The sequence below is a fragment of the Alligator mississippiensis genome, chromosome 5 (genome assembly GCF_030867095.1).
Source record: "Alligator mississippiensis isolate rAllMis1 chromosome 5, rAllMis1, whole genome shotgun sequence".
NCBI classification, from domain to species: Eukaryota; Metazoa; Chordata; order Crocodylia; family Alligatoridae; genus Alligator; species Alligator mississippiensis.
Window position 1 is genome coordinate 15,765,001 of NC_081828.1, and position 214,912 is coordinate 15,979,912.

The following is a 214,912-nucleotide window of genomic DNA, read 5'->3' on the forward strand; positions in this document are numbered from 1 at the left end:
TACAAGTTATATCATCACCACCATCATCACCACCATTACCACTTGTTTACTCACTCTTTTCTACAGCCTTCAGTAAGTTTGCGCCCTTTCTTTAACATGCTTAAAAGTGAACTGAGATTTATTATTATTTATATTACAGTTGCACCTCTGCACTTGAGGCTCTGGACCTATTTAGGAACTGTAAAGACATTCCTCTCCCCTTGAAACTTCCTCTCTAACACAGCTAGGGGATATAAAGGCACTGAGAGGGTGACCTGACTTGCCCATGGATCACACAGCAGGTAAGTGGTAAAATCCAGAGGAGGACTTCCACAACATCACATTTCTGCCATTCTCAGGGAGAGATAATATGAAGCTCTCCCTCTCCTGCCTGCAGGATGCCAACCCCAAATATGCAATAGAGAAGCTACCCAGGGGATACCCTGTATAGGGGTGTGCAAAATATAGCCTGCAGGCTGGATCTGACACACAGAGGGGTTTTACCTGGCCCATGGCAGGTCCCTTGGCCCTACCCAGCCCAGGTGTGGGGAGGCAGCCCAGGCCATAGTGCGTGTGTTTGGTTGTGCCACCCCTGCATGTGGCGGGGCAAAGGTAGTGTGGCAGCTGGACTTAGTTTCTCAGTAGCCCCCATGGCAGCAACTCACTGCCCAGCTGCTGCTGCCAACCCAGAGTAGATTGTGACTCTGCCCCAGGCCCCAGCCCTGCACTGTTACTGCCCTGCAATCTGGGGCCAGGCCCTGGACCTGCCCACCTGCCCCACTCCCGCACACCGCTCCCCACCCGCCCAGCTGAGGGCGTCCCGGGCCAGTCTCCATGGAGACCCCACCTGTCCACCTTCTCTGTCCAGTGACCCCAGTGGTGGATGCAGGGCAGACAACTCAGAGCCAGGTGAACCAATTCCCCGCTGACCCCAGCCAGGTCACCCTCTCCCCAGCCCACAGCAGCTCACCAAAACTACTTAAGTGTCCTTTCAGCCCAAAATAATTGCCCACCCCTGCTCTACATAATTGCTCTTAAGTGTACAAGAGAGAGATCTGTATGGCTGCTGGTAGAGCAGCTTTGCCATTGTGTTCCTAGCACTGACAAATGCAAGCAGAGGAGTGTGGGATGTGACAAGAGCATCCCTCCCTGGGAGCACCAGGAACAGCGTACCCAGAGCTGACTGGATTATTCCACTGAGCAGATGTCCTGCCTTCCACTCTTCCTGTAAGGCAAACTGGGTGGAAGGACCATCCACAGCTAAGAGCCATAATAATGTCAGCAGCAATGGTCCATGCAAGCATGGCACTGTGGGTAGCTTGTTGGTGAAAATAGCTTCCTCCACTACCACATTGTGCATGGTCTTCACGGCAGGAGTGATGGAAGGTGGGGACGGGCTGACAAAACTGAATAAAGCTCCATGTAAATTTCCCTTATGAACATCTGATCAGCATTTATACGGACATAAAAGGTTATTTATTTCCCTGTCTCCATGAATGATTTACATGCTACTCTCCATTTTTATAACCCTCCCATTTGGGGTTGTGAATTAAAGAGAGATGCACTCTAACTGGCTCCTTCACCAGGGAAACAATTTTACACAAAGAGCTAGAGCTAGAGCCAGGGACACTGGGGGTGGGGGAGACATATTAAGCCCTCTTAAAACAATCTTTTACCCTATTTTCCCTCCCTCCTTTCTCCTGTGCTTCTGCACAAGAGTTTTTTATGATCTCCAAAAAGCAGTGTTTAAACAGTACCACTGTTTAGATGGGGTGCACAGGAAGGAGCACATAAGATTTAGCTGTAAGCAATGGCAATGGGATTCTTAAGTAAGGCTATTGGGTTCTATACCTAACCATGGAGGGTCTCCGCACAGCACAGCCTAGCTTAAATAGGCACAGATCTATTCCACCCCCAGGAGCCAGGCAAGGAAAGCCTCAGAGTTTGAAAAGGTTTTGTTCTGGATCCAGATCTCAGCTTCAGTGTTTGTTTCTTGACAAGGAGCCAAACCAAAGCTTGGAGCAGGTTTCAGTTGTGAAGTTCTGTCAATCCTGACATTTTTGCAGTTTTCATTGTCTTTTTTAGCCCCGTGTGGGTTTTTATGATGAAATCAGAGCTTGAATGAATCCAGTGAACAAAATCACAGTTGAATGATGTTGTGTGGAATGGATAACCAAGTCACAGCCACTCTCCTGGAGCCCTTTGCCTTCAGAATGGGGCTGATCAGTAGGAGTTTGGGTTTAAGAGTAGGTAGTCCTAGCTTGTATAATCTGGCAAGTAACACCCAGGTGAGAGAAGAGCTATATTTTAGTGGATCCTGCTTCTATTGTCATCAACAGACAAGCTCAAACTGACTTCAGTGGGTACAGGAATGACCCCAATAGATGTGTTCATAAAGTGTTGGCCTGAGACTGAATTCCTAACCTGGAAAGGAGTTCAGTATTTAATGACTACCTTTTGCAAACTTTGTAATTCTTATATCCTCTTGACTCTGAATCTCACTTATGTATTCCCTTGATCTCCAGACACCTCAGCTCTGTAGGAATACATTTCCAATACTCACAGCACCCTTTTTCTTCAGGACTTTCATTGAGTTTTCCATAGTGGAACCTGGAGGACTCTGACCAATATTCACAGAGCCAGACTGCTCCTCCTCTACACCCATGCAGTTCCACTGATGTTAATATTAGATTTTTCCAAATAAATATTCTTTCCTTTGTTATCACTCCGGAGATATTCAGAGGCCTATAATGGGTAATAAAAGGCAGCTCTAACCATTAATATTTTCCACACTCTATGCAAACTTCCTTTTAATCAGCTTTCCTTGGTCCAAGTTTTAAAAAAAGTGGTTTGACAAACATAATAAAGGAAGTAAAATATGACGGAAAATACTGAGACAGAAACCTACGCAGTGTGTGTGTGTGTGTGTGTGTGTGTGTGTGTGTACATTGATACACTAGCGGAAGGACCCGTTCTTAGCCCACGTTGTTATTTTGGTAATTGTAGTGTTTGTTTAACATTTAATAAATATTTAACATGGAGTGAAAGAAAAGGCAAGTGTCAATATAATGATGACAATTGAGTTGGAAAAAAAGGCAAGCATCAATATAATAATGACAATTGAACTGAATCCACTGCATCCAAAATAGAGTGGTACCAATTTGTTATCTGAGAAGCAAAGTAATCCTAGTCAATGGAAGCCCCAAAAAGGGTCAAGTGAAAAATATCCCACCTATAATTTTCCTCAGTTGTTATTCAGTGATTTTGGAAGGTTTAGAGTAGATAGGGACAGCCATTCTTGGCTTATAAGTGAACATACATCCATACATACACTTCATTTTATATATAAAGATATGCACACGCACACATTTAATACATATTAAACCGAGAATCCTCAGGGCTAACAGACAACAACTTCAAGCTTCCTATAGACTACAGCACTGTACTCTAGGATCTCTATAGCACTGAGTGCTATAGCTCCAGTCCTGGCACGTCCCTTATCTTGGGACTTGCAAAGATGGGTAGCATAGACTCAGTCTGCATCAGCCTTGTGGTGCTCCTGAACAAAGATAATTTTCCCTTGGACTTTTGGCTCTTTCCAACTCTGATGTTATGCAGAAGGCATGTAGGGACCAGATTTGCCCCTATCATTTTAAACAATGACCCTCAAATCACAGTGTTTTACCTAAGGCAGCAGCCCTCTAATTAAAATCTTGATTTAACATACTGCGTGACTCAGAATGAATCTAATGCAAGTGATGGACAATTTTGTTTACACACCAAGGACACTATTTATCAATATTTCAAAGCTTACTTTTTATGAAGTTTTTTTGTAGGGCTTGGTAAGCATGCGGGGTGGATGGTGTCAGGTTGATCACTGGGAAATCTGAACCTATCTATGAACTGGAGCGATTGGCTTGGGTGCTGGAGGGAACCCTACAAAAATGACAGGAACCAAGGGTAGTAGGACCCAGGGGAAGCCTGTCAGGATCCCGCAACAGCAGGCCCTGCACAGCCCTGGTCCCCCAGCTGAAAGTTCCAGCAGGGGCTCCTGGCCTCGGACCATGTGACTGCAATAAAACCAGAACCTCAGGTAAGGGGGGACGAGAAGGAGCTGGTGCAGATCGTGAGGAAAGGCAGCCCCTTCCCCTCCCCATGGCCGGTGCTCTCCTGCTGCAGCCACTTACAGCCCACATGGGACTGTCCTGAGCAGGCACAGGCAGCCCTAGGCAGGCTGCAAGCAGCTGCAGTGTGAGGTGCCAACCACGGGGTGGGGGCAGGGCTGCTTTCCCCCCCCCGCTGCTCTCAGCACCAGCTTGTAATCCAACTCCATGCCTGCTCTGGGCTTGCCCACTCGGGCTGCACCGCAGCGACAGCAGCTGCAGCCTCCCTGCTTGCTGCGCCGGGCAGTGTTTGCTGCTGCTGCCTGCCTGGATCTCGTACCACAGTAGGCTGCGGTGAGGCTGCCACCGCCACCCCTGAGCTGCCCAGCATGCGAACTCTGGGTGGGCAGCAGCAGGAAACACTGCCCAGCATGGCAAGCGGGGGTGCCACAGCTGCTGCCGTCACAACGCAGCCCCAATGTGTGAGTCCAGAGCCAGCGCGGGGCCCAGGCTGGCAGTGGGGGCAGGTTACAAGCTGGTGCTGAGCATGGGAAAAGCGGCCTCTCCCCTGCCCCATGCCCAGCACCCCATGCTGCAGCTGCTCGCAGCTCACGTGGGGCTGCCTGTGCCTGCTCAGGACAGCCCCGTGTGGACTGTAAGTGGCTGCAGCAGGGATTGTGGGCCACGGGGTGGGCGAGGGGCCGCTTTTCCCCATGCTCCACACCAGCTCCCTCCCTGCCGGCGAGCAGGGGATTGGGGCTGCACGCTACGCCTGCCCGTACCACGGGGCTGGGGGGCACTGAGAGTGAGCAGGCGTGGGAGCGTGCAGCCTGCACCGGTGTTCCAGGGCTAGTGCCAGCAGGGTGCAGAGCAGGGTGGCAGGGGTACAGAGTCCTGGCCAGCAGGGGCTCTATGGAGCCAGGCCAGCTCCCCCCTCCCCCTGCATGGGGCAGGGGAGAGACCACTTTTCCTGTGCTCAGCACCAGCTTGCAACCCACCCCCACTGCCAGCCTGGACTCACCCACTGGGGCTGCCCTGTGACGGCAGCAGCTGCGACCCCCCACCTTGCCATGCTGGGCAGTGTTTGCTGCTGCTGCCCGCCCAGAGCTCGTGTGCCCAGAGGCGGCGGTGGCAGCCTCACCACAGCCTACTGCAGTACGAGATCCAGGCAGGCAGCAGCAGCAAACACTGCCCGGCACAGCAAGCAGGGGGGCCGCAGCTGCTGTCCAGCTGCAGGGAGGGTGCAGCCCAGCCCAGCTTCAGAGACCCCTGCCAGCCTGCACCCCGCTCTGGGACCCACCAGTGCTGGCCCTGGGACATTGATCCCAAGATGGTGACCAGGGGGTGGGACACCTGTCAAGGGGCAGGGCAGCTGTCAAGGGGAGGGGCTACTCATGTGGCCCTTGACAGCTTGCCAAAACTGGGTAAGCGGCCCTCCACCCAAAATAATTTCCTGCCCCTGGGATAGGGACTATGAATGTAATTCTGCAAGTCTCTAGTAGTAGGAATTTCTTTTGCCTATTTGCTTTGCTTGTGGATAAACTGATCATTTAAAGAAAACGTATTGAAGAGAGATGCTCTTGGGCAATTGTTAGAGCAGGCATGCGGCCCTCAGGGTTGTGATCCTACCTTTGACAGCCAGTGGCCACCTGACTTACAAGCTACGATTCTGTCTCAATTCTGTTGCCCCTACAGTTTGTTAGATAGAGCAAAGAGCTCAGGGACCGACTTCTCCCCACATCACTCACCATTTCAAGACCAAAGCAGAATGCTGATCCCAGAAGATCTTCAGTGTAGAGGGGTAAGGGTTCAACTCCAAGGCTGTGCCCCCCGACATCTACTGCTCTAACATGTCTTTCCTTTGGGTCTCCAAAGGGGCCATCCGGTAGGAATAGTGATGACCCCTGGATAGGGCCACCCTTGGGCCAAAGCCGTTAAGAGTTTCAGTGCAATGGAAAGAGATGCCTATCAGTCCTGTAGGGCAGCAGAAACTGGGAAACGCCCATCCCTGGACTGAGCATCAGAAACAGAGCAGCCAGAAGGGCTAAGGGTTCTTGCAGAACCAGCAGGAAACCTCAAACCCAGGCTACACTGCAGGGTCTTGTAATTCATAAAAACAGGGGGTTTTCAACTGCTGAAGGGTAGACAGTGAGGGAAACAGTGGTCTGCTCCCTGTTTCCCGTCTTTTGAGAAGACCCACATCTGTGGCACACAAGATGTGGAGAGCCTCCACACAGTCTCTCTGCTACCTGCCCCCCTCTCACAGATGGATATCAGGTTCCACTGCGTGTCACATTTTTTTCTTCAAAGCCTTTTAAATTCATACCTTTGACTTTACTTGGACAGAGCCACAAAGAGAGAGAGATTTCTGACCAATATCCAAGCTAGAACCCTTGCACTAAAAATACAGATGACTTGGACTAGTGGATTATGTTCTGAGGTTTCAGCTTCCTAGAGAGAAAGGTAGCTAAATTCCCTAGATTCCTTTACTTTTAAGTTGAATGCCTGTTTTTATGCTTTGCTAAATAGACCAAATTCACAGAATAGACCATAATCACAGCTAGTATTATGCCAATTGGCAAGATTTTCTGCTGGGGTAAATCACCAATGCACTATTCATTTCAATAGAGATACTTCAATTTATGCTGGGTGATGCCCTTACCCCTTTACCTTCAGCAATGATTTGGGCCACATTAGTGAAGGAGTTTTCAAACAAAGAGAGGAAAAGTAGGAGAAACTGGAAACAGCTCCCTCCCACCCCTGACATTATAAGGAGCTTATGGTGGGGTTGAACCTAGATTATTTTTGTTGTTGTTGTTGGCTTAATGTTTGAATATCTTTAGTTACCATTACAAAGCAAGTTCATATTTTATGCAGACGTGCTGTTGAACTGCCCTATACACGAGGCTGTAACTTTTGCTGTAGGTAGATCCAAAGCTTCTCTTTCTTCAGAGTTTTCCCAGCATGTGTCTGGTTGTTTCTTTCCTCCTGGTACCTCTATTTTCTTAACATTTTATCACCAAACAAAGTAGGGATTATCATAAACAAATATTGAATTTATGTTAATATTCAGCTTTACACCAATGTGGAAAATTAAATTATTTTTGCATGTGACTAAGAGAAATCCAGTGACACGTAATTAAAAACAACAAATACAAGTCACATTCTATACAAGCATAATTATGTTCATGTGGTATCACTGTAATTGAAAGACAGAAGACATTTCATTCTGTATTAAAAGCGAATTTCTTTCAGTGGGTTTCCTGAAGCTCATTAGCTATTCCCTGGCCTATTCTCCTAAGTAATTAGATTTTAACAGGATTTTCAACAGATCAGAGCAATCTCTGTGGGTGCCAATAGGAGACTCTCCCTCTGGCCTTACCAGCAGGGCAGCATGGATAACATCCAGACTAGGAGTTAATAGGACAATTACTGGCCTCTTTTAAATGAGTTACATTAATGCACTTAAGCTAAATGGCTCTGCATTTGATTAAATATTAACATCTGCAAAATATGAAATCATGATATGCAATCAAGTTTTGTTGTTTTAATTTCCCTAACGTCGGATTTTGGTTGTGGATGTAAATGTGCAGTGAATAGTGTGTGTTAAACTTTCAAAACGCAGATCAACAGTATCTGGGAATGGTTCTTCTGGAGCTACTTAGTTAAACATCTTAAAATAGCACAAGGAACTCAACACCAAGATGGAAATGCAAAACAACAACAACAACGCCTTTTTGGGATACCTGGAAAGTTAACAAACTTCTGTGTATGGGAAGCCAAAATAGGACAACAGAAAACACAGCAGAATGCCTACCGACTTCCAACAAGAGCCAGGCTATATGCAAGATGATCCATGTGGTTGTTCGCTGTTGTAGATAAAGTTTGGAACGGACCTGTGTCTATGGATCAAGATCTCTGTGTACTGGGTGTAAAATTCTGGCCTTGCCTTTACCTATCTAGCATGTTATATCAATGACATTTTGAAAATGAATACAGTGAGCTTATTTCTTTGCTTGGTAATACACAAGCTCCTCTGCCCTGACTTGGTTCCCAGGGTTTGAGTCAGGCCACTTCAGAGCCCCCATTTCTGAAGCAAGGAGCTGGACCCTGATTAAGCACATTTAAGTTGACTCCTATTGAGCTCAGCCTCTAAACACACGCTTAACATAAAGCAGAGCCTTGGATTCCTTTACCTTTAAGTTGAATGCCTGTTTTTATGCTTTGCCGACCTGGATTCAAATGCATCCCTCTGGATTTGGGCCTAAATTCCCCAGAATCTAAGTTCTCAGCCTAAAGCAGAAACTTTCTGTTGCTATCAGTGAAGAGTTGACACTTATTTTAAAACAAAAGCTAACTGTTTTAGATGTAAGGTAACTTTAATCACGTTAGCTATGGTCCTTTCTCAAAGTTAGGTGCAAGAAAGGGCAGCACTGAGCCATAGAAACCTTAAAATTCCTCTCCCCCTGCAAGAGACTTCCTGCCCTGCAAAGTGAGCTCCAATGATTAGCATCGAGTTCCTAGAGGGCAAAGACTACAGGAAAGATTTCAAGGTACATGAGAAGCAGCTGTAGGGTCAGCAGGATTTGCCAATTCACCAAATCAATCCTCCCAAGCAAATCCAAAATTCACATCACAGTACTGAAGCTCATGTACAGAGATTAGGAGTTTTCCAGTTACAAACTATGCATGGGAGCTTCAAATATCTCATAGCAGGGAAATCAAAGCAAACAAACAACCCAAAACAGTCAGAGAAAACCACTATTGTCCACTTGGAAAAAAATAAACTTCTTGGCTAGGGACAGAAGTTACACATAGACCAGTTTAAGTGATCAGAAACTGGTTTAAACCTGTAACAGAACCAAAGTTCAGTGTGCATAAGCCAGTTTCAAAATGTCTGAAACTCGTTTGCGATAAAACTGGTTGAATGTAGTATCAGACTTAACTGATTTGGGTCAAACCAGTTTATGAAACTTCTGTACCAGACCCCTTCCTGGTTCAAGTTAAATCAGAGTCCTCCAGCATCCCAGCATGCTTTCCAGCCCTGAACTGGGTTGTGCGGTCTGCTCTAGCAGAGAAGGGGAGGGGAGGGGAAGGGGAGAGAGAGAGGCAAGGACTGCCCCCAGGCAAACCCTGGCTGTGGTCTGGGGCCAGGGTGGGTGTCCTTCTTTCCCTGAGTACAGAGCTGCCCTACCCTGCTAAACTTACTGAAAGTTACTCCTGACTGCAGCTGTGGGCTACAAATCCCAGAGGCACCTGCCTATTTGTCCATTCAGAATTGCCTAGGGCTGTAAACTAGTAAACCCCACCTAGTAAACTAGTAGTCTCCACTACATGGGGGCTAATGGATGAGTGGGACAACTAAGGAAAAACCTCAGAAAGGAGTGATGTGGGGGTCAAAGGGTCAAAATGGGAAAGTAAGTGCTCTGGAGGAGGACAATCCCAGAGGCACCTGGAAGCAGGAAGAGGAAGTGATGAACAACCCTGCAGAGTCTTACTTCTGTGATACTGGACTGCAAATCCCAGAGACCTTTAGGGCAGCAGGAAGAGGAAGTGCTAGAGAGTCATGCTTTAGCACCCCTCCTCCTCCACCCCCCCCCCTTTTCTGGCCTGAGCCACTGCAGGCATGTGGCTGCATTTCCTTAATCAAAGGCAAATGTGTGTCCAGTTGTTTCTTAGTTTAATCTTTGCAGTTTAGACTAACCTGCAAAGACTGAATCAATTGCAAAAACTGAATCTCTATAAACTGGCCAAGGGAGGCCAGCAGGCGATGGGGGAGTCCCTGTTCCCCTGAGCACTACTGGGAGTCACAAGGAGTAATGGCCATAAATTGACAGAGAGTAGATTCAGGCTAAATATCAGGAGGTGCTACTTCACAGTCAGGGCGGCCAGGATCTGGAACCAACTTCCAAGCGAAGTGGTGCTCTCTTCTACCCTGGGGGTCTTTAAGAGGAGGCTAGATGAACACCTTGCCGGGGTCGTTTGACTCTTTCCTGCCATGGCAGGGGGTCAGACTTGATGATCTGCTCAGGTCCCTTCCAACCCTACCAACTATAAAACTATGAAACTATGAATTCAGCCTCAGACTTTCTGACTGTCTGCATTTAGCCATCAACACCCTGTTACACTGGGGGTTAGAGGGAAATGACACACGTAGGCATCTGGAGCACTGAAACATAAGCTTACTGCCTACGTATATGAGAAGATTCCCAATAACCATTATTAATAGACTTTATTTATTATAGTTGGAGATAAGCTTTCTGCAAAGCAACACCTTTAAAAAACTGAACAGTTGAAAGGAAAACTTTATCACCATGCCATTGTTCAAGAGTAGGAAGGGCTCCCACTCAAAACCCACAAAGCCACCATCCTAGCCTTCTTTCAGCCCCTTCTCAGAACTCACCTATACTGGAATCCGTGTGGAAAACTGCCCAAAAATGGGACTGCAGATGGTGAACTGATTGGCTAAGATTTACATGCACTCTCTTACATCTCCATATCTTGCCCTACATCCCGGGTCTCCTTCCCCAAACTCTAGGTCTCTTCTAATATTTTTCCAGGGTTTATTTTGCTTGCAAAAATAACACTCACTTGCAAAAATAACTCATTGCCCAATTTCACCCCTCCCCTCAAGTCCACACAAAAAAACCCTTTCATTTAACTGGATAGCCCATTCACTTTGCTGCAAACAAGCAGGCTAACTCATTCATAAGTAATGCCTTGCACGTGGCCAGAAGTCATACTTTCATAGACGTCAGGGGCTGGAAGGGACCTTACAGATGATCAGGTCCAGCTTCCCTGCACTTGGGCAGGAAAGACTGCTGGGATCAGATGCCCCCAGCAAGATGAGTGTCAAGATGCTTTTTGAAGATCACTAGGGTGGGTGACTGTACCACATCTGGGGGTAGCCTGCTGCAAACCCTTGGTACTCAACTTAAGTTTTTCCATATGTCTAGTCTGAAACGATCTACAGTCAGACTGTGCCCATTATTTTTTGTCCTCCCCTGGGCAGGCCTGGGTGAATAGTTGCTCCCCCAGGCCCTGATGTACGCCCCTGATGTACTTATAGGCTGCCACTAGGTCCCCTCTGAGTCTTGTCTTCTCCAGACTGAACAGTCCCAAGTCTTTCCACCTCTCCTTGTATGACCTGGTCTTAAGGCCTCTGATCATGCATGTGGCCCTTCTTTGGACTCTCTTGAGCTTCTCCACATCCCTCCTGAAGTGCAGCCCCCAGAACTGCACACAGTAGTCCAGCTGTGGTCTCACCAAGTCCAGGCAGGTTTTCTCACAATTCAGTTGGAAAGAATCATAGAGCAGTTCTGTTTCTTGCCGTGCCAAGAACTATGAGATATGCCCCTAAATGCTCCAGGAATGTATACATGTGAGTGCATCACCAGAAAAGACACAGTAGCTTGAGTCTGGCTTTGAACCATGACTGCTCACACTTGAAAGAAGAGGAAAAGAAAGTAGTAGAAATTTCAAAGTCTACCATCATATCATTTTTATAGGATCCCTGGTTAAAGGTTAAAGCCGAGCCAACATTAGGTTTGAAAAGGGAAAAACATCTAACTCTAAAGGAATATGATCTGCTGGAATCTCAAATCAGTCCTGCAACGTGGACACCAAGTCATGGCCTCAGCGAATAATGCATTTACATCAGTGTAAAAAGACAATGCAGACAAGTGAGGTAAACCCCAACACCTGGGTAAATTTGCCTGATGCAGTAGGAAATTAAACCTGAAAATCTGGGATAAACCTATGCTGGGGAAAGTAACACCATGTCAATGATCATCTGTCTGCAACAGACCTCAAGACAGTTGATTTCTCAAGGCAAACAAACTGTTACCTGCTACCCTGCCACCAGATGGTAAGGCACTATCATAGCACCCACTGTGTGCAGCTACCCCAGTGTAATTTGCTGTGGTATACCAATCCAGTGAAAATTACACCAGTGTAAATGGGTCGTCTGTCTAGGCCCTTAGTCAGATATGTACATTGGAAGATAATTTATGATCCACAGAAGTATGGAGCTCACAGATTAGGACAAATGGATTTTTGAGGATGGCATCTTTCACAGAGTAAATGTTAGTACAATTATACATACTAAAGTGTGGCCAAAAGAGGGGATAAGTTTGAAGGAGACAGTTTTGTTAACTACTGGATTCCACAGATGAAGTTTGGCGATTCATCAGCAGACTGGATAATACTGTGTTAGCACTATGGTAATAACAACAAGAGTTATTGAATTCTTGATGCAGAATTCAATATGTGGATTTTGGGGGCTGTTCAGTGTTGTTTTGGTTTGGTTTGTTTTCTGCAGTTTTCCAGCTTGTTCTAAGCAAGCAAAGCAGGAGTCAATTTTTGTTAAGAGTTACACTAGTGAAAATCTAGGCTATCCCCACTAAAATCAATGGAGCTACTCCAAGTTTGCATTAATTTAACTGAAACCAGAATTTAATCCCAAGAGTTTTAAGCAATTCTCAATACATAATGACCTTGATTAGACTGTCTTTAAAGTCAATGAAAGATTTCCACTGACCTGTGTGGAAATTGGATCAGGGTCTGAGCCCCTGGATCCCCTCCCAAGGTTGGGGGAGGGGGGGGGGGCTCCAATTCACCCAGCCAACCCTTCAGCACTGGTTGGAGAGCCAAGCTCCCTCTGCTGCCTTTCGCCTCTCCCATTCTGAAGACAGGGAGCACTGCCAGATAGCTGCAGGCTCCAGCTGACAGCTAGATTCTCCTGCCCTGGGAGCCAAGAGTGAACTTCTGTTTGGTCTGAGGTAAGGTTGTAACTCAGAATGATTTGCAGAAATCTGTCTGAGTTACAGCTGAGAGCTGCACTTCTGTCTGCATTAGGACTATCGCAGTATTTACTGCTTCCATCTGCGGACGGCTCCTGTAGAACTAGACACTCAGTGTCCCATCCTCCTTATTTTTCTCCTGATAGCATTCTAATAGCCTAGAGCTGGAGGATGCCTTACTTAAGTGCAGAGTGCACAAGAGCTGGATGTAAGGTAAGGATGCCAGAAGGAGTAAATTAGAACAAGGATTCTCAAATTTGACCAAGGAGAGATTGACTAGAAGCTGAGGGGGAAGAGGCAAAAGAAGAGGAAGAGGGAAATTGGGTATGAACCCAGAGGGTCTAGGCTAATCCACAGAAGAACTGAGTATGTTTACTCCATATAAACCCTGCCCCTTCCACGCACAAAATACACAGTCCTGGGGATAAATCAGTGATGTACACAATATTACTAGCTAGATGATTGTTGCTCTGTTTGCTGCAGAAATTCTGAACATGTAAGAAAAGATTTATCAATTCATATACAGAACCAGGGCAAATTAAACAGGCCACCTGGTTTTCCCTAAGTTTTTAAGGCTTGACTTTGCAACCTCAATGTCCTCCTCATATAGCTTTTATAGGATGCCACAAAAGGAACTCAGGATTTCTAGAACTCATAAAAAATTAGGACCTCTCCTCAGAGGCGTTACATTCTAAACTCAAGCATGATGCATGGAACACTAGTTTAGGCATCGGCTGGGGATGGACATTACACATCAACTGGTATAAGTAATCGGAAACCGGTTCAAATCTGTAACACAACAGAAGTTCAGTGCTCATAAACTGATTTCAAAATGGCCGAAACCATTTTAAGATAAACTTGGATGGATGAAGTATTAGACTTAACTGATTTAAGTTAAATTGGTTTATTGAACTTCTGTCCCAGATCCCCTCCAGATTCAAGTTAACTCACAGTCTCCCAGCATGCCAGGATGCTTTGCACCTCCCCCACAAACCCTCCCTCCCTCCCCCGCCCCCAGCAGGGTGGGCAGACTAGCCTTGGCCCAAGCTGTCTGCTCCAACTGAGCAGGGCAGCATGTTCTAACACCTCCAGCTTCTGGCCTGGGCCACTGCAGGCACACGGCAACATTTCTGAAACCACAAGTGAATGTCTGTTTGTTTGCTTATTGGTTCAGTCTATGCAGTTTAGACTAACCTGCAAAGATTGAGTCAATTCAACCTCAGGCTTTTTGACTATCTGTACTTAGCCAAGTAGATGAATGATATTTGGCAGCCAGGGTAATCTATGCTATGGGAAGGCTTTGAATAAAAAAGAAAAAGGAAAAAAAGCACAGGCTATGAAGAAGGTAGATCTTCGTAAGGATGGGGGTATAAGCAGTCTTGTAGAGTACAGGGTTAGCCAGGTACCTGAGCCTGCAGAGAATCCAGATCAGCAGTCAAGATATACACCAAAAAGGTCAAAACCAGGTATTTAGAGTCACATTCCTAATACAAAACAATATCAGTGTTCATTGTCCAGGTCAAGCCAAAGGTCAGGAACCAGAAAGTCCAGAGCACAGCAGAATAAAGAGGGGCAAGATACTAAGTTCCTGGGCTGGAGCAAGGCCAAGGCAGTGGGCAAGTAGCACTGAGCAGCCAGGACCCAAATCAAGGCCTTGGGTTTATATACTCACCCAGCCAACTCTACAGACAATCAGCTCAGTGCTTGTAGCTGGTGCTGCTCTGGGGCCAGCGAGCCCTGTAGAGAGGGCAGATTGCCCTCTAATAGTCCTGTGGCATGGGAGGGTCATGCAAGATGGTTTTCTATTTGCATATCAAATTGCCACAGCCCACCTGACACATCCTACTGCCCTTAGGACACATCTATCCAGACCAGGCTGTTTCCACTATACAGTGATCACCAACTGGTCAATCTCGATCGACTGGTTGATTAGGGAGCCCCTGACAGTCGATCTCAGGCTAGTCCCCCCAGACTGAGATCTACTGTCAGAGGCTCAGTGATCGGGAGCAGTGGGACACATGGGGAGTGGTGGGACGTAGGAACAGCAGGATGCACGTAGCTTGGCTGAGCTGCGCCCTCTACCACTGGGGCCACAGGAGCTGCCCGCCCCCCCCCCACACACACACACCTGGATGAGCCACCTGGGCGCTGACCTTTCCCTGGCTCAGCCCGACCTGGCCCAGCCGGGGCTGCACTCACCCCTGCCCCTATCCCACTCCCTCCCTCACTGTGGGGGGGTCTCAATCTGCACCCCCCCCTCTGACTGACCTGCTGGACCGGGGGCAACATGACAGGGATGCATCACCACTGCAACATAGACATACCTCTAGACTTCTTACTGATAGACTACACAAAACTACCTATAAGTTCAGGCCTCATGTTTGCCAGCATAGGTCAAAAGGTTGGTGCAGCGCCAACCCTACAAAAAGGGTCATTCCTCAGATCTCAGGAAATGCAGGAGGAATGCAACTACAATACCAGGAAAAAACAGAACCTTTCCTCCCCTGAGCACGGGGACTAGAATTATGCCCTACATTTGCATGGGAGCCAAGGGGAAAGGACCCATCATAGCGTCCCTTGAATTGCTCCTCTCAGAAGGGCCAGACATCATGTTGGAATTCAGCTCTTGCAGTTTTGTGAGGAAGATCTGCACATTTCCTTTTGCGTTATGGACGAGTGTAGATTTTACAATAATATAAGGGTGCTTTATGAGAATCACCCCTTACAAGGCAGGTTTTATTAGAAACATGCCTTCCCCTCTGTCATTTATGATAAATAATGTTTATTGATGCTCACTTCCTTCAGTGAAATAAAGTGTCAAACAGCACATCGGTATTTGCCAATTTTCCTTTCACATTTCATGTTATGTGCTTTTTATGTTACATGGCTGATTAAAAATTTAAACATTGTCACCATCAGTGCTAAAATACATTGCCAGAGCATCTCTAATTATGCTTACTTGTCTGCTCTGAGCAGGGACTGACATTTCTGGGTCAAGATCTGGTTGTTGATATGCAGCACAGGAAGTACCCAATAGCTGGGAAAATAGCTCATTCTCACTTTTGCAAATATTGCATGACATCCAATGCAGAGCAGTTACTCTAGGGGTAGTACTCACCTTCTGGTAATTCCTGGTAAAACAACCATTTTCCTTCTGTCTATGCACCCCCAGGCCACGTTCTCAAACTCTGGAATGTACAACTCCTATTTCTTTTCTACACTTGGTTAATCCCAAGTGAAATGAGATTTGACAAAATTAATCACTCTCATTTTAGGGTTTATTTTGTGTGGCTACACTGTGATGTCAGAGAGCTTAGTCTTGCAGTCAAGGTGGTAGGCCCTGCCCACATGCCCTTGCCCCATGCTTTTCAGCCCTGGAAATGAGATAGTGAGGATGAGCTGCAATTGCAACATATTGGCTGCATGGAGCTGCCCCAAGCCATCATTTCTGAGAATACCTGACACATACCCAAGGCATCCTCACCACATCACTAGAGCTGATATTAAGAGGAAGGCAGATAGGGCTGTGAGATAAAATGAGGTATAGACTTATCCCTGCAGGTTTCCATAGAACTAAGAGATGCATAGACAATAAGGTATCTCTGTCTGGCCACATTTGTCATTCAAGGTAAAATTCTGCACTGTGTTAAGGCCAGTGGTGACATTCAGCAATCATGACAAGAAATGTGGACACCCAGTTCTTGCTCATCCTTTTGATAGGAAGCAAACATTTATTCCAGCCTTTCCTGTAGAAGGCATTTTTTAAAACAACAGGTAATAGTCCACCTTCCTACCTCCCAGCACATCATTGCTAATGCAATCACTGACTATTGCTGATGTTGCCACTGGTAAAATCTATTCCATGTGTTGTATGAGCAAAAATCACTCACCTGGGAAGTGGAAGGTGGGGGGGAATTTTTTTGCACCACTGCACTTGGGAAGTCCTCAGTGATTTAACTAGCTGGGATATCATCACCCATTCTGCACACAGATAGCCCTAACTCGAAATACCTTGCAGGTGCCAGATACATGCTAACAGAAGTTTCCATTTATTTTTAGAAGGCAAAATACAAGACTGTAAAGATATTTTAAAGTTTTCTCTATTTTAAAAGGAGACTTCAATTGTCCCTCCTTTACAGACAACCTGTCCAAATCCAGATCACTCACTTGAATTTATTAAATCAAACATTTAGGCAGAAATGTTCAGCCTCAAAAAAGTCTGTGCTGGATCTAACAATTTTGAACATAACCACGGTCACCACAACACAGATTTTCACAGCCACTTGCTGGCACATTGAAGAACTCAGATGTGATTCCAAAAGTTCTGGCTAATCATGCTAAACCTGGTGGTATGGTAACATAGAACCAAGGACAAATGTAGTTTGTATTCTTCAATAAGTTGTTTTGCATAGAAAATTAGGGTTAGCAGGGACCTCAGGAGGTCATCTAGTCCAACCCCTTGCTCAAGCAAGGATCATCCCCAACTAGATCATCCCAGCCAAAGCTTCGTTTAGCCAGGTCTTAAAAACATCCGAAGATGGAGACTCCACCACCTCTCTGGGTAACCTGTTCCAGTGTTTTACTACCCTCCTAGTAAGAAAATTCTTCCTAATATCTAACCTAAACTTCCTTTGCTGCAACTTGAGACCATTGCTCCTTGTTCTGTCATCTGCCACCACTAAGAACAGTCCAGCTCCATCCTCTTCAGAATCCCCTTCAGGTAGTCGAAGGCTGCTATTAAATCCCCTCTCGGTCTCCTCTTCTCTAAACTAAATGAACCCAGTTCCGTCAGTCTTTCCTCATAAGTCATGTGCCCGAGCCCTCTCACCATTTTTGTTGCCCTCTGAAGGACCCTCTCCAATTTGTTCACATCCTTTCTGCAATGGAGGGCTCAAAACTGGACACTACTCCAGATGTGGCCTCACCAGTGCTGAATAGAGGGGAATAATCACTTCCCTTGACCTGCTGGCAATGCTCCTACTGATGTAGTCCAGTATGCTCTTAGCTTTCCTTGCAACAAGGGCACACTGTTGGCTCATATTCAGCTTATTGTCTACTGAAACCCCCAGGTCCTTTTCTGCAAAGCTGCTGCCCACCCAGTCAGCCCCCAGCCTGTACTGGTTAATGGGATTGTTCCATCCTAAGTGCAAGACTTTGCACTTGTCCTTGTTGAACCTCATGAGATTTATTTTGTCTAGGATTCAATCCTCCAATTTGTCTAGGTCACTCTGAATCCTACCCCTAGCCTCCAGCATATCTACTACTCCCCCCAGCTTGGTGTCATCTGCAGACTTGCTGAGAGTTCACTGTATGCCATCTTTCAGGTCATTAATGAAGACATTGAACAAAATCTTCCAGAAGACATTGATGAAGACATTGAAAAAAACAGCCCCAGGACCAACTCCTGGGGCACTCCACTTGATACTGGCTGCCAACTAGACATCGAGCCATTGATTACTACTCTCTGAGCCTGCTGCTCCATGTATCCACTTTACAGTCTATTCATCCAGCCCATACTGCCTTAGCTTGCCTGTGAGAATGTTGTGGAAGATCATATCAAAAACCTTGCTAAAATCAAGGTACATCCACTGGTCTCCCTATGTCTACAGAGCCAGACATCTCATCATAGAAGGCAATCAGGTTGGTCAGGCATGACTTGCCCTTTGGTGAATCCATGCTGACTGTTTCTAATCACCTTCTCCTCCAAGTCCTTAGAAATGGATTCCTTGAGGATCTGCTCCATGATTTTTCCAGAGACTGAGGTGAGGCTGACTGGTCTGTAGTTCCCTGGATCCTCCTTTTTCCCTTTCTTAAATATGTGCACTATATTTGCCCTTTTCCAATCATCTGGGACTTCTGAATTGCCATGAGTTTTCAAAGATGATGGCCAGTGGCTCTTCAGTCTCATCAGCCAACTCCCTCAGCATCCTCAGGTTCATCCCATCCAGCCCCAGGGACTTGTATATGTCCAGCTTTTCTAAATAGTCCCTAACATGTTTTTTCACCACTCTTGGCTGCTCACCTCCTCCCCAAACTGTGCTGCTTGGTGTAGTAGTCTGGGAGCTGACTTGCCTGTGAAAACTGAGGCAAGGAAGGCATTGAGCACTTCACCCTTTTTTGCATCCTCTGTGACAGGGTCCCCCATTCAGTGAGGGACCCACACTTCCCCTGATTCTCCTCTTGCTACTGATATACTTGTAGAAACCTTTCTTGTTACCCTTCACATCCCTTGCTAGCTACAACTCCAATTGCACTGGCCTTCCTGACTTCAGCCCTGCATGCCCGAGCAATGCTCTTATACTCCTCCCTATTTATTTGTCCAAGTTTGCACTTCTTATAAGCTTCCTTTTTGTTACTTAGTTTACTGAAGAGTTCCCTGCTAAGCCAAGCTAGTCTTCTGCCATTCTTGCTGGTCTTCCAGTGCATAGAGATGGTTTGTTCCTTCACTCTCAGTAAGGCTTCTTTAAAGTACAGCCAGCTCTCTTGGACTCTTCTCTCCCACAGACTGGCTTCCCAGGGGATCCTGTCCATGAGTTCCCTGAGCAAGTTGAAGTCTGCTTTTCTGAAGTCCAGGGTCCTTACTCTGCTGCTCTCCATCCTTCCTCTCCTCAGGATCCTGACCCCTATTATCTCGTGGTCACTGCTGCCCAAGTTGCCATCCAATGGGATGTATAACTTTGCTAGTGAACTTAGAGCTGCAGGATGCACCTGTTCCTGCCTGGACCCTTGACCAGAAGGATCAAAAAGAGCATGACCTGAGCCCCAGACCCCTTAACCCTTGCACCCAGAGCCCTGTAGTCACTTTTGATCTTCTCAGTGTCTCCCCTGGCAGTATCATTGGTGCCCACATGGATGAGCAGCATGGGGTAGCAGTCAGAGGGCTGGATGAGTCTCAGTAGTCCCTCCATGACATCTCGGATCCAGGCTCCAGGCAAGGAACAGACTTCCCAAGACAACAGGTCATGTCAGCAGATGGTTCCTTCCATCCCCCGCAGAAGGGAGTCTCCAACCACCACCACCTGTCGCTTCTTTGTGGCGGTTGTCTCGATCCTTCCCACCTTGGTCAGGCCTAGCCTGTCCTCCTCCACCAATGAAATGTTCTCCTCCCTCTCTGTTGCATACACAAGTGTGCCTTCAGCAATGTGCATTTTTTGATGCTGAGTTCTGAAAATAAGACCATTTTTACAACTTACAATCCTACTTACAATGGAAGTATGAAACAAAAATTGAATGATCTTGGCCAGATCTTCCAACAGGGCTAACACCCAACAATGCTAGTTGCTTTGTGAAATAAGATGGTGGTCGATGAGTCCTTGTGAAAAATCTAGCCATGAATTATGACAAGTGTTCAAATTAGTTGTAAAGTAGCACTATATAGATGGCACATATTTTCCCAATATTTAAAAAAAACATCCTGGTTTGACCTAAAATACATCTTTAAATGTTACAGTTGCAGTTTTGGAAAAATTCTGTGACATCATTGAAGAGATATATGGACATTCTGTTTGGTACGAGGAATGTGGATCCTTTGCATTTGTTGTTTAGTAGACTAAATTAATTTTATAAAGTTATTTCTTCTTTCTCCTTTTCTTCTATCTTTCTTCTTTTTTCTATCTGGACCCGATGATCTGCAAGGTCCATTCCAGCCTCTACCAATCTATGAATCTATGAATATTGGAATGCTATTTTAACAATAACTCTGCTGAAGTCCTACAGATTTTAGTTCAATTTTTTATACCTTTCAATAGATTTTGGAAAGAAATTTTTGCAGAAAACTCTTAACTTCTGGTTCCAGAATATCTAGCTCTGATTGTTTTCCCCTAATAGTACTGAAGCATTAGTGGAAAAAAAATACCTGTGTAATTACAAGCACTTTCTCAGATTCAGCAAAATACCTAAAACAGGATTAAGTGCTCAGCTGAATCTGCACTACAAATACAAAGAAAGAACTAAGTCAAATTTGGAGCCTTTGCCGGGTGTAGACAAAACAAAAGGTGTGTGTGCACGACACTTTAAAACAAAATGCTTTTGCACTGCTTTAATGGTGCAAAAGCACAATGGTCGGTGGTGTATGGCGCATTAATTCCAGCTGCTGTAGGAAATTTTAAGGCATAATGAACCTTAAATGACTTGGGGTGCAGCAAACTAAAACTTCTTTGAGGAGTTTTAGTTTGCTGCCCCTACAGCTGCGAAACAAAGCACCAGCCTCTGTGCAGCTCCACGGCTCCGCAGGAAACCCATGCAGGCAGCCTGGCAGCAGCCCGGGAAAGCAGGCTCCACCCAAGAAAAGCAGTAAGCCTGATTTCCGGCCCCCACCGCCCCGCCCCCCACCGAGCCTGCCTGAGCTGTGCAGGGACCTGGTGCTTCCTTCCATGGCTGCAGTGTCCCCTGGGACTGCCTGAGCCGGGTGCCTGCAGGCGGGGGCTGCCTGGTGGGGGGCCGCCACTCCTGTGGAGGGAAGCACCAGCCCCATCCCAGCCTTGGGACCACTCCGCCCACTGGCAGCTTGCCCTCCCCTCCCCACCACCAGCGAGGCAGGTAAGTCAGCAAGGTGTGTGCACGACATGGGGGTTTAATCAGCTCTAATTTGAAGCGGTGTTTTTTAAAACCCACCACTTCGATTTAGGGCCTCCATTTCATCTACACATGCCCTTTAACTTAAAAAATATTAGTTTACCTTTAAACATGATGATGTCTAATATATTAGATCGACAGACATATACACACACATACAGATATATATTATTTTTAACACCATGATGCCAAAGCACAAGCTTGACTTCTGGACTTAAATAGGAGCATGAAGGGACTTCATGAGGTCATCTAGTTCAGCCCTCTGCTCAAAGCAGGAATCATGCCTGGCTAAACCATCCCAGCCAAGTTGCTATCTGACCTGCTCTTAAAAATCCTCTAGGCAGCCTGTTCCAAATGCATGAACCATCCTCATCATCAGAAAGTTCTTCCTGATCTCCAGTTCAAATCTCCTTTGCTGTGGCTTTTGAAGCCATTGTTCTGTCCTGTCCTCTATGGCCACAGAGAAAAGTTCATCTCCATCCTTTCTATCCACCCTCAGGTGTTTGAAGACTGTTATCAAGTCTTCTCTTCTCCAGAAAAAATAATCAGAGACTCATAGAGAAGTAGGGCTGGAAGGAACCTCTAGAGATCACCTATTCCAAGCTCTCGCCTAAGGCAGGATCATCCCTATCCAAACCATCCTGTACAAATCCATTGTCTAACCTCTTAGCAAAACTATAATCAACCTAGACACAACCCAAGACAGAACACCCTAATCTGCCACAGTTCTTTCAGCCTTTCCTCATAAATCATGTCTCCCAGGCCCTTAATCATTTTTGTCACTCTTGTGCTGGACTCTTTCCAATCTATCCATGTTTGAAGTATAGGGCCCAAAACTGGACACTGTACTCAAGATGAGGATTCACCAGTGCCGAATAAAGTGGAAAAATCAGTTTTCTTGATTTGCAAGTGTTAATATGACTTACCATGCTGTTGGGTTTTGTTTTGTTTTGGTTTTGGTTTGTTTTTTGCAACAAGAGCATACTGTAAATGGCACTTCCTCCTCGTTTTTGTGCAACCTAATAATGGGTGGTTGGACCCAGATTATTTGAGCAGGCTGGGGACAAAAGGGTTCGGGGCCTTATTCCTCCTTCTTCTGTCTCTCCCTCTGTCAACAGAGAAAAAACACCGAGGAGGCAGTGAGATAAATAAACTCTTTACTCACAGTTAGGCAGGAGAAACACAGACTTCTCGACAGCTGTTTCAAGAAGTAAACTCGCTAACACTCGGGAGCTCTTAAACACACTCGAATGGTATACCTAGTTGTGATGAGGGCATCCAGGGGGAAGGGATATTGTGGACGTAGGACCTCCGGTGAGGGTGATCAGGCCTCTCCGATATTTCGCGGGTCCCCCCACCTTTCTTTTTGGCGCGCTCACCTTTTTAAACGGGATGCATCTGCACGCCCCCTGTCAATCAGCGTGGGCCGGGGCCGCTGCTATCAGGCCGTGCCCATCGCCTCCCATGCCATGAGCACGACCCGCCCCTGTGTTGGGGTTTGGTCATATTTCTTTCTTTTGTTTATCACATGCCCCCTTGACCAAATGCCAACCTCGAGTATGTTTAGGCTCAAAAATTACAACCAAAATACAATATCTAATAAAACATTAAACAATGATATCAAAGATACTAAGTCTAATTAAATCTGTCCAGATGCAGCAGGACGTTTCTACCGGGGTTGTCGCCAATAGATTCACTCACGGCGACAAGTTTCATGCATCGGCGACTTCATGCTGTTCCGGGCTAGAAAACAAAACTTGAGATTTATTAGTAATATATACTAAACTGTGCTGCATCGACTCAGCCAATTATGATGAGCCAAGATGGTGCGTGTGGGTGAAACTGTTTCAAGAGAGACAAAATAGGTGTTTGGGTACTCTCCGGGTTTGAGTACAACACCGGGAGCTGGAGTCGGACGCTTATTGGTAGCTGTGGGAATAGTTAGCCATACTGTTTCTTGGGATGAATAACATGGCTTCCAAGCCGGACGTGGCACCGGAGTGCGTTCATCCCATAAAGCTGTAGTAGCGTTCATGGCAATTAGTACATCATTGTTGTACTTGGTCCAGTTCTTAAACGATCCATTTTCCCTTAGCCTTAACCTTGTGGACAAACCTTCCAGGAAAACATTTGTCCACCTACGCACATATTCAGGATCCCATACGGGTCATGTATAGGGATCGAATAAAACATATCCTTTAAGTCTAGTGTGGTGGCAAACCATTCTCCGCCCCTCTGTATCTCAGTTATGCCGTCGAGAATGTCCGAGACAGTTTGCACGGCGGGCATCTGGAGTGGTTTACAATGACGATTCTCTTGTTGGTAGTCCACTACTAGACAGGTTTCCGTCGGCTTTCCTGGTTTAGGGATTCCCCATCCAGCCGAAAGGTAGGTCGATGATTTTACGGGCTGAATGCACTCTCGCTTGCATAAATCAGCCAAGAGATCTCGGATATTGGACTGCAGATCAGTGCGCGTCGGGATTGGCTGATACCGCCAGGATGTAGGGTTTGCTAACGCTGGCTGGTGTTTTTCGCCTGATGTCACAGTCAATGGGAGTGCTAGATATATGGCGTTCTTTAAGGCCAACACCTTTATTGCAGGGGTACGCAAGATATTTATGCCCCCTAAGACTCCATGCAGTACCCTTTTATTGATCCAGAACTTGACCACGGGCGCAGACGTCATGGCATTCAGCCCTTGTACAAAGATGACTTTGGATGTCTGAACATGGGGCTTCTCAGATCTCAACACATTTACTTGAGCTCCCGTGTCTAGCAAAAAGCGTGTAGGGGTTGGGGTAGAATCTGCAGTTGCGCTCACATCATAAGTTGCATACGGGCGTTCGTCATCGGTGGGTCGGCCGCCGTTGCCCGTCTCGACAGCCACTACTCGTTTTTTCCTTTGTCTGGCTCCTGTTCCTTAAGCTTAAAACCTAGGCTCAGCGCCAGTATTCTTTGCCCCTCATCCCCTAACCCACAAACTGATTCTTTGTCAGACCGCTCTTGCTTAGCAGGAAGCTAAACATAGCACGTTCCTTAAGTGTGTGGTCTGGTGGTCATCCACGGGGTGAGCGATCAATTTGGGGTCTTCTAGGCGGTATTTTCCACACTCCTACTGCCTGTACCGCCGCTGGCAGGGTGGGCTTGGATTCTGCTTTACACGCTGTGGTAAGCTTTCCCAGACTACTCAGAACGTTCCCTATCAACCCCCCTACCAGTGGGTGTAATAACAAGCGGAACATGGGTGCGTTCATTCTTCCATAAATCTCAATGCAGGCCTCCACTGCCGACGCGGATACGGGAACTTTACCAGGATTGTTACACCAGCAATGCGGCCAAACACTGTTCGCCTGAAGTGAAGTCAGGGTTAGTGGGCACCGTCCGGCGTCCCAGGTCAAGTAACTGTTTCCCGCTATCGCATACAGGAGCTGTACGGGCGATGGATCATCGGGTGGATCCGCATGCCAAGCATGGGCTCGACTTAACAGTGCTGGAACCACGGCAGCACACAGAGGGATTGGCCAAACCTGATTGCACAGTACGTGAGTCGTGTCGCTACATGCTCCTCCACTCCATGAGGGCTGGCGCATTAGGATAGCACACTCCTCCGGGTCTACTAAATCTGACCCGTGCTCCAGTATCAGTCATCCCAGCCATATTGTCAATGTTTCACCCGGATTCAATCGGGTATCTCTTGTCAATTCTTGGAGTTCCCCTCTAGTGCGCGTGCGGAAGGTAGTGAAGGTGCGGGTTCCCGCGCCATCGATGACAGTCTTCACTACGGCTACAGGGTTCGCATGCAAAATGGATGTGCCTGCGTCAGCGGGGAGGGTGGAACATAGCTCCGGCGGGAAGCTATATGGAGGCGGTTTCTCGGGCGGGGCCGACGGGGTTTCTTTAGTGTCGGGGTTTCCCACCCGGGACTCTTTGGCCACGCCCTCTTCTTTTTCTGCTGCACCATCTTTAAACGGTGGCTCGGGCTGCGTGGCCATTCTAGTCAGCGTGTCTATTATGCTGGCTTGGTTCGCCACATGTTGTAGCAGGGTGGTTACCGAGCGAAACAAGATATTAATCATTTTTCCCTTGTTCCACTTTTGCCCCATCCACCCTGTGGCATCCCGTCCATCGATCTCAAGACTCTCACGCAGTGCTGTTAGAATTTCATCTTCAGTGCCTCCAGGATTGAGATCGGGGCATTTGAATCTATTGGGGGGGGTTTCGCAGCCGCTCCCCTCCTTTAGGTACTGAATGCATTTGGCGTACTCTTTAGCGGGAGTACAGTCATCCGTGCCTGTGGCCCGGACACAGCTAAGTAACGCCTCTGGTCTTTTATCAGGCGGATGGTAAAGAACTGCGGGGCTGGAGAGGAGGCATCCTAAGGCTGCGGGGCTGAGGCCAGACACGGCCCATTCTTTAAGCGGCTCCTCGCTGCCCTTGGTTGGGCGGATGGAGACATAACCTCCCATCTTCCCGTCTCGCCCAGCTTGATGATACACCACATGAGCCCATAAATCATCGCTGTTCGTGGTCGGGAGCCGGTGATGGTTTCCCCACGGGCAATGCCTGATTAACTCATTGACGTCTCCTTCATTCCCCCTTCTCCCTGGGGATCCTGTCCGTGACGCCATGTGCAACCTAATAATGGGTGGCTGGACCCAGATTATTCGAGCAGGCTGGGGACAAAAGGGTTCAGGGCCTTATTCCTCCTTCTTCTGTCTCTCCCTCTGTCAACAGAGAAAAAACACCGAGGAGGCAGTGAGATAAATAAACTCTTTACTCACAGTTAGGCAGGAGAAACACAGACTTCTCGACAGCTGTTTCAAGAAGTAAACTCGCTAACACTCGGGAGCTCTTAAACACACTCGAATGGTATACCCAGTCATGATGGGGGCGTCCAGGGGGAAGGGATATCGTGGACGCAGGACCTCCGGTGAGGGTGATCAGGCCTCTCCGATATTTCACGGGTCCCCCCCCTTTCTTTTTGGCGCGCTCACCTTTTTAAACAGGCTGCATCTGCACGCCCCCTGTCAATCAGCATGGGCTGGGGCCACTGCTATCAGGCCGCGCCCATTGCCTCCCATGCCATGAGCACGACCTGCCCCTGTGTTGGCGTTTGGTCATATTTCTTTCTTTTGTTTATCACAGTTTTGAAACTTTGTGCAGGGGGGAATTTTACCCCTGCTGACTTTTATGCTTGTCCTTTCACAGCATCTGATAATGTGTGCTTAAGTTCATGAAAGCACTTAAGTTCATGAGAGTGCATAATTACCCTACTGTCTCCCTGATTTCGGACTAACAAGGCTTACTACTTCTCTTTGTTTATCTTGCCAATGCTCCATAACTGTTGGCTCTGTTTTTTTTTTTATTGTAAATTTGCTTACATTCTGCTTAAATTTGCTTCATTTTTTTACCAGGTTTCACATGTCTGTCATCTTGTGGATCATCACTTTAGCTAAAGGAATGTATTTAGTGTTACATCCAAGTATCATTAAAGTCAACAGCAAAATATCCATTGATTTTGGACTTCCATTATTTGGTATTCTGCCCATTGAACTCCCCATATTAATCTCCTGTTTATAGTCAAAGTTCTGCCTAAGCTTATGTGGCCCATTAGACAAACATGGCTAAGGCATGCCAGCTTCTGTAGCTAATGACATGCAAAAGAGTGACATGCCCAAATCATGACGGGGTGCTTTTGACTCCAGATAACCAGATACTTATTTTCGGGTCGGTTAACCAGGACAGCCTTCAGCACAAATGCAAAGCATGTTGAACTCAGGTTTCTAAGCCATAGCAAGACAATCACTCTGCCACTAGGCCTCACCTGCCTATGGGTAAAGTAATATAATTTTACTATGTGCCAAAGTCAAGGTGCAGAACAAGCAGTTGAACAAGAGATATCTGCCATAGGGTCTTAAATGTTACAGCTTCCACCAAATACCTGCCTGAATCCTGGAAAACTCATGCAAGAATTGTCTGCTACAATCTGCTTATGGGGATGTTACTGCCAATCCTGAGGCTCCAAAAGTCATCTCAATTCATCCTGCTACCTGCAACAATGGCAAACAAATCACTCCCTGCAAAGATACAGCGTGGCTCATCTACCCCTTTCCAAAATGAAGCCACAGCAATTAGAAAAGACAGTAAACATATGAGAAAGAATCTTTTACAGGAGCACCCCCTCCTGCCAAAAAAAGTCAAACTAGAGGTGGAAAAATGCCTGAGTGATTTAGGAACATAAGCGGTATTTCCAGATATTTTGGTACTTAGGCCTACCCTGACAAAGGTATTTAGGTACCTAACCCTATTAGGTGCCTAATTCCCATTTATTCCCATGGTTATTAAGGGCCTAAAAGGAGATTGGCATCTAAATCCACAATTCTGAAAATGTTATCCAAGATGTTGTTTTTCGTCTTTGGTACTAAGGAAACTATTCCCACTAATGAGAGCAGAAGTATTTCTGTAATAGCTGCAATAAATGTTTGTTCAAACGCAAAGAGAAGAGAGTATAGAAAATATGCAGCATGTGCCCAGTGTTAACAGAAAGCCTATTTGTGCCATCTATTTTGGAAAAATTATTGAAGAACAGTTCATCCATGTGAAAATATTAGCACTGTAATTCTGTCAAGGTCAGTGAGACCTCAAGATTTGCTGAGAAATCACCTTCATTTCACCAGGTAAATAAAGAACTCGTTTTTGAGAGGGGCCTATCTAGGAAAGCACTCCATAGCAACAGTTAAATTATGAATACAGCACATATGTTCCATATCATATCATTTACAGCACACTTTAGCATAGACATAATGCTTTGTAACAAACTACAATACCATTCACAAAATGCATTTAAATAGCATAATTTAGTTCATTAAATTCAGTCGTTTACAGTAAATCAAAATCATCACAGGAATTGAAGAGAGTACACAGTTGTTTGTTTGAATAGTTAAGCTAGGTAAGTCAATTTCTTTTTGAAGGTCAAGGACACAGTTGTTTCCATTTTCTGTTATAAAAAAGATACAGCCTGTGTCATGAGATAATTTAGTATCATCTGAATGTGATCAAACTCTTCTTTCCCCCCCGGTTGTTCCGTATTATATAACTGACACGCCTAAAATATATCTAAGTCAAGAAAACGCTTTACGTATAATATTATCAAATGAGACTTCTTTTTCTTTCACAGACTGAATGGATGTGATTCCAGTATTTTTTTTTTTTTTTGTAAAAAGGATTTAGTCTTGCAAATCTGCAGCCTATTACTTGGAAGCAAAGATGTATGTTTTCCCCTGGTCCAGCCATCAACTGCTTGGCCTGTGGAAATATTATTATAAAAGAAAAGTGGATTTTTTTTTTTTTTTGGATCTTCCTAAGAGATAGATTCTGGGTTTTTCAGAAGCCGGGGGGGGGGGGGGGGGGGGGGGGGGGGGAGGCGAGAGAGAAAGGAGAGAGAGAGAGAAAGGCCTTGCTGCAAGTAGACAGTAGAGGGAATTCCAGTTCAGACATTCAGAATTGCTTTTGGGTATTCCTGAGATGAGCTGCCCCTACACTCACTCTGCGCCCCTGAAAGCAGGTTCAGTACTATAGATGGCCTTCCTGGGTAGCCCGGCTCTGCTAGTGGTGTGGAGATAGGAATGGGCTTTGACCCTTGCCCTCTTGACATTGTTCTTCCCTTCATTTATAGATTCATGAATTGTGGCCACATCTACAAACAAAGCTCACAGGGTCTGGCAGTCGTGCCCTCAAGGATGCTGACTGGAAGCAGTGTAGCCACACGTGCACAGTGTTCTGGGCAGGTTAATTAGCACCACTGAGTGACAGGACTACTTGGCTAGTTAACTTACCCAAAGCAACATATGGATGTGGCTGTACTACTAGATCAGGAGGCGGTTCACTGCAAAGTGTGTGCTTGAGATTGCTGCCAAAAAGGACTAGCAAGCTCACCTAGCCTGACTTCCTGTGGGGAACAAGCCAAATTAATTCTTGTTTGAACTTCAGCATATTTTTTTAGAAAAATACCTCAATTTAAAATATTGCTGCTGATGGAGGATCTACCCTACTTCTTGCTCCAATGGTTAATTATGGTCACTCTTAAAAACTGGCCACTTACATGTAGTTTGAATTTGTTTACCTTCAACTTACAGATGTTTGATCTTATTGTGTCTCTGTGTGCTGGGCTGGAGAGACGTTTCGTTTATCTGAGTTCTCTTCCTCATTAGTCATGTCTGGACTGTGATCTTGCTTTCTCCTGGTTAGGACTAAGATCTGAGGGTCTTTCCCTACATGACACATTCTCTGGTCCTTTTACCATTTTCATAGCATCAATATCATTGTCAGGTACCCAGCACCCAAGTGGTCTATAGCAAGATACAGGAAGGAATTCCTGAAATAATTGTGGTTACAATGAAGAGTCAGCCACCATGGAGGGGAAAATGGAGTCATAATTTAGATTTTCTCAACCACAGAGGGAATCTGAGCACTTTGCAAATTTTAATTAAGCCTCATGGCACCTCTGTGAAGTAGCAAAGGGCTTTTTCTTTTATTCCACCCTTCTTTCCCCATGGAACTGTCTAAGATCAACCATGCATTTTTTGGGGAGGGGTGTAAATATAAACCTAGTATAAACAAGACTCAAATCTCTAGGTTCCCAGTCTTGTGCCTCAATGGGAAAACTACCCGCCTCCTGCATGGGAAGTGTCTCTGCAATGATCTACATAATTGAAGCACCAGAAAACACACTTCCTTAAATCTGCATTTGTATAGAGGAGGTAAAGGAAGCAATCTACATTCGGACCAGAGTGCTTAGGAAGTGTACACTACATTAACACCACTGAAGAGGTGCTAATGGGTCATTCCCTTAGCCCTTCATTTCAGTGTAGGCAGGAACTGGTGGCTTTGTGGAATGATATGGCTGAAGCTGACACTTATGCTAATGTCCTAGTGCTGACACCTCTCACTTCCCCAAAGCCACATCTGCATCATATCAGCAAAGCACAGAAGGCCAAGGAAGGACCATAAATAACAGGTTTCAAATTGCACCCAGCCAATGGAGAGGGGGAATGGGTAACTGCAGTGCCCTCTACATTTTCAGAGAAGCTTTCTGTAGAGGATAAAGTGGGGAATGCAACACCAGTACCTGAGCAGATTAGAGCACTCCCAACTTCCCATATGAAATTCAGGCAGAGTAAGAAACCCAGTAACCAGCATCTGACCACCTAAGACTGACCTTTCTTCACTGGAGGGAGAACAAGCTGTACCATGATATCCCTGGAAAAAATAACCATCCAAACAGCCAGGTTCATAAATGGTGGGACAATTAGTATCCAAATAAAAAATTATGCTGGAGGCAGTGAATTGCCTGGTAATTCTGCTAATCGACAAAGAGCTAGGAAAAGAAAAATAACCTTCCCCACCTTCAGGACACTGGGGTGAGAAACTATGAGCATGCAGAAGTGACACAGATGGTAACCGAAATCCTTTGTAATAGACACTGTGGCCACAGCTGTGCTGGGATTGACAGTTTGCAAGGAAATGGGCCTGGTACAGATTATCCTGGGCATTGATGAAGTACCAACAGAGCTCACCAAGGTAGCAATGCCAATGTTTGCAAAGGGCCGAGTTGCGTGCCAGGGGTCGACAGCAGTCTAGTACAGCCTAAGCACATCTAATAATCCACCCTTATTGCAAATTCCAACAGGGCTAAAAGCAAGGGCTTTGCAGGGGTTGCAGCAGATTTGAGGAAGCAGAAATAGTCATGCAATTTAAAAGAGGAGACACAAAAGAACTGATCATGAAATAACTTGGGCCCTTCCTTAGTTCTTTTTTTCTGTCAGACGCAGGCATCACAGACAAGAATGTACATTGGAAAAAACAAGAAGAGTTACTTACCCACAGAAGCTGGAGATCCTGGGATGTGCTATCCTTATGTGTGCCTCACTGGAGCTTTGCAGGTGCTCCATACACCTGCGAACGGATCAAAATGCTTAAGTAAACTGTAGTGTATTCCCCGGAGGCAGGGATGAGCACTCCAAGGAGCTGCTGCCATCGGTGCTACCTCATACTCTGGAGGATAATAATGAAACGGCCCAAATTCAGTTGTACCATAAATCACTGCCTTAAGCACAGGAATGGTTCCAAGAGCATGTCCTTCCTGGAAGGGTTATCATCAGGCCCCCCAGTCATGGTTGCCCCGATATTTCACTCATTTTATAGCAATTCTAGCTATATGCCACTAACAGGTTGCACTAGTGGGGGTATCTAATTTCATGGTGGAGTGAAATTTACTGGCTGTTTGCACGTTAGGAATTGGATTGATCTAGTGAGTTACTGGGACTGGTGCACACTTTCAAACATGAAATACTTAAATGGATCCGTGTAGATGCAGACTACAGATATCATAGACACTAGAAAAGGAGAAGATCTAATACATCGCATTGTCCATCTGCAGGCAAATAGGGGACATGTTCACCCATAAAGAAAGATGCAATTGCTGAAATACTCAGTGCATATACCGAAGTGCTTAATAATGTTATTCTGATGCACTTATCATGTGAACACTAGCATATTTAGATCATTTAGCCAGCTGGTAAATTAAACCCCCATTCTGAAAACGTTCACATGCAGGATTACCTTTGAATGTGCAATGGTCCCACCAGCTTCACTGGGCCTATTCACGTGAGCAAGGGTAAATATGGGTTTAAGAGTTTGTAGAAATGAGGCCTTATTTATATGTGACAGAAAAGCAGATGATCATTAAACCTCATGCATATAAACAGCCCTAAAGCCTGTGTCCCATAATCCAGGGGTGCCATTGGTACTAGAACAAGAATTTTGAACCCAAATGTTCGAAAATTGTGAGATTTTAAAAATATTATTATATTTAAGACAAAAACCCTTTGGTTTCTTTTAAATTTATCTTCTGGCTTTTGAGCCTTTAAGAGGTTTCATGTTCTCAAGGTTTTCTCTGCAACCTTGAGGGAAAGAAACTTTGAAAAAAAATTAAATTTGTGTTTAATCTCAATTATTGCAGGACCTGGGGCTTTAAGAAAAACAACAAATATCACTAGATTCATGATACAATTACAGAAATTGGTGAAACCTGTTTTCTACCATAAACTGCATGGCCTGAGGATCATAAAGCAGATTAGAGGTCTAGCAAATCTACCAGTATCTACAATTACACAATGCCCATCATCCTGGAAACTAAGTTCTTTATTACATACATTAGACCTGTCCAAGACTACATGAAGATTAAGGCAAGAGAGTACATCACTGCCTCCAAGTATTTGGAAGTATGAACACCAGGGAAAACTAAGAGTTGTGTAGAGTTCTGTGATTGGGAGTCACTAGGGATATTGGGATAAAAGAGAGAGGGAACATTTAGACTGTATCTAAGGACAGAGGAAAGATACAGGAGGACCTTCCAAGAAGAGAGCGCTGATAAATATGGCATTGTTTTCTTAGGGAAATGGTGGAATCCCAGGACATTTGAACTTTAATGGATGAAACAGTAGGAGAAAATCTTGCCCTGGCAGGAGAAAGAACAAAATGATTAACGGGCCTTTTTTTCTCTCCACCTTGTGTAACCTCATCGCAGTGAGGATCTGTCACAGAAAATGTCAGTTTTCTGGAGGGGGGCTCCAAGACGAAGACTTTTGTAAAGTGAAAGAACAAAAGATGTCCAGAGGGAGTTTCACAAGCACTCAGTGTCTGCCAAACTCTGCCCCTATTGAAGCATATGGGAATTTTACTAGTGAGTGCAATGGGCCAGAGTTAGGTCTCTTTGTGTCAGATAACATCTGGCTCTTACACTAACTGTTCATTGGTAGATGTCAAAGTTCCCTCCAGGAAGTTCTGGAATTTTAGTGCTATTTTACAGATCGGGAAACTGAGGCATCAAGAGGAGAAATGACTTATCCAAGGTCACACACCAAGTCAGGAACATGGCTGGGGATAGAACCCAGGATTCCTGAGTCCTGGGCTAATGCTGAGCAGAAATGCTGCAAAACCATTAACCTTCCATAAAGAATCCCCGTGCATGACAGACTGTAACCAAGCAGTCTGTCCTTGCAAGAGCCCCTGTCTCTAATATGTTTTAATTATTTCTTTGATGGCTGTCACTGTGGCCTATCATATGGATATGTGGACACAGGGACATAGCTGACTTGGATTGGTGTAAGGAATGCCCTTACTACAGCTACTGTGAAAAACAGCAATTAATTTCTAAAACCTACTGTTCTGACTGCAAAACAGTGAATTTCGGAGTTTAAAAGACAAATGCCACTCTTCATTCTCTGTTTTTTTTCTTGATTAGATCCCAAATGATCACAAGTTAATCAACCCAGACTTTTTACTTTAATTTTGAATTTCCCTCTGTGTATGGGCTTCAGCCAGACTGAATGTTATTTAAGTTTAGGGAGGCAAAGGGCTGCTGCTGAATATTTACAAAGGGTCTTATTCACAAACTTAGCAGAGGCCACCCATAGCTACTTCTCCCAGCACCCCGGAAGCAACTAAGCAGTAACATAAAGGAAAACTGGCATCTGAGACGCAATCCAGATGTCCCCTGCAGCAGCCATTTCCTGTTATCTTCCAGTCTGCATTTCTAGTGCACAGTGACTCCTGTGGCATAAATTCCCATGCCCTTCTAACTGAGCTCAGAAACACAGTGGCTTCAGAACGGAAGGCGTTAGAAGTCATCAGGCCAGCACCGTTTTAATTTAGTTGTGACTTTAAACACTTTAATTCATTACTAAAAATATAAAGATGAAGTAACAAGAATCTCATCCCTATCTGTGGAAACAAGAAAATTCCAGATTCCATTAAGGAATGGAAACACAGGCTCTGTTTCTGTTTTCCCTTCACGTACACAGGAATTTTCTGCTCCCAGGTAGTCCAGACCATTCCAGTTTGCAAAACTACAGGGTGGTCTAAAACTACTTTAACACTGTGAGGCCATCTACATGTGCTTTACTACAGAGTAGACTAATTAGCTCTACAGTGGGTGCATCTACATAAGACACTTTACTGCACAATAAGCATGTGTGTCTACACATGCACATGCTTACTGCACAGTAAACTGCTCACCTCATGAGTAAATTTGCTACCTGCAAAGGTAAGTAGCAAATTTACTTGTGAGTAGTTGCTGCACACTAATACATGTGTAACGCTGACCAGGAACATATTTGCTCTGGTCAGCCCTGCCAGTAAGGGGCCAGCCTCAGCTCTGCTCCACAGCCATTTGTTGGGAACTGCCCACAAGCCCAGGCCTTTTATGCAGAAACTAAACACCATCCTTGTGCCCTGGGACCCAAGCCACAGCCATACCATGTACTCCAGCACGGGCAGCCTGCCCAAGCCTCTACTACAACTTGGCACCCGTGGTGACACATCACCAAGGGAAGGCCCCTCAGCCCACCAGCAGCCCATCCCACCAAGCTCCCTGCCTGTGCTCCCCTGGCCCATGGGTTCCCCCCACAGCACACAGAGAGGCAGGAGACAATGCAGAACTTTATTGAGCAGCCTGTACCCCCACAGCATTTACTCTTGAGTAGTTTACTCAAGGGTAAACTGCTCCTAGATCAAATGCACATGTAGACACATCCAGCAATGCCCCAAAATCTACATGTGAGCCAGTATGAGGGCGCAGTATTGTTGGAGACAGTGCTGTCTTACAGTGGAGTAATTACTGCAGCAAAAAGCATATGTAGATGCTGACCGCAGGCGTAAAATGCACCCAGTCTGCCCAGCCAGCTGAGGGCCAGACTCTTGCCTGCCTGCTAGCCACACAGCTCCACAGGTTCTGCACCTTCATGTCCCAGCCAGCCCCTCTGCCTCTGGACACCGCCACCCAGGGCCCAGGGCTTACCCGTCATGCCTCCTGCCAGCCTGGAATATGGAAGGCTGACTCAAATTGCTGCTGTCCTAGGTGCATGTGTAGACACTGCACCCAGGAGCAATTTACTCTGGTTCAAACAGCTCTGGAGTTTATTGAGTCATGTTAATTGCATCTGTAGATGCACCAGTAGAACCAGGATATGCCCCATTATGCCCAAAGAACTCACTTTATACCAGTCATATTCAGTGCACTTTCAGACACTTCTCTATGTAGGTACAGGGAATAGCGTAATCTCCCTGGTCTATTCAGGCCTTATTCCTTCTGTGGAGACGACCAGCCAGTTTTGGTGGTAATGGTTTTTAGCTTCAGATCATGGCAATATATTGATTAGCAAATATGAGTATCATTGCCCTTCAAGAATCATTCCTACCCTCCTGTGTATGACTAACTCACACTTATCACTGGCTCATAAGATACCATGATGCAAGGTGTGAAGCACTTCAACTCCCATAATGTTCACAAGGAATTGATGATACTGAGTGTGGGCAGATCCATGATTTGCTAAAGGAGATTGCAGCACACCACCCCTCAGACCATGGGAGATTTACATGGCTGGAGCTGCCAGGCTGGTGGGGGACACCAAGGAGCTGGGCAGAGAGCAGGCACACAAAGGTGGGGACATGCCAGCCACTGCCACTGCTGTTGTCCCTGGCTGACATGGGTTGGGGTGAGGAGCAAAGCTGCTCCTACATTGCTCCAGCTAGAGGCTGAAAGGAGCAGTCAAAGTGGTATATAGATTCCTCCTTCTAGCACTTGTTCCCTACACAGCTGCTCATCCCCAGCTGTTCCCCACTGGTTGAGAGCAGGCACTGGAAGGAAGAATCTGTGCGTCACCACCGCTGTCCTTAAAGCCTGGCACCTGGCGCAGCTGCTCCCTGCAGCCTATGGCTGGAGCAGGGCCGAAGGGGCTCTGGTACTCCCTCTGCATCTGCATTGCCAGGGACAATGACAGTGATGGCAGGTTCCTCCTTACAGTGCCTGGTCCTGGCCAGCCAAGAATGTGGGAGGGAAATGACAGGGAACAAGCGCAGGAAGAGGAAACCCACCTGCTGATGCCACCGTCCCCTCCCGCACCTCATGTAGCCACAGCCCATGGTTGGAGCAGGGTAGGAGTGGCTCTGAGACTCCCCCTGCACCCCAATCAGCCAAAGACAAGAGCAGCGGTAGTAGTGGAAGGGAGTTAAAACCACACTGCCGCATACCCCCTGGATCTGCCCCAGTGCTGAATATCAATCAGCACATCATAGATGGTCTTGCTATGGTCAGCAAAGACAACTCTTTTAGCTCAAGAGGAGAAGGGCTGCAATTTTGGAGCAGGGCAAGATTTGCATGTGGTACACATCCCTAAGTCTCTTGGGCATGGTATTGTCAACAGCCAGGAAGTCTACCTGCATCAGTGTGATCATTCAAACCTGCCCATTAGGAGCTACAGACTCATTTCCTATTGACAGTCAGGCTGTCATCAGATGGTGAGAATATTAAATCACCACTGATCTGAGCTAGATTCAAACGGAGGTAAAACACTCCCTATTTTATGTCCATTTCCACAATCCATCTTGTCCTGACATATATGATATTTGTGCACAGAAACAAATATCAGTGGGCTTTCTCCAGCATCATCTCCTAACAACATATAAACCTCTTTGATACCTATCAAGTTAGACCCCATTTCTAGAGTTCATATATATCTGTATTGGCCATTTGGGATTGTTATTACTTATTGCAGTAGTTGGGGGCCTCCATCAGAGATACTGACCCCATTGTACTAGATGCTGTAGAAACAGACTGGAAAGAGTTCCCACACTGAAGAGCTTTATGTGTACGTAGAGATACTGGATATTTTGCTTCTGTAAAGAACTGGAGAATGAGTTATACTCTAACTATTCTCTAGTTATTACTCTAAGGAAACCTAAGTAAAAGACTAGCCCTAATCGATGTCACACAACACAGCATAGAGTCATCATAGAGTCCAAACTAGCCTTCCCAATGTAGTTCCACTCTGATGGGCAGGTCCCCCTATGCTCCAGTGCACCACATGGCACAGCTCCCCAGAGGTTTCTTCTACACAGCTATGAAAAATAGACAGAAAAGGTTAAGATAAAAAGAAGCAAGGCTAGGTCCAGGGGTAGGGCCAATGAACCTATTACCATGCCCCCTCCAAAACCTTGGTCAGGTGCATACCCTTTGGGGTACTGTGAATTTAAAATCTCAGCTTTAATGTTGTATGAACAAGTTGCACAGGAAGGTTTGGCTGAGGAAGGACTGCAAGTCTGGGCACACAGCTCACTGCACTGAACATGCAGCACATCAGGACCCAAACAAATGTTTAATAAAGCAGTAAACCTGTTGAAAGAATCAATTAACTGTACAGCAAGGTTATTCTTCAAGTATGTCTCCGCTATGGGTAAAGTATTCACTGTACCCAGCCATTAGCTCCACATTACAATGTGGCTCTTAAGGCTCACTGTGCTGAATAAAAATTTAGACAATTAGTGATCTTATTTCTTAGGGAGAACTGCTTGCTATCATATATTAATACAGATTTTGCTCAATTAAAATTGTTCACAGTCAGCAAAAACAATTTTCTGCACTGTAATGAAATAATGAAATAATTATATGCAAGGGAGGACTTCTGATCTTTTTAATTATTCTATTCTTCATTTTTAAAAGGGCTATTTGAAAACGCACTCTTATAATTGATTGCTATAAATCAGTCAAAAGCATTCTAAGGATCATAAATATTCTAACTTTTAAAAGACAAAGAAATGCTAAATATTCAATGAAATCCTTCAATATTCAGAAAATTTAATCTAGGGGAAAAGGATAGACTGCTCTTTTGAAAATAAAAAGTAAATTTGTTGTCCTGTGAAAAATGAAATATCTTGAATGTCAGTAACAGAAATGGAATTAACAAGAGATCTTTTTATTGTTTTTTAAGGTCATTAGGCTGTGAATTCTATAATTATGGAAATTGTCAGTCCAGTTCTGTAGAATGTTTGCTCCCATCCATAAGGTATTGGAATGTTCAATCAGTCTCTCTCGTGGGAAAGTTAGGTCATAACTGTAAGTGTACCAGCAAAATTGAATTAAGCAAAGAGATTTCATTAGTATTTATAGCCAGAAGGCATCTGTAAAAGTACAGGGCAAAGAAGTTATGTGGAAGTCAAAGGAGAAAAAAAAATGGGTTTCTGGTGACAAAGGCGAATCTGAAAGAGATATAAGTGTATAATGAATAAGAGCTATTGAACACCCTTCCAAAGAGGGAGTTGCAAAGATGTCAAATATTGATTTTCTTGTGTATGCCTTTGGACTACATATGTAATTGTTTGGATTTGCTGTCTTCATGATACAACAATATTTGTTGTTGAAGGTTAAAAAGCAGGGTGTGAAACAACCCAAAAAGTCTGAAACATGTTGGAGAATTATAATAATCTTGCAAGGAGTATTTTAGGAACAGAGGTCTGTATTTTCTTGCAAAGAAATATTTTTGTGATAATGAAAAGTGTATTTCTATTAAAATACTAGTCACTATCATGGAAGCACATATTGTATGGGATGCTATTGAACTATATTGTATTTATTGATTTCACATATCTATTTCCATATAACTAATTCTCCAGTTTTTTATAGAAGCAAAATACCCAGTGTCTCTATGTATACATAAAGTGCATGCTTTTTCCTACTGATGGTATAAATACATAACATACGAATATATACATATATGTGCATATGAAAGGGGGATGTATATATGTGTACATATACAAACTGTTGTTTGGTTCATAATGCAGAACTGAGACCTTGTTTTTCCAGACATTGATCATTCTGAGATCAATCAATCAATATGAAATAAGCCTTCTAATATATGTTTTGTTTCCCATAAAAACAAAGAGACTAGTCATTGTAAAGGCTATTTTTCCCCTTTAATATAGTCATAATGTTGGCATTGTATTTAACTGTATTCATCATACAACATATATGGAAGTATGAAAATAACTTGGCACATCATGGTAACATTCTCTGCTAATGAAAGACAAGGTTAGAAATAATGTTAAAAGCAATTATCTTTAGGCGTTCCATGTCTGATCCTACCATCCTTTAGCGCTCATGGTGAAATCCTAATCCTACTAAAGTTAATGGGAAATTCCCCATTGACTTCAATGGGGCCAGGATTTCACCTTGGGAGTCCTGGTTGAGCCTGTCTCCAGTTTACCAAAGTTAAGGGGTATCCTTCGAGGGATGAACATAATATGGCTATTAAACAATTCACCCTTGATGATTCAACTACTCTTACGCTCAGTAGAAGAAATTAACATGATGTGATTTAAATTTATCATGCAACATGGGCAAAAACAACAACAGTTAGGCAGAATGTCTTAAAAAGAAGTAATGCTTGACTTCTGATTAGAAACAAGACCAAACCAAAAGTTTGGATCTACCATATATATGGCTAAATTTAAAAGTAAAAGTATCCACATTCAGAGTTGATTTTTTGGTGCAGTTCAAAGGCAACATATTCAGAAGTGGTTTCAGTGTCCCTGTCCCCCCCCCCCCCCCCAGTCCCCCTCCCCATGCAATTTAAGACATTCTGGACTTGATTTTCACAAATACTGAACTTTCACTATTCCAAAAGTTTAACATTTAAGACATGCAAAATCAGTGCATTGTTTTTAAAAAATGCTGTAAACAAAGGGGTTTGGAAACCTGAATTAATATATTTTACAAATATGAGTTCAGCTTTCCAGAGCTCCCTGCGAGATAAATATGTGTTATTATTCCCATTTGAGAGAGGGGAAACTCACATGTATTATCCTGATGCTTCCCTCACTTACACCAGTTTATAATGGTATTACACTACCAATTCACACTAGCGTGACTGCTGAATCCTGATTTACACTGTTCTGAATAAGATGAGAATAATGCACAAACGAATTAAATGATTTGCCAGTGGCCTCATAGTGGCAAAGCTGATATAAGAATCCAGTGACACTGCTATCCAAAGCCAGAATTATTTCTCTAGTATGTTCTTTTCTTAATTACAACATAACACTTCTTCAGAGAACCCCTCTTGACTCTGTAAGTGAGATGTTTGCTTGCTACTATTACTATTTCAGATTCTATAAAATTGATGTGTAAGAAGACCTATTTAAAACCACAAACTCTGGCAATAATGTTACCAAACCTAGTTAACTGGAAAGCTGTCTAATGTTGTAAACACCCCATCACAATGCTATACATTACAATGCTACCCATTCCACCAACCTGCTAATCTCCCTGCATGTTCTACTAGAACTAAAGAGGCTGGAAGTTTTTGGAGCCCTGCTGTCAGAATACAATGTTGCCTAAGCAAGCATTAAGAGATTATGGTAATAATAGGTATGCTTACCCCAAATAAAAGGTTTCATTAATCAAGCCATATTGAGATAAACCTGTCAGTGGACAGAGGAAACCAGAAATCAAATACTGTGAAAGTTCTGACAGATTGTTAAATAGAAACCCTTTAAACCTGAATTTAATTTACTGTGATATTACAGATATTTATGCATCAATAGGCAAGTGCAGATTGAGTTCAGAGGTCAGCTCTGGTGCTTGAAAAATAAACGCATAGAATGAAACAAAAGGTGACAGTTACCTTTGTCAGAAATTAGGGTTTATTAAACTAAATATGAATCTCTCATCTGATTCATATTACATGTGGTGGCACAGAGCTGGGCTCTAATTTAGTATAGTAGATTGGATAACAGGTAAATACAGTTAAAAGAAATGAGACTTCCTTCTTTTAAAGATCCTTCTATAAACTTTATCAAAAAACCCAAACCCAAATATTGTCCCAAATGGACAATCCCTAAATTGTAAAGGGGTCACTTAGTAAAAGCAGGCTTTGGGGAGAACAGCAGATACCAGTTCTGTAATAAACAATTTATGGAGGGCCACACTTCAGACTTGACCCTGCAGTCCTGGGAGTTTTGCTTAAGTAGGATTTGCAGGATCAGACCCCTTAATTAAATGGCTTCAACAGAAGTGGACTTTATTTTTTTTAATGTTTGCCAAACAAGATCTTCTCCGTGTATGAGTGACATTCTGAAAAGTGAATGTGGAAATTCATCACAGGTTCCATGGTAGGTAGCTACTGCTCCTGAAAAAGGGCTTAATCCTGTCGGCTCAAGTAACTGACTTCCAGGCCCACGTACCATGGACTTAATGTGAATCAGGAAAGACTCAGACTATGTATCTGTGTTACATAATGTTTTAATGCCCCCTGGGAGGCACTGAAAAATGCACCAGCAAAATTCAAGGGAGCTGAGTGTACTCTGCTACATGCAGGAGGCTCTCACTAGCATACAGAACAGTGGCCTTTGAGCAAAACTGTTCAATAATTGCACTCTTAAAGTGCCCCTTGCCCACAATACAATGAATTCTTCATTCATCGGATTTTTTGGTACTAGAATTGCCTGCTTACCTACTGTTCAGATCAGGTTACTTTGCTTCCTGCGTCTTATCTCGCTTTTGTTGAGATGTGGAAAGCAATGGGAAAGAAAAGTAAAAGCAACCCAAGGAGAGATGTCTGCCAATGCAGCTCTGTTCCAAGTGCAAAGCCATCTTCTGTAAACCCTGAAGAATGTCACACAACAAAGGAGCCAGCCATCTACTTGAGCAAGTGACTGGAAAGCAACTCGTGTTTGATCATTCTTAAAGCAAACATGACCTTGGAGACCAGTCATGGGCAGGGGGGAAATAAAATGCAGTTCCTATTTAAAAGGATTCCCCAGAATTTTTACATATAAGTTGAGTATAGACCAGTATAAATCATGTTATTGATATAAAGGTTCCATATTTAATGGTAATATATAATTTAAACATAAATGCAGTGAGACACTTTTTAGTAGTCACTTTTTTTTCCTCTAACAGTTTCACGATCAGTGGAAGTTCATTATTTCCAAAATGACAATTTGTCTGGTGCATGACACAGAGATGGTTTGATATTTAATTGTGAGCAGAACTTTGTTGTACCCAATTTAACATTAAGCAGGTTCTACATTATTTACTATACCTCCGGCAGCACCACACTAAGCTAGAATCTCATCAGATCACATAAACAAAGCAGGGCTGGACCAGAGACATACACAAGCTGTAGGAAATGGAGCTGGCACTTCAGGAGGTCGCACTCTCAACTATATGAACCAATGCTCCAATGCTACTAGGGGGCACTGGGCTGCCTGGTTCATCGTCTTTCAGATTAAATGTCAAGGCAATGTTCTGACCAGCTGTGAGTGTTAAAGATCCTAAGGAGAGCTAAAATATTAACTTTAATGTCCTGACCAAATCCCAATTAAAGTCAATATATTCTACACATTAAAAAAAATACATGTCCTTGTAGTTTCAGATGGAATAACATATTGTGTGTTTTTTAGTGAAACTATCTGGTGGCAGTTTTATTGTATACTGTTATTGTATACTGTTATATTGTATAATGTTAAATTGTTGCGACATTACACTCCAGAAGTAGCTGCTTTTCACCTGCTGATTAGAACTAAAATACATCAGGATACGTCTGAAAGATACTGTGTATAATGCAAATCAGTACAGTTATTTCAGGAAGAAATCATGATGCATTTAAATGTGGATTCATGTCATATGAAATTAGCATTCATTTAAATAAAATTATGATTTTTAAAAGCTTAACATTTTGTATCATTTTTTATTTTCTAAGTGGGAAGTTTCACCTTGGAAACATACTTAAGATCTAGTCCTGCCCTATGACAATTGCAAAACTCCCTTTGAATTCAGTGGAGTCAGGGATAAGCCCTACACAGAATTTTATGTGGAAAATAAAAACAAAGTATATGTGTGAATGCTGTATTAAAAAGTATGTTTTACATGCCAAATTCATATTCAATCATAAATAAAATAATGTATCCCTTCTATATAGATATGTCTATTATGCTTCATGTGTCTACATAGCATAGAAATATATAGCAGACATGCTAGTTATACCTGTGAAAGATGTATCTACCTCACATTGGGATTGGCCTGAACCTTGAAAACCCTTTCTTATCTGAATAGCATTTATTCACACAAATAGTCTTAATGTAATGGGATTAATTGTATTGGTACAGCTACAAACCCCCGATTTTCTTTCAGAAACTTGCTGTTTTAATGTTCACTCCTATATATCTTACTCAAGCAAAACTTCCTACATACATGGACCTTGGTCTAAATAAGAAGTGCAAGACTAGGCTGTTAGCTAACAGTTAATATAATTCAAAATGGCAATATATTGTGACATTTCTCACCACTGCTGCACATCAAGTTATCATAGGTCTTTATGTACAGTGCATATTAACACAAACTATCCCTTTAGGACCATTCATACTGCTACTGAATTTATTCAGGAGCTGTAGTAGCTGTAGCTTCCACGCAAGAATGACCATTGCCTTAGGTCAGAGTTCACAGGAAAGAAAAAATGAAAGGAAGGAGGAAAGAAAGGAAGAAAATCTTAACTCTGTCATAGGTATGAAGAGCAAAATGTTTCTCAATGCTGAATTTAATATTCTTAGCTAGAAACTAAGGCCCCTGTTCAGCTTTGAAACATGCTCACCTTGAAGCACATGCTTGAATCTTGCTACTTTACAGTTAAGCATATGTTTAAGTGCTGTGCTGAATAATGGACTATGACATAAAATAACTATGGAATTTGTGGATGCATGTAAGTAAATTAATACTCTAGAAATAAACTGCACTGATAAAAAATGTGATCATATCCTTTTCCTGTTAGTCAATAGAAGTTTTGATTTGATTACAGCATAACCCAGATTACAAATTAAATGTTCATGGGTTTTAACCTCAGCCTCAAAAAAAAGGCTGATTATTATAAAGTACATATATAGCTTAAATATTTATTCAAAGAGTAGAGATATAAAAGACGTGCATCTCTTCAGGAGTCCATAACATGTGCTATCCTAGGACAGAAGAGGCCAGAACGTAAAACCTTGATGTGAATCAAACGATTTAAGAGATGGTCAACAGAAGCAAGCAATGCAGAATCAGACAAAGTTGCTAACTTGCCTTCTACGTGCAGTGAAAGATGAAGCATGGTTATTCTCAAGTTTACCCCGGCAGTACTATTTTTCCTTTCATTGCTGCAAAGCACATGCTCTTACTTCAAGGACCAATGCTGGAAGGTATTGAGCCCCCTCAGCCATTGTGGACCCTGCCTGCCTTGCAAAATCCAACCCCACAGAAAGGCCATGTCCAGATGGGCGTGGACGTGCAGTATGTGGCGTTGCAGACACATCTGCTGTGCCATGCACCACACATGTAGGCATTCCCTGTGCTCTACCTTGCAGTGCAGAGGATGAGTTTTGACCCTGAGAGATCCTGGAGTAAAAAAAAAACACACCAAAAAAAAAAAAATAGTGAGGCAGTGCATGTGGCAGCAGTGTGAACCACCCAAAACCAGAGCCTGGCCAGCTGACACCATGCTCCTGCTGCCGGCCAGGCTCCCAACTGCAGGAGTGCCATGGTTGCAGCTCCCTGATGCCCCCAGGGCTCCAGGTAAGGCTGCTGGGGCCAGCACAGTTACTGGCCCCAGCTTCCTACCCCACCCAGCGTAACCTGGCACATGCCACAGGGCAGGTCCCCAGGGTTAGTCTCCCCTCAGGCACAGCTAACTCCTGCCATCCAGTCTGCCTCTCCTCACAAAACTCTGTGGCACACAAACTTTGCTGTTGCTCTTTGTCCCCGGGGAAACAAATGTCCACCCTTGCATGGACACAGCCAAAGAGTCTTTTTTGAGTAGCATTAAACCCATCCCACTCTGCCACTAACTTCAAGCCAGATCAGGATCAGGCCCCAGGAACAAGACAGAGAATAAAAGCTGGAGGAGGGAAGGGGGCTCAGAACAACTTACTGAACTTCCCACAGCACCACATCAAAGGCTGTATTGGCAAGGCTCTTCTGTGAGAGTATTCAGACCCGGGTGATTTAGTGGATCAAGGAGACAGATGGGAGGGGACGACCGGAGAGCACAAGAGCACATACAAGAGAGAGAGAATGTAGTGATACCAGATGAATGAATTTTGCTAATATTTTGCTGATTTGCAAGTATTTTAACATTGTTTTGAAAATAAAGCAGCATTTGATTGTAAAAGCAAGGAAGATTTGTCCCTGAGTAAGAACAGTTCTGTCCTGTAAAAAGAACAGCAACCCATCCCTCTGGCCAATGTGGTCTTGTTTGTCTCCCTGAACTGTCTCTCTGTGCTTTGTCTGTAGCTAGCTTTGTCTCTTATTATCATAAGCACTTAAGGGCAAGGGCTGTCTTTTTGCTGTGTTGGCACAATACAGCGCCTTGCACGCAGGCCTGGCACTCCCCGGCATTACAGCAGCACAAACAGCAATGACAACATGACTGTGTTTGAGCTCTGTTCCTTTTACAAACTATTCAGCCCATCCCCTGGAGGGTGGTTGGACCCATAGTGCTGGAACACTATCAGAGGGGTCCTAGGATTGGTGAAAGTGAAAGGTTTAGTCTGAAATATAAATAACACTTTAAAAACTGTGCTGATACTCATTGGCCACAATAGGAGCCTGAATAGCTGGAAATTTCATTTCTAATCCTGGCTCTGCCACAGACTACCAGTGGGACCTTGGGCACATCATCTGATCTCTCCGTATGTTGGTTTCTACATCTGAAAATGGGGGCATAATATTACTTCTCTGCAGGGCAAAATTCACCAATATTATAAAATGTTTAGGAATCACAGGCAGAAACTGCTATGTAGGAGCAAGTGTGGACTCTGGGATGTTTTCCCAAGGAAAGCATTGGAAACCCCATACAGGGGAATTCTTAAAATAAACGCCTGAAAATGTACTGTACTGACAGTAGAGGATGAACTGGGTAGATGACCTAATATATAGTATGTAATCTCCATCTCTGAATACTAAGCTTTCACTTTGTTCACCAAGGGAGATTCATCCCATGCAAAAATAGACAGGGGCCGACCCATCTATTCTTCAACAGGATTACCAATAGGTGGGGACAAGTTTAAAAACCCTTGAGGATCCATAGGACCCAGAGTCAGCAGAGGAAGATGTTGAGAGGCACTGAGTCAGCACCTTCCAAGATGGCCTTCGCAATTAGAGCTTAGGGGCTACATAAGCTCTAATTGCTGACCCTTTAGAAGCTGCCCCACCACAAGGGCAGTGGTTACCAATCTTACTTGGTTTGGAGTGGCTGCGCTTTCTTGGCTGCACTCATAATCCTACTTCCAGTTAGCTCTCAACCCCACTTCTAATGAGAACCCAACTTTTCTCATTACATTTCCTTGGGAATCATGGAGCTGCTGCTCAAGGGGTAAGTTGAAACGCCTTTGCGCTGCTGCTACAACCGACCCTTTGACAAACTGATGCCTCAGAGGCCAAAGACAGAACTGAACATAGCTTCAAGCTGAAATTATCCTGTGTGTGATCAGCTTCAACAGAACCTAAAAGGACGCTTCAAACTTGTAAGGGCCACACAGGTTCATTGGCTAGACAGTGACATGCCCTCTCCATGTCATTTATTTAAATTCATTTGCATTTTCAAAGAAATTAAGACATTTTGGCAAACACTAAAAAACAGATTTCCTCCCATATGATGTATCATTTTGTGGCTTTTTTCCCCATTCTGGTCAGATAAATGTTTAATAGCCCCATAGACAGATTTCTTTCCTCTTCAGTTTCTTAGAATCCATTTGCGCTGCCAGTTGCAATGCGCTGTCACACAATAGTTTAATAAGATTCTTTAAATATGCTCTACTTACACATTGTAAATCCTGCCTGGCATGCTTTTTTTCTTGTATCAGTGCTGAAAGTCCTCTGGGAGACATTTCCTATATGAACAAAAATTAAAACATGAAATCAAAACAAAAAATTAAGTCAATTCCAATGAAGGCAAAATCCTTCTCTGCAACTATCTGTCTAGTCCGTCTGTGTCTCTCCTTTGCATTTGGATACTTCACAACACAACATAGATGAATTTGTGTCACATTGGGCCATTGAGGGGCAATGCTGTATGGTTGAAGATAGCCAGCCTTTCTAAACCATGGGACCATCTTATAGATTCATAGATTCATAGATGTTAGGGTTGGAAGAGACCTCAATAGATCATCGAGTCCGACCCCCTGCATAAGCAGGAAAGAGTGCTGGGTCTAGATGACCCCAGCTAGATGCTCATCTAACCTCCTCTTGAAGACCCCCAGGGTAGGGGAGAGCACCACCTCCCTTGGGAGCCCGTTCCAGACCTTGGCCACTCGAACTGTGAAGAAGTTCTTCCTAATGTCCAATCTAAGTCTGCTCTCTGCTAGCTTGTGGCCATTGTTTCTTGTAACCCCCGGGGGTGCCTTGGTGAATAAATACTCACCAATTCCCTTCTGTGCCCCCGTGATGAACTTAAAGGCAGCCACAAGGTCGCCTCTCAACCTTCTCTTGCGGAGGCTGAAAAGGTCCAGTTTCTCTAGTCTCTCCTCGTAGGGCTTGGTCTGCAGGCCCTTGACCATACGAGTTGCCCTTCTCTGGACCCTCTCCAGGTTATCCGCATCCTTCTTGAAGTGTGGCGCCCAGAATTGCATGCAGTACTCCAACTGCGGTCTGACCAGCGCCTGATAGAGGGGAAGTATCACCTCCTTGGACCTATTCGTCATGCATCTGCTGATGCACGATAAAGTGCCATTGGCTTTTTTGATGGCTTCGTCACACTGCCGACTCACGTTCATCTTGGAGTCCACTAGGACTTCAAGATCCCTTTCCACCTCTGTGCCACCCAGCAGGTCATTCCCTAGGCTGTAGGTGTGCTGGACATTTTTCCTCCCTAGGTGCAGCACTTTGCATTTCTCCTTGTTAAACTGCATCCTGTTGTTTTCTGCCCACTTGTCCAACCTATCCAGGTCTGCCTGCAGCTGTTCCCTGCCCTCCGGCGTGTCCACTTCTCCCCATAGCTTTGTGTCATCTGCAAACTTGGACAGAGTACATTTCACTCCCTCGTCCAAGTCGCTGATGAAGACATTAAAGAGTATCGGTCCAAGGACCCAGCCCTGCGGGACCCCACTGCCCATACCCTTCCAGGTCGAGACCGACCCATCCACCACGAACACCCTTCCAGGTCGAGACCAACCCATCCACCACGAAAATCTGAAGGGTGTTGGTGGAGGAGGAAGTGGGTTTCTATCTTCTGGTTAGGATGTAAGATTGATTGATAAAGGCTGTCATGCCCAGAACCTTGTGGGGCCATGTATATTTTTTACCTTTTTGTTTTTAGCATTTTTATAATAAAGGTCTAAAAAGTCGAAAAGAAAAGAGTCTGCCTGTCTGTCTGTCTAGCTAGGTTCTTAGAGTTGTGAGTAATCTGCAAATGACCCAACTTGCTGGGTTTGGGCTGTGTACACCAACATGGACACAGACCTCCCCACAACATGGAGGAAGGATGTACAGCAATGAATATAGACCCTTATGCTGTACCAACATTCATTGGTTCCCCTATTGGATGTTTCACCTGGTGAATCTGCATAGCTGGGCATCATGACTCGCTCCCATGCCCTAAATCCCTGTACACCAGCCCACTACAGCGGTTGGAAACAGCCTCCCTCCACTTCCTGAGCAGCTTCAGTGCATTTTGACCCTTCCCGCACTGGCCCTGTGGTGCCCGTAGCACCGCTGTGGTCTCTCTAAAGCTCAAAGTATTAACTCCTAGGTGGTTTTGACACCTGAAATGATTTGAAACAGACTCCCATATCTTTTCTATGGGCTGTACGTGCCCGTAAATTTAAACAAGTTGCATTACTATTTATATCGTTGTTGTTATCTGACCAGTGTTCCATCTTCACCCATCTATCCAAATCCACCTCTTGCCTATTGATTTATTTGTAAATTGTAAGGTTTTTTTAAACGGTTTCTTTTTTGTTCTGTGTTTATATAGTGCCAGGCACAGTGCGGGACTGCTTCAGCACAATCCCAATATTTAATGGTAATAAGATCATAAAGGCAATAATTTCTAAGTATCTATCACCCACATTTAAAAGCATCTTACCACTTACCAAAAAAGAAAATACAGTACAAGTAAAAGGCTTAATTAAACTGGTTTCTGGGGGTTGGGCAATCCAGGAACCAGAGCTGCTACCAGAGTTGGGAATGGTCCTGCTTTGAGCAGGGGGTTGGATTAGATGACCATCTGAGGTCCCTTCCAACCCTAATTTTCTGATTCTATCCAAGAGTGACACAAATAAATAAATATAAGTAAATACACAACCACACACTCCAAAATCATTCAAAAGGGAGCAATGCACAATTAGTGGCTTTCTGAAAACTCATTCAGACGGACGTCATGGTAATGTCTGGACTGAGACTAAGGGGGCAGAGCATGTTGAAGGCATGCCATTTCTGTAAATAAATAAATTAAATAAAGCATTTCAGGGCTCCTCCAAGTAGAAGCATCAGTCCCTGTTCCTCTTATCAGGGTGTATTGGACTGGATAGCAGATCCAGCTATGCTGGTATTTCCTGACTGGAAATATTTCTGTTTAAAAATTTGGGCCCAAATTCACTGCCCCCCCAGCCATTATTTACAGAAATGGCATGCCTTCAACGTGTGAGTCAAAAACACCTTTCTTTGGGACCCAAAAACATTTTTGCAAAATTTGGATTTTTCAAAGGTACTTTTGAAATAGACAGTACCGGAAAAGATTTATGGACAACATTAGTAGAGCTTGGGGTTATTATGAGACAAAAGGTCTAATTTACTATTATAAAATAAGGAAATGTGCAGCTAAAGCAAAAAAACTCCACTATGGCTTTGCTGTGCCTCAAGTTTAGCACTTAGAAGAAAATGTTATGTTGTAGGCAGAACATGCTGCTCAGACTCTTACAACAAGAAATGGATGAAAAATTGAGGGGATTATGCTGAAAAATGTGTATTTTCATTAACATATAATATTTTGGGCCAGAAACAAAATGTTTTTTATTTTGACATTTTGAGTTTTGGGGTGGGGGCTGGGGTGATGCTAGGTGCTATGGTCTACATTTAATAGTCCAGAGGTTGCAAGTTCAAGACCACAGCTAAAGCACTCTCACCATGCCCCGTCAGATTCCATCAAACCTGCAAATTCTGCTAAATAGCTTGTCACCTAAGGACATGAAGAAAGAAAGGAAGGTTTGGGGACAAAATTCCAAAGTCTCAAAGAAACAAAAAAAAATTGTCAAAAACCCAGTTTGGGTGGGAATTTTCAACCAACACAATATACAATGCAGAAACAGGGAGGCTCCAAATGGATCTTGAGCAAGGCTCTGTGTTGTGCCTGTAAATTAGAACCTTAAAATATTTTTGTTTCCAGTTCACATTTTCTTTGCTTTTTCAAGACAGGGAGAAGTCCCCATAAAAAAGCATTTAAAAAAACTCTCTGGATAGAAAGCTACCTGGTTTATCAGGTAAATAAGTGGCGGGGGAGTTTTTAGAACAGCTATTATGGACCTGATTCCATAAATACCTAAAATGGAGTTTAACCTGCATATTGGGTAATATTCACCATTATGCAGAAGGACCATAAAAGGCCTATGCACCACTTACATCCCACCAAGGCACTATTTTTGTGGCTTACAGGGGGCTTCAGTGATGCCTAGGCTTTGTGCTGGCCCTCTGCAGAGGGGAAAGTTTCACCCATTATGAATCAATAATATTCAGTGGGTTGGGGAAAAATATTATCAGAGTAATTTTATTTACAATATTAACATTCCAACACTTGCTTTTCTCTGTTTAATAAATGGAATCGAGGGCGTTCTCCACCAGGAAGAATAACAGCCTACAGAACTGTATCCTGAAAAACAAACAGAGTCTCCTTTGGGCCCCAGGAAAACAAGAGAACATCTGAAAGAGCAGAGTTGACTTCAGGGGAGGTTTTTGCCTGTGTGAGGATTTCAGTCAGGTCCTGACTGTGCTGATTAAAAAAAAGCAAACCCACACACATTCTGAATCAGAGCATGGTCTGACATGGGAAATCCAATGCTGGTGTAGTTGCATAGGAATATCTGTGACTTGATAAAGGATGAGTTTCCATAGATTCCTACTGCTAGGTAAGAGGTTGAACAGGCTCAAAGAGGATCATATAGTGCTTTTTCCTTTCAGCTTTGAGTTATGTGGAACCCAGCTTCCACAGAAAGATCTCAGAATACCCTCATCAGATTGGTGTGTCCTCTGCATGTATGGGCCATCAACTCTGTGCTTCTCCCAATGACCCCAGTCCATTTGGTGATATGGTTCCCTGAAGAGCCAAACCATCATAACTTCCTCAGCCCACCCTGTACTCCACCTCTTCTTTTGAGAATTGGATGAGTCTATGGATTGGGTCTTGGTATTATCTTCTGTGGGAATCTTCCTCTAGGTTTGCTATGCTATGGTGCCCACAGATCATCTCTCCCCTGGCCTTCAGCTGTGCTCCAAGGACTCACGGAGCCCCACTCCTGTGGTGTTCACACAGGGTCTTATGTCCTATTTACATACTGAAATGGAAGAGAATTATTCCCTGTTGGTTTCTTCACCACAGTCTAATAATGTCAGGTCTCCCAGAATGAGTTTTCTGCTCCTTTTTTTCCCTTTCCCCAAAGAACCTTCCCAACCTCCCCTATTTCATCAATATTTGAATTTTGGAGGGGAATAACAAACTGAATTAATCATTTTATTGGGCTCCGCTCTTTCCTTACCAATCATAACCCTCTTCCAAATCCTCCAGAAAGTAGAGGACACACATGGGGACTACCATACAGTGAAGAAAAGGGCCATGTCATATTAAAACAACTCCCTTCAAAGTCTGACCTAAAATACTACTTTTCTAGGCTTTTTATTCCTTCGGGGGTGTGGGTGGAGTGCTTATGGTTTTTAGGGAGCCTTTATCATTTGTTCTTACATATTTGATCCATGACACGAGGATTTCCAGTCCAGAGCTCACAGACACCATGTTGCCCCCTGACATTCTTCTTGGCCACAGAACATTTGCACTCTTCAGATAGGTGTTTCATCAGCTTGACAGGGAGATGAAAGAATGGTGTTGCCTAGGGACCACTAAAGGTTGGGAACCAATGGCACAGACTCCAAAAGGAATAATTTAAAGGTGTAATGAGAGGAAGAGCATTACCCATAATGTGTGTGTATGTGTGTGTGTGTGTGTGTGTGTACACACACACACACACACATGCATATATAAACATATGCACATGAAAGTGAGGAAATATACATCTTTATCTGAGCGGCTGTCGGGAGATGACAACAAATGAGCATCTGCAGAGTGAAAATGCAAGTAGATTTATTTTGAAGTCATTATGCGAGGCCCCTAAATAAAAGTCTTTCTGCTTGCAGTTGGGTTACCTCTTACTGCTACAAACAATACACTTGGATCTCTCTTTATGCAAATTCGTTTTGTGAGAATTTGCTTATATGCAACGACCTTATTTATACCAGAAATTTGCTTTGTGCGAGAAAATTCGCTTTGTGCAAATTTCGACCACCTTATTTATACCAGAAAATTTGACAACCTTATTTATACCAGAACTTCGCTTATGCAAAGCTGGCTGGCTATACACTTCCTGCAGGCTGGCAGAGTTCCCTGCAGGCTGGCAGAGACCTGGGGGGGGGAGCAGAAGGAAGGTGAAGAGACAGGGGCTGCCACATGCATGTACAGCACATGCACTCGGCCCCAAGAACCCTTAAGGGCAGCTCCGGCAGGTAAGTTGTGGGGAAGACAGGGATTGAGGCCCCTGTAGGGAGGGAGTTGGGCAGGGCTGGGGCTGCTGTCCAGCCGGGGGGGTGCTTGGGGCTTGGGGCCGCAGTATGCAGCTGCAGGGCCCCAGCAGGGAGCAGGATGGAGCCTCTGGTGGCTCATTGGGTGAGGTGGGGAGGGGGAGGACTGGCTCCCCATTGCCGCGCACAGTTCCAAGGGGAAGAGGCAGATGCACGGGCACAGTGGGCCCTGGCCCCGATCCTGGGCCCAGATTGGCTCCTCTCCCTGCCTGGTCCTAGCACCCTGCACTCCGCTGCTCTGGCCACGTGCCTCCTGTGGTGCGGGCTGCACCCCTGAGAGAGCAGCAGGCACAGGAGGCTGTGCGTGCCACTGCTTGCAGCACAGTGTGAACACCTGCTTCCAGGGCTGGTCCAAGGGTAATTGGCGCCCCAGGTGAACAGTGCATCTCAGCACCCCCACCACTTCCAATATAGAGGAAAATAGGCTTACCCCTAGCTTGCCTTACTTACCCCAAAGGCTTACCCCTAGCTCGACTTACTTTAAAAAATCATGTGTTCTTACAAGAATGTATTGTTTCAGCAAACCTACTCCAACCATTTCTACACATTATACAATTAAGAATATTAAACATGACTACTCAGGTGTACCTACAATAATAACTACACTTGTACATCGGCTCTACATCATATAAATTATATGAGATCTACAAAACTGAACCAAGAAATTCCTACCTTGAAGCCTGGTTCCTGAATTATGGGCACAATACATATCTGCACCTGGAGTAGATGTAATTTGGTCATCTTACTCTTGATGAAATCTTAAATGCAACTGATGAAATCTAGGGCACTTTAGATTTTAAAAAGGGTGGTTGGAAGGGAGAAGGAAGGTGTAAGAAATCAGTGTCATGAACTGTAAGATGATATAGGAGTAGGGGTTCATCTTTTAGGATGACATTGCCAGCAGTATGCTTTTGTCCTAAGTCCACTTGTGAGTTGAAAATGTAGGAGTCGTGATTCTAATGATCTTTCCTCTGAGATCTTTTCAGAGGTCTTTCTCCTCTACTGAACCAAAGGTCTTAGACCAAGGTGTTATTTAGAATGATGTTCCTGTTATTTTGTTCTGCATATAATTTTTGCACCCCGCCCCCCCCCTCAATTTTGGTGCCCTAGGTGACGGTCTAGTTTGCCTAATGGTTGGACCAGCCCTGCCTGTTTCCCTGCTCTGGGTACCTCCGCAGCCCAGTGGGCATGACCCTGTGCAGCAGGGAACTTGTAGCCTCTCTGCACAACCCTGCTCTTCTCAGCCTCACCAGGTCATGCCCACTGGGTTATAGAGGCACCCGGGGAAGGGAAGCAGGGCAGAGCCAGGAGCAGCGAGCAGCTGGCATTCCCTGGCACTCTTTCCCTCCCCCGGGTGCCTCTCCAGCCCACCCTGCGTTACCCTGGTGACACACCCCCTGTACGTGCCACTGCTTGCAGGATGGGGCTCGTAGCCTCTCTGTGCAGCAGTTATTGTATTGTGTGATTACTGTTTGAATTTGCCATGGTTTGTGGGGGCAGTAGAGTGAGGCTGGTATATATCCCTATTAATTACATATAATAATGGATTTGCTTTATGCGAATTCACTTTATGCAAGGTTTTTTGGAATACAACCCTTGCATAGAGACCTCAGCATACCTAATGTTATTGTAATATGAAGAGGCTGGGGGTGGGGAAGTATTTCTTCTTCCACCCTGGGTGCTCTTTGATGGCCTGTGATAGTCAGTCATCCTGGATCCTGCAAGTCAGCTTTTTTTTTGTAATTAATATATTGCATGTTCCAAGTCAAATCAGCCAAATCAGTTCCAAATCATATCGATTGAGCAGAACTCAAATTCTTCGAAAAACCATATTGATTCAGCGGGCAGAACTCAATCACTCTAAACACTATGTCTGGTGCTACAACTGGTAAGTATCCTCCATCCCAGGCTCTCACCCTGGGGCTTCAGATACTCCCAAACCCATTGGAAGGCATCCTATGTACAGGCCTAAGCCCAGGTGTCTTGGGATTCAGATGCCCCCACTTGATCTGAGCCAAAAGGCCTGAAGAAGGTCAGCTCTTTTTTATTTTTTGTAAAAATATATGTCTTTATATAGATATCACTTATATGTATACACCTTCTAAAAGGCCAGAAGTAAGTCAGCTCTTTTCTTTTTTTAACGAAAAATTGTTGTGTCCCTGGTCAAATTAGCCAGATCAGTTCCAAATCCTGTGCCTCATTCAAAAACCTCATGTGGCCCTACTACCGGCAAGTATCCTCCACCTGGTTTTCAGCCTGGGGCTTCAGATACCTCCAAATCCAGAAGCAAGTCAGCTCTGCTTCATGCAACTGCCTGGCACCATTGCTTCCAGAGGAACATTCAGGCTCTATATTTCTGCTGGGTTGTGGGTGCCTTTCCCAGGACAATGAAGGAGAGACAGGCATTCAAGAAAAAGGCAGGAGTATGTCACTGCAAAACCACCAAACCTTTGCAAAAGGGGGAAAGCAGAGGGAGCCAAAGTATCCTCTTGGAGTGGGCTGGATTTCAAGGGCAGCCCCACGCCCAGCTGTACAAATCCAGAGCAGGAACCTGGTGAGAGTCAAGTGTGCAGGGAAGTTGCCTGGTTTGTCAAGAGGAAGAGCACTGAGTTTGGTCACAGCAGCTGGCCCCACCAAAACTAAGCAGCGGTGCCTGCACCCTGGGCCAGGCACTCAGCAGCTGGTCCCCTGCGCCCGAGGGGAAGGAGCAGGGCAAGATCCTGCCACAGCGGCCAGAGGGATGCAGCCCCAAGGCAGGGGAGGAGCGAGCCCCCCAGTGGCACCGAAGGTGAGGGGCAAGGAGCTCCTTTCTCACCCCCCAGGGCACAAGCTGGTGGGATAGATCAGCTCAGAGCTGACCTTGGCCCCGGCTTGGATCTTTCCCGGCCAGCTGTGGGACACGCTGGCTGCTGCTTCCCCCTGGTGCTGGGCACTGGAGCCCAGGAGAGCTGCACCCGCTCCGTTTGCAGCTCAAGCCATGGGAGGTGGGAGACCCCGGGCTGCCCCTGCCTTCTTCGGGGTTGGGCACGTTAAGGCCAAGAGAAACAGCCCTGACACTGGGAATAGCGACTTGAAGGGGTCCTTCTTCACTCACAGGGTCACGAGCGGGGTGTGAGGAGACACCGCATCTGCTGTGTGCACACACGTTACAGGCTAACCGCAGCACGGGCAGCAGCAACCCTAGACGTCTGGGGTTACTATGCCCAGGACATGTGTCATCTCTGCTCTTTGCAACAATCTGGAGCGATGATCCTGAAACGTGAATGAAGCATAAAGAAATCCGTGTCACCGCTTCATGCGTATGGCCACGCTTGCGGTATTTCGTGTCGTGTTTGGTTGCCAATTTCGATCCAGGATAATGAGGGATCTCAGTCCGGAATACGCCAAACCCCCTCCGCAGCTGGACTGTCCTTAGAGCCACAGGAAATACCCAGATCTGACTCGAAAGGACGGCGTTTTCGATCCGAGACCCGTTTTGATTGTTTGCACACCTCGTTTTCCTCAGCAGGATCGCGTGAAATAACCGCGAAACAGCAGCGCGGGCGCGCGGCTATTTCGTGTGATTCTGCTCGGGAGACCTTATTTCTTCCCCATGCACCTGCGAACGTATGAATGAAGAGATGTATATTTGCTCACACACACACACACACACACACACACACACACACTTATGTATGTATGAATGAATGAATGACCGTGCATAGCTACAGATGCACGTCTGTGTAGAGGGGGTTTTGCGGGTGAGTGCTCTGGAGTCTGGACACCGAGTCCATGCTAATCCCCCGTGTTTAACATCCTCCTGAACCCCGCGGGGAGCGCGGTTGGCAGAGGTCAGTGCGAGCTGCCACATTCAAGGTATATAAATAGCCCCGCGCGCTCCGCGCTGCTGTTAATCCCGCAATGATCCACCTGATGCGGTCTCGAAGCGGAGGGCTCTGCCGGGGCAAATCCGCGCTTATCCCCGCGCCCGCCGGATCGCGGAGGAATGATAACTGCTTCAGAGCCCGATCCTGCCTCTCCCGCCGTTGGGCTGCCGGGGGAGAGGGGCAGCAGCGCGAGGCGGAGCGGCGCTTCCCAGGCTGATGCCTGCTGCCCGGCCTGCACCTTGGCCCTGCTGGGCTTGGATCCGGTGGACTGGGGCTGCTGTCTTATTACTGCTTAAAACAAGCAAGACTACCGGGCTGAGCGCGCTGGGTGGGCGGCGGGGGCGGGGGTGCATGCTTTTGCACAGCCTTTGCAGGACTGCCCTGCCCCAGGGCGGTCGCCACGTGCTCCGACGGGCCCGAAGGCTTGAGAGCGGGCTGCAAGTCGGATGTCACCGAAAGGGAACTTAGGCTCAATCATGAACCTGTCTAAATTTAAACGGAGGAATGGACTGGCTCTAAAAATAAGCGAGCAGCTGCCTGCCTCCTCCCAGCGCGGGGGCTGGCGGGGCCGCATCTCCGCAGAGGGCCCCGCACGGAGCCGAGGAGCCGCGGGCAAGGCCCGGCTGAGCCGTCTGGGGCGTCCCGGGCGGGGGCCACAGCCCGCTGCTGACATCCACGCGCCTGATCGGCCAACACCTGCCGGAGGAAGGGATCGCGGGGCGGGTTATGGGATCGCTGCTGCCCAGCCGGGTCTCCCCCGGCCGGCCCCAGGAAGGAGATCTGCCCGAAGGCGGCGCGCGGCAGGTGGAGCGTGCATTCCCCGCCTGTGCGGGCGATCCAGCGGTGCGGTGCAGGCCGGAGGCGGTGTATTCCCCTCCCCAGACCGAGGAGAAGCCGACTCGGGCCAAGCCCTGCCTTGCGGAGACAGGGCAGCCTCCCACGGGCCGCTGGCCCCGGCGCACCTGCGTCAACAAGCGGGTCGTTGCAAAAAAAACCCAACCCTGCGGCTGGATCCTCCAGCTACATCGATGGTGGTGACTAAGGAGCCGATGCAATCCCGGGTGCGGGGGGACGGGGGCTTCGCCGCCCCGACCCTGTCCCACTGGGTGCGCGGGAGCTCGGGACGGAGTAGGGACAGCCGTCAGCTCCGCATCTGACCTGCGGGGGGGGGGGCATTAGACCCCCTGGAGTGGCTCTGGATTCCGGGGCAGATAGCAAGGGGTCCGCATCGGTGGCTGCAAGGGTGCCCCCTCCCCTCCTCCCTGTCCAGGGGAGCCGGCTCTCCGCCTGATCTTAATAAGCCCCCCCTCCACCCCCAGCCCCGGCAGTCCCTCTCCGCTCCCCGGCTCTCATCTCTTTTCTTCCTTTGTGCTCAGGCGCGTTGTCCTGGCCGGCAGCGTGAATGGGGGTTTTGTAAAACGGGACAGATAAAAATGAGCGACATCATATTGTTTGACAGACTGATCCGGGATGATAAAGTGCCTGCTCCGGAGGGGGAGGGGGGGCGAGAATGGTGAATTCCTAAAAAACAGACCCAGGCTGGAGCTGGCTCGCGGAGCTGCCTGCAGGGACCCGGCGGCCGGGATCGCGGCCAGCCCCCCCTCGCCCCCTTTTGCCATGCAAAGGGCTTCCCCCCGCTTTTACTAAAAAGGCAGCTCCGGCTCAGGACGCTCCCCCGCTTCCTTCTCCTCATGGTGGCTGAAAAGAACAATTTTCGAGAGAAAGGCTCGTTTTGATTAAATCTGACACGCCGCTGATAACTCCATGCTAATGTGAAATAATTAACATAATAGCCATAATTAAAAGCACGCTAACAATGCCATAAATTTATCACACAATTTTACTAGCTTTCTGCCCCTAACTGCTCTCTCATCGTTAATTAAACGTGTTGCCTTTTACAGAATGGATGTTTATACATTTCCAATACAAATAAATCCGGAACCGTTTTGGAAACATGACCAATTTGGTTTTACACTGTGGTCTCCGGGTTTTATGGGCGATTTATTACGATTTAAAAATCAAAGAAACGTGCACATCCGCGGCTTAAAAAAGACGCGATGCAGATTTATTTAAGAGGATTTCAGCGCCGGCACCGCGGCTCGTTTTCGCCCCTAAAAAGCCGGAGCGAGGCGGACGCTGGGGCCGGAGCAGGAACGATCCCGCAGCCGCGGCCGGAGGGTGAACCTGGCAAGGAGCCTTCCAGCCCTCCTGGGAGGATGGCCCTGATCCCCGGGGCTCTCAGACACATCCTCCGCCTTCCCCCGCTCCCCCTCACCCCCGGCTCCCAGGGCCTCCACTGGAAACGGTGTTTCCAAGTCCTTCCAAGAGAGACAAAGCGGGCAGCCGGGGCAAGGAGCGGGCAGCGCAGCCGGGGGCCGGGGGATCTCAGCAGCGCCCTGAGCCAGGGAGCAGAGCCCGAGCCCTCCCCTCGGCACGGGCTGCTCACCTGGGGTTTGGGCTGGGTTGGGTTGGGCGTTTTTTTTAAGATTTTTTTTTTTTATTGCTCCTCGTCCCCATATGCGCAGCCAGAACCACACTGCTGGTGTCACCCAGGTCGGGTCAACGATTTATATAACTCATTAGGAGAAGTAATAGGCTTAAAGAGAAGGAAAAGGGCATCTCGGATTCCTCCACCGTTGCAGGAATGGGGGCTGCCCCAGCACCGAGATTCCCACCCTCACGCCGGTCCCCAGCCCCAGGCTCAGCCTCCTGATCTGCCTTTAACTCGCTTTCTCTGCCGGGACCTGGTTTTGCCCTTCTGGAGTCAAATTGAGCTGTAATTAATTTCTCCCTCTCTATCATAAGTTGTTCCATCTTCTCTTTCCTTGATGCTAGATATGTCTCTATTTGACTCCATATCGATCTGAGCTCTGCAGCTCTCTTTCCTCCTGTTGCTAAATCTTTGTCTATTTCCCTCCCCCTCCTTCCCCCCGCCACCCCCGGCCCTCAAGTCGTGCTGCTGGGGCAGTTGTTGCTTCCCACCACCTCCCGCACACGTTGCGCTAATTATTTGGTAGCTCTTCTGCTGCCAAACCTCGGATCTTGCTCGACGTTGAGCCTTTAAACTTTAGCAGAAAAAGTGTCTGCGCCCCATCCTCCTCACACGAACCCTGGGAAAGTTTATTGATGATTATAAAAGGGTCCCTGCCCCCCGATCCTGGCCGAGTTCAGTGCTGGGGTGGAAGGAGCCGGGTGGGCTCTTGTAGCAAACTGCAGTTAGCCCTGGCACGGGAATTTCCTTCACTGGCAGCCGGACAGACGGGAGGGCAGGGGCACGGCTTAGTGCGCTGCCCTTTGCCACCTTTGGACTGTGCGCCCCGTCGGGGATTTCTTGCAACACGGGGGATTTTTTTGTTTTTAAATTCCCCAACAACACGCAAGCACCGTCGTGCAGCAATAGCCCTTGCCCCAGTACTGGACGCGGGGTAGCGTCCCCGGCAGCTACTCTGGGCCGACCTCAAACCATGTCAAGACCCCTTCTATCTCTGGGCCCCCCACCCCGATCTCGCCCGGTTTTCAAAGAGGGGCTTAGGAAAGCGCGGACGAAAGAGGAGCAGGGCTGAGTCGGAAGCCTTTTTTTTTTAAAGGCAGGAGAGATCGCAGCCTCGTATCTACAAATGAAGGCGAAAAGTTTCTGCCCAGAGCCGGGCCCCCTCTCAGATGGTAACACTGATTGAACAAGAGATTAGCACAATAGATCTCTAATCGAGGGGAAACGCTGCTTTTCACGCTAAGCGCCGTAATTAATGGTATGAATCAATTAATTTGACTTTTATTGTGTCGAAGAAAAGCGCAACAAATGAAACGGTGGGTTTGCGGAGTTGATCTCCCCCCTTCTGCCCCCTCCCTTTCCCCTGAGAGATTTCAGAGAGGCTCTCGGATAAACAGGATCCGGGTGTGTGTGCGTGTGTCTGTGCTGATGGCAGAGCAGTTTCAGCTCCCAGCGAGAAGGCTCGGTCCCAGCTCTAGCGGCACCCAGAGAAGAGCTTCGTTGTCCAGATGGCAAAATATAAATTAGGATCATTTGGAGGAAGCGCAAAGAAGACACGAGACAGCAGTCAATACCGCCCCGATACACACGCACGCTCCTGGGGCAAGCCAGGGCGCTTCTGCCGGGGACAAGACAAGAGTCTAGGTGGTTAAAAGAGAAGCGGCAGGGCGGGGGGGGGGAGGGGGTGTTTCTTTCCTAAAATCTCTCTGAGTTGATTTCGGTTTGCCTGGTGCACGGAGACAGCCCCGAGGCAGCGAGAAGCGTCCCCACGTGCTTTCAGCAAAGGGAAAAAATAATCCTACCCCCCTTCAACCTCACGCAATAATGTTGGAGAGATGGGGTGGGGGGAGCTGTGGTCGTTATAGGGCATCACCGAAATGATGCTTTGGCGGAGCATCGTAACCTGGCTTTTGAGGATAGGAACTTTGAACCCCCCGGTCCTCTTCCGCTCTCATGCTGGGCTTGATTTGGATGAAGCCCTGTCTAACCTTCCTCGCGGTGTGTCCTCACACCAGCGACTTTGCTTTTCCACCTCGTATCCAAACCACAAGCTCTGGAGCTGCCCCAGCAGCCAGCACTGCTGGTCTGAGCCCTGTCCTGTCCACGGGCAGCGGGAATTGGAGCGAGTTTGACTGTGCTCCTGTGCCGGGGATAAATCAATCCATCCCTTCCCCAACGTCCGGTTCAAATAGCTCACCAAATCTTTACTCATCAATATTTTTCTCCCACTCGGGCGAGCGGTGGGCTGCGGTGGCGAAGCCGCCTCGCTTCTCACTGCTTGTTTGTTCGAGCCGCAGGAACCTTTCCAGTGCTTGCAAGGCACCGGGAACCCACCGGCACTTTCCCCCTCCCTAATTGTTCCCAGAAAAGTGGGGAGGGTTACTGATACCTTATGTGCAGGGCTCTTTTTTTTTTAAGGCAGGAGAGATTGCGCTGGAAACCCACTCGGATCCTCCAGCCACCCCCAGCCCTGATTCAGGTTGATTTCCAGGGGGATAGAAGGCAGATGCGATTTACTATTAGTTCTTTTTTTTTTTTAACCCAACAAGAATCGCTCTTCGGGAAACGGTTTTACCCTTTGGCATTTTTTTAGATTTTTGTTTTTTTTAATCCAAAAATACAGGCGGTTTTTCTGATAGCACACAGGGATTAAAAACCCACGGAGGAAACAGCTTCCGACCTGCCCTGACGGTATTGTTCTCGTTTAAACGGACACCAAAGGAAAGAGAATTTGCAACAAACTTCTCCCCGCCCCCTCCCCTCCGTGGAGCCCCCTGTCCTTAGGACCAGGCTTACCTTGGGCTCGGGTGAATAGAGTCTTCCCGTGCACACACTCCCTCATTTCCTACTTTTTCATATGCTAACACTCGCCATGATTAAGTCGTTAACACCTCTGCACAAAAAAAAAGCCACACCAGCTAAAGGCTCCTTTATTTATAGTTTCCCTTTGTTATTTTACGTCTTTTTTATTTCTCCCTGCAACTAATCTAATAGATTAATCAATAGCCATTTTCTGATCTTCGGGTTCCAGCTGAGGCTGCTGTTGCAAAAGCACAGGAAAGTGATCTCAGAGCCCAAAGTTGTTGCTGCTGCTGTTTTTAAGCATTAATATCCCGACGCATCCGTTTAATGTATGTAGGGTCAGAGGCGCTGGTGCCTATTGGCAAGTGCCTGGCTCAGGGCAGAGCCTGCTCCTCACCACGGGCAGAGAGCAGGAGGTTGGCACCTACCTAAAAAAACAACAACCCAGAGCACTAAGTTTGTTTTTTTTTAATACTAAACGCAGGACGGTGGCTTTCTCTTGTGCTCATTCATTCAATCCCGGCTCTACCAGCGTCGGAAAAAAAATAGCATCATCATAAAAGAAAAGCTCCGGTCCTGATCTCGATCAAATGAAATGCGCCTACCCCGTCCTCTGAGCTAAAGGCAGGCTAGGAGTTTCACAGTGCTGTCGCCTAGTTGGGAGTCCCTAGCTACGTGGAGGGAGGCTGTGGGCTGCGGTGATGCTTGTATAGGAGCACGAGGAGTGGAGCCACTGTTGTCTCTTTGTTGACAATCCCATGAAACAACTTGAGTTTTGCATGGCTTCACCGTGGGGCGCCTGACGTCACGGTCACGTGGCCCCGCCTCCTGGTATATCTTTAACTGAAAAGTAATCTATCAGCCAGTCTTTAAAAAAGGACTTTCAAAGTGGCAAGTGAGTCCCTATAACACCCGGCCCCCTCCCGCTCTCAGCACCTAGCACGACCTTCCCCCCTCCAGAAAGGGGAAAGCGAGAGGGGAAAGCAAGAGAGGAAGGAAGGAAGGAAGTGTGTGGTGGGGGGGAAGCTGTGGAGAGGACTGGAGCAAGACACCCTTTAAGAGAAGAGGTGGAAAGGCTGAGTGTAAAGAGATCTAACCTGCAGCACCACCACCAGCAGCAGCAGCAGCTCAGATGAGCAGTAGAGGAGTTTTGAGCGGATCCCAGTAGCCTGCTGGGGAAGTCACCAGCCCAGCAGCTAGAGGCGTTTGATGTGAACCCACACGTCTGCTGGGGAAAGCCAGGCAGGAGCCAGCAGAGGCGTTTGATCCCGCGTACCTTCTACCAGGACTGAGCGAGGAGTGGCTTCTCCCCTGGCCCACAAAAAAACAAACCAAAAAAAAAAACAACCCCCCCCAAAAAAAAACCAGGAGGAGGAAAGAGCCGAGGAGTTGGAGCCGCTCCCGCACAACCCGCCGGGGACGCGACACAGGAGCCCGGCCGCGCTCGGAGGAGTTGGAGCCGATCCCCGGCGCCCGCCGGAGCAGCCACCCGGGGCGGCCGCAGACCTGCGCGGACTCGGATGTGCTCCCAGATGCCTGGCGGAGACGGCAGGGCGCCCAGCGCACCCGGGACCGGGGTGTGACCCGGGGACCTGTTGGCGGAGCCCGGCCCCGGCCCCGGCCGCGGGGGGAGTTGCGCCCGAGCCCAGGTGGCAGCGGCCCGGCTCACCTCCGCGCCCCCCGCCCCGCCCCGCCGGCCCCCCTCTCCCTGAGCGGGGATGACCCTGTCAGGCAGCAGCAGCACCAGCGACATGTCCGGCCAGACCGTCCTGACGGCCGAAGATGTGGACATCGACGTGGTGGGCGAAGGGGACGAGGGGCTGGAGAAGGACAGTGAGGGCGAGGCCGGCAGCCCCGCCGGGCTGCACCAGCTGCACCTGGACGAGGCGGACGAGCTGGCGCTCCCCAAGGAGGCGGGGGCGGGCGGCGACACGGGCAGCAGCAGCGGCGGCAGCGGCAGCCACAGCCCGGCCGAGGCCCCCCCGGGCGGGGCGGCGGAGGGGGGCAAGGCCGGCGGCGAGGAAGGGGGCAGCGGCGGCGGCGGCGGCGGCGGGGCCCTGCAGGGGCAGAGCAAGCCCAAGAGCAGCCTGGTGAAGCCGCCCTACTCCTACATCGCGCTCATCACCATGGCCATCCTGCAGAGCCCGCAGAAGAAGCTGACGCTGAGCGGCATCTGCGAGTTCATCAGCAACCGCTTCCCCTACTACCGGGAGAAGTTCCCGGCCTGGCAGAACAGCATCCGCCACAACCTCTCGCTCAACGACTGCTTCGTCAAGATCCCCCGCGAGCCGGGCAACCCGGGCAAGGGCAACTACTGGACGCTGGACCCGCAGTCCGAGGACATGTTCGACAACGGGTCCTTCCTGCGCCGCCGCAAGCGCTTCAAGCGGCACCAGCAGGAGCACCTGCGGGACCAGACGGCGCTCATGATGCAGGGCTTCGGCGCCTACGGCCTGGCCGGCCCCTACGGCCGGCCCTACGGCCTGCACCCCGGCGCCTACCCGCACCCGGCCGCGGCCGCCGCGCTGCAGTACCCCTACATCCCGCCCGTCGGGCCCATGCTGCCGCCCGCCGTGCCGCTGCTGCCTTCCAGCGAGCTGAGCCGCAAAGCCTTCAACGCGCAGCTCAGCCCCAGCCTGCAGCTGCAGCTCAACAGCCTGGGCGCCGCCGGCTCCATCATCAAGTCGGAGCCCAGCAGCCGGCCCTCGTTCAGCATCGAGAACATCATCGGCGTGTCGGCGGCCGGCTCGGGCGGCGGCGCACAGACGTTCCTGCGGCCGCCGGTCACCGTGCAGTCGGCGCTCGTGGCGCACCAGCCGCTGGCGCTCAGCCGGACCACGGCCGCCATCGCCCCCATCCTGAGCGTGCCTACGAACATCATCTCGGGGCAGTTCCTGCAGCCCGCCGCCTCGGCCGCCGCCGCCGTGCAGGCCAAGTGGCCGGCCCAGTAATCCCCCGGCCCGCCCGGCCGGCCGGCCGGCCCCGGATCAGACAGTGCGGGGGGTGGGTGTGGGGGGCGGCGAGCAGCCGAGACAGCCGCCGCGGATCGGGTCCGGCCCCAACCCCCCAAGTGCAAATCAATAGATCACTAGAGAGATCCCAGCAAACCAAACACCACCCCGCCGCCGCCGCCGCCGCCGCCGCCGGGCGCACGGGGAAGCCTTTCCGCACAGGTAACCCAGGAACAGCCCCACAAGCAGCGCTCCCCACCCCCGCCAACTTTGTACATATTTGTATGAAAAAGGATGGACTTTCCTTTCGGGGTTTTTATTTTTTTAAAAAGGCAAATCCCAGTCGCGTTTAGGAGCTCGGGACTTTCGCTTTTTTGAAGGTTCTCACTCTCCGAGCGGTTTTAGCGAAAACAAAGAAAAACACGAACACACACAAATGTATAAAACTAGCGGGGGAGGGAGGGGAGGGGAGATTTTAAATATTAAACCGACCAAGGGAGAGTAGGGACGTTTTGGAGAAAGAAAAGGACGCCGCGCCTGTCGCTCTATTACAGAAGTCTGTTTATATCTGAATGAATATATGTATTCTAAATGTTATCCTTCGTGTTGTACACACCTTTGTAAATAAATTTTTAAAATGCTCCTCTTTGTGTTTATTTGATAATTAGATATTTTAAAAAAAAAAAGAGTCTATCTAGCGGGAGAGTCAGAGCAGGTGCCGATGGAGGTGCATGGCGGAAAGGACGAGATTTTTTTTGTTTTTAACAACAGGAGGATGACAGCTGCTCGCCTTTTTGTATAACTTTGAATTCAAATCACCTTTCCAGGCGCTAATGGGGCTAGCTCTGTCGGGGACAGATCTGGGCTAATTTAAGATCTCAGCTTTCTTTAGTGCCTGCCATAATAAAACAAACAGGGGCAGCGCGGAAAGCTTCAGCTGATCCCAGCTAAATTGTCCCGCGATTGCTCAGCGAGCGGGACCCCTGTTCGGCTGCGATACAGGCAGACAAACCAAACGGAGCTGAAATCTGCATCTGAAAAAGAAAGCATTTGGGCCATTTACATTTCCGAGGCGCAAGAATGCTGTAAAACGTGAGATGATCCCTCCCAACCCCCCAACATCTTATTTTTCTACTACGAGCGTGTATTGATCTCTTCCTAACTCCGAATCTCAGCACCTAGAACTATTCTCTTGATACTTCAAATGTGTATTTCTTTGCTATTTTAAAGGGAAACAAAAGTTTAAGATGAAACGTTATGGCAATCAAAATACTGTTACTAATTTATTTTGCGACAGAATGGAAAGGTATGCCCAGCCGCTCTAACTGTATGAATCTTTCATATTTATTTAAATAAAATATTATATTATTAAACAACGACCCTTTTCATTTAAAGGAAAAGAAACGACGGGGGTTTTTTTGAGCAAAAAAAAAAAAAAGTGAGAAGCAATTCTAATATATTGCAGTCGCTCGGGATCCTATATGCCTAATCACGAAGTTTTTAAGGACAGTTGCAAATATAGAGATTTCTGTGCGAATCTGAGCTAAGGCACAAACTAGGAGAGATGAAGAAAATAATTCCCTGTGACATGTTCGAGAATTAAAAATATGGATTTCGTTCCTGTCTGAAAAAAATAGAGTCAAGACTGTCAGAAAGATATTCATTCATGTGCACTGAAAATATTTTATTACTTTCTTCTTCCATCCCCCCTCCAAAATGCGTTGTTGTTGTTGGGTTTTTTACTTCCCCTATTTGAAACAAAATGTGGCTGTCGATACCCCCCCTTCGCTCTTTGTTAGCAAAATCTATTGCATAAAACGCAGGTTACATTAATCGGCTCTATTAAGGCTCGAGCCTCTGTTTGCTGCGGTGCAAAATGTGTTGCTGATTTCCAGTATCGCGCCTGAGAGGTTCTGCTGCAGAAATGTGTCCTTGTTTTCTTGGTAAACAGTAAATGTTATTGTACCCTAAGTAAATATTTATAACTCCGCATACATATACTAAAATAAAACAAGCTGCCTGGTAGGGGGATCGCTTGAACTTTATAAATAAGGACCTGATAATCATCTGACACGAAAAGGAAAAACAGTCACCTTAACCAAGAAGAGATTATATGTCAGAGGCTCTTCAGTCAAGTCCCTAAATGGACAACCCTCTAATCTCTTTTTACAAGGAAAACTAAACGGATCTAAATTTGTTTGTGTGTTGCGGCTATAAAAGTAACAAGTTGTTTCACAGTTGTGTCTGGCTAATCGGGTTTACACAAACAGCAAATGGTACGTGATTTGTGCAACACACGCAGAGGTTATTGCTAAATTTAGCTGATACCCCTGGGAAAGGGGAAAGGGGGCTCTTCTTGAATTCACTTTTAGGCTCAAGAAGCTGCTGATCCAGTGCTTCTAAATGACATTGGATAACAGGGGGCTCATTCCATTCCTGATCCTTTGTTACTTATAAAATTACTCCCTCATATTTCCGTACATAGCAGCAATACCTCCCGGCCCTGCATGTGTGAGAAGAGCGAGCGGCAGCCTTCACATTGGAAAGGGGTTTTCATGGGCAGCCGAGGGAGTGGAAATAACCGGAAACTTTCTTCCCAACTAGTTCCCTTTGACATCGAAAGCAGGGCTTTCCCCCTTCTTTCTTTCTTTCCCTTTCCACCCCAAACCAAGCCGGGTGCCAGGCCGGGCTGCTCAGCGGCGCGCAGCTCCCCGGGTCGCTGCTTGCCCTGCTGGGGCCGGCGGGCTCGGGGTGCCCGCGGCCTCTCGGGCCGGGCCGGACCGGACAGCTCCGGTGCAAACCAAACCTCCAGCCCGTACTGCTAGCGGGGAGCCCGCGCGAGGGGGAGCCCCGGCATATTCCCCGCCGCTTGCAGGGCTAAGCAGCGGGGTTCAGATCCCGCCGAGCGGGAAGGGAAGCGGCAGGGGGTGGCATCCCTGCTCGGAAGGGGGTTATTCTCGGAGCGGATCCGCCCGGGCAGCCCGCGCTGCCGTCCCGTGCTCCGCGGGGGGATCCTCGGCCACAACACTGCCCGCCCAAAAGCAGGCGCGAAGGGGAGGCCGGCCGGGGAGGGTGGTGCATGGAGGCGGAGAGGAACCGGGGAGCCGAGGAAAGCGAGAGGCAGGTGAAGTCTCACTTCGGGCTCCGGCGGGTCCGGCAGGTGCAGTGGCGGAGCGGGGCCTGCAGGGGGCGGCAGGCGGAGGCGGATTCCCCGGCGGCCCCGAGACGGCTCCAGCCCCGCGAGCGGCGGGCACCGCGGGGACGGGCCGGGGCTGCTGGGGACCGGGAGGGCGGGAGAAACTCCGCGAGAATTATTACCCCCCGCCCCCCATTCCTCCCCGTCCTTTTCCGAGGTGCCTGGACGGGAGGGACCCGCCACGCACCTGGCTGCACAGCCGCGTGGGGGCTGGCCCGGGGCTCGGGAAGGGCCGAGCCGGGCTCGTAGGCAAGGAGCGTGGCCAGACCCCCGACGGCCCCCGGCCTGCAGCGCTCCAGTGCTGCCCTCCCCCCTGACGGTCACCTCGGCCCCGCGGCTGCATCGGGGCCCGGCCGGGCTGTTCCCTCCAGACAGTGGGCCAGTGGCCCCCAGAGCTTCTCGGCCAGTCCCAGCTGCCTGCCCCAGGGGAGGCTGCCCTCGTCTGTCCTCCTGCCAAGACTCCTGCAGGTGGGCAAGGGGAGCTCTTGGCCTGGACCGGCTCCTGGCACTGACCGCCCAGCACCCCTGGGGCTTGGCTCAGCTCCCCGGGCGGCAGGAGGCACCTTGGATGCAGCCTCTCCTCTGCCAGCTTCCCCCAGGCGCAGCCCTCAGTGCTAGTGTGGGCTGCCCCCTCTGCCAGGGGCCCTGCAAACTGCTCTGTCCCTTTGATCGAGGGGATCCAGCCATGCACATCTGCAAGCTTCACTTCCCACAGCCCTGTGCCTTTTTCCTGGAAGCCTCTGCTCCCTGGCACCATCTCCCCATGGAGCCGAGAGGTCAGCCTCAACCCTGGGGTCCTTGCCCAGCTGCTCAGAGGCACAGCTGCAGGGGAACAGAGAATGCAGGCATGGGGCGAGGGACAGCAACCTGCATTAGGGCCCAGAGTCAGGGCTCACCTGTGGGCCTCGGATCTCCCACACCTGGGGAGGAAGAAACCAGGGGCAGAGGCACATGGCAGGGAGCCCAGGGAGAGGACCCCTTCAGCAGAGTCTAGGGCGAGTGTCCCAGGTGCTCTGCCCCAGGAGCTGTTGTTGCTCAGTATGGCGTGCAGGAGGGCACAGGCCACAGGCAGTGTTTCAGGAAGCCACGTTTCAGGAGGCTAGCAGATGAGTGTGGGGAGATTTCCAGCACAACACCCTGAGTGTTGGTGGGCACAGACTGTACCACAGCCGGAGCAAGCAAAGCCTCAGTGGCATGTTATAAAAGGGGCTTGATCCTGGTGGATCAGGATCAGAAATTGTGCTGGAGGAAAGTCTATAGGGGCAACTCCAGGGCCTGGCCTTTCATTCAGGCCTTCTGCTCTGTCCCACTCACCTATCTTTGCCTCTCAGCCCTTCCTTGCCTGTTACTTCTTCTGGTCTGGTCTTCCCTTTTGGGTCACTCTTAGTTTTGCTTCCTATCTTCTCATTGTTAAAATCTCACCAAAAAAGAAGTGCTTCTCTTAGCTGAAGAAACCACAGGGATCAGAAACTTTGCTTTTGTTTTAATTACCCAGGGAAGACTTGTTTGCAGATTCCTGTGACTGAAACAGATTCCTGCCCACAGAGGTGGGAGACTTAACCTGGGACATAGCCAGGGGAAACATCTCGAGAAGTGCATCCCCTCCCCCACCAGAAAGCCATGTGCTGCTGACCTCCTAGCAGATGTAGGCATCAGCCCAGGGGATTTATAATTATAATTTGCATTGGTAGGTGTGTTGCCAGTAGGTCCAGGGAAGTGATTATTCCCCTCTATTCAGCACTGGTGAGGCCACATCTCTGGAGTACTGTGTCCAATTTTGGGCCCCTTACCATAGAAAGGATGTGGACAAATTGGAGAGAGTCCAGCAGAGGGCAACAAAAATAGTGAGAGGGCTGGGGCACATGACTTCTGAGGAGAGTTTGAGGGAACTGGGTTTATTTAGTCTAAAGAAGAGAAGACTGAGAGGAGATTTAATAGTAGCCTTCAACTACCTGAAGGGGAGTTCAAAAGAGGATGGAGCTAGACTGTTCTCAGTGGCGGCAGATGACAGAACAAGGAGCAATGGTCTTAGGTTGCAACAAGTGAAGTTTAGATTAGATATTAGGAAGAATTTTTCTCACCAGGAGGGTAGTAAAACACTGGAACAGGTTCCCCAGGAAGGTGGTGGAAGCTCCATTCTTGGAGGTTTTCAAAACCCAGCTAGACAAAATCTTGGCTGGGATGATCTAGTTGGGGGAAGGTCCTGATCTGAGCAGGAGGTTGGACTAGGTGACCTCCTGAGGTCCCTTCCAACCCTAACTTTCTATGATTCTAATTTCCTAATTGCTTGCGGTGGAGGGTTGATCATCTGCCTGGTCATGCTGCCCTGCTTCAGGTCTCATGTAGGAGAAGTCACTGTCGCTGCTTTCATGCCCTGCTCCTTGCAGAGATCTGGCCCAGGAAGAGAAGTTACCTGCTGAGTCCCAGGGCTGCATCCTGCTGGCTCCAAGTGAAAGAAGCTGGTGCCAGTGCCCCCAGCTGGATTCCTGGCAGGAGACAGCCAGGCACAATTTGGCCTGCGGATCTTAAAGACCTTCCCATTTATTATGGGTTCAGGATGCTGCAGCCCCGACCCTCACCAGCATTACAAGGGTTGAGCTTGCCTCCGGACTCTAGCCAAGCCAGCAAGTGACCGGGGTTGCCAAGGCAGTGGTGTCATTATGAGACAATAAAGAAATATCCTTGGGGCTGGACAGTCTCAGACTGGAGGAGAGTGTAAGGGACAGTTGGTGTTGTGGGTCTCTTCGATCAACACAGGGACGCATCCCATTGCTGCTGCCTCCCACCGAGCCCGAGCTCCTGTCACCACGGTAATTTCCAGGCCAAATGCAAATGAACTAAGGTGACATAGTGGGTTCCCTTTGGGCCCTACCAGCTGGGAGTGAACGTGGGGTCTTTAGGGCACAGATGAAGCCATGCGAGTGGCCAGCAGTGAGATCTGAGCTAGACCAGGGCCTGTTGCTTCCCTAAGCTTTGCAGTCCTACAGCTCAAGTGCGTTAACAAACCTGGGTTTCCTGCAAGTGTCCACTACACTGCCCCAGGTCTGGAAGCAGAGCAAGGGCCTGTGGCGGGCAGAGGCCATGGGCTGTGACTATACCCTGCAACCGGCATTTCCCCTCCTACTTTGAAGCTCCCAGGGAAAAGCGACTGCAACCAACAAGCCAGAGTGAGGAGATGAGGTGGGGAAACGCCCTGCCTGCCCAGATGAAACCCCAGGCCCCACTGGTCTGGGAGCTGGGCTGGGACCTTCCCTGGGTCAGTGTGTTTCCCACAGCCCTGCCAGCCTCACCTGGCCTGTTTATTTTCACCTTTTGATCCCCACCCCCTTTAATGGAACAGGGAGTGCATGTAATTGGGCAAACAGGCCTGGTATATTTTTCTTGAGGGACAACACTTACATTCTAGGGACTTTATTGAGTTACGTTTTACTAGCCCTAAAACATTTAGCGTTATGTACTTAAAAGATACAGAGCATAGGTATTACATCCACAGAAAGTATTTTAGTCAGTGAATGTTCAATGTAGCAGGTAGAGATGAACTTAGCACGTCTTCCAGACTGAACTGGGAACAGACTCTTCAGCCATAAAATGCACTTAACAGTCTATTTAATAGTGGCGAGGTCCTTGGAAATGCAATCTCCATGCTAATCTTGCCTTTTTCTAAATCAGAAATGAAAAATAGGTCAGTACAGGAGAGCCTTCCCCTTCCATTTCAGATGTGACATTTCAGCTATTGAAATAACTAAGTAAACTTTATTAATTGGGGATTTGGTAAGCAAGCAGCTTTAATAAGGCGGCTAAAAGTGTCCTTGAAGTCAAGACGCAGGAAACCCCCGAGCTGCCCGGCTGGGGGAGGCCCGGCCCGGCCGCGCTGCCCTGCTCTCCGCGTCCGGCTCTGTTTTCACGGAGATCCTGCAGGAGCCGGAGCCCGGAGGCGGGGAAGGGAGAGGAGAAGCGGGTGCAGGTGCAGGAGCCAGCCCCGGTCCCACGCTGCACAGCCCGCTGCAGCCCCGACGTGCGGCCGATCCGGGGGGCTCTCCAGACCGGACCGAGACTTTCAGAAGTAACCGCCGGGGTCAGCCCTGCCCGCCCGCGGCCAGCGAGGGGCCCGTCTCCCGGGGCTGAGCGAGCAGCACAAGATGCAGCGGATCCGGGACTAAACCGACCTGTCTGAAACGCGCCGGGGGCAGCGGGCGGCTCTGCCACGTTTGCCACTTGCCTGGGGTGCCCGCCTGCGGGCCGGGGGGCCCGGGACACGGGTGGGAGCCCCCGGGGGAAACGCTTGCAGAGTTTGCCTCCCCCACGCCCTCGTGCCCCACAGCCCAACTCGGGAATCGCAGCCTGGGGAGCAGCTTTGTGGAGCTCCAGCCCCGGCCGAGCTGCTCCCGCTCTCACGGGAAGGGCTGTTGCTCCGTGTCGAGCCCATTTCATTGCAGGCTTTGGAAAGCCGGTGTTTCCACTGCTCATTGGAACAGGTGCGATTGCACAGAGGGGCCAGACCCCCCTCGGCCGGGCCGGGCCGGGCAGGGTTAATACAGACGGGCTTTCTGTCCGCTCTGCCTTTCTCTCTGCTAATAGGCACCAGCTCCAGCCCCGCTTAATGCCTTTTCTTGTCATTGATCCGGTCCCAGTCACCGCAGAAATACTCGTGACAGAGACTCGATTTTCAGGCAACGTGGCCAAAGCAAGTCTTTAGAAAGCATTCGATAAAAAGCTTTCCTGGGAAGTGAATGATTTCACCTGGCAACGAAGGGAGCGGAGTTAATTGGAAAGAACGCACTTGAACTCACAGCGATACAGTCCCACCGCCCTGGAGGGTCCCGATACCCCTGCCGGGCTGGGAGGGGAGGGGAGGGGGCTCCCACATGAGCCAGCGGAGGAGTAATAGTAAGAAGCTAGAGGCTATGGCTGCTCTGCTCTGACTTGTAAGGCTGTACAGGTTGTACCATATTCAGGAGGTTCTTGGATTGAGCACTGCTGTGCTTTCCCCCTGAATAAGGAATATTATTATTATTGGTGAATGATGATCAGGCAAAAATATGGAGGAAACAGAATACTGCAGGGGGATGGACAGACAGACTGGGATATTGCCCTGTTCTGTCTATTATTTGCTACCCCCCAGCTAAATTTGGATCCAGTCCTGCAATAGGTGAAGTTCCGTTGAGATCAACAATAGCTGATTTTGAGAACTGTCAGAATTAATAGCATTGTGGCTCAGTCTTACCGGATCAGTAATCTGAGGGAACAGTGGCTGTAGAGATCTCAGATAGAATTGGAATTAGGTTTCTTTTGTATCGTTAGTTTGTCTCAAGCTTTCCAAAGGGCTATGTCAATCCCCACCCTGAATCTAGGGAAGGTAACCTTTCACCAGAAGAGTAGAAATAAGACCATTTTAAGAAAGGACATTGTCTGGTAGTTGGTGATGGTGGCCTTTATGCCTTGATGCATCTAACCTTTTTCAAACCTCCTAATGGAGATGTGTTACAGGACTCAGTGAGTGCTGGGAGTATTCAGTCCCTTCAGTTTGCTAGCTGTCTTGCTGCAAGGTATGATATCATTGTTGTAACGTATCCAATTGTTCCAAATGTTTAGTTTCCATAAAAAACAAAACAATGTTTGAGGGTTTTGGTGTTGACATACACCAATACAAATGGTTGACATTGTTCCACATTTTGAAAAAACATTAACAAAAAAAAAAGTGAAACCATTTCCATGTTTTTTCTATATTACCTATTATTAATAGTAATAGGTAATCAGCCTTTCCACTACAGTAACATCTAAAGACCTTATCTGTGATTCAGCCTCTGTTGAACTGTGCAATGTACAAAAGATATGTCCCTATCCCCACGTTTATATTCTAAAAGATGAAAATCTGAAAAAGTCAGGTGTGGGGGCTTAATGCACAAGCAAAGAAATGAAGAACAGGCACAGCTTTATTTGGTACAAATTTTGTTGTTTTTTTAAGTTTTTTAAATTGAGGGTAGAGGTAGGATTATGAAGGGAATTCAGAAAGTAGCTATCCTGACCTATTTAATGACATGCTAGGACCCAACATATTTCATAGATAAAAGTTTTCCTGTTTTGATGTGTTCCTTTGTCAGCAGCCACTTTTTTAACTTGGTCAAAACAAGCACTTGTATTGAAGTGAGTCAATCACTGAAAGTTTGAAAAATGGAAAAGAATGAAATCAAAGCACTGATCTGATCAAGTACTTCCATAAGGCATGACCCCAAAGGAAATGCATGAGAGTATGATGGCAACACTGGGTGATGATGCCACTTCAAATATCATAGTAAAAAGAGGACTGAATGTAACCAAGGGGAAATTTGCACTCAAGGTCAACCAACATCAGGTTGCCTCAGAGGTCACCACAGGAAACAAATGGATGTAGTCCACAAGATTATGATGAATGACAAAAGAACCAGAGACAGGCACCTAGTTGAAAGAGTGGGCTGATATCACTATTTCACTACCATATGCCAACCCTTCTGAAAGCCTGGACAAGAGAAAAATGATAGCAAAATAGTTGTCCAGGATGTTGAGTGCTGGTTGGAAGAAAGAACAATATTGATATTTGATATTTCAAACAATTTTTAACAATTTGATATTTCCAGAGAACTTTTGGGAGGCTGTTCCAAGCAATGCAGAAAAAAAAGCCAAGTAAGTTGAAGCTGCTTTTCTAGAACACGTCACCAGACACATTCCAGACTGCAGTGACCACATCAGCCAAATGTGACTTCTTCAGCCTGTTCTTCAGTTCAGACTTCAGCCTATTTGAAGACAGACCTTTCTAGGAAGAGTTTAAAGATGATAAACTCAGGTGACTGTAGTGCCTGATGAAGACCTTTTGGACACTCTGGACAAGACCTTTTAAAAAAGACACAGCCAAGTTGCAGCTGTGTTCAGAAATGGGCATTAAGACCAAGGGGGGCTATACTGAAAAACAAATAAAAAGTTGAACCTAAACAATGTTTCTTTCTTTTTCAGGCTAGAAACTTTCTAAGCATCCATTTTAAGAATGGCAAAAATGAAGATATGTGAAAGGAATGAAAGTATGTTACAGTTTAGTAGAGAAATGTCCAGGTCTTAAAGATTATTTTTTGCTGGGCAAAGATGTGAGGGTAGGAGGGATATTATGGCAACCATTGGAGAGCGGCAGCTGTGATGGTGATGGCAGTGTTACTTGCCATGCCTTGAGCTCTCTGCACTCCAGTTGCTGCTGCTGTGGCATGTGTGGGTTTTAGCTGCTGTGGCTAGATGGGTCATAGCATATTGGTGGAAGGGGGACATGGGGGGGGGCACAAGACCCAGATGTCTATTTGGAAGGGGGCCAGATTAGCAGCTCCTGGGGAGTCCATGCTGTAGGGGGTGCTGCAACTAGGGTATGGGAAACCAGTCCCCACCACTGCAGCATCGGGAGCCTGCAACAGCAGCTGGTGTAGGGAGGCCGCGTGGTAGCAACTAACACTGCTGCTCTTCAGAAGTTGGCATATTTCCCCTCATCCCAACCATGCTCTGCATAGGGCATACTATGCCACTGCCCTGACTCCCCCTCCTGCCAGCAGCTGCTGAAACAAGCTGGGGCAGCCCCAAACAGGAGAGTACCCCATTTGGAAGCTGGTCCAGCTCCCTTACAACCACTCCCCGCTATGCACTGGTCTGATGAGGAACCAGGTGCCTCCTCTCTACACCTTCAAAGAAACCAAAGTGGGTGGCTACTGCACCATTGCAATCCCCTACCCCTTATTAACACTCTGGTACTGCAGAGACTTATGGCAACTGCTCAACTTGATGGTGGGCCCTAATAAGCCTTTGTTAGAATAGTTGTGTGTGTGTTCATTTTTGCACAACTGGGATTTAAGTCTGATATTTTACATTTTAAAATTAAATAAATCTGATTTACACTTACACACACACACACTTATGAAAGTCACAAACACATACCTGCAAGATGGTTTAGAAATATGAATAACAGTCATTTTTCTTATAGTTCAGGAAAAAAATATTTTAAATATTTTCTACAAATGTATGACATGGTCATCTAATGGCAACCCATTATACAGGCAGTCCTCGGACTTACTACACAATTGGTTCCTGAAAACCGCATCTTAAGTTGAAATGTTGTAACTGGGAACTGATTTTCCTGTAGGAAACAATGTTATAAACGGGGGATTGGTTCCTGAACCAAGGCCCAATACTCTATTTTCAGCAAAAATACCCCAGGCTTTTGTACTCAATCAATTATAGATGAGTAATATAGCTACATTAATGTATTTATATATTGTAAATAGCAATCATATTGATTTGGAAAGACTTCTTTGAGGTGATTTTGTTGGACTTTTTGAAAGGTTCTTGGCTGGAGTCTTTTCTGGAGTCCTGGCTGCTTTCTTAAAGGCAGTGTCCAAGGAAGTTTGAGAAGATGTTCTCCAGGGAGATGGGTGACACAGCAAACTTGTTCGCTGGCATGGCGTGGTGTCAGATCAAGCATTGTAAAGTTGAAACTGATGTCAGAAAGTTGAAACAGGGTGTCAATTTATAAACATTGTAAGTGTGAAATGTAACTCTAAACGTTGTAAGTCAAGGACTACCTGTATACATATTTACTTTCTGTAACAATGAGAGTCAAATCCTGCAAAATTCGCAATGACTGACAACTTCCATGTAAATTCCATGGTTGGTAATCTTGCAGGATTCATTCCTGAAAAATCTTATCAACCACAGGCACCAACTTTTATTTTTGCTGGAGGGCAGGGAGGGGGTGTAGATGATGGTCACGTGGTCAGGCACTGCAGTCACCTGAGTTTATTATCTTTAAATTCTTCCCAGAAAGGTTTGCCATCAATATGGGGAACAGGCTGAAGTCTGAACTGAAGAACAGGCTGAAGAAGTCATGTTTGGTTTATGTGGTCATTGCAGTCCAGAATGTGTCTGGTGACGTGTTCTAGAAAAGCAGCTTCAACTTTCTTGCTTTTTTTTTTCCTGTGTTGCTTGAAAGATTTTGCTGGGGGCACTGGGGGGGGGGGGGGGGGAACGACATACTTGATAGCTCTGTTATCTAAACTTCCACAATCCCAATTGCACACACACATACAGATCTCTGGAGAAAGTTGGAAAATATACTTCTGGACCTAGACAATGGCTCTTCCAGAGTCACTGTCTTTATGTTAAGTTGTCAGGGCCCTGGAGGGTAGCAAAGATAAAGAAACAACTAGAGTATGAGCTTTCTATCTCTTATCTCTAAGCTGCTCCTAAATTCAGTGTCTCAGCATGCCTTCAAGTGGTTTCCTAGTCCCTTTTTCCATGGCTGAAAAGCAAGTAAGTCTTCAGGGTGTTCCCTTCACTTTATAAAAAAGTAGGTCTCTATCCTGTTCCTGAGTATGGAAGTCAGTCTAAGGGCTCTGACTTTTGGCCGTTAATTTCCCACCCGGGCAACATTTTATCTCCAGAAGTGACAGCAACAAGAGAAGCACTACAACATACCAGGATTCAAATGGCTTTTTAAATAGTGGGTTATGAAGACCTAATCTGAGTACAGTAAACAAGATGCATACACAGCTGGCAGCTGCCTGACAGCATGTCTCAACTCAAGCTGCCACTAATAGATCAGAACCTACAGCACAGTGCAGACCCTGCTCTTGCCAGCATTGACAAGGCCTGTGCACAACCTGTCTGAGTTGATCGTAGGAAAGTAGGGGTGGAAGGGACCTCACCATGTCCTCTAGTCCAGCCCTCAGACTAAACCATCCTGGCCAAGTGCCTGTCCAACCAGCTCTAGCAAACTTCGAAGGATGGAGATTCCACTTCTGCAGGTAGCCTGTTCCAGTGCCCAGCCACCGTAGTGTCAGAAAGGTCCTCCTAATCTCCAGCCTAAATCTCATCTGCTCCAGTTTGAGACCCTTGCTCCTAGTCCTGTCCCCTACAGCCACAGGGAAAAGCCCACTTCCTTCTGCTCTGCAATTGCCATAGAGGCATTTGAAGACAGTCAGTCTCAGAGCCGCGGACTCTGACAACTGCTGACATTCATGTGTTTTTTGGGAGTTTTTTAAAAAAAAAAAATTTCTGTATTCCAGGTCCAATCAGCCAAATCAGTTCTGAATCCTCTCGACTGAGAAAAACTCAAATGTTCAAATACCATATGCGGCGCTACAGCCGGCAAGTATCCTCCACCCCAGACTTTCCAGCCTGGGGTTTCAGATACAGGCAGGCCTCGACTTACAACGTTTCGAGTTACAACTTTTATAAATTGACACCCTGACGTCAACACGACGCTTGATCCAATGCAACGCCATGCCAGTGAACAAGTTCGCCGCATCGCCCATCTCCCTGGAGAATGTCTGTCCAAACTTCCTTGGACACTTCCTCTAAAAAAGCGGACAAAACTCCAGAAAAACCTGCAGCCAGGACTCCCGCGAAGACGCCAGCCACGAGCCCTTCAAAAAGTCCAACCAAGTGCCTTTCAAAACGTCCAAAGTCACCTCAAAGAAGTCCTTCCAAAGCAATGCGATTGCTATTTACAATAGAAATACATTCATGTAGCTATATTATTCATCTATAAGTGATCGAGTACATTGTTCTGGGGTATTTTTGGTGAAAGTCGGGTATCGGGCCTTGGTTCAGGAACCAATCCCCCATTTATAACATTGTTTCTTATGAGAAGAGTGGTTCCAAGGTTTTGGTTTTTAGGAACCAATTGTGTCCTAAGTCCGAGGGCTGCCTGTACTCCCAAAGACATGGGCTGCATCACACCTGCAGGCCGGAGGGCTCGGATGCTCCTGAGCCTCACCTGCCCTTCGCCAATGACCACAGCGCCGAGATGGGAAGGCCCCCGCCTCTTGCACGGAGATGCACTGAGACACGATTTAAACAAGCGAAGGCAAACGGCTGCTCGCTTCACCCCGGACCGCTCCCGCGCTGTTTGCACGGCGCCCGCCCTAGGGCACAAGCTCCACCCCCCCCGCCCGGAAGTGGCTGGAACGCGGAAGTGGCGGGAGCACGTGTGCGCATGCGCTTCAGGGTAAGTCCAGTCCGCGCGGCCAGCGGGACCGTGGGGGGGAGTGCGCGCGTTCTGGCGCCGGAGGGGGCGGGGCTGTCCGTTGCTACGTGAGGGGTCTGTTGCGTCACCCGGCGCGCGCGGAGAGGGGGTGGGGCTCCCGTACTACGGCGGGCGGGAAGGGCCGCTTCCGGGACCTGCTCCCCTGGAGCTGCAGGGGGCCCAGGGGGCACCGCCCGCTGCTCCTTTGGGCCTGTGGCCTGCCTGGCACCTCCCTGGGACTGTTTTTTCTTTAATTTAATTGAATTATTTGCTCTATTTCAAAGTGTTGCCTCAGCACTGGCAAGATGCAAACCTCATCTGGCCCTGCTGTGTCATAGCATCTCTCTTCCCCAAAAGCTTTGTGGTCTGTGAGGCAGATGCCTCCTTGGGATTATTTTGACTCCTCTGTTTCCCTCCTAATACTGTTTCGGTGACTAAAGAAGCAAAAGAGAGCAAGAAAAACGAATGTGTTTTTATCTCCGGGGACCTTTATCGTAACGGCCTGCAGATAGCGTCCGAGCGCGGATTAGGCAGACGAGGTTCTGTGGGGAATCGGATGTGTTTTATTAGACCAGCTTAAAGAGTTTTTTTTTTTTTAGCAAGCTTTCGGGTTTCCAAACCCGTTGCCAGGCCGAGGAAGTCTCTGCGGCTTTTCCTTAGACTGTCACGGCTACAACCGACACCCCTAAGACACGGATGATGAGTTTATGGGGACAGCGGCTGCTTCGAGCACGTTGGTCTTTTCAGTCAGGGCAGGAGGAGGAGGAAAATGGTCGTCAGAATGACTAGACTCGATAGCATGGGTGTCACCGATGTTATAACATATATATTTTATCTCAACTTTTTGGCATTAACCGAACGTGAGCGTAATAAAACGTCAGGATAATTTCAGAAAATGAAGAAATGCTAATAATGGAAGCTCCCCTATACGGGCCATCCCCTGCTTAAAGCTGTTTCTCTTAGCGCGACTTCATTATAACGCTCACTTGAAATTAATATCTGATTTCACTTAGCGCAGAGTGAGTTTCGTTGTAACGCTTGCGGTTGCCATCTTGAGTCATTAAAAACAACTGCGGTCACCTTCTTGGGGTGTCAAATACTTTCGGTTTTGCTTAATGCTCAGTTTTTCAGGAACCAATTAGGACCGCTAAGGGGGGTTGCCTGTAGTAGCCTGTCTAGGCCAGAGTTCAGAAGCGCTTTGATTCCCACACATCTAAGGACATCATAAGCATTTCCTTTTTCTACGCTTCAACAGTCTAGAGAGGTTAAAGTTTTACTTCTTTTTCAGTAATAACATAAATACGGAAAAGATTAAGAAACTAGATGAAACCAGTACGTTAAAGTGTAATGTTCTGTGGCTTGACAGCACGTAGAAACACTAGTGTATATAGTTTCAAGATTAGTACTCTCTCCTGAGCACTCCTGGATCAGAAGTTACAAGTCGAATTATTTTTAGTCCCAACGGTATAACCCAGTACTTGCAACATATAACACTATTGGAAGGGTCTGGACACAGCTGCACATGTCTACCCTTGTGGCTTGTTTTTTCTCTTGCTGGGTTGGAAAGTGGATGGTGAATTTCCTAGACTGCTTTTTGTTTTGTTTTGCCTTGCCGACAGCAACCTGTGATTAACATCCGTGACTGTGACCAGCCTAGTTGCTTCTTTACAACTTCCCATTGCAAAAGTCAGATTTAGGTTTCCCAAGGAATCTCCATGAAATAACTTTGTGTATGGTTTCCTCCCTGACATAACTCAGCCCAGATGTCATAAGTTTGCCAAAAGATTCATTGATGAACTCGGATCATCTTTTGACAACCATAGGCTGAATTTGGGTTTTGTAGCAAAACTTGAAAACAGGCAAAAAATGCCTGTTTTTATGATAGTAGCTAGTTTTGCATAGTTCCGATGAACATTTGAGGTGAGGAATACACAGCTAGAGCAGATAACAGGATCTTTGCTTTTAATTCATCAGAACCTTTGGATGATAAAGGAAGATCTGCGCTCTGCTTCTCATTACACCTCACAGATACATGCAGACAGTTGATTTGGGCCGACTGAGACCAGTGAGGTCATTTCATACACAATCAACAGCCGTGAAATAGCAGCTGGCTTTACTTACGAGCAAATTTTGGTAAATAAACATTTTTTGAAAGTGGTCTCTCTTGTAGCGATTTATTGTACAATTTACCAGACTGAGGTAGAAATTTGAGCTGGATGCATTGATGTGTGGTGTGGTTAAAGCAAGGAGAAGGAGAGTTTAACAAGGGCATTTTGACTAGACTGAACGACAGGAGAGGATGAAGAAGGTCACAGTTATCAAAGTCAAGGTAAGAACTGTAGAGCTGTGGAGTTTAGCTGGAAGCAGTGAGAAGAGAGAAGATTTGGGTATTTTACAAGATGACTGAACTCAGGCAGGCCTAGTCTGGCTTTGGGAGTCAAAGAAAACTCCTTTATGATCTAAGGAGGGCTGAGAGCTCATTTAGAAGGAGGGTGACCTTTTATCTTTCATTTAGGCATATAAAATATGCCTGTCTTGGATTTTAGGGTATATACATGACATAAAAAATGCATAAATACTGGCGTTGATGTCACTGTTTCCAGTTGTGGGATTGCTGCTGTCATTCATTTATATTGGTGGAGGGATCACTCTGCTTGGTGTTGGTGGTGACACTGGATTCAGTTGGTAAATAACTTCTGTGTTCAACCTGGTTAGGGTAACTTAAAAGTGTCTAGTGGTGTTGCTGCTCTGCAAGAGGCAGAGCTGGTGTGAATGCTCCTGCAGCTGCTTGGCAATAGCAAAAAGATTAAATTTACTTACCTTGGATGCTGCTTCTTCACAGAGAAAAAAGATTTTGACGCTCAGGCCCAGACTCATCCAATATACTCTAATGTATCTGTTACAGCTCATCCCTGGAGGAGATGCTACTGCTTGCTGTTCCTTTGGCAGAGATACAGCTTTTAGATTTGTTGCTGTGTCCGACCAGCTAGTGTGATGCAGTGTCTTCCTCAAACTTCTTAAAGAGTCTGAGTGAGAAGAAAATATTTTGAACCCTTGAGCCAAGCTTTGCACACCATACATTCAGTGATGTGCAAATGGATTGGTATTGCCTCTTCAAACTGCTCAGTTCAGTTAAAATCTGATGCGTCTTACCCTGTTTTGGAAGGCCCAGAGCATTTTTTATTGCTTCTAGATTCTTAGGCTATATAAGCACTAAGTATGGCAGACTAGCTTAAAGGAGCTATCCCTCTGGTGCTTTCTGTGTAAAAGGAATACAGATGAGACAGTTTCCATGCAGGAGGTTATACCCTGAATATCCTCTGGGGCAGGGTGAGGGGTAATGAGGAGTGTGCCTGACATGGAAGGTGGGTTCCAGGCCCTCTTCATTTGAAGCCAGTGTACAAGAAGGTCAAACAGGTATGCTGCAACTATTTTTTCTTTCTTTCTTTCTCTTTCAGCTCATTATACACGCAGTCCAGCAAGCCTATCTTAATATTTCCCCCTTCACAGGTAATGTAATTCCTGTTTACTAAAATAAACTTAACATTTTAACGGAACGCTAGGAACTGAAGGCCTAAATTAATATAAGACTCAAGAGACCAAACATAGTTTGGCTTCAGAGGAGTCATATTCACTTATACCACTTTTCCAGGGTACCAAAAATGTCTGTGGTTTGTTTTCTGTAAAGAGGTTGAGAAACCCTTCATGCAAGGCATTACAAATGAGAAAGTAATTTCCCTTAGTTCTGGCCGTGCTTTTCCCAGTGGCCTAATGGGACTGCTGTGGTCTACTATACCCCAAACTAAGGGCCATAGTTTCTCATCTGATAGCTTTCATGTGCTTCATGGAGCTTAGCTGTCAGGGAAAGCAACAAAAAAGCTTGTGTTCTTATGCTCATAATTAGGTAAAAGAAAAGCCTTTTGCATGTAGTATTTTTATGACTTGGATTTTCTCGGGCTTGTTCAGTGAGTGCTACTGTTTATTTTTGGGATTTTGGAGCTGAACTGGTTACCTAATACAAGTCCTTAGAAGTTGCCAAAGCTTCCTCTCCTTTAAGTCAATGGAAGAAGGGAAGGAACAAACACATGTGAAAATGCTTATTATTAAAGAGTAAATGTTTTTTTAATAAACAAATGCTTAAACTGCTTGGTATCCCTAACATTTATCAGGAGGCATGGGTAGGTTTCAAAGCCAAGAATAAAGATACTTGAAAACTTCACACTAGGTAGTTGAATCCTCCTAGCTCACTTTGCAGTATCTGAGGTCAGTGTTTTTCTAGAGTTGATAGTGTTTTAAAGACTTCATGCATGGCCCAGGATGCAACCTCCTGTTTAAATTAGGTCTTAAGAGCCTTAGCAAGCAAGTAATAATCCTATTGACTTTGACATTTCATTATTTGCATCTTGACCCTAATATTTTATATATGTCTATATTTGCGTGTTTATAAAAACACATTGAGTATTTTGAACAGTGAAATCTTAACTTTTAAGCCTGTCTGGTAAGGAACTAGGACTGTATTCTGCAGACAGTTACTACAAGAGGTATAGATTTTTCCGCTTGTGAATAGTCTCATCAAAGAAATTGGGACTGCTCAGAAAAGTGGGTTTTACACACGTTCATGTCTGCAGAAAATCAGGCCCATTTTGAATCTATTGTAGCTATCCTAGTGTATTGCAAACATTCACCATTGACATGTCACCATATAATTGGCATTTACACAGTAGACAAAGTGAGTTAATGTTACACTATCAGCTCTGCTTGTCATTGCTATTTGGTTGGTTCAGTACTCCAGTAGAAAATTCTACAAAAATCACATTAATCCTCTGGAAAGAGATCGCATTCCTAATGCATGCAATATTTGTACTGTCCTCAACAACCGAGGAGATGGAGCCTTAGGAATATGCATGTGTGTATACAAAGATGGGGGTTCCTCTCAGTAGTCTGAAATCTTATACTCTCTTTTTTCTTTTGCCAGAAGCCCAGTCAGCTTGTGGCTTAGAAATGGGAGAAGATACTTCTGGGCAGTGTATGGCTTTCTGCTTAGAAACTTTTCAGTACTTGAAATAGACCCTTCTGGCTCAGCATGTAGGAAGCTGCAATGTGGCAACACCACTCTTCTGGTGCAGGAAAGAGTGAGATTTAGCATTAATACTACTAATGTTATAATGGGACTCAAGAAGTATAAGGGGACAGAAGCATGGGCAGCTCTGCACTAGTGTTTTTGGTCTTGTTTGCAGGTACCCTTTGGCTTGTTTTGAAACACAAGGGATGGACAAATGGAGCTTAATGACCATTGCTGTCTTACTAGGACTCACTGTACGTTGGACAGTTTCACTTGGTTCTTATTCAGGTAATGTATGCTCCTGGTCTGTAAAGTCAGGTGAACTGCAATGCTTGCGTTAGAACTTCAGGACTTATTTGTAAGACCCCAGAAAAAGGAAGCAGTACGTGGCTCAGATGCATGCAAAATTAGTGGCGTATTTTAGTAGCTGATGTACCTCCCTGAGTCTCTTAAAGTCTTGAGCTGCCATCTTGCTCATTTTCTTTCTTGGGTTAGGTAATGAACAACATTACAACCACCACAATATGCTGGAAAAGACATGGCATACTAAATTTCTTACTGCTCTTGTATCTATGTTCCTGAGTAATTATGTGCTACAAGGAGTAAAAGAATAGCTGACTTTCCTCTGCTATATCTCAGACATTATAGTAGTTGCAGAATACCACTACAACCCCCATAGGACAATTGTATAAACTTGCCCTGTAAGCCTTACTGCAAATCATTCTTTTAGATGTCAGAGAAGTTGTAAGGATTGGTTGTGAAGGTCAGGTTAATAAGAATGGTGTAAAACAAAGCGTTAGGTTTTGCACCCATCATCCATATTTGCCCGATTTTTGTTTATAATGCCCTATGAACAAAAGCTTTACCCTTCCCGTTGCAACAGCTTGCAAACACAAATGTTTTCTTTTCCACAAAACCTTTTGACACCACACCTAAACTGACTGTGAGAAGCCTGCGTCATTTTTATCTAGGTATAAGTGGATGCTTGGGTGCTTTGGTCTGCAGCCACCCACAGGGCAACCACGGGCTGTGCTGGAGGTGGCAGCAGCAGTGGCCAGGCTGACAGTGCAGTTGCTGTTATTTTTGTGCTCTCCTCCAGGGTCCGTGCCCCAGGGCTGGTGCCTCAGTTGCCCCCTGTTCCTTACACTACTGCCTTTTAAAAAGCTTATTCTCTACTCCTTTGGTTAAATACTTCCTTGCCAGCCAAGAGAACCACAGGTTGAGTCTGGGATCAACCCCAGTTTTCTCTTAATAAATATTTTCCCTCTCTGCTTTCCTTCAGACAGAAATCTTAGATATTACTTTTAATGATGGGAAGTAGAAAATGTTGGATAGAATGTAATCTTCAAACCGATAGAGTCCCTTTATTTTGCTTTGTCACGGCTGTTCAGTGAAACCATACACTTAAGCAAGAGATTAGAAGTCGTTGCTTGTTCTCTGAAGCAAACCATGCTAGCAGTGCTGATTCAGCATAGTTTGGAATTGTGTGTAGCATGAATGACCAGACACAAAGAGGTTATTTCCACTCCCATTTACTATACCAGTATCCTATTGCTTGTTCTGTTAGTACATCACTTTCATTTATTTATTATTGCTTGTCCTGTGATGTCTTTTTATGTCTCCCTGTTGAGCTAGGATCATGACTGGTAGAGGGGCTAGTAACTAATATTTGCATTGAGAATTCACTTGGCAAAAGGTTTGGGTGTAAAGCTAGTTGGACTTGGAACATGGACAAAAAAAGTACAGTGAGTTAATGGGTGGAGAATTACCACAGGTCTGTTGATCTGTAGTAACTGCCCACCTGCCTATTTTCTCTGTATAAACTGAATGCTAACCCAGGGCAATGTAGTCCTGTTTTATTCAGGAATAAACTCTTCAGGTTAGCTTTCATTTACTGTGGGCGACAGCAGACGGACAGACAATTGTAACAAAGCAGCTGACGTGGTAAGTCCCCATTCTTAACAGCTCACTGTACTTCATTTGTCCATACCCTTAGGCAGTTATTTGGAATAAGTGGTTTATAATAAACTTAAATTCTGTCTTCTGATACCTATGTGAAGATCCTACTAAGTGAATAGAAGCTAAATTCATGTATCAGAAGGCAGAATGAGGCCCTTGAAATCTTTAGCTCCCAGGCAATAATAAAACTGAACAAAGCAAGTGTTGATTTAAAGTACCTGTGGCTAGTACTCAGGGCACTTCCTAATAGAATGGGAAATCAGAATGCATGTGAACAACAATACTTTCTTCTTTAATTCTGAATTCTGCCTGGACGTGTCTGCTGCAGGCTGCAGAAAGGTGCTTTAATTGTCCCTCTTGAGTGAAGTGCCCTTACATGGAGTTGATCTATTCATTTGGGCTGGCTTTAGAGCAGTGGTTCTCAACCTTTTTGGACTCAAGACACCACTCCATAACTTTTGTGAATTGTGTGGCATCCAATTTCAAAAATGAATTTATAGGTTACAATGTTTACCTCCTTGCAGAGGAGCCTGGCGATGGAGATGGAGGATCCTCCAGGCAGGGACGAGTCTGAGCTTGCATTTACCTGCTTAGTTAATTTGCTTACTTCCTAAATATCCTCACTCTTCAAGGAACCCAGCAGAAAATCTGGTGTATCAGTGCTTTATAGGATGCTAGAAATGCAAAAATCTAGAACTCTTGGTTCAGAAATGATACCTTTTTATTAGACCAACTAGGACATCACAAAAAATTATCTTTTTTCTGCAAGTTTTCAGGCTCAAATGCCCTTCATCAGGCTCTGGGAAAATTAAAGATGGTAAAAAGTCCCCATAGGTAGGAAATAAACTTTGTTTTTGCACAGAGGGAGCTGGAGCTGGAAATCTGTCCCTCTGGGTCCATGAGAGTGTTTTTGTGAGTTGTCCTGAGCTGCTCATCCCTGAAACTTGGAGGATGCTAGTATTTAGAAAAACTTGAGACCAATTCCACAGCTAATTAATGACTTTGGTTCATCAACTATCTCAATATAGAAAATGGGTCAGACTATTGATTAGGAATTAGTCTGCCAGTTCTTAAGAAAAATAATTATCTTTTTCTCACCTTTTTTGGAAGGAAATTCTAAGAAAATCCATGTACATCTGTACAACTCTGGAAATGTCAAAATCTGGACCTCACCATTCTTTATAGAAAACCTGTACTAATAGATTTATCTCTTCTAGGTGAGCATGGATGAGGGCATGACTCCCAAATATCCGCACCTGTTAGGAACCTTCTGTCTGACTAGAGTAGAAATCTATTCTCTGTTCTGTCCAGAAACAAGTCACACGTATCTGTATTTGTGTGTATCCCATAAACATAGATCATGTGAAAGAGGTATAGATGGGTTTCCTATATTTAAAAGAAACTCTTCAATCTCCATGAGGTTAGCATCAATATTTCAATAGAAGTAACTGTCTGCCTAGTTTCTGTTCTCAATAGGTAATCACAAGGTAAAGGAAATGAATTATCTGTGTACCATTACTGCTTAATGTGCTGCTGTTGCCACACTTAAAATTACACTGAGGAGCTTGTTCATGAACAAAGCTATGAAGACTTTGTATTGACAAAGTTCTCCCCTTCCCACTCCCCATAGCAAATAAGGATTAGCTTCCTCAGGGAGAGGGGTGTGTGTGTGTCACGCATGCCAAAAGTATCTTTTGGCATGCATGGAAGAGAACTACTTTGTTACAATCACTCAGATGCAAGTTGTGGGTAAAAAACAATTCTAGTAACCCAAAGTGGAGAATACTTGTGCATTTAAAAAGCTTTATAGCTCATTCAAAACTGAATTCTTTCTGTTAGCCTGCTCCAGATATGGGTCTACCTATTTAAATAGAAAGAGACTACTTTATATATTACAAATAAGAAAACTGCTTCTAAGGGTAACTTTCTATTAAAATACAGGGGAAAACAAGTCATGTACTGTTTTATATCAGCAAATGCAGTGATGCATATTCACACAAAACGAGTATAGGAATGCAGTTATCTACATGGTCTTATTTCTGAAAAAATGCAACATTTTTTATGCTACACTGATAATATTACCAATGATTTTTAGGGAATGATCAGGCTGCTGTATCTATTTCAGGAAAATTGAATACATTGATAAGTACTTATCAGAGACACATTTCAGGCCACTAAAATAATACTTGTTCTATATTACGTATGTATTTTTTATAGAAAAAGATTTGCTATGCATTCTAGCCCAATATCAGGTAATGATAATAGTCAGACACAGAACAAGGAAGATATGAATTTCCAGTTAAATTTATGGAGAAAAAGCAGTGTGAGAGAAACAACAATAAATTCATTAGCACTTTTTTTTTTACTGGGTGTTACTTTCTTAGGTGCAGGAAAACCACCTATGTATGGAGACTATGAAGCTCAGAGACACTGGCAAGAAGTTACTTACAATCTGCCCATCAATCAGTGGTATGTATGGCTATTAAATTTTTGGTTACAAATGTGTAAGAAAAAATGTGATTTTAATTTGTGTAAAAGTAAGAATGAAAATCTCTGTGAAACCTCTTTTACCATCCTTTGAATTACGCTAAATGCACTTTTTCAGTAATGTGACCTCTCCCTCTTCCTAGACTCAAGTGCCATTGTCTTTATTTAATAAATGCATTGCTGCTTAATTTGTTAAATGATACTTCATGCAACAAAATAGTCCCAGTAATCAGTACTTTAAATATACTGCACCTGCTTTGTCTTGGAAGAGCTTGGACAGAATCAGGAATCAATTATTACAAACTTCCTTATTAGGGATCATGTATATTCTCGTTTACCTGTCATTATCAAAATTGCTCAGTCTCTTACTTTTATATTTTAACAATGTTTCTTACATGTTGGACATTTCTACTATAATTAACTATTGCATGTATCCAATGAAATGCTAATCTCCTGAACTCACAAAACTGAATGCATGTAAAACATCTTTCTTATGCCATACACTCAGGCAATATTCTGTTTTGTGTAATACTAATAATTCTTAAGGAGAATTATTCTGAAATGTATCGCCACACTTGGTAATAAGCCAGATACATACTCATTCTGAAACTATCAGAAACTGAAAGTATATTTTATTTACACCATTAAAAAGGTGCTAAAAACCACACATTTATTCTTGAGGCACATACCAGAATCTTACAACAAACTTGGTCTTTTTTTCAACATTCCCCTTGAATGCTCTGTAGATTAGCATTTCATTGGATTCATAGATTGTAAGGCTGGAAGGGACCTTGGAAGATCATTGGGTCCAGCCCCCTTCACTAGGCAGGAAAGATAGCTGGGGTCAGTTGACCCAAGCAAGGTGACTGTCCAGTCTCCTCTTGAAGGTTTCCAGGGTAGGTGATGGTACCACCTCTGGAGGGAGCTTATTCTACAGTCTGGATACTCAAACTGTAAAGAAGTTTTTCCTAATGTTGAGCCTGAAACGGTCTTCCAGGAGTTTGTGGCCATTACTCCTGGTTTTCACCATGCCCTTGATGTACTCTCCTGATGTAGCAGTAAGATGCTACCAAGTCCCCTCTCAGCTGAAGAGTCCCAGGTCCTTCAGCCTTTCCTCATATGGCTTGCTGTGCAAGTCTATGATCATACAGATGGCCCTCCTCTGGACTTTCTCAAGCTTTACCAAATCCTTGTTGAAGTATGGCACCCAGAACTGGATGCAGTACTCCAGTTGGCGTCTCACCAATGCTGAGCAGAGCAGAAGAATCACTTACTTGGTTTTGGTAGAGATACACCAATTGATGCATGCAAGAGTATTATTTGCCCTGCTGGCAACAGCGTCGCATTGCCAGCTCATATTCATACTGTGGTCTATTATTACCTCCAAATCCCTTTCATTTATGGTGCTGGTCAGGCTTTGGCACCGCCAAGCCTGTAGGTGTGCATGGGGTTGTTTGTCCCCAGATGAAGCACTTTACCTTTCTTGATGTTGAACTTCATTTGGTTCTGAATCGCCCAACTTGCTAGCCTGTCTAGATCTGCCTGTATCTGTAGCCTATCTTCAAGCATGACCATGCTTCCCCATAACTTAGTGTCAGCCACAAACTTGGCCAGTAAGCTCTTCATCCCCACATCCAATCATTGATAAAGATGTTGAAAAGCACTGGACCAAGCACCGACCCCTGTGGGACACCACTGCCCGCTTCTCACCAGAACAACATAGTCATTGGGACTCTCTGGGTCCTACCCTGCAGCCATCTTCCTACCCACCTAACTGTCTCGCAGTTAAGCCCACAATCCTCCAATTTTCTCATGAGAACATCATGGGATACCAGATCAAAGGCTTTTTGGAAGTCAAGGTATACATCAACTACTTCTTTCTTATCCAGGTGGTGAGTTACCTGATCATAAAAGGAGATGAGGTTGGTAAGACGAGACCTGCCCGCAACAAAGTTCTGCTGGCTGTCGTTCAGAATCCTAACTTCTGCAAGCCTATCACAGATAGATAGACTCCTTAATGAATTTTTCCAGGATTTTCCCTGGGATAGAAGTTAGGCTAATTGACCTATAGTTACCTGGGTCCTCCCTCTTGCCCTTCTTGAAGATGAGGACAATATTGGCCCTCTTCAGTCCTCAGGGACCACTCCGAGTGCCATGAGTTTTGGAAGAGTTTCGCCAGGGGCTCCATGATGACTTTGACCAGCTCCTTCAGCACTCTCAAATGGAGTGAATCCAGTCTTGCTGAATTATCATTTCTTTAATTGATTGCACACCAGTTCTATGGCAGTAGTAGGGAGGCAGTCATTTCTGCCTTTCTCATTCTGTACTCTATCTGGTATGATTTTCCCCTTGGCCCAGTGAAATACCGAAGAAAAGTAGTCATTCAGGAGTTCAATTTTCTTCTGGGTACCAGTAACCAGCTGTCCTGAGTTGTTGAGCAGTGGCCCTACACTCCCATTTGTTTTCCTCCTATTCTCTACATACCTAAAGAAGAACCTACCTAAAGTTATCCTTGATTCCCATTGCTAATCTAAGTTCAGTTGCCACCTTAGCCTTTCTAATTTGTTCCCTACAAGTGCGGGCTGTTGTATAGTCCTGCTTGGGGCAATACATGCAATAGTTAAGTATGGCTGTGGTCATAGACAGCAGGAGGCCAGGACTAACAGGGCTTAGTGGCCCCCCCGCCTTCCCCACCAACTAACTTTGTGGTGGCTGGCAACAGCAGCAGTACCACAGTACCACCACCACGCCCTGCCACTGCATTGCTGTACCTAGTGCCCCCGCCTCATGCTCTACTGCTGCTGCATACAACACCGGTGTCTGCTGGCCCTGCAACAGCCCTGTGGGAGGGGAGGGTGGGGGTCAGCTCCCCCAAATAATATTTTCTCCCGCCGCCTACAGTTATGGCAGAAATGCCGAGCATGTAAGAAACATTGTTAAAATATGAAAGTAAGAGACTGAGCAATTTTGGTAACGCATATTAAAGCTTGTTCTTTATAAGAGTTGTTTGTGGAGCAGCAAATGAAATATTATGTAGGTGTAATTAGCTACTTACAGAGAGAGATTCTCTAAAATTCTGAGTACTCCTAAAATATCTCTTAGTCTTTTATAGCTTGAATGCTAATTGAATATTAGGCAAGTGTATACTTTTGCTGTATGTTCCATGTTTGTTCCTTTGGATCAGTAACAAAGTATATTAAAAAAATTGCTGCAGTAAACTCCAGTATGATTTGTACTTAGTTACCTTGCATGAGGTTTCTCTGAGCCAGAGGCTAGAATTTAAATCTGTCTCTTTTTGGTGTCCTTTTCCAGAGCCCATGCATATTTATCAAAAGCCACCTTAATAGCATCCTTTCTTCTTATACTGCTAATTACAAATTGACAGCCTTTTTGCTAAGTATCAGCAGATATATGCACTGTTTTCCCTTTGAAACTGCAAGTTTAGGGAAGGATAAGAATAAAATACATTAAGTAACTGGGAAGCTTACTAAGAAATTGCAGAATATTAAAATCCATGTGAAGGAGCTGAACTGCCTTGGCATGAGCAATCTTGAGTGGTAGGATAAGAAGCAGAGATGCAGCTTAAAGAAATATGATTTATCATCAATTGTTCATAAGATACTTCAGGCAGCTCATAAGGAATTCAAGAAATATCATTTACTGTAATAAATGTCAAAAATTGGCTGCATTTGAGTGGATAGACTGGAAAAGCCAAGAACTTGCCCCTTGGCAATTATAAAAGACTAGTCAATCTGTTTCACTGTGAGATTTAAAGGGTCTGATGTCTTATTTTTGTAACTTTTATTTTCCTTGAATAAAACCTTCTTCCTTTCATTTGGAATGTATGGCTAAATTCTAACTGCTGCCAGCCCTCCGCAGAAATATAGACACAGCAGAATTATAGTCAGGAAAACCCTTTTCCTTTGTACTCTTTCTTACACATTGTCCTCCAGAGGTTACTTTCTTAGGGAGAGCTCGGTGAAGTGGTATTGCTGACATATCTGATCCAGGTTCATGACCTCATGTCAGCTATTTAGGAGTACTTTGACAACTCAGTTATATCTGTTGTTTGGGTGCCCTTAAGTTCCTTGCTTTGTCTGCATACTGGTAGAATTACCCAGTTGTGCTTAGGCTGGAGCAGCTGTTTGGGGGGGTTGTTTTTTTTCTGAGCAGCTTTCCTCTGCCAGTAGTTTTCAAACTTCCTAAAGCCACGAGGAACCCTTTCATCTCACTTCTGCCACAGAGCCTCTACCCTTGGTTCTGTGGGCCATGGGAGCTGTGGCCTTCCCAGCCTGCTCCACCATTATCCCCAGTCTCCTTGAGGAACCCCTGATGACCTGCTGCAGGGTTTTGTGAAGCCACAGTTTGAAAAACACTGCAACATATAATATTCTGGAGTGTCTGTGAATGGATGTGCCTGTATTTTTGTCTGCTACCCTCATGGTGGATTGTTACCCAGTGGTATAGCTTCCCCATGTGGCTCCTTCCAAACTTTGACTCTCTGGAATAGGAACAGCATGCCCACCCTTTGATAATGGTACATGTTATAGCCTAAAGTATCAGGAGCAAGGTTCAGATTTCAAACCTCTTTTACCTTTTTGGTTTATTTTACCAAAACGAATTTGCTTGTTCCTGTCTCTGGTGATGAAAAAATGTGTTTACCCTTGGACTTAAGCAGCAGCTTCATGACTCAATCATTCCTGTCCATTTTTACATGACGACTTCTGTTTTTTTCTGTTGAGGTCCGTTCTTGGGTACATCAATAATCGTACGCTGTATCCAGCTTAAGGATCTGAGACGTGGATTCGTCATTGGGATGGTTCTGTGTAAACAAAAGCCTGTTCCCTTCTTTCTTGTTTCACAGCCCAAGGTTGGAAGAATTATGTTTTTCTTCCACAATAGCACTGTGATGCTATCCATGACAAACTGACACTGCAAAATAAATGTAGCAGGAGAATTAGGCTGGGTTGTGAACAGGTGAATTTTTCTTACTTGGCTCATGTGCACCTGATTATCTTTCTGAGGTTTAAGTAATATGAATTAGTAAAGACGTGTATCTCTGAAAACAGATTTAGTTGAAGAAAATACAGCATTATGCATTTATAGCTTCTGTTTAATACTTGAATTAGCTCTATGGCTACCCATCTGCAGACATTTTGCTTGTCTTCACTCTGCAAATGCTGAGCTGCTTATAGGTATTTAGAAATCATGACAGAAAAAAGTAAACGTGACCAATGTATAGTAAGTGACCTCAGGAGGTTCACAAAGCTCATGCAAGGAGTCTTTAGCTATCTTCATGCAGTTGTTGGGTTAGTATGGCTTCCAACAGGAATTTGACTGGGTAGCTAAAGAGCCATTTAAAAGCTGCAGTTGGACTACCTAAATCCCAAGAAGGGAGGTGGAGGAACATAATGTAAACAAAATCTTCCTATAGATGAAGTCAAATCAACATGTTGTAAAAACTGCTTTTATAGCCATGCTAAGTTCATGTTCCCTTTTTAACATTAGGCAAAATTACTGTTTGGAATAATTCCCAGATCTGAAGAATCTAGTGCACAACTGCAAGGGTGAAATGAGCCTATCAAATCAAGATCTGTGGACTGTGACATGTGTTGGGGAGCCAATTTTGCACGTCTTCCCTGTCCCAGTGGCTTTTGGATCACTCAGACTTGGTTCAACATACAGGCATTTTATTCAGATAAATAATCTAAGTTGGGTGTCATGGAATTTTGCTTGAGCAGCATCTCCAACGGCTGTGCCTTGTCTTCCCTGCTGCAGATGCCAGCCAGTGTCTGCAGACTCATTTGATGGCTATGTTTTAGTGTTTGCAGTTATATCTATAAAATATAAAACAATTCCAGTGAACAATACTCAGTTCCTTTTAACAGCGGAGTTTGTTGATAGACTTGTTAGACTTAATGTGCAAACTTTCCTTCCATCTGAAAAGAAGGTACAATGTCTATAACGATGCCAGAACCCTAGATCCATTATCAGCTTTCCTTTTCTTCCCCCAGGTACTTCAATACCAGTGACAATAATCTACAGTACTGGGGCCTCGATTATCCACCTCTTACTGCTTATCACAGTCTCTTGTGTGCTTGCATGTAAGTTAATTTTTCTAAAAATAATTCTAAAATAAAATAATAAAACAAATATTTTATTTAAAACATTGAAATATTTGCTATTGTACAAGAAACCAAATCCATTTTTTTTCTCCCAAGAGGAAAGGAACAAATGGTAGAGACTTAATTGTTTGGGCTATATCAGAGATTGAAAAGCATGTAAAACAATAAAACCATTATAATTTTGTCTTCCTCACTCCAAGCCTGATCCTGCTTTGTTTTCTACTTTGACATTATTGGGAAGTTTTCTTTCTAAGGGAGACTCCTATATTCTAGTTCCTTCAGTTTTAGCTCAAGCTGTGGATCATAGTTATTGATTCTTAATTAAGTCATATTGGATCAGTGATATTTAGAAAAAAGTATGCCAGGCATGTTTATAACAAATGGAAAATTAATCTTATACTGAGAGTCCAAGGGGGATTCTAGCAGACCCTCTGTACATGTATAATGTGGAATGCTTTTTCTGGTTGGGCCTTAACCAGTATTGAAATAATTTTCTTAAACATGAAGACAGACTTCTGGAATAAGAAGGGTGCAAGCTAAGGTACATTGGCACAGCCTTGCAGGGACACTTGCCTGCACAGCGCCCAATTTCTGTTTGACATATAGAAATGAAAACTACCTTGTGATTATTTTCCTTTCTTTTTTATATAGTGCCACTGGTATTAGTTTGAAACAACAGTGTAAGAACAGAATCAATTTTTTATCAGTTTTTTTTATCAGTCTACGAGAATTATTTTCAATTTTCTTTATTTCTGACTAGCAGCTAAATTCTGTAGAATAAGTCAGTCTAGTGGCAAGGAAAACCTTTCACTGGTCACTGTTGCTTGTTGAAAAATTTTGCCTCACTCATCTTAATTCTTTGAATATACCTCCGTGCACGTCTATTGCTGAACAGAATGTAAAGAGAAACGGGAACTGTCTACATTTTGATGTGTCTATGCTTTGTTTTGCAGTGCAAAGTTAATAAATCCTGATTGGATTGGTCTCCACACATCCCGTGGGTATGAGAGTCAGCCGCATAAGTTATTTATGCGTGCAACAGGTATAAGATCATTTTAAGAAATACGTTTTTTTTCTAGATTTGTCTGGCTTACTAATTTAGTGCATTTAATTTAACATAGCCTCTCTCTTTTTGTACCAATTTGTGCTCCAGAATTGACTGACTGTAGTGGTATTGCAGGTCTGTGATAGTGTTAATCGGACCTCCTCCCTGTGTGTTTTTCTTTCTACCTTCAGTTGTGACAGTGGCAGTTAACATTACATTGAAGGTAGCATTTTTCAAATTGTATTAGTTTGGAGACAGTTTTAAAATGCTTTTTTGGTAGTTTGGGGCCAAAATCTAGGTTTTAAAGGTTACCTGGAATGGATTTTTATAATGGCCTAATGACATGTCTGTATTTTTCTGATAAGTAAAGATGCCTGAAGTTTGAGGGGGAGGGTGGGTTTCAGTTTCACTGTTTTTGTCTTGGAAATATTGAGTCTGTCGAGACTTTATTCTAGGTATCTTGGGGACATCTATTTGTGAATTTTAGTACCTTATTTGAAGAGTTGATGCAGCTGGTATTTTTAAGAGATGTCCTTTCTTCAGAATATTCACAAGTCCTTGAAATTCAAAAACTATGTAAAAACTAGGTGTTGTAACAGTCTCATTAAAATCTAATTTTCATAAGTCACTTCTCTGATCATATCAGAGCTTTGAACTGCCCCTATAATGAAAAGGTCGAATGAATATGGGGAAATAATTGTAAATACTTTTAATTTCTTCTCATTGATGTATCATAACAGCTGATGATGTGGCTAGTGACTTCTAACCGTGGTCATACTGTGAGCAGTACTGTGCAGTTTAAGCAGCTACAAGGCACCTAAATAATCTCAATATTAGGACTGTCAATTAATCGCAATTAACTTATGCCAGCAGTTCCCAATCTGTGGTATGCCTATTGTCAGTGATACGCGGACAACCTGTCAGTGGTACGCGTTAACAGATTTATTAAAATTACATGACAAAAATGTATTATTTATATGACAGAAATTTGCTGGTGGCACTTAAGGTTGAGCCAAAAAAATTGCTTGTGGTACTTAAGGTTGTATCATTTTAAATTGGTGGGGTGCAATCTGTCAGAGTTTGGGAACCGGTGACTTATGTGATTAACACAAAAGCAAATTAAAGCATTAATTACCAACCTCATTTTGACCAGTGGAGTGGACCAGCCAGAACCCGTGCACACAGCCTCAACCCCAGCCCCAGCCCACCACACGCCTGCTCCAGACGCATCTGCCCATGCTGGGCAGCGGCAGCAGTGGCCAGACAGAAGCTGCTACTCGGCACGGAGGAAAAGCAGCCCCTCCCCCTCACTGCTGCTGGGGCCTTCTTGCTGCAGCCACCCAGTGCCTGCACCTGGGCTGCCCTGCGGCTCCTCTCTGCTGTCATCACTGCCACCTCCGGGCTGCCCAGTGGGGCAGCAGTGGCATTGCAGAGGAGCTGTAGGGCAGCCCAGGCACAGGCTCTGGGCAGCTGCAGGAAGGGCCTAGCACGGTGAGGGGGAGGAGCTACTTTTCCTTCATGCTGAGCAGCAGCTTCTGCCTGGCCGCAGACACTGCTCAGCTTGGGCAGGTGAGTCTGGAGCAGGTGTGGGGCTGGTCTGCTTCAACCAGAGTGAGTCTGCAGCAGGCCAGGGTCAGGGCTGGGGCTGGTGGTGGTGGTGGGGAGGAGCTGCAGGGTGCATGGGCTCCAGGCTGTTGGGTGGGGGGTTACTGACTATTGTTTAACTGTGCACTTAAAATTGCAATTAATTGTGACTATTTTTTTATCTCACAGTTAATTGTGATCACATTTTTTTAACCGTTTGTCAGCCCTACTCAATATTATTATTATTATTTTTTTAACTATGGGCTTGCTTTTTGCTTTAGGTTAAGCAAGGAGTCTTGTGAGATGTCTTGCGCATAGCGAGTTTCCTTATTATGCTGATTATACTGGCAGAATGAGATGCTCATCGATAACACCTCTTGTGTTGCCCGCAAACCTTTCAATCTGGTCTCTAGAAATTGATTGGATTTTTAAAAAAATCACTAGGACTAAATTACCCTTGAAATGGTCTTTATTAATGTTCAAATCAACACGCTTGACAAAACATTGATGTACAAACTAAGAAAGCTGATAAACATTCTCTTAACAATAGCCATTAAACTAATGCATCAGGATTACAAAATTCAATACAATTGAATGTTGACTGTTGGTATTTATACTTTTATGTTAAATTTTTGAGCATACACTTTAAAAAAATGTACCTCTTAAGAAACAAAAAATTGTAGCCCCTGGGGCTCGGTTCCTGTCAGGTGCCATGCACGAAGGGGCACATTGGCCAGGTGCCAAAGGACACTCCAGAGATCTATTTGGTAGCTGTGTTGGTCTGAGACAGAGAAATACAAAACTCTAAAACTCTGAGTTCAGAGATGATGCCTTTTATTAGACCAACTAACAAATAGCAAAAAATATATTTTTCTTTCTTTGCAAGCTTTTGGGTGCACACACCCTCCTTTAGGCTGAGAAGAAATCAAAGATTGCAAAAGTCCTCTTAGGTAGAAAATAAACTTTATTTTGCACAGGGGAAATTGAGGCTGGAAGGACACTCCAAGCATGTGAATAGTCCCATTTCGTTCATCAGACTATTTACATGGTTCTAGACTGAAGGTATCGTGGTTCCCAAGTATGAGTTCAGAGAGGACTAGTTCATTTGGGATGTTTCAGTTTCTTTTTCAGTACCAAGTTTAGACAATTTAAAGGGTCAGATCTGAGGTAAGCACACTGAATATTAAGCCCATTCAAGTTGTCTCATTTTGGTGACCCTGAAATACTAGTGTCGTTTTACTTTTAGACTACAGAGTTTGGAATTTCAAGTGCTGGAAATGTATAGTAATCACTTAAATGCCTTGAGTTGTTGTGGTTTTGTCTGGGGTATTTTTTTTTTTTTGCGTGTTTGCTTACTTAAACTTTCTTTCCTTTGAAGACCTTGTCTTGTACTACTTTCTCTCCTTGGAAAGGTAGACACTCGCACAAGATATTAGAGCACTTTTCAATTTCTTCTTATTTCAAGATAAGGAAAGGTTTGATAATTGAACCACTTCTAGAAATATTTCCAACTGTTGGCAGGGCTGCCGGTGTAGCAAAACAAAAATATTTAAGAAGGGGTGAATGTGATTATGGATAAGGGCATGCCAAGGTGTCCTAATGTATGAACATGGTGTGGGCCAGCTACCCCATGGTAACTGCCATTTTATACCATCTACCCCATGGTAAATGTGGTTACATCAGTAAATGCAGAGCAGCTTTCTCACAGTAAATTCACACCTTGGTTTGCCCAGATTACAGGAGAAAAACAGACTTAGGAAAAACTAAGCATGTTAATGACATATTGGTAGAATACTGCTATGGCTGTAATATTACTGTTGTAGTAATACAGTAATATTTCCTTAGTGTTTCTTCCAAAAATAGTTCTTCCCACTTTTGTGTGCACGAATAAATGGAGAGGCGGTACTAATACAGGCAAGATAGTACTTCAAAACAGATTAAATTAAGAGGAGTGTCTTAATGCTTGTTGCTGTTTCTCATGGGCTAATTACGCAATAGAACAAGGCAAAGTTCACCTTTTTACTTTGGAAGAATTACATGTTTTAGAAAACAAGCTTGGGACCTTTAGTTTAGTTCAGTGACTTGCAACCAGGGTGCCATGGTGCCCTGGAGTGCTGTGAGATGCTTTTCAGAGTGATGTGCAGTATTAGCACTCCTAGGCATGCAAACACCTACGTGATTCACAAGATCAATCTAGAGATTTCAAATAGGAATCCATGAAGTCAAACACATTATGACCTATTTTGGTCTTTCTGAGCTTTTTGCAACAGAAAAATTGCTCTGTCTTTTTCTCCAGTCACAAAACAAGTGAAAGCCAAGAGCTAGCATTTTCCAAGGGGCTGAAAAGGTTGAGAACTACTGGCCTAGTTGTAAGTAGGCAACCACACAAGAGCATGACAGAAGAATTTCTTCAGTAGCTTAAGCACAAGCAGGTTTTATCCAACATCAGGCAGGCAGACTTTGTCTCTCCGTCTTATTGTCTCCTCTTAAAATTATTTACTGTGGGCAGAGCAAAGAAAATCTCGCTGCTCTTTTAGTCTCTCAGTTCTTCTTCTATGAATTAATAATGCCATGGTGAAGCATAGGCTTATGTTACAAATCCAGACCTGCTTCACTCTCCTTTTATCTGCCTTCAAAATCCCAGGGCCTTTAGAGCAACTTGACAGGGTTTAGTTGTAGTTGACTTCCTTTGAGAACTGAGAATGCCTTTTCTCATCTCGGCATGTGAGGAACTAGAGCATGCTCCTTTATTGATTGAGGCTGTGCCAGGAGCCTAAACAGCTGAACACGTGGAAGCAGCAGCTTTTGGGCATCAGAAATGGTAGCCTGAGAAACTTGAAGTAGATCAAATTCTGTAGACCCAGTTTTCATGCCCTGTAAAGTGGAACTAACTTGTTCATGTACACTACTCCTAGTGAAGAGATTTTTGGATCATGTCAGATCTTATGTTTATGTATTTGTTTTCTTCCCCAAACATTTCACCAATGAGAGATGCACAATGTGATTCCCAAGACAGTCTTCTTTAAAACAGAATTCTTGAGCACACCACCACTATATAACAGTTTCAGGTAGCGAAGAATAGTGTGTCTAGTGGAAACTGCCTGGAAATTTCAGAAGACATGCAACTCTTCCAGTTGACTTTGAGTCAGCTAAAGTTTACACCCTAAGGAATATGTATAAAACAGACAGGTTAAACTTTGTGGGCAGATGAACCCACTCAATGTTGTGTGTGGTTACATAGTTTGTGTTTTTTATCTGGGCTGAACAACAGGCAGGTATTGTACGCTAGCAGCTGACAGGTGCATTTAGGATTTAATCATGTTGCCTTAAAGGGTTCCACAGGGCACCAGATGCAAGCAATCAGGGCTGGATCTGAATGGGGGAAACGGAGCAAAGTCGCATCCTGACAACGTAGAGGCAGTGTACAAAAGGCAATAGGCAATATAAGTGGACGGTGATGTGTTACACTTGTCTGGGAAGATTCTTATCTATAGTAACTTTCTGTTTTTCAGTTTTTATTGCTGACTTGCTGGTTTACATACCCGCTGTTATCATGTATTGTTGTTATTTAAAAGAAACGTCAACTAAAAAAAAGGCAAGTATAAACCTCTGGTATTTCTAGGTATGAATAAAATATTTTGTTGTTTAATCAGAATAGAAAGTTAAAAGACTAAAAAGAAATATAATTAATGCTACAGGGCTACTTTAACACTGTAGCATTCTGTACCATTGAAGACAATCAGTATATCTTGTGTTAAAGACTACAGTTAGGAAATGCTAACTTATTTTACAGCAGTTATTTTAATGATCCTCCAGTAATAACCATGTTAGTTAGTAGCCATGAGGTGTTAACCAGTGCTTCTTGTCAGAGGTATTATGTAGGGAGTAAAAACAATATTTGTGCTCTGACATAAGGGAATCTGGGGACTGCTCTGGGTCCTGTATACTCTGTTACATGGCAGAACTGAAATATGCCACAAAATTGATGTTGGCATTGTTTTTTTATGTTCACTCCTCAGATATCACTAGTCTATCTATAGAGAAATGTTCAGGACTGAGATGAGCACAGTCATCTCTGTGAACTGGATGGGTTTCTACTTAACAATTCTTTATTTATTGGAGGTCACTGCCCCTTCCTGCTCACCAAGATATTGGTGGGAAGGTGAGATTAAGTGCAAAAAAACAGTGTTCACTAGATGTAGGACTCTACGGGGGCTTGCCCAGGCCAGGCGTTGTAAAAAAGAGATCAAGAGTATTCTTAACTCTGGAGAAGGATGAACTGGTAGAAAGCATACTGTGTCATTCACGTGCATTTTAAAGACTCTTATTCTGCCTCTCCCTCCCTTTTTCTTCTTTTTAGGTCTCCACTGCTCTTTGTGTATTGCTTTATCCAGGTCTTATTCTTATTGACCATGGACATTTTCAGTATCCTTGCATTTGTACCGAAATGGAAAAAAATCAATTTACAAAACATCTCTCCCTAATATACAGCCTTTGCACTGGGACTAAGGAAGCTTTGTGGTTGTTTGATGAAAATAGAGGAATCCTTTCGCCATAACATAAGTGTTAAAAGGAAATAGGAGCCCTTTAGTGGACCAGAGGCCAATGACAGATATTGGGGCAAATCAGCCCAGATAGAATATCCTTATTGTACCCCAAATCTACCTTGATGCCAGTCTGCCAGATCTTAGAAAATGTTGAGGAAGTTTGGCTATGAAAAGAGGGGTTGAACTCTGCACCTATGAGTGGCAGAAAGCAGAATAGGGTGGCACTTTATAGACGAATGGCCTTAGATCTAACTGGGGAAGTGGAGAAGAATTTCAAACAAGGTTGTAAAATGGGATGTTCTCTCCAGCTTTAGCTGTCACTAGTTGACTATCAATAATGGGAAGTGATTGTTTAGCATGTACTGTCTAAGGAGATGGTTTTGCACAATTTTCTAGCAGCCACATACTTCCCAATGAGAAATCTGTACACGACTCCCTATACAAAATTACTAAATCAGAGCACTCTGCCGCTATTGTTCTTTAATAGCCTCCAATCTGCTAATTTACAATAATCGGTACCTTTTGAAACAAAAGGTGAATTTAAGTTATAGGTGAAATCTTGGGTTCTGTTTGTGTAGTTTCAATTTTCTCCATCTTCAAATATTCATACCCACAAAACTCATTCATATAATGTAGGGTCCAGTGAGTGATTAAGATAATTTTTCCACAAGTATTTGCTCTTGATTTCAAGTAAATTTGCTTTGTTATAATTTTTTTTGTGTGTTTTCCTGTGAATATTTGTGAGATTGAGTTTTGTGGGTATGAATATTTGCAGAAGGAGAAATTTGAAACTGTGCACATAAACAGAACCCAAGATTTCACCTATAACTTAAATTCGCCATTTGTTTCAAAAAGTACCAATTAGTATAAATTGTATGCATCTTTGTCACTGGCTAGCTGACCCGAGTCTTGTTCGTGTATGTGTACCTTTTTGGTTGCAGGCTTTTTGGTGGTCTAAGGGCATAGGCTGGCAAGGTTCGTTGGGTAGATGTGTGATACCTTTTGGTTGCAGCTTGTATTGGAAAGTAAGTTACTATGGATATCAGTAAGCAAGTACAGGAATGGACTACTCCAGGGTGTGGTAACGGGTATCCTAGAACAGGGAACATGACAAATTCCTGGAACTAAGATAAACATGGAAACTTTATTACCCTGATACTCTAAAACTAGGCACATAAGAAAAGAGATTTTGAAAATATACCGCTAAGGATTGCTGTCGTCATTGCTAATATGACTAATTGTGTTGTTCCTTCATTGTTATCAGGTGATTATTGAAAGGACAGGGCAATACAGAAGCTAAAACTCCAGTTTCCTTTTTATTCTGCCTCTTCAGTCATGTTGCATCAGTTCAGTGTTACCTTGTGATGGTATTCAGTATATTCTCTCCCTCACATATCTTTTCCTTAACTTAAAAACATATATAACTCTGTGAGCCTTGGCTTTGCTCTATGGGGTGTACTTTTCCTGTCTAATAATTGGGACCTTTTAGGGTCAGTGGCATTTTGTTTGGCCATAAATTATAAACAAATGGAGCTCTACCATTCCTTGCCTTTCTTTTGCTACCTACTTGGAAAATGCTTCAAGAGAGGCCTAACAGGAAAGGGGTAAGTATTGTTAAAGCTCAGTGTCCAGAAACTGGCCGAGGAATGCATACAGGCAGCCTCGCCTTGGGAATTTGATTCGTCTTATTTGCATGTCAGTCATTCTCTGCTAATCTCTGGTGGAAGGTACATGTATCAGTCTGAGCATTATGCTTCTGGTAGAACATTTCTTTTTTTTTAGTGATTAATTGATACTCCAACTATAATTATAAAAGCATGCAGTTTCTAGCAAAATGCACTAAATTCTTTTTACCCCCTCATCAGTATGAAGTATGGGATAAAATCGGACCCATAGATACTAGTTATTCAAATCTAAGTTGACCCTGAATTTAAGATGACACCCCTGTAATTAGAGTCTATATCTGGAAAATGTATAACTTTGATATCATTTTCCAGATATACAATCTAATTGTTGGAAATTTGCCTTGAATTTGTCCCCCTCTCACTGGTGCAGCAGGGAAAAGAGTGGCTGGGGGGAGGGTTTGGTGCTGCATCCCATGGGAGCACGGGGGACCCTCCCTTCCCCCTGTCTTGGCGACTGGTGCCTGGGGGCACCTGGCGTTCCCCCGTGGCTGGTCACGGAGTCGGGGAGGGCAGGGAATTCCCCCACTGACTGGAAGTACTTCTGGGTCTGCCACTGAGTGCGCAGGGGACACCCGCCCCCCCCCCCCCCCCCCCCCCCCCCCCCCCCGCGCGGGATGCTTTAGCTGCCCCAGCATCTCAGCATTCACGAATTGTGCCTGGCACCTCAAGGTATGTAGAAAAAACATATAAAGCTGTGTCCATGGCTGAATCGCTGATTCTCCGAATATGAATTGAATCTTCAGATTCAGCCAAATCAAACTGGGACAGTGATCTGAATCAGCGAATTGAATCACTGCCCCTCGAATTGGGCCAAATCTGAATCGAATATCGCCCACTTCTCACACCCCTAGTGTTTAGAGTGATTGAGTTCTGCCTGCTCAATCAATACGGTTTTTGGAACGATTGAGTTCTGCTCAGTAGATATGATTTGGCTGATTTAACCTGGAACACAAAATATATTATAAAAAAAACCCGTTTGCCCAGTATGGGCCATATGATCTACAGGCATGCTCAGCGTGGGCTATGTTCAGTCAGTTTCATAGTTGGTTTCCATGACTGAGTACATGCTGTTTTGGGCAGCCATTTAATGACAGACACTGTATTTGAGGTTTTTCTGTATATGAGTATAAGACAAAGGGCTTTTTCCCATTCTGACTGAAAAGAAAAAACCTCATCTTATACTTCAGTAAATATGGTAAATGAATGCCTGCAGATATACTCTATTCCTAATGGATTTCTTGTCACTTACCTTAAGATGCCAGCATGCTTTTTCTGTGGTATTGGTAGCAATTTCTACTCAAGTTTGTCACTGTTGGTAACTTCATGCACATTCAGTTGTATATTATAAAATCTGCTTTAAGCTTTTAAACTCTACGAACGTGATGTTTTTCATATTATCAGCTGTATTTTTGTCACCTTACATTTTAATTTCAACTATTTTTATTACAGATTAGTGCTGTTAATTAAAATAGCAGTTACAGTGGTTGCTGCTTTTGCGATGTGCTGGCTCCCATTCTGCACAGAAGCAGAACAAATCCTGCAAGTACTCAGAAGACTCTTTCCCATTGACCGAGGCTTGTTTGAGGCATGCGTGCATTTTATTTTTCTTTGTAAATGTTCTGTATTCTTGGATCCCTTGAGAAACCTTGATCATGACCTTTGGGGATTTCACGTGGAAGACACACCACAGACGTAGTAATCTGAGCTGGCTTCTCTGGCAGTGATTTCTTGCCAGTTATTTAATCCAACATTTAACCCCTCGCTCAGCTGGCATCTTCCAGGATATTATATGAGTAGGCAACACTTATCCCATCATCAAACCCATACTCAAGTCATGCATTTTTCCATTGAAATAGATGCCACAGTAATTGGCAGCATCAGAATACGCAACCTTTAACTTAACACCTTTGGTGTCTTCCTTTTTAGTTAGCATAATACTCAGCTCTAGTAAAAGAAACTTTAATTTACAGACAGTGTTTTGCATACAGTCAAAGACTGGCTTTATCTAACAGTAACTGCTTTCTGCACAATTTTTTCCCCCAAAAGATGCACCTTGCACCTTTAACCTTTAGAATAGATTCAGAACCCATCTTTTCCCGAAGTAGAAACAAAACCCCAGTTCACTAATACATGCCTTTCCTGGGACTTAGAAAGCTTTATAGAACCTAGGTTTCAGTGACTGTCATTAGTATAAATGGTTTGTTTTACAAAGGTAGTTTCGGCTAACAGTTCTTCACTAGATGCAAATGACTGCATAACTTGCGGTATGTTTGTTCTGGAAAAAGTAATTGAGGCATTTCATTTAGGTGCAGCCACTGGATTATTTTCAGTTCTTATTTGCTAGCAGTTTGTTAAAAAGTAACTCAAGCATGGGAAACATGGGAGATACAGAAATGTACAAACCAAAATGCCGTTGGTCACTGTGTACTTTTTACCCAGTGCTATGTTTAAAAATAAAATCTGTAAATGTCAACAAACAATGCATCTGAAAGAGTCCAAGGATTTTGGTCTAATATTAGCCCAACTATTTTCTGAGCTGAGTAGGGGAGTGACTGACTTGGATACTAATCTAGATAAAATGAGAAATTGTCCACGTAAGCAATGCACAGTAAGTTTATACTGAGGGGCGTGTAACAGGTTCTTTGAATTGGTTCCCATTTACAGAAGCAGTAACAAATGCTGATGGTTGTAAAATCTTATTGACTATTAAGTAGGCGTCTTATGTGTTTGCTGGTGCTGCCAAACCCTCTGTTCACTTGTAATCCTCAGCAAATTTGAAGAGCGTATTCTGTATTGCTAGTAAGCATCCAAGGAAGATGGCTCAGTTGTTGGTGCTAGTAGCTTTCTTGCCGTTATGTCTACACAGCTGTGATTGAAGCAGCTGTTTAGGGATGAGTTTCATGAGCATGATAGCTGTAGTTACAAATTTAATTTTGAAATTGATCCTAGCACAACTGCTAATGTCTTTAGACTTCTTGATTTATTAGTAGTTAACTCTGTCATTGCTAGCAACCAGTAAGCAGAGCTAAATACACTCAGGTATGTAATAAAATGTGACAGCATATAGATTGTCTTCACACTTGGAAAAAGTTTCACGTGCTATCATTTAATCTAAAATTTCCCAGAAGCAGATGTTTTCAGAGCTTTATTTTCATAAAGTGCATAGCATTATGAGCTAAGACTTAAGACCTCTTGTGTTTAAGAAAATATTTCTCAGTTATTTTAATACACGTTTTAATCCAGTCTCTTTCAGCCAAGATCAGACTGATCCAAATTTTTCTTTCAGCATATGACGCGTGCCTATGAATTTTTTTTTTGGTAAAGTAATAAAAAATCCTCTTATTGTTTGAACCTCAAATGAAAATGGATGCAACTCACTAATTAACTTTTCAGGATAAAGTAGCCAACATTTGGTGCAGTCTAAGTGTCCTTATAAAGATAAAGAACATTATTTCACCTCAGACTCAGCTTAAACTCAGGTAAGAAAGAGCTGAATGGCTCGATGCATAAGATTGTGGGGGATTTTCAGGATTTTAAGAGCACGGGGCCCAGTGGCTTTCAGTGGGACCCAGTGGGACTTCTACTCTTAAACTAGTGAGGTGCTTGTGGAAATCTCACCCACAAGCTCTTTAGAAGAATTATGAGTGATATCATGTTCACATAGGTTTTCAAAATATTGCATGTTCCTAGTGGGTATTTTATTCCCAGGTAATGCAAAAAGGATTAAAAACTTTTCCCATGTTTGAGCTTATAATGGTTAACATTTAATGTTAATGATTTTAAGAAATGAATTAGTTAAACTGGAGACATTAGATGTGTGCATTTTTCCCCCTTATTTCTTCAAATGTTTAAGCTTTTGGCAGTATTGATTTCAAACAGGCAAACAGTTCAAGACCAGCTTCGTACTTTTGTGAAAGTGCTTATGTTGGTGAGAGCCAGAAATTGTTCTAGTTTTCAGTGGTCCTTGGCAATTTAGTACACATTGAAAATGGGACTTGGGTTTCTTAATCACTTTGCTGCTTTTGAAAATTTTATCTGAAATCCCAAAAGAGAATTTTTTATATTAAAGGATGAGCCTTTTATTTATTTTTCTTGAATCCTTTTAGCTTTGCTTTCACATTCCTGAGCCTACTTCCTGCTTGTATAAAACTAACTCTTCAGCCCTCTCTCAGAGGATTTAAATTTGCTCTGGTAAGTGTATATTTTTAATTGTTTATTTTAACTCTACTGTAGTGTTGGAGCATAACCAACAGATTTACTTGAAATTGCCACAGTGCGTAGAGTAGAGGAGTTGTGCATGCTGTGAAATGTCACTTTGTATCTGCCGAAGAGACTGCTTAGAAAGCGTACGGCTAGCAGAGTTTGATATCAGTCCTCTAAGAGGACCTGACTAGTGCTCTTTAAATCTCAGGTCCTTTCCCTTAGCTTCAATTTTCCTTATTTAATGTTGTATTTTATTATTTTCCTCTGAAGAGTGTTTGGAAGATTTTGCACACAATAAGCTTTGTATAGATTTGAGACTTCTATTTTGTTTTGTTTCCAAAATGATATTTTTTCTTAATACACTGGCTGCCAAATTCAATAAAAATTCCCACAATACTCATTGTAGCCTCATCAGTAGTTTGAAAAGGGAATGATACTTCTTTTTTTTTAAATGTTTGCTTATTTTACTCTGCAATCTAATATCATTGGACATAAATTGGGTGTGTTACCATGATAGGAATGCAAAATATGTTTTCTCTGAAACCCAAATCATCATACTTAGATATTGCTAACCTTGTAAGCAGCGGATTGATTTTGTTTAAAATAGTGATTATTTAGATAAGTACTGCTTATGAATTTATCATACCGGGAGGGAGGAGGGGTAGCATTGAGTCTTCCCAAGACTTGTCTTCTAATTTAATTTTTATTCAATATTTTTTTCTCAGTAACAAGCATGTTGCTATTTAGTTACTACTTAGGTACACACAATTAATGCAGCATAATACAACTAGTCTTCAAGTGCACAGTTACAACCTAGTACAGCCCATGTTGTAAATATTTCTGTTGGAATTATTTGTAAGAATAAAATTAAGCATGGGCAAAAGTCTGCAAGGTTCAGGCTTAATGATATGAAACATGTTCTAAATACTGTGGGCCAGACTCTCGAGTTGGTTATGGATACACATTTGTATACTTGTGCCTACACCTGTACTGAAACATGTAAACTGTACTGCAGTTGAACATGTTTAATACAAATTGGGTACATCTTTAATGACATCAACTTTCTCATGCTGCTGTCAGCCTTTACATACATTTGGCCAATGGAAAAATTAAAACCCTGTGCTTTGCATTTGAGTTCCATGTATTAATACCTAGTCTACCTTTTACTCTTTTAAGGTTAGTTGTGCATTGTCATTCTTCCTATTCTCCTTCCAAGTACATGAAAAATCTGTTCTTCTAGTATCATTGTAAGTAATACTTTGTCACCACCCTTCCCAGCTTGTATGAAATTGCATGCTTTTCCTTGATTTAAAAAGTTCTGGGAGGGGAGCCAGTTATGTTAACTTTAGGTCTTTGGGCCAGGCTGCCACTATTAGTCTTCCATGGATTCTGCCCTGCCTGGTGCTGAGGGGGAGGGTGGTAGCACGTGCAAAAGTCTGAGCTAGCACATAGTGCTAGTGGGGAGTTCTCCTGGTCAGTCTGGCCTAAAGCAAGTAAAATTTTGAAACATGTTTGAAATAGCTAGCAGAAGTGTTGCCATCACAGGGTTTGCCAACCTGTCTCTCTTGATTTCAGACCAGTCTGCTTAATCATAAATGAAATCCCATTCATGGCTACATGGTTTTTACTTGTATCAACTTTCAGGTAAGTCATGCATCATTGACTCTTACTCTAGTATTGTTCTTGCCTTGATGAAAGTTAAGTCCTAAATGTATCCCCTTTTACCTTTTTAAGGTTACCCAAAATGCAGTCTTACTTGCTTATAGCCTAACTGACTTCTGGGTGTACTTCTTTTTTAACAGCATGTTGCCTCTTCTGTTGAAAGATGGCCTCTTATTGGCCTACATTGGGACAACATTAGCCTTTCTTACAGTTTGCACAGCTTCTTTTTCAATATTTGAAAAGACTTCAGCAGAAGACCTGCAGCTGAAATCGTTTTCCCTTTCCATTTGGGGATACATTCCTTGGTTAAAGCCATTCCCAAAGATTGTTAAGAGTCTGGTAAGTAACTGTTAAGTGTTCTTATTGTATTTTTGGAGTTGCTATAATTCAGTTTTATGCCTGAAATCATTCACATTAGTCTGGCCTTATCATATGTATGCCATGGAAAAGATTCTTCTTTGCACACATTTGCTTAATGGGAGTTCCATGAGAACCCTCTCTCATTTCCTCTGCCCCTTTAAGCTAGTAATAGCCTCTGAACTCCTGTATGTGAGGCTCCCCCAACTTCAAATGTAAATCTTGCCTACAGGCTCATAAAGAGTAAGTTTAGGAAGAGAAAATAGAAGGGAGAAAATCCCATCTCTCCTAAATTTTTCCATTTTCTCCCAGTAATTACAGCTGGACCTCTTAGACTGGTGAGGTTTTTTGGCACAGGGACTTTCTTCATACTTCTCTTTTCTAACTAGTACAAACCATGTCTTTTGTATTGGATTTGTGCTGTGCCTACCATAGTCGTGTCCTGGGCCATGGTTACAGCATCCCAGAATGTAGTAAAGCAGCTATTGAACAGTAAACGACCCTGTTCCAAAATATTCCTGTATTAAATAGAAATGAAGAAAGATAGTCTCCTATGATGCTTTATTTGGAAGTGCTTGGCTTGACTGTCTTTGCATCAGCCTTGAAAATGGCGCACAGGATGCCAGTACAGATACACACTGTATTTTCTGAGATGTCAGCCATACATAGAGGATGAAGAATACAAAGCACCTTAAGTAGTGAGAATAATCACTTACTCATTTGACACTGTAAATCAATGTTAACTCGTATATCATTCTTTATCTTCCAGTTTCTCGTCTCAATAACTCTGATGGGCGTCCTCAGTTTAAGCAGTGCTACGCTGAATCCTCCACAGAAGCTACCAGATTTATTCCCAATACTTGTGTCTGTTGTTTCCTGCTTACACTTCTTAATCTTCTTGATGTATTTTAATATTGTTTTACTGTGGGACTCCAGAAATAGTAGAAACCAGAAGAAAACCAATTAGTTAAATCCAAACCTGTAAAAAATTCAGGAATAAATTGCAAAGGGACTGACTATTTTCACTGAATTATGTCATGCAGCTAAACCACTGTGTGTTTTAGTGTGCTTCCCAGGATCTGATGTAAAGCAGGATAGAAAATGTTTTGTACTGAAACACAAATAAGTTGTTCATAACTCTTATTTTAAGGAAAAAGAATTGCTATTTCCAAAGAAGGTCTGAAATTTAACTTGGCCTGTTAGTCTCCAGAAATGTAATACTTCTGATGTTGCTTGTAAACTGAAAATACATAATTAAAAGACCAAAATCTTGAACCTGAGCTAGCAGTGCCAGTTTATTTTAGCAAAGCCCCATAATTAATTTGCTAGTGTCAGTTTTACACATTTCCTAGCATGAAATGTGTAAGTGATTCAAAGTAATATAGGTGAAACAATAACTCTTGGCTGTTACTTCCAAGTGGTCTCTTGCTGGCCTGGTTTGATTACATAAATTAAACTTCCTTGCACACTATTTCACTGTCCTCCATCATTGTTTCATATGATATGCTTAAAATCATCAAGGCCACTTCACTAATAGCCATGGCTCAGTATCATAGTTCATGCTAACGTGACCATCTTACTCTGACATTAACCTCTACACCAGCTGAAGTCCATTTTTGCTTTAACAAGAGTTACGGGGTGCTCTGGTTGTCATTACTGTTTTTCCTCCATATCCTCTTTCATAAGGACAATGTAATTTACTAACCGTACTTCGACTTAGATAATTCCATCAATTTTATGACCTAAATGGAATGGTTGGTCTCTTAAAATTTGATAAAACTCCATCTTCTCTTCGAAGATGTTTAATTTTAAAATATATATATATTGTTGGGTAGAGTCCTGTATCATTAACCACAAGCTGGACTCCAATTTCACAGCACTTAGGTGACAGGCTAAGAAGTTCCATGGAACCTTCATTTAAGCTATAAAGTTTTGCTGAAGGCAATACAAAACTGATTAATCAATCAGCATAGTGTGCTGTACACATGACTTCCCTGTCCCAACATTTTCAATACATCACATACAAATACGTGTTCATTACTAAAATACAAAGCTGTTAGTTGGGGGACAAGGTGCCTACAGACAACTTGAGGCTTTTTGCCCAGAATGGCAGAGCACCTCTTTCTCCTGTCTTCATACCCTGGAGTGTATTCATCATCTTGTTCCTAATGCTGACAGTGTCCAACAATACTCAGTAGATTTATTAAAATCATTACCAGATACTGTCTTGATTTAGTTCCTGTCTTACTACCCAGCTGAGATCAACTGAGTTAGTAGTTGATGCAGGCTGCCAACAGATTCCTGCAGACATCACTGCTTCAGTTTATGCTGCTCACGTTTAGCTGAGGTCCCACAGAAACTAAGATTTTACAGTATTCTTTGTACTGGGGTGTCTAGAACCCTGAATGGATATCTAAATGGGATGTAAATTTAGAAAATTAATTAGGCTAATTGGAAGCTGAGATGTCAGATCAAATATCTGAAGGATTAACTAGATTTTTCAAAAAAACCCTCCCTTTCATTTGGAATCACTTCCAGGTTGAGTGACACTTACCTGAATGACACTCAGCATACCACCTCAGTACACTAGTAGTTTAAAGGACACAAATTAACACATTAAATAATCATGCAGATATTGCATGTACTGGAAGAAAGCAGAAGCCATGAAACTTTGCATGGTCAGTATAGCCCAAAGGAAAACAAGGATCAGGGCAGAATTAGGGAGAAGAGTTAGTCTAGATGCTCTCATTTGTAATCATCCTAAGGAGTTGACCATCCCTGTTTAAAGATCACTCAGCAAAATACCAAACTGTTGTTGACATTAACACATTCTACGAGTGCCCTGCTGCATAGCAAAACACCACGAGGGTGTGTATCAGCTGTTCTAGGAACTTACTTCCAAATATGTGAATTATGAGTTCACTTAAATGAAGTGTCTATCAGATAAGTTTACATTTCTTAATTGAAAAGAACAGTTTAAGACAAATTCTCTCACAAACAAAAAAAAAAAAATCTTTTCAACAAGTAATTACCAATGCTTCTAGAAGCCAGTTCTATTTTTGTACGGGGGCCTAAGACATTGCTAATTTGTAATTACATATGTAGAGAGAGAGTGAACTTTACCTACAGTACAGTTTAATTCAAAGCTGTAACATTAATCTTTGCAGAAGCCTTTAACATTTTTCTGAGGGAGCTGTAATGATAATTATCCATGATTAAGGCATGCAAGCTTTCCATCCACAATAAGGTCTTTTATCTTTTTTAAAAAGCATGGGTGGAGTGGGCATTTATGTGTATTAAGCCACACAAATAGGAATCATTGTCTATAGTAGCTCTGCAAAATAACACATGCAGCATTCTGTCCAAATAGAACTGGGTGAAACATTGCCAAAAATGAAGGTAGTGCAAAGGACCTCTACTCTTGCTAAAAGAATGTGTAAAACAGCCAACTAAGATGGAAGAGAGTAGAATGGTTTCACATATCAGTTGGTCTCTTTGCTCTTGTGCTCATCACAAGATCAGGGCCAAGTGCTTCCCACCATACAAAAACATTAGTTTTGAGTGTATCTCTTTTCTTTGTCCTTCACATGGCCTCCAAGGGTGATAAAGTGAGAGTCATATGATCTACCTTGTGTAGAACTGGGAAATGGTTCTTAACAGACCCAGCTGTTTCTGAAAGGCAAAAGCTTAGTGTATTCAAGAGGTCAAAGAAACAGTAACTGCTTTAATAACATCACACATGCAAGTAATATCTGGACAAGCTCTTAACATAACCTTGCATTTCCAGTTTTTTCCTTAGAACAATTATTACCAACAATGAATATTCCAACTTACGGCTGTTAAGGTAAAAATGATTATTGTTATATAGTTTTAGAATTGCTGATGGTCTCTCCTAACTTTGATGGGTACTTTCACACAGGCTAAATATTCAAAATAAAATTTTCCCAGGGAAAGAAAACCTCATACTTCCTAGCTGATAGAGCTATGCCAGCAAAACTTCTTGTACAGACATAGTTATGCCAAGAGGAAAGTGTTCTTCCTGGCTTCAGTCTTTTGGGGAGGTGGCAAATCTATGCTGACTGAACTGCTTTTTGTCAGTACATACTGCACCTGGACTGGAGGCATTTCTGGCTAGGTATGGCAGTACAGCATACATAGGCCAGACAAGATTAAAGGTTGGTTTAATGGTGTCCACCCAGTTTGAAAAGCAGGAATTTACATTGGTGGGAAGGACAGCATTCAAATTTCTGTACATCTCACACTGTAGTTAAGCAACATACTGGCTATTGCTGGCTGTACAAATTTGGCAAATGTCTAACAAAAGGTGGTAGAGAATTTTCAGGGCAATCAATCAGATGGATCAATGGATGAAAATAGCAAGCTTGCTTTTATAGCAACTCTTCCCTTGTTCTTACTGCAGTATCCAAATTGGAGTAAGTTGCTTACTATCATTCATCAGTTAAGGACACACCTATTTAAAAAAAAAATCAAGGAACTAATTTGGATACCTTTATTAGCACACTATAATATTTCTACACGTAGAATAGAAATAAGGTCATAAGTAACTAAATGTGAACATAACACAGATGTATAGAGTATACAGAGTAATTCCTAACATGATCTAGTTTTCTATATCATTTGATCAAAAAATATTTGTAAAGGCCACATGTGGGGTATGGAAAGCACTTGCTGAAAATGTCATAGAACTGGCACAACTTCTCTTAAATGGCATCTTGCTAACGTTTGGGTGGGCTGATGAACTGCATAAATATAGCCCTACAAACTGGCAAGCAGTCATCACAGCTCATGGTAAAACTGGCATCCATTCCCACAGAAATGGAGCATATCATTACTGTGAAATTTTCAGTCGCTCTGAAGGCCTGGGAACCAGTGTTCATCCTGAGCATACAGTTTCTTCCTGACCAACTCTAAAAGCAGATTGCAGCCTGTATACCAAGGCAGAACAATTATTGTTTGTAATGACTCCACACAGAAAAAGTTTACATTTATACATCAGGAAATCTACATCAGTTCTTAGTACAAACACTTGCATAAAAGAGCCATGAAGAACTGTATTATTTACATTGAGATTATTTGGTTGTGCACATTGTAAAGATTAAATTAGATGCCAGAAATTGTATCTAGATGTGCACCTGCCTCGTGCAGTGAGCAATCCTTAACTGGCATTTGCTGGGGAGATAGATTTACAGTCATTTCTTCTCTCCTTTTAAGTTCAATCTGGCAGATGGAGAACTCTGGGTTGACACAAAATGCATTTTTTGCATAATGCCTGTGTGGGGTTAAAAGAATGACGTGATCAGCAATTAGATATCAAACCTAACCATATCCACACTTAAGAATCCGCCCAATATTATCTTCATGATGTAAAAATATATGAGAAGGCAAAAGAAAATGAAAAAAGAAAATCGGTATTTCCTTTAAATTATGCTAAGATGTTTTCTATGTTGTAATTAGTTTTCTTCCTGAAGTGTTGAAAGTTACAGTAGGCAACCTAATGCTCACAGCTGTTGAAAGCTTTTTCACCAGATTTGTCTTCTGCCTTACACAGTAAGAATGTGGAGAGGCTGTACAAGGTCTCATAGAGTAACGTGTTATAAAGCAGTCAAAGAGCGTCAAAAGACTCCAGCCTTAAAGACATGAGTATAGATTTGTGGCCTTTGGGGTTTTTTTCAAGGAAAATCTGTGGGTCAACTGGCTCTTAATACCACTGAATATGAATATGTAGAATAACCTTTCTAAAGAGCAAGATACAGTTTCATTATTAATCAATTCCCATTAATTTGTAAATAAATCCATATATCTAATGATGAAAATGTTCTACTAGTTTGTGAAATGCGACACCTGAGCAAATTGTGTTCTTAGGCACAAGCAGTATTTTGTTGAGTGAGAGGGTCAGTCTCTAACTGGGTGTTTGCTTATGTTACTAGAACAGGAATAAGCAGCCAATGAAATACCAGAATTTCAGTACCTGTCCTGAGGTTTCTGTTACCTTAAACTGGTATAATCACTTGTCTGTGCATGTCCTGAGATTCCAGCTGGAAGCCAAGGGGCCTAGAGACCTAACTGGGTGCTGGGTGCCATGCTGAAGTTCAGGTACCTGAAATTTAATGACTGCAACATCTACTTGATTGGAGCAAGTCCCAGGTCTCTTATGTAGATCCAGCCCGTTTTTTTTAAATTAAAATCCACCCAATGTAACCAATCAGCCACCAGCACTACCCACAAATAAGAACATTTCAATAGAAAACAATGACAAGCACAGAAAATTTCTCATACAGCTGAGGTCAGGACAAGAGGAAGTACATGCAGAAAGATTCTTAGGCTGCGTCCAGACCAGCATGGACATTTGGTTCCCCAGGGACAAGCAGCAGCGCACCTAACACTGCAGCTACTTGGCCCCAGGGAATGCCCATACCATGTATGCTTTGGTGCAGGGCAAGCTACCCCAGGAGCAATAAGGGAAGCTGGGGCCAGCACTGTGCTGGCCCCAGCAGCCTTACCTGGGTTCCTGGGTGCCTTCCAGGGCTGCAGCGATCCTACTGGACGCAGCCTGGCCAGCAGCCAGAGCACGGCTCTGGGCAGCCTAGCTCTGCTTTTCAGCTGCGTGCACTGCCTGCGTGTGCGCTGCTCTGGTTTTTTTTGATTCCTGCGTATCCAGAGGTAAAACCCGCAGGACAAAAACCCCCACAACTGGAGCAGCGCATGCATGGGCAGTGCGCCCTTGTAGCGCAGAGAACAGCTGACTGAGCAGTATGCGGCACTACAAACATGTCTGCAGCACCACATACCACATGGCCACACTCATCTGGATGCAGCCTTATAGGCAAGGTACAGATGTTTGGGGAGGTTAGATCACATTAAAAATAGCCACCTGATCTAATTTAGTTTGCCCAGGTACAGACTGTACACTTAACTAGGGGTACAGACAGAAGTGACAATTTCTTGCCCAATATGGCCACAGGTGCAGACAAGTGACAATTTTCACCTGATCTGGTCACAGAAAGCAGTTTCTAGCTGTGACCAAACACACGTGCATGGCTGCAGACAGCTTCAAAAAAGGCCGACTAGGTGAAAATCTGACTCCTCATTGCATGAGGTATCAGATAAAGATGTTTCAAAATGTAGAGTCTTTTGTAAGGTGTCTGCAGAGCTCCCAGCCTGTCACACTTCAGAATGGGAAGGGCAAAAGAGAGGGGAGAGTTCAGTCTGGGGGTTTATCAGCCCCCTGGAGGATGGGGCAGATGTACTGGAGTCCCCCTTCCCTGCTGGGGGGGGGGAGGGGGGGGAGGGAAGAGTCTCCAATTCACTCATCCCACCCTTCAGCACTGGCTAGGCAGCCCCCAAAATGAGCTCCCTTCACTGCCTTTTGCCCCTCCTATTCTGAAAACAGCGAGCACTGGCAGAGAACCGAGCTGTTGCTATGGGAACCTGAAACAAACAGTGAACTTCTATTTGCTCTGGGATAAGGCTGTAGCTTAGAAAGCTCTGCACAAGTCGGTCTGAGTTACAGCCGGGAGCTATACTTCTGTCTGCACCCAGAAAGCAGTTCATATCTGTGACTAAACACAAGTGCATGGCTGAAGACAGCTTCAAAAAGGCCGATAGGGTGAAAATCTGACCATTCATTGCATGAGGTATCAGATAAAAACGTTTTAAAATGTAGCATCTTTCTTAACTTGTGTCTGTAAAGCTCCCAGCCTGTCAATGTTTTCGAATGGAAAGTGGGGAAAGGGTACAGAGGGAGTTTGGTCTGGGGTATTTCAGCACCCGCCCAGTGCATGGGAAGCTCCTATTCACACCCCCCACCCTTCAGTACCAGCTGGGAAGCCCCAAGAACAAGCTCCCTCCACTGCCTTTTTCCCCTCCCATTCTGAAAACAGCGAGCCCTGGCTGTTGCTAGGGGAACCTGGCTGCAGGCTCCGAGTCAGCAGCTTCATTCCCCGCCCCCAGAACCAACAGTGAACTTCTGTTTGGTCGAGGGTAACCGCTGTAACTCGGAATGCTTTCCAAAATTCGTTCTGAGCTACGCTGTCTGCGCCCTGGGGATCTAACTGCAAACTGCACAGAAGTTCAGGAAGTTTAGATCAGTCTAAAAATGGCAGACCTAATCTAAGTTAACTGTACCTCTGAGGCAGTTGAACTGACATCAGGTCAGTTGAGACTGATCTAACTGAATTTCTGTAGTTTCCAGTGCAGCCACTACCTATCTGTTTTTAGTCCCTTAGCTCCTTGCCCCTCCCACAGACAAACAACCTGCCTTCCCCCATGGACCAGCTTCCCCTCTCCCCAAACCCCCATCCCACAAGCCACTCCTGGTGCCAGGAGCCAATTAAACTAAGAGTGGGGGGAGAGGCAGGCAGGATCAGGGGTGGGAGTTGCTTTGACATGGGTGGAAGGGACTGTTAGTCTGGGGAGGAGTTGGGGGGGCTAAAAATAGCCCCTAATCCTGGGGAGGGGGGGAAGAACCACCACCCCATCCCCCCACAAGCCCCACTGATCCTGCCAAACCCTTCTGGACCCCACCAACCCCCATGTCTACCCTGCCTGTCCCAATCCCTCCAAACCCCACTAGCCTCCCTGATCCCCACCAACCCCCTGCAGACCCTGCTAGCACCCCCATCCCTCCCGTGGATCTTGCTTCTCCCCGTAATCTAATCCCCTTGCATAATTTGCTTGCCCCCTCCACTCCCCACCAAGGACCCTGCTTGGCCTTCTGCATCCTGGCTTACTTTAGATCGGGTGGCCGCTTTTAACTCAATCTAACCTCCCCCTAATCTCCCCGAATGTCTGTATATAACCTTAATGAGGAGCGTGTATTTCCTGCACGGACATTACTAGCCCAACTGCCTATGGAGGACCACACACCCAACAGCTTTACCGATGGGTTCCAGGGAAGCACAGTCCTTTTGTGATGGAACTTCTGCAGCGGACAGCAATCCCTTCCTAGCAGCACAGGCCACAGTGAAGAATGGTCTAATCTATTTGTTCAGGAGAGCAACAGGCAGTTGTCTTCAAGATATCTTGTTAACAGAGTTGTTTGTAACATTTAAGGAGGTATAAATATGTTCTGACACTCAAACATTCCTATCCTTTTAGTCATGCATACCTGTCCACGTGTGATGTGCCTGAAAAACATTAGAGATGGACCTTGTTGACCTGGACAACCCCTACTGTACTATTGTCCAATGTGACAGATGTCTGTGGGTTTCATAGGCATCAACTGGTAGAATGAATCAGTGGCTGTTTAACCAGTAGATTTATTTTTTGCTACTGAGGTAGTGGTCTTAAAAATAAACTCAACTATACACTTTAGTACCTACAACCACTTTGTAGAGATTGTTCTACAAATATTTTGAATAAATTCTGTCCTTGTAATTACAACATTTGTAAACTTTTAATTTGTGCAGCCACACAATGATGTAAAAACTTGCTTACCTCAGTCAAGGAGGGACTTGAAAAATTCATAGCTATTACCAGGCTGACTGTACTCTGCAGATAAAACAAAACTCAGTTTTCACAAGCAGAATGATGGTGGATGAAACCAATTTTTAAAATAAAATCTTCAAATCAACATGCTGTGACAGTAAACATACACTTAGTATCTCTTGTTAAAATGGTAAACAGGTATTTCCAAACCATGCTTGCTATACACATTTTAGTTAACCCAATAACTAACTTTCTCCTTTTAAATAAAAAAAGGCACCAGAAGTGTAAATTAAAAGCTGTACAATACATGATGACACTCACTCCAGAGAACCAGTGCCAGGGTGCAGAGGAGCCTGCAGGAGTGAAGGTGTGGGCAGCAGCCTCAGCTACATGCATGATCATCAGAGGCAGAATTGAGAGTAGATGGGATCAGGGATAGATCCACAGTGGGGACAGGGAGTGGTGGGATCAGGGCAGGAAGTGGGAGGTGGGACAGTTCTGCCTTTAGATAGATCTCAGCAGAAGAAAAAGGGCCCCTTGATCATTGCTGCTGCTCTACATTAGGAACACCTTGTGTTATATGCCATGAAATCTGTTTAGCCACTGGATAACGCCTCACTTCGTTTTTATCAATTAGTAAGGTCTGCATGTGGATGAACTAAGTCTATATGTACCCACAGTAATTTGGATATATGCAAATTACTAATTGGTATGTTTCTTTTGAACCTGTTTATTTCAAAGTTGGTATTATTTGGTCCCCTACGTTTTGAATTAATGAGGCTTTACTGCTACAGCTGTCTCAAATTCTTCCATATAATGTCTTTTTTTGTCAGTTAATAGAGACCACCATTTTTGAATGGCTTATGTCAAATGTAATTTCTGGCTAAAAAGTCATTACTTTGAATAATTCCTTTGTTTGCCCAAATGCAGCCTTTAGAGTCCAAGCGGAGTGTGTGGGGGGAACACATGCGGAAATCAAGCAATGCACTGTACACAGTTGAACAAGATATCCTGACAAAATAGTTAAGTCAACTAGGTTTGTATTAAGCTGCATTCATTGAAGACTTTCCCTTCGGTGTCTCCACTGGTAGCATATTTGAGAACATAACCATATTTATTATCCCCTTCATACATATGGTATTAACAGTTTCTCATTCAAACAGCCAACAGAAATACAATTTATTACATGTTCCCCAGATGTTCCCATGAGTTACTAAGCCTATCATAATAGTTTGATTAAACATTTCTCTTCTTTGGGAAGCTAACAAGAAGGTAATCAGTGGCTCTAAAAATAAAAATTCTCCGCTCTTTCACAACATCTTTATATGCACGATCTTGAGTATGAATTATTTCCCCTTTAAATAAATACAAACCATCATCTCACAAAACTCATCTAACCCTTAATAAAGTAACGTTGTGTCTGACCACTGCAGCCAGAACGTGTTGCCTAGGCCATCCCCTGCCATCAAAATCCTGTAGGCCAGCCTACAATTGGAGGTGGCCAGAAAGGACAGGACAAAAACCTCATTTTGAAGCAGTGGGGGGAGTCCCCTACTAGCCAAAGCTTCTGACTGCAACACACACATGGACTGTAAGAGGAAGCCAGACTAAGTTCCCCTGACCTGGAGATCACATTTCTCTGGAGTTGGAGTTTACAGGGTTGTTGCCCGAGAACTAGCTCAAGGTCCTGCCCTGATGCCCAGATAGGATGGCAGGAGTTTTCATACCTCCTAGCTCCCAGCCACAAGCACAGTAAAGGAACAGGATCTTTCCAAGTTTTGCCTATTTTCCCTCCTTCCTTACGCCCCCTGGGTTTTTTTTGTGTGTGTGGTTTTTTTGCAAGTTTGACTGCTCTAAAACATTTACAGATCTAAAAAGGAGAGAAAAAAAATGTTCACCTGTCAGGTGATATAAAACCAATCTTCTACTAAATGTGCCAGAATAATTTTTCTCCACCTCAACCACAGTTAAAACCTTCAGTCTATTCATTACTGTCTCTTTATAGTATTTTTATTTAATAAAACCTATTAAGACTACCATACAAATCTCTTTACTTATGCTTTTATCTTTTAACTGATCAATTTTTATATTGCTGACATCCCTTCTTCACCATTTGCTCATTTAAAAATTCATAGTATATGAGCTATGTCTCTGGAGAAAATGTCTATAAAATTTGTTACAGCTGGCAAATGTGTATGAGTCAGTGATAGCACATGACTAAATGCTTCACAGAAAATAAAATTTGTTTCTGTAGTAAGCAGAACTGTTTAAATGTTATTTATTTTTATGTTTCAAAGAAAATATATTGTGAAGTGCTGCATTGATTTAATACGCAACAATGTCTGTGTACACGCTGTACAAGGAAAATTTATGAAACCTTTGCACAACTCCTTTAATTGAATTTTCCAAATCTCTCACCACACACAAATAATCAATATCTTCTGCAGAGAAAACCAGTCAGAATTATTACAGTCTTTCTTTTCAATTTTGTTGTCATCAGCACATACAGAGCACCTGGATATTTGTAATGTCTGGATAGCAAGTTATTTACACCTCTTAAACATATAATTGCTACTAAGTGAGTCCAAACTAATGTTTCTTTTCTTTTTTTATTTAAAATAATTATTATATTCCTGGGAAAAGAGAATATTTATAGTCAAGTAGGAGTTGCTATATATAGACATGTTGTAATGAACCCATACTTCTTTTTAATTTTTCATTAAGCTTAATACTCTAAAGTCTAGATCTGCCACTTTTTTAAAAATCATTGATTCTGAAAAAGGTACATAAGAAAATAGAATATAAACAAAGGTGTGAATGTTCATGAATAAATGTAGTTGATACCTACATACAGAATGCAAGCTGACAGTTCACTATGTATATATGTCTGAAGCCTACAGCTATATGTCTCACGTGCATTTCTATATCTGCCACAAAAGTTAATAGCTTAATATTTCATCTACATAGCACAGGATGTTAAATCACCAAAGAAGTTTGCAATTTGTCCCCCTTCCTCCCAAAAAACCTATCATGCATATAACCTCAGACCCTGATGCTTTCCAAATTTCAGGTTGTATTTTAAAATATATACTCTAGTGCACAGATGTAACACAGTAAAAGCGGACCCTTCTGGGAGAAAAGCGTTCTTACAATAGGGTGAGGAAAGCAGCAGGGTACTATTTATGGGGCTGAAGAAAAACTGTCCACAGTGGTCTCTCTCCAGTGGACAAGTTTAGATTCTCACTTGGCTCAGGACAACTTGTATAATATGAAAGGTAATTTGGATTAACTTTGAGTGTCCCCTGGTGTAGACAAGCCTTCTAAAAAGGGAGGCTCAGGCAGCTCTTCTATGAGCTGCTTCTGCAGAAGCACCAAGGCCAAACTGCCTTCTGCGTCTGTGTCAAGGAGGAGACCAGCAGGAGACCAGCTATGGTTTCTTGCTCCTGGAGCTATCCCAGGTCACAACACGTCACAGCAGTCTAAGGGCCCACTCCAACTGGTCACATCAGCTGGGGATTGCTGGAGGGGAACCTACCCCCCAGATTCTCCTTGCCCATCACACCCTAATGCTGTGAGTAATTAACCTAGATGCCAAACAAGAGGAAATTCTCAACCATCAGCTGCAGTCTTTTCCCCAGTTCCTTTATGCCCCTGTGGCAGTGAAGAGGGATAGGCACAGAATCCTTACTAAAACATCTTCTCTCCAATACCTAGTGAAGACACACATAGAGACCATGGTGCAGCTTTGTTACCTATCTGATTTAGACAGCCATCGTGTCTCACCCCAAAAAGTACTGATAGGTAGAGTCTTTAATCTACTATATAAGGCTGCCTTCCCTTCAGCATCACTGTAACACACCTGAACAACATTTCTAAAGACTTCACATCCTATTTCTGGACCTTCAGAAGTACACAGGAACAAGTTTTTATTCACTCAAATCTTGTATCCTCTTAATGCAAACCTTCCCACCCTTTCCAACTAGGCCTTGCCAACACTTCTCAGCTTAGCTGGAAGGAGGATGTAAGAAAAGCAGTTGGGCACCCCTGCACTGTTGTCTTGTTTGTTCAGAAGCCAGCTTTGTTGTTCTAGACTAGTGGTTTTCAATCTTTTTCCATTTGCAAACCCCTAAAAAACATTTGAATGGAGGTGTGGACCCCTATGAATTGTAAGTGTGGGTAGTCACACATTTTTGATTGATAATAGTTCTCTTTTGCAGGCCCCTTAGATAGTCTGCAGATCCCCAGTCACTATTCTGGACCATTAGGTAGGGAGATCAACTCAGAGCAGCCATTTCAGATACCTGGCAAACAGAAACCATAGCCACTACAGAAAGCCAGTAACGCAGAGTCTCCATATTAAGATCATCTATTAGAAACAGACCTGTAAGAATATTCTTCATAATCTCCAAGGTGGATGTCTGATACTAGAAGAGGCCGATGAAGAGATCTGTCAAATCCTTGCTGGAAAAAATATCTAAGGTTTAACTGAAAGACCTTGGTCAGTTTAAAAAAAATCTTCCTCTGCTTAATTACAGGAGTTTCTTCCAAACATTACAGGACAGTGGAAAGTTCTCCAGCTTTCTAAGAGCAACTCTCTCACAAACCAGGTCATCAGGTACTAGTTCTCTCTAGAAGAGAAGGATGTGGGTTCCTGGGGCAAAAATACCTTTGTTAAAGCCAAGTGGACTGGATCCAAAACCAGAGCCACCTCAGTCAACTAGAGGCCAGGAAAGCAGCACATTTTCAGGAGACAAAAGATCCACAATAGGAATTTCCAAACACAACTGTAGGAAGGAAATGCTATCATTCCTGCATTTCTACTTACTCTACTCACAGGATTTACTTTTTACAGAAAAGGCAGCAAGATTTAGGAGTAACAATGTTCTTTTTCACCTAGAATAAGGCCCTCCATGGCAACTCTGTTAGGCGACATGGTTTAATGGTTTACAGATCAAATACAATATAAACTCTACCCTTTAACAGACAACCAGCACTGGTCTTGAAATACTGGTATGCCATATGGTTATGAGAAGATACTCCTCTTATCCAGTAGGTTGCTGCACTTTGCATTATTTTTGGTTTCTATGGGGACTCAGGATGTAGCCTCATATACAACAGTAGTCTTCAAGGCAAGGAGGACTAGCACAAACATCCAACATCCACCTTTGCAGTACTGACCAGGAAAATAAAATGGAGCCCTTGGGTTGCATGAGTGGCACTGCCACCTTCAGGACGGCAGGGCCACAAAAGCAACAAGATCACATTTTGTTTTTCTCAGAACTTAAATTTAATAATGTTTGGAAATGTTTTCCTTTAAGTCTGAGAGGTCCCACAGGCAACACAGTACCTTTGTCTAAAAAGTCATGATCAGATCTACATTGCCTGAAGCAACTGAAAGAAAGATCAGGAGAAACAGGAAGGTCATAGTTGGCGGCCAAGTTAATGTGCTAAACAGTCTCTCATTGGAAGAGTGATCCAAAACATTTAAAAACAGGTTTTCAAATGAAACAGAAAAAAGTTGAAGCAATTTTAAGTTTGACTGGTAGAGAAGATGAAGCTGTAACAAACAGGGCCCTTTTGCCAGCTTCAAATGCTTTTCAGATTTAAAGGGTAAGATTTTCCAGCTAGATTTTTTTTGCTTTCGGAAAAGTCTTGCTCAAAAGACATCCCATATCTAGGAGACAAACATCGTATCTCCCAAGATAAGCTGGGTACAACTTCAGCGTCCTTTTGAGTTTTTGAGCAGGTAAAGGCTGCACGTTTGAATTATATCAGGCCTGTAACCATTGCTGATTGGTGATGACTGATCATTTTCATGAGTTACAAGATGACCTAGCTGGAGCAGCTAGTATTAGTAGCAAGAAAATAAGTTATCCATTCAATACTTGGACTCTTCTGGCATACCAGGTTTAACAAAACTGAGCTGAGGATAGAAAACATTAGGAAGACGTTGGACACCTGCCCTTTCCATTCTATGAGGCACAGCAAGAGTAAGGAGACCAACATTAGCACTGGGCACCTGGACAGTGGTCTCACATAGCTGCACATGTCTTTCAAATGTAGTTAAATGGAAATCAGTTAAAAACTTTGTTTTTGGTTTTTTGGAAAGCCACTACTATATGTGGATGGAAGGAAGGAAATGGCTCCACTGCCATGTAAAAAATGATGTAGGAATAAGAATTTCCTACTGGTGCAGGGGAAGAGAAATCATAAAAAGAATGACTCTGTTTGCCCACCATCTTGCTAAGATGAAGGTTCAACTTAAACACAGGATATGACCTAATAGTTCTGAAAGTTGAGCTTCATAATACTGCAAATATCAGATTATCTGAAAATATTCCTTATTCAGTCTGGCAGAGCACAACAGACTCACTCATGACATTATTCATTTTAATGCTGTGCTGTTTTTCTTTTTAGGAATCAGAGAAAGTATGAAAATGTTCTGCAACAGCCAGCTGAAGTAGCTTCACTGTTCAGAAATTTCTTTTCAATACTTCAGATGCTCAAACTGTTAAATTCTCCTTTAAAATATGCATAGTGCAACCTACACGTTTATTCTCAATGCACATAAAGCATGTTCTGGACTGCAACAAACTGACTAGATTTCATCTCTTGGCAGCTGCTCTACAGTTTGCTTACATTCTATTCAAAAACATTTTGTTTACTGTAAATGCTAGTCATGGACAAACAATGATGCCTTTTTTTATGCTGGTCACACAAAATGATATACTGAGTCCTACATAATGCTGCCCATTGACCAAGGAATGTTCTGTATTAAGTTGTTTTAAGTAGAGGTTGTTTATGTAAAGTAAATAAATTTCATGCCTTACCATGTGATGATAATGTGACATTCCATCTGTATCAAGCCACAGAACAGTCATAGGTTTTAAGTCTTAAGCATGACTAATTAAAAATAATTATAAAAAACCACATCCAAAACTAAAAGGCAAAGTAAAAGATCTCCAAATTCTTCCTTGCATCATATTATTTCTTTGCTGCTTCTACTCTTGCCTTTTTTTAAGATGGCAGAATGGAGCTTACTCTTCCTTAAAGTGGAATTAAAGTGGTTAAACTTGAAACTCCATTAAAGTGGTCACTGTGCTTCTGCTCTACTTTCAGGCAATGAATTCAGATGCAGGGTGAACAGCTCATCTAATAAGCTTGAATGCTGGCTAGATTTTCAGCACTGAGGGTTCGTTTCTGAAACACAGATGGGATATAAATTTATTTCACGGCTGCTAGAAAGCATTCCGTAAGGGAGGCAATAACTGCCAGCCATGGCCCAAGGTCCTCTCCACCAGTATTCACTGGTCAGGAGAGTCAGGGATCCATTTTGAAGAAAAGCACATGGGGAAGCCTGTGAATTCCTCAACTTGTACAAATGAGCCAAACTGCAAAATGTAACACACTCCTTTTCACAGGGTGTTACTTTCCTCAGAGCAATGGAGACTGTCTTGGATTTGCTCAATTTTCTTTGTTGTAAGATGTGGGCCTGTAGCTGAGCAGAGGCAACCAAGATTGATGTGACTGCTTCTTATCTGGAACAGTTTTGCTGATCTGGACTGGTGATAGACAATGAGTTTGGGCTTCTTCTGGAGTCTCAGAACAGAATAGCTGTTTTTTATTTACTTTGATTTTTTGTCGGTTACACTTATCTAAATTTTAAACAAACTGACTGGCTTCGGAACAAGTCTTTTGGCCTTGCATTTTGACTTCCTTTGAGTTACGTTGTCTGAGAATAATGCATACACGATGGAATTAAAAAAAAAAAAAAAAAGAAAGACACAGGAAAGGACATAGTAAAGTGGTAGTGGAGAGATTACTAGTAGCTACAGTTTCTCCAGATCATCACCATGATTGTTCTGCAGGGACAGGAATATTTCATCACCAGGGAGTTTCAAAACTCCATGAAAAGAAGTGCTTGAGTTCTCCTTGGGCCTAAACCCTTTATAGGATTAGAGGGGACTACTCTTCTAGTGAGACTAACACCTCATGGCCACCTTTTACATGTCTCCCTAAACACCTTCAGATCAGAGGTAAGTTTAAAGTTTATTCCAGAAGTAAAAAATTATGTGATAACATTCAGCATGTTAGAAAATTAAAACACAAACAAAACAAAACACAAACACGAACACCTGATTGGGAGTTCACTTGAAATATTTTGTGTGGGTTTCTATCAAAACCTTTGCACCTTTGCAACAGAAAGATGGATTTTTTCAAATTAAAAGTTCAGACTTTGCGTTCTGGGTTTGAGATTCTTGTTTCTAAGACCCTGGTTTTCTTGTGGGCAATGGTCAATGCTACCCTCTACATACAGATAGGACTGGAAACAAAACAGAAAGGAGGAGTCCCATTTCAGGAGTTACTCCCGATACAGCCTTAGAAGCAGCACTATTGTTACTTGGTTTCCTCTTTTCACTTCAGCCAGTCCAGTATCTTTTATTTGAAAAACTGATCAAGTCCCTTAACCTCTTTCTCTGAACCTTATCTGGGCGCTTATTGATTGATTGTGTGGTACCGATCACATGCTTAAAAACAGGCACATGCTGAAATACTTTGTAAATGAGGGGCCTTGTAAAATATGGATAATATTTCCCGCCTCTCTCAGGTACAATGCAAATTCTTTAATGCTTGTAAAATGATATAATGTTTCTATTATTAAAAGCTGGAGAAGCATCAAGGATTTACTACACAAGAACTGGGATTATACCTGGTTTCTTAAATAAGGAAGGTGACAATCCAAACAGTGTAATTAAAGTGAACTGATCTTAACAATTCCACAGATAGTGTCTAAATTCCTTAAGGAATTTATAAGCTGGAAGTGGGTATTCCCATACATGTGAAGCTAACTATGACAAGGGTGTGGAGCCTGATCCATGTGACATCAAAACATAATAGAAATCATAATCTCTGGACAATGTCCTCCTTGACTATGAATCAAAGAATTAAAACAAGCTAAACCAACAAAAAAACCCATTATCTTAGTAGATAGATGTTCAAATACCAAAAAGTGGTGAATGGTTATTGATTTTAATGGATATGTAGGTTGGAAATCTTGTTTTCTTTTTTAAACCTCGTATTATGAGCTAGTTAAGGGCACTAACGTAGATATGTGGTCTACACTATATTGAATGCCAGTCACTTCAAATATTTTTAGAGCACTGGTTATGAAACGACATAACATTACAGCACAGTCACTAGGAGTAAACTAGACACTTCACAAACACAGATAAGGTGATATGGCCTCCATCAAACAGACTTCAAGCTGATCAAAACCCAACAGAGTGAAGATGAGGGTGGGAGGATTAAGACAGAGAGAATGGGACAGCTGAGAAGGCAGTATTTTTCATATGCAGACATCCATCCAACTTACATAAGGCCTCAAAGGCTTGACTGAATCCAGTGGACTTTTGACCATGCCCCAAATACACTACAGATACTGACTGATCTGTCCCCTTATGCATTACTGGCTATTTATTAGTAAGAATGTGTGTTCAAAATAGAAGGCTGAAAAGAAAGATGAAATTAAGTTTCAGAAAAATTCAAAAGAATAGTTAGTATAGCCTGCATACAGGGAGGAAAAAATCAATCTCTGTCTCTCTCTCTCTTTCTTTGGTTTTTGTTAAAAGCTATGAAGTATCAAAGCAGATGTTACACGACACATTTGAAAAAGTTTGTTACCTTGGACAGGATGCTCAGCATTATTCCTCTTCTGCTGCTTTAGCTTTCCTACTTGAGCCACTAGCAAATAAAATACATTTAAGGTATTCCAAAGGGTTTAATGAAAGCAGTAAAATACAAAGACACCTCACCTATACTCCTAAGAGCATGTAAATTCTCCTTTTAAAGGTTTGGCACATATCACATACTCAAATAAATACCAAAAATATCTGCACAGGCAACATTAAGCAATACCATTCTGTAGGTGGAAATATTTGTTATCTGTATACTTTGTTACTTCTAGTATTATTAATGAAGGCATATTATTAAGATGGCATATTGGGAATAAAAATCAGATAAGAAATGGTTACTTACTCTAAAGCAGGAGTGTCAAACTCACCCGTGACTCCGGGCCAGTTCTGGACCACTGGTCTTTTTGCTGATTGTTTTTGGACTGCAGGCAGCCTCCTGGGGTGGATCCAAATCCAACAGTAGCCACAGGGCAAGCAAAGGCTGCAAAAGGCTTAATGCAGCCACTGTCATTCCCTCCCCCCTCTTCTCCTCTATACTCCTGCCCTACAGTAATTATGGTTCTAGGCACACAACGCTTTAAGGCCAACGTAAGTAACATAAGTTGCTTTACTTTCATGTAAGTTACTGCAAGATTCAGAGTGGATAGAGGACCAGTAAGCCCTGGGGAGATGCCACAGTAGGTGCTACCAGCTTCCACATGCGAGACCTAGAAACATGGTGAAGTTGCTCTGGGGACATTCTTCAGATGCTCTCAATGCCTCCTAAAGGCAGCCACAGGAGGCCTTTCTTGCCTGTTGCTACATTAGCATGTTCAAGAGGGAGCAGGTAGGCAGGGAGTGCTCAAGTACATCTTTACCCAAAACTGGCAGACATATCCCAAGAATGTTCTCATGCCTTCAACTTACAGTGTTAGTGGTTAATGGTAGGAAGGCACAGGAGTTTGGGTTCTAAGTAGAATGTCACACAAGGAAGTGTCACACCTTATCTATTTTTGCATTAAAAAAATTCATCTTATCCCTCAAATATAACGTGGGCTTCTTTAAAGATCCCTGATGCATGGAGCCAGGACTGTCTTCATCTAGCAGATAAGTTGCCATCTATCTGAAGGTTGTGTTTACAGAGTGAATGGCTATCTACATACAAGCTATTGACATACAAGCTATTGACTCATGCTCCTTGAGGGCAGAACTAAGTTCACCCAGGACAACAGAGAAGTATTTCTCTTTAAATTTTGCCACAGAATCCCAGCTAGTTAAATTATGTTTTACTAACAGGGTTTTGTAGTTGGCAAGTCTCACTTTAAGACTTGATGTTGAATAACTTTTCCATTCAAGGAAGCCCAGTTTCTTAAACTCCTTGTCCTTATGTACAGATTTATGCAGACCCTGATACGACTGTTCATTCAACCCCTGACTTCATGTAAAACTAAGAGAGAACCTGACAGCTAATTCTGACAGGATCCAGAAGTCCCTCATTGAGAGTAGTACAAGAAGACCTGCTGGAAACTCTTTATCTGAGAAGTGACTGATCTGCTTACGAACAGACTGCACTTGGTGGAAAATTCCCCTTGTAAAGGGGATCTCAACTGTGATGAACAGCTGGCTTATTCATGTGATTGATGCTTTCCTCAGAGAACCCAAGAGCAGCAGGGGAGCTGGTACACCTAAGTCATAGATGGCTAAAAAGAAGGCATTAAGGACTGCTATCCATTCCTGAACTCCTGACATAGTAAACCCTGGAGATTCTCCCAGATGTGCACTGGCTAGAACCTAGACTGGAATGACTTGGCAGACAAACTTCCCTAACTGCCCTCAGGTCCTCAGAAGAAAAAGTGATTCCTTCTTTCAAGAACAGGAGTAGTATCAGACAGTATAGTGGGAGTATCCACAAAATGTGCTGTAGCTGGTACTGGAGACATACACTGCCAGTATCAGGATGGCCATCCATAAAATTCAGGCACTTATACACGTGCCTGATGCCTGCTCCAACTAATTAGCATGTGTTGGACCAGACTAATTAGCACTAATTAGCAGTCATGTCAACTCGATTGAGTATTCTGGAGCCTGTTAATTACCAGGCTCCAGCAGCCTTAGCATCTTGTGTATTCAATGTCCTGCGCTTCAAAATGGAAGTGGGGGCGCTTTAACACTAGCACTGAAGCCTAATCATTAACTCCATCACTATCCACTAAGTATCTAACCATTTACAACTACTTGCGTAAGAAAAGAAAGGGCTACACAACATGTGAAACAGCTATGAAGCCACAAATTCTAACTCATCGTCACAACTGGTAAAAAATAAAAAGAACTGTGGAGCAGTTAGAGCTGCCTTGCCTTTTTTGCCCTTGGCTGGATGCACAAGGACACACATGCCCAGGTCCAGCAGATATGACTGACCAAAAGAATCTGGACTTCAGTTGCCTGGGTGCGTGTACACCAAGAGCAGAATCCAAACATAAACAAGACAGTACTTTGTGTTAGTTGTTAAATTACTACAAAGGGGTGAAAGTTGTTGAAATTCCTTACTTAGTTTTCTGGTTTTCTGCAATTCAGTTTTCAAGTTACTTGAGGATGCTGAGATGCCGTTAATATTTTCAAGCTCTTTACTGCCCCCTAAAGCCTGAAAGAAACAATTAAAAACAAGTCTTAATTTCATTCCAAAAGCCTACAAATTACTGCAGTCTAACAAGCATTTGTAAAAACAACTCTGTATCAGACGTCCACGGGATTTAGGAGTTTAAGTACATATGCCACTTTTGACAATGGGATTTTGATGCTTTTGAAAGTAGTGGTCAAAATCTTCTGTTAGTTTTCCTTCATTTATAAATCTTCAGCTCTTTAAATAGATTAATACTTGATCCCCAGAAGAACAATCCTGGAATATGTATAAAACTTGCCTTAATATATTAGTAAAGACAGAAAAATCTATCAGCGTTCATACTTCTATTGCCCATGCTCTTCAATTCTCATTATAAGTCTAAACATATACAGTTATTAATCTTAGGAGTGGGATTTATTTTAAAATGTATTTAGAAAAGCCAAATTGAAAAATCTTTTAATTGAAGGCTTTTAAAAATATCATCAATCTAAATAATATTTTTGGAAGTTAAAATACTGGCACCCTGTATATGTAAGTAAAATAATGCAATATCATAATTTGATTATTCTACATTATTTCTGAGGATACTGATGCATAAGAAGTAATCTGAGTTCAATTTATTCAACATAGAAAAATATGAATAAATGTAAGAATAAGTATTTGCATTGTGTTTTATACAGATTACATCAAATGTTAACATTTAAGGCACTAAACTGACTGGTCTCATTGCTTCAGCCCAAAGAGATACTTAATTTTCCAAAGTAGGAAAACTATGCAGCAATAATTCATAAATCAAATGCTATGAAAATGAGTTAATAATGACCTTATAGACTGTAGTCCCTAAAAAAACAAACAAACAACTAGGTACAGAGATGCAACAATCAATTACTGTCTATTTTGAAAAGCAACTTTCCTAGTTTTCAAAAAATGGCATTTTGAGCTTTCACATTAGTTCGTTGCCTCTCAAGGAATATGAACAGGTTACTTCATGTTTTTTTTCTTTCCTATAAATCACAAATCCTGTATACATGGCTGTAGTTTTTATTTAATTTGCATATTAAAAGTACATTAAGAAAATTAAAACCACTGTAAAACAGACCTGTAAGCTTGTTAAATTTTGCCTTATTTTCAGAAATCTCTCCAATGAATTTTCAACTTCAGAGTGCAATTCCATGAACCTATAGAAGACATAAAAATTAAATTATTTTAATTATATCAGTATGTCTTGGAAATAATTTAAAATGTCTTTCTGGTGCTTATTGCCTTGTAATGCATAAACATTGCAGTAGCACATCACAGTAGTACATAAATATACATTTTCACACCAACATTATGAAAGAAAGAATCAGTCTCATTCTAAAGATGGAGTATTTAGGTGCAGAGAAATGAAGTGATCTGCCCCTGTGCACACAGGAAAGGACTGGAAAAGCCAGGAATTGAACATGCAATGGTCTCAATCCAGGACCATCTTTCAGTCCAGACACGTTCTAGTTCCCATTTAAAGACAGCTAGCTTTTAGAACGTAAGGAGCTCGATGATAACAATAAAAAGCAGGAAACAACTAGATCAGATTCTAAATGACAAACTAGTTAGTCTATGACTGATGACGTATACTGAATTTCTATTGGAGAAATACTGTTGTGTGTTTTCATGATAAATGTTTAGAAGAGGTTCTCTTGGTAGCATGTCAGAACAGAAAGCAAATATGGACAATGGGGAAATATCCATCCAGTGTTCTTTTCCTACATAAGGAAGGTTCACATTGTTAAAACCTGGTATTTAGACTGAGCTTTACAGACGAAAAAAAGTTACCACTACTGTGCTTCTACGTAGCAACAGATGGTTATGCTGAAGAGGAAATGCCAATGTCAGTGTATTGTACAATATATTTTCCCCTCAGAACATAAAGTGTATGGAAGTTCACATAAAATATTAGTGTGGAGGTGTTTGTTTATAAATGTGTTTTACTGGCATGTCACTAACTGCTGGTCTTTTGAAAATTTTGCAGGTTTTTTTTTAAACTTACTGAATTATTGAATATAAACATTTACATGCCAAGAGAAACTATGCTAACATAAATGGTTTTGCAGCGTTAAGGTTACCACCACTAGAAAACAACCATATACACATTGATCGAGGGATTTACTGTGTCATGGGAAGAATGCTTTTGTGTGAATTCAGAGTTTTCCACAGATGTAGCTGTAGGTTTTTAGTTCCTAGCATCTAGAATGCCTCTCCAAATGCCTATGTGATTCTACTGGGCTCCATGATTTAAGAGATATTCTTACAATAAAAGGCATTCCAACATTAAGTACATGGGTAAATACTGTTTATTGCAGAGTAATTTACTTTAGATTTTACTCCATAGCTAGGAGCCCCACTCCCCAAAGTCAGAGGCCCAGAAAAAGCAGTCTTACTGCAGTTCCCCACGAGGTGATGGGGACCAGTCTGCACGGAGAAAATATAATGAAAATGACTAATGGAACTGACACACAACACTCGCTCAGTTCTACATTTTTTCATAAGGCAGCTTTACCACTAGAAAAGGAAGACTTTGCTCCAATGTAAGGGTGAGCATTGTGCATTTACCCCACTTTTACTATGAAATAAAATCAATAGTTGCATAGTAAATGTGTCTATACCCTTCTGCAATAAAAAAAAAAATCCCTGAAGTGTCTTTAACTAGAGGAAAAGATTTAATTCCACACATAAGAAACAGTATTTATTTAAATAATCACTGCAAATCCCATTAGACAAAACAAATAGTTATGTTATACTGGACTAGGTGATCTTTGAGGTTCATTTATTCCCATGATTCTATACATCTCTTTTGTAGTGGTGCATAGAGGCTCCAGACAGCTAAGTATATGCTAGGAAAATTCCCTGATAGGTACAAAGAAATGGACTGTGGAAGCACTGAGCACAGGGTAAGAAGCACCAGGTATGCTGCATCAACTGCTGGGTCTTTGAAAAGAGAACAACATAGCACAGTACAACCCTGATACTTTGCAAGGTTAAGTTCCTCATTGCTCTGCAAAGATAAGGGTTTGCAAGCCATCTGGAAGTATACATAGCTAGAGCAAACAGCTGTGGGACAGCTGAGATGTTCTGGGTGTTTGCTGCAGTTTTTATTTCAAAGGGCACCTCCTCTCCAAGCAGCTGTGCAGAACTGAGGCTGTGCTTGAGCTGAGAAGAGAAGTAGTGCCCTCTGATGTAAATGCTCAGCAAGTCAGATGAGCAACCTGTCCTTAATTCAGCAACCTGTTGTGAATTAAGCAGGTCGTGAACATCCCAGTACAAAAAAAATCCAGGTTCTACCATTGCTTGTAAGAAGCTGAAGACTAGATATATCCATGAGGGGGAATGTTAGAGAGCCAAGCTAAGATTTCAGTTTACACAGATATGGAATTAAGGTAAGAAAGAATAAGGCAGGTCTGCAAATCATCTGCACAGAGATGGCAGTCAATTTGTATTTGTAAAAAAGATTACCAGAGGTTAAAGCACTGAAGGAAAAAAGAAGAGGACCAAGAGACTCACAGAAATCTGGAGGGAGGAGATAAAGAAGGGCAATTAGAGAGGCTGGAGGAGAAACGTGAGAGGACAGAAGCATTGAATCTAAAAGGAGGACAAGATTTCAGTAAGAGGAAAAATGTTTGCTCTACCGAAGTTTTACAGATCTAGAACAGTGGTTTTCAACCGTTTTTCATTTGCAGATCCCTAAAAAATGTTGAATGGAGGTGTGGACCCTCTGGGAAATTTCAAATGGAGGTGCAGACCCCTTTAAATTCTAAGTGTGGGTATTCACATTCTTTTGATTGATCATAGTCATCTTTCACAGACCCCTTAGACAGTCTGTGGACCCCAGGGGTCTGCGGACCACAGGCTGAAAGCAACAGGATAAAGATGAAATATTGGTTCTGAGTTTTGACTAAGAATAAGTCACTGGAGATTTTGGTGAGAGCAGTTTCAGTTGAGTGTAAAGGATGGAAGATGGATTGGAGAAGGTCCAGGATGGACATCCAGGAAAGGAACTCCAGAAAGCAACTGCAAACTGCAGTCAACAATGATATGGTAGTTGATTCTCTCCTTCACTTCACCCTACATTGACTTTTTGTCCCTCTCCTGGAGACCCGAATCATTGTCAACTTCTACTCCTCTGCTCCTGCTCATATGATATAGCACACCTTTGGCAGAATTCCTGTGACCAGGCTGACCTCCTCTCCTTCACTACTACTTCTCATGTCCTTGTCGTAAACTAGATTTTTTTCCCCAGAATTTTCCAAGCAATGGCTCTTTCCATTGCTGCAGCAAGGTCCTCCTTCATACAGGTCTCACCAAGGGGTTGGCAAATGAGCATGTGCTCCATAATCTACACTTCACCATGCTTGTATATAGTTGTGTCTTTAGAGTATCTCCATTTGATCATGTTTGTTTTTGATCTTCTGGTTTGCATACACAAGTGATTCAGAAATCACCATGTAGGCCAATCTAGATCTGCCCCTCTTGGAAGGTCCTCCTGGGGTTCCAGGTCTATTTCAGAGCACATGATTGCACATAATCTTTCCTTCCATAACCTCAGTTATGTCATGTCAGCCATCATGTACAACAGTGCAACACTGGTCGCAAATTTTTTTTGCATTTTAAGTCTGTGTGACCACAGAATGGATACCTGGGTTGTTCCATCTGCCATGATCTTTCTTTTTGGCTCGCTACCTTTCTTCTGTTATCAGGTGGTACAATGCCAACCAGTAAGTACTGGTTATCCTTTGGTGTTGGCTGTAGACATCCTGTTATTTCATGACGGCTGTCATTTAGAACTGTATCTATTTTCTTGGCATGAACCGATCATTCCCATACTGGACACGCATACTCTACAGTGGAGTAACACAAGGCAATGGCAGTGGTTCATAATGTAGACTCCATAACGTAGAGTTCACCAACTTTTAGACTATGTTGTTGCAGGTGCTGACTTCCCCTTTCATCTTTTCTACATGTGCTTTGAAGGTAAGTGTTTGATCCAATGTAACCCCCAAGTACACAGGGTCCAGGTGATTAGCCAATGAATAGCCAGATGTTTAATTTTCACTTGGCTTCTCTATGACATAGGTAAAAAGCTGTGACCTGTATCTTGGTTGGGTTGGCACAAAGCTGGTTCTCCTTGTAGTAATCTGAAAGGGTGCTCAGTAAATGTGTCAGTCTGTTCTTGACAGTGGAAAGTCTTGTGACATGGTACCATAATCAGCATATATGAACGTCTTTGTAGTACTCTGTATGGGTTGGTGTAACGAGGTCTGCTCGCGGCCAACTTCCCAGTGGCCCGCCCACCTGTTACTTGGCTAACTGCCCGCATTCTCTCCCGCCATGCCTTGTTGTTAATTAGTTAAATGATGTACTTAAGCAGGAGGCTGCCCATTTCCTGCCCCATTATCTGCAGCTCCATTCTTCCCCTACACCGCAGCCCAAGACTCGCAGATGGCATCTCGATGTTATCATTGTCACCAGTCCCCACACTGGGCCCCAGAATCCTCCTAATTGAACCCCACCTGGATTCCTTTCCTCTGGCAGTCTCATCTGCCTTCATACCGGGCACCATAGTTCCCTGACCTGATTCCCCTTTGGGTGTGGTCCCCCCTTAGACCTTCGGCTCTCTAGCCCCGGGCCACCTCCAGGCCAGTCTGAACCCCAGGCCCTCAGCTCTTGGGTGTCCCTCGCAGTGGGCCTCCGGCCCTTCGGCCCTTTTGGTCCTGGCCCCAGCATGGGCCAGTCAGGGGAAGTTCAGACAGGCCTGAGTCTATGGCCTTCTCTCTCTCTCTCTGGGGGTCCACCCTCCAGGCCCTCAAAACAAGAGGTAACCCACCCAGTTGTGGGGGCTAGGGGTTAAGGCGCCCCGACCCGCCTTTCACCGGGGTGGTCACTGGCCTGGCATTTCCTGGGGTCTCCCGCACCACTGGGAGCCCCACCAGACCACCCACTCCTGGCAGGGTGCAGTTTTAGGTCATGCCCAGGACCAGGAGCCTCCTTACCATCCTCTACAGCTCCTCCCTTACCTCCAGATGACACCACCAGCCCTCCAGCCAGGCGATGTTGCCTGGCCTCCAGCAGCAGAACTGCCCTGTTCATATGGGCAGCCCCAGATTCAAAACGGCTGCTCTCATCAGGCACCAGGCAGCTGCCAGGTCCAGGCCCTTAAAGTGGCAGGCACCCGCAGTGCCCTGCCACAGTTGGTCACTGGTATATATGATAAGATTGGTGCTACCATGCTACCACATGGGAGGCCATCTTATTGTTATCTTCAGCAGTTTCATTTCTTGCACAGTTCTACGTAAAAACATCTATTTTCCGGGAAAAAAAAAAATCAGATAAGCTACACTTGATGGTAGTTGTGCATCATACTGTAGACTTTGGCAAGCAGGTTTAGGTGGTTGACTGTCATGTGCCACTAACAGGTCTACAAACACAGCACCCGTTATCATTCCTTTCTTGAATCCATCTTCTATATGCTGGGTAATGTTTAGAATTTGGCGAGTGCAGGACTTGCCTGGTCTGAATCTGGCTTGTTCTGATATTGGATGTTGTTCAATATGAAGTAAAAGGCAATTGAGAAAAAGGCATTCGTAAAGCTAATAAAAGATGGCACAGAAGTGACACTGGCCTAAAGCTCTCTGGGTCAGAGGCATCTATAACTTTAACACAGCCATTACACAGGCCTGTCATCTTAATTTAGTTATTCTAAGGGTTAAGAAAGCATAAAAACCCATAAATTGGTTGCAGGACCAAAGAGTTTGATCCGCTCTGTGCACATGTTGTTGAATCCAGCTGCTTTGCCATTCTTCAAGTGATTTATTCCACAGTCAAGTTTATCCTTTGTGTATGGCATACTAAAATAATTTTCCTCCAGATTAGTTTGCCATCTAATCTGTATTTTAGGCTGTTTGTTCGAAGGTTTACCATTGAGGAGAAGCTGATGAGCCACCTGGTTGGCTATGATGGTGTGATGTTACTGTATTTTCTTTGGGTTGTTACTTAGCGTGTGAATGGTTAACCATGCTTTCCTGCTAGTGTCATATCTATTCCTTCCATCAATTCTTTTCATTTCTGTTGCCTTTCTTTTTGGAGCTTGTTAGTTAGGGCTGTCCCTGCTGCAATACTGTCTTCTGAGAAAAGAGCTCTTTAAAACATCTACTAGCATTTTTCGTATTCAGCTGCTAGTAGGGGAGTAAGCCTTGGTATATACTCAGTTCGGCATCCTGGAGGTATATACCTCTTGAAAGTTTTCTGCAAGTGCATTCATGAAGAGATTCATGTAGAGATTGTAGTTACTCGAGACTAGTTTGATGTGTGTAACGCATCATCACGCTTCCATCGGACCATCTATGGAATACTCCAGCACCAACATTTCTTTTTCAGAAACTGGTCAATATCCAGAATGGTAAAATACAAACCACCATAGTTGGAGGAAACAGGCCCTCTGCGAGATCAAATGGGGCAGCTGACGTCTGACGCCTAAGAAAAGGACAGTCTCCTAAATGATTACTTTGCATCAGTTTTTCACCTGCCCAAGGGGGTCATGCTGTCAGACAGGACACAAAGCAACCAGGGCTTGGGACATGGGCCAATTGATGTAGAACAAGTGAGAGAACACCTCGATAGACTTGACATCCATAAGTTCACGGGCCCAGATGGATTACACCCGAGTCTTAAAAGAGCTGGCGGACATCATAGCATGCCCTATGGCCAAGATACCTGAAAGCTTGAGGCACTTGGGTGATGTACTGGAAGACTGGAAAAGAGCCAACGTGGTCCCAATCTTTAGTAAAGTGAAGAAAGAAGATCCAGGGAATGACAGACCTATCAGTCTGATGTTCATCCCTGGAAAAACCTTGGAGAAAATTATGAAGATACTGAACAGCACCAGCCCAAGGACCAAGCCTTAATGGACCCCACTGCCCACATCTTCTGAGGTCAATACTGATCCGTCCACCACCACTCTCTGGGTACAACCCTTAAGTCAATTTGCCACCCACATGACTGTATAATCATCTATGGCACAGCTGTTCAATTTGTTTATAAGAAAAGGATGGGATACCGTGTCGAAGGCTTTCTTAAAGTCCAAGTAGATGACATCTACCTTGACTCCTACATCTAAGCTTTCAGTGACCTGGTCATAGAAAGAAACAAGGTTAGTCAGGCAGGATCTACCTGCTACGAACCCATGCTGGTTGCCCTTCAGCATTATATTACCTGCTGAACTCCTACAAATGTGATCCTTGATAATTTTTTCAAGGGTTTTCCCAAGGATAGAGGTGAAACTAACTGGTCTATAATTATCCAGATCCTCCTTCCTCCTCTTCTTGAAAATAAAGACCACACACTGGCCCTTTTCCAGTCCTCTGGGACCTCACCTGAGCACCATGAGTGCTCAAACGGTCATGCCAGAGGCTCTGCTATGACACTGGCTAATTCTTTCAGCACCCTTGGATGGAACTCATCCGGACCCACTGGTTTAAACATATCCAGCCCAAGTGTCTCTGTACTAGGTCAGTGCTGACAGTTGGTGGGCTGGTATTTCTCCTGCTTCTGTTGGTAATGCATCTGGGAAATTTGCCTAGATCCGAGTTCAAGAATATAGAGGCAAAAAACTAATTGAAGAGCTCTGCTTCGTCCCTCCTATCTGTCACCAACTGCCCTTGTCTATCCTGTAGGGGTCCTATGCTGCCCTGTGCCTTCTTTTTGCTCCCTATATACCTGAAGGACTTTTTGTTGTCCTTATTTTTTGTTGCCAGCCTGAGCTCTAATGCTGCTTTGGCCTTCCTAACTGATTCCCTGCAAGTGCGAGCCAAGGAGGTATAATCCTCCTTGGTAACTACCCCCTGCTTCCATAGCCTGTATGTCCCTTTTTTTGCCCTTAGGCTTTCCTGTATTTCCCTGTTTATCCAGAAGGGTTTCTTGGACCCTTTGCCCCCCTTTATATGCACTGGGATTGCTGCCTCCTGCGCCCAAAGGATCACTTTCTTGAGGAATGACCACCCTTTCTGGACCCCTATTTGGTCAATGCTCTTGAGATTTAATGCCCCACTAATCTCCTAAGCACACTGAAGTCAGCCTTTCTGAAGTCTAGCACTTCTGCCTTGCTGGTTACTTTTCCCACCCTTCACCAGATAGTGAATTCTATCAATTGATGGTCACTATCACCTAGGTTGCCTTGTACCTGCAGAACCCCCACCAGGTCATCCCCCACAGCCAGCACCAAGTCCAGCAAGGCGTTCTCCCTAGTGGGATTGTATACATCCTGCATTAGGTGGAGGTCATGTATGCAGGTTAAGAACAATTAGTTCTGGCTGACTGATCCTCCCAGCAGATGTAAGGGTAGTTTAGGTCACCGATGACAACCGTATCTCTTGAGCATACAGCCTCTGAGAGCTGCCCAGAGAATTCCAAGTCTAGCTCATCCTCCTGGTGTGGCAGTCTATAGTAGACCCACACTACCAAGTCCCTTTCCCCTCGACCCCCTTGTATCCTAACCTGCAGTACCTCAGTTTGGCCCTCCTCTGATCCCATCTTGATTCTAGAAGATGTATATTGCTCCTTAACATAGAGAGCAACACCACTCCACTTTTTTCCCCCACTCCATCCCATCTGTGCAACCTATAACCTTCAATGCCTACTGCCAAATCGTGAGTAGGATCCCACCAGGTTTCAGTTAGCCCAACCAGGTTGAAGTTGTTGCTTGCAAGCAGGAATGCAAGTTCCTCCTGTTTGTTCCTCATGTTCCTAGCATTAGTGCAGAGACATTTAAGCCCCACAATGGGTGCCCTTGATACACCCCTGTCCTGATGTCTATTGGGCCCCTTAGTGCTTATCTGGGCTGATCCAGGGCATGGCGCATGGTTCTCATTGTCCACTGCATCCTCGTCCCCCAACGAATACCCCTAGTCACTTTGTCCAACCAGTCTGTCTCACTCACCACCTCCTCAGCTCTCACTGTCAGACCCTTTCAGCCAAATGCTTCCTGCATCCAAGCTCTCTTCCCCAACAATTCCCAGACCTAGTCTCTTTATCCAAAAAGTTCCTCTGCCAACTTATTCACAGTTACTCTTACCATCTCTAGTCTGAACCTCAGCCTCTTAGTCAGAAAGTTCCTCCTAATCTCCAACCTAAATTTCCTCTGCAGCAGCTTGAGGCCATTGATCCTAGTCCCATCTCCTATGGCCACAGAGAAAATTCTGTCTCCATCCAATCTATAATCACCCGCCAGATACTGAAGACTTATCAAATCCTCCCTCAGTCTTCTGTTCTTCAGACTAAATAAGCCTAGTTTTTTCAGTTTTTCCTCATGAATCATGTTTCCCAGGTGTCTAATAACTTTTGTTGCACTGTGATGGACTCCTTCCAATCTGTCCACATCTTTCTTGAAGCGTGGGGCCCAAAACCAGACATAGCACTCCAGGTAAGGCCTCACCAGTGTCCAGAGAAGAATCACTTTTCTTGATTTGCAAGTGACACTCTTGTTAATACAACCCAGTATGCTCTAGGCTTTCTTTGCAATAAGACTATATTCTTGGCTCATATTCAGCTTACAGTCTACAATTACCAAGGCCCTTCTTTGCAGTACTGCAGCCAAGCCAGGCATTTCCCAGGCTGTATTTGGGCAACCAGTTATTCTGTCCCATATTCGTTTTTGTACTTGTCCTTGCTGAATTTCATCTGGTTGATTGCAGAGCATTTTCCCAGTCTATTCAGGTCATTCTGGATCCAAAGCCTTACGCTCCAGAATGTCTGCAACTCCATGCAACTTGGTGTCATTTACAAATTTGCTAAGTGGTCACTCAGTCCTATCATCCAAACCATTAATTAGGATGTTTTACAATACCAGACCCAGGACAGGACCATAGGAAACCTCACTTAATACTTCCTCTCACCAGGATGTTGACCCATTGATGACTGCTCATTGAGCGCGATGATCCAACCAATTATGTACCTATCTTACATAGAACTTTTATCTAGTCTGTATTTCCTTAGCTTGTTAATGTCCTGACAGACAGTGTCAAAATCCTTTCTAAAGTCAAGGTATGTCACATCCACTGCTTCCCCCGCACCCACAGAGCCTATCACCTTATTATCGAAGGAAATCAGATCGGTCAGGCATGACTTGCAAATTCATGCTGGCTGTCCCCAATCACCTTGTTCTCCTCTAGGTGCTTTGCAATCAGTTCCCTGAGGACCTGCTCCATGATCTTTCCAGGTATCGAGGTCAGACTGACCAGTCTGTAATTCCCCAGAGCTGCCTCCTTCCCTTTCTTAAAGATGAGTCTATATTTGCCTTTTTCCAGGTACAGGTGAGGTTTTGTCGCCACTAGTAGCTGTACATGCTCAAGGATGAGGGAATCTTCAGTCTAGCTGTTTTATAAGTTGAAGCTTAAAGAAATCTCTATTGAGGGAATGCGAACAGCAATTTCTAAAATGCTTAAACTTAGTCAAATTTAAGCAGGTTTTTTTTTCCAGGAATGGTAAGTGATACATCCCTGATACAAAAGCTAACCCTTTGCTAATTTTGTAGCCCATGCCCAAAACAGGGGTAACAGAGCAGTTCAAGAAATATGTTTGTCAGTGTTCAATGTAGGCAAGATATATGTTTTTCCTTGGCTTAATTCCTGGAACTGGCTGCTCCTTTCAGCTACAATTTTCAAGAAATTCAGCTTTAAGCAGATACACAGAAAATGTCAGCCCAATAAGAGTTTAACAAAGTTATAAGAAGTGGAAAATAGGGCCCCATAATGGGAGGGGTCAGGTAATGTTAATCACATGAATCACCACTCCCACAATGCCTATATTATATTTTTCTAATTCTGGCTCCAATTCAGCAAAGCTCTTAAACACTTCTTTTTTATGTCCATTCCTGTTCGACAAGGCACTTAAACAGGCACCTAAGTTGAAGACCTTTAAGGTTAAATGCTTTGCTGAATCAGACATCACAAAAGTCCATACAGGAATTTTGTACAGTTGTAACTGGAAATGCAGTTACAGTTGTAGCAGGAAATGTACATGCAAATGCAGAGAAAATTTTAGTAAAACAAGCATGCATTCAAAATCAGGGTTTTGTTACATGTTGTACTTCACTCCAAACTCAAAGCTAGCATGATCAATATTTGTGCGGCTCAGTCACACCTTTAATCCAGAAACCTTCTTTGACTTTCCACTACCTGCAAAGCTGTGACTTATTGCTAGAGGCCTGGTGATCAGCGAGGTCCCTACCAGCCCTACTCCTCTATGCTTCTAAGGCTGCAGCTCACTCCCTCCCTCTCCTGAGAGGCAAAGAGCTCCAAGATCCACGACTCCAGCCGGACCCTGCTTCATGCATCTGATCCACATGCAGCATGGTGAGAACTGACGGCTGCTGCCAGGTGGAGGTAGCCTGCTGCCAGGGAAGCTACTACTGCTCTCCCATAGATGGATCAGCTCTTAGACTCCTGGGGAGTACAAATGGGCACAGAGGGGTTGTGTGTGCAGTCTCTGTCCTGCACATCTCCAGCACTTTCCCCAGGTCTCTCTCCATCATTGAATCCTTTGGCTAAGGAGCTGGTGTTGTCAGAGCCTGGGGCTACTCTAGGGGGCTGGTTTCATTCACCAGAAAAGTCCCTCTGGGGCTGGGCACAAAGCAGTTTTTAATGAAGATCTTTTCCCAGCACAGATCCCTGGGGAAGCAGCAACTACTTAGCCCAGACTCCTTGATCTCTAGCATGAATCTAGACCTCCTTCTCTCCTTCCTGTCCCTCCTCACCCCCTCCCCATGTCCAGGGATGAGAAGCAGGGGACAATATATTTTTCCCCTTATCAAATCGCAGTTCACAGGGCACACAGGAATTTCTTGAGCCTAGCTGACTCCAAATGTGCAGTGCTGCCTGCTTCGGCCAGGTGCCTCAGTCTCCTGGCCAGGCTGGACATTGCTGATGCTTGCCCAGACCACCAGCTGAGAGGGGAAACTTGAGCAAAAATAGCTTCCTGCCCTGTCTCTGATCAGTGCAGGTGGCACTTGGCAGAATGAGGGGGGAGGGGGTCTCAGAAAGGGTTGGTAGAGGTAGGTTTGGCAGTTGCCAGGTTTGTGTGTTGTGAGGAGGGGAGTGGCTCAGATGAGCTCTCATTAAAACCTCAGGGCTGTATCATGCTCAGTTTCAGGTTAAGAGAAGGCTGGGTCAGCACTGATGGAAGGGAGGGCAAGGAAGGGCTATGGAGCATGCTGGGTGGATAGAAACTTATGGGAGCCAGGGATGGTACGGACCATGGGAAGCCTGGTAGGCAAAACATGAGATGCTGCAGTCACCTTTCAGCTCATGCTGAGAGGGACCTGCAGGGATGAAGATGGTGGTTGGGGAAGAGTGCTGCAGCCTTTGCCACATAGCACCTGTGTAGTAGCAGGCTAATCAGCGGGGCACGGTGTCTACACAGAAGTGGAGGGGAGGAGGGCCTTCTGGAGGACTTTATCTTGGGCAGCACATCTGTAGGGAGTGCCCACATGTTAATGGAACAGGATTTGGGTTATGCAGATCATAGATAATTCTGCCCTGGAGTGGTGTAACTTTAAGCCATTTAAAGGTGTCAATGTGCAGACAATTCAGGGGTTAAGAGCCCCAGGAGCTGCCTAAAAGTAATGTATAACAAGGCCCTGAGAATCATGGCACTTTAAAGCAAGTGGTAGCAAAACCTACCACTAAATACTGCGATGCAAAGACTGCAATGCATCTTTGCTACTATGAAAACTTCCAGCAAAATGTCTAAAGCCTGTACATGTGAGAGTTTGGAATGATAAAACACAATATTTCTGAGAGTACCCTAATTATAGTACTCCTTAATACATCTTTATACAGGGAAGGAGTTTGGTGCTGTATTCCTACTGAAAAATATCAGGTGTGGATGCCTAATTCTTTAAAAACCTCACCCTAGATTATTTCAAATATTAAAAATTAATTGTTATAGTTTTTATTTCTCTAAGAAAAAATCATCTCTCATAACTAAGTATCATGTCATTTTAGCATCACACACTGGGATACACTTACTTATCCACTTCTGTTTGAGGCTGCCCTCTTCTGGATAATCTGATTTCTGCATCGTCCAGATGCACTCTTGCTCCTAAACAGCATATATTGAAGAAATACACAGGGAAAAAATTAAAAGATACATTATATGGAGCAGTAGAAAACCAGGTGTTAGCATGCATCCTGACCACAATGAAAGCTCCACAAAAAGGGCTTATTTACAAAAGCAGGGACAGCAAATGCAAAATGTCTGTTTTTTTAAATTTGTCTCCTTGCTGGCTTACATTATCTTCAGCTACAGAAGATTTAAAACCACAGTAACAATAACTGACCCTGTTACAGTACAGTTACAGTAGTTAAAAGAACAATGACTGTCGGAATATATTGTTTACAAATACTTTTATATACGCAATATATTGCATAAAAATCCTTACCCTGGCAAGCAGTACTACAGAAGACGCATACAACATTTTCTTTAATTAAAAAAATTAAACAGAATCCCACCATCCTGACATGTAGTGCAACATAAACAAACTGCTTTTTTAGCAAGGAGTCTGTATGGCTTACTGTTACAACGGTTGAACAATTCTACATTGTGATTTTTTGATTGGTGTGCTGCATAGTCAAACTGATTTCTATGGGAAGGGAACAATCAAATGGAAAAGAAAGTTACTGTAGTACTGAATTAAGTCTCCTGTTCCTTGGCTGCTATCCACTCAAGGAATTCTAATAGCCATTTATAAATGTCATGTAATACAATACACACTATACTTATATTGCAAGAGGCCTTTATCTATTGTTACATTCATTTCAGAATTTAAATGCATTTGTGCAGCATCTCTACCTATGCTTTTTGGGAAAAAAAAATATTTGATTAAAAATAAGCACACAATTTATGCCATATGCTAAATCATTATGTTAGTTCCCCACCTGTTTCTGAACCCTAAAATTTCCTGCATAAAAAGATATTTAATGTGACATTTTATTGTAGTGGAAGAAAAATATGCAATCCATACCAATCATATAAAATGTACTTCCATGCTCTTCAGGGTAACAGAAACTGAATATTTAGTATTATTCTCTCCCAACCTTGCCAACAATTTTTTCTGAAAATTTTAAGAAAGCCAACATGGAAGCTTTCAACAAAGATTTAATTATCTAAATATTAAAGATCCTTCAGAAACAACCCAGTATAAGATTTTCTTGGAGTCAAATTCCTGCACTAATGAAATGCTACCCAAATACAATTTTGCACCAACAGAAAAACTGTACTTAAATTATAACCGATCTCATTCATTCACTCTCTCAGGTAACCCAACTAATCAGACAGTAAAGTTAAAGTTTTATACTTTAAAATTATTTAAAGTATAAAAGACAGCATAAGACATGTTAAAAAAGAAAGAATAAAAAAAAGGAGAGAGAGAGATTACCAGTGTAATCATGTCAGTGAAAATCATTATGGACCACAGAATGAACTTTTAATTCAGGGACCTAAGTTTTAATACTGTCTGAGCCACCTGATGCATGGGAAAAAATCTTGCACCTATGTAGCTTGTAGTCTATGGCAAATTGACACAAAACATGTGATAAGAGGATCAGTGCAAGTGAGAACACTGGACTAATCAGGGAAAGGGAACAATCAAATGGAAGAACAAGTTTTAAGGAAGAAGTATGATTTAAGGCAGGATTTGAAGGCAAGGAGGATAATGGCATTAAAACAAACCTATCCTACACCTTCTCGTATTAAGCTCAGAAAAATAAATTCAGATTCACATGGCATCTATAAGTTTGACATTATAAACCAATTCAGACCTTCTATTTTCAGAATTAAATCTTTTTTCCTCTTTCACCCAAGAGCAAACCTATTTGCTTTTTGTTGAGAAAGTTTTTTGGCACTATTGACTTATTGGAACTATAGGTACGTTCATGTTGGTGGTAACTACATGGTCAGCTTCTATAGTTATTAACTATCACAATTATCTAGGTTCCAGCTATCCAGAAACCAGGTTGCCCACCCTGTCCCATTGCATCATGCCTAGGATGCTGTCAAAGGCACTGATCTTGAAGCTACTGCATGGAGCAAAGCCTTTTCAGCTGGGATCTTCTAGCTCTAGAAACTGCTCCTAGCAAATACTAGTAAAACCACAATACTTGTGACTTTCAGGTGCAGTATAAGACTTCTATTTGTTTAGATTCTAAGATTAACTATTGGGTTCCACCTTCTCCTCTTAGAAAAACAGGACTGAACAGCATGAGGAGATGCATGAGTTTGTTCTCATATTCAAGATACACAGCCAAATTTGGACCAAAAACCCCCCCTAAGTAGTATCCAGATACCAGTGCATGTCTCAGAAGGGCACGCATTAAATCAGTAAGATTTAGGATCCACTGTACATTAATGGGTAAGCAGATCATATCAAACAGAATGTCTATTTTATTCATTTTCATGTACATTAAAAATCACAGGTTCTTTTAGACCCAAATGAGTCCAGAACAATGGTCTTGAATTAATAAATCCTGTCCTACAAACACACACTTCTATTAACATTATTATATTGTCTGGAGGTACTTGCAAGGTGAAATCTATCCTTCTGCAGAGAAACTGCAACAGGCCGTTGGCACCTGATGAATGGCTTAAGTGACTATGTACGGATGCAAACCTTACACTGGGGTGCATTCGCCCTTTGCTATTATAGGTCACCTTCTTGACCTTAGAAATGGCTGCACCTTCTTGCCTCAGCCTAAGCCTTCAGCACTTCGATTTTTTTTCCTGGATTTTAAAATGATTACATTTAAGTGCTAGCTCTGTAGGAAGTATTAAGTTTTAATTTTAATATTTTGTAAAGCGTATGAAGATTCCTCAGTATGACAAGGCGCTATAAAAGTTTAAGCTGTTCCACTATAATAGCTGAAGTCCTTTGCCCCAAGTGATTTAATTTTAAATCTAGGTACTTCTAGATAACCAATTATCTAACTGAAGTTACCAGTAAACCAGTGATATAGAAAGGCCAAACCCTAAATAGATTCAAATGAATAAATTAATTTAAAAGTGAACTTTACAGTCATCGGTGAAAAGGAACATGTAAGGAGAATTATGTTCGGTTCTTTTACTTATAAATTTTTGTTCCAAAAAAAGGGCTATGCTCTTTGGTAGTGTTTGCCACTTCCTATGTAAATTATCAGACAGGTCAACAAAGTGAATTGTGAAAAACACAGTACATTTTAAACACTTGTAGCCTGATCTATGTATTTAGATACCCTGAAGGCTTTAGTTAGCTATTGTATTCTGAAATTTAGAATCCTACTCAGTGGAAAATTATATTTACTGTGTTCCAAATAACTCCCATTTATATATGGAACATCTTATACTTCATACAATGTAAAAATTGAAAAGTCAATAATATTCCTTTTATAATAAAATTACCTTGTGATATATTTTTATATTACTTAGTAAAGTCTTAAAACATTTAAATTAAAAAAAGTGTCTTCAAGGGTAAAAGAAAAGTGGTGTATTTAAATAACAGCTTTGAAATCAGTGAGATAGCAGTAAGTCTCTGCCACCATTTTGTAGCTATATGAATGCAGAAAAAAAGCTACTGCTACATTACTGAATAATTATCCATCTAAATGTCAGCTATGACCACGTGATCAGTCTTTTTATGGGCAAAAAGAATGTTCCCTTATGTCCATATTTAATTTCAGTATGGAAATACAGTACATGTTCACCTTTCCCATTGACATCCCAATACACAGGCATTTTAGTCCTCAAGGCATTTTCTCTTTATTTTTTTCTCTCTCGCTTTCTTTTCCTGTAAGAAATAACACTTAAGACAAACCTGGAGCTGTGCAGAAAATTGTTTAAAGCTGGTAGCACGTTTAGACATTTGTACATGAACTGAGGTCTTTCTAGAACTGCTTTAGGATAAAGGCTTTTTATTCAACTGAATGAAAGAGCTGTTTAGAAATGCAAGGACATACATGTTAGGCTACCCTGTTTAATTTTATACCTGGCTATTCACATCACCTACAATTTAAACAACTTTCAAAAATTGCAAGCGTTAACTTTTAGGGTATATCTGCAGCTACACTGAAGTACAACTTCATTGTCTGCAGGCACCCACAAAATCTGAACCTGAATTTTTGTGCTAACAGAACAAATTTCTCCTATTGCATTAATTGTTTTGTTTGATGTGGCAACACCAGCAGAGAAACAGGGGCAACACAGGCAGATCAAGTCTTCCTTATCTGTCAGTCAGGCAAGTTGAAGCCATTCAGGACACAGGATTTTATAGTCCAGTTACTCCTCCTCCCAGGATGCAAACCAACTTCTCCAGGTGTGAACACCAAAAAATCAGTCAGCTTACATTGTCCTATCTAATCATTTGCACAGACCTAAATTCACATTGTGTTATGCTGAATGAGTGGATGCACACACTAATGCTACTACCCTATGGAATATAATTGAAAGGTATGAAAAAAATTGCTTTTCTATGATGGAGCTGCTGCTTGCATAGACAAATAAGTCTGACTAGCAATGACTCAAACCAGGGTCAGTAGGAGTTATTGGCCCCATACATTATAACGAGGTTCAAGAAGTGGGAAACAGAGACAAGGGTAAAGAAGACTTGACAGAGCATAATGGACCTTTTCCACCATTTGCAAGGCCCCCTGCACAGCACAGAGGCCTGAGCTTGTAGAAATAAAAAAAAAAAGAGATTAGGAAAGGAGAATTTAACCACTGAAAAGTCATCCAGGTAACAGCTCTGAACCCTGAGATTGGTTTTGGGATTACAGCAAAGAGAAGCAAGATTTCCTAAGTAAAATGAAAGTTGGGATCACCATAGGAGAAAAATAGACAGAACTGGAGAACTACTTTCTCCCTCTGGAAAGTGAAGCATAGACATTATGAGACTATGGCCAGAGCGCTTGGCAAAACAGGGAAGAAAGAGAAGAGGAGCAATGACAGGTTAACATTTAGCACTAAATTTAGATTTCAAAGGGAAAAAGATAAGTATTTAACAAAAGAGCTACTGTAAGAAGAATCGAGTTGCAAAGTAGTGCAACCTTAAAGAGAAACCTTCTTCTGAGAAACCCCATGAGAAATCCTAGGAACACTGAAGCCTGGATTTAAGGAGCTAGCACAGACAACTTTCTCAAAAACTTTCTGGAATAGTACAGAATAGAAGGATAAGTAGAAATGTTATGAGATTTACACTAAAACAGATAAATTACGGGAAGGAATCTCTTCAGAAATGAAGATGAGGCCTCTAACTTAGTTGTGAAGGTAAATGCCAGGGCTCCAGGTCTAGAAGAGCCTTTCTTTACAGAAGGTGGAGACCTAGATGTCAGAAGAGCTGCAGGCCCATGAACCAAACCCATCTTGGTTACTCTCAAGCTATGGGAAGCAAGAGGTGCCAATTACCAGTTACTTTGTCTTGTTCAAAACTTGCCCTTTTAGAGGAGATAAGGAAGGCACAGGTGACAACACTGTGGAAGGAAGCACTGCAGAGTAGGAGTTTTGATGGGATGGGAGCCCAAGAAGGGTGGCTGTGCCTAAAGGAAACGATCCTTCGGGCACAAAGCAAGACGATCCCCGAGCGAGGCAAAAGAGGGAAAGGGGCCAGGAGGCTTCCATGGCTGACCAGAGAAAGCCAGGGCAGCCTAAGGGCCAAAAGGGGAGCACATAAAAAGTGGAAACAGGGTGAGATCACTAAAGATGAATATACCTCCTCTCCTCGTGCTTGTAGGGAGGCAGTTAGGCGGGCCAAAGCTACCATGGAGCTGAGGATGGTAACCCAAGTAAAAGACAACAAGAAATTGTTTTTTAGATATATTGGGAGTAAAAGGAAGGCCCAGGGAGGAATAGGACCCCTGCTAAATGGGCAGAAACAATTGGTGACAGATAGGGGAGACAAGGCTGAACTCCTCAACGAGTTCTTTGCCTCAGTGTTCCTAAGCGAGGGGCACGACAAGTCTCTCACTGGGGTTGTAGAGAGGCAGCAGCAAGGCACCAGACTGCCATGCGTAGATCCTGGGGTGGTGCAGAGTCATTTGGAAGAACTGGATGCCTTTAAATCGGCAGGCCCGGATGGGCTCCATCCGAGGGTGCTGAAGGCACTGGCCGACATCATTGCAGAGCTACTGGTGGGAATATTCGAACGCTTGTGGAGCATGGGCCAAGTCCCAGAAGACTGGAAAAGGGCTAACGTGGTCCCCATTTTCAAAAAGGGGAGGAAGGAGGACCCGGGCAACTATAGGCCAGTCAGTCTCACCTCCATCCTTGGTAAAGTCTTTGAAAAAATTATCAAGGCTCACATTTGTGAGAGCCCGGCAGGGCAAATTATGCTGAGGGGAAACCAGCATGGGTTTGTGGCGGGCAGATCGTGCCTGACCAACCTAGTCTCTTTCTATGACCAGGTTACGAAACGCCTGGACACAGGAGGACGGGTGGATGTCGTATACTTAGACTTCAGGAAGGCCTTCGATACGGTATCCCACCCCATACTGGTGAACAAGTTAAGAGGCTGTGATGTGGATGACTGCACAGTCCGGTGGGTGGCGAATTGGCTAGAGGGTCACACCCAAAGAGTCGTGGTGGATGGGTCGGTCTCAACCTGGAAGGGTGTGGGCAGTGGGGTCCCGCAGGGTTCGGTCCTTGGACCGATACTCTTTAATGTCTTCATCAGCGACTTGGACGAGGGAGTCAAATGTACTCTGTCCAAGTCTGCAGATGACACAAAGCTATGGGGAGAAGTGGACACGCCGGAGGGCAGGGAACAGCTGCAGGCAGACCTGGATAGGTTGGACAAGTGGGCAGAAAACAACAGAATGCAGTTCAACAAGGAGAAATGCAAAGTGCTGCACCTAGGGAGGAAAAATGTCCAGCACACCTACAGCCTAGGGAATGACCTGCTGGGTGGCACAGAGGTGGAAAGGGATCCGGCAGTGGCACAGAGGTTGAACATGAGCCGGCAGTGTGACGAAGCCATCAGAAAAGCTAATGGCACTTTATCGTGCATTAGCAGATGCATGACGAATAGGTCCAAGGAGGTGATACTTCCCCTCTATAGGGCGCTGGTCAGACCGCAGTTGGAGTACTGCGTGCAATTCTGGGCGCCACACTTCAGGAAGGATGCGGATAACCTGGAGAGGGTACAGAGAAGGGCAACTCGTATGGTCAAGGGCCTGCAGACCAAGCCCTACGAGGAGAGACTAGAGAAACTGGACCTTTTCAGCCTCCGCAAGAGAAGGTTGAGAGGCGACCTTGTGGCTGCCTATAAGTTCATCACGGGGGCACAGAAGGGAATTGGTGAGGATTTATTCACCAAGGCGCCCCCGGGGGTTACAAGAAACAATGGCCACAAGCTAGCAGAGAGCAGATTTAGACTGGACATTAGGAAGAACTTCTTCACAGTTCGAGTGGCCAAGGTCTGGAACGGGCTCCCAAGGGAGGTGGTGCTCTCCTCTACCCTGGGGGTCTTCAAGAGGAGGTTACACGAGTATCTAGCTGGGGTCATCTAGACCCAGCACTCTTTCCTGCTTATGCAGGGGGTCGGACTTGATGATCTATTGAGGTCCCTTCCGACCCTAACATCTATGAATCTATGAAACCTTTGCAAAGAACACGAGGAAGTTATCCTATACTCCTGAAGTCTAAGTATTGGCTTTCAGTATTTGGGAACTAGGGGGGTTGAATCTCAACTGACAGTGATCATATAGATTACCAAGTGTTGGTTATTTGGTTGACAACTTCTCAGTGATGCAATTATTCTTCCACAGAAAGCCTTCCAGCTCAGGCACTCTGTTTCAAGACTGACACCTGAGGATACACACAAGTGGAGATTTTATTCTCAAGAAGACACTGCTGTTTATACAGGCTGATGAGTATTAATCCTTGCAATCTGCAGAAGATGGCATGTGTAGTTCTGTGGAGGCATGAAGTCCTGACACAGGAAAACTTTCATGGCTTGAGACCTGTATGGATAATATGGAGATGTTTTCACTACTTGGAGAGAAGAAATTAGACAATCTTGGCATTTCTCCACCAAGGGGGAGAAAATAGAGCCTTCCTGGAATGTTAGTGCCTTGTCATAGTCATTTTCGTCAAGGTCTTTGGGATCAATGCCAGCCTGAAGACCAAAACACTGAATTGGAAGAGCAGCTGTCCAGAAACAAGGACCAAAAGCAAGACAACAAGGTTTAAAAATAAAGATGTAAATGGAAACATCCTTTTAGATTCAGAGCCATTACCACTAAAATGAGAAGCAGTGCACAATCACTCAGTTAAGACCCACACCTGTCACAGCTCTGACCTCTTCTGCAGCCATCCAGCACCATAATGCAGAGGAAAGGATGGGAAGGATGAGATCCCCCAGGTAGAAGGGATCCAGACAATGAAAGATACAAGAAAAAATGCTTTTTTGACTCTTCTTCTATTACTTTTTCTGGAAGAATGTTTCCTTCATTTTCCTGTTTCATTCTCAGGTTCTTGAATGATGTTAGTTTTAGCTGCTTCCACCAAAGCAAAAGGACAACTGGAAAAACCAAGCTGTCAGTCCAATGCTGTACTGAGCAAGCTAAGAGGAGGAGCTACAGGGAAAAAAAAAAAAATCAGCATCTGTCCGGTGAGGAAAACCAGAAGGAGAGTGGAAAAATAAACCGGGCCCACTTAAACTACTTGTGCTTGTCTGATTTTCTCCTATACCAAGTAATTGAAAAGGAAGTTCACGAAGACTTGTAATCTCACATACTTGAGAAGAGCTGACCTTGAACATTTCTTTCTAACATTTCTTAGTAGGGGTGTACCGATAGAGATTTTTTGGGCCGATACCAACGGCTGATTTTTAACGAGTCATATAGGCCAATACTGATCCAATTCCGATATGCAGCCCAGCAGTGTGGAGAGCAGCATCCGGCTGATAAGTCTGTTGTGGTGGAAGGGGCAGGGGGAGAGAAGGGGCATGGGGGGCAGGGGCAGATCAAGGCTCCCACAGTGAGGGGGGGGAAGGAGTGGGGCTGGGGCAGGCGTTTCCCAGCTGAGGCAGGGTGGGGAACGGGACAGAGCCACAGCTTGTCTGGGGAGTGAGGGCAGGGGGAAGGGGCAGCTCCCACTGCTGCATACACCCCAGGAGCGTGTGGGGCATGTGCCCCCAGATCTGCATGCAGGGTGAGGGCGGCCTGCCACTGTGGGCTGGGACCAGCACTGGGCTATTCTCAGCAGGGGCTGGGCTGTGCTCAAGGCTGGAGGTGGTGGCGGCACTGGGAGTGGGGGCTACAGTGAACTGTGGGATGGTTGTAACTTCCCCCAGCCCCTGCTCCCAGCACTGCTCCCACCCACCCCAAGCACAGCCCAGTCCAGCCCCCTGCTGCAAAGAGCCTAGTATTACCCCAGCTCCAGCCCACAATGGCAGCATGCCCTGCCTCGCATGCAGATCCGGGGGAACACGCCCCCTCATGCCCTGCCAGGGTGTGTGTAGTGGTGGGAGTTTTCCCTCACCCTGAGCCCCCCGGATAAGCCGTGGTTCTGTCCCATGCCCTGCCTGGGCAGCACCTGCCCCAGCCTCAGCCCCACTCCCTCCTTTCCTCACTGCAGGGGCCTGGATTTGCCCCACCATGCCCCTTCCCTCCCCCCTTGTCCCTTCTCACACAACAGACCTACTAGTCAGACCTGATTGCTCTCTACACTTCCAGGCTGAACTGCTGGCCCCGTGTATGCTACAGCTGTGCACATGCATGCAGCATTTATTGGCCACATCAGACAAAAAAAAGCCAATTGCCAATACTCTCTATTTTCCTCATATCAGTGCCAATCTGATATGGGACTGAAGTATCAGTGCACCTCTATTCCCTAGCTTAACATTTCTTGATTGTGCTCTACACAAATATTCTTTTTTAAAAAAAATTCCCTGTCAATACCACTTTATCTGTGATAACAGTAGTGTGAGTGCTAGTACAGACAGATCTCTGAACATCTGTTTGAATTTCAAATACTGAATCATCTAAGCCTGCTTGGTGCAAGTCTACTTATCTTTTAATAGCTATTGATATTTGGACATTGTATTAACATAACTGAAACAGTCTTAATATGTCTTTCCTAATCCCAGATCTAGAAATTGGGTTGATCCTACACACATGAGCAAGATCCATCAGCAAGGCAACCAAGAGGTTTCTCGAAATCACTAGGATGACCAGCACACTTTATTCAAACTTCCATTTCAAGCTGTAGCCAATGTTCAGGGCGTCAGACCAAGACAACCTCTGCCCCTACACCAAATTATACAGGAAGAAAAATTTCTTCATGGCCTGTAAGGAAACCATCAGAAGCCCTGAAGCATGGGATAAATTAATAAAATATGATATAAATAATACAACACATTATGGTGCTACAAGTATTACAGGCATGTTAAAAGTTTGTGGAAAAGAAAGAACAAAGGGAGGACTCTCTTATTTTATCATACTATCTGCACACACAAATTAAGGGCTTTCATGAGAGCTAAACCACACTAAAGCACATTCTTGAAAAGGTATCATACTTACCTCAAAACAATCCTGGTGTACAGAAACCTAACATGTTCAAGCTTGAATTACCAGCTCCAACACCAATCCTGTTCTACTAGCCCTTCCATGATCTTATTACCTACATCTTGAAATTATTTAAGGTCCTTTGTCTTCACTGCCTTGCTTGTAAGGCCATTCTAAAACTTCATCACTTTGCTCTAATTTCCACTCTACATTTAAAACCATTTGATCTTATACTAGTATCATCTTTTAATATAAATAGTTCCTCTTCCTCCCAGGTATTAACTATCTCAAAAATATTTTAAAAGAATAATCACATCTCCCTTTTACTAAACTAAATAAGTCCAAATCTTTAATCTCTTCTCATAAGACAGGCTCGCCATTCTTTTAATTTTCCTAGAAGCCCTTCTCTGCACCTGTTCCAATTTAAATTAACCTATTTTGAATTTAGGTGATCAGAACTGTATACAATATTTTAAACAAGGTCTTACTAATACCTGGTACAATGGTACTAATACTTTCCTGTCTCCACTAGCACCTGTCTTGGCTAACGTATATCCAAGATTAAGCTTTTTTATGGACATGTCTAATTGTAGGATGGTCCTGAACTACCAATTGATAGGCCCTCCCTTCAGTGTTTCCAACCCATAAGTCCCTCAGCACTTTCCTTCACAACAATCTCAGTAGTATACTGCCACTCCAAAATGTTTGCTCCCTTGAATTCAAGGCTAATGTGACTGATGGTTGTACATACCACCTCTGTAAATGAAAGCTGAAGTTGGAGGAAAAGTATGGGTAACAGTCATTGCCAACATTAGGTTTAGCTTGAGCAGAGTTAGAAGATATATATATATCTTAGTACTGTTAGTGCTGAATTTGGTCCAGTACAAAACAAAAATTTACAGTTTCAGTATTAAAATAAGGTAAAGCCTACTACAGGAGGGATAACAATTAACCCAAAGTTTATATTTATGTAATCAGAAAGCAAAAAGATGTTGGGTTTCACAATAAAGGCCTAAAATCCTTATAAGAAAATAGAAATCAGACATACCGCATGAGACATAAGTTACTAAATCAAGAACTTGATTTAGCCAATAACCAGAAACATACTTCAGTAAGTAAGAGAGAATGTTCAACTAACCATTTGATGGACCATTTCTGAGCTTTTGTACATTATGACTCGTGGGAGATGAAAATGGACCAATTTGGCATGTTCCTGTCAGTGGTGAATACATGTTTAGGTTTTTCTTTCCTGTCTTCAAAGGTGTTACTCTGTGTACCTAAACAGATGGAAACAAAGCAGCTGAATAAATGTTGGCACATGGGAACAGACTATTTCAACCTACGACAATTCCAATGCCTCCTTACTTATTTTTATCCTCAATAGTTCACATTCTAGCCTCCACCCTTCCTGTGAGGTGGACTACACAGTGCTCTAGGAACCAGCCAGTGCAGTTCCTGAAAACAAGCTGGTTTATTAAACTTAATCAAGTCATATAAGCCACATTTTCAAGAATTTTTCCTAATTTGAGTGCCCTGTTTATGAGTTACCCAAATGTGTATACAAAATTATTTGTACATGAATATTAAGGTGTTACATATTTAACTGTTCAGTCTTCATACGCAAACTAGACATGTGGAGTACTTACAGCAGGTTCCAAATTTAGACTCTTCTGAACATTCAGCCTTAAAAATTAGTTTTATTTTTTCACAGTAGGGCTGTCCAACTTCAGCGTGACCAGGGGCCATATGCTACATGAGCCACAGGCCCTGGGCCACACATTGCACAGGCTGCGGATCACAGAACCACCAGCCACACACAGTTCCCTTGCCACGTAAGCAATTTTTTTTTGGCTTAAGGCTGAATTAGTTCCTAATTCCAAATCAACTGAGCTGAGCATAATTGTTCAAGTCTGTGTGACTACCACCAGGCAAGTCTCCTCCCTCCCAGACCTATCAGTCTGGGACTTTGGATTAGGGTGGCCATGTGTCCTGGTTCTGAGATTCTGTAGCTCAGCCCCAGACAGTTGGTCAAAAATCCCAAACTGGAGTCTGGTGGGGAGGTGGAGCAGCATGGTGTGCCAGGCAGGCAGCCAGGAAGGCACCGCTGCTTCTAGTTGGGAGCAAGGTGAGTTGACTGGAGCAGGCACCATGCCACTCACATGTGGCACATCCTTGCTCCTGCACAGGAACAGCGGTGCCTGTCCAGCCATCTGTCTGGTGCACCATGCCGCTCCCACCTCCCTGCTCCAGCCCGGGATTTATGACCAATCGGCCGGGACCAGGCTCCGGAATCCTGGAGTGCCTGGGCCAAACCAGGACACATGGCCCCCCCTACTTCAGTTACTTCCCAAATCTATGGCAGGCATCCTTCATTCAAGCCCTGAGCCAAAGGCATTTGAGTTTTATTTCCAGGGCCAAATCAGTTCCAAATTTTGACTAAGTAGAGCTCAGTTGTTCAAGTCTGAGTGGCACTACCACCACCAAGTATCCTACCTTCCAGACTCATCAGTCTGGAGCTTCAGATACTCCCAAATCCATGGCAGGCATCCTATGTGGAAGCCTCCCTGTGACCTTCCTCACCACTGCTACATGAATGTCCCAGTGCTGCAATCCAGGTGAACCCCTCCACTCCCGCCACTGTCATGCAAACAGGGTGAGCCCTTCAGCTGCTGCCACAGTGCAGACACTGTCCCCAGTCCCCGCCCCCTCCCCCTCTTCTCATGCTGCTTGCCTGGGGGAGCAGTGCAAGCCCTCCTGCTGCTACACAAGCAAGCCCCATCCCCTACCTGTGGAGGCAGCAAACTTACTGGGCCTCCTCCTGCCATGCTGCCCTGCCCCAATGACTCTGGCTGCTGCAGGAGCACAGGAGTGGCAGCCTGGCAGGAGCCCACAAGCCACACTTTAACCCAGGGGTGGGCAAAATACGGCCCGCAGGCTGGATCCAGTCCACCAGGCCATTCTATCCAGCCTGCAGAGCCCCTAAAAAATTTAGTAAATTAATATTTATTTGCCCCGGCTCCCTGTCAAAGTTGGCTGGAGCTATGGGCAGTAGGACCCAGAGGGAGCCCTCAGCAGGCTTGATCAGCCCAGCCCGGCCCACCCCCAGCCAGTTCTCTGCTTTCCCGCCCCCACCCCGCTCCAGCACCAGGTGGCTGTGGCTCCTGGCTGCATCCCTGGACCGCGGAGCATGGGACCACGCTGGTAGGGGTGTGTACGTGTGTGTGCACACATCTCGGCAGGCACAGGGGCAGAGCATGTGTGTGTGCGTGAAGGCACAGGGGCAGAGTGTGTGTGTGTGTGTGTGTGTGTGTGTGTGTGTGTGCGCGCGCGTGCACGTGCGCAGGGGCAGAATGTGCGTGTGTTCATAGGGTAAATTCCACGCACACACCCGCCTCCATACAGGTGTACCTACGCCTCCCCTCGCACTGCCATACACAAACCCCAGCCACTCTCCCCCCCATACCCACCCACACCCACAAACCTATACCCACCCCCCACAATATACAAGAATAAGACTTAATTTTAAGCTATTGTGCAGTCACCTCTGCATACATTACACAAATGCATGTAAATCAAGACAAAAATATTTTTGAAATCAAATTAATGAATGTTGTAGATGATCGCTTTTTAGAATATAATTTGGTATTTTTCTGGTTCTGAGATGGCAAAACCCTTTGCTGAAAGGAGTACTTCTGGGGCCAAGGGGAGGGACTTCTGGTGACAAAGGTCAGGGGTTAGGGAGGTGGGACTTCTGGTCACAAGATGGCAACCAGGGGGTGGGACACCTGTCAAGGGGTGGGGCTACCCTTGCGGACCTTGACAACTTGCCAAAACTCGGTAAGTGGCCCTCTGCCCAAAATAATTGCCCGCCCTGCTTTAATCCCTTTGCAGGCTGGATGTAGCCTACAGGATGCCAGCTGAACAGCCTTGTTCTACAGAATTGAAAATGGAGGTAATCTGACATTATTGTGACACATGCTCACCTTTCTAACCAGAATTTATTGCTGTTTTTAAACTTTTGTTCTACTCAAAATTTCCCATTTTTTTTAACCATCAGATGACTCCTGCAGTCCCTACCAACCCACTTTTTCTATAATTTTATGACATCCCAAAATGGAAACCCATGAAGAAACCATCAGGCTCCTATAACACTCAAGAGAAAGACATCCATTGACTTCTATGGCACCAGGATTTCACCCTGTATTCTGTCCTTAGGGTCATCTAACCCTTCTTCCCTAACACTATCATCTGGTTTAGCAATCACCTGTTTTTGCCTCTGACCAAATTTTAAGTCTTAAGTAACACACACGATATTTAATAGACATACAACAATATATTACTGAACCAAGGAGCAAAGGGTTATAATGTCAGAAGATGAAACCGAGCAGAAGACATGGATTCAAGACTAGCCTAGTAATAACATTCCGTATCTGTTTGCTTCCATTTCAGAGGCTCTTTAGATAACACACATTTGTTTTGTTCTTTGATTACTGCATTTGGTTCTGAAGTTTTCACTGAGTGATACACAGGAATTTTTCTTGAGTGGTTAATGTTAATTTAGTCAGTAGCAATATGTATGACTTCATCAAATTAATCCTTCCAATACGTGTTTATACATATATTTACATTTACAAATGGTGAATTTTCATTTGCTATGTATCCATCTAGCTTTCTCATACCTTTCTAAAAGTACTCAGTCTTCTCTATAGCCTGCAAAACCTAATGATTTTAGGTTATCTGGTCACTCATTTTCCCTATACCTTAATGCTTTGAACAACTGTCCTAGACAGAAACCTTGCGGACCCTTTGCCGCAGTTAGCTGGATTGAGCCCAATATAGCCAGTTTTTAAAATGAATGTTAATTACTAAGTTACCAATGAAACATTTAACCTACATAAACTCTGCTTTGCTGTCTCTCTACTGAAGCTTCAAGACCCCCCATCTTTATAAGCTTAAATGCCTATCACTGCAACCACCATATTTTTCTCTATATAAAATAAGATTCCTTTTGAGCATCTACCTGGAAAAGGATTTATTATAGCGTACAATAAGAACACACAATCTCTGTGGCACTTAGAGATCCTTTTCAGAGAAAAAGCATCCAGGTCAACTAAAAACATTGTGCAAATAGTTGTGATGTCATTCTAAAATAATAAAGGTCTTAGCCTGCCTGTCTGTCTGTCCATAACGCTCTCGGAGCACCCTGACTGGTTACTGAAACAACCAATCAGAGTGCTCCAAGATCAATACGGACAGGAGGATGCAGCGCAGCAGACTGCCACCATGATGGAGGGGACAAAGGGATCAGAGCGAGGGGTAAGCCCAGTGCCTCTGGCCTTGCCCTGCTCCCCCACCCCCCTTGCTCCTTGGAGGCAGCGGCAGCGCAGGGTGCTGGCGGAGGGGGATGGAGGGGACAGCAGGGCTAGCTTCCTCCCGCTCCCTGCTCCTGGGAGGTGGCAGCACAGGGGTCTGGGGGCGGGTGGGTTAGGGTTAGCAAGCTTCTCCCCTCCCTCCATTCCTGCCCGCTCCTCCCTCCTATAATTTTTGATGGGCAATTCGCTAGTACTAATATAAGGCTTGTAACTTTTAAATCCAGAAGCAAAGATGAGGGGATACTGGCAATTCAGATGAGGGGATACTGGCAAAAACTGAGGATGTAATGCAGAGGAGGGTGATCCTGAGTAATATGGAAATAGCAGCAGTAGTATCAAGAGACAGGATACAACTGACACAGACATGTCACTGTACCTTCATATTATCTTAGGCTTGTGTTCTCTATTACCTTTCACTATTTATATTCAACTTAAAGTCTTTGAGATGCACGTAGAAGAGGCATTACATGATTATATATTACAACTGAGATACCTATGTTACAACTGAAATCCCTAAATACAAAATGATTTCAATTAAAATTTTAACCCATAATATTCTGAAAAGCTGATATAAACAAAGTATTGTGTTGCAATTATGTTGCTGTAAACAGTTTGGGTGGAAATGCACTTCCTTTCTGTTCAAATACTTTTTTTTTTCTTTTTTAAGATAGGAACCAAGAGAGATGGATTTAGGCAAAAAAGGACTGCCTTTAATTTCAGACTGAACCACTCAACTACAAAAATGTGACTCTGACCAAAGAAACAGATGCAAAATTACAGTCACAGCTGCATTCTGAGCAGAACAAGTTGGGTAATGGTACACTAAACTGCTAATTAAATTGCTAATGATATTTTTAGTGCCACTGCGGTATTTTGCCACCTTTGTTTAAATAAAAAAGTATCCAGCAAATTTTTAAAATTGCAAGTTTCTATTTCGCTAAATACCATTGAGACTTCTAAATATGTGTTGCATATAAACCAATCTCTCCAAAATGACACAGCCATGTGGAGATTTACTGGAGGCTCATTTACTGACCAGCTATTTGTCTTAATATACTTCTCGACAAATTTTCTTTTCCTCTAATGCTACCATCCTCATGAACTCTTCTATGTTAGTGCTTGTAGCAACACCCACTGTTGGTAGGGGCAGATAATAAACTGACATATGTCATGACATGCTGGCACTGGGAATATACTATGGCCACATTTACAAAAAAATAATAGTAACAGTACAATTTTATTTTTATTGTGATAACTGTGGTGAAATTTATTGCAGTGTTAGTATTTTATTGTTTCATTATGCCAGATTAGCTGAGGGAGGTAATTATATCCTTGACATAAAAATGCCTTTAATGTTTTCATTTCAATTTTGCAGTTTATAATATGCAGATTATAGCATTATCATAATTCCATATTGTTACATGTACAGTTAGATGGCAGAACATTTGATTCCACTATTATGGAGCTAATTTCTAATAAATGATTTCACCAAGGCTCCTAACTCATTCAGGTCTTGGTTAAGCAGTGAAGGTGACCAAAAATATGCATATTTATCTGTTACACTCAATTGCTTCAGGCAGATAGATACTTCACTTAAAGTCAGGCAATGTGTATGAAAAACAACAATAATTTCATTCCAAAGATTTTTAGCAATCACTTCTTGTTCTAATGAGCTTTTTGTAGACTGTCATCCAATCTATTATAAAATAACAAGCCTAATGAAATAGTGTTTATGTAGATCCCAGATAACTTTATTAAATAGTTCCAAATGCAAAATTGAATACTTACATTTTCTCCTGTATAGCTCTCTAACTTCAGTGCTCTCTTAGCTCTGCAAGACAAAGATAGAGAAGTTTTACAATTCTTCACATAATTATTTTAAAATTACAGATTATGACTTATTGATAAAAATGTTTTATTTCCCCCTACTTATCAATGCATTGTTTTCTACACTATAATAGGGAGACCATTCTGATGCAAAGCATATTTATTAATTGATTCAAATGTTGTATGACAAAAATGTTGTTTTTTTGGGAAGCTGGAATGTTAAGTTGTTGGTATAAAAAGAAAATCCACCTCTCCATTTTATAGCACTAGAATTTTATAAATCAGTTAAGTCAAGACACTGAACACATTATGCAGGACTCTATATTAAAAACAAAATATCTGTCTCTTTCACACAAACTACCAAAAATTAAAAAAAAAACAAAAACAAAAACGCAAGCACACTGTTATTTACATACCTTCTGGGCAGAAGCTGAAATTATTTTGCCATTAGTAGAAACCATGTATTAGGCATTTAAACACAGGTACAGCCAAGGTGAAAAAAGTAGTTCTTCCCATCATTTTAGCTCTTAACATGATTCAATGCTACCAGACTATGACTTAACTGGGGAACAGATGCTCTATGTCTTTACAAGTCCCCAAACCATAAGAAACTATTTTCTAGTCTTCTTCACAATACTGATTCAGGAACATGCCAAGCTCTCCCTGAAAAATCTGCTCTGCTGAACTGGATGCCCAGCTGTTAATGGCAATGCTAGGAGAAGAAAGCTGAATATTTATAATACTTTATATCGTACAGCTGTCTTCTAAAGAGCAGTCATCAAAATTTTATTGAATGCAGACTAAATACTCAAAGGAAAGAAAGGTCAACATAAATTAAGACTATTTTTCCCAGAGACAACTGCAACTTTTTAAGCACATTCTTAAATCTTAAACAATAGTTTAAAGCATTATATAAAACAACTAGAAAAATTATGGAACCCTTTATGAAATCATTCTCTAAGAAACTTACACATTTATTTTAAATTAAACAAGCTTTGGAAAATGTATTTTACTTCACAAGCTAGGCAAGCCCACAGATTCCACTTTGGAAAGCAACATTTTGATTTAACAGGAATTAGGATAACATCATTCAAAGCACAGGGGTTTTTTTAGGCTGTGCCATTATTTCCACATTGCAGATGTGCCAGCATAAGAAGAAAAGAACTAAAAAAATGCTTCTTTGAAGTATCATTCATATATTATAGTTGCGTGAGATAGCACTGATTTAAAATTATTTGTATTTCAAAAAGCATAACAGAAATATTCTAGCTTTCAAAAGCCAAATAAACACATACAATTTAATTTTCTGTATTAAAAAGCAACTGAAATTCATGCCAAGGGAAAGTCAAAGCTGTAAGTTTGATGGAATTCTTTACAATGGGTATTTTTTTTTAATATGGTGACCTATATTGCTTAAGGAATGCAGACTCCATTATATCTTCCATCCCAGTGGCAGCAGAGAAACATAAGATACATTAATACATCCACTCTGTAAGGGTGCTCTAGAGGCCAATGTATTTGCATGTTATACTAAGGCATGTTATGATGGAAGTTTTTATGATGGACTTCAAAAGAAGCTGGAAGCCAAAGCAGAGCAGAATCTGGACTTGAGATAGTTTTATGATGAGGATAAATGAAAAACAGCATGAAAATCCTTCTAAATTATAAGTATTTGGGAAATTTCTCAGGGAAAAAGTTGGAGGGGTCAGCAACACGTTATTTAAAGTCTGCCCAGTATTTTGTATAGTAATAAAGTTTCAGTCATCCCATATTTGCCCCTTTTGGTCTGTGAAGCCTCTGGAAACTCCTTGAGCTATGCAGACAGACACAGGTTTCTCAGGTTAATTCCTCTACTGAGGAAGGGGCTGCATGATGCCCTTTTTAGCCTTATACAGTTGCCTGAGACCTGCCCTTCCTAGAAAAAGTGAAAGAGTCTATTCAAACCCAATGACATGTTTTGGTTCATGAGTGTGTATTCTGTTTGATTTCCTGGCACTGGCTGGTAAATCAGTGGTCAACTATCGTTCAATCAGGAACACTTAGGAATTGCAGTCTCATAATCCAAATCTCCCTCCTAAAAGTTCATTCAAGGAAATTTGCAAGGAGCCCTACCCAGCCAAAAACATCCCATATAAACATTTATGGGGAGAGAAGAAAAATCTCCAAACACTATGTATAGTGTGTGGAAGTGAGAACAATGCACACAACCTGTTTTAGGGTAGACTCATTATCCAGACTTGAAAAAAAAATCTATTTGGCAGTAGCTAAAAGGAATGTTTGATTTGACTAGCAAACACTGAAGCCTCAATCATCAAATGGTAAATAATTTAAACTTACTTTCAGTAAAAGCAAAATCTAAGAGTAGTAAAGGTAACTACTAATTGGGTGCATTTACACGTGCACTTAGCACATAATGATAAACTCCAGTGCAGTTCACGCTGGAGTTTATTGCCTCCAGGCACAGTGTTTACATGTGCACCCAAGATCCCAGCATGCTGAGCTGGGCCGGAGCAGCCCCAGCTGGCAATGGACCTGGAGGGTCAGCCTGGCAGCCCACAGTGCTTCACCGTAGCTCAACGTGCAGTGGAGGGGCCGGCTGGGGCACGAGAGTGCTACAGTATGGGGCTAACTGGCAGGCGGCTCCCCTACTGTAGTACCCTCATGCTCCAGCCAGCCCCGGTCACTGCCTACATGTGCATTTCAGTGCATGCAACTACTCTGAAGTAGGATAGTACTTGTCCTGTACAGTACTATCCTAGAGTGGAGTTACTAATTTACTGCACCCAAACACAGGCACACCTGTAGCCAGTGACACTTTACTGCAAAGCTAATAATCAGTCAGCTCCACGGTAAAGCGCACGTGTAGATGCACCCACTGTGAAGTGCCTGTAACAGGACGCAGCCTGACCTGTCCAAGACTGCAGGCCGACTTGTGCTACCTGCTCAGGAGAATGAAATACACAGAACTCTATTCATTTCCTTCATGACCATTCAGAAGTCGGGTACAGCAGTGAAACTGAAGAATCCTCTCACTTTCACCCTCTTTGGCTTGGGAAGTTGTTAGAGGCAGGCAGGAGCTACTCAAACAGCAGGCCATTTTCTGCAAAGCTGCTTTCTATGGTAGGGTACAATAGTAGAGACCCACACTCAACTCAGCAGCCAGGAAGAGGCCCAAAAGGCTGTCCACAAAAGGCTGAAGTACTTCAACCAGATGACAGATCAGCAGCAGCCAGTGCTAACCTCTCAAAGCAGCCGCTGCCATTTCCACTAGCAGTCACACACTATCAACCACTTTTCATCCAAATATAAATTAAAGAGCATGCCTGGGAGGCAGGTAACTGCTACCTCTATTTTACAGATGGGAAAATTGGGGTTCAGAGGAGCTAACCGGCTATTATTATTTTATCTGTACTCAAGACCCGAGAGCCCTCTCAGGTACCAACACAGAAACAAAATGCCCCTGCTCTAAAGAGTTTACACACCGGTACTGAGCTGTCCCCACACGAAGGCCTAGTGACAGCAGGGACTGCATCCAGACATCCAAGCTCTGGTTTCTCCAAACCTCCTACCTCAGAAGCAAGAAGGCGCTGAGAGCTCAGGGAAACATTTTTTTGCTTGGGGGTCGGACTCGATGATCTATTGAGGTCCCTTCCGACCCTAGCATCTATGAACCTATGAATCAACCTGTACGTGTCGCAGCATTGCCAACTCTCATGATTTTGGATTTCAGGAATGTGAACAATTTAGCTCCTTCTTTCTTTTATATATATTCATATACTGTATCTGTATAAAAGAGTTAAGTTTACATTCCCAAAGTGTAAACTTTAAAAACAACTCTCCAAATCATGAGAATTAGCAATACTGGTGTCACAGACTCCCAAGCAAACACATCCCAGCTCTTCCCTGGGATCCCAGACTAAAAACAACCCACCAGTTTATCCTGGGACAAAAATATTGATCCTAGAGCTGTGCAAGGCCCTTGCCCTAGGGTGGCTATCATGGAGGACAGTCCGGTTGTTATCTACTGATACGAAGCCCACCGCCTTTGGGCAGTGGTGACGCGTAGGGGGTGCACGTGCAGGCCATGCTCCCCGCTTAGGCAACGGGCAGGCAGGAGCACCAGTGTCCCCCCTGCGAGCACCGGCTGGGCTGGGAAATGGGAGCGCTGGATGAAGCACCACAGCCGCTTCCCAATCGGCATCATCAGTCAGAGAGACTGGCTGTGCCCCCTGGTCAGGGAGACTGGCCATGGGGGACACCGCCCGGTTGCTGATTACAGCGCGGGGGACGTGCCCCCCTTACTGAAGTGGCACCAGTCGCCCTTGCCTCAGGGTTTTGTATCAACAGAGGTCAGAGTAGCAGAAAACCAGACTGTCCTCTACGATGGCCACCCCACCTTGCCCACGAGGATGAAGCAGGTTGCTTATTCCCGGCTCCCGACTCCTTACGCCCGGCTCCTTTTTCAAAGCTAATCTAGACCCCTTACAACCTCGCTGTGAATGAATTACACATCCTCAAGAAGGAGGATGGATTTCATTACTTCGGCATATATCCTAATTAACAGCACATCCCACATCAAGCACAGAGCCCTAAACCGAGCCCAGATTAGGATGGTCATTAGAGGGCCTAAATGAAAACCAGATTAGGGTGGGATTTGGGGGCCTAAATGAAGGCCGGATTAGGACGGGATTAGGGGCCTAAACGACAGATTAGGATTATGGGGCAACATACTCCTTACCCCCACCCGAGCTGCGAGGTGGGGACCGGCGGGATTTGACGCCCCAATGAACCGCCGGGCGAGGCCTAATGGCGGCCTAGGCCCGCGCCCGCCCGCCCGCCACCCCCAGCAGAGGCGGCGGCGGCGCCTCAACCCCCCCACTCCCCGCCCCCCGCGCGCGGCCGGTACGTACGGCATGGCCGCCGGTGCGCCGCCCAAACCCCGCCGGCCGGAAACGCGTCCCGCGGCCGCCGAGCCCAGGCACCGGGGGGCTGGGGGGGCGGGGCACGGAGACACCGCCTCAGCTCAGCTCATCTGAGCCCGCCCCTATCCACCCGGCTGCGCCGGATACGAGCGCTGCCGCCCGCGGCTCCTCCGTGCCGGTCGGACGTTTCTCCTCCTCCTCCGCGGCGGCGGCGGGGGCGCAGGTGCGAGCTGCGCGGGGCGGCATCGCGGTCACCGCCGATGTCGGGCAGGCGGCCCGGCCCGGCTCGGTGCTGCTGATAGAGGCTCGCTCCCTGATAAGCGATAATTTCCCGTTGCCTCCCCACTGCACGAGGCCGGTGTAACTCCACAAGGTGCCAGTGATTGAGGCCTGGGGAGTAGGAGTCCCGCAGGGGAACCTACCTGCCTACCTACCCACCCACCCACGGCCTTGTGGCTGATGTGTTTATTATCCCCGAGTAGACGTGCAAAGTCAACACCGGCCCTTAGACCCACAGGACCAGACGATTTAGTGCCCATCTAAAAATCTTCACTGCTTTTGCTAAGGGAGGAAGCTGACGGTCACATTTAGCGGCCATTTACAAGCACGAGGTGTTGAATCATTTCAGTTATTACGACAAGAAACCGGTTCCCCGTTTCGGGGGGCTCCGCTCCGTGCAGCGCCGTCGCCCTTCGCGGTCCCGAATCTCGCACAAAGCTGATGTTCCGGCTCGCTTGTAAACTCGCGAGCCGCGCTTTGGGCCTGATGGGAACCTCCCGCGCGAGTACAGCAAAGCGCGCTGGTTTTTTAGGCAGACGAGGCTCTTTGGGTGAATCCAATCTCTTTTATTTTGTTTTTTAAGTGTGTGAAGGGTTGAGCGTCATGTGGAGGAAGTGGAACCGCTATCGGTGGGAAGCTGCAATTTGAAAAACACAATTTCTCTGGATCAGAGTTTTAGCACTGGAGAAAATTAGGGTATTGACTTAAAAGCAATTGTGCTATTCTTCTTAAATAGCGGTTGCCCAAAAAGTATGTTTTCACATTAGAGTTTCTCTGTGAACTGATTAATCGCCTACCAAATTCTAGCTGTTGTGTTCTCCAAGATAGAAAAGAAGCTGAAGTATAACAAGAAGTCTGTGAAAATGTAAATGAGTGGAAGTTTGTAAGACAAAGGGTAGAGATGGGCGGTGGGGAGGGAAGGGATGGAAATGTGAAGGAATGTTAGTGGTCAGCTTGAGGCAGGTTACCTGGTGTCAGGCAGGTTGTGATGTTGTACCTGCCTGCACCAGGTTGTTCCTGGTGTCAGGCAGATGTCAGGCAGGTTGTAATGTTTCATAAATCCAATGTCTATATTAAGTCTATGATTTTTTGTATCTGGTAAATTTATGAAGTGAAGTTCATAGGCTCGTCTACGAAAGGTGTTTTGTAATTTGCCTTTGAGGATTAGAACTGAGCGATCAGAAAGGGAGTGATGGTCTTGTGAGAAGTGGGCACCCACAGGTAATTGGGTATTTTTGTCTTTGATGGATTTTTGGTGTGCGTTCATTCTGGTGCACAGTTGTTGTTTGCTTTCTCCTTCGTATTTTCCGTCGAGGCATTTGGTGTACTGGATGAGATGTATTACGCTTCTGGAGGTGCAGGTGTAAGATCCAGGAATGGTCATGGTTCTGTTGTGGGGTGTAGTGATTGTGAGACTGGTGGAGATGTGTTGGCAGGTTTTACATCTCTTATCCTGGCATGGTCTGGATCCATTTGGTTTGGTTTGGGTCATAGGGAGTTTGCTTCTTGTGATGGGGTTAGTGAGGTTTGGTTCTTGTTTAAAGGCTAGGATGGGTGGTTCTGGAAAGATCTCTTTAAGAATTGGGTCTTCTTCTAGTAGACATGATCATTAACACCTGTAAATTGAAGAACAATGAGCCAGTAAGGCACTTGACTCCCACAGCTGCTGCAGTCTGGAGCAGGAATCTAATCAGAGTGCTCCCAACAGAGTCAGAAAATCAGCTTCCCCACTTAATACATGCACCCCAATTTTGGGGAGCTGATTCTGGGGAGAAAGGTGCATGTTTGTATGCAGAGGCAAATTAAGGTGTACTGGGGCCCTGGGCAAGCACAGACTTGGAGGCCCCTTCTCCACATGGGAGCTGGGCTACAGGGGAAGGAGAGGGGCACCTTCCCCTCCTAGTGCTGGCAGGGGATGCTGGGTGGACCCTGCTGGGCTAGGGGGCACATGCCCATCTCTTCTCCCTGCTCCCTGCCCTAGCTACAGCCGATTGCACGTACAGGCACATGCACTCTACTCTCTTTCTCTGCACACACACACACAAACACACACACTTCCCCTCACAAGGCCTCCCCTCTCCCCCACTCGATCATCACATGGAGGCACCCCCCACCCCCCAGCTGCAAACTGCCTGTGGTTCAATCTCACTCCCCACTCAGCCCCTGTTACACTGACCTGCATGGAGCTGCTGCAGGCTGGGCTGGGAGCGCCACACCATGTCTCTGTGGGTGGGCACTGGGAGGAGTGGCTGTGGGGCGCTAAGATGAATCTTGGGGGGCTATGACCCCCAAGGCCCTCCCAGCGCTGCTGCCCGCAAAGGCGCAATGTGGTGCTCCTGGCCTGGCCCAGCTGCCCCCCTCCCCCCCTGCCAGGTAGGGCACTGCTCTCCCAGCCTGGCTTGGCCCAGTCCCCTCCAGACACAGAGGCACCCAGCCCACTCCCCCTTTCCCAGGCGCAGCATGGCTCTCCTGGGCTGATCCCAGCACTGCCCCCTGTGCCCACGTTTCCAGCGGCCAGGGAAACAAATGTGAAAGCTACAGTTTTAAACTTGGCGCCAAAAATGGGTGCAGTTTAAAACTGCGGCTTTCATTTCCCTGCTGATGAGGATCCCGGGGCCAGGGCTCCAAATTGGTAGGGGCCCCTGGGCTCGTGCCCAGCTGGCCTGTGCATTTATCTGCCTATGGTTATATGCAAGAAAATATTGCAGCTCTGCTCCTCAGGATGGCTGGCTGGGTAAAGCAGTGCAGCTTCTCAGAACAACGCCTGGCACCACGGGAATGTTTATAATAGGGGGAGACTGTTGCAACAAGGGAAGTTTAGGTTACATATTAGGAAAAACTTTCTCACCAGGAGGGTGGTAAAACACTGGGACAGGTTACCGAAAGAGATTGTGAAATCTCTGTCCTTGGAGGTTTTTTAAGACCCAGCTAGACAAAGCCTTGGCTGAGATGATCTAGTTGGAGATGGTCCTCCCTTGAGCAGGGGGTTGGACTAGATGTGACCTCCTGAGTGTGCGCGCCGGGTCTGACCCCGGGTCGCTTTCGTCTCTCTGCACGCGGGCTGTGGCCAGCAGCCCGGGCAGGCCGGATCGGAGAGGGCGGGCGCCGAGCTAGAATTAGGCACAGACACGTAACGGTTGATTTTAAGATTATTTTACTTACACCGAGATGGTCGTGGTGTAGGCTGAGAACTTGCTTGAGTTGCGGTTACAACAGAAAACACGAACACACGTGGAGGTTGCAAGGCTCCACGCAGACAGAACACGAACAATCACGTGGAGCTTGCTAGGCTCCACGCAGACAAACTCTGGATGTCCAGGACAAGCTCGCATAAAACTCGTCATTACGTCTTATAGTAGGCTCCGTTCGAAGACGGGAAGAGGTGGGCGGTGGATCAGGCCGCCAAACTCCTCTGAGCGACACACAGGGTTTCTATTACCCTGCCGCGCACACCCAGAGTCCCCACAAGATGGATGCGGAGTCCTCTTCGGCTTGGGCGGAAACTGCTCAAGCCTCTTATACGGCTAGCAGGCCAATCGCTGGCCACCACGTGTGAATAATTTAGAACTAGCCAATTGCGGGGCACGAATTTGCATACGATGAGCGGGAAAACTTTGCACCGTGCATTTCTGTGCTGCAAAGGAAATGCACCCTGCAAAGATCGCTGCAAAGTGGTGGGAACACTCCCCTGCACGCGGGTTCTCTGTGCAGCAGAACTCCTCCGTGCAACGAAGTTGCAAACCCACGGGGATAATTCTTAGTGCTGAAGCACACACAAAAAAAATCAGACCTTTGGGTCATGACATCCCCCCTTGCTGAAGGCACAATAGAATTATACTTCAAACCTATCATCCGGGTTATTCATAGCTCTGCCAATGGTTCGCGAAACTAAACGAACATAAACAAAATCAGTCAACAATAAAAGTTCGTCCTCAAGGGATCGAATCAAATAATAGCCGGCACACACACATATACATAAAATCACATTCATAACAAAAAACTGAACAATCATGACTTCGGTGGGCGTCATGGTGGAATCGCGCGTCAGGCCTTTGTTCCTCTCGGTGATGTTGTCCCTCTTGGGGCCTCTCTCCACCACGCACTCTGAATCCCAGATCTGTAAAAGAACTCTCTTAAAATGGTTATTCAATACTATCTATAAAATCACACAGGACCGCACGATAATGCAGTCAATTAAAGTTATCAGTACTATTAAATACAAATACATAAACACGATTTTATACTGGACAGCTCTCTTTCTTTTCCAACTCAGCAACTCGACGAAATCGTCGAAGAGTCGTCATCGTCTTCTTCTAGATAGTGAAAACCTAACTCGTAGGCTAGCTGCCATTGTCCCGCGTCTCCTAAAATCCGAAGCTGTCTCTTACTAAGTCCAGAATGCTGCAGGAGGTATCCAAACATATATCTCTCCTCCTGTGTTCTCTGGTGTAATACTGGACGCTCGGATTCGCGGTGTTTCGTGTTCTGAGCCTCAGTCGGGCGTTGACACTCTCGATCACTGGATAGTCTTGGCTCCATTAGGACGCGCAGTCTTGACAACTGATGAAGGAGACTACTCACAGGATGATCGACCAGTGGGTTCAGCACAATTCGCAGAACCACGATGTTTCTTTGCCCGTAAACTTTAAGACAACTATCTATGCTGTTGAGGGTCACTGGAACGGTTCCAGGGTCTCGCAGGTGACGATGAGGCCACGGTCGCATTCGTTGGAGCGGTGTTAGTCCTAACGTGCATTCTCTTGGGTTCCAGGCGCGATACGAAACTCCAATATTAGCCAGTACAAGCTGTTCTTCACCGGTGTGCTCTGGTCGGCCGTCATGCCATGCGTGGGCCTTCTGTTCAATCACTCCTGCCACAAGCGCTGGAATCGGAATAGGCCAATGGACGCTAAACGCCACCATGTCGATGTTGGTGACATGTCCCCTACTCCATGAAGCTTGTCTCATCAAGAAGCTTGCTTCTTCCTGGTCCAGGAGGTCAGACCCAAGTTCCACGACCAGACGTCCTAATCACACAGCAAGAGTTTCGTCGGATCGGATCCTGGATTCTCTACACAAATTCTGCAGTTCGGCTCTGGAACGAGCGTAATAGGTGGTAGCTTGAACTGCATTCTGCGGACCGATGACTGGGCTGCTTGATGCTGCAGGCTGATCAATTTCCTCACGAGTTGTCGTTGCTGTTGCTGTTTCTGTCGGAGCTGCAGTCATTGTTACAGTGGGAGTCGTTGCTGTCTCAGGCGGGAGGGGCGGATGCACTCCTCCGCTTGACTCCCCCTCCCTTCGGCAGAGGGGCGTGGTTGGCGGAACCGACGCTGCGTCGCTGGGCGGAGTTACCGGCCGAACCCTCGCGGGCTCTCCCGAAGCTCCATCCCTCACTTCCGGCTCCTCCACGCGGTCTTCCCTCTGCTCGGCGCCATCTTGTTGGGGCTTTTCAAGATCCCTTTTCTCAGCCGCTTCTCCGACCGCTCGAACGGCCATATGCAGCTGGGTCTTTAAACTTAAAGTTTCGCTCATTAGATCAGCCATAGTCTGAAAGGTTGCATTTAGTTTTCCCCCCTTGTCGCACCGTAGGACCACTCTCTCATTTACGGCGTGATCCTCCGTCTCCGGGTCTTCGCGGAGCTCGGATGGACGCTCTCGACCCCTCAGTCTAGGCACCACCATGCAAGGGGAAAACCAGCCAATTGGCATCGTCTCTCCCATCTCTCGGGTACACCGTGAGCAACGGACACACTCCCGGGTGGGGGTCGGGCTTACTGCGCTCGCCGGGTTGACCTCGGCAAGGGTCACAGCCTCGAGGGGCCTATACAGGACCCGCTCATCGCCCGTGATACACCCGAACGCCGCGGGGTGAAGACACACTTCTTTCCCTTCCAGGGCTCCGACTTCTGGAGTTCCCTCTTCTCCCCTTAACGAAAGGTGTCCACGGACACATCTCCTGCCCGTTCCGCCCGCCTGGTGGTATGCGAGGTGCGCCTCCAGTTCTCCGACGCTTGCTACGCTGCGTCTCCCACTTCTCCAAGGGCAATTCTCAACTAATTCTAACTCTAGCGAGCCCTCTCCTGATCCTATCGGCATGTGCCGCGGTGATCCCGATCCCATCCTTGTCGCCATGTGCGCGCCGGGTCTGACCCCGGGTCGCTTTCGTCGCTCTGCATGCGGGCTGTGGCCAGCAGCCCGGGCAGGCCGGATCGGAGAGGGCAGGCGCCGAGCTAGAATTAGGCACAGACACGTAACGGTTGATTTTAAGATTATTTTACTTACACCGAGATGGTCGTGGTGTAGGCTGAGAACTTGCTTGAGTTGCGGTTACAACAGAAAACACGAACACATGTGGAGGTTGCAAGGCTCCACGCAGACAGAACACGAACAATCACGTGGAGCTTGCTAGGCTCCACGCAGACAAACTCCGGATGTCCAGGACAAGCACGCATAAAACTCGTCATTACGTCTTATAGTAGGCTCCGTTCGAAGACGGGAAGAGGTGGGCGGTGGATCAGGCTGCCAAACCCCTCTGAGCGGCACACAGGGTTTCTATTACCCTGCCGCGCACACCCAGAGTCCCCACGAGATGGATGCGGAGTCCTCTTCGGCTTGGGCGGAAACTGCTCAAGCCTCTTATACGGCTAGCAGGCCAATCGCTAGCCGCCACGTGTGAATAATTTAGAACTAGCCAATTGCGGGGCACGAATTTGCATACGACGAGCGGGAAACCTTTGCACCGTGCATTTCTGTGCTGCAAAGGAAATGCACCCTGCAAAGATCGCTGCAAAGTGGCGGGAACACTCCCCTGCACGCGGGTTCTCTGTGCAGCAGAACTCCTCCGTGCAACAAAGTTGCAAACCCACAGGGATAATTCTTAGTGCCGAAGCACACACAAAAAAAATCAGACCTTTGGGTCATGACACTGAGGTCCCCTCCAACCCTAATTTTTTATAATTCTATGACTGGTTGATTCCTTCCTGGAACCCACCCCCATATTCTCCCTTGTGGTCCACTGACTTCAAAGCCACCACCCTAGAGCAATGGTTCTCAACATTTTCAGACTCAAGGCACCCTGGAAAATGCCAGCTGTCTGTTTTTACTTTTTTCTTCGCTACCAAAAAATAATAAAGCAATTCTTGTTTCAAAGATCTTTGAAAGACCACAACAGATCAGAATGTTTTTGACACTATTGATTTCTATTTGAAATTTCGGGGTTCATATTGTGAATTGTATGTAGGCCTTTGCACACCTAATATTGTGTGTCCCCCTGTACCACCCTTAAAAGGACTTAATGGCATGCTGTTAAAGAATTGCTGCCCTAGAGACTTAATTCTGATCTTGAATGTCAAAGCAATCATTGAAAAGTTTATTGTGTTTGAACTTGGTAGAGATGCATCATGGCCGACTGTTCAGGACACTAAATAATATTATCCTATTTTCTATTAATAAGGAGTAAATAATAATTAATAATGATTAGCATTTATATATTTGTAATTCATGGATCTCAGAGCATTTTACAAAGATGGATGAATATCATTATTCCAAAGATGGAATAGAAAACAGGGGAAACGTGCACAAAAAAGTTAAGTGGATCTGTGAGGTCAGATCAGAAAAATACTTAAAACACTGTGAAAGCAAAGAACCAGACACTAAATATATTTGTATTCTTCACAGAATGGCGAGCAATACGGGAAGTAATGCATTCCTTCCCAGCCAGAAAGCCATGGCCTCAGAAAGTCCTCGAGCAAAGAAATCTGAAGAAGAGACATTTTATGTGAACTGCAGAGCAGCTTATCTAACTGTTTTTAAAAGCAGCTTAGAAAACATTAAATCAAAGGAACAACTCTGTTTAGGTAATGGGTTGGAGTTTTTGTTTTTATTTCATGTAGTGTGTGAAGATTATAGAAGATTTGCCAAACAGGCAATATTTCACTGGTAGAAATAACCTGATACATAATGGAAATAGCACAATAGATGTTTTAACAATTTGAGCAGTTTTGGGTGAGATTGAGGTCTTCAAGTATCAGTGGCTGAATATTTTATATACGTTTTTTAAGGTTTTTCTCTGTTATAAACCATGCAGTGGTTTCCTTTTTATTACTTTTCCTCCATATTTTTCTTTTCCCTCAAATCTTTAAACTATATTTGTAGGTATTGGATGGCACCTAGAACTAGGAACATTATATAGAGCCTCTCATCTCTAAATCACTAGTCTGAATGAGCAAAAGTCAATACCAGCTGACAACTACTGGGGGACCTAAGTGAGTTGTTTAACAACACCAAGTTTGATGGTGGCATTCTTGCTTTACTTGAAGAGGGCCTAGATACTTCTTTGAGATTGTGACATATTGCAATAAATTGTTTCTGTCTCTCTGACAAGTGATAAAGTGAGTTGATCTCTGTTCAGTTTCTAGTGGACAAGTGTCCCCAGCACAGAAAATCACCATGGCAACTGGCATTAATTGGCACAGTAGTTTGCAGTCTCATCAGTGAAGCTGTAAAATGAGTCATGGTGATTAACCTACCTTTCCCTCCCTAGAGAGGGTCCCCCAGATCAGGGTTGAGACTCATTGTCCATGTGGTGGGTCAAAAGCTTTCCTTGTCCTTCAGCTGACATTGAAGAGCTTGCTTAATTTTTTGAAGTCTAAATGCACACGAAGTTAAAACACCAGTTTCTTGCAGTTCAAATTAGGAGTTCTATTTTTCCTAGTATTATTCCATATGTGTGATTAGGTGATAGCCCTGTCAAGAGTTCAACAGAAAAAAATCCTCTGCATATATTTTAATTTTTTTTTGATGAGCACAGTTATTCATAGAAGATATAGACAGTTGAATCATGATTATGATACTTGAAAAATCTTGAAATAAAATGATGATGCTTAAAAATGTTTTGAAATAAAAATAAATGGAAATTTCACAGCTGCTGGATGGATCTATGAAATGACCAATATACTCAAGATTTTTTTTATATACACAACAAAAAGAATGGTCAATTTACTTACAGTATTTTAATTAGTTACTAATCCTGTTAAATATTATGTGGGATAAGATGAACAGTTCCAGCAAGAAAAACACAAAGCAAATGCAGTGCCAGTGATGCCCTCTTTTTTTCCAGATTTGTCACTGGTCTAGCAAATACTTGAAATTTTTTTCTTAAAACCCCAGTATCCCTTTATGAAAGAAATTTGACATGTTGTCTGCAATAGGAATTCAAGAAGTCCTTCCCAGTCTTACATTCCACCTGAAATCTTTCTATTAAATGAGAATCTGTTTGCTTTTTTAAAATGAAAGTTTTTAGTCCTCTTGACTAGGGAGAAAAACTTGAAAATGTCAGGCTCAGAAATGGAAGGGAAAGACAAAGAACCCAAACGTATTATATTTTTAAAAATCACATAAATAGTAAGTTAATCTTGTGATTTTGGGGGACCTGAGCATTTAGGACTGGCAGTATTCCAGTGTTTCTTGTTAAAGACCTACTGTTAGAGTATGGTGTCAGAAAGTGGTATATTTATTACATAAATCATGCAGCATTGTAATCACAGAAGCAGCAACAAAGTAAATAGAAGAGTACTCGCACACTATCCAATCGCACACTTTAGTCATAACACCATTACATTTTTGTATAACATAAGATTTGCTATCTATACACTTTAACTTCTGTTTTAATCTCTGTACCATCTTTACCTCCAACACATAAGGTCAACCAGGAATGTAGCTGACATAAATTGATGTATGCTTGTTGTGCTACACAGTTTCAGATTCACATCTTTCCCAGTGCCTGAAACGGTATTCTCACTAGCAAACACAGTATTAGGCAGGCTTTTAAATCTATGCTAGAACCCCTTTTATAAAATCTCAATGGTTTTAGATAATCTGGACTTTAAAATAGGGGTGTGAACAAATTAATATAATTTATATGTTTTGTGTCTTTCATCTCTATCCATATGCTACTTGGGCACATAGCAAGCAGCTGGGCACTTTGGTTTCAAGGTCAGCTAAGAAAGTGCAGTGACTGATTCAGGCTCCAGTCTTCTCAGAGTTGTGTGTGAACTGATTTTCCTTTTAAGTCCATAAGCATTCAGAGTCATAGGCTCTTGTTAATGTTTAGAAAGAATTCTGGCAAGGAATCAAATGATGGAGGGGGTGGGGTGGGAGGGGAGAATCAGTGTTGAAGTATCTATGGTTACATGAGTTTGGCTAACAACACAAATTGCACTGTTCATCTAGACCAGTGGTTCTCAACCTTCTTGTACTTGAAGCACCTTCGGGGGGGGCGGGGAATCAGCTTCCACCAGTGCACACACCCCAGGAGGGCACAGGGTGGGTGCATGCCCCCAGATCTGTGCAGGGCATGGGTGGGGTGGGCTGCAGCTGTGGGCTGGGGCTGTGTCAGGCTCTTCCTGGTACATGGCGAGGGCAGTTGGGCTGGGGCCACCCTCGGGGTGGGCAGTGGAGGCCGTGGCTACAGGGGAGCTACGGCAAAATTTGGGGTAGCTGCAGCCTCTTCCGTAGCCCCCCTCCCAGCACTGCCACCTTTTGCAGCCTGGCCCGGTCCCCACCTTGAAGAGCCCAGCCCCAGCTTGCAGCTGCAGCCTGCTCTGCCTCGCCCCATGCAGATCTGGGGCCACCCCTCCCCCCCATGTTCTCCCAGAGTGCACACAGAGGCAGGAGCCATCCGCCCCGTCCCCACACCCTCCAGACAAGCCACAGCTCCGTCCCGTGCCCCACCCCACCCCAGCTGGGCAGCACCTGCCCCAGCCCCACTCCCTCCCTCACTGTGGGGGGCATTGATCTGCCCCCTCGCACCCTTTTCCCTCCCCCCACCCCTTCCACCACAACAGAGTTACCAGCTGGATTTAGCTGTATCAGAAATCGAATCAGTATTGGCCGATATGCCTCCTTAAAAATTGGCTATCAGTATCAGCCACCAAAATCTCTATCAGTACACCCCTAGTTTATCTACTTATCTGCTAATCTCCTGACACCATGCAGCAGTGTGACAGGCTCACAACCACAGTACCAGCCAGTGGGCGTACCCCATCTCCTGGGCCACTTAGAACCTGGGTCTATTCGCTCACCAAAACTTGTTGTTTTACTGGGTTTTACCTCTGGAAGTGGTGCTTGTTGGCACTGGATTTAAGACCCAGAGACCTTGTTCTGGGTGGACCCAAAACCCTCAGACCAACCACGACCTCTTCCTTCGATAATAGGCAAATGTTATTGATACACCATGGTAGCAGGTATGGAATTGTTTGCATTATTCTTATCTACCAGACCCAGGGTTCACAGAGTTAAGGTACATCTGGCCAGTACATGAGCTTCACTCTGCAGTTCTCTCTTTAATGTCATATGTCAGCAGCCTTGAGGTTGGAGGCCAAGGTCCTTTCTCCCCTCCCCGCCCAGTGGGGTGGGTGAGATGTGCTGGTGGTGTGACCTCTGTCCATACTGGCCTCGGGTTCCTGTCTTGGGGACACTTTGGTGCTCCGAAATTCTTCCTTCTGTATTCTTTGTCTCTTCTGATCACTCTTCATCTCTGGGTATCATTGACTGGTCTCCCTGTGGTTGTCATACTGTCCACGTTTTGTCCTGTCAGCATATTTCTTTGTTTCACAAGCCCATCACATACATACATCCTAATTTGGGCTTTACGGTCTCTCCTAATTTGGTCTGTTCCTCAAAACAGGAAATCCCAAGGGCTCTGCAATTGGGCACTATAACCTGGTGCCACCTTATGTTATGGAACAGTGTGGTACATGTCTTCAATTTCTCAGCCTGTGTGTCTGCTTGCTGCTTGTCTGTTAGATACAGTGGGCCTTAAGGAAACTTGTAACAAGCAGGCTTTTTAAAAATCAGTTAACCCTTGCCATTGCCCTGGACCATTGTTGTAATGCGTATCTACTTTACCTACAAGCCAGTTCTGAAAAGCAAACCTCTAAATACCATTTTCTAGCCATCAGTACTCAGTGGCTCCTGTAGGACCCAGGGCACGCCTTCTGTCGGGCTTCTCTTCTACTCCCCACGCATTTCCACTTGGCTGTTTAGGATCAGCCTGGATGATGCTCAGATACAGTGATGGGGCCCTCTCCTCCTGTGTTAAGGTGAGGTGATCATGAAAGCTGCACGGGTTCTGGCTCTGGTCCTGTATGCTTGGAAAAATTACAGCATAATGACAATTCAACTAAAATACCTCAGTGCAGTGGGCGGGGCAACGATGCCCCTGCACTGTTTTCCTTCAGCATGTGGGGTGTCTCAGTGTCTGGTGCACCCTTCTCCCACAGACTCTTTAAGTTAGCAGTACCCCTTTCTGGGCTGGGTTCTGTCCAGCCAAGTACAATAATGCTGCAGGACATGCCCCACTGAGCCTGCACAATCCTTGCAGTTCTGCCAGTCCCCCACCAGGGTGCTCTGGGTCCATGGACACTTGGCTGGGATGTGAGGTGCTAGGGGGCTCCGTGCTGGGTTCTCCCCTTGGCAAGCTCCCGTAGTGCCCACTGTGCCACCCTCTCCCGACCCCAGTTGACCTGCATATTTCTACACGGATCATCATGGGTGTCGGAGAGTGGTGTTCGTTCTGGGCCACTCAGCCCACCAGGTGTGGCAGTCAAGTTGGCTGTTTGTCAAGTCCACTTGTTTGGATCCCCGGTGCCCCATGGGCAATCAGGGCTTCCAGGGATCTTACAGGGAACTTAGCCCTGGGAAAACAACTAGCTTCCTGATGGTTATATAGCATGTATCTAGGTCCTCCCCAGTTGTGCCTCAACACACTGCCCCTCCAGGCATGCTGGCCCTAGAAAGATACTCTGGGTCGCATCCAGCTGTAGAGAGAGCATCCAACTCTGCTGCCAGCACTCCCACATGCCCTGGCTCCACTGTGGGGCTTCCTTTAAGCCCGGAGCCTTCAGGTGCCAGACCAACCGGCAGAGCTTCTTCCGGCCACGTGGTGCCAGCTGACTCGCCCACAGACCAGCCACATGGATGCTGGAGCTGCAGTGTGTAGGGCTGGATCCTGTCACAAGCATCCTTCAGAGGATCTGGTGGTACCCCAGGGTGCCACAGCACCTTGATTGAAAGTCACTGATTCTGATCCTGTAAAACTGACTTGGCAGGAGTTGTGCTTATTCATGGAGTGTCCTCTAATGCAGCATTTTTCGATTTGTGGGTCATGACCCAAAAATGGGTCACAAGAGTACATGACTCAAAAATGGATCAGCAAACTTAAAAAATGGATTCTCCTTTAAAGGAGAAAAACGTAGGAAACTGTGGGTTTCCCCTTTCAGGCTGCTGGAGTTCCAGCCTGCAAAGGGCTGCTTAGGGTTGGGGGGAGTGGGAGGAAGTCAATCAGGCAGGGGTCGGGGCCATTGATGTTTACAAATGGGTCCTGGTATAAAAAGGTTCAGAACCGCTACTCTAATACTGTGTATCAGAATGCTGCTTCAGGTATCAGCAGTATCCTCAAGGAAATGTAAGCAAAAAGTTTGGTCTAAACAAACTTTCAAAAATATAAACTGGGGGACAGGAGAACCATTTGTAGCAAATACTGACCTCTCTGCAATGATAAATCATGGCAGAACATGCCAGAATTTTGCCATATATTTAAGGGAAAACTTTAAATGTAAGTGAATGTTGTGATCGTGAACATTGTTAGATTGACAGTCCAGGAGACTGGGTTATTCGCATAACAATTATAGAGAATATTTGCTCTTTTTCAGCTGACCTTGTAACTGATATGTGCGCACAATTGTGTCAAAGTGACACATGGATAAAGATGTAAGCTTTCCTCTCTTTTCCATGGAGGAACCATGTTGGCTCAGGGAAAAGGCAGAAACTTCTATTCTTTTTAGTATTGCATCCAGTATTAGTAACAAAAGTATTCGTTGAGAGTTCTTTGGGGACGTTTTTGATGATATAGATACCCAACTGATAATTGTGATGATGCCACCAACTCATTTCATATGGGCTACTGAATAGCTCTTGGTTAGTAAAGACTTAGTCATGGGAATCTCTAAAAAGCAAACTGCTGTCTTAGCTGGAGAGGAAAGATTCCATTAATGTTCCTAAGCCATCTAATTATATAATTTTAAGGTATCTTTTCTTAGACAGCATGTTTGATTTTAGCTCCAGTTCAAGATTTTATCTTCTTCATATTGTACACTGATGAATGCCTAGTGTAAATAAAGATTTTCTAGACTCTAGCTAGAAATGGTATATTTGACTTTTGTCCCTGTCATGTTCAGGACCAGTGTGACATTAGCTGTTGATTTTTTTTTTTTTAAAAACAGAGTACATTTAAATGATCAACACATCTTTTTTGAAATGCATGATAATTTCAGTTATCTTAATTTAGAGAAATTACATTAAAATTATTTAAGGTAGCTTCTATGCTGAGGGCTTGAACTAACTCACATTCAGGCTAGTGAACAGACTTGCACTGACTTCGGCTGATCTGCCCATGAATAGGTTTTATGAATAACAGGCTGCTAATATTAAAGCCAGTGTATTATACACAATGGATCAGATCCTACACTTGTCATGAGGGAAAGAGAGGGAATCTCCCTTTGAAGTTCATGGGTATTTTATCCAATTGTGACTCTGATCCTGCAGGTCTTACTCTTCCAAGAAGCCCCATTGAGCTGTGTGGGACTATGCACATGAGTAAGGCATAGCTGCAGAGCAGATTCTTTATATTTTTTCTATAAATCTATGGCCACAATCTTGTGCTGCCACAGAAGCAGCCATAAAGCCAAACTGTGATTTGAAATATCACCATTTCCTTCCTGGTTCCCTCCTGTTTTGCTTATATTTTGCTTATAGTGCAGTGTACTTCAGCAATGCACTTTCCTATACATTATTGGATTAGGGGGACAGTTCCCGTTTTCTTTCCATCTCAGTAAAATGGAGCTAAGGATGTAATATTCCTGCAGAGGCTGTTCTTGCCTCCATGCAAGAGCAGCTGTCACACAGCTGTAAGAGGAGCCTTACACCCACATACTTCCTGCTATGGATGTGCAGCATAGGCCAGAATCTGGCCCTAGAATAAGGCCGGCAGTCTTCGGTCTACATCCTAACCACAGCTGCTAGCATTATGCAAAAAAAGATTTATTATTCAAGGCTATTTTGCCTTGGATTGGTTAGTTTTGTTTTTTTAAAGAAAGGTTGTCTTAACATATGAACTGACTGAAAGATAGTGAGAGAAAAAAAACATATCTTCTACCTGTCAGTGTCAATGAAGAGTTAATATTGTGCTCTTATGTTCAGTACTACAACAGGCTGGAAGAAATCCATCTCAGAAGACAGTTAATAAGTACTGGACTCCCCAGACAACTGCACTGAATTTTGATGATTTTTGTGTTATCTTAAAAAAAGAAAAACCAGCTACAAAACCAGATCTGCTCCAAGCATTCATAAAATTAGATAAAAATAATGAGGGGACTATTTTGCACACTGAACTTCATAAAATTCTTACAACAGTAAGTATAATTGAAGACAATTACAGATTTTGTTTACTTTTTCATAGGGGTCCTATTTGCAGAAAATTGGTGTAGTGAAACTAAACTTTTGAAAATCACAGGAACAATCTTGAATATTAAAAAAAATTGTTTTGGAGGAACAAAAAAAGTCAGTATCTGAATATTTTTTTTAATGATTTCACTTTTACATTTAAATCCTGGCTTCCAGGGCCTTTCCCTTCTCATGTTTTCTTTACAGTCATACATTTAGGTGGTCCAAGAGCTTCTCCAACTCCCATCCTGGGTGATGGGCATCAGTTGAAAAATATGATTTTTTTTTTTAAACACCTTATGCTCCTTCTCCCCTGTTCTGAGCTAAGGCAGTAGGACTCAGCCTTCACTGACTTCACTGCTTAGTTCTTTGTCTTTACCAATCCCCTCCTTTAGGGCCCATATGAGGTAGTTTCATTAACTCTGTGGATAAACCTGTTTATTTGCTACCCTCCCTTTTTGTCTTTTCTCTCATTTATTCCTGTCAAAATAATTATTTTCCCCTCTCCCCCCCTTGTTGTCAGGGAACTGGGTAGTGGTGGAGGAATCTGCCCATTGCTGGTACAGTCTCTGGCTGAGCCAGGCTCCCTGCACAGCCACGTGCCACAGCTCCCAGCTGGAGTGGTCTGACTCTCAGCTGAGGCAGGTAGGGTAGGGGGAGCCCCAGTGTCACACCTGAATTGCTTCTGCCCCTGCTGCAGGAAACTGCTGTGGCAGCCCACAGATTCCTCCTTCCAGCCTGCTCCCAGCCATTGGGGTGGGAGGGGAACCTGTGTGCTGCACCCACTGTCCCTCTCTGAGCCGGGATCCCTGCACAGCTGCTCCCTGCATTGTGGGGCCGGACAAGTTCAGGAGTGACTTTGGGGCTTCTCTTGAGCCTGGATCAGCAGCAGAAAGCAGTAGAAGGGACAGGTGGCGGGGAGGTAGGTGGAGGGGGGCAGGCACTGGGGAGCAAGGGGTGGGGTCAGGCTGCCAGCTACCTGCTCCCCATGCCACCTGCTCTCCACCTCTGCTTTCCCCACTGCTTGCTGACCTCCCACTGCTTTCTCCTACCTGTCCCCCCCCACCCTTGTTTTTCTCCTCCTTCTTACTCCTTTGCCTCTGCTTTCCCCATGGTTACTCTCAGCCTCTACTTTACCCCATTTCTGCTCTACCCTGTCCTCTGCTTTACCCCCATTCCTGCTTTGCCCCACCACTTAGCCCCCCCATCACTTTTCTCTGCTCCCCAAAGTCTGTCCCCCTGCCACTGCTTTCTGCACTGCTTGCCCCCTGCCACTGCTTTTCTGCTGCAGTGGTGGTGGGGAATTTAAGATGATCCTCTAACAATTACCTTCTAAACATAAAAAACTATTTAAAACTTTGCAAATTCTAACAAATTTATAATTAGGCTTGGTGCTGAGCCCCATCCCTGCTTTTACTTAGGTGACACTTGACTGCTGGAGGGGCCATATTCCAATAAGCATAACTAATTTCCATATCAAATTCCCAAGGGCTTGTTTTTTTGTGTACAACCAACACAAATGCAACATTATAAAATGCCATCATCTTAGTACAAAACACAGAATCAAATTGTGGGTACAATTTAAAAAGCTGCCCGGAAGGATTTTAATAAATAGTGTCCAAACGTGGTCATTCTAACAAAAAAGTGACAAAGCAAAAGGATTTTAAGCTGTTTTATTAATGTGAGCAGGAGCAAAAGAAAATTAAATGAGGTGAGCAAACAAGCCCATATGGTAGTGCCAACCACAGCAAAATTAGGATCAGATGTTGACTTTAGTTCCAGTTTCAAGATCCCTAACCAGAAGGTATTGTATTTGAGTACAAATAGTGATCATAGCAAAATGGAAAGTTGGAATAAGTTCTGAATGTAGCAATAGCCACCAGGGCTGTGTGAAATGTTGCCATCCATTTCATTTTGACGTTGTTTTGACTCATTTCAAGGTCGAACCTGCAAAACTGAAATGAAACAAAGGGCTGCAAAACAGCCTCGAAACAAAACAAGGCTAGTCGAAACGTTTCGACCATAGTGCTGGGGATGGGAAGTCAGTCCAGCTGGTCTGACTCCCCATCCCCGGTGCAAGATCGGGCTGGGGATGGGAAGTCAGCCTATCCCCAGCCCGATCTAGCATGGTGGGGGATGGGAACTTAGCCCAGTTGCGCTGAGTTCCCAACCCCAGCCCCACCATTGGGCTGGGGAAACTCAGCCCAGCTGAGCTAAGTTCCTTTCCCCAGGGCCGCCTGATGGTGGGGCTGGGGTTGGGAACTCAGCCCAGCTGGGCTGAATTCCTTTCTCCAGCGCGATAGTCTGGCAAAGTGTCAAGGCAGCGTCAGAACAGCCTCACTGTTTCAACGAAGCGAAACAGTGAGGTTGTTTCAACTCGAAATGAAATTTGATACAAAACACTGTTCTGTCCAGACCTCGAAACTGAAGTTAGAATGGAACAGTGATGTTTTAGGCACAGCCCTAATAGCCACACCATGAAATGTGTGAAAGGGCTATGTTGTTGTAATTTTTAAAAATTTAAGTTAGAGTGAATCCATCATTTTGTGAGGACACAGTATAAAGAACTTGGTGAGCATATAGCTGCCCAATAAATGAGCAAAATGTTAGATATTTTGAAATTAGCCCATTGCTGCTAATATATTAGTGTAAATATGAATTTACTTGAGGGACTTGTAGTATGGGATCTTGAGATTGAATACATTCTTTTACTGAGCATTTAATAGTGCTTGAAGAGGTCAAATAACTTTTGCAGTGTTGATCATTACTTTGGGGATTCAAACTAAAATGTATTTCTGTGTGCCATAGATAAGATTTCTGGAAAGAATGCAGAAGTATTTACTATCTTTATAGTAATCACTAAACCAGGTATAGGAGTGAAAAAGTCTCTTTATTAGGAACTGAAATCTAACTTGTGTATTGCAGAGAGGTGAGAAAATGACTGCAGATGAAGTCAATGCCATTACTAAATTGGCTGATGTAAACAGTGGTGGCAAACTTGACTACAAAAAGGTACAGTAAAAAAGTCAATACTGTATTGGTCTCAGAATATGGCAATAAAGTTATCAAATTCAGTAGATACTCCCTAATCCATACTAATAGGTCCAGTGGTGATGTTTGCAGATTACCACGTGCTAGAGCAGAGCTTGAGATATCAATTCTCCAAGTTTAATATGGGATCTTGGCTTCCCTGGCTCCATCCTGAGGTGTGCTTCCCTGGGTAAAAATCTATAAACTGGGGGTATCAAACTCACCCCTCCTTGCAGATCAGTTTTGAACTGTGAGGCTCCTTGCAAGCTAGATATGGACAGAGTGGCAGTGGCATAGCATGTGGGTTAATTCAGCTGTTGCTTGTCCACTACCACTCTCTCAGATTTTAGTTGTGGGTCCTACCTCTGCCCCCACTTGCCCTGCCACCAAATTCCTGGACTCTTGGAGCCCCAGGGACCAGATTCAGCCTACTTTAAACTCATGTCGTTTGCTACTCATGAATTTCACTGTATTCATGGGCACAACGTGGCACCATAGAGAGAGAGCAGTGGCCTGGCATAGGTGACAGTTTACTGCAGATTTGGATGTTCAGTGGGGATTAGCATTGTGTAATGCCTTTTAGTCTATCTTATAAATATTTTCTTGGACATTTTGCAGTTTCTTCTGTGAAAGAGACTATTGCAGGTCTCCAACATCTGTTTTCAACATGCAGTATCTCTTTAGTGCTATGTTATTTCAAGCTGAACCTCTAAACGACAACTAATTTTTAAACAGTAAGCAGTCCACAAAAGACTTGGCCTGTAAACACAGCCGCATGGGAAAGAAACAACCCTCTATTAAAAATTAGACATAAAAAGAGTCCCCAAATGTCTAAAAGATAATATAAATTGTCTCATGGGATGGAAGTCATGCTTCATACACAATTAATAGCGTGACCTCACACTAAATCATGGCTCCTTTTTCCTGTGTCACCTGAGAGTGATCAGTCTGATTCATGAAAATAAAATGAGTATTGAACCTCAAGAGAAAACAGCTTCCATATATTGATTTACCCCTCCTTTACTAACATGCATTTCTTCCCTTAAAATTATGTTTCACTTAATGGATTACTCTTCATTCTCTAGTTTTGTAACATATACATGGCAACCAATGAGCAGTGTTGCAAAACTGCACTTGAGAAGCTGGAAGTGGACACTAGAGTGTTGCGTCAGCAGTTTGGAAGTCAAGTTGAAATTTCCACTGAAGGGGCCACCTCACCAATATCAAAGCCATCACCAAGAACTGCAAGGAAAACTGATCACAAGGCAACACCAAGAAGAGGTATTTACTGTTCATACAAGGAGGCCCGTTCAGGAGTCGGCCTCTTCCCTCCAGAGAACTAGACAATTGAGTATTTTTTATGCTTCTTATACCAGTCAACATTTAGTCAACTAATAATCATTTCTACTGTGGCAGTCACAGAAAAGTCCCAGTAGGATTTCTGAGTCCCTTGCTCAAATAGACTTTGACTGTCTCTCTTATCTCAAACGATCACATTTTCCTTAAGACTAAAATCGGTTGACTTTTGTGTGACAAAATCCACAGGAAAGAGAGAAAAATGAATGTACAGATATTGTAGCATTTCAGACTATTTATTTCTTTCCGTTCCTGATCAGAGGTGAGCCTAAAACATATATGAGCAGAAAAAGCCAGTCTATTAGCTTTCATAATAGGAGCTTTTATAAAAGCTCTTTTTTAGCAAGGTGTTTAAGCACAAAAGTAGTCATTGATTTCAGTGGGAATCACATACTCAAAGTTACACAGATGTTGTAGGACCTTACTGAATGGGGAAAAGATTATAGGCTAAAAGCCTTTACCAGCATGATATCAAATATATAAGTTTACACACAAAGTGCAGGAGTTACACTGATTGCCTGCATTCAAACAAATAATGCTGAAATTGAAAAAAAATGCAAAGAAATGCAACAAAAAAGAGGAATTGAAGTCTGGGATTGTGTAGTTTGGCCAAGTGTAAAGGAAATTTGCTGTGGCCACGGCCACATGAGAAGAGTTGACATAAGACAGGATGCTTGAGGCATTGAAATAATTGCCTTGGCACAACTGTGCACAAATGAACAGATGTCCGGGGAAGAAGATACACTGGATTAGAATTGGAGTACAACTCCCTGGGTTGGGCAGATTTACCTTGATTCAAGTAAATGCGTCACATGGTCACAACTCTGTCTTGCTCCTGCCAGTTGCTGTTTTCCCAAGATAGCCCATTCACATGTTTATGACCTGACAGGCACGTAGGTAGGGCTCACTAACCCATGCTCATGTGATTTAAATAATCATAAGGAAAAACAAGTTACATTTACTGAGGATTTGTCATTTAGCTTTTGTCTGTTTCTATAAATAACTGCAAATAAATGCCACTTTAATATGAAGAAACAATAGAAAGAGCTCATAAAAATAAATATCTTCATTATAGGTGAAAACAGAACCTCTTCAAGACCCTCATCAGCTCAAGGTTGTAAAGCATCCATTTCTTCCACTATGAGCATGGGTGCCAGCAGTAACAAAAATTCAAAGCTAATTGAGCCAAACACAGTAAAGGTATCTGCAAGTCAGTCCTATTTAAGTTATGCTGTTTTCCTTTAGGCACACATGTTGTTGCATTTTAAGTACGGAATAGTGTTTCTCTGCTTTTTAGCTTATGTTTTATTAATAGTTTGTCAAGGGCAGCAATGCACTGCAGGGAGCTTTCTGGATACAAAATATTAACATTTTTATATATTGTTGGTTTTGCTGACATCTAGTTATTGAAAATAATTTTTCAGGTGTGAAGGTTTAATAGAACAAAGTGTGCTCTTTATAAATGAAACCACTGTTGGATAAAACGCTTAATGACTTTTTGAGAAATTTAAAATTGAATAATTTATTAGGTTGGTGAGAACTTTAAATGCTTAAGTAGTCTGAAAGACTGCGTATCATAAACCTTTATAAGAAAGGTAATTGGAAATAAATAACAGATCTCCAATCATATTCAGTTTGGTGGATGTTAATTTGCAAATATACTATAGCCTAAAAATATTGATTTTTATTTCAGCTAATATGTTCTATCAGTATTTTCTTTTAAATAAATCACTCATTCAATATAAATTCCTGTGGGAGAAAGACAACAAAGTCACTTTGCTAGGTCAATATTTGTAGAGTGTTAATATTGATCTTTTTCCTTTGTTTTCCCTTTCTTGACTCAGCCTTTACTAGTTTTCTTTCAACAGAAAATAATAGCTATAGAAATATAAAACATTAACTGGAAACTGCTAGGATACATTAAAAATGTGTGCCTTGAGACCTCTGTGTAAAAGGGAAAAAATGGTTATGACCACATAGTATAACTGCTGCTAGAAAACTGAACTGATTGTTCTCATGAGTTACATTTTTGTTTCAAATAACAACTCTGTATTTGTTATTGAACTCTGAAGTCCTTTATATCTTTAACATTGCTAGACAGTGACATTTGTTCTATATTAAAATTTAAAAACATGATCTCCAAGGATTTTTTTCGGTCTGTTTAGGTATCTGTACCCCCATGCAATTTAACCTGCAATTTCAGCTTGTTCAAACATGATATGTAGGGTGCAGAACCATATAATTTTCCAATATTGGATCCCTCTTTCTTTTCACAAGCAAATAAAGTGCTAATAAAAAGCAGCTGTGGAATCTGAGTAACGATTAGCAACCCATTAAAATTAAACTGAACGTTATTCAATATAAGTAAATAGATGTCAATAGAAACGCACATTTTTGCACCCTTGCGAGGGAGAAGCCTGATCTTAAACTCCATTGAAACCAATGGACAGATGCTCAATGATTTCATTAGGCTTTGGATCAGGACCTAACAGCCTGAAAATTGTTCTCGTTCATTTTATATTCACATCCTTCTTCTCCTTTGTTCAGCTATTTTCTGGAATAATAAGAAAGTGTGTTTTGGTGGAGTTGGACCAACACCAATGTTACTACTCTGAAAGATAAATATAATAGAATTCAGGACACTTTGATATTTTTTTAAATAAAGTAAGATTGTCAAGGGCACGTATGAAGTATTGTACCCTTAGCATCATGCAGCCCTTCCTCCTGTTTTCCTTTATTCAGCGAGATGTGCAAAATAAACAGGAAAAAGCCAGGTTCAGGTTTTTAGGGGCCTATCAGACTGTTTTATGGAACATTACCGACTGTCTGTGTTCTCAGAAAAATTTTAAAGGAACCTTCCTCCCCCTCTCTCTGCCCTTCCCAAGCGCATCCCTATGTAGATTGTATTCTTTGCAGTTGCCATTCAGGAAAGGTTAAAAACAATGTGGAATCAGGTATTGAGTTTATCCAGGTCAAAACAGTGAGTAAAATATTAAGTATTTTTACACATAATGAGGGCTGAAGGTGATCATTTGGGTCATTGACATTTGGAGATCTATGTTCTATTCCCAGTTCTGTCACAAATTCCCTTCATGACCTATGGGATGCTCCCTGTGTGATGTTATGACCTTCAACTCTCTTTGCCTTAATTTCCTACCTACAGGGATAATAGGAAAAATAAGTATAAGATGTTTCTCTAATTCACAGGAGTATTGTGTAGCTAGTCATATTTTATATTAAGGTTTCATTTCATTCTTCACATCTGTAAAGGGGCCTCTTGTGTGGAATGAGTAAGAATCTATTGTGCAAGAGGATGGGATAGAATATGTTTTGACAGAACAGGGTTGGGAAATGGGTTGAAGATATGGTTTAAAAAGTATAAGCCATCCCTTCCACTAGAGATACCTTTTCTATTGAATTATGCAGAGCAGGGCAGTTTATATCATTCCCTATCATTTAGAACTGGATGCCAATAGATTAGATTTCTGCAAAATTAGGTACTTGACAGTGGCCAGAGTTGAAAGTAGTAACTGCTTTTGTACTGTTTTCTTGCTGATTAAACCGTTTTCATTATCCAAGTTACCTACAACTTGTATATTTTGTGCTTTTCCATTACACATTCTCTATTACAATTTTCAGTAAAAAAAAAAGTATAGCTTGAAAATAGAAGTAGGAAGACACTTTTAAGTTTTAATAATCCACATGTGTTGCAATGTGGTACTGGTAAGTTAGAGAGTATAGCACCACCTTATGCTCTGTGTAAGTATAACAAGACAGTGTTTTATTTCTTAAGGGTTTTCAAACTTTTTTCATAGTCTTGTCCACATCTAAGTAGAGAGTTTATCTTGTAAGCCGATTTCTCATTGGATACTGGGGTTTTATGGCATCCTCATGTTAATAAACGTCAATTGCTTTCATAGATGAATAATGATAGGAAAGTATGACCTGTCTTTCATATAATATAATAGCTGGAACAAGGAGTAGCAAACTAAGCCACTTTCCACAGAATATCTATGGTCAACACACTGCAGAGTAGGAACCTGTTCATAAGAAAGGTAGGACATAATTTTTTTTTTGATTCCTATGAAAATGCCTTATTCATGAAAATTCTTACTGTAGCTTTTTTGAAAAGATACAGTACATTTGGGACACTGTTTAAACAATTTACTGGGCATTTCTACAGCTCTTAAATTCCATTCAGACTATTTCATCAGCTGAACTTTTAACTTTCATCTCACTTGAAATGTTGATCATTCATTTTTCAAACATTTCTATAAGCTATTAAGCATAGAGACTAAATGAGCTAACCCTAGGGTATTGTTCAATTTCCTCAGCTGTGTCAGATCTCAAGGACAAATCTTAACTTGCTGAATGGGGATGTCAGGGTAAATAGGAATTATGCAGGTACTGTAACAACCAATTTACCCAGGGAGGATATTCTCATTGCTAATGATACAGTGTGCTAATCTGTATATTCTACTTTTATCAGTATTTTATGTTAACTCTAATGTAAGCATTCATTACAAATATAGGCTCTAACTTCTTTTATAGATTGGAACTCCAACTTCCAATCAACCTCATCCCCATCCTCATCACTATTAAACCCTGGTAGCTTTCACCACTCCTTTAATCTGCCTGCCAGTTGTTGTTTTTTTTGTGACTGGGTCTCACTTCCACATCACATTTAGGAGGGATGCTGTAAGATGAACAGTTTGTTTAGTAATGGACAGTGTAAATAGTTTAACTCATGTTTAGGAATCTTCTTTGAGATCAAAAAGGCAAAGTAAATCAATACTGCTGTGGTTCCTCTTAAAGTGATTTTAAAATATGCAGAATTATTGCACATCGCTTAAGTTCTTACACTATAAAAGACCAGGGAAGGAGGAGGCACTGGGGTTGGATATCCAGATCCCTCAGGCAGCTTTAGAAGTATTAGCCCAAATATTGTTACACTGTAGTTGGAGGAGGTCTATTTAAGGGACAGAAAATGCATTTAAGAATTCTAAAACATTGAATTTGTTATCAGCTTTTCTTGAGGGCTAAGAAACCAGTGAGCCCCTCAGATAACACAATTATACAAGCCCTGAGTGCAGGGTTTAACATCCTGCATCTTATGGTTATGAATGGTACAGTCCCATTCTCTCTTGCCCAATACCCTGGTAAGTCATTAATATCAGTGCAGTGAGCGTAAAATGCTACCAAATCAGAATGACTGCATTTTATACCCACATGTCACTGGTGTAATCAATTATCCAGGTTCAGTGCAACAGATAATCTCTTTCTGATCCCAGCAGTGATTATAGAACAAAGAGAAGGCAGGGGAAATTTGCACCTTATAGGCTAACCAAAGTAGATGTGTATATATAGCACAAGCTTTTGCGAACTGTAGCTCACTTCATCAAATACTGTGAAAGGACAAGCAGAAAACAAAGTGCAAGAAGGAGAGAGACATTAGAATACTAAAGACAAGGTTGCGGGGTGGGGGGACAGCTAATGATAGCTCTATAGAAAAGAATAAGGGCCCCCAAAAAATCGCTAGCTCTTAGAACACAAATAAAGAAGCAGTGTATCAAGGGAGAAGAAACTATTGGAACATTTTGTTACTGTGAATATTCCTAGCAAGAAGCGTTGTATTAATATAGCTCCGCTTACTGTTTTTGAAAACAGAAGGTATACGAAAGACTACACCATAAAGATTCCAGCTGCTTGGCTCAGCTCCGGATCAGTGTCTTCTATCACTAGGAAAATAACCTTTCCTCCCTCAAGGTTTGAAGTATCCAAGGAAAACACTTTCTGTTTTACCAAATGATAGCTAGAGGTGAAATTTGAGGCATGCCATTTCAAAATGCCAAGCATGTAATTGTTTCTGTTTCTTGACAGAAGCTTCATGGCTTCTCTAGAAACCTGGTACACAAATAGTTCAGTCTTGCTTGTTGTTGTGGCTGTTTACCAGTGATTTCAGCAATAGCTAAAAAGAATTACCTTCTGTACAAAGAAGGCAAATTCATTCTAATTTTAGCCAAAATCTAGCAAGTCTTGAACAAAGAGTAAATCATGTCAACTTGCATTAGATCTTGGGAGCTGTGTCATATGATCCTAATTTTAAGGAGTACTTTAGTCCAGTAACTTCAGTATGACTTTTGCACATGTTTAAACACTTTGCTGGACTGAGATAGACTTTAGTCCATGTTTAAGTGCTTTCCTGAATTGGGCCTCAAAGAATAATGTTGGGGAATAATTCATAGACATTAGGGCTGGAAGGGACCTCAGAAGATCATAGAGTCCAGCCCCCTGCCCCAGGGGCAGGAAGTCAGCAGGGATCCTAGCAAGATAAACATCCCATTGTCTCTTGAAGGTGTTCGAGGTAGCTGCTTGAACCACCTCCGGCAGCAGTCTATTCCAATTAATTATGAACTTAATTGATAAATGTATATGACTTGTCAAAAAAATATATTTGTAGTTGTTCAGACAGTTCATTTTATTCCCTGATTGCATGACCTTCTAGAACTAATAACAGCACTATTTTCAAACATTTGAATGTTAACTGTTCAGTTTGACTTTTACACAGTTTGGAAAACTTCTGTTCTCGCTTTGGTTAATTGTGCCATTCTAAATTTACTTTCAACAGATATTTGAGCATCTGAAAGTAATATTTGTATTTCTTTACCAGCGTGGATTTGCTATGATATCTGCAAAAACTGACTACAAACTGTCTCAGGGAATTCATTAAAAAATTCAGAGGCATATCTGCAGAAAATTATATGCTATATTCACCCAGCTGTAGCTCAGACCATCAAAGCAATTTACTTAAGAGGAGGATTAAAGACCCAGATGAACTGATGTTATGCACCTTTCATTTGGATTACAGGAATGGCAATGTGCACAGTCCAAAGGCTGCTTTTACTTAGAGGAAGATGGTACAATCATTAGTCATAGATATAGGATGCACTTACTTCAGAAATCAACAGTGTGTATCACCATTAAACCTTTAAGTCTTAGCCAGTTAGAAGGTAAGTGTATTTATATTTTTGGAGAATCAGAAAGTGGGTCTGGGAGGCACATGAATAGTCTTATAATTTTGCAAAATACTCTGTGATGGTCAAATCTAATGCATTAAAGTTCTGGTACTTCCATTACTGTAATATGGGCATCAGGGCTTGATGGTCATAATCTACCCTTAGCTTTACCAGTAGTGTTACTACTGAGCAAAGTGGTTTGCAGTATGTAATGATATAGGTGGCATATGTTCATAGGTGGCTTAAATACTTCACCCTTTGCAAGTTAGGACCCCCAGTCTCTGGCTTTCTACACAGTGTCATATTTAATCAATAAGGGAATGGTTAAAAGCCCACTGAAGTCATTAGACAGGTCCCTATTAAATGTGTAGATCAGGACCTGAAGTTGTAGGCTTTTCTGATCTGTTTCTGTTGCCTGTGTCTTTGTGTTCATGCCATGCACTTATATTGTATGGTCATTTAAAAGGACTATCTCAACTTAAAAATTATGGCCAAGATTCCATAAGTAGCTAAAGGTTTTAGGTGCCTCGATTTGTGGTTGTTTAACTTGAGGTACTTAAAAGGAGCCTAGTTTTCATACAGAGCTGAGTATTTGTAAACAAATAAATTTCTTTACCCATGATGTTAAAAACATATTAGAGAATTAAAAATGAAGGAAAATAATAAATGGGCACCATTAACTCAGAGTGTAGCCAGTTTCAAGCTACCTCTACTAACTATTATCCCAGTAGTTGAATGGCAACGGCATTAGCCCAGGAAGTGTCTGACCCAGATTCTCATTCTCCCCACCTCAGTGAGGGGGGATTTGAATCCACGTCTACCACTTCCCAGTAAAGTGCCTTAGCTATTAGGCAATGACCTAGGCATGCCCAAAAGTTCCTTCTTTTGAAGCTGGTCCATAAAGGAGCCAAGAGGAGAAGATGCATAGAGCCAGAAGAAGAGCAAGCCAGAGCAAAACTGCCTCTTTGGCCAAATGAGGAGGTTACTGTGGTGGAAGCGCAAGGGCCCTAGACAGTGCTCTACCTGTCTCCAGCTATCTATCCATTTGATCCAATGACTATTAAATACAAAATGCAGAAACATCACACATCTTCACTGACTTTTTATGGTATAGATAATTATTGCCACATGTTTCAATTTGCCAAGATTTTTCCCCTTTATTAACAAAATAAAAGCTAGCTTTCCACTCAAGAAGACTGCTGTAAGCTAGCTTTCCACTCAAGAAGACTGCTGTCTTATCTTTAATTGTAATCCTTAATTGTTTTAAGAGCCTCCACAAAAAGAAAAGTAATAAAAAATGTTATTGTATTTATGGCTAAAAGCTAAAGTAACTTTCCTAAGTGCCAAACACTTGGCATTTGAGACTTTTTAATGATAATTACACTGTATCAAAAATTAACAGCAAATTCTCTGTTCCAATCTGCTTGGGGAATCCCAGTAGCATATTATGAACTCATTCTGCGTGCAGCTTTTCCATTGAGGTCAACAAGGCTTTTTTACATGGAATAGGCACAGAATGTGCCACACTTACTTGCATACCACGTACACCCTTCCCCCCCCCAAAATTAGCCCTCCAATATTGGGGTGGGTATTGTCAGTGGGAAAGCTGATTTCTGCATTGAAAGAGGAGCATGGAGACACTGTAATGGCTGCCACTGTTGAGTTTCTCTCACTTGTCTCCAGCCAGCATTCAGCAGAGGTGGAGTCCAGTTTTAATCCGCTCACAGCTGCTGCTGAACTGTCAGCAGCTTTTGGCTGAGCAGCAGTTGAGAGAGCACTTGTCAGCAGCTGTGAAAGCATTAAAATGGGCTTTTACCTGACGCAGCCAGTGAGCTATTACAAGTGGTTAGCTTTTAGCCATGACTCTGAAAAAATATTTTTGTCTTCATTCTGTTTTCCTAAAACAAGGTACGTGCCTTGTGTGGGGTTGTGCGATATGCAGGAAAATATGACATAATAGAAAGATCTTCCATATGAATCTAAGAGGAACATTTTGCCCAAATACTACGCAATTATTAAACATTCAGTTTGACATTGTTTTTGTTTGTTTGTAGGGAAACCTTCCCCATGGTTATCAGTGGACACAGCTTTGTATGTTCTGAAGGAAAATGAAAGCCAGGAAAACCTACAGCTTGTGGGCTTGACTGATCAGCAAAATAAAGAGGCTAGACATCAGTCTTATCTTGATTTTTATCTTGTATTGATTTTCAAAAATCTGCAGTTTTACAGGAGATGGGCACAGAATGTGCCACATTTACTTACACGTCATAGTCAGTGCAGCACAGCTAAGGCTCTGTAGTTTTGGGAGGGGATAATGTCAGGATACGAACCCAAAGTTACAAGGGTAATCTGTGGAGACAGATTTTGAACTGTGCTCTCAGGAGTCTAAACCCTATAGCTTAGTCACAAGGCAGGTTCATCCCTTGCTTCTTTTTTCACTTGTGAACCTTTTGAAGGATTTCTGCAAAATCTTTGCTGCAAATTTGAGCCAGGTTGATGGATCGGGGTCTATGGCCAATCTATATGCGCAAGTGGAAAGAGTAAAATACTTAGTAGGTTTTGTCCACCTGCCTCATCTGGCAAGAAGATATTTGTTTTGAAGTTTAAAAAGTGTTAAAATTAGTACACTTTTTTGGGGGGTAGAAATGTCATTAAATGGATCTAGCCTTGAAAGTCCTGAAGCGTGCTTCTGGTCCCATACAGCTTGCTAACTATTGCTGTGACTAGCAAGTCTGCCAGTGTTTGTCATCATGAAGGCCTCTCATAGGGGTTTGTCTTCTGTAAGGAAAGTAAGTGTGAGGTCTCTAATAGGTTGTAAGTACCTTTAACTAATTTGAAAGGAAGGCTTCAAATAAATAATGCTCACAGACTTTTCCATCTTCCTTCAAGAGTAGATGTATGGGTGGAAAGGGGAACTTGGATCTGGATTTTACTGGCTACTTCCATTCACAACTGGCTGTAGGCTCAAGAAGGTAAAGAAGCAAATAACTAGAGAAGTGAAACTGGTTTATAGAGGGGAAGATGGAGAGTTGGGCCTTACTAAAGAGTTCAGGTGAGTTATATTTGTAGTTCAGCACCCTATTATAAGATCAATGCTTTGAATTTTCTTTATGTTGCTAATAGTTTTATGCTACTGAAACAAATTCTGTCTGGGAGTCCTAGTTTTGTGAAAGCATTTACAAATATTGAATAATTCTCAGCAACGGAACGAGGAGAGAACTGATGCAAAAATTGTTTTGCTGCCTTCTTTCAGAACAGCTTTATCAAATATATTTGAAGTGATTGATTTAGATGGGAATGGCCTACTGAGCTTGGATGAATATAATTTCTTTGAACTAAGGACTAGTGGTGAGAAATGTGATGAGGAAGCCTGGGCTATATGCAAGGGTAAGCTTTGTTACTCCTTTTAATTTACTAGAAATAAACTCATAATGAGAAGTTATCTAAGTTCATATATTGATGACAGCACCTGCATACAAATATACATGAACAATCATTACCTAGTAGTCCATAACAAAATGTGTGTATACAATGGTAAATAATGTTCACCTGCCCCATTCTTCTCTAGCTACTTTCTTTTCCCTCTTTATATTCCTTTTCTTTTTTTTTTTTTCTGTCTTTCCCTCCACTCTCCCATCACTTAGCTCTTCTTCTTTCCAGCATATTCGCCATGTCTATGGTTAGTAGTCCAAGTGGAAAAGAAAGGCTTCCCATGGCTGTTGCTAAAGCTGCAGACATTTTATGGTGGGATGTGTTCTGACCATAGAACTGATTGTGAAGAACTTTAAGCTGCTAATCACAACTCTTGTCCTGAATTCCTCTCTGGTGATTACTTCTTGCCTCTGGTTCTGTGTCTGTGACTTGGAGGTGATAATGCCTTCCTACCTTACTACCTGTTTGTGTGGGTTAGATAATCAATGTGTATAACGTGGTTGTAACATTAAAACCTTTAATTAAACTGTTATTATTAAGATTCAACCATTTGTCAGCTGGAGCAGTGTTTCTGCTAATACAGACAGTTCCATTGGAAAACATTTGCTAGATGTTTCATAAACAGTTTACAAAATTGTCCATATTGCTCTATTCACAGATATAAATGGGACTTCTGCAATAGGGCCTGAAAGGTAGCCAGACATTTAAGACTCTTACAGCCATATACTGCCTTTGATCTGTGGGGGCTGTTAATGTCAACAGGAGTCCTATCACCACGCAAGGGCAGTATTTGGTCTTAAATGCCAGTTTTCAGGGGAAATTGGCATTGTTTAATATTAAAAATTAGTTATGCTGTACTTTCAAGCCCTCAGGATAAATAGGTCTACTTCATAAGGGAACTAGAAAGATAAATCCATTCATGGTTGTACAGTGCTCTGATATTACAATGATGGGGACTGTATGAGTGACTATGTGGCTAAACAAATCAAGTCTAGTTGTCAGGAGCTGTCTATATGAACATTGTATGAACATTGTAGGCCATGACACATTGCTTAAGTGGAACAAAAATATGTCTCCTAGGTTCTGTGAAATATTTCTCTCTAAAATACTAAATATTTCTTTCTAAAAAAGTATGTTGGAGATTTTCCTAAATTCTAGAGAACTCATGTAGAGACTGTTTTCCTTTAATCAGCTTCTCTCCTCTTTTATGCCTCTAGATTCTGTTACCCATTTTTATTCCTTTATTTATATTTTTGTGCGTCTTGGAAAGGGGAAAAGGGATAGGAGCATGGTAGATCTATTACTAGGTCATTAATCAGTGGAAGGGTCCAGACAAATATCATAAATCATGAGAGCAAAGTTCAAGCAGTTTATAATAGCATTTGATCTCTTTGATAGATTTATTAAATTGGTAATCCATTTTAATAATGTATAGTGAAGATTTAGCTTTGTTGCAATGAGAAGAATACACTGACATAAAAACATTTCAATTAGGTGTTTGCAGACACTAGAGCAGTTGACCCACCATATTCTATCAAGAGTGGTGCATTTTGGCATTTTGGATTTAAAAAAAATAAGTAATCAATTTCTGTATCAAATCCCCAAAGTTACTAAGGGAACTGCTTTACCAAGCTTTCATTTCCTGTCCCTGATATTCCCCTTTCCTTTAGTTCTTACCCTACCACAACTACTTCCAGGAAGAGATATCTTCTAAGCCACACTTACACTTTGACATTCCTCCTTTTCTTAAGCTGTACAAAAATCCAGTTGCTCCCTCTTCCCTAAAAACAAGGGAGAATCCCTGTAAACAGAGCATTTTAAGTTCAAGGGTATTCTTTACCATTTTAGTATTTTACACAGTTTTGGAAGACCCATGGCTGTAAGACTTATGACCAAATCTTGCAGTCCTCACTGAAATTGCGGAGAGCATTGTTTAGGAAAGATTAGAGGGACCATAACAGGATTGTTTCCGTTTAAGAGTTACATTATTTTTCTTTTTAAACAGAGAATTTTGACACAAAGAAGAATGAGCTAACAAGGCAGGGCTTTATGGATCTGAATCTCATGGAGGCTAATGACCGTGAAGGGGATCCCAGTGACCTTTGGGTTACTTTATTGTCCCTGGGCTTCAATAAAGCATTGGAAATGACAGAGGTATGTAGTTGTGTAACAGAACTGCTTCACATGCAATTTGTTGCATATGTTTAATTGCAATGCGATGTTGGTAGGCCATTGACCCAGCTCCAAATACAGTTAATATACATTTTCTGCTATGAATGTCAGAGCTGGCATTTCACCTCCAGGGCTAACACTGTCAGGAAGGACTACACTAATATGGAGGCAGGTAGAGATCTGATAAACTGCAGTGTCACTGCTTTGTGTTCAGAGAGAGAACTGAACTACTGCCTCACAGAGAAAGGGTACCAATATTTTGTAAAGCCTACAGAAGAAGTCACAAATCTTGCTTTTTGAAGGACTTGAGGCATCTCGCTAGAGAGAAACAGTTTTTGATGATTTGACATATGAGGAAAGGCATAAAATTGTGGCCTGTCATATATCTGTAAGAATGAAGTGCTTGCACTGCCTAAGCTATGGATCTGGTTTCCAGAGTGGCCCAGATAACTAGGACAGGATCCCTGGCTTAATCACAAAGCAGTTGTGTTGCTGTAAAGAACATCCCAGGAAAACAAATAGCAGCCACTTGTCTTCATTTCAAAATTGAATTGGAGGCTGAGAGCTGCAAAATGATGTATCAGAGATGGCAGCGGGAGACAATGGTAGGGTTGGAAGCGGGAGACAATGGTAGGGTTTTTGCAGTAAGACCAAGAAAGCCTGTCCAAAAGGAGAAAAATAATAAAATGCACCATCCAGCTAATGTATTTCAGGGCTTTCTAACTTCAAGCCCTTCAGGGGCCACACACAGCATGATCCATACCAGTCCAGCCACAGGGCCCGACTGCCCACTGCACCACATGCCCATGGAGGCACCCCTACTATTGCACCATGTAGGCAGAATCCCCCACATGTAGCTCTGTTTCCCCACCCCACTGATGCTCAGCTCCCCACACAGCTTGCCACACTGTTCCTGCCCCCACGGGGTGGAGGCAGGAAGCACCAGTCGGCGGAGTGGGAGGGAGCCCACAGACTGGCTGCTGTTGCACCCAGAGCAAAAGAGCAAGTGGCAGCAGGCAGGAGCCTGGGGGCTACAATTTAATTGCTTGCATCCTGTATGTGGCCCATGGGCAATTAGTTTAACAGCCCCGATGTATTTTATTTACATTGTTCAACAAACATAATCTCCAGACATAATTTCCTGCCTTTACTGCTGCCCCTTGCTGTTGTGTCCAAGTATCTTCCACATAAACTTAATAGCAATACCTGGAAGCAGGGACACACGCACGCACACATACTGCATCCTTGGTAAGATCAGCAATTCCTTTCCCTTGCATCCATGTGCTTGTGGGCTTTTTGAAAAAAATAGTATCGGTGTTAGCCTTAATCAATGGCTCACATTTCCTTACTACTCCATAAACAGAAGGCAAAATCCTATAAAGAAATAAAACTCTCTCCCCTTCATGTGTAGAAAATTCTCAGAGAAGACTGGAAAGGCTTTACCTATTCCTGCAATATCTTTTTCAGTATTTACTTTCTGTTAAACCAAATCAGTTCCGGGGCCTGACATTGTATAATCATTATGTAAACCGGGGGGTCAGAATCCTCAGACCCTGTGGGCTAGATGACTGGTGCAGGGCCAGTCCACAGACCAGGTGAATTGTGCAAGATTGGCCCTGTGGGCTGAATCGGACCTGCAGACTGGCCCTGCAGGCCCGATCCAGCATGCATGCTGGACCAGCTTGGTGTAGGTGCTTCATGCAGAGCGCATCCCAGACTGGCCCTACATGGGCACTGCATGCAGCATGCATGCCACACTAGCCCCTTATGAGTGCCACATGTTGTGCACATCCCAGACTGGCCCCGCACAACATATTAGCACACTGGCCTAATCTAGCATGCGGCATGTGGTTCAACAAATCCATGAGCAGCACTGCAGACTAGAAGTTAGGGCTCTGTGGTAGGGGTGCACCAATAAAGGATTTCTTCGCTGATACCAATAGCCAATTAATAAATCAACCAAATTGGCTGGTGCTGATGCTGATCTGATGATCCATATTTAGTAATAATGCACGGCATTGTAAACTGCTGACATAAATAAACTTTTTTTGTTTTGTTTTTGGCAAGCTCCAGCAGTGTCCTGAATTTCATGTATCAGCATCTCCGCACTTAAATGGCGGTGGGGGTGCTTGAACTAAAACTTTTAAAACACTAGGACACTGATATGCATGAGGCACTTTTATTAGAGTGGCTGTTGGAGCCACCCCCAGAGCATGTATAAAAGTGCCCATGCCGGTTGCAGCAGGTGGGGCTGGTCTAGCAGTGCCTGCGACACTGTGTGGAGCCCTTCAGCCCCTGTTCTTCCGCACGAAGCCCTTGAACCCAAGCCTGGGGCTGCCCAGCAGGGCTGAGGGGGAAGGTGTGAGCCTTCCTGGCTGCCCAGGGCTGGGTGGTCTAGCTTACTGGGGAGAGATCCCAGGCATCCAGGGGCCCCAGCCCCGCAGGCAAGAGGGAACCCAGTTATCCGGGTCCCTGGCCAGAAAGCATAATTATCAGTAAACATTATTGTCTACAATGACCAAAAAACACTGATAATGTCATTTCCGTTTTATCAGTGCTGATCTGATAGGCAACTAATATATCGGTACACCTCTACTCTGTAGGCCTGACCCAGCCCATGAGCTATATTTTTTACATCTGTAGTATAAGCCATTCTGGGCATATTAAATAAAAATTGGACTCTAACCCTTAAATATTGGAGTTCTGAAACTTTGGGAGGCTAGATTTGGCAGCTCATATTAGCACCTGATTAAGAGCAATTAGCTGCACCCGTTTCTTGTTGAGTTGCAGTTCACCTCTCCGTTTCCAGTAAATACGCTGAACAGAGCTGGAAGTTGAGAGGTTCTGTCTTTCTGCAGCGTGACACTAGATGGAGCTGTTCTCTGACAAAGAACAGATTGTTCTGAAGTCTTTGCACTATGGTATGGAGAGTCTCTGCCTTGCACTAGCTGTGGTTTTTGGCTACAGCTTTCAGTTCCTGAAGGATAAGTACAAGCTGTATATTGTGTGCTTCAAACATTTGCTTCAATAGAACATATAATTTAACTCCACAACTCCTGGATTATAAAGGGTTTGTGGGCAATTTTCAGTAGCAGAGACTATAAAACGAAGATGGAAATGAAAATATATTGGTAATAATAGGCAGTCCTAAATCCCATCTCTTTGTTGCTTCATGTGCTACTCTGAAACAATAAGATGGAAGAACAAAGGTTATTGCTTATTACAACATTTAAAATATTTTAAATCCTGAGAGGCTCAGTGTTTTTTTCTGCTACCCTAGTATTTTTTTTTTGTAGTGTTGGTGTCCCACATCAATTGTGAATGGATTCCCAATCAGTGACATTTTGGAACAGGTTACGTCTGTCTGCAGCCTGATAGATTTACACTGCAGTGCATCAAGGCTGTCTCAGTTGAACTGTTACTGGGATTGTTGTGCTTGAGTGATTTGTACTAATCTCTGAATTACCTCAAAACAGGAGAGCTCACAGGTTTCATGGGGGGGGTGTTATATTCAGTGGGGTACATAAACTTGGACAATTCTGTCTCAGAGTATCTATGAAAATATTTAGGAGCTGTAGGTTAAACTCTAAAGAATAAAAATAGGGATAAGGCAGCCATAGTTAAATATTATTGCATTTGTCTCTCATACCAGGCATGCCCCTTTGTCATTGACATCTATGCAGAAAAATGCAAGCCAAGAATTAAACCTGTTCATCTAGAGGCAAACAGTGGGCAGCTTAACAGAGCCATTTGCAAATCTGTTGTTAACCAAGGAGAAGCCAAAGTAATGGATGGATGTGAAAGTATAATTGTCCACACCTACAGAAGTGAGGCCCGGATCACTTCTGTTATTGAAAATAAGGTACTGTGCAAGAAGTCTCTTATGCATGTTACACACAAGTTTTTGGTGTCAATATTCATTATTTTGTTCTTTCCTTGTCCTTGTGAAGCTTTTGTAAATATTGTATAGAAAGAAAAAACCACCTTTTCTTAGGTTCTGACCTGAAGCCCACTGAAAACAGTAGGATTTTTTTCCCATTTGCAAAAGAATATTAAAAATGGCAATTCTTTTTAATATTATTAGTTTACTGTGAGCACACTGACTTGCAGAAATTTGGGTTTTTAGCAACTTATGATGGCTGGAGTATTAAAGTACTACCCTTAAAGGTATACTTAATTATTTGTCCAAACTAATAAGTGTAAATCCACGCAAAAGTGTTCAGTAAGATGCAAGCAGAAATTTTAAAGCCTTTTGCCTGGCTCCTAGTGGATGTTCTGTTCACACTCAGTTTGATTCATGTAAGGATCTCTGAGGAAATTAATGTAACACAGTAAGGTGCTAAAATTAGGATGCTTTAACCTTGTGGGGCCACCTTAGGAATCCATTTTTTTAGAAGGGGATATGCAGTAGGAAGAGAGGGCTTGATATGTTTTACAGGTTGCAATGAGCACTTCACTGTTTGAAAGTAGATGAATGGGGGTTTCATGTAGCTTGGAAATTTTTCAGATAAATTCTTAAGAACCAAGGCACAAATTCTTGACTGATGGAAGTGGATACAGCTGCATTAATCTCAGTAGACAGAATTTGCCCTTGCAAGTTTCCCTGCTCTTTACTGGAACAGTTTGTTCAATTTTCTTGTCAATAGTATTAGTTTTACTTTTTCATTATAAACATTTTCAGAAAATACGTGAGTCATTTTATACCCATCTCCATTCTCCTATTCTCCACAGAGCAACCATCTTAGTTGGGAACTAGCGCTTCAAATAGTAAATGCAGGCATTGATTGCAAGTATATCTGCTATGGTTGCTGCTTTTTGTTATTTCTGTCTTTTGTTATTTAAGCAAATATATTTGTCATTTGGCTATAGGCTCTCTCTGGCCCTTCTACAGGCTTACACAGTAGCATAACAAGCAGTAGGTAACCAGGGCACAAGCTCTGGGTTTTCATTGGAGGTGGTGCAGGAATGGCAACCCTTGCTGCTGCAAGTCCAGCTGCTACTGCTGGCCTAGCTCCTGTTGCTTCCCTGGCATCCAGGATACAGCTCCAGGCTGTTATGCCTCTGGGCTTACAGTGAATGTAGATGAGATGGGAGACAGGATCCTCACTCTGTCTGGGCAGACACTGTGCCTCCAAGAATGCTCTTGCCTGTCCATAAAGGCACTAAAGGAACTGTTTTCAGGGTATACCTCTAATTTGAAATAGAAATCTACAACACATCACCTGCACATGGTGAATTTTGGTTTGACTTGTTCCTATAGCCCCATATTTCTTACTGTACAGAATCCTTTTTCTATATTTCTTCTACTAGCTGCCCACAAGAGAAGCGAGAGCATCTCGAAATTGTAGGGCAGTAGCAGAGTAACAGCAATAACAAGTTTTAACACAGAGCAGTGTTTATCTTTTTGCAGCTCCAAGAGATTTCACATGTAATTGCACATGAATTGTACTCTACACAGACCTTTTGTACCACAATCCCCGCAGACAGCACTTCTGCCAATCCTTATCTGTCTAGTTGCAGGATCTCCTGCTGCATAAAGTCTGACAGTCTAATGTAACTGTGTTCCTATTCCATTTCACAATGAAGAACAGAGATTGTCTGATAGCATTTTCTAGGAATTACTTTCATTTCTCTGTGCCCATGTTGAATCAAAATGTATTTAAACACAACTGAAAGGCAATGCATGCTGACATGTCTTTCAGTCTTATTTCCCAGTTTGGAAGGGTGTTTGATTGTTTTTCTGAGAGCGTGTAACATATTAGATCCAGTCTATGGGTCCAGTCTGGGCTCATTTTATATAGCACTACCCAGGATTGTGGCACTTTGCTGTTGAATATACTGGGCTAGTCAGTGCTGAGGCTGAGTCCACAGCAGCTCCATAATTTGTTAGGAAACCACGCAGCTGCCTGAAGCTCCCCTTATTTCCAAGGTTTCCTGTGTGGATTTTGAGCTGCTTTCCTCCCCAGTCAAGCACTGAATACTACAGAGAAAGGTAGGAGAGGACTCAAAGTTAGCCTGGAAGGCAACATGGCCTGTGCAGTCCCACCCAACATCCTTGGTTTGGTGTTTGGATGCTGGAAAGTCACTTTGCCTCTAGACATGCTGTGCTGGCAGCCAGGTAGCATTTAGGAAGGATGTGTACTCCACTGGGGATGGATGAGTTGGACCGTTATCAAATCTCAATTACCATGTTCTCTCGATTTGCAAAAATGCCTGCATCTTTCAAGCCAGGTGACACTATACAGCTGCTTGAAATTCTGTGCTGTGGACTTCAGTGTGGTCTGCACAGGAGCTCTGCAGTACTGCTAAAATTTCTGCTTCCATTACAGAAAAAACAGGTTTACCAACCAGCTCTTTATGCGCAGTCAAGTTTCTCTCAAGAGGTGTGTGCCTAGTTTCATTGGAGGAGTTAGTCCATAATTTCAAATTCCTTTAATTGTATTGATTGCTGCATATTTAAAAATTATTCCATCTATATGGCACCTTTTTAAAGAGAATATTTGTAACAAATTCATGATCTACATGTATCAGCATAACAATATACACCAGCGCAACTTGTTAGTACTGTTATCCTGTGAATCTTTTTAGGGTTTGTTTCAGGACAACACATATGGGCATCTGAATGATTGCACTTTGTCCTAAGATAAAATGGTTTCTTTTGGGACAAATGTAACGTCTCTTTGTAGCCCACATCTTCATTTACTTCATGACTCTAGCACTTTGAAAATGAACGTAGGCCCTGAAATTACTGAGGTAGACTTGAAAAATGTACTGTATGTTTAAATGAGTTTCCATTCAGTTATAATAGCAACTTCAGAGAAAATAATCAGATTCTTTACGTTGTTTTTTAAAAAGTAATTTAAGCATGAAGACTAATAAAATCTCTATTTTTTTTCCACTTACAGTCTGAAAACAAAATGATTATTCATGTCAACAATGAGCAGAGTAAGAATTGTATAAATAATAGGGGACTCAACATTTTTGCAGTAGAAGTGGCACCAAAATCCATGATGGTAATGTTATCATATCTCTCATTGAAATCTAAGTAAAAATTCCTAGCATCTTAACAGTTTGCTTTTCAGATCTTTTTGTAATAATATTGAGCATATGAATACAAATTAAGAGGAGGAAATGTACATCTTCATGGGAAATACATGAGATGGAGGGCCTGATTTTCAAAATTGTGCATCTACCTGGAATGTGCAGGTACTTCCCTATAGAGAGGTCAAAATCATTTACTTACTGTCATTGCAGATAATAATTTTGAACCAATACTTTTGAATATTTCCTAATTTTTAAAAAAAAGTAAGCTCCTAAAGTCAGTAAAAATGAAGTTGCCATTGCAGAATTATTTTTATGAATGCTAATAAGGTATTTATTTTCAAAGAGGAGAGGTTTTACGTGGATTAGTATTCAGTTTGAATGAATATCCTTCTCAAAGGATTGGCATCAAATTTTATTTCATGATATGCATTGTTGCAGCAATGTGCAGTAAAATGATGTGCACATTATATCAACATCAAAGGGACATAGTTAACATAACAACCAGATTTTTTTTTTATCAGTATCAGTTGGTTTAACTTGTTAACAACATTCAGAAGTAAAGACTTAAAAACTGTTACCTCTAGCTGCTTTTCAGAGTTGCCAACTGTCTGTAAATTTACGAACAGATTATAAAAAAACAAGGTTAATAACACCTGTTCATAAAGTCTATAAAAAGAAAAGGGGAGCTCTCTTAAAAAAAAAATTAGCAACTGGAGCTTGAGTGAAGATTTCTGGGCAGAAAGAAAGTGGAGACAAAGTGTTGAAGGACAGACAGACAGCAGACCAGTGTCATCTACTGTGTGGGTGGTAGTGCAGTACCCTGTAGGAAGCATTCTCTCCAGGCTTTGTTCCCCATAGCACCCTTCCCTACCCAGGCATATGCTGTTGTTACTGCTGTGTCCCTGCCTGTAACACTGCTGGGTCCTTCTTTGGGGCTCTGTGCCAGGATGGGGTACAGGGCTGGAAGGAATAAGTCTGGGGGGATGGGCTGGGGGCAGGCAGCATGGTATGGGATGTGATCAGGGACATCAGAGTATCAGGGTGAGTAGGGGACTCATGGGGTAGGAGCAGCATGGTATAAAACCATTATTTCATTCAAGTGGGTCTGCCAACCCAAGACAACTTTTTCCTGATAATTTGCAAACTTTTTACTGACAACCAAAATTTTTATTATAGTTGGTGTTAAACCATAAATGTAAACTTGGCCTTTGTCCAGGGTTTGAAAGAAGTGTTACATTTACATTATATAAAAAATGTGTCAGTAAAAAAGTTCAGTCATTGGTAAAAGTTTGCAGGTTGTCAATAAAAAGAATTGTCTTGAGTTTGTTGGCTTAGCTTGGATATTAAATATCATTGAAGTCAGTTTTGCCTTTGTGTGTAACCAATTTCACTTCCTGATTTGGGATGTTACAGTGTTTAGGTTCAAAACCCTGTAGAGAAATGCTTATTTGTTTAAGAATCTCTATTTTCATTTTCATTTTTTCTATTAGTCCAGGATTTGTAAAAATATTCCTTATAAAATGCTCATTTGGGGCCAAATTTAGCTAGAGGGTGTCTCTTTAATCTGATGCATTCTGCTGAACATGAAGAACAGACTGTCCCTCAAGTAGTCGCACAAAAATACTTGTATATACTGTCTCATTTGGACAACATGGCATGCTGCTGGTTGAGTTTTTAACATCTTAATTGATGGTTCAACAGCATTAAGTCTCTTGGCAATTCCAAAAGTTCTTAGAAAATGTTGAAATAAGCAGGCATGAAATCAAAAAAATCCCATATGATAAAGCTGGTATTAAGTTCATTAATTTAAGAAACAAGGCTGCTATGGAAATTATTAATTGTGTGGTATATCACTTTCAAACACAGGACATTCAAATTATTTTATTTCATTGTTATCTAACTTACAGCACTGAGTTTTCAGTGAAGAATTGGTGCTTGGGCTGCTGCACGTTGAACACTGTTCAAATAAATACAGCTGTATGTGGATTTCAGGATCAGAGCCAATCCTAATACTGCTGCTGATAATATTCAGTCGGATATAAGGCCAGCCATGAAAGATGTTTTTTAGTCTCGGTTTTCAGTGGAATCACTGGGCTGAAACTCCTTTATAGCATCTTTCCTTTACTGTAGTTCAGTGCAGTATAAAATAAGAACTAGTAATTATTACAGAAGTTTAAATTTTTCATCCATTAGCTTTATCAATATGCATACTAGAACTGAAATAGTTAACACATCCAGATAGGACTTTAAGGGCCTTGTTACATGGTAATTTTGGGTGGCTCCTGGAGCTCTTACTTCCTGGCTTGTCTGCACATTAGCACGTTAAAGTGGGTTTAAGCATTCATTATGTAGCTCAAAGTTACACCACTCCAGGGCAGGATTATCTCTGATCCATACTACCCAGCTTCTGTTCCATTAAAGTGTGGCCACTCCTCACAGATATGCTGCCCATGTTGAAGTCCTCCAGTATCCCAGGATCTCTCACACCCCTACTCATAGAGCAGGGAGAAAAGCTTTCCTGGCTCACCAGCCCTCTAGTGGCAACTCACAGCTACAGCTCCTAGTCCTGCCCCAGCTTACCAGGACGCTAGTGGCAAGTCACAGCTGTGCAGGTGGGGTCCGTCTGAGAAGGATTCAAGAGCAGGGGCAGGCAATCCCTGGCACAGGTGTCAGAGCGTGGTATGCAAAGGCATTTTGCTTGACATGCACACCTTGGGTCAGATGGCGGGGAAGGAGCCAAGGCTGTACTGCCACAACAAAGATTGGGCCCGTACTGTCCACCCCTGGCATGCCAGCATTTTACCAGTTGAGGTTGCAGGTGTTTTTGGCACTCTACCCAAAAACATTGCCACGCCCTGTTCTAGATCAGGGGTTTTCAACCTTTTTGGATCAGTGTACCCCAGCAGCTGGATGCAGAGCAGTGTACCCCTGGCTGCCAAGCGGGGGCAGGGGGCAGTGGGTGGCACGCAGCTAGACGCGGAGTGGGGGGGAGGTGGCTGGATGCAAAGTGGCAGCAGCCACTGCATGCAAGCTTCCCCCGCCCCCCGCGGCTGGCCGGGTGGGTGGCACCTGCGCAGCAGCGCGGGATGGTGTGTGGCAGCACTTCGTCCCCGCTTGCACATACCCGCTAAGGCCTTCTCAAGCATCTCTGCTCTAGACTACGGGTGTGACTGCTCCAAGTCCCAGCTAGCACTAGCAGTAATTAACATGTGTGCGGCTCACTGTCTAAGGTGTAACAAGGCCCTAAGTCATGCTTGTATAATTCTGCAACAGTTAAGGAAAGAATGATAAAAAGCAGTACACACATTTTTTTTCTTCTTTTTACATACAGGTTTGTCAGCACGTGATGCCTTTGAATGAACAAGAAGAATGGATATATAATTGCACTCATTCTCTCTTACTTTAAATAGTTCTCTCTCAGAACTAATAGAACAAGAACTAAACCAGGATTTTTTGTGATGTATAGACCAATGGATTAATCTTGTTGACTTCAGAACGAAGATATGTGCAGATCAGTTGTTCCATATTTGTGCTTTGCTCCCATGATTTCAGCAGTTCAGGCCAATGAGTCACAAATCTACTTATTTATTCTTGACTTCACCCTTGGCTTATTGGGACTGCAAAGTCTACAGCCACAAGCACTTCTGATTTAAGGGAACTAGAAATATAAACATTTTCATTCACATAAAGTGAGTATCTTTACTCTACTCTTCCTTGTGAAGAAAGTCTTGAGAGTGAGTAGGGATAAAATAATCACCTGGCCTGCATACTTCTGCAGCAGAAGTGACCACATATGTACATATACTATTTTTTTATATGAAGAATGAATCATTAGTTTCTCAGCTTATTCTAAAGAATCATCTTACTACACCATTCCACAAATACTTAGCAGGCTGTATGCGTAATGGTAGATACATTAAGAAGGGCCAGAGTTGCAAGTGACTGGTTCTAAGATGTGCCTCAAAAACAACAAAGGTAGTGCTACCAGCAGCCTCTCCTCCTACCAGCTGGACAGTCTTACAGTTTGCACCTTCCTCTTCCTCCTCTAGCACCATCCATCTAGATGCCCCACCACTAACGGATCTAATGTCAAAAAGCACGCATTTGTTTTAAACACCTTATTCACTCTGGATACCAACTTTGAGTTCTCTTCTCTTTTAAATCAGGCTTTTGGAAAATCCAGTTTCTTCCTCAACATCTCTAAAACCTGTCCTTTACTCTTTCTTTGTGTCACTTTGCCACAGTGATGGGCTTTGGCCTTACCTTTTGCCTTGATTAATGTAACTGCCCACACACTGCCCTGTAGACATCAACCTTTCCTCACCTACCCAAAACACTGCAACCAAAATATTTCTTTTTAGATACTATCCCTTTGAATCCCTGGCATCCACACAGCTCATGTGGCATGTACTCCACTCAGTGCTGAGGATCTCTATTTTCCTTTTATACCACCTGTTATATACTGTGCTTTTTTTTTCCTTCTTAAAGTTTCCTTTGTCTCCCTCTCTTAAGATTGACTTCATGCAGCTTCCTCTTCCATGTGTACCAGCTGCCATCTCTTTCTCTTGTGGCCACCTAGTTAAACCACACACTTACGTTGGTCTTTTCCCTTTTCCCATGGGCAACTGGTGCCACCATAGACCAGTCAGCAACCGGGAGGGTTTCCCTCTGGCTGATCTTGCTGACCAGAGGTGGGGGCGGGGGGTCCCCCAGTAGGCGATTGCTGCGGTTGATCACTGCCACCACTTCCAGAAGTGGCTGCGGCCACCACTGGGAGCGCAATGGCACTCTAGTCCCCAGCTGGTGCTTGCACTGGGGGCACCAGCGCTCCTGCTGGCCCCCCCCGCCCAGCTGTGCTTACCACTTAGGGGGTGCACCAGTGCTCTCAGGGAGTGCACGTGCATCCCCTGTGCACCCCCTACACATCGCCACTGCCCCCACCTGAGCCTTATCTGTTTGTGTTGTGCTTACCTAATTGAAATCATTAATTACTGATGGACCAAGACCTTATTTTCCTGGGTGTTTGCAAAGTGTCAGCTATAAAACTAGTATCACAAGAATGATCCTGTTTGTTTGTGGTAGTCTTGAAGTGGCATTGTTTATTTGAATATTTTAGTGCTGTATGCTTTACTATTAAAATGTCAATCCTTTTTATATTTATTGTGTTGTCTCCGTTTCTGCTGTATATCCAGAAAGCAGAATCTATGCTATAAATACCACTGAACACTAAAAAAAAATGTGGATTGCAATACATCTTTAATAAGGCAGAGGTAAAATACCACTACCAAGACAATACATTAATTTACTTTCATCTGTCTTAGTACTTTACGCCTAGAAATACTGTACATGAGCTATCCTTTGTAATTACAATGTACTGGATATGAAAGTTATTTTCCATTCAGAAAGGTAAATTGACATTTATACAAGCTGTATAAGATTTGAAGAAAACACATTAGTGTGAACATTTATTGAGAGAGGGCAATAATGGGAAATGGATATGCAATACCTGACAAGTTAATAAAGTAATTTTCTTTCTGCTGCATTTCAATCTCATGCTGGGAATGCTTTACTAAGGAGAAACTTATTAGGTAAAGTTCAGCCCTGTGGATTCATAGGGGTTTAAAGCACACACTTGTGGTTTTAATCCTGTATAGGGCTCTTTGCTTAGTCTGAAATTAAAAAATTGGTATTTTTTCTTGATATTCTGTATTGCTAATAATTGATTTACACTTGCTCTGAATAATAAGCCACTTTTTTGTCTTTTACATTTAAGGAAACATTCTGGGTGTTAGGAATGCCTAAATAACATTTTCTGGGGAAAATGAACCTTTGTTTTGGTTTCTTAGGGGCAGATTAACTTATTGTCCCTAGCATAGGCTGATATAAAGAAGCTGACTGTGACCCTCCTGAACCCTCAGGAAAAGTTGAAAGAGAAATAGTAAAATGTTTAGTTTGTTTCAGTTTATTAGTAAAGCAGACCCGACATCAAATGGAAATGCAGCAGAGAGAAAATTATGCTATTAACTTGTCAGATATTGCATATCCATTTCCCATTATTGCTCCCTCTCAGTAAGTTAAATTAGTTTATCACAGTGTCTCTGAACATAAAGAACTATGATACCAGTGACTGACTACTTAAAAGGTGCCTCCATTCAATATAGGTATTAAATATACATGACCTTGTCTGTGAGGGTTGCAAGTCGTCTTGAAAAGCTATATTTACCCACCAGTGACTCTTGTACTCTGACTTATTCTGCTGTAATAGTATACTGGGCAAGTAAATGTCAGTTATGAAATGAGAGCGCTGTTACAGGAGTGTCATGATTTACATACTGTAGGGATGAGGACTTAGATGGATGTTAACTGCTGATTTGGTTTCTTTTAATCTATAGAACATACAATAACACTTACATTTTCAAAATCATTTGGAAAAACGTATAGCTTGTAGCAATAT

The 214,912-nt window shown here is 43.8% G+C and overlaps 4 protein-coding genes across 12 annotated transcripts; 3 read left to right on the forward strand and 1 right to left on the reverse strand.

The window, feature by feature from the left end:
* The first annotated feature begins 63,172 nt into the window (after positions 1–63,172).
* Positions 63,173–65,913, forward strand: FOXD3 (forkhead box D3). The gene has a single exon (XM_019489030.2). The coding sequence runs from the start codon at positions 64,039–64,041 to the stop codon at positions 65,269–65,271; it is 1,233 nt and encodes a 410-aa protein (XP_019344575.2). The 5' UTR covers positions 63,173–64,038; the 3' UTR covers positions 65,272–65,913.
* Positions 65,914–79,437: 13,524 nt separating this feature from the next.
* Positions 79,438–111,495, forward strand: ALG6 (ALG6 alpha-1,3-glucosyltransferase). Of its 4 annotated transcripts, none has more exons than XM_019489125.2 (17): positions 79,441–79,481; positions 82,958–83,009; positions 84,475–84,631; positions 84,737–84,849; positions 88,905–88,989; positions 95,022–95,111; positions 96,086–96,174; positions 101,274–101,356; positions 102,122–102,186; positions 103,727–103,912; positions 105,443–105,578; positions 107,387–107,472; positions 108,100–108,184; positions 109,373–109,443; positions 109,772–109,840; positions 109,999–110,197; positions 110,985–111,495. In XM_019489125.2, exons 4-17 carry the CDS (start codon positions 84,768–84,770, stop codon positions 111,180–111,182), a joined length of 1,524 nt encoding a protein of 507 aa, XP_019344670.2. In that variant the 5' UTR covers positions 79,441–79,481; positions 82,958–83,009; positions 84,475–84,631; positions 84,737–84,767; the 3' UTR covers positions 111,183–111,495. The 4 variants fall into 4 exon arrangements, with proteins under 4 accessions (XP_019344668.2, XP_019344670.2, XP_019344669.2 ...); XM_019489124.2 differs by lacking the exon at positions 79,441–79,481 and adding an exon at positions 79,672–81,632; XM_019489123.2 differs by lacking the exon at positions 84,475–84,631 and having other exon boundaries at positions 79,438–79,481.
* A 2,424-nt stretch (positions 111,496–113,919) lies between these two features.
* On the reverse strand, positions 113,920–168,698 carry ITGB3BP (integrin subunit beta 3 binding protein). 6 transcript variants are annotated; one of them, XM_006274485.4, is made up of 9 exons: positions 168,614–168,698; positions 163,665–163,707; positions 157,643–157,781; positions 146,005–146,077; positions 133,053–133,131; positions 131,881–131,974; positions 129,344–129,403; positions 119,672–119,725; positions 113,920–115,505 (listed from the first exon to the last, which is right to left on the reverse strand). In XM_006274485.4, the coding sequence occupies exons 1-8, from the start codon at positions 168,616–168,618 to the stop codon at positions 119,673–119,675; spliced, it is 546 nt and encodes a 181-aa protein (XP_006274547.3). In that variant the 5' UTR covers positions 168,619–168,698; the 3' UTR covers positions 113,920–115,505; position 119,672. The 6 variants fall into 6 exon arrangements, with proteins under 6 accessions (XP_006274547.3, XP_059583888.1, XP_014449379.2 ...); XM_059727905.1 differs by lacking the exon at positions 168,614–168,698 and adding an exon at positions 168,442–168,529; XM_014593893.3 differs by lacking the exon at positions 168,614–168,698 and adding an exon at positions 167,186–167,534.
* Positions 168,699–168,762: 64 nt separating this feature from the next.
* Positions 168,763–213,612, forward strand: EFCAB7 (EF-hand calcium binding domain 7). Its single transcript, XM_014593892.3, has 14 exons — positions 168,763–168,848; positions 176,585–176,763; positions 184,166–184,377; positions 187,334–187,420; positions 188,524–188,719; positions 189,870–189,994; positions 195,663–195,804; positions 197,865–197,974; positions 198,705–198,862; positions 199,064–199,197; positions 201,248–201,396; positions 205,067–205,276; positions 208,320–208,427; positions 211,790–213,612. Exons 2-14 carry the CDS (start codon positions 176,586–176,588, stop codon positions 211,862–211,864), a joined length of 1,884 nt encoding a protein of 627 aa, XP_014449378.1. The 5' UTR covers positions 168,763–168,848; position 176,585; the 3' UTR covers positions 211,865–213,612.
* Positions 213,613–214,912: the final 1,300 nt, after the last annotated feature.

Coding starts and splice junctions, on each gene's coding strand:
- FOXD3 (XM_019489030.2), top strand. CDS start 64,039: ATGACCCTGTCAGGCAGCAGCAGCACCAGCGACATGTCCGGCCAGACC.
- ALG6 (XM_019489123.2), top strand. CDS start 84,768: ATGGACAAATGGAGCTTAATGACCATTGCTGTCTTACTAGGACTCACT. Junction 101,357..102,121: donor AAACGTCAACTAAAAAAAAG/GCAAGTATAAAC, acceptor TCTTCTTTTTAG/GTCTCCACTGCTCTTTGTGT. Junction 107,473..108,099: donor CAGACTCAGCTTAAACTCAG/GTAAGAAAGAGC, acceptor GAATCCTTTTAG/CTTTGCTTTCACATTCCTGA.
- ITGB3BP (XM_014593893.3), bottom strand. CDS start 167,235: ATGCAGTCCCTGCTGTCACTAGGCCTTCGTGTGGGGACAGCTCAGTAC. Junction 157,782..163,664: donor AGAGCTATACAGGAGAAAAT/GTAAGTATTCAA, acceptor CCATCTGTTTAG/GTACACAGAGTAACACCTTT. Junction 146,078..157,642: donor CAGAAATGGTCCATCAAATG/GTTAGTTGAACA, acceptor TATGCTGTTTAG/GAGCAAGAGTGCATCTGGAC.
- EFCAB7 (XM_014593892.3), top strand. CDS start 176,586: ATGGCGAGCAATACGGGAAGTAATGCATTCCTTCCCAGCCAGAAAGCC. Junction 184,378..187,333: donor TTCATAAAATTCTTACAACA/GTAAGTATAATT, acceptor TGTGTATTGCAG/AGAGGTGAGAAAATGACTGC. Junction 201,397..205,066: donor AAGCATTGGAAATGACAGAG/GTATGTAGTTGT, acceptor CTCTCATACCAG/GCATGCCCCTTTGTCATTGA.